Genomic DNA, 227,263 nt, shown 5'->3' with positions numbered 1-227,263 from the left:
AGTAAAATATTGTGGAACTTGCAAATCTGAAATATAGTCAAAAAGTACTGAACATATTTAGCAGGTCATGGAATTAATGGAGGGAGAACTCTCATTTCAGGTCGATGACCATTTATTAAGGGTAAATAAGTTTTATGGGAGGTAAGTGATGGGTTTAGAGACATAGCATGCAAACAGGACATTCAGCTTACCATCCGTGCTGACCAGCGATCCCTGTAAACCAGTTACAACCCACAGACAAGGGCTAATTTACAGAAGCCAACTTATCTACAAACCAGAATGTTTTTCGGAATGTAGGAGGGATCCGGAGCACCCAGAGAAAACTTGTGCGGTCACAGGGAAAACATACAAATTGTACAGCCCAGCACCCATAGGTGGCGCAGTTCTCCCAGGGTGGTGCATTGACGCAGCAGTAGAGTTGCTGCCTTAGAGCACCAAAAATCCAGGTTTGATCCTGACTATGGTATCTGTGAGCTCGGACTGAATGCCTGTTCCAGTTAAGGCTATGATATCCCAGTTCTCCAAGTGCTCTCTCGCCAACCAGCCCCTCTCTGTGGAGATTGGTGAGTGAGTTTGTGGGTTGGATTAGACCTGGATAGGTGTGAATCTGCTTCAAACGTCTCTGAAGTATCTTCTTCAGACTCGTGAAGAAGGGTCCCGACCTGAAGCCCACCCATGTTCTCCAGGGATGCTGCCTGACCCGCATGGTTGCTCCAGCACTGTCTCTGTTTTTATCCTAAAAAAACGTAACTTTGCCAATTTGTTGTGCAATCTATTTGGTGATTAAATTTGCTCTTTCTTTTAGACTGTGGTTTCTTGATTTGGGCTCTGTCCCACAGTTTACCTCTATTACCGGGGTCCCACAGACCAAGACCAGCACGTATTTGTCACAAGAAATAGCACCTTTTTGTGGCTTAAACGTAAACTCTTTTCTCTGGAGCATCAAAGATTGAGGGGAGGAGATGTAATAGAAGTATGAGATTATGAGACGCAGTCAGAACCTTTTTCAGGGGCAAAATATACACTCAGAAGGTAGTCTGTAACTGGAAAGGACAGTCAGGAAGCTACAGAAACACATACAATTATATCTCTTGGACAGATACATGGATAGGAAGGGCTGATGGGACTCGCTTAGAATGCTCTCTTGGTCAGCATGGACAAGTTGGGCCGAAGGGCCTGTTTCTGTGCGTTCTAGCTCCATAAGACTTAGTTTCATGGATTTGGTTATTCCACTTGGACAACCCATGATTCCTAGCTCCCTAGGTACACAAAATTGCTGGGGAAACTCAGCGGGTGCAGCAGCATCTATGGAGCGAAGGAAATAGGCGACGTTTCGGGCCGAAACCCTTCTTCAGACTTCTTCAGACTCCTAGCACCCTGTTTTGAGGAGCTGCCTGTTCATCGACTCGTTGCCATGATCGACGAAGGCCAATGTGCCAAATGCTTTCTTCATCACCGTCTCCAACCGTGTCGCCACTTGCAGGAAAGTACATACATTGTATCCCTAGGTCTCTATTCTACAACACTCCAGGACCCTATGCAAGTCCTGCCATGGTTTAACTTATCCACCATGGAAAGTTACAGCACAAAAATAGGCCCTTCGTCCCACAATGTTTGTAGCGAACATGATGGCACTGACATCCTGAGCCGAGTTCTGGCAAGTTCGTGTTGGACCTGGAATATCTGACTGAAGCACCATCCCTGCCACCTGCCGAGAGAATTAATGTCAGCTATCCTGACAGCAGTTTACATTCACCCCCCATGTGGACATTAACCCTGCTCTGAATGAACTGTACTACACTATCAACAGCTTCAAAACAAAACACACTAAACACTGGTCGTTGTAGCCACAACTTCAATCAAGCCAACCTCGGGAGCGTGCTACCAGCATGTCTCTTGTCCCGCCAGGGGCCAGAACTCCTCCGTTCTGAGGTACCTGCCTGCTTCAAGAAGACCACCATCATCCCGGTGCTAAGGAAAAACAAAATCTTGTGCCTTAAGGACTACCGTCCAGTGGCCTTGACATCCACCATTATGAAATGCTTTGAGAAGCTAGTTATGGAACACATTATGGAACTCCTGCTTGTCTCTGCCATGGGCACTCCTTACTTCAATGTCCATGCTGGATACAATTAAAGTATCATTTAACTGCACAGGCCATTTGGCTCTGAGAATTGTCAGTCCAGTCCATGTTGTTAGTTTTATTGCCTCTACGACAGTGGCTGGAAGACAATGTACTAGATAACACAGTACTGGGGTGAATTCTGACTGTCTCGATACCTATCATCCCCCGACTGACTGATGTATATCTCTAAAAATCTCTCCAAAAAATCTTCTGCCCCCTCTCCTTTCCTGGGTTTAGTATCCATAATTTTGGAGATATCAATAGATTTTTGCATAGTGGTGGTAAGGGCGGTAAGGATTGTGTCCTCCCGGGATGGATTCTGGGCATGTTGATCATGGGTTGTGGATCCCAAGTTAGCTAGTAATCTTGCGTCTTCTACTGGGGTTAGAACTTGTTGCACCAGGGCCCACAATTCTCTGGAATCAGCATTATAAACACGTATAGTGGTTCTGAGGAAGTTTACAAATGAGGCGGGTGATTCATTTTAATTTGGCAGCTGGTTCAGTAAGATTATCATTTTGTTCGGCTTCCAAGGGAGGTAAATGTCCATATTGACACCAGCTGGAACTGCTGGGTCAAAAACGACCGAGGAAGTGGTCTCAGGTCATACTGTAAGATCAACTACTGTAGGGTTGGGGGTGTTGGAATGGTGACGGTTGCCAGAGCATGTGAGCAATAGTACAGATTCCACTCTCCCACTCATCTAAATCAATCCTCGTAGTCTCTCTTTATCAAACCAAAGCCAACCATTAGATCATGCAAGCTGCTGCTCAAGTCCTCTCTAAGACTAAGAAAGTGGATCACATAATTCCAGTTTTGAGGTCTTTACTCTGGCTTTCAGTCTGTCGAATAATTGATTTCAAAATAGTAGTTGGTTTATAAAGCACTGTATGGTCAAGGGCCAAAATACATTTGTGATCTTCTGTTACATTATGAACCATCCAGACCTCTGAGGTAGTCTGGGACAGGTGCTTCCTGTCACCAGTCAGAACTAAACATGGAAAAATAGCATTTATTTTCCACCATATATATATATATGAAACAAACTTCCATAAAAATGCAGGTCCACTCAAATTAACAACGCAGAATACCAATGGCATTAAGTAATGTCCCAAGAATCCAGAGCCCTTCCATTACTGAAGGTCCTGACCTGGTCTAAACTCCATTAACCATTCCTCAGCCCACCTGACGAAGATCCTGCTGCAATTTTTGATAACTATCTTCGCTATCTACGATGGCACCCACTTTTGTGTTATCTCCAAAATAACTAATCATCCAAATCTTTCATATAACCCACAAATGGCAATGGGCCCAACACCGATCCGCAGAGGATCCACTTGTCACAGGCTGGTAGTCTGAAAAACAACCTTCCACCAATACCCTCTGCTTTCATGAAGCCAATTCTCTATCCAGCCAGCTAGCTCTCCCTTTATGCAGCCATTAATGCTATGCATTGTGCAAAGCAAATCTTAATCAGAGAATGTGTTCAGCATAGTTAGACAATGTTGAAATTTGTTATCTGATAGTGGTATTGCATCTTCTTTGGTATAGTTAATTTGTATCTTTGTTGAATTAAAAAGAAAAATCATTTTCTTATTCTAGATTTAAGATGAGAGGAGCATTTTTTTCACTCAGAAGGTGGTGGGTATATGGAACAAGGTACTGTACTAGTATATGTAAGGTACTACAACAGCATTTAAAAAACACTCAGAGGTACATGGATAGGAAAGGTTTAAAGGAATATGGGCCAAAAAAACCCTGCGTAGGTAGATATACTATCTTGGTTGGCATGGACAAGTTGAGTCAAAGGGCATGTTTCCACATGGTATGACTCTATGATCCTTGGTTGCACTGTCTCCAATGCAAGAATGCCATTCCTTAAAAATAGCTATAAATCTGTACATGCATTTCTGAATTCAGCTTCTCGTGATCATTCCACAACTGCGATATTCAGTTTGGTATTGCCAATCTATTGAAAGCATAAAGTATTCAAATAAGGATGAGCACGAGGGCAGCACGGCTGTAGAGTTGCTGTCTTACAGCGCCAGAGACCAGTGTTCAATCCTGACTACGGGTGCTGTCTGCACGGAGTTTGTATGTTCTCAAGGTGGCCGCACGGGTTTCCCCCCACACTCCAAAGACGTGAAAGTTTGTAGGTCAATTGGCTTCTGTAAATTGTTCCTAGTGGGTAGGATAGAACTAGTGTATGTGCAATCGTTCGCCGGCACAGACTCGGTGGGCCAAAGGGCCACTTGTTTCCAGCCTGTATCTCTAAACTAAAAAGAGTCAACAAGTGCTTAACAACATTAGCATTACTAAAAGTAATTAGGGGATTGCAATATTTAGATTCTGCAACTAGGCAGATCTCTGATGCTCTATATTTATAGCTACCAGTAAACAAGTTTGAAGACCTTTAAGTAATGGGGAGATTCTCAAAGAACAAATGAGCAAATCTCGTAATCAGGGATAACAACAATTAGTCTCACTATAAACTTAATGTTTTTGAATCAATTATCTTTCATCAGAATTAGACCAACCAAAAATGTTAACTCTGCTTTATCCCCAGGGGCTACCTGACCTCGCATTCCAGGTGTATGATTTATTCAGGATTTAAATTGTTCAATTAATTTGTGTATTTCTAGCATTCACGATATTTAACTGTTAAATGTGAGGTGTTGCAATACAATTCAATGTTAAAAATTTGCAATATTTAACTTGTGGAACACATACCAAACAGGACCGAAGCTTATTAGTCTGACTGTACAATCTCATCAGCACCAAAGACATTTATTATTCAAATTCAAAACCTCTTCCATTAATTATGGAAGAAAAAAACTCTACAACCTCAAAGGCTAATGAGGAATAACAAATACAATCTCTTTAACACCAACAGATCTCAGGAGTCAAGACCTAGGTATTTTAATAATTGGTGAAATAAAATTGAATATTCAATTTAAAATTTGATGCTGACTGACTTGAGCATTTTTGGATAAATTATCAGTAAGGTCAAAATTATTCTTCTGATTCAGGATCAGATATGTAAATGTATGTAGTGGTATACAGCTTATCTTGGCAATTGCTACTAATTTTGATTGTTTTGGATTACAAACCTATTTTTAATTGGATTTGGGGAAGATGCAACCTAGTCATTTTACTGTGCTTCATTAGTAACAGTCTCACAGTCCAGGTTGGGTTTGAAATAAGTGAAATGGCCCGTTCCCAAACCCACAGCATAATTTAGGTTCCCTAGCATATATTTTTGGAAAATAAAATGGCTGCGTGAAATGACATATATACTGCTGTTATTATTTCAAAACCTGTCACCAGCTCAATGCTATTCAGTCAATCTACCACCCAAACACCTCAAGTTATTGTGTGTTAATTTCCTCATTTTCTACTATAAACACTTTACAGAGGCTTTTTCATCAGCAAGACCTACAAGACAAAATGACTTCATTATTACACAGAAACGAGACACTGTGACAACTTTTAATTAAAAATCCCGGGATCAACATAAGGATATGCAAGAAATTCTCCCAATTTATTCCCATCAGCATCATAGTGAAGCATCCTGAAACAAATATCGCAGAAGCAGCATGGGTCCTCGGGAGCTAAACTATCATTGTTGGTCACCCACCTGCAACAAAAGGCAAAACAATTTTTTGCAATTATGCTCAACAAAAACCATTTTAGTGTTCCCACAACTGAAATCTCTTATTCGAATTTTGATTTTTATATACTTTCACAACCATTTTCTCTCTTGCGGATACAAGTGGATCAAGTTTTAGACAATAGGTGCAGGAGTAGGCCATTCGGCCCTTCGAGATTCAATGTGATCATGGCTGATCATCCACAATCAGTACCCCGTTCCTGCCTTCTCCCCATATCCCCTGACTCTGCTATTTTTAAGAGACCTATCTAGTTCTCTCTTGAAAGCATCCAGAGAACCTGCCTCCACCACCGTCTGAGGCAGAGAATTCCACAGACTCACAACTCTCAGAGTTTTGTGTTAGGCTCTGCCATAGTGGGTAATTTAATTACTTGCACTTCAATATTAGTGCAGCAAGTTCCCTTTCGCAAAAATAAGTGTAATAAAAGGTTCCCCATGTGTGGAAGATTCAAATGTTTAACAGATGCACAGGAATAACTTGGATGTATGGATTCAATCTTTTAAAATGGGAGCTTAAATTAAAAGTGCATGTCTAATGATACTGCATTGGACTATACTGTTATTCCAATCAGAAATATGCTGATCTAATAAACCCAGAAGAAAATCAACGTTTCAATGTGGATACAATTAGGATTATTTAACATCAGATACTTTAATAAACTGACGTGTAACTCACAGGCTTGATAATTACCACACAGGAAAGAGGTTGTCATATTCTGAGAATGCCTGACATAGATCCCCGATATGGAACTGGAAGTTATGGGAAAAGGTCTATGGGAAAAGGACTAAGTGGAATTCAAAGCATCATAGATGGAGTTGCAATTACAACACAAGTGAATAGCGATCAAACACCAGTTATGTGCTTCAGTGACAGGAGAGAGGTCATGAATAATGCTGCAATATCAGCTACATTATTAATTGAATTTCAAATAATCTGGAGATATAGTTATGTTCTTGCTTGTATTGTCCCGAGTGTGGTGTGAAAAGGATCTGAGATTGAATCCAACCGTAATAATTATTTTAGCAACAGTAATGCATGAACAATTTCAGTGGAATCTTTTGAGTAACGCTGATTTATTACTTGGGAACTAAAGGTATATTAGAACAAAGCCTGGATTCAATAATTTGGCATAAACAGGTCTTTGTTATGCCAGAAACCCCTTTGTTGTTTGATCAGAAGGCCAAGGACTGAAAGGTTGGTATGGGAAGGGAATTTATAATGGTTTAGCAACCAGGAGATCCAGCAGCCTGAGTGCACGTGTTCTGCGAAAGGGTCGCTTAGCCTATGCTTGGTCTTGCCATTGTAGAGGAGGCCATGTCAGGGGCACTGAATGTAGTAGAGGTTAGACAAGGTGCTTGTGAACCTCTGTCTTAGCTGAAAGGATCCATGGATGGAGGCAAGAGGCAAGGTTTAGTTTAGCTTAGAGATAGTGTTGAAACAGGCCCTTCGGCCCTCCAAGTCCATGCCGACCAGCAATCACCCATACACTTGTTCTATCCTACACACTACAATTTATAGAAGCCAATTAACCTATGAACCTGCACGTCATTGCAATGTGGGAGGAAACAGAGGCACCCAGAGAAAACCCATGTGGTCACAGGGAGAACGTACAAACTCCATACAGCCAGTATTAATTCTGGCCAAATTGGAGATGCCAGGACACTAACATAGAGTAAAGGCTTCTGGGCTGCTAGGCCATTTGGTCATTTTAAATGTGCCTTCTGCAGAAATGCGACAAGCTGCAGAATGGTGCTAGCTTGTCTAGAGCCCAGATAAGAGTTGCAGGGAAAGAATGGGACAGCTGCAGATTCTTACAGTTAGGTATAAATTGCATGAAACGGATTGGGTGAATGCAAACCAGACATACACATTGTAAATATTGTTGCAAAGCTTTACTTTGCTAGATGTTGATTGGGTTAAGTGTTGAGCCTTGTCTGGGTTTCTTGAATATCTGAGCAAATGTTGCTATGTTCGCCTCCTTCCAGAAGCTCCGTTTGAATACAATGTATTGGTTACCGTATTATTGTATTGGGGAAATGTCTATCATGTACTGTGTTGGTCGATATCTGTAATTGGACTGTAAAGAGACCCCATATGGTTCGGCCCCTCAAGGTTCGGGGACCTATAAAAGGTAACTCCTATGAGGTCTTGTGTCAATCGTCTGGGAGAACGCTTGGGACTGCGTGATCTTTTGGAGTGTCTCTGCTTGCACGAGGCTAGGAGGGCTTGGACAAGCAGATACAAGGATCGAACCCGCGGTGGTTAGGTATAGTAGTGGGAACTGTTATTGTGTTTTTCCAAAATAAAGTTTAGATGCGCAAGTGCTTGATTCAGTATTTTATTGACTGAAACTAGAATGGGAGGAAGCTTAGAACGAGCTATTTACACCAGCACCTGTAGTAAGGATCGAACCCGGATCTCTGGCGCTGTAAGGCAGTAACTCTACCAATAAGCCAACTCAGAGGTGTAGGGAAAATGTAGCATCTCCTATACAGTGGCTTGCAAAGGTTTTCATACCCATTGAACTTTTCCACATTTTGTCACGTTACAACCACAAACGTAAATGTATTTTATTGGGATTTTATGTGATAGACCAACACAAAGTGGTGCATAATTGTGAAGTGGAAGGAAAATGATACATGGTTTTCAAATTTTTTTACAAATAAAAAACTGAAAAGTGTGGCGTGCAAAAGTATTCAGCAAAGTCAATACTTTGTAGAACCACCTTTCGCTGCAATTACAGCTGCAAGTCTTTTGGGGTATGTCTCTACCAGCTTTGCACATCTAGAGACTGACATTTTTGCCCATTCTTCTTTGCAAAATAGCTCAAGCTCAGTCAGATTGGATGGAGAGCGTCTGTGAACAGCAATTTTCAAGTCTTGCCAGAGATTCTCAATTGGATTTAGGTCTGGACTTTGACTGGGCCATTCTAACACATGAATATGCTTTGATCTAAACCATTCCATTGTAGCTCTGGCTGTATGTTTAGGGTCGTTGTACTGCTGGAAGGTGAACCTCCGCCCCAGTCTCAAGTCTTTTGCAGACTCTAACAGGTTTTCTTCCAAGATTGCCCTGTATCTGGCTCCATCCATCTTCCCATCAACTCTGACCAGCTTCCCTGTCCCTGCTGAAGAAAAGCATCCCCACAGCATGATGCTGCCACCACCATGTTTCACAGTGGGGATGGTATGTTCAGGGTGATGTGCAGTTAGTTTTCCGCCACACATAGCGTTTTGCATTTAGGCCAAAAACTTCAATTTTGGTCTTATCTGACCAGAGCACTTTCCTCCACATGTTTGCTGTGTCCCCCACATGGCTTGTGGCAAACTGCAAACAGGACTTCTTATGGGTTTTTTTTCCAACAATGGCTTTCTTCTTGCCACTCTTCCATAAAGGCCCGATTTGTGGAGTGCACGACTAATAGTTGTCCTGTGGACAGATTCTCCCACCTGAGCTGTGGATCTCTGCAGCTCCTCCAGAGTTACCATGGGCCTCTTGGCTGCTTCTCTGATCAATGCTCTCCTTGCCCAGCCTGTCAGTTTAGGTGGATGGCCATGTCTTGGTAGGTTTGCAGTTGTGCCATACTCTTTCCATTTTCGGATGATGGATTGAACAGTGCTCCGTGAGATGTTCAAAGCTTGGGATATTTTTTTATAACCTAACCCTGCTTTAAACTTCTCCACAACTTTATCCCTGACCCGTCTGGTGTGTTCCTTGGGCTTCATGATGCTGTTTGTTCACTAATGTTCTCTAACAAACCTCTGAGGCCTTCACAGAACAGCTGTATTTATACTGAGATTAGATTCTATTTAATAGTGGACTCTATTTACTAATTAGGTGACTTTTGAAGGCAATTGGTTGCACTGGATTTTATTTAGGGGTATCAGGGTAAAGGGGGCTGAATACTTTTGCACGCCACACTTATCAATTTTTTATTTGTAAACATTTTTGAAAACCATGTATCATGTTCCTTCCACTTCACAATTATGCGCCACTTTGTGTTGGTCTATCACATAAAATCCCAATAAAATACATTTACGTTTGTGGTTGTAACGTGACAAAATGTGGAAAAGTTCAAGGGGTATGAAAACTTTTGCAAGCCACTGTAGATGTAGGTGAAAGTATCTAAGGAGGTAGCAGGTAGAGTGGGAAGGGAGGAGTGAACAAAGGATCTGCAGATGAAATGAATACTGTCTTACCAAAAAGCTTCAGATGACTATGCAAACCAGGGCTTCATTAAGGAGGATAGATTGAGCAGTGTTAATAAGATGCATGATCTTAACTAGTGTAAACTATGTAACCCAATATGTAAGCATATTGACTTCAAGTAATGGTTGCTATCTGTCCATCAGCGAGAGATGATTGAGCGGCCTTGACGTTGTCCTGCTTGGAGAGGGAAATGTTTTATCTGTGGTTGAATTTCCTACTGTGGCTGACTAGGCCTATCCTTGACACCGTGATGGCTGAGGCAGTTTGGCCATGATTTTCTGTTTGCACCAACACAAGCGTTGAACTCACCAATAAGGGATATTTTCTCTCCATTTGGGGTGCATGTCAGGGCATCTTGAATGGGTTTTTGTCTCTGGACCTTGTATTGGAAAACAAGCCTGGCCTGGTGACTGGTGTTGCGGTGGAAGAATTGAGATAGTGATCATAACTCCATCGGCTTCAAGGTTTTTTTTAAAATAGGGACAGGTCTGGATGTTGGTGGAATTGGGGTAAAACTGATTACAATGTAATTAGGCAGGACCAAAGGAGGGTAGATTGGGAGCAGTTGTTATTGGGCAAGTCCACAGATGACATGTGGGAGAGTACGAGGGCAGAGCCACAAAATAAAAGGATTTACCTTTAGAAAAGGAGATGAGGAGGTATTTCTTTAATCAGAGGGTGGTGAATCTGTAGAATTCCTTGCCACTGACGGCTGTGGAGGCCAAGTCATTGGGTATTTTTAAGGCAGAGATTGGCAGATTCTTGATTAGAAAGGGTGTCTAAGGTTAGGGGGAGAATGGGGTTAAGAGGAAAAGATAGATCGGCTACGATTGAATGGTGGAGTAGGCTTGATGGACCGAATGTCATAATTCTGCTCCTGTGACTTATGAACATGTGGGAGTCATTTAAAGGCCAGCTGATCAAAGTGCAGGATCAGCATGTTCCAGTTAGGAGGAGTGATAAGGACAACAAGGTAAGGGAACCGTGGATGATCAAGGAGGTTGTAATCTTGATCCGAAAGAAAAAGGTGTAAGTTACGTTTAAAAAGGTCGCATCAGAAAGTGGCATGAGGAATATAAAGCAAGCAGGAAAGAACTCAAGTGGGCAAAGGGGCCATTAAATGTTATTGGCGAGATGGATTAAGAGAAATCCCATGGGTTTTTATACACTTGTTAAAAATAAGAGTGTGACTAGGATAGAGATAAGAACGCTCAAAGGTAAAGGTACTAAACGAGTACTTTACATATATATTCAACAAAGAGAAGGACTTGGGAGGACAGCGAGATCGGAGTGGAGAATACAAATACATTAGGGCACTTTGAGATCAAGAAGGTGGTGCCAAGCCTCTTGAAGAACATTAAGATGGATATATCCCCAGAGCCTATTCTATATTAATAGAGCATGTCTTCAAGGGGACAGTTGGTGTTTTGCACTGTGATCAAACATTTTATTGAAATGGACTCTCTCCATGATTCAGTTTGAAAATTCTGAATGCAAAGGAGCACCTGAATTTGTCAGACACATATTCAACTTGGCAAAATAAAGAATAAATTGATTAATAAATAAAAAGGGTTATTTTTCCATTTACCAAATGCACTTCCCTGGAAAATAAACTATGGATTGTTTTTAACAACTCACCTGACAATAAATAACTTGCAAACAGAACACTTCCGAGTCCACAACCAGGGTTTTTTGATCACACATGGATATAATGTCTTGTCTAGGCAATCATCACGATGGACAATTCTGTGACAGGAAATAGATGTTAAAATGATTAAATTAGTTCTCCAGTCCTGTAGCTCTCTGATGCCCAGTTACATTCTTTACATTGTTATAAATCATTCAATGCACAAAGTGCATTAGAACACTCACAAATTTCTACTACTATACTAATCCAATTTACCAACATATGGTAGGCAGGAACTGCAGATGCTGGTTTAAACCAAAGATAGACACAAAATGCTGGAGTAACTCAGCGGGACAGGCAGCATCACTGGAGAGAAGGAATGGGTGACGTTTTGGGTCGAGACCCTTCTTCAGACTGGAGAAACGTCACCCATTCCTTCTCACCAGAAATGCTGCCTGTCCCGCTGAGTTACTCCAGCATTATGTTTCTACCAATATTTGGTCAGCAGTCTACTGGCGATTCAAGTGATTCGAGTCACACAGCACAGAAACAAGCCATTTAGCCCAATTCAAAGGCTCACCAAAATTCCCCATCCAAGCAAGTGTCAATTGCCCACGTTTGGCCCATCTCCCTTAATATCTTCCCATGTAACTGTCCAACTGTATTTAATTTTATTCGACCTGCCTCAACTACTTTCTCCATATGCTTGTTCCATATATCCATCACCTTCTGAATGAAAAGATTGCCTCTCTGGTTCCTATTAAATCTTACCCTCTCACCTTAAACCTCTCTTAATAGACATTTGGTTCTTGATTCCCCTACCCAGGGAAAAATACTGTGCATTCACCCTATCTATTCCCCTCATGATTCTATAATCATTCAGCCTCCTGTGCTCAAAAGGTCATAGAATGGCCCATCAATGATAAAGTGATGTGATAACCATTCAATCATGACTGATCTATTTCTCCCTCCTAACCCCATTCTCCTGCCTTCTCCCTATAACTCTTGACACCTGCACTAATCAAGAATCCATCTATCTCTGCCTTAAAAATATCCATTGACTTGGTCTCCACAGCCTCTGTGGCAAAGAATGCCACGGATTCAACACCCTCTGACTAAAGAAATTCCTCATCTCCTTCCTAAAGGAACGTCTTTTAATTCTGAGGCTATGACCCCTCATCCTGGACTCTCCCACTAGTGGAAACATCCTCTCCACATCCACTCTATCCAAGCCTTTTACTATTCGATAAGTTTCAATGAGGTGTCCCCTCATCCTTCTAAACTCCAGCGTGTACAGGCCCACAACTCATATGTTAACTCACTCAATCCTGGGATCATTCTTGCAAACCTCCTCTGGACCCTCTCCAGAGTCAGCACATCCTTCCTCAGATATAGTGCCCAAAATTCAAATTTCAATGTACCATAATTGGTACTTGTGACAATAAACTGACCTTGACCTTGAAAATTGCTCACAATACTCCTAATGCGGCTTGACAGCACCTAATCGAGCCTCAGCATTACACTCAGCCTATTTTTGTATTCTAGCCCTCTTGAAATGAATGCTAGCATTGCGTTTGCCTTCCTTGCTACTAATTCGATTTGCAAATTAACTTTTTGGGAATCTTGTGGCAGCACTCCCAAGTCCCTTTGCATCTCTGATTTCTGGATTCTCTCCCCATTTGGAAAATAGTCTATGCCTTTATTCCTACTATCACACTTTCCTACACTATATTCCATCTGCCACTTCTCAGCCCACTCTCCCAACCTGTCCAAATCCTTCTGCAGAATCTCTGCTTTCTCTACACTACTTGTCCATCCACCCATTTTTATAATCATCTGGCCACAAAGTCTTCAATCCCCTGGTCCAAATCATTAATATACAACGTGAAGGGTAGCGGCCCCAGCACTGACCCCTGCAGAACTCCGCTAGTCACTGGCACAGGCAGCTAGCTCCAAGGAGTAAAGCCCGAGCCTGACCAAACTCTCCCTATAGCTCAGGCTCTCGAGTCCGAGCAACATCCTTGCAAATCATCTCTGCACCCTTTGCAGATTGGAGGTGTATTTCCAAAAGTAGGGTGACTAAAACTGAACACAATACACCAAGTATCTTGATCACCAATATCTTGTCCAACAGTAACATAATGTTCCAACTTCTATTCTCAATTTCCTGACTTACAACCAATGTACCAAGAGCCTTATTCACCATCCTCTCCACATGATGTCACTTTCAGGGAACTAGGGTTTTACCGTTAACTGTGAAGGTCATGCCCTGGTTCGACTACCCAAAATGCAACCTCACACTTATCCGAATTAAATTACATTATCTATTCCTCAGTCCACTTGACTGATCAAAATCTAGCTGTAATTTTTGATTACTATCATCACTGTCTATGATATCACCCATCTTACAATCAACTGCAAACTTACTAATCGCGGTGGAGGCAGGTTCTCTGGATGCTTTCAAGAGAGAGGGCTCTTAAAGATAGCAGAGTCAGGGGATATGAAGAAAAGGCAGGAACGGGGTACTGATTGGGGATGATCAGCCATGATCACATTGAATGGCCTACTCCGGCACCTATTATCTATAATCAGGCATTGCATTCTCAAACAAATTGTGATGTAGATGGCAAACATCAATGCGCAGTTACAATCTTTGAGGCATAGCACTAGGTAAAAGCCTCCAGTCCAAAATATAACCTTCCACCACCAACCTTCATTTCTTAACATGAAGCCTTAACATTTCATAACATCAATCTATATCCAGTTAACTAGCTCGCCCTGATCCCATATGATCATACCTTCCAGAGCAGTTGACTATACAGAACCTTAAAGGCCTTGCTGAAATCCTTACAGACTACTTCTGCAGCCCTGCCCTCATAAACCTCCTTGGTTGCTTTTTCAAATAATTTAAATCAATTTTGTGAGACATGATCTTCTCTATATAAAACCATGCTCAAAATGCATGGATTGGTAATCCCTGAGATTTCAGCCCAGCAACTTTCCTTCCACAGATGTTATGCTTACTGGTCTATAGTTCCTAGGATTTTCTCTACAGCCCTTCTTAAATGAGGCACGACATTAGACCCTCCAGTCTATTGGCACTTTCCCACGTCTAATGACGATTCATATATCAAAGCCAGGACTCCTACAAATTTCTCTCTAGCTTCCCAGTGTCCTCGGATATATCCGTTCAAACCCTGGAGATTTATCTATCTTCATTTGACTTAGGGTGTCCAGCACCACCTCAACTGTAATACAGACTGTCATGAAAACTGTTACTGTCCCAGGTTTCTGAATCTTCATGTCCTTCTCCGCGATAAAAACACAGGAGAGGAAGTGAGGAAACAAGGAACTACAAATGCTGGTCTACAAAAAAGGCAATTCTGGAGTAACTCAGCAAGTCAGGTAACATCTCTGGAGAACATGGATTAGTGACATTTCAGATCGGGACTTTTCTTCAGACTGATTGTGGTCAGGGGAAAGGGGTTAAAAAGTTGGAAGAGAGGACAAAAGCAGAACAAAACCTGGCAAGTAGCAGGTGGATACAGGTGAGGAGGGTTTTAGATAGGCAGATGGTTGAATAGAGGCCAGAGACGAAAAGACAGAAGATGTGAGACAAAATGATTGAAGCGAAGCAATTTGTGAAGCAGCCCCTCTCCTCTTCCCCTCCTGCACCTGCAATATGACAGTGAAGGTCAAGCACAGCTAGTATAAAGAGGAATGGCAGACAATGCAGGGGTCGGTAGGCATTACGTGGACCGAGGAGAGGCAAGGGTGGAGTTAGGAGAAGAAAAGTGGGTGATAAGTTAAAGCATGGAAACAAAAAGACAGATGGAACCAGGAGGGGAAGGAAGCTAGAATGACCCTTCTAGAGACATAAGCTGAAGGGTCATGATGTAGGAAATGCTGAAAATTATGAGGAAAAGGTTGTAACTTTGTAATATGTATAACCCAAAAGCATATAATTAGGAAGCATAATGAGAGGAGAGGCCAACATAGAGACAATAACTTAGAGGCCATGTTAGGTGAGGCAAACAAATGGATTTAGGTGGTGCTTAGACTAAAAGGCATTGCTAGTTGGAGCAAAGATAAACATATAATGTTGTGAACCAGGCTTCGCACAATAAAAATAATGAGATGAAGGGTTCTTTATTAAACCCATTTGTCAGACAAATAGGATGATGCTTTTTTAATTAATTAAGAGAAAACAGAAAGCTGAAGGTTACCCCAAGAGAAAACAAGGATGAAAGATTACAAAGAAACGTTGATAACTGATGAATTATTTCAAAAATGTAAAATCTACACGTAAGGATTGAAACACAGAATATAAGAGGTTGGGCGTGCTATGAATTTTGAAACACTTTGGATTCTCTCTAGTTTTCTCAGTGCATAATATTGAAGCCTTGAATAAACCGACAGGTTTAAGAAACTCACCACTGCTCTACAAGATGCTCTTTGCGCCTGCCCGATCTGAGCAGTAATTGTGAGGACAACTGCACCTCATGTGAACCCAGATTCAGGATACAGGTTAAACACAATTCCCTCCAACAGCGATAAACAGAGATGCAAAGGCTACAAGTATTGGAATATGAAAAGTAAGGAAGATGCTTAAGGGAGAGATGAAGGGCAAATGGAGAAGGGGATCCATAGAACAGTACAACGGGCCCGTCGGTCCATTATGTTGGCACCGAACATGATGCCAGGTTAAACTGATCGAATCTAACAGGACATGATCCATATCACTCTACTCTTTGCACATCTACTTGCCATTCTAAAAACCTCTTAAACGCCACTATTGTTTCTGCCACACCTGGTAATGCGTTTCAGGCAAAAAATACCTACCCCGTATATATCTCCATTAAATTTCCCCCCTCCCACCTTATAGCAATACCCTCCAGTGTTGGACATTTCCACCCTGGGAAAAAGGTTCTATTTGTCTTCCCTATCTACGCCTCTCATAATTTTATATACTTCTATCGTCTCCCCTCAACCTTTCAAAGAAACCAATCCTAGTTTATTCAATTTATCTTCTTTGTAGTCAAAACCTTCTAATCCATACAGCATTCTGGTAAACCTCTGCTCCCTTTCCAAGGCCTCTACATCCTTCCTGCAATGGGGCAATGAGAAATGCACGCAATACTCAAAATGCCCATTACTGCAGCTAATTTAAATCACAATGTATCTTCTGACAGCCTTCCTCACTGTCTACAAATCCTCCAATTTTAGGGCTAGATCTTTTCAGGCACTGGGGGACTTATCCACCTTGATGCTCTTCAAGAATCTCAGCACCACCTCCTTCTCAATCTCAAACTACCCCAAGCATATTTGTATTCTCCACACTGATCTTGCTGTCCTCCAAGTCCTTCTCCTTGTGGATTCAGATGCAAAGTACTCATTTAGCACCTCAGCTATATCCTCCAACTCCAAGCACAGATACCCTCCTTTATCCTTGACTACATTTATTCTACATTATCTCTCGTCACCCTCGTTTTTAACATATGTTTAAAAAGCCTTGGAATTTTCCTTAATCCAACGCCAATGATATTTCATGGCCACTATTGGCCCTTCTAATAGCCAGTTTATCTATAACTCCATCTTATCCCACCTTCGTAAACCTGACAAACACTTCCTTCTTCCTGACCAAGCGTACAACCTCCTTGGTCATCCATGGTTCTCTTACCTTGCCATGCTATAGCTCGTCCTTACAGGAACATACTGATCCTGCACTTTGATCATCTGGTCTTTAATTTACTCTCATAGATCAGCGGTGGATTTATCCAAAAAAAAAAAAAAATACTCCCAATCTACCCTCCCTAGCTCCTGCCTAATGACATTGTAATCTGCTTTGGCCCAATTATGTACCTTCCCCCAACATCCAGTTCTATCCCAATTCAAAATAATCTTTAAACTTTTGGAGAAACAAAGAACCGCGGATGCTGGTTTATAAAAAAGATAGACACAAAGTGATGGAGTAACTCAACGGGTCAGGCAGCATCTCTCAAGAAAAAATGGGTGATGTTGCAGGTCAGGACCCTTCTTTAGACTGAAAGTAGAAGGTGGGAGATGGAGGGAGGCGAAGACCTGGAATCGAGAAAAGATCAGGACCAATCACAAATGCCCACAGGCCTGGTAGGTTCATTGTGGTTAAGGAAAGTGTAATCAAGAGAAACAACATGAAGAACTGTGGAACTGATAAAACGACTCGGGAGGGGAGAGGCGAGTACGAGATGAAGTTACTTAAAATTAGAGAATTCAATGTTCATACCGCTGGGTTGTAAACGACCCAAGTAAAATATGACACACCACTGGACATACCAAAAATACATTTGGAGTTATGATCACTATCTCCATATGGTCACTATGTCCCTATCTTAGCCAGGTTTCCGCAATGGCTGAAACAGCCCAGTCGTACGTACCTACCCACGCTCTGAGTTCATCCCCCTTATCCATCGGGCACCTTGCATTAAAATAAGTGCAATTAAATTCAACAGTCCCTCTGCGCTCCCTGCCACGCTTCTGCCTATTCTGTTCACTGAACTTTCTTTCATCATCATTCGTACTCCCTCCCTCTTCCTCTCCCTGCAGTACTCCTGCCCATTCTGTCTACTGAACTTGCTTTCAGTCAACTTTCTATAGTGACTTATACCCTCTCACCTGCCTTAGTCCTGCATTGCATCAACCCACCTGCGTAGCACCAGCAAATCTGCCTGCCAGGATATTGGTTCCCCTCCAGTTCAAGTGCATCCCATCCCTCTTGCTCAGTTCACCTCTGCCCCAGAGGTAATCCGAATGGTCCAAAAATTTGAATCCTTGCCCCCTGCACCTACTCCTCAGCCATACATTAATCTATCCTATCTTCCTGTTCCTAACCTCAGTAGCACGAGGAATTGGGAGTAATTTGGAGATCACTACCCTGGAGGTCCTGCTTTTTAGCCTTTTGCCTGACTCCCTATAATAATTCTGCAGGACCTTATCCCTTTTCTTACCCACATCATTTATCCCAACATGCACAATGACATCTGGCTGCTCGCCCCCACCCTTGAAAATGCCGAGGCCACTCAGAGACATTCTGGACCCTGGCACCAGGGTGGTAACACACCATCCTGGAGTCTCAATTTCTGCCACAAAATCTCCTATCTGCCCCCCCTAACTAACCACTGAGGTAACAATGCAGTAAATGTTTAGAATTATTTTTTCTTGTCCACTCGAGGGGAAAAAAAAAAAAGTCTTATTTGTGTATCAAAAGAGAATCATTCACCTTGTTTTATGCAAACATAAATCAACAATGTTCTAATCAAGATAAAACTGATGATCACTATCTTCAGCAGATTCAAGCTGAAAGGATAAAGAGTTATTCTTGTATATTCAACATAATATGATTATTAACGCGATTTCTTCAGTTTAATCCCTCAACATTCTAAAAGTTTGCATGATTAATGATTGCTAATCAGCAAAACACTGTTACATATAGATTATTTGTAAATGTCTTTAGCATCATATTGCAACAACAAATGTCAAATGTCAGAACTGAAATTTATTAAAATACCTGACATCTGTGATGATGACAATATGTTCACAATCTCCTTGGTGACAATACAGGTATGGATAGCCAACTTTAATGCACATATCATTGAAAGTGTAGTTTTCCATTTTAGCCGTATGAAACTTGCCATAACCTCTGTCATGAGACTCTGCCCAGTCAACAATGGTCCTGGAATTAACAATTAAAATCAGTATAATCAAGTTATTGCAATTTTAAATGGGCAAAGTTATTGAGCCAGAGCTATGCAGCATCCAAACATGCTTTTTGGCCCAACTCATCCATACTCACCATTGCCCAAATTATAGTCACAAAATGCTGGAGTAACTTAACTGGTCAGGCAGCATCTCTAGAGAAAAGGAATAAGTAATGTTTCCGGTCAAGACCCTTCATCAGCACTAGTCCCACCTCTCTGCGCTTGACCCATATTGGTGGGCGGCGCGACTCTCGTCAGCAGCGGCCTCTGCAGTCCATCTGCGTTTTTATTATTTTATGTCTATGTTTTTATGTAGTTTTTGTTATTTTTTGTTGGGGTATGTGTGTGGGGGGGTGGGGGTGGTGTGGGGGTAACTTTTAAATCTCTCCCTGCACGGGAGACCCGACCTTTTCTTTGTCGGGTCTCCATTGTCGTTGGGGCTGCAACGAGGAGCGGCCTCCAACAGGAAGACCGGGTGCTGTGGTGCCGACTACTCACCTCACCGTCGCGGAGCTGGCCGAGTCCGGAGCGGGTGGAGCTGTGGTGGACGCTGCTGCGGCCCGACCTCCGGAGGTTCGGAGGCTGCAACTGCGGGTTTGGCGGACGGCGGCACCGGGAGCCCGCGGGTCCCTGGAGGGAGACCGCTTTTCAGGGCTCCCGCAACGGCGACTTCTCCCGCCCGAGTTGCGGGGTTGAAGAGCACCTGGAGCGGGGCCTTACATCATCGCCCCGCGCGGCTTGGAATGGCCGCGGGACTCTGCGAGCGCACGCCGGGGGCTCTAACACCAAGACCCGGTGTGCGACCTTGCATCACCCGGCGTGGCTTTAATGGCCGCGGGACAATCGCCATCGCCCGCCGGGGGCTTTGACTTTGACTCTGACATCGGGGGGGAGAGTGCAGTGGAGAGATAAGTTTTTTTGGCCTTCCATCACAGCAATGTGATGGATGTTTATGTAAATTATGTTGTGTCTTGGGTCTATTTGTTTGTAATGTATGGCTGCAGAAACGACATTTCGTTTGGACCTCAAGGGGTCCAAATGACAATAAATTGAATTGTATTGTATTGTATTGTATTGTATACCTTCAAACTTTTCGTATCCATGTACATGTTTATGAATCATCACTTATCTAAGTGCATGTAACCGATTTCCCTCTATTCACTGTATATCCATCAAAAAGCATTTTAAATGTCACCAACATATTGGCTTCAACCATCACCCTCCAGGCACTCGCCAGCTTCTGTGTAAAAACTTAACTCCACACATCTCCTTTAAACTTTGTTCCTCTCACCTTAAAGCTATGCCCTCTATAATTTTATTGTACCATCTGGGAAAAAGATTCTAACTGTCTACTCTATCTAGGTCTCATAATTTTATACATTTCTATCAGATGTCTCTGCAACCTCCAGCATTCCAGAGAAAATAATCCAAGACTGTCCAACCTCCCTGTAGATAATACCCCAGAATCCAGGGATCATTTTGGTACACCACCTCTGCACCAGCTTTGGTCTCCACATTCTTCCCACAATGGAACGACAAGAACTGCATGCAAAGCCTAACCAAAGTCATATAAAGCTGCATTATGACTTCCTGACTCTTATACGTAATGCCATGACCTATGAAAGCAAGCATACCATATGCCGCCTTTACTATTCTATCTACCCGGGTTGCCATTTTCAAGGCGATATGGAATTGAACCCCAACATGCTGTCACGGGTCATTCCATTAGTTGTATATTTTCCCCTTACATTTGACCTCCCAAAGCGCAACACCTCATACTTGCAACTTCTACCGCCGCGCCCGCAGTAGAAGTTGGCCGCGGGCCGGCAGTCGGAGCTTTTCTCCTCCCGGGTCCCCAATGAGGGATCCCAGGCTGCAGATTTAACAACCTCGTTCCTGCTACATGGCGCCCAGAACTGAACACAATACTCTGAATGTGGCCTCACCAACGTCTTATATAACATGACCTCCCAACTTCTACTCAATGCTCTGACTGATGAAGGCCAATGTGCCAAAAGCATTTTGACCGACCCCATCTACCTGTGGTGCCACTTTCAAATAAATATGCACCTGCACTCTTAGATCCATCTACTGTGTAGGTCCTGCATAGGTCCTTCACTGTGTAGGTCCTGCCAATGTTGCTCTTCCCAAAATTATATTTCTCTGTATTAAATTCCATCAACCATTCTTCAGCCCAAATGCCCAACCGATCACAATTTTTGACAATCATCTTCACTGTCTATAATTCCACCCACTTTAGTGTCATCTGCAAACTTGCTTCTTCTTCTTCGTCTTGCGTATGGCGTGCACAGCCTAAAGTTGTAAGACAACTTGTTCTGTTAGATCTTCTATTTGTGCACGCCTGGTTGATTGCATTTGTTGAAACAGGGTGGACCACGTGAAGGTTGCAATCTCCCACCCCTGCAAACTTGCTAATCATGCTATGTACATTCTCAGTCAATTAATTGATATAGATGACAGACAGCAATGGGCTCAACCCCGAACCATGAGGCACACCACCAGTCACAGGCCTCCAGATTGAAAAGCAACTTTCTACCATCACCCTCTGCTTCATTCCATGAAGCCAATTGACTACCATTCCACGATCTCTCCTTGGATCCAATGCACTCAAAACTGCCATACCCTCTAGTAACTTTCCGACCACAGAGGTTAAGCTCTCTGACCTATAGTTCTCAGCCTTTTCCCTGCTGCTTTTCCTGACATAGGCACAACATTTGCCACCCTCCAGTCTTCCGGCACCACACCTGTACTTAATGATGACTCGTAAATCTCAGCCAGGGGTCCTGCAATTTTGACTAGCTTCCCACAGTGTCCTCGGATATATCCCTCTCATCGATTATCTTTGTCACCTCCCAAAAAAGCTCAATCAAATAAGTAAGAAAAGACCTGCTGAATGCAAAGCCTTACTGAATGTCCCTAATTAACCCATACTATTCCAAATGGGAGTAAAACCCATCCCGAAAAATCCTCTCCAATGGTTTCCCTGCGAGGCTCGATGGCCTACAATTCCCTGGATTCTCCCTGCTTCAGTTCTTAAAAAAGGAACAACATTAGCTACTCTCCAGTCCTCCAGGACCTCACCTGCGACTGGAGAGGATACAAAGATCTTCATCAAGATTCGCGCAATCTACCCTGTTGCCTCTCTCAATAACCTGGGATAAATTCCATCAGGTCTTGGGGATTTATTCACATTAATGCTCTTCAGGAGTCCCCACACCTCCTTCTTCTTAATCCCATACTGCCTGTATAATTTCCACGCTGGTCTCACAAACCTCCATGTCCTCCTCTTTGGCAAAAACAGATGCAAAGTACTCGTTTAGTACCTCGTCTACATCCTCAGACTCCAAGCACAAACTCAGGCCCTGTCAGCTTTCAACCTCTTAAATCTTGCATGCGATTCCCTTTTTTGGACTAAGTTTAACAATGTCTTTGGTCATCCAATGTGTTGCTCAGAAGCTGCTGCAGGGTTCAGGGGTTCATATTTTTAGATCATTAGGATCTCTTCTGGGGCCCCCGAGTCATACAATGCAAAAAGCGTAGTGGAGAAACCAGATAAACAAACACATTTCAGCTGATCTGCATTACCATATTTATTCACCTCTCCCTGCTTGTCCTTCCTTTGAGACCCACTGTTTTTTTCCTCTACCTTCTAATCATTCCTTCCCATTTCTGACCCACTACTCTGATTCCTACTCCCCTACCCCTCTATTTTAAACCCATCTGAGTATCACTAGCAAAATCCCTGCAAGAATACAGGCCCCCCCTCCAACTACTATAATTGATACCTGCAACAAAAATACTGGAAAAACTGTGAATGTTGCATTGCATCTCATCTCTACCTGCTCAGATCTCCGCATTCAGAATATCTCAAGTCATTATAGAAAGTTCCTTCAATGAAGAAAAATGCTGATTTGTACAAGTCCTATTTAAAAGGAAAAACAGCAATTTTGAATCATTATGTTATTATTATATGCAGCCGTTATACTTTAATATTTTTTGTACTATTTTGGTTTGCATTATAATCTTGCACCATTCTGCTGTGATGCACTTGTATTTATTGTTGCAATTAGCATTATTCTGTGTTTACTGCTTACTCCGAGAGCTTCATGAGAACAAGGTATTTCTTTGCAATCTGGTGCACATGGCATTAAACTAATTCAAAACTGAAACGACTGGCATTAATCTCCACGTCAGCAAGGTTCAAGCGGCACAAATTCTTAATATATTTCATGAACATAGAACAGTAAATCAGAAGAATGGGGCCTTCGGCCCACAATGTTTGTGCCGAACATGCATCATCTGCCTGCACATGATCCATATCCCTCTTTTCCCTGCACTTCCATGTGTCTAACTTAAAGCCTCATTAGGCACAAAAGGCTGGAGCAACTCAGCAGGTAGCATCTCTGGAAAAAAGGAATAGGTGACATTTCAGGTCAAGACCATTCTTCAGACTAGCGGAGAGGGGAAACTAGAGGTATGAAAAAGTAAAGAATAATTCAGTCGGCACTGATGATTTAGGCAACGTGGAGCCCACAATGGTCGATTGTTGGCTGATGAAGAGGTGATAATGAGGCGATAGGAACAGTGAAACTAGCAAGATGATTAGGGTGGGGGAGGATGATGAGAGAGGGAATGCAGGGTCACTTGAAATTAGAGAAATCAGGCTGCTGGGTTGTAAATTGCCCAAGCCACTTAATCCCCACTATCACATCTGCCTCCACCACCACCACTGGCACTGTGTTCCAGGCCACCACGTAAAGCTATGCCCTCTAGAGTTTGACATTTCTACTCTGGGGAAAAAGGTCCGACTGTCTACTCTATCAACGTCTCTGAAAATGTTCTATACTTCTATACAATACAATACCATTTATTTGTCATTTGAACCTCACATGAGGTTCAAACGAAATTTGGTTTCTGCAGCCATACAAGAAAAGAACCAAGACACACACCAACACAATTTACACAAACAATTAGGTCACTCCTCAAGCTCAGATACCTTAGAGCTGCATCTTGACTTCCTAAAGGGCCTGTATCAACTTAGCAATTTTTTCAGCGACTGGCGGCATCATATCAATGTCGCCAAAATTTTTGAACATTTCAAAATCCAGCGGCGACAAAAAAAAGTTGCGACATTTGAAAAAACACCGGACGTCAAACGTCATCACGCCGGGTCACTGCCGCAAAATTTTCGGTGACCTGATACGTCAGTCAATGATGCCGGCAGTCGCTGAAAAAAATCACCAGTGGGACAGGCCCTTAACTCTTGCATTCAATGCCCAAGCAATGCAGGCAAGCATAAGGCTTCTTGACCACCCTATCTACTTGTGCTGCTGCCACCTTCAGTGACTGGACTCTCTGCACATTTAAGGATTTTGCCATTAACTGTAAACTTTCCCCTTACATTTAATCCTCCAAAGTGCAACACCTCAAACATGCTCGGGTTAAAATCCAGTTGCCACTTCTCCACCCATTTCTGCAGCTTATCTATTTCCCACTGTATCTTCCTCAGCCTGCAACTCCTCCCATTTTAGTGTATTCAGCAAACTTACTCAGCAACCCATCTACATTTACATAAGGGTCATTTATATATATCACAAACAGCAGCAGTCCTAGCACAGATTAGTGGGGAACTCCATTGGTCACAGACCTCCAGCCAGAATATTTTCCTTCCACCACAACCCTCTGTCTTCCGTGATAAGACAGTTCTGAATTCATACGACCAAGTCATCATGACTCGTATACATCTTAATCATCTGGATCAGCCTGCCATGAGGGACCTTATCAAAAGCCTTACTAAAATCCATTTATACAACATTACTGCCCTACCTTCATCAATCTCCTTTGTCACCTCTTCAAAAAACTCAATCAACTTCTGGCGCATACAAAAACATACTGGCTATCCCTAAATATCCCATTCTCTTCCAAATGGGAGTAAAATCCTATCTCGAAGAATTTTCTCCAATTGTTTCCCTACCACAGACAGGAGGCTCACTGGCCCATAGTTCCCTGGATTCTCTCTACTTTCCTTCTTGTTCTCAAACTGCCCTAGCATATTTGTATTCTCCACTGTCCTCTAATTCTTCCTTCTCGGTGAATACAAAACTTAGAAACCAAAGTGGTCATATCTGTGTGGAGCCAAATGAGATGGGCAAGGTTCTGAATGAGTATTTCTCCTCTGTGGAGAAAAGGTGAAGACTGTGGAACTTTGGACAGTTAAAAGTGCCTTGAGTACAATCAGTATTAAGGTGTAAGAGGTGATAGACATCGGGCTGATTAGGGATAGTCAGCACAGGAAGAGCTAGCTGACTGGATAGAGAATTGGTTTACACACAAAATGCTGGAGTAACTCAGCGGGACAGGCAGCATCGCTGGAGAGAAGGAATGGGTGACGTTCGGGTCGAGACCCTTCTTCAGATAATTGGTTTAATGGAAGGAAGCAGAGGGTAACGATGGAAGGTTGTTTTTTGGACTAGAAGCCTGTGACTAGTGCTGTGTCTCAGGTACACAGTCCTTTGCTATTTGAGATTTATATCAGCAACTTGGATGAGAATGTGAGGTATGATTAGCAAGTTTGCAGATAACACAAAAGAGGGTGGCATCGTAGACAGCAAAGATAATCGTCAAAAATTGCAGAAGGATCGTGATTGGTTGGGTGGGTGAGCTGTGGAATGGTTAACGGAGTTTAATACAGATAAGTGCAAGGTGTTGCACTTTGGGAAGTCAAACCATGGTAGGATCTTCACAGTGAATGGCAGGGGCTCTCAGGATTGTTGCAGCACAGAGGGACCTAGGAATACAGGCATATAGTTCCTTATAAGTAGCACCATAGGTAGATAAGGGGGTCAAGGAGCCTTTCTGCACTTTGGTCTTCACCAGTCAGGTTATTGAGTATAAAAGTTATGTTACAATTGTACAAGACATCAGTGAGGCCACATTTGGAGCTTTGTGTTCAGTTTTGGTCACCCTATTATTGGAAGAATGTTTTTAAGCTAGAAAAGCTCCAGAGAAGATTTACGAGGATGTTGTCGTGACTCGAGGGTCTGAGCAATAATTTGAGGGTGAACAGATGAGGGCGTTATTTCTTGGGGCACAGGAGGATAAAGGGTAATTTTATACAGGTGTTTAAGATTATGGGAGGAATAAATCAGGTAAATGTACCGTCTTTTATAAAGAACATGAATACACAGGTGTAAGGTGAGGGGGAAAGATTTAAATGGAGCCCGAGGGGCAGCTTTAAAAAAAAAAGAAATACAGGGTAGGGAAATGGAAGGAGATACCAGAGGAGGTACCAGAACGAGATACTAGAGCCAGGTACTCTCAGAACATTTCAAAGACATTTGGACAGGTACATGAATAGGATAAATTTAGACGGGTATGGGCCAAACGCAGGCAGGTGGTATAGTTGCAGATGGGGCATGTTGGTTATTATGTGCAAGTCTGTGGGGCATATTTCTACACTGAAACATCACTTTAAAGTTGACTCCTACAAGGAAATGTTTTTGTTGGAATTCTTGAGAAATTATATGCAGGAGGAAAGCTTAACATAAAAAAAACATATTTTCAATACTTCTACATGCCACCAATATCTCATTATATACATTTATCTACAACTCCCCTCTTGATTTTATATTTGGAGTCTAAATTATTAAAGTAATAGATCCACATACCTTGCTAATATGCTCTGGAGCTAGGTCTGGTGTGTTGCTGAACTCCCCACCTATCTGGAGATCACTGACACACGAAATGGCATCCCTTACTTCTGTTAGATTCTGACTACCCAGAACGAGCATAGTATTATAGGGTTTATTTTCTCTGTGCTGTCAAAAAACAAGTTAAACATTTCAGTACAGGTACAAAATGTACAAAAACACACAGGCAGCAATCAATGAAAAATTGCAAAATGATATGTATTTCTTAGGCTCTTTATTTCAATAGTTAAGACATGTTAAAATTGTTTTGGGCTTTAACTTTCTATGTACACGTGTAATCTTCATAGTTTTAAAAGGACACCCTAAGTTGAATTGCACATAAACTTACAAGGATGGGTAGTGAGAAGAGAATATGAGGGAGAGGGAGAGGGAGAGAGAGAGGGAAATCAGATTTATTTTGGAGTTAACAATTCCGGTTGAACTTGATCTATCAATTATAATTTTCCAGCATTTGTTGCTGTTTTTGTTTCAACAACAAAATATGATCAGGTTGCCACACTCCTACTTGTGGGATGATCAATCATAAAAAAAAAGTATAACTACAGGCTAAATTGGACAGTATAATTTGATTGGAAACTAGAGCTGCTTTCAAAATTAGCAAGCAGGAATTAGTTAATATGTCCCGGCGGCAGGGTGAGATGGAAAAACAATCTAGGGTTTCCATGCAAACTACCCACCGTAATCAGATACTATGATCTCTTCAGAACACAGACTGCCGGTTTCACCATGGGTGACCATAGAAATTGACAATTAATCACTTCTATTGACACTTGTGTGATGATATTCCATTAAACAATGTAACATACAGCCTTAGTATTTTTTGATTGAAGTAACAAAGGTAAATTTATATCAGTTAAAAATACCTTTTTTTGCACACATCATGAATGCTTTCAAAAGAAGGCTAGATAATTATATGGTAAAAACTAAAATCTGAAAAAATTACTAGAAGCCCAAGTTTAGATGGATGGAAAAAAGAGAAAACTAATGTATAATGTAGCCACTATTATTAATTAATTAAGATGAATGGCACAGAGTATATATTTTGTTTACTTTAGAACTCCACCAAATTCACAATAATCAAAACATATACTTTTTTAGTCCTGGCATTTTTAACATTTTGTTCAAAAAATTTAAAGTACTTACAGGTACCGAGATTACATGCGCAACAGCTTTGCCCACTATTGATTATTTGCTAATCAAAAGTGCAATCTATCACACCTAGTGTCCCAATATAAATCTGTGGCATGGCCCAATTGATTGGAAATCATTGGCTTATAAGTACAATTTAAGCACACACACGCACCTTGGTAAATATAACAGGGGAGTATATATTAATAGTTAGGATAACCTCTCCAGCTGGAACAAAATTTTCTGAATTACTGGGCTTCCTTCCCACAGTTTGCATTTCCTGAATGACACAAAATAAAGACAAAATCAAGTTTGTTAAGCAAATGGATACATCGAGAGAATAGGTGACCAAGGTAAAAAAAGAGTTTCATTTTAGGTTTGTTTCTGCATGAAATAGAAAGCAATATAAGCTGATAACTGAGGACACTGATCCCCATTTTACTGTCGGGTGTGAATAAATAGCTTTTAATTTTAAATGAAAATACTGTCATCATGCCCATAACCTTTCATTCAAATACTATGTTACCCATTTCCACAAAACAGCTGCCTTTCTAAGTACAGTGCAAAAGTATTCCAACCATTACTCAACACAATTTGATTACTGCTAAAATTAGAAATTTGGTGCACTGCACGTTCAACTTCATGACACAGTATTGCTCCCTAAAATTGAAAAATATAAAGTGAACTTCCCAAGTAAACCCACGTATTATTTCAGACCACCCGCATTCTTTTGATTTTAAATATAATCAATATGCAAAATATTTATTTCATACTCAATTTTTGGTGCTTTACAGTAGGCAGGTATCACATAGCAATAGGCACAAGATACAGCAGATGCTACATTATGTACAAAGAGGAGAGCCGCTGGAGGAACTCAGAAGGCCAGGCAGCACCTGTGGAAGGAATGGACAGTCGACATTTCAGATTGAGACCCTTCCTCTCAACTGAGTAGAAGGGAAGTAGCCAGCATAAAGAAGTGGAAAAGGGATGGGGTGAGAGCTAGCAAGCCATAGAGGTGAGAAGTGAGGCAGAAAAAGAGGGATCACGCAACCATAGTCTGACTTATTGAACTTCACGTGACCTATTAAAAATATGACAAATATTTTTGTCAAATATACTTGCATGTTCTTGTTCAAATACTTGTTGCCGACATGTACGGTCACACATCAACCGCTCTTCTTTCTTTTCAATTACTTTCTTTCGGATTCTGTACAAAGTGAATAAATTCACGGTAAGTTGCAAGCTGCAAGCAAACCACAGGATAACCACCAATTCATGGCATCCAATTCTTTCCACGTTTTCTGTGGAAGTGGATTAAATGTTGATCATTCTTCACAAGGAGTTTGACAACGATCGTTATTTTTATTTGTATAAACCATCGTTAAATAGACCATGGGGGGTGGGGAGGGAGAGAATGGTATCTGATACTGCCGATTGTCTGCTATAACCAAGTAAGGTAAGCTCCTCATTCTTTTGGGAACGGGGGAATTCCCTCTATCATAGATGATGCCCTCACACGTCTCCTCGGTATCCCGCAGCTCCACTCTTGCTACCCTTCCCCCTCAATCGTAACAGGGACAGAGTCCATCTAGTCCTTACCTTTCACTCCATCATCCATTGCATACAGCACATAATCCTCCAAGATTATTACCACATCCAACGGGATCCCAACACTAGTCACATCTTTCCAATTCCACTCCTTTCCGCCATCCAAATCAAGATTTATGTTTGTGTAGTTGTACTCAACTACGCAAACATAATCAAAGACTTTAAGAAATTAAGGAAAAGCCTGATCTAGTCCATGATTTCTGTAGAATTATTATTTCTATAGGAAAAACATTTCTCAGATTTTATAGTATCGATGCAGTGGATCACACAAAATTAAAAAAATAATCTATTAAATTCCCAAAGCAATTCAGATGTCACCAATAGAAACTATAACATAAAAAGGAGCAAGAAAAAAACATCCATCTATCATGTATATATCCAATGTTACAGCTTGGGATTACATTGAATCAAGCAGATGAACCCCTTTGAGCTGTTTCACAAAAGTCTCGATTGTGATAACCTACTACATACATGAACATATTTGCATAATCATTTTTTTCAAAAAGATTATTCACATCACATTTCAAGCATCGCAAACCGAAAAAAATTAGTTGATGTAAACCCCAAAACAAATTGAAATGATATTCACAAAAATAAAAATTGGATTTTGTTAAAATATAAAAAAATGACAACACATCGCCATACCAAACCAAAAGCAAAACAAAACTTCCTGCCCAAATTATACACACATTGATCTCCAACAATTAAAGGAGCAATAATATGACACCTTTAATTTTTTTCCCCTGCAACCTTGGGAGATGCAACACCTGAGCCGACACCTCCTTCCTCATCTTTATCCAGGGAGCCCAGGTGAGACACCGTACTAATCATGAACATGTGTGTCGGTGGAGGACTCTATTTCAGGGTGAGACAAAGGTTCACATGTTCCTTTTCAAATCTAATCTGTTGGATTTGGTGCTCTCCACGTGGCCTCAATTACATCTGCATACGTTTCACCATATCGAGGTTAGGCTAGAAGATTTTTTCCCAAAATAATATCTAAAATTACCAAAATGCCTTTACAGTACTTCAAAAGAAGGAATCTCAAACATACTGTAACGTGACCAGATCTGTATCTTGCGGAATAACATCTGAATTGGTCGTCTCCTTTGAGCAGTCCAATGTATCTACACTGTTCAAAAACAAACAAAATATATCAAAGTCAGTCAGTCATTTGTGAAACAGCAGTTCAATAAAATTACAAATTCAAACTATTAATTATGGCCTCTTGATCTAGTAAGCTGGTATTAATTTTGTCCTGACTGAGGGAACTGGTAGAGGAGATAGGAAGATCCCAAATGTATTGCAACGAGTTAAACAGAATTTTAGACCTCTATGAGCGGCATCAAGTCTTCCAATAAATTTACTGAGAATAGTGAAAGTCTCAAACGTTCGAATTATTACAACACTAATGTATAAATGGCAACATTTCAGAGCACGTTAAATGTGACACAGAAAAACTGATAATCTGCTATGGGGAGTTAAATATTGGGAAGGTAGCACTATTGTCATTTGCCACTCAATTATTATGTTTGTTTATCTCACTGACTATTTCTAACCCCCCCCCACCCCACCCCCACCCCACCCACAGAATACCACAGAAAATATTATGTACTCTCAAGATCACATTTAATAGAATAATATTGCTTAAATATATAGTTATTGGACTTTGCATTTCGGAAAAGTCCCAGCTGAGAGGAAGACAGCAAAATACTGAAAATATTGGGGGTGAAAATTACTTCAGGACAGTTTGTTAGGAAAATGAAAGAAATGGTAACAGAATACTTATACAGATGAGTGAGTATAATTTTATGGATGAGAAATTGTGTTCAACCAATTGATGACTTCTTTGACAAAGTAACTAGCATGTTAGATAACAAGGAAGAAAATGAATGTAGCAAATGTTGTTATCCATAATTTGGTCTGTGAAGTGCCCCATAAAGGATTACTGCATTAGATAAGCACCTCTGGATTTGAACGTAATAGGTTAAGTCCAGGGGGTCAGATATGGGGCTTTATGTGTGGGGCACATATATTGTCAGTGCAAAGGGGCTATGAGCAAGGCCAAGTGTGCATCCAGAGTCAAGGTCTGGAATAGTACTAGGTGTGCAGTCAAAGCTGGGACCAGGGGAGTGTTCAGCACTGGAACCTAAGCAGGTAAGCAGCCATGATCAGGGTAGAATAGGGGGCCAGGTGTAAGGCTGGACTCAGGTACAGGAATAAGAGAAGGTATGCAAATAGCAGGGCCAGGAGTAGTACCTGGTGTGCAGTGAGACCCAGGTTGGTCAACATGGGCCAAGTGTTTGATTATAACCCGATTTCCATACATGAATACACTAAAATAATTCATGTGCTGCACGTGTCGATCAGAGCCTGGGCTCTACTGTGGAATGTAATTAGGAATGTAATTTAGTCTAACGTTATTCATAGCTAATCCAATTTAAAGCATATATATATATATATATATTGAATTCAAGTGTAAGTTAAAAGACTCGCTACAGTATGCACCATATTGCACAATTTCAAACTGAAAAATGCAAAAGTTCCGTACCAATGGGAGGGGGATATCGGAATTGAAAATATTGGGAATTGTCGCATTTGCTCACTGCATTTCATCACCAGCAAGGCATTATTTGTGTTTTTTCTTGATTCCTTTGGTATCTAAAAAGTCTCAGAAGTGATAAATCTGGCTGTAAATTTTTCTTCAGATGCGTTTTCATTTTGTATGTAAAAATCCACTTGAGAACCACGGGCGATTTAAAAAATTTACAGCCAGATTTATAATTTCTGAAACTTTTTAGATGCCAAAGGAATCAAGAAAAAACACAAATAATGCCTTAGTTGATGAAATGCAGTGAGCAAACGGCCAATGTTCGCCAAGCACTCTGGCTGTTGTTGTCCCTTCAGCTCTCACTTCTATCTACGGTCCTTTCTCCTCACTTTTGGAATTCTGAAGTAGGCTAAATGTCTCACACTCTTATCTCGATTTCCATAATTATTTACAGCGCAAAAATTGACAATTTCAGCGGGTTTTAACGGGCCCCGCTACGCTGGAAACAATGGTAAGTGCCTACCTGCAGTTCATCGCGTGTACTCCATTTGGAGTAGCGTAGCAACAGTACGGGTCATGGGTCGTGACCTGACTGCCGTGAAACCTCCCTATAGCATCCATTTAAAAAGTATTGAGACATATAAACGGGCAGGGAGCAGAGTTTGCAGACCATGTGCAGGCAGGTGAAATTCATTAAATGGATTGGAATCATGGTCAGCACATTGTGGTTAAAGGACACTGTATTGAAGGGTTCTGACCCGAAATGTCACCCATCTTTTTTTCTCCAGAGATGCTGCCTGACCAGCTGCGTAATTGCAGCAACTTGAGTCTATCCTTGATTTAAACCAGCATCTGCAGTTCCTTGTTTCTACATCTTGTACTATTTTTTGTTTTGCTCTCTCCTCATTCCCCGAGCTCCACTTAAAAACTGTTATCAATCACCGTCAACTCACCACTCGCCCCTTCTCACCTGGTTTACCGCAGCCACTTGACTAACCCTGGTCGGCGCACTCACCTGCACACCATCTGCAACTCGTCCACCATGTTGGTGGGCAGGCTCCACTGGGCAACCAGCTGCTGCACCACGTCCCCTTCGCGACCCAGCGCCATGTCCGTCTTCTTCAGCTTCTCTCGCCACAGCCCACCGAAGCTGCCGACATTGAAGGCTTTTGTGTTTACATCTATCAGCTCATAATCGGGGACATGGTCGTGGTCGGGTCCGGAGACGGAGACGGCAGCCACGCTCGGCCCCGCCGCCATGTCTGCGCTCGGCATTGTGGGATGGAAGGCACATCTATGATCTTTGCTTCTAGAAACGGTGACGGCGAGAGACGACCTGCTGGAGACGTTTAAAATAACTGGGGAAATACACGAAACGGTAAACTAAACATTCACCAAAGTAAAATAATAAATTAAATTGCTTTAAAAAATATTGGGCTGAGGATTGATGGAAAATGCAGATCAGGTAAGATCTGTGGAAAGAACCGTTCTACATTTCCCTTGAACAACGTCCCCTTTGATGTCTCGTTTTCACACCTTACCCTTCCATATCTCTGTGTCTCCCTCTGCTCTGATGCTCAGTCTGAAGAAGGGTCTCGACCCGAAACGTCGCCCATTCCTTCTCTCCAGAGATGCTGCCTCACCCACTGAGTTACTCCAGCATTTTGTGTCTTCATTCAGAACAGAGTTACTGTCTGCTGTTATCAACTCGTTTCATAACGCGATCATTAAGGTAATAAAACCAAGCCTCTTATTTGGTCGAACTGCATGTCTTCCATGCTATTTACAGGATTCACTGGCGAAAAAAATTGAAACTCCAATTTAGTTTAGTTTAGAGATACATCGTGGAAGTAGGCCGTTCGGCCCACCAACGATCACCCGCACACTAATTGTATCCCACACACTAATTGTATCCCACACACTAGGGGCAATTTTACCAAAGCCTACAAACCTGTACATCTCTGGAATGTGGGATGATGCCGATGCACCAGGATAAACTCCGTCCTGACAGCAAGTTAAACCACTGTACCACTGTGCCGCCCTCAAATTGTGAAATAAAAACTACAAGGGGCTCCATTCCAAGGTAGCTAAGTAAGTAGTGAAGAATGGGTCTACATTAAAACTTGGTATAAACGTGATGTTCACCTGTTAGTGACAATTCACACCCCTCCTGTGTATTTCAGAGAAATTAACCATTGTTCCTAGGTTATTTTTGTCATGTGTACTGAGATACAGTGAAAAGAGTTTTGTTTGCGTGCTATCATGTCACATTAAATCAAATCATATATATAAGTACAATCGAGCTGTACACAAATACAACGGATAGTACAAAGGAAAAAATAAACAGATACAGAACATAGTGTTGCACAATATTGTTAGTTACAGAGAAAAATTCCAAGGACAGCTATGAGGTAGGTTGGAAGATTGCACTATACCCTAATTTATAGGAGGACCCATGAATTCTGCAGAGAAGATTTAAGTGGATGTTGCCAGGGCTTGAGGGCCCGAGCTATACGGAGAGATTTGAAGGCAAGAACTTTATTCCTTGGAGTGCAGGAGGATGAGGAGTGATCTTATAGAGGTGCATAAAACGGGAGCTCCGGTTTCCTCCTACTCTCCAAAGACGTCCCGGTTTGTAAGCAGATTGGCTTGGTAAAATTGTAAATTATATCTGCTCTCACCACCAATGCCTCCAGTATGCACCACTAAGCAGCTAGCTATGTATATATCCACTAAGTAAAAGAAACTACAGACGATTGATTCCACACTCAAGCAAATGCTAAACACCTGCGTCTTGTCTTACACTTAACATAACCTTCCATCAAACAATCAAAGCGCCACTAATATCAACCTCATATACTGTTTAAAACCGAAAGGAATACACTTACCTCGCGTTATACATTTCCTTTCTACCCCCAAATGACACTGTTTCTTCTCCAAATCCATCTACTGCCTTTCTCTGCTGCCTCTGATATCTCCTTTGTGTCCTGACACAAACTGCCATGAATTCATAACTCTCCAGATAGCGACGTGGTTGATCGCGGTATGAAACCTCTACAACCCAAAGTACATTTGCTTTCCATCCTCGGTGCTCAACTTCTGCTGCCAAATCTACATATCTAAACTTTTACCTTTCATAAGCTCATCCATTGAGTTCTCCCAAGTCACCATCAATTGTATAAAATACACAGTCTAACTGACCATAACACTATATCTGGCCTTGAACTAGTACTAGTAGTCGAGAGCATGCTGACCGCTTGCATCGTGGCTTGGTTCGGCAACTTGAGCGCCCTGGAGAGGAAAAGACTACAAAAAGTAGTAAACACTGCCCAGTCCATCATCGGCTCTGACCTTCCTTCCATCGAGGGGATTTATCGCAGTCGCTGCCTCAAAAAGGCTGGCAGTATCATCAAAGACCCACACCATCCTGGCCACACACTCATCTCCCTGCTACCTTCAGGTAGAAGGTACAGGAGCCTGAAGACTGCAACGACCAGGTTCAGGAATAGCTACTTTCTCACAGCCATCAGGCTATTAAACCTGGCTCGGACAAAACTCTGATCATTAATAACCCACTATCTGTTATTTACATTTCATCAGTTTATTTATTCATGTGTGTATATATTTATATAATGGTATATGGACACACTGATCTGTTTTGTAGTAATTGTCTACTATATTCTGTGTGCTGAATCAAAGCAATAATTTCATTGTCCTATCAGGGACACATGACAATAAACTCTCTTGAACTTGAACATTATTTCCTGCGGAACAACAAGCTTTCCTCCCAAGTCTACCTGCATCTCCCAATCATTGGCTCTCCTTAGCTGGCCTAACTCATGCCTGTCTATAAAACTTTCCTCCTCTACCTTTCTCTCCCTCACAGACAAAATAAGTAGCTACACTCACAGTTCTATTTCATACAGAGTTCACCTGAGCTCTCCTCTCAATTGCTGTAGCTATACACTTCAAGACCTGGTTATGCCACCAAGTATATCGACTTTAAGAAAGACTAGTCTTACATCCTGACGAAATATGCCTCAACGTTGTCACCTCCAAACACAGGGAACACACTGGGTTCCCACCTCTCCAGTGTTTGAAGTTCTGCGGTGATGGTAGTACATCATAAATAGCTCCTGTCAGGCAACTTACAAGACCCGTCTCCAAGCACCACAGGTCCTTCCAGCTAAATCTTCTCTTTTCTACACTTTCACAGTTCATCCACTGTCCATGCTTAACCTGAGTCACTGCTTCCTCCTGATGACATACCACCTCCACAATCAATTTTCTCCTCTCTGTTGGACCTGCCTTACTCCACACTAATTTCCCTGTGTTAAGCCCCAGGCTTCCTTTCCCTTGCTGCACCCTACCAACAATGTCTGTAAGCCTCAGCGCTGCCTGTGCTTCCTGCACTGCCTGCCTTGAGTTCCATTTCCCCCTTTTGTTAGGCTAGACAATGGTAAATGGAGAATACCTTTCCCATATAAAGCCACATTACTAAGACACCGAGGAACTCCTTACCAGTTCCTAATACACAGTATGAACTAACCAATCTCTCAACCCTTTCCACCTTAGATTTTGGCACTTCATATACTGTTAACGGCCATATCAACGCAGGGAATAACCCAAACTACAAATACCACAACTTCAATGTGCCTAGAACCCCGGACTTCTCTATCCTTTCTAACCCATCAACAACATATTTTCTAAGTTGCTGAACCTTTTCAGTGTCTCCATCTTCCTGTTATACCACCTACCCAAGTGTTTAACTGGCTTCTCCCTTATAGATGGGATTTCTTCCTCATCTACACAAAACCTTTTCTCAGTGGACAGAAGTACAAAAGCATGAAAGCACCTAGCACCAGATTCAAGGTCAGCTCCCCGCTGTTATCTGACTCTTGATGGACCTCTCAGATGCTAAGGATGTATTCCCTTACTTCCAATCCACTTCTTTGTAACTCTTGCACTTTATAGCTTTAACACTATGTTTCCTTATTCTTTTTTCACTATCTGTTCTACTCGTGTATGGTAGGATTGCACTGATATATGGTACCATTTGCCCAGATAGCACACAAAACATGGATTTTACTTCGGAGTCACGTGAGTGACTACTTGAAGAAGGGCCGTCCGTCTGTATGCGCGTCATTACTTCTGAACGCAACGCGCACGACGGACTGGCAGGCACTGTGTCCTCCCAGCCGTCGGGATGGGCAGGTAAGGAAAGTTGAACTACTTACGTGAAGAAGGGCCGTCCGTCTGCATGCACGTCATTACGTCTGAACGCAACGCGCACGACGGACTGGCAGGCACTGTGTCCTCCCAGCCACCGGGATGGGCAGGTAAGGAAAGTTGAACTACTTACCTGCGTTCTTTCGGGCTTGAAGGTTTTTGTAGTTTCAGAGCCCAGATGTCGAGGAGACGGTCTGCGGGGAAGTCGGCTGCCGAAGACCGCAGCATTCCCAGTAGCGGGCGACGGTCTTGTTCCCGACATTAGCGCCGGCAGCAGAATTGGCAGGAGACTTCGTGCAGGAGGAGGAGCTCCGTGGTGGTCCTGCGGGACGTAATACCACCCGCAACTCTAACAAACCCGTTGACTCAGATGAGTCCGGGGAAGAGGGATACCCTCCCTCAACGGAGAGCGTCTGAGGACGACTCTCCCACATGGAGCAACTTATGGAGAAGTTGCTCCAACAATGATCTGCTCCAAAGGAGGGAGCTGTATCGGCACGGGCCTACAGCAGGCCGCGCCAGCAGCCTCGCACATGGGGCAGCCCAATGTCTTCCCCATTGGAGGGGGAAGTACATATGGAAGAAACCACTCTGAATCAGAGTACAAAAGAACAGGGGGGGAAACCTTCCCAGGGACAAGCAGAAGAAAGGAAATAAGTAAGTAAGTTTTACTTATATAGCACTGTTTAAGTCAACTTGCATTGACACCAAAGTGCTTTACATAAAATGAATAATAAACTTCCATACAAACAAAAGAAAAGAAGTACTTCTGCAATCATCCAGGTTCCACTGGGTGCTTCCCTGGATGGAGATCTAGCTAATTGACAGCCCGGGTATTATGGAGAACCCGCAGGCAGTGGCACCTGTTTCAGGGCTGCACAAATGTCTCCTGCTCTGAGGAGAGGAGCATTCACGGTCAGTTTCAGTCTGACCCAAAGCAAGAACCTCATTTAGGTCCGCTGGAGGGGCCATGTTAGTGCAGGTATCCTCAGGGGCCTGCGGCAGCACCTGTTTTCAGGGCTGCCTACAAATCTCACTCTCAGTGGAGGGGAGTGTGAGTGATCAGTAGGTAACTGATCTCGAATTTAAAGTATGAACATACTGAAGTACATGCATATGGCCTCAAGAGCCAGCAGTTGGAAGAATATCCGCACGCTACAAATGCCGGCAAGGGAACAGCGCTATCAGGGTGACTTTGGAGAAACCAGCCGCCGAATCCTCTCTTCAAGTAAGACCAGAAGAAGGAAGCAAAAGCTGTCGGACCAATCAAGGTACCAACGACAAGCAAAACTTCATCAGTAGGCGACAACACACCCCACACCTCCATAGGGGGTAAGCGGTTCACTGAAGCCGGTGGTAGCTTGAAAGCTGGGCACGGAAATATGATCAGAGTCGTCTTTCAAGGCAGTCTCAGAATTATGGCCAGAATTGTCCTACAAGGCAGGCTCAGTATGATGAGGTTTTCAGACCAAGACCCAAACAGAGGTCAGGAGAAACATGGAATCCACACTCCCTACCAGTCCTACTCCCAATCAAGGAGAGAAAAGGAACCCGCATCAGGGGCCTTTGGGCTTACCACAAGAACACCGGTAGCCATGGAGGTAGGTGGGTCTGGGTTTACTGAAACAAGGGATTGTGGACCAGTTACATGTTGGTAATTTTACTCTTGTGTTTTTGTTCAAAATGACAATAACATGAATTTCAGATCTGGTTTTAAAAAACAGATAATAACATGTGATTATTTTTACTGCACAACATACATAGGTTCCAAGCAGACTTGGAACTCGGACCGGAGTTGTCTTCAAGGCAGGCCCAGTATTATGGGCAGGATTGCCTTTCAGGACAGGTGACAGATGGAGGATGTCACTTCATCCAGGTTTAACTCATATGTGCAGTACAGACTTTCAGAACAACAATTTTTTGTTACAGTCTAACAACTGTTTTATAGGAGCTTCCTAAAAAATGGTCACATGGCATACATCGACCTCAAAGATGCATACTATTCGGTGTCTATTCACTAAGAACAGGAGATATTTGAAGTTTAACTGGATGGCATGGCTCTGCCAAATGGGTTGACATCAGCTCCTAGACTACTGACTAAACTACGGAAACCAATTCTGGGTCTACAAAGGTCTCAGAACCACATAGTAATGGCATATTTGGAGGACATTTTCATTTTGGAGTCACCAAGAATTGGCAGAAGCATCAGTCAAAGCAAACCAAAACCCTGTTTGAAAGACTTGGTTACCTCATCCATCCAGTTAAATCAAAATTGACACCTACAAGGGTAATTGATTACCTAGAATTTACTATCAAAAACAGTAAATATGTTGGTGACTTTGCCTAGGGGCAAACAACAATATTTAATTAAGCCTGCTATGACCTGATAGTCAAATACTAGTCATCTATCAGGCAAACAGCGAGTGTAATTGGCAAATAGTAGCTGCATTTCCAGCAGTACGTCACGGGCCTTTGCATTACCAGAATTTACAGCGAGCGAAGGAACGAACACTCAGATTCCATGTAGGCCAAATTGGCAAAACTATGGATTGCCAGCAGAGGCCATTGTTGAATAACTATGGTGGATAACGAACGTGAGACAGCTCAAGGGAAATTTTGCTCGACAGCCATCGGGGGTTTTTCAGACCTATGCAAGCGGCTAAAGATGGGGAGCCACAAACACAGTCTAGAGCTGTGGGGGCAGATGGAATGAGCAGGAGCCTGTAATTCCCCCAACACATGGAATAAATTACCCAGAATTGTTGGGGGCACAATATGGACTCAAGGTTTTCTGTAGCAATATGCAACCGGTGCTTGTTCAAATTCAGATTGATAACACCACTGCGGTGGCATATATCAATCACAAGGGTGGTGTAAAATCTGTATCTTACGACAGATTGTCGAACCTCATTTGGCACTGGTGTATCGAGAGGAATATTTGGGTAACAGCGGTCTATCTACTAGGTAGATATAACACGGTGACAGATGCTGGATCACGAATGTTTAATAACAACACAGAATGGATGTTGAATCAGGCAGTATTTAACGAAATAACTACACGATTTGGCATACCCGATATTGATCTGTTTGCATCTAGACTAAACCATCAGTTACCCAGATATGTGTCCTGCGAGCTGGATCCAGGAGCAAAGGCAGTGGATGCTTTCTCCCTCAATTGGGGAGGAATGTTTATGTATGCTTTCCGCCAATTTGTCTCACAAACCGATGCTTGACCAAAATCAAGCAAGACTAAGCCACAGGCATATTGGTAGTGCCAGATTGGCCTACTCAAGCCTGGTTCCTAAAAATTTTTGGGAACTATAGTCCAGCCAGTTATGACTGTACCCAAGAGCAGGGACCTCCTAGTGAACCCAGTTACAGGGAGTAATCATCCACTACATGAACGTATTAACTTGTTGGTCTGCAGATTCTGAGGAGGCCATTTCAAGGCATAGGACTGTCCGAACAAATACAACACAGTTCGGATAACGGATGTCTTGGAGTTTCTATCAACTCTGTACTATAACTATAAACAAAGTTATAGTGCAATCTATAGTGCCAGAGGCGCACTCTCCTCCTATCTGATGCTGGAAGCAGGGCACGGGTCGATAGGAACGCACCCCTTTACAACAAAATTCATGAAGGGAATTTACAATTTAATACCTCCAAGGCCAAGGTACACGGACACATGGGATGTGAGCGTGGTACTAACCCTACTTTGACAGTGGGGACCGCCTATAACTAACCCTGAAGGTGGTATGCTGACAAAGAGTCCAGAGACTGCAAAAGCTACGGTTGGACTACATGACCACCAATATGAACAACATAACATTCGTAATCAGGAACCTGATAAAACAGAGCAGGCCAGGAATGCCAGGGATGAAGATCCAGTTCTTGGCATATCCAGAGGACCAACGGTTGTGTATGTGGTAACACACTAACACCACTATCTGAGAGTTACGGAGAACCTCAGAGGCTCAGAACAATCGGTCCTCATCAGCCATAAAAAACCACACTAGAAGGTGTCAACTCAAACCATCTCCAGATGGTCAAAGGAGGTAATGGAAGTAGCAGGAGTGAACATTTATATGGTTAAATCTCACTCCACCAGGGCAGCAAGAGCTATGGACGTGCCCCTTGACGACATCCTAGTGGCTGTAGGATGGACGAATGAAATAATGGTCCACCGGTTTTATAACAAACCCATAACCGGACTGGGGGTGTTTGCACGTACCATTTTAAGTTCTGTCCCTTAGTTTCCCCCCAAGGTTAGGAGGGGTAACTATTTTTTTTAAACTTTCTTTCATTTAAAGCATCAGTGTCTTTACTTAACTACGTAATGTCTGAATGCTTTAATGATTACACGCATCCATGGTCAATCCATTCAGTGTGTGACGCCTGGATTCGTAACCGGCATAAAATCACAGAGCTTTGAAATCTTCACGTAGTCACTCACGTGACTCCGAAGTAAAATAGTAAGATTAAACGAGAACTTACCAGTTTGAAGTTTGATCTTGATTTTATGAGGAGTTACGATGAGCGATTACGTGCCCACCGCTCCCACCCTCATACTATCAAGGTCATATGGAAGTTCTAGTTTCTTCACAATCTTACTATTCTCAGGTCTTCTTTTTATCTGTGATTTAACACCGCTGCTTTGAAGATTAACGCGCACGCAGACGGATGGCCCTTCTTCACGTAATCGCTCATCGTAACTCCTCATAAAATCAAGATCAAACTTCAAACTGGTAAGTTCTCGTTTAATCTTACTATTATCACTGTTAGTCTAAAGTCTGTTTTTGGGGGAAACCTTAACTTTTCTATGTGGGGGAGGGGGGCAGGGTAAGGAGGAAACTGTTTCCCAGTCGCTTCCTGGCGGGGACGCGACTATTCTCCGAGTCGTGTCCTCGCCCCCCATCTCGCGGCCTACCACCTGCATCGGAGCGGCCTTTCTTGCCGGGGATCGAGAACCGGACCGGAGCGACAAGATTAGATTAGATTAGATTAGATTCGTTTATTGTCATTCAGACCTTTCGGTCTGAACGAAATTTTGTTTCCCTGCAGTCATACATATAATTAAAAAATGACAAAAACACACAATGAACACAAATTTAACATCCACCACAGTGAGTTCACCAAACACCTCCTCGCTGTGGTGGAAGGCAAAATCTTAAAGTCTCTGTCTCTTCCCTCTTTGTTCTCCCTCTGCGCTGAGGCGACGGTTCAAACTCCGTGGGTGGTCGCTGCCGCCGCCACAGCTCCGAGGCCGAGTTGGGTCTCCGCTGCCGACGCCACGGTTCCGGGGCCGAGTCGGGTCTCCGTTGCCGCTGCCGCTGCCGCCACCACAGCTCTGAGGCCGAGTCGGGTCTCCGCTGCCGCTGCCTCCGCCACAGCTTCGGGGCCGAGTCGGGTCTCCGCTGCCTCCGCCACAGCTTCGGGGCCGAGTCGGGTCTCCGCTGCCGCTGCCAACAGCGGCGGAACAGCGTTGGATTCACCACGGAGCGGGTGATGCCTACCTGGATCGCCGTTTGGAGCTCCGGAGCGTTGGGCCGTTGCTCCAACATCGTGGAGCTGCGGTTTGGGAGAGCTCCCAACGCTGGCGGCGCTGCCCGTCATCGCGGAGTTCTGAGGCTCCTTGCAGAGGGCCGCCAGCATGAGTCTCCGCCTGGCGCGGCCTGCGGACTTTAGGAGGGGGCCTGCTCTGTTGTCCAGGCCGCTGAGGACGTCCCCCAGCCCCGACGTCGGACTTACATCACCCTGGCGAGCGGGCCTGAATATCGGGCCGCCCATAACGGCAACTGCGGAGGGCTCGGGGAGGCCCCGACCACGGGTGAACATTGGGGAACATTAGAGGAAGAGACTGACTTTGGTGCCTTCCCTCACAGTGGGAAAATTTGATTCTGCTGTGTGGGAATGTTTTTATGTTGAATTGTTACGACTCCCGAATGCAGGTACTTCAGAGCCGCGTAACATAATTCAAAAACCAGGTTCAAGTTCAAAAATAGTTTTAATTATTCAATGGAACACAAAACCCAAACCTGATTCAAACAACCCAGTCAGGGATATGGATGGACTGACAAACAATTTAACAGTGCTCCAGCCAGCCACGTGATGGACCGTCGAACCGGAGACTCTAAAACCTGCCTAAAGAGATATAACCCTGAAACAAAATACACGAAAACACTAAGGTCAGCCCTTATCCGTCCCAATTCAATATTTGTTAACAAGTAATGGTGAAAGTTCTATGCCATGTGGCCAGGCCTTCCGCAGCTCACACCAGCAGTCTGCTCACGTCAGGGTCGACGAAAAAGAGTGAGAATCCTGGGAGACTCTGGTATTTAAGCTTCAGATGAGTCACCCGTCACCTGACGCAGCTTGGCCAATCGGGTACAGGAGCCTTTAACCCCGTGATTCCAGACTCGCAGCCACGAGGCCTGCACTCGGGAGAGAAACAGAGAAAGGTAAGTACATAGCATTCACCAGGGGGGGGGAGCGCCTAACACCCCCACCCAAAGATACTGAATAAGTTTCGGAAGAAGAGAGAAAAAACACCACCAAATCCCAGAAACTATTCAGTAGCTATAACACTACTGGCGCGACAAGGCGTCAGCCAAGACATTATCCTCGCCACGGATATGCCTGACATCCAGGTTGTAGTCTTGCAGCTGCAAACTCCAGCTCATTAACCGCCGGTTCTTATTCTTCATACTCTGCAAAAATACCAAAGGATTATGATCCGTGAGTACGATGACAGGGACATTCGAGGAGCCAACATAAACCTCAAAATGATTCAGAGACATTAAAATAGCAAGGGTTTCTTTCTCAATGGTGGAGTACCACTTCTGATGACGATTAAACTTCTTAGAGAAGTACGAAACTGGATGCTCCACCCCATCTGAATCATCCTGTAGAAGAACTCCACCAACCCCACGATCACTAGCATCCACTGCCAGCTTAAATGGACGCTCAAAATCAGGTGCCGCAAGCACAGGTGCGCGCACCAGAAGACTTTTAGTATGATCAAAGGCTTGTTGACACAAAAACTACCTTCGGACTCAGCAAATCCGTCAAAGGGGCAGCCACCGCAGAGAAGTTTGGACAGAATCCTCTATAGTACCCAACCATAGCCAGATACCTACGGAGTTCAGTCCTAGAGGTTGGAGCAGGAAATGCGACAATATGTCCCACCTTTTCCTTGAGAGTGCGAACCTGACCCCGGCCCACCACCTTATCCAGATACGTTACCGTGGCCTGGCCAAACTCACACTTCCCCAGATTGATCGTTAGATTTGCCTCCGCTAGACGATGAAATACCTCCTTCAGATGACCGATGTGTTCGATCCACGACCTGGAGCACACAACCAAATCATCAAGGTATGCCTCACAGAAGGACAAACCAGACAATACAATGTTCACCAACCGTTGAAAGGTTGCCGGCGCATTGCGCATCCCAAATGCCATTACCGTGTACTGAAGAAAGTCATCAGGCATAAAGAACGCAGAGATCTCCCTCGCCCGCCTAGTCAAAGGAACTTGCCAATACCCTTTTAACAAGTCCAATTTAGACACAAAAGATGCACTTCCCACACGACCTACGCAATCCTCCATCCGTGGGAGAGGATAGTAATCCGGCTTAGTTACACCATTCACTTTCCGAAAGTCCGTGCAAAACCTGTCCTCCCCATTAGCCTTCGTAGCCAGTAGACACGGAGAACTCCACGGACTACAACTAGGTTCAGCAATGCCTTGCCGCAGCATATAGTCAACCCGACTCCTTAGACGATGACGCCTGTCAGGGTTGACCCGCTACGGATGCTGTTTAATTGGCGCAGCACCGGTCACATCAATGTCATGCTGCAGCACAGACGTCTGAGAAGGCACATCTGAGAACAGTGACCCATTTGACTCCACCAAAGCAAGCAGATCACCCCGCTGACCTTCAGTGAAATGAGACAACCGCAAGGGAAGCGACTCCAAAGCCTCAGAGTTACACAGCTTTCCCTGCGTCACTGCCACAGACAACCGTGCCTCACCCACATCACCACCCGTGTCAGGTGGCAGCACCACTGCAGCCAAAACAGGCTTAGATGAAACCGAAGGACACAGCTCCTCCCCATCAACTTCCACAGGCTCCTGCTCATGGTACTGCTTCAGCATGTTGACATGACAGAGCTGAGTCTTACGCCTCCGATCAGGGGTACCAATAACGTAATCCCTCTCACCAACCTTCTTAACCACCTGATAGGAACCGCTATACCGAGCCTGCAGACTGGAACCAGGAATAGGCAACAACACCAGGACCTTGTCACCTGGAGAAAAATTCCTACTATAAGCCTTCCTGTCGAACCAGTCCTTCATCCTAGACTGAGCAGAAGCAAGATTACCCATTGCCAGTTCGCATGCCCTCCTCAGTCTAGACCGAAAAGTACAGATGTGGTCTAAAATACTACGTTTTGTATCCTCCTGCAACCATTTCTCCTTCAGGACCCTCAACGGACCACGTACAGTATGCGCGAACACCAGGTCAGCAGGATTGAACCCTAAAGACTCCTGCACAACCTCACGCACTGCAAACATAACTAGATGAACCCCCTCATCCCAGTCTTTTTCAAACTCCAGGCAGTAAGTCCTTAACATAGATTTCAAAGTCTGGTGAAACCTCTCGAGAGCTCCCTGGCTCTCAGGATGATACGCACTGGAGTAACAATGCTCAATATCTAACAACTTCATTACCTGACCAAAAACCTTCGACATGAAGTTGGAACCTTGGTCACTCTGCACAACCTTGGGCAAACTGAACAACGAAAAAAACTTAGTGAGAGACTTCACAATGGTAGGGGCAGTAATTCTACGCAAAGGGACCACATCCGGAAAGCGGGTAGACGCACACATAATTGTCAATAAAAACTTGTTGCCCACCCTTGTCCGAGGTAGAGGACCCGCACAATCAACTAGAATCCGCACAAACGGCTCACCGACCACAGGGATTGGATATAAAGGTGCAGGAACAATCGATTGGTTCGGCTTTCCTGCCACCTGGCAAATGTGACAACACCTGCACTGCTGTTTCACGTCCTTTTTCAACCCTGGCCAATAAAAATTCCGTAAGATACGGTCATACGTCTTATTGACCCCCAAATGTCCACCCAGAGGACCATCATTAGATTAGATTAGATTAGATAGCCTTTATTGTCATTCAGACCGAAGTCTGAACGAAATTGCAGCAGTCATACATACAATACAATACAATAAAAAAACAACAATAAACACATATTAACATTCACCACAGTGAGTCCACCCAGCATCTCCTCACCGTGATGGAGGCAAAAGTCTTTAGGTCTGCAGTCTCTTCCCTCCTCTTCTCCCTCTGCGCTGAGGCGATCCCCCACCGGGCGATGTTAAAAACTGTCCCGCGGCTCAATCACCGCGCCCCGGGGTGGTCGAAGCTGCCGCCCACCAGTCCTGCTGACACAGCCGCTGGCCCGCGGCCGAACCCCGGACTCAGGCCACCACCGCCAGAACACCGTCCCAGCCACCCTCACGTGAGTATCGTGCCGTCTTCAGCCTCGGGCTGGGCCGCCCCAACATGGGCGCCGTACCTCCCTCGGGCTGGGCCGCCCCGACATGGGCGCCGTACCTCCCTCGGGCTGGGCCTCCCCGACATGGGCGCCGTACCTCCCTCGGGCTGGGCCGCCCCGACATGGGCGCCGTACCTCCCTCGGGCTGGGCCGCCCCGACTTGGGCGTCGCTTCTTCCCCGGGCCGGGCCGCCCCGACATGGGCGCCGCTCCTCCCTCGAGCTGGGCCGTCCCGACATGGGCGCCGCTCCTCCCTCGGGCTGGGCCGCCCCGACATGGGCGCCGCTCCTCCCTCGGGCTGGGAACGCCATACCTCCGCGAGCTCGGCCACTCCGACGGGAGCACCGTTACTTCCTTGGGCCAGGCCGCCCTCCCGGGAGCGTCACAGCCCCTCACGGAAGCACTGTTCCAGCCCCGAGCCGGGCTGCCCTCACGGGAGCGAGCTCAGGGCGAGTCCTGGCGGGCTCTGCCTCCTGAGCCTCGAGGTCGCCAGCTCCGCCATTAGGCCTCAGTGCAGACGGAGGCAGAGAAGGGGAATACGACAAAAAAGTCGCATTCCCCCGCAGGGAGAGACAGCAAGCCCAGTTTCAACCCCCCCCCCCCCAAACACAAACTAAAAACCAAAACTAGACTAACCAAAACGAAATAAACAACACAAAAAACACAAAACAAACAGGACTGCCGGTGAGCCGCTGCAACCAGAGCCGCGCCGCCACATGAGCCAAACAGAGTATCTCGTCCCTATACCGACGAGGTATCACAATCTGACCAACCACGCTCCAATCATCATGCCCAGATATATCCAAGGGAGACCACTTTCGCATCAGTAAGCCCTCCCTTAGAAAATACCCCTTTGCTGTGGAATCCATATCCCCCTCAGGCACCGCCCAGTCGAACAGATCAGATAAACCTGGATCACTCTTTTGCTCCTCAACCAGCCGGTCACGTGACAGCGACACCGGCCCATTTCCAGACACTATCCCATCTTGAGATGTAGAAACACCCTTCACAACACAGGATCCATCATCCTGATCCCCAAAAATGCCCTCACTCAGGTCCACTACATCCCCAAACTTCGCCTGGCTCTTAGCCATAGCCCTCGTGACAGCACAAGCTGCGAAGACCCTCGGATGCTGCATAGCCAATCTATCAGGGCTCTGCACCATCGGAACAGCCGTCACCTCAGGAGTAACTAAAACTCTACCTCCTGCCAAGTCATTCCCCAAAATCACAGAAACTCCCCCAACGGGAAAACACGGCCATAACCCAACAGTTACCCGGCCTGAAACCAAATCGGACTCGAGACTCACGGTATGCAAAGGCACTACCATGCCATCCATCCCGAATCCTACCACAGGGATACTTGACCCAACCGATGATTCCCCAGAAACTGGCAGTACACTATCCAATATAAAGGACTGAGTAGCACCAGTATCACGCAAGATGGATACTGGAACTCTATCACCCCCATCCTCCAGAGAAACAAAACCATTCATGATGAACGCAGAATAATTCCTACACTCATCAGACTCAGGCACCTCAGGTACCACAGGTGCCTTCTGTGTACCCACCAAAGCCACAGGCTTTGCATTTTTCTGCTTCAGAACGGGACACGACTTTAACATGTGCCCTCTCCCTCTACAATAGTAGCACACAGGACCTTCATTAGTCCTCAAATTTCCGTCAACCTTATCAGCTCGGACCTCCCCCTGTATCAACGTGCTGCCACTTGCAGGCACAGAAACACCTTTGACACTGCCACCGGCGACACCACCACTATCAACCGGCCGTGCACCAAAACTATAGGATCGCCCAACAAAATCAGTTTTATGAGTCAATACATACTCATCTGCCAACACCGCGGCCTTAGACACCTCATTCACCTTCTCCTCATTAAGGTAAGTAGTAACCCTCTCAGGGAGACAGTTCTTAAAGTCTTCCATAATCATCAAGGCCCGCAGTTGCCCAATATCCTTCACTCCTTGAGAAGCGCACCACCTGTCAAAAAGTGCCTCCTTCTCCCTAGCAAACTCCACATAAGCCTGACTATCAAACTTCCTAAAGCGCCGGAATTTCTGCCAGTACGCCTCTGGAACTAACTCATAAGCCCTTAATACTGTAGACTTCACACACTCATAGTCCAGACTGCTTTCAACAGACAAAGACGAGTACACCTCCCGTGCTTTACCCACAAGGACACTGCAATAGCAAGGTCCACACGTCCCTAGGCCACTTCAAGGACAAAGCCACCCGTTCAAACACTGTGAAAAACTTGTCCACATCCTTCTCACTAAACGGGGGAACCAGGCGGATGTTCTTGCTCATATCAAACTCCCGTTCCCTAGAAGAAACCCAGGAGGCATCCAATTCCTTCTCCCGCAGCCTAATCTCTGCCCCACGCAGCTGAAACTCTGCTCTTTTGGTCTCCTCCTCTGCTCTTTTGGTCTCCTCCTCTCTCATTGCCAGCTCTAACTCCTTCAACCTAATGACTGCCTCCATGTCCTGACCAGGCTGAACAGAAGGTGGGGGACTGTCTGCACAGCCAGGCAAAACCCCACCCTCCACCAACGCAGCCCACAACACCGATTTAATGGACTGTTTCTTTGAATGCTTGTCAATAGGCACGTCATAGTTCTCTGCCAGCAAAATCAATTGCTCCTTCGTACATCTATCAAACAACTCCCGACTAGGAGCCTCAATAAAGTCCTTCCCTTTAAACTCCATATCAAATGTAGCACCAAACCACCAGCTAAACCCTGGGCACCAATGCTACCACAAACAGGGAAGAAAAAATTCCCTCACACACACAGACTTCCTCAGTCACCAGAAGCCTACCAAAAAACCCCCCCAAAAACGTCTAGGGTCCTCAAAGCTTAGGACGAGCCCCCATTTTGTTACGACTCCCGAATGCAGGTACTTCAGAGCCGCGTAACATAATTCAAAAACCAGGTTCAAGTTCAAAAATAGTTTTAATTATTCAATGGAACACAAAACCCAAACCTGATTCAAACAACCCAGTCAGGGATATGGATGGACTGACAAACAATTTAACAGTGCTCCAGCCAGCCACGTGATGGACCGTCGAACCCCTCATTGCTTATGGTGTTTCTGAATGATAAGTGAGCAACATCTTCAGGTTGAAGACTCCTGAAGTGTTACTGCTGAGTGAGAGTGTTAAAGAAGCTGTGGAAGGTAATTGCGACAACCAACAATGTCTTTGAGATTCTGGGGAAATTCCTTGGTTACCTGCATGTCTGCATTTACATCTTCACCGGAGATACGGATTATGTGCAGGTTATAATATTGTTTAAACCTATCAAACCAACCTCTGCGACCTGTGAATGTTTCTGAGCATGTTTTTGGAAAGCGCTGTAGCGAAGCTAAGCTTTGTGAGATAGTGCTAAATGAGGCGTTACTGTACCTGTCCAAGTGTGTCTTAAATTATGTTATAGTATCTGCCTCAACTACCTCCCTTGGCAGCTCATTTCATTTAATAGCCGGTGTGAAAATGTTGCCCCTCAGGTTTCTATTAAATCATACCCTTCTCATGTTAAACCTATGTCCTCTGGTTCATAACTAATCTACCCTGAGTAAAACACTATGCATTCACCCTATCTATTCCTCCTGTGATTTTATACACCTCTATGACATCACTCAGCCTCCTGCAATCCAAGGAATAAAATCCTAGCCTGCCCAAGCTTTCCTGAAAAAGCTACTTTTCTTAACAACTAAACCAGGTTCGCTTCTTAATAAACAGACACCACACAAACTGTTTGGTAGACCAGTTCAAAACTTTACTTAACATCGGCCGATGGAAGGGAGGGAGAACTCCGGTCAAGTGACCAATACAGACACTTGACTGTCCTCCATCCACCTCCCTGAACAACAGAATTACATTGCCTTAAATAGGGTTTTTTTGTCCCCTTAGCACATTTCACAGACATTAGTCATGGTCAGAGGTACAGGAAAAGGTTTCCACAGAATGCATCACATCAAAGGCCTTTTGTTTACATGTTATGATAACATTGGCCATTTGGTTTACGACATTTTATCTTTCTACTTCCCTGGTTCCTCTCTCGTCCTTCATAAACATTGGCCATTTGGATAATGCCATTTTATCTTCACAGAGATCACCCTAGCTCTTTCGCTGCTTCCTCGCTGTCATTTGGTCCCTCATAAACATAGGCCATTTGGTTTATGGCATCTTACTTCAAAGATGTGACTAGCTGTTTCTTTCTCTGTCACTTCCTCACTTGGGAGACAATGTTATAGGATTTATTATCTCACACATCCGCAACCTGAGGCAAGCCTAATTTGAGACTAAATATAAGCTGTAAGCTAGCCCAGAAGCCAATTTAATATCTTCTTATATTTTTAACTAAAATTCGGCTTCATCATTCCCAGCCACATGATTCCCCTTACTTCTTTGTAAATCTTCACTGCATTCTTTCCAACTTAATTACATCTTTCCTATAACAGGGTGACCAAATCTGAACACAATACCCCAAACGTGGTATCACCAACATCTTGTACAACTGTAATATAATGTCCCAACTTCTATACTCAATACCCTGATGGATGAATGTTAATGTATCAAAAGTCTTCTTGACCACCCTATTTACCTGTGACACCACTTCTGTACTTTGAGGTCCCTCTACTCGAGTTCCCTCTACTCTACAACACTCCCATGGGGGTCAACCATTCATTGAAAAGATCCTGTCCTGTTTTGATTTCCCAAAATGCAACACCTTGCACTGATCTGCATTAAACTTCATGAGCCATTGCTCAGCCCACTTACCTAGCTGAACAAGATCCAGCTGTATTTTTTGATGACCATTTTCACTGTCTACGAAATCACTGACTTTTGTCTTTTGTAAGGACGCTATCCCTTTTTCTCCGTTTCTTTGCCTCCACTCCATCTGTCCTCGGGATGAGGTCTTCCATTCCAAGACCTAGGAGATGTTTTCCTTCGTCAGGAAATGAGGCTTTGCCCAACTGTGATTGATGCCACCCTCACCTCATCCATTTCCCACACATCTGCTCTCCCCCAGGCAAAATAGTGGTAGCGTTGCCTGATCATCTTTCACCTCACCAGCACATTTATCTTCAACATTTCCACCAGCTGCAACACTATTTCACCACCGGCTACATTCTCCCTCTACACCTTTTTCTGTTTTCTGCAGGGACTCCCCAGTTTGCTTATCCCATCCCACCCATCCCTGCCCCTCCCCAGAGACTTTCCCTGCAACCAGAGGAAATGCAACAACGCCTGTCCCTACGTCTGCACCCCCTCCAGCATCCATATAGCCCTTCCAGGTGAGGTTGATATTCGCATGCAACTCCTATAATCTTGTTTATTGCATTCAATGCTCTCGATATGGCCTCCTCAACGTTGATGAGATCAAGCACGGACTAGGCAACCGCTATTGCCCTCTGGAGCTCCCGATTGATAGCCATTTCAGTTCCCCACCCCATTCCCATGCCAACATGTCTATCCTTAGCATCCCCTACTGCCAGAATGAGAACAAAACATTAATTATAGAATAGCACATATTCTGCCTTGGTTGTCTACAACCAACGAATGAACATCAAATTCCCTAATTTCAGGTAACCTGCTACTCCTCAGTCCCTCTTTTCACCCACACACACCCTTCTTTTCCACAACTCCCAACACTCTAATATCCAGCTTCCTCATATCTACGCTATCTGCCAATCAACACAAACCTCTGATCGGTTTCCTTTCCCTCACTATTTCCATCAGCAAAATCCTCCTTCCTTATTTGGTCCTTTACCTCCTTTCCCATCAGATTCCATCCCCTGGTAACCTCCAACTGTCACACGCAGAACTGTTGCCGTCTCCACCCCTTCCCACCTGTAACTGCCTATCGTACAGCTGTTGCTCCATCCCCTGGCTTGAAGGGCTGAATGGCCCACTCCTGCACCAATTTTCTATGTTTCTCAGTTTTGATCATTAAAAATTTGCTTATCCAAAGGGGGGTGAATTTTTGGATTCTTCTCCAACAGAAGACCGTTATTAATCATTTTCAAGAACTGCATAGATACAGGCCTCTCCAGTATGCAACTCAAAATAATATTCCCATGATTTCATTCACCATATTACTACCAATGAGACCGTGTTGGGTTCAAACAATGAGCGCTTCATGGGGGGAAATTGTGGTCACGGGTTATAAAAAATGTGACATAGAATAGCATACAATGTTGATGTTTAAAATATACTGGGGCAGATATATGGATAGGAAGGGTTTAGAGTGCTATGGGTTAAATACAAGCAAATTAAACTCGACGTATGCCAACTTGGTTGGCATGGACATGGTGGGCCGAAGGCCTGTTTCCATGCTGTACAGCTCTGTGACTTTATATATTGACTATCATCCCTCCATTCTCTCAATCCAGAGGAAGGGTCTTGACCCAAAACATCAACTGTCCATTTCCCTTACCGATGCATTCTTCCTCCAGCAGTTTATTTTTTGCTCTACATTGCAGCATCTCCAGTCTCTTATGTCACCGAGGTAAGAATGTAACTGGGAGAGTTCAGCACAACCCAAGTGAATAATGCTAGAGGCTCCAGAGGAAGAAGATGTGGGGTAAACAAAATGTTTTTAAAAAAAATGGCAAAGGATATGATGGAGTAGGTTGCCACAGGAAGGATCTGGAGGCTTTGAAGAGGTTCCAGAAGAGGTTTAACAGAATGGTGCCTGAATTAGAGGGAAAGTAAAGACTGCTAAAACCTGGATTACTTTCTCTGGAGTGACAGAGGTTGAGGGGAGACCTTAAAGAAGTACTGTTTATTAAATTACAAAAGGCAAAGATTGGGTAGAGAGTTAGAACCTTTAACCTAGGATGGAAATGTCAAAGATAGGAGAGTATAGCTATCATGTCAGAGGGGAAAAGTCTAAAAAAGCTGTGCAGGGCAGATGTTTACACAAAAAGTGATGGGTGCCTGGAATGTGCTGTCAGGGATGGCAGTGGCAATTCAGAGGCTTTGAGATAGGGAAACATGGATATATATGGAATGGAGGAATATGGATCACATGCAGGCAGAGGAGATTAAAGGGCCTGTCCCACTTGCATGCAATTGCATGCGTTTGGCGCGACCAAACGGAAGCGGAGTTCATGCGAAGTACGCGCTAAGTACGCGATAAGTTCGCGCGTGACGTCATTTGCGTCATACTTACCAATCAGCTGGGCAGGAGGCAGGCGGTGACGTCATCACACAACGCCACGCCGGGCGGTGACGTCATCACGCAACGCCACGCGCTAGGCGTATGCTGCCAAGACGCTGCTTACGCCGTCAAGACGCTGCATACGACCACAATGCGCCTGCGTGCCGACAGGCTGTTGGCGTGCGAAGATTTCGGACACTGGCAGTTTTTCGGAGCCCCGCGCGATGTCGAGACCAGCCCCGCACTTCTAAGGGGGACCGGCCCCTCGCGGCCATACGGTGCCCATACGCCTCAAGCAACTACGTTTGGTCGCGCCAAACGCATGCAATCGCATGCAAGTGGGACAGGCCCTTAACCTGGCATCATATCCAGCACAGAAATTGTGAGCCGAAGGGCCTGTTCCTGTACAGTACTGTTCTATGCTCTATGGTGGACAGTCCTTTAGGACTGACCTGAGGAAGGAAATCATTTAACACAGAGGTAACACAGAGATCAAGAAGTGAGGGCAGGTGAGCAGTAGATTGGTAGAAAGATGGACCCAGAACATCGTGAACAAAATAAACTTGGAATGAGCATGGGGAAATAGAGAATCTAGAGTTTGGAGAAGGGGAAAGGAAGCCTTTTCAGAAGTTTCGAGAAGCAGAGAGGTCATGACAGAGGCTTCTTTCATATATTATCTAACTCAGTTTTGAAAATAATCCATTAGAAAGGAGGAAACAAGGGCAAATGGTTTAAATATCAATTTATCATGGAGCCTAAAGCATTACATCTTTGCATCCCTGGAAATAATCATCAATTACAATAGAGCTGGCTATAACTTTAATATAGATAAATATACTGCATGCTTCCCTGAAGTATAATCTTGCATAAATTGATAGAGATGAAAAATACATCTTTAGCTTCAATGCAAAAAGTGGTTATTGAAGCAGGAATTAAAGGATTTCAGGAAATAAAGAGGCAGAAGCTTTCTTGCTGAGAATTCTAGCAAAAAGATTTTGGGTGGCTTAAGACATAGCCTCCAATGGTAGAGTATTATTTGGAAAGACATGTCACAATCAGGGTCAATCATCTTGAGTTTATCTAACTATCATGACTGAATTTTTGAACAGGTAGAAAAGAGGCAATTGCATATTCACATGAATTTTAGCAAGGCTTTTGACAAGGCTATATATGGCATACTGCTCAGTAAAAATCCATAAGAGGGAAAGTGTCAAATTGGATGAAACCTGACAGTAGTAAGAAGCAAATAGCTGACAGGCTGTATATGCTGGAATTCCTTAAGGTGTAGTAGGATCAAGGTGTTTGTTTTCCATGGCACTCGTTTAGATAGAAATGAAGGGGAGTGACTAATAAATAAAAGTTGATACAAAATGTGACCATGTGGTTAATAGTAATGAAGAAAATAATAAAACAGATAATTGGACAGATTCTGTAAAGTATGAAGTTATGCATTTTGCAGGCACTTTCTTTCTTGCCCTATCTATAGAATATAAAGCAGGAAGTTGTTGTTTGAACTGCATAAAACTCCTACTAAAAGAAAGTTATATTGATAAGTGCATTGCAGGAAGAATGTGAAAACTTTGGAGAGGCTTGGGGAAGATTTACAAGGGTGTCTCAAGAGAACATCTTTAGCTATGAGAAAAGATGGTGGTGGAGAGAGTCAAAAACTTCAAATTCCTGGGTGTGCATATCATAGAAGATCTGTCGTGGACCCCGCACGTTGATGCATTCATAAAGAAAGTCCATCAATGTCTCCACTTCCTTAGAAATTTGAGGAGATTTGGTTGGTCAACAAATACTCTCTTGAACTTCTACAGGTGTACAGTAGACAGCATATTGACTGGTTGGATCGTGGCCTGGTTCGGCAACTCGAATGTCTATGGACAAAGAAGATTGCAAAAAGTCCATCCTAGTCCATCACGGGTACCTACTGTACGTCCCCACCATCAAAGAGGTCTACAGGAGTTGCGGCCTCAAAAATGCAGCCAGCATCATCAGAGACCCACACCACCTGGCCACACTCATTTCAATCCTGCCATTGGGAAGAAGGTATAGAAACATAGAAAATAGGTGCAGGAGTAGGCCATTCGGCCCTTTGAGCCTGCACCGCCATTCAATATGATCATGGCTGATCATCCAACTCAGTATCCTGTACCTGCCTTCTCTCCAAACCCCCTGATCCCTTTAGCCACAAGGGCCACATCTAACTCCCTCTTAAATATAGCCAATGAACTGGCCTCAACTACCTTCTGTGGCAGAGAATTCCAGAGATTCACCACTCTCTGTGTGAAAAAAGTTTTCCTCATCTCGGTCCTAAAAGATTTCCCCCTTATCCTTAAACTGTGACCCCTTGTTCTGGACTTCCCCAATATCGGGAACAATCTTCCTGCATCTAGCCTGTCCAACCCCTTAAGAATTTTTAAAGTTTCTATAAGATCCCCCCTCAATCTTCTAAATTCTAGCGAGTACAAGCCGAGTCTATCCAGTCTTTCTTCATATGAAAGTACTGACATCCCAGGAATCAGTCTGGTGAACCTTCTATGTACTCCCTCTATGGCAAGAATGTCTTTCCTCAGATTAGGAGACCAAAACTGTACGCAATACTCCAGGTGTGGTCTCACGAAGACCCTGTACAACTGCAGTAGAACCTCCCTGCTCCTATACTCAAATCCTTTTGCTATGAATGCTAACATACCATTCGCTTTCTTCACTGCCTGCTGCACCTGCATGCCTACTTTCAATGACTGATGTACCATGACACCCAGGTCTCGTTGCATCTCCCCTTTTCCTAATCGGCCACCCTTCAGATAATAGTCTACTTTCCTATTTTTGCCATCAAAGTGGATAACCTCACATTTATCCACATTATACTGCATCTGCCATGCATTTGCCCACTCACCCAGCCTATCCAAGTCACCTTGCAGCCTCCTAGCATCCTCCTCACAGCTAACACTGCCCCCCAGCTTCGTGTCATCCGCAAACTTGGAGATGTTGCATTCAATTCCCTAGTCCAAATCATTAATGTATATTGTAAATAGCTGGGGTCCCAGCACTGAGCCTTGCGGTACCCCACTAGTCACTGCCTGCCATTGTGAAAAGGACCCGTTTATTCCTACTCTTTGCTTCCTGTCCGCCAGCCAGTTCTCTATCCACATCAATACTGAACCCCCAATATCATGTGCTTTAAGTTTGTATACTAATCTCTTATGTGGGACCTTGTCGAAAGCCTTCTGAAAGTCCAGATATAACACATCCACTGGTTCTCCCTTATCCACTCTACTAGTTACATCCTCGAAAAATTCTATAAGATTCGTCAGACATGATTTGCCTTTCATAAATCCATGCTGACTTTGTCCAATGATTTCACCACTTTCCAAATGTGCTGCTATCCCATCTTTAATAACTGATTCTAGCAGTTTCCCCACTACCGATGTTAGACTAACTGGTCTGTAATTCCCCGTTTTCTCTCTCCCTCCCTTTTTAAAAAGTGGGGCTACATTAGCTACCCTCCAAACCTCAGGAACTACTCCAGAATCTAAAGAGTTTTGAAAAATTATCACTAATGCATCCACTATTTCTGGGGCTACTTCCTTAAGTACTCTGGGATGCAGCCTATCTGGCCCTGGGGATTTATCGGCCTTTAATCCATTCAATTTATCTAACACCACTTCCCGGCTAACCTGGATTTCACTCAGTTCCTCCATCTCATTTGACCCCCGATCCCCTGCTATTTCCGGCAGATTATTTATGTCTTCCTTAGTGAAGACAGAACCAAAGTAGTTTTTCAATTGGTCTGCCATGTCCTTGTTCCCCATGATCAATTCACCTGTTTCTGACTGCAAGGGACTGTATGGGAGCCTGAAAATTGTAATGTCCAGGTTCAAGAGCAGCTTCTTCTCTGCAACCATCAGGCTATTAAACACTACAACCTCCAATTAAGCTCTGAACTACATAGACTTGGGGGGCTATTTTTTGTCTTTGCACTACTATTATTTTTATTTGTTTTTTCATATATGCGCTGAACTTTCTTTATTTGTTTATTTTGGGGTTTACAGTTGCGTTGCTGCAAGTGAGAATTTCATTGTTCTTTTTCGGGAGATATGACAATAAAACACTCATGATTATTTAGGCTGTGTTTTTATCTTTGGTTCATACATGGTGAGAGGAGAATTAAATGAGATGTACAACATGGGGAGACATGGATTGAGGGGATAGAATGGAAATATTAGGAGATATTGATTTAAAGTAATTGGTTGCAGGATTAGAGAGGAAATTGATCTTTTTTTCAAAGGTTGGTGACAGTCTGCAATTCGCTATCTGATGAAACTGCTTGGATTTAAGATGAAAACAAAGTTTTAGCTACCTGTCAAGGGAAGGAAACTTTTCACTGGTCTTACACAAGCAACTCGAGGGAGCTCTGAACACTGCTGTAGCAGGACAACCTGGGAACTCAAACGCTTTGACATTGACATCATTACATTGAATGAGACAAGTCATTCAGGAAATAGCCAATTTAAAGAATCAAGCAGTGCATATACAGTACGATAAACAAAGAACTGCAGATGCTGGTTATTAAAGCACAAAAGGACTCAAAGTGACCAACTCATTCCTTGGATCATTCTCATAAACCACCCCTGGACCCTTCCAGCGTACCCTTCCTCACATTTGGTGCTCACAATACTCCAAATGGGGGTTGACCAGCGCCGTATAAAGCCTTAGCATCACATCCCTGTTTTTGTATTCTAGTCTTCTTGAAATAAATGCTATCCTTCCTTACTACCGATTCGACATGCAAATTAACCTTTTGAGAATCCTGCACCAACATTCCCAAGTTCCCTTGCACCTCTGTTTTCTGAATTCTCTCCCCATTTAGAAAAAAGGGATTGCTGCTGACTGGTACATTCCAGACTGCAGGAATATGGGCTGAAGGTTTGTGCAGACAATGCAAAGTCTCTGTGGGGAAGGACCACAGTTATGGGTCCTTTCCCTACTGGATATTGGTGCCGAGTCCAATGTGGAAGCCCCTCAAACATAAGATGTTTGGAAGCCACAATTGATTCTATGAACACAATAAAGAGGTGCTAACACTATCATGAATACAGCCAGCAGTGCAGAATGTAAAGATCTGTGTTCTTTTGTATAAATTTTATAATGCAAAAAGTTTATTTCTGAAATAGGTAATAGACCTCAGACCTTTACAAAGTCAGACCTAATGGTTCAGAATGTGTTGAGGATCTAGAACAACTCATGGGCTAGGTCCAAAGGGGACTGAAATCATAAAGGATTGCAAGTTAAGAGAACTAAAAACACATGTGAACGGACCAGTTACATTTTATACAAAAAAATAAATGAACCTATCATGTTATCATGTCGTCGTGTTGCTGCTGATTTTCTTAATGACTGAGTGTATTAAAAATGTGGAATTTGAATTAATTTTAACATTATTTGTTCAGCTTTCTTGGCAACCACGTAACCCCTACAATACCGTTTCCATACGGAAATAGAATTGTGTCTGTTCTATATATGATGCTATATTTAAGGGTATATCGAAGACATGTACGGATTAACATTGTACCTGGGGGTCAGGTGCTGGGATTTAGCCAGCGCTGTTGAAGAAGGGGGAGGAGTCTGACGAGTCGGCGACTAATAACACTGGCTCCCCTTTCCTTTTCTAGCAACACAGCTACCGAAACCATCCAGCGGGAAGAAGGCGTCCCAGGAAAACGCAGGTCTCTGCACTGTGAACCGTCGGAGAGAAAGTTTCCGTAAGCTTGCTGCTGACTGAAGATCATGGCCAACTTCACTGATCCAGGGGCGAATGAGGTATAGACTCCACGCTGCTCTCACAGCTGCGGCGGATATTTGATTATTTATTTTTTTGCACGGGATTCGTTGATATCAATGTGTCACTGCGAGGGGTTAAGCAATATTGGAGAAAGGGATTGTACACATGCTTTTATATATTGGCGGTGCAGTCAATAGGATTCTGGTTGGTGAGGGTCGAATAAGACGTGCGTGTCCTTAATATCCTTTTAACAAACCAAATTATGGTTGGCAGCCAGGGGTTCCTTCCTACCTACTGAAATCCCATTCTGTCAGTTTACCCACTGCCGCCCTCTGCAGTGCCAATAGTGGCAACCTGCACATCCAGGACTTTAAATGTATATATTCTGGGAGGTATCAGACATTTTAGCTACCGATGCCATTTTGTGGTGCTTTTGAGAAGGGGTTAGTGTTCTCTCCTCGGTTGCCATCTGTTTGCTCACTTCCATTTCCTCCCTTTGATGAAGTATGTGTTTCGAAATCCAGGCATGTATTTTATTTTAGACATCCGATCTTGCTTCGCTGAAACCTCGCATGCGCACATGCTCTCACTACCTTCCGTTTGTATAATCATAGAAACATAGAAATTAGGTGCAGGAGTAGGTCATTCGGCCCTTCGAGCCTGCACCGCCATTCAATATGATCATGGCTGATCATCCAACTCAGTATCCCGTACCTGCCTTCTCTCCATACCCTCTGATCCCCTTAGCCACAAGGGCCACATCTAACCCTCTTAAATATAGCCAATGAACTGGCCTCGACTACCCTCTGTGGCAGAGAGTTCCAGAGATTCAGCACTCTCTGTGTGAAAAAAGTTCTTCTCATCTCGGTTTTAAAGGATTTCCCCCTTATCCTTAAGCTGTGACCCCTTGTCCTGGACCTCCCCAACATCGGGAGCAATCTTCCTGCATCTAGCCTGTCCAACCCCTTAAGAATTTTGTAAGTTTCTATAAGATCCCCTCTCAATCTCCTAAATTCTAGAGAGTATAAACCAAGTCTATCCAGTCTTTCTTCATAAGACAGTCCTGACATCCCAGGAATCAGTCTGGTGAACCTTCTCTGCACTCCCTCTATGGCAATAATGTCCTTCCTCAGATTTGGAGACCAAAACTGTACGCAATACTCCAGGTGTGGTCTCACCAAGACCCTGTACAACTGCAGTAGAACCTCCCTGCTCCTATACTCAAATCCTTTTGCTATGAAAGCTAACATACCATTCGCTTTCTTCACTGCCTGCTGTACCTGCATGCCTACTTTCAATGACTGGTGTACCATGACACCCAGGTCTCGCTGCATCTCCCCTTTTCCTAGTCGGCCACCATTTAGATAATAGTCTGCTTTCCTGTTTTTGCCACCAAAATGGATAACCTCACATTTATCCACATTATACTGCATCTGCCAAACATTTGCCCACTCACCCAGCCTATCCACGTCACCTTGCAGTCTCCTAGCATCCTCTTCACAGCTAACACTGCCCCCCAGCTTAGTGTCATCCGCAAACTTGGAGATATTGCCTTCAATTCCCTCATCCAGATCATTAATATATATTGTAAATAGCTGGGGTCCCAGCACTGAGCCTTGCGGTACCCCACTAGTCACTGCCTGCCATTGTGAAAAGGACCCATTTACTCCTATTCTTTGCTTCCTGTTTGCCAACCAGTTCTCTATCCACATCAATACTGAAACCCCAATGCCGTGTGCTTTAAGTTTGTATACTAATCTCTTATGTGGGACCTTGTCGAAAGCCTTCTGGAAGTCCAGATACACCACATCCACTGGTTCTCCCCTATCCACGCTACTAGTTACATCCTCGAAAAATTCTATAAGATTCGTCAGACATGATTTACCTTTTGTAAATCCATGCTGACTTTGTCCAATGATTTCACCACTTTCCAAATGTGCTGCTATCCCATCTTTAATAACTGACTCTAGCAGTTTCCCCACTACCGATGTTAGATTAACTGGTCTGTAATTCCCCGTTTTCTCTCTCCCTCCCTTCTTAAAAAGTGGGGTTACGTTTGCTACCCACCAATCCTCAGGAACTACTCCAGAATCTAAAGAGTTTTGAAAGATTATTACTAATGCATCCACTATTTCTGGAGCTACTTCCTTAAGTACTCTGGGATGCAGCCTATCTGGCCCTGGGGATTTATCGGCCTTTAATCCATTCAATTTACCCAACACCACTTTCTGGCTAACCTGGATTTCACTCAATTCCTGCAACTCCTTTGACCCGCGGTCCCCTGCTATTTCCAGCAGATTATTTATGTCTTCCTTAGTGAAGACGGAACCAAAGTAGTTATTCAATTGGTCCGCCATATCCTTGTTCTTGTTCCCCATGATCAATTCACCCGTTTCTGACTGCAAGGGACCTACATTTGTTTTAACTAATCTCTTTCTTTTCACATATCTATAAAAACCTTTGCAGTCAGTTTTTATGTTCCCTGACAGTTTTCTTTCATAATCTATTTTTCCTTTCCTAATTAAGCCCTTTGTCCTCCTCTGCTTGTCTCTGAATTTCTCCCAGTCCTCCGGTATGCTGCTTTTTCTGGCTAATTTGTACGCATCATCCTTCGCTTTGATACTATCCTTGATTTCCCTTGTTATCCACGGATGCACTACCTTCCCTGATTTATTCTTTTGCCAAACTGGGATGAACAATTTTTGTAGTTCATCCATGCAGTCTTTAAATGTCTTCCATTGCATATCCACCGTCAACCCTTTTAGAATTAATTGCCAGTCAATCTTGGCCAATTCACGTCTCATACCCTCAAAGTTACCTTTCTTTAAGTTCAGAACCATTGTTTCTGAATTAACAATTTCACTCTCCATCCTAATGAAGAACTCAACCATATTATGGTCACTCTGGCAATCAACGTGAAGTGACTCTCAAAATGGTTAGGAAGGAACTGCAGATGCTGGTTTAAACCGAAGTTAGACACAAAATGCTAGAGTAACTCAGCGGGACGGGCAGCATCTCTGGAGAGAAAGAATGGGTGATGTTTTGGGTCGAGACCCTTCTTCAGACAAATGGTTATCGGGCGATAATCACGCTGGATCGTTGTTCCATTCATTGAAGCTCCGGTGCAATCACTGTGTAGCAACCATACGAGCTCTTGGTCCAGTCTTTATTCAGGCCATTATGGAGTTATTGGCTGGCTCTGGTTTTCTACCCCATTAGAAGAATTCATACCCACACAGGGCCGGATTTAGATGAAGAGAGCCCCTAAGCTGTTCCACTTGTGAGGCCCCTCCCAATCCCCCACCCCCACGACTAGAGGAAGATGGTCCACCAGATTGGCACCGTTTTGCAGCCGAGCGTGGCCAATGAGATAAGGGTCTGGAAAGCTGCGCTTTTTATTTATTTATTTATTGCCAGTGCTAGTGTCGAGCTATTGGCTTAAAACACTATTATTCTGAAAGGGAGGGTAAGGAAAATTACTGAAGGGTTGTTTAGAGACCATAGTTGTGACAGCATATGTAAGAAAGGCCTATGACAGTGTCAAAAATATTATACACCTTGCAGGGCTCGCTTAATTTTTTTTCTCTGTTGTCAGCAGAGCAGCTTTTTAAGTTGCCAAATGCCAGTTTAGGTGGTCATTTAAGACGGCTTTCATGACGCGTGCGATAATGTGCTCGGACGAAGTGCATAGTTACCAGTCGGAATTATGCTCAATGAAGCATTCACATATTATTTCTGCTTCAAATAAAGTCACAAACTAAACATATTCACCAATCAAGACATGATATATACCACAATGACATGCAGCAAAATTATAATACATTATCTCAACTCTTTTTACACATTGCAATGAATACAATGTCTATTATTTCCTTCCATTTCCAAACAAAAAATGTGGTTGGATTATTCAGCGTATGATCAACCTCGGTGAGACCAAGTGCAGGCTTGGCGGTCGCTTCGCACAACACCTCCACTCAGTTCGCAACAACCAACCTGATCTCGCAGTGGCTCAACACTTCAACTCCCCTTCCCATTCTGAATCCGACCTTTCTGTCCTGGGCCTCCTCCATGGCCAGAGTGAGGCCCACCGCATATTGGAGGAGCAGCACCTCATATTTCGCTTGGGCAGTTTATACCCCAGCATTATGAACATTGACTTCTTCAATTTCAGGTAATCCCTGCTTTTGCCTCCCCTCCCCAGCTCTCCCTCAGCCCACTGTCTCCGCCTCTTCCTTTCTTCTTCCCATCCCCCCACCCTTCGTCCTTGTTCCAACTGGAGGGAGAAAGAGGACATCAGTTATGTCCTCTTTCTTTAGTAAACATGGTTTCTCTCCTTCTCTCATAGATGGATGGATCTTTTACCCAAAGTAGGGATATCCAAAACCAGAGGACATGGGTTTTAGGTGAAGGGGGGGTGGGGGGGGGGGGATTTACTAATAACCTGAGGGGCACCTTTTTATTACACAAACGGTGGTAGATATATGGAACGGGCTGCTGGAGGTAGTTGAGGCACACCTACACCTACCTTCCTTCCTTTCTTATTTCTGACCCAAAATGTTACGTATCGCCTATCCATGGTCTGTAGGGATTTGTCTGACCCCTGACTTACCTGAGCACTTTGTGTCCTATTCTGCATTAACCAGCATTTGTAGTTCTTTGTTTGTCTGTTTTTATTTTAATTTGCTGGATTCTGGGACTTTCTGTGATAAAGGGATTTTAACATAGAAATACAGAATTTTAAGATTGCAGTTATCTTATGGTGGGTCGAGATAGAGGAGACATGTGAAATTAAGAACTGAATCTTTGTGATCGAGGTGCTGATAACTAATTAATATTGGCAGTCACAGGGTTGTTGTATGAATAGAAGCTAGAGTGACTTGCGGCACAAATGTAAGTATTTTTAATGAGTTAACGATGTTTAGAATAAATGAGGCTGATCAGGAATGAGATGTAACAAAAGAATGGACGAGGGTTTTAAATATTCTGATGAGGATGTGGAGTGGATGCTCGATGGGATTATGGAATTTTTGAGGTTCCAACATGATTCTGTTCGATTTCCTTCAAATCAGTAACTTTGGCTGCAACATTTTGAAAAGGATTAAGGATTTGCTGGAAACATCTTTTGAATTTTAAAGACTGATACATGTTAAAATACAACCTTTGTATTCCAGAGTTACAAAGGTTCTTGTACTGAGTGCTGTATGGAGATAAGCAGGTTTCAGTTTCAGTTTTCAACCTTGTTACCTTATCTGGGAGAGTAACGTGAGGGGCCTGTAATAGAAGTGCTGCTGGGCCCGTGAATCTACCAAAACATTTAGAGATCAATGTGCTGTTTTTTCTTTGCTTATTTCATTTTCTTTGGTCTTCTGTGGGCTAAATATCAGAATATCAGAATTTTTAATAAAGAATTCCAAAACTGTGTGCAGTGATGACAAGTCTGGCATCTACTGTCCATCCACCATGGATCTCGTGGTGGAGAAAATGTGTTTGTGGCACAGTATAGTTGCTGCAATACAGCGCCAGATATCTGGGTTCGATCCTGACTACGGTTGCCGTCTGCACGGAGTTTGTATGTTCCCTCTGTGACCGCGTGGGTTTCCACTGGATGCTCCGGTTTCCTCCCACATTCCAAAGATGTGCAGGTTTGTAGGTTAATTGGCTTCTGGAATTGTCCCTTGTGTGAAGACAGAACTAGTGTATGGGGATCGCTGGTCGTGCAGACTTGGTGGGCCGAAGGGCCTATTTCTACGCTGTATCTCTAAAACTAAAATGCTGAATGAAAATTTAGATACTTGCGTGGGCAATGAAGAATCATCAACACTGAGGAGATGGAGACACGTGTAAACTTGAAACAGTAAAAATGGAAAGTTTTCCTTTCTGAAGGAAAATTTGTGGATTAATGAATTTTGTGAACTTCCTGATCATTTTTAAGTTAACATTCATTTTAATATCCATACATTTAACTTCAATTCATATTCTCAGACTGCTGTGGAGGGAATTTGAACGTTTTCTATGCAATAGGTGAGGTGCTTTGATGTTATGTTACAGTTGTACAAGACATTGGTGAGGCCGCATTTGGATTATTGTGCAGGAAGGAACTGCAGATGCTGGTTTACACCGAAGATAGACACAAAATGCTGGATAAGTCATGGGGTCAGGTAGCATCTCCAGAGAAAAGGAATAGGTGACTACTTTAGATCGAGGCCCTTTGTGATTATTGTGTTCAGTTTTGATCACCCTGCTATGGAAGGATATTGTTAAGCTGGAAAGGGTGCAGAGAAGATTTACGATGATGTTGCCAGGACTTCAGGTCCTGAGCTATAGGAAGAGGTTTGGCAGGCTAGGACTTTATTCCTTGGAGCACAGGAGGCTGAGGGGTGATCTTATCGAGGGTATATAAAATCATGAGGAAAATACATAGGGTGAATAGACAGTCTTTTACCGAGAAGAAGGGAATAATGAACCAGAAGACGTAGGTTTAAGATGTGGGGGGAAGGATTCCATAGGAACTTGAATGGCAACATTTTCACACAGAGGGTGACATGTATATGGAACGAACTGACAGAGGAGGTAGTTTAGGCAGGTACTATAACAACATTTAAAAGACATTTGGACAGGTACATGGATAGAAAAGATTTCGAGGGATATGGGCCAAACGCGGGCTGGTGGACTCGCGCAAATGGACATCTTGATGGGCATGGGCAAGTTGGGCAGAAAGCACTATTTCTATGCTTGGCTTAGTTCAGAGATACAGCACAGAAACTGCGATCCCCACACACTAACACTATTGTACACACACTGGGGACAATTTACAATTTTACGTCTTTGGAGTTTGGGAGGAAACCATACCCCCAAAGAAAACCCACGCAGGGCACGTGGAGAGCGTACAAATTCCGTACAGATAAGCACCTGTGGTCAGGATTGAATACATACAATACAACAATACAATACAATACAATTCAATTTATTGTCATTTGGACCCCTTGAGGTCCAAACGAAATGTCGTTTCTGCAGCCATACATTACAAACAAATAGACCCAAGACACAACATAATTTACATAAACATCCATCACATTGCTGTGATGGAAGGCCAAAAAAACCCGGGTCCCTGGCGCCGTAAGGCAGCAACTCCACCGCTGCCACCCTTGCTATTATGACTCTACTTATCCTGTAATTTTCCTATTTGTCTTATAACATAAAAGGAGGGCATTTGAGACTATGCAGGCTCTCAAAGCATTGGTATTCCCATTAACATGTTCTTTCTACATTCCCATCAGCTCCTCACATCACACTTTTGTGATTCCACCACTCGCCAATACATTAGGGACAACTTACATTGGTCAATTCTATCAAACTGCACATTTTTGGATGCGGGAGGAAACTGGCGAACGCCAAGTAACCCATGCTTGTTTTTCACATGATGGCAAACCTCACACAAACCCCATCAGAAGTGCAGCTTAATCTATATGCTGCGTCACAATGCTGCCTATCATCTTTCTATTATGTAGCACAGTTGTTATTGCCATAACTACCGTAGTTATTACCACAATCACTAAAGATTATCTTTAACAACACGACTTTCTGGGAAAGACTTTGAGACAAGGGAGAAATAAATTATTGACAGATCCAAAGGGAAGCAATTATTATTCATCTTGAGTTGAGGACTTAGACATCTCTGGTCCCATTGTTTCTAATAAGTGTAATTTTGTGTTGATCTTTGATAACTGCTGCATTTCGGACCTCTCACCTTGATGATTACTATTATATTTTAAATGTCATGCACTAAAATTACACACATTAAAATATTTGTTATTGTTGCAAATCCTCAATCAGTTGTTCTTTGCTAAATTACAGCAATTGCCGTTGGAGTCTCATTGTGTATGATTTGACTATATTCACTTGCACTTGAGGTAATCAAAATCTTTCCATGCTGCCTAAATAGAGTTCTTGTTCTGAACCATGAGTTCAGCCATTGTAATTTCAAACAAAGAAGTCCCTAGCTACAATGAATCTAATGTGTCTGGGGAATGTATTAAAACCATGTTTAAAAAAAACCCATCCTATGAATAGTTGTAAGTGTCGGATGCAGTTCCTTGTATTAGAATGAATAAGAGCATGCCTATTGTTCTCCAGATAGAGATGGTTAAAGGGAGACTTAATGTGTTCATAATTATTTAACAGAGCATACACTATAGTATTTAACACTGGAAAGATGGTAATCAGTAATTTAAGACAATTGACAAATAAAATAAGGATAGTTGAGATTTTTAATGCAGCCAGTTTTTACGATTTACAGTACCTTGTTTAAAAGTATGGTGGAAGTAAATTTAAAAGTGTAAATATATATCTGATAAGGAAATTTTGCAGTACCATGGAGAAGGAACAGGGTAGTGAGGCTTAATGTCTGAAGAAGGGTTTCGGCCTGAAACGTCGCCTATTTCCTTCGCTCCATAGATGCTGCTGCACCCGCTGAGTTCCTCCAGCAATTTTGTGTACCTAGGGTAGTGAGGCTAACAGTATAACTTTTCAAAAAAAGCTTGCCTAAGCTTGATGAGCTATGTTCTCCATTCCAAGTGTTTGGACTAGTATGGGCCAGATGAAGAAAATACAAAACTTGTTGTTTGTCATCATTACTCATTGAAATTCATATTCCCTTGGGGATTCCACATAGGCATAGTATGGAAATCTGAAGTTATTGCCACAATCACCAAGACTAAAAATTATCTTTAACAACACGACTTTCTGAGAAAGACTTTAAGACTAGGAAAAAAAAATAACTGAAAGAACTGAAAATGTTGTTCCATGGCAAAACTAAATTGATGAACCGGCAATGAATTTGATTATTTATGAACTTCTCATCACAAAAATATATTTAAAATGTTGCTTCATGTGTTTTCAATAGACTATCCTCGTACACTGTTTTGAGGTAAAAGTTGGCTGAGGCCATATGCTGGTTCCTTTCAAAGTCCTCACCTGAGCAGAGCATGTGCCAATATGCAAATGTATTCGGTATTATGAGGAAGAGTAGATGCCAATGCAGTATGTGGTTGGATTTGAGTAGGAGTGTGGCAGTAGTGACAGTGTTTCCACTTTGAAGGAAATAACCCGAAATTCGGGAAATTCTGGTTGTCTTCAGGTAATTTTAGGGTAATTTAATAATTTCGGGAAATTTCCGCATCCGGCCCGTGAAGGGGTGTAAAGGTAAAACACACAGCACTGCCGGTTTAGCGCTCAAAGGTTTAAACAGAGCGCTATCAATTTAACGCATGGGAATTTAAACAAAAAGCTGTCGGCTGCAGCACTATGGGTTCTAAATATAGCGCTACCGGCTGCAGCGCTATGGGCTTTAAACATAGCGCTATGGCCACAGCGCTTTGGGTCACAAACTGTTCGGGAAAATTCTCGTATAACAGTGAGTCTTTGGAATTCTTTTTCTCAGTGGAAGTTGAGCCGTTGATTATTTTTCAGGCAGTGGTAGAATTCTGAATAAGCCTAGTGGTGAAACGTTACCAGTGGGCGGTGGGATTGCAGTTATATTGGGATTGGCCTTGATCTTACAGAACGGTGGGTGGGCTCGAGGGAGAGGGAGGGAGAGAGGGAGGGCGAGCGAGAGAGGGAGGAAGGGAATAAGAGAGAGAGGGAGAGAAAAAAGGAAGGGGAAGAGAGAGAGATGGTGGGAGGGAAAGGAGGAAGGCAGGAGAGGGAGGGAAGGAGGGAGAGGGGGAGGGAGGGATGAAGAGGGGGAAGGAGGGAGGGAGAGAGAGCTGAGACTGAGACACATGAGAGCAGGTTGACAAAAAGAAAACGAAAGCTGTTGGAGGCAAGGAAAGCTGCCTTGCATTAAACTGTACAAATGAGTAACAGAAGCAGGCAGATACGGTGATCTGTTTTACATAGATCTGTTTTGCTTGTTCTTCTTTGTGTTGTTAACGTGTGCTCGCGGAAAAAAAACCCAACAGCAAATAGCACGCAGGAAGCATTTTTGAAAATTTCAGGAAATACGATCAAATTCCAGGAAATTTGTGATTCTATTTAAGGAAATTTTATTTCGAGGTGTGGAAGTGTAGTGACAAGGTGAGAGACAGGAAATAGACATGGAGATAAAACCAAAATTAGTAACAAAGAATACTAGGAATCTGGCAATTACAGGTGCACAACCTTTTATCCGGAGTTCCGGAAACCGAAAAGCTCCGAAAACCGGACATTTGTTCCAGGATGTCACACCAAAGCTCGCGTTTGGCGCCAAACCTGACACGAAACGACCCACGGTCAACCCAGGTCTGTACTACTGTAGCGGCTGCCTCCTCCCCAGAGACCGGGGAGACACTTAAACATCTGTAAATCATTGCTTAAATGTTAGTCAGTTAGTTTGGAGGGCTTTTATGTGTAGGGGGGGGGGGGGGTGAAGGGGGAAACTTTAATTCTTAGTCCCCTACCTGGTCGGAGAGGCAGGGAGCGAGCAATGCCTTACCGGGTTGCCGTGCAGTATGCTCCGGAGCGCTGTGGCCGCCGACTCCCAACATCGCGGAGCTGGGGCTGCGGGCGTCCGGCCGCGTTGGGCGCCGGTTGGAGCTCCGACCCCGGCAACTCTACCACTGGCTGCGCGGCGCTCCAAATCCAGCGCCGCCCGCGGCCGGACGCCCGCAGCCCCAGCTCCGCGATGTTGTGTGTCGGCGGCCACATCGCTCCGGAGCTTACCGCACGGCGACCCGGTAAGGCATTGCCCGCTCCCCGCCTCTCCGACCAGGTAGGGGACTAAGAATTAAAGTTTCCCCCTTCACCCCCCCCCCCCACATAAAATCCCTCCAAACTAACTGACTAACATTTAAGCAATGATTTACAATGATTCCCCGGTCTCCGGGGAGGAGGCAGCCGCTCCAGACTTTTCAAGCCGCCCGCGCTACCTACCTAATCTACGCTAAAAATCTTCCATTCGGAAATACGAAAAATTCCGAAATCCGAGAAGTGTCTGGTCCCAAGGCTTTCGGATAAAAGGTTGTGCACCTGTATTGTGAAACTCAATCAGATAATGGATAATCTCTACTGTAGACTAAGTTAGCAAGTGTGAATCCCATGTCATCCATGCTTAATAAAAATCTGTTCATTTCGATCCTGGTAAACCTCCTCTGCACTCTCTCCATAGCCTTCACATCTTTCCTGTAATGGGGTGACGCAGTGCTCCAAATGGTGCACACAAACGCGGCCTAACTAATGTCCTATTGAGTTGCCTTGACTTCCTTACTCTTCTTTACAATGCGTCTTGCAATAAAGGCAAGCATACGATACGCCTTCTTGACCATCCTATCTACTTATGCCACCACCTTCAGTGAGCTATGAACTTGGACTCCAAGATCCCTTAGTGCTGCTAAGTTGCTCCTTGTCGGTCCCAGAAGTTGGAGTGTGGAGACTGCTACTCCACGAGGTTAGTTGGTTGGCGGTTCCTTGGAATCAACCATTTTTTGTTCTTTTTTAATAATGGTCTATCAAGATTGGAGTCTTTACTGAAACAAACTGATTTGCTTAGATACATTATAACCTTACAAGGAACTGCAACTTTTAAGAACGTTTCTTGAACAACAGCACGGTGGCGTTGATCTATTGCCTTTTATTATATTAGACAACCTTCTTAACTGCAACAAACCACCAATTTTAATAAATGTATTAACCTTGTCATCAGTAAACATATTAACCATGCTAACTACATTCTCAACCAAATATTTAATATAGATGATGAATAGCAGTGGACTCAACTGCAATCCCTACAGCTCGCCGCAGGTCACAGGCCTGCAATCTGAAAAGCAACCTTCCACTAGCGCCTTCTAACTGTTACTATCAACCCAATTTGTATCCAATTGGTCAGCTCGCCCAGGATTCCACGTGATCTAACATTCCAGACCAACCTATCATGCGGAACCTTGGCAAAGGCTTAGCTAAAGTAAATGCAGACAATGTTTATCATCCTGCTCTTGTCAATCCACTTGGTCACCCAATTGGGAAGGTGTTGTGACTTTCATAGAACATGAAACAGTACAGCACAAGGCAGGTCCTTTGGCCCACATTGGCTGTGCGGAACATGGTGCCGAGACCATCATATATCAACCTGCTCATAACCCATGTCCCTCCATTCCCTGCATAACCATATGCTTATCTGAAAGTCTTGAAAATGACACTAATGGATCTGTCATCACCCCCGTCAGCACGTCCCAGGCACTCACCACCATCTATGTAGAAAAAAAACTTGCCCTGCATTTCTCCTTTAAACTTTGCCCCTCTCACCTTAAAGCTATGTAATTAAAGCTTCATTAGAGAGTTGTCAAATTTTTAATCCTATGGGTTTTTTGTTGCTGTATCTTTGGGTGTATTCAAGACTCATACTGACACATTTTTAGAAACAATGGTATCAGAGAATATGGGGATTGACAGGATAGGGAATTCAAGATAAAATGACAGACACTATCTTATTGGATGGTAGAGCAGCTGAGAAGGGTATGTGACAATATTGTATACAGTGGCTTGCAAAAGTTTTCATACCCCTTGAACTTTTCCACATTTTGTCACGTTACTACCACAAACGTAAATGTATTTTATTGGGATTTTATGTGATAGACCAACACAAAGTGGTGCATAATTGTGAAGTGGAAGGAAAATGATACATGGTTTTCAAATTTTTTTACAAATAAAAAACTGAAAAGTGTGGCGTGCAAAAGTATTCAGTCCCCCTAAGTCAATACTTTGTAGAACCACCTTTTGCTGCAATTACAGCTGCAAGTCTTTTGGGGTATGTCTCTACCAGCTTTGCACATCTAGAGACTGAAATTTTTGCCCATTCTTCTTTGCGAAATAGCTCACGCTCAGTCAGATTGGATGGAGAGCGTCTGTGAACAGCAATTTTCAAGTCTTGCCAGAGATTCTCAATTGGATTTAGGTCTGGACTTTGACTGGGCCATTCTAACACATGAATATGCTTTGATCTAAACCATTCAATTGTAGCTCTGGCTGTATGTTTAGGGTCGTTGTCCTGCTGGAAGGTGAACTTCCGCCCCAGTCTCAAGTCTTTTGCAAGATTGCCCTGTATTTGGCTCCATCCATCTTCCCATCAACTCTGACCAGCTTCCCTGCTGAATAAAAGCATCCCCACAGCATGATGCTGCCACCACCATGTTTCACAGTGGGGATGGTGTGTTCAGGGTGATGTGCAGTGTTAGTTTTCCGCCACACATAGCGTTTTGCATTTAGGCCAAAAACTTCAATTTTGGTCTCATCTGACCAGAGCACCTTCCTCCACATGTTTGCTGTGTCCCCCACATGGCTTGTGGCAAACTGCAAACGGGACTTCTTATGGCTTTTTTCCAACAATGGCTTTCTTCTTGCCACTCTTCCATAAAGGCCCGATTTGCGTAGTGCACGACTAATAGTTGTCCTGTGGACAGATTCTCCCACCTGAACTGTGGATCTCTGCAGCTCCTCCAGAGTTACCATGGGCCTCTTGGCTGCTTCTCTGATCAATGCTCTCCTTGCCCGGCCTGTCAGTTTAGGTGGACGGCCATGTTTTGGTAGGTTTGCAGTTGTGCCATACTCTTTCCATTTTCGGATGATGGATTGAACAGTGCTCTGTGAGATGTTCAAAGCTTGGGATATTTTTTTAATAACCTAACCCTGCTTTAAACTTCTTCACAACTTTATCCCTGACCTGTCTGGTGTGTTCCTTGGGCTTCATGATGCTGTTTGTTCACTAATGTTCTCTAACAAACCTCTGAGGCCTTCACAGAACAGCTGTATTTATACTGAGATTAGATTACACACAAGTGGACTCTTTACTAATTAGGTGACTTCTGAAGGCAATTGGTTGCACTGGATTTTATTTAGGGGTATCGGGGCTGAATACCTTTGCACGCCACACTTTTCAGTTTTTTATTTGTAAAAAAATTTGAAAACCATGTATCATTTTCCTTATGTGCCACTTTGTGCCACTTTGTGTTGGTCTATCACATAAAATACATTTACGTTTGTGGTTGTAACGTGACAAAATGTGGAAAAGTTCAAGGGGTATGAATACTTTTGCAAGCCACTGTATTTTATATTATATTGAACCTTTAGCATATCTAACTTCTTCCCCTCCCCTCCTACCCTTTCTTGGAGCAAGGAATGAAGGAAAAGAAAGAGGAATTCAGGACTTTACATTGAGCTTCTATTTTAGCATTAAGGGCATACATCCTTAAAGTTATTTGGTGACCCTAAGAGCTCATGTCTATCGTGTACTTTCAAGGGTCTTATTCATTAAAGCTTCATATACTTTTATGTTGGGAAGATGCTTTTGCCTGCTCCCCTTCTTTGCACAGTTGTTGAAGGAAAAGCTGTTGGAGGAAAAGGAAGATAGACAAAATAGTCATCTCATGCAAGTAAAAAGCACATTTATGATTTGTAAATCCTTGCTCCTTTTTGGTGCTCCCTTGCTTTTTCCATCTCCTTTTAAATCTCTAATTTTAACATTATGTAAGTTGTTCGTATGTGCAAGTTTGTTCTTTGCAGGTAAATATACTTTCTATTCACCTGAGATAGACCAAAGTGCTTGAGTAACTCAACGGATCAGGCAGCATCTCGGGAGAAAAAGAATGGGTGACTTTTTGGGTTGGGACTTCTTCAGACTGAAAGTACGGGGGCGGGGTGGGGTTTGAAGAACTGGAGGAAAGAAAAGACCAGGACCAACTAAGGCCGGCTACAAATGACTTCAAGCAGTGCGGTGCCTGGTAAGATAATTATTGGCCAGTGAAGGTATGATTTCAAGAGGAAAATAATGTGGAGCTGGAACCAGAGTTGGTAGTCACGAGGTACAAGATGGAGGAGGAGGCAAGTGCCGAGGAAATATGTGGCTGTGGCCGTGAGTCCGGATTAAAACATGGTTGTAGTGCCGGAGAGCAGTAGGAGTCAAGGTTCCTAACCCGAAACGTCAACAGGCCTTTCTCTCTTGCAATGGTTATATCACTGGAATAGTAAATTAGAGATTTAGATTCAAGTGTCACCATGGCAGTTTGGGCATTTGCATTTATTTTTGTAAGAAAAATGGCACTAGGAACTTTGGTACTGGTAAAATCCTTTTGGTTTACTGATATTCTGTAGGGAAGGAAGCCAACATTACTTATCCAGTCTTACCTTTACATTGGTGCAGCCTTATTCTGATGTGATGTCAACTACCCTTCGAAGTGACCTAGTTAGCCACTCATCTGGAAAGCAGGCTGTCATTTGGTTTGGAAAAATGCATTATGCCCAAGTTTCAATCAAACTGGAGATCCAAGGGGTGTGTTTTTAATGGCAAGAGTGGTTCTAGATCAAGCTGCCAGAGGATGTGTATTAAAGGTTTTTGGACAGGATTAAAATAAAAAATAAATGGTCTGCATGGGTGAAGTGGCTGGAATGGCCTGTTTCTATACAATACAATACAATTTATTTGTCATTTGAACCCCATTGAGGTTGAAACGAAATGTTGTTTCTGCAGTCATACACACAAGAAAGAACCAAGACACAACACAATTTACACAAACATCCATCACAGCGCATCTCCTCCTCGCTGTGATGGAAGGCAAAGACTTATCTCTCCCCTGCACTCCCCATTCCCCTCCCGATATCAGAGTCAAAGCCCCCGGCGGGCGATGGTAATTGTCCCGCGGCCATTTACGCCGCGCCGGGTGATGCAAGGCCGCGCTCCGGGTCTTGTTGTTGGAGCTCCCGGCATGCGCTAGCAAAGTCCCACAGCCATTCCAAGCCGCGCCGGGCGATGATGTAAGGCCCCGCTCCAGGTACTCTTCAACCCCGCAACTCGGGCGGGTGAAGTCGCCGTTGCGGAAGCCCCGAAAAGCGGTCTCCCAGCAGGGACCCGCGGGCTCCTGGTGTTACTGTCCACCAGACCTGCGGTAAGTCTCCGAATCTCCGGGGTCAGGTCGCAGCCGAGCGCCACCACAGCTCCACCCGCTCCGAAATCGGCCAGCTCCATGATGGTGAGTAGGTCCGCAGGCTCCGCGACTGGAGCCCCAGGTCGTTCCTGCTGGAGGCCGCTCCACGGTGCTCGGCCCCAACGACAACGGAGACCCGATAGAGAAAAGATCGGGTTCTCCATGCAGGGGATAGATTTTAAAAGTTTCCCCCATCCCCCGCCCCCCACACACATACCCACACACATACACAAAAAAATAAAATAAAAACTACATTCAAACGAGCCAAAAAATAATAAAAAGACGGACGGACGGACTGCAGAGGCCGCTGCGACGCGAGTCGCGCCGCCCACCGGAATTGCAGAAGCCGTGGCAAGATATTCGCATCATCTTTCGCAAAAGGTAAGCATCCGGAAGATGAGTGAGTGGCAGATGTTGTACCATTCTTTAAGTGGGAAAATTGTTGGGGATTCGTACCAACAGGAAATTTTTTGAATTAAAAGATACAGCATGAAAACGGGCCCATCGAGTCCACACCGAACTTCGATCACCCGTTCACACTAGTTTCATATTCTCTGCTAAATGCTTCTATGATTCCAAGACCTTGCTTGAGTAGTGGTGAAAAAGATACCCCTATCAACCTTTTGTACATGGAAGGCTCTAAAGATGCATCACAAGCTCCCTTGTGATGACTGCACTGGAAATAAGATAATTGCTTATTTCATAGTCATACAGCACATAGCCATGCTCTTTGGCCAACTCGTTCATGCCGACCAAGGTGTCTGAGCTAGTCCCATATGCCCACATATGGGCTGTATCCCTCACAGCCTTTCCTGTCCAAGTACCTGTAAGTGTGTTTTTAAATGTTGTACCTACCTCAACTGCTTGCTCTGGCAGCTCGTTCCATGTGAATATGCCCTCTGTGTGAAAAAGTTGCCCAATTAAATCTTTTCCCTCCTCACTTTAAACCTATGACCTCTAGTTCTTGATTTCGGTGCCCTGGGAAAAAGACTTTATACATTACCTTATCTATTCTGCTCACCTCCATAAGATCACCCCTTGGTCTCCTGCGCGAATGCATCTTTGCATTTGGAAGATCTGAGATGAAATACCGTTTGTGGAGGTTCTTTCCCAAACAGCTTTAAAATATTGGTTAGAGCCCATTTGGTGCATTGTGTGCAGTTCTGTTCGCTCGATAATGGGAAGAATGTTGTAGCTTTGGAGAGGGTACAGAAGAAGTTTACCAGAATGCCACCTGGATTAAATGATAATTGCTATAAGGAGAGGTGGGACAAACTTGAATTCTTTTCTCTGGAATGTCTGAGCTCGAGGGAAATCTTGATAGAAGTATACAAAATTATGAGAGGCATAGAAAGGATAGACAGAAACTTTTTTTCCCAGGGTGAAAATGTCAAAAACTAGATGGCATGGTTGTAAGGTCATGGGGAAAGATTAAAGGAGATATGCAGATACTTCTGAATTTATTTTTTGAGAATAATGTATGTTTTGAAATAATAAAAACATTAACATTCATTCTTGGCATGTGCCTAAAGTACTGGGATAAAAACAGTTTTGATGATGCCAGTTGTTTACTGATTACTCGGCCTACCTCTGAGGCTGCTTTGGAGAAATGTGTTGTCTCTTTGGGATTCGTAACTATTATTAGATTCACATTATAGAAAAAAATAATCGGAGTGGTTCTGTAATATTCTAGTTGCATGCACTATTTACATTTGTGGATTACATGTTAGCTGGAGAAACAGAAAACAGCCTTGAGTATCATATAAAAGTCATTTGCCACTTAATTTCTGGTTGAAAGACTTCTATCTTCAAAATTGTGCATTCAGAAGGGAAGTTAATCTACAAGTCATTTTATATAATTTCCAAAAGACCAATGTGGGTGCACCTTCAGTACAAAGACTGCTGCAGTTAAAGACAAATACCACAGCCATCTCTTCATTGTTAGGATGACAATGGTAGGAAAATAAGCACAATATTGTCAGTATCACCAGAAATGTGAGGACAGTTTTTAATGTTCTGTTGAAGCCAAAAACTCACTAGTCAGAAATTGAAGAATTGTGCATATGATTTTTTTTTGTGTTGTGAAAGGGATTTCAACAATAGTTTTAGCCACATTTTAAGTATAACATGCCCAAAGTTCAAATGAAATATTGAAAATTTTCTTTATCCAATATCTTTTTTCAAAATAACATACATGGAAGATGAAAATAATTGCATGCTGTCTTATTGATTGTAAAGTAACCACTTCTCAAACCCTTGCACAACAGTTAATGTTGTGTTCTACAATAGTAAAGAAAGACATTTTTTAATTCACATTTTTGGAATGCTTAATTAGGTGGAAATTATCAGGGCTGGCAATGGAACTTTTTTTCCAGTTTGGTAAACTTGGGGAAGCAGCATAAGAGAGATGCTGAATGAATCTGTTGACAACAAGCATAATATTTTTTGTTTTGCACTGGCAATTAGGACGTGAATGTGCTCTGTGACAAAAATAAATGTAAGGCTTCGAATGGGGAGTAAGGCTGATCATGCGACTTTGTATCCATGTAGTTCAATTGTTGAAAGAGCAATAATGCAATTGCTTCTTTGCTTTGCTAAACACACACCATCCACTAATTATAGGCACTGTGATGTCAGAAGTGTGGAAATCGAGTTGTCCACAGAAGGCCTGACAAGCAGCCCTGAGGCATGTGACTTTTTCCCATCAATTGGAGATGGCAAACATTTTCTTTAAAAGAGAAAAAGTAAAGAGAGGTTGTTTACTGTTCAAAGTACTTTAGATATGGAATTAAATTGAACCAATCAATTGCCTTTTTAAATGACCTATTCCCCTGGGGAAAAAAAACCCTTTATTGACCTGCAAGCAGTTCTTTTCTCAATCCCTCTTTCGCAATAGGTAAGCATCCGGAAGATGAGTGAGTGGCAGATGTTGTACCATTATTTAGGTGGGAAAATTGTTGGGGATTTGTACCAACAGGAATTTTTTTGAATTAAAAGATGCAGCATGAAAACGGGCCCATCGAGTCCACACCGAACTTCGATCACCCGTTCACACTAGTTTCATATTATCCCACTAGTTCTATGTTATCTCACTTTGTTTTTGGATGGGCACAGACTTATTAGGATCTATCAGTTAGGTGAATGATATTTAACTTTGGCAAGTGTAAGGTATTGGACGTTGTTCTGTCAAGCTAGGGCAGGACTGTGTTGGAAAGAACTGCAGGTTAGAATTAGATCCTTTATTTGTCATTCAGACCTTACGGTCTGAACGAAATGTCGTTACCTGCAGCCATACATACACATAAACAACAGAACAGACAGTAAACACAAATTAACATCCACCACAGTGAGTCCACCAAGCACCTCCTCACTGTGATGGAGGCAAAAATCTTAGGGCTGCAGTCTCTTCCCTCCTCTTCTCCCTCTGCGCTGAGGCGATACCCCACCGGGCGATGGTAAGTCAGTCCCGCGGCTCACCGAGCTCCGCGAATAGGCCGGTTCAAACTCCGCGGCCCGGGGGTGGTCGAAGCTGCCGCCGTCCAGCCCAGCGGACGCAGCTGTTGACGATGTCGTCCTCTGGCCCGCGGCCGAACCCCGGACTCAGGCCGCCGCCGCCAGAACGCCGTCTCAGCCACCGGAGCACCGTTCCAGCCTCGAGCCGGGCCGCCTTCACGGGAGTGCCGTTACCCTCGAGCCAGGCCGCCCTCACGGGAGTGCCGTTCCACCCTTGAGCCGGGCCGCCCTCACGGGTGCGCCGTTCCAGCCCCAAGCCGGGCCGCCCTCACGGGAGCGCCGTTCCAGCCCCGAGCCGGGCCGCCCTCACGGGAGCGTCTCAGCCCCTCACGGGAGCGCCGCTACCCTCGAGCCGGGCCGCCCTCACGGGAGCGCCGTACCAGCCCCGAGCCAGGCCGCCCTCACGGGAGCGTCTCAGCCCCTCACGGGAGCGCCGTTACCCTCGAGCCAGGCCGCCCTCACCGGAGCACCGTTCCAGCCTCGAGCCGGGCCGCCCTCACGGGAGCGCCGTTACCCTCGAGCCAGGCCGCCCTCACGGGAGTGCCGTTCCACCCTCGAGCCGGGCCGCTCTCACGGGAGCGCCGTTCCAGCCCCGAGCCGGGCCGCCCTCACGGGAGTGCCGTTCCAGCCCCGAGCCGGGCCGCCCTCACGGGAGCGCCGTTACCCTCGAGCCGGGCCGCCCTCACGGGAGCGCCGTTCCAGCCCCGAGCCGGGCCGCCCTCACGGGAGCGCCGTTCCGCCCTCGAGCCAGGCCTCCCTCACGGGAGCGTCTCAGCCCCTCACGGGACCGCCGTTATCCTCGAGCCAGGCCGCCCTCACGGGAGCGCCTGGCTCGGTTGGCGCCGGTTGGAGCTCTGACCCCGGCAAACTCTACCCCTGGCTGCGAGGCGCTCCAAATCCAGCGCAGCCCGCGGCCGGACCCCGCAGCCCCAGCTTCGCGATGTTGGGAGTCAGCGGCCACAGTGCTGGGATACCAGCGGGGAGCGGGCAATGTCTTACCGGGTCGCCGTGCGGTAAGCTCTGGAGCGCTGTGGCCGCCGACTCCCAACATCGCGGAGCTGCGGGCGTCCAGCCGCGGGCGGCGCTGGATTTGGTGCGTTGCCGTGGTAGAGTTGCCGGGGTCGGAGCTACAACCGGCGCCGCCCGCGGCCGCGGCCGGACGCCTGCAGCTTTTCGGTTTCCGGAACTCCGGATAAAAGGTTGTGCACCTGTACCTGGAGGATGGCACCATCTAGGAGGAGGAGCCATCTTGGGGAACGGCTGCTAACCAGCAGCCGTCCGTTTACTTCGCTTTTTTAAAAGTTTTTAGTAAGTCCTGTTTTTTGTCCGTTGGAGATATGGACTTTTTAATGTGGGGGGGTAGGGGTCAATTTTACTTCTAGGTCCCTACCTGGTCGGCGAGGCAGCTTTTTCACCGGGCTGCCCATCGACCCGTCCTCGTGGCCTACCAGCGGGCTTGGAGCGCCGTTTCCTGGCGGGGACCGCCCAGCACCTCGGCCTCGGTCGCGGCGCAGCGCTGGGGCGCTGTCGCGGAGCGGAGCGGGCGATGCCTTGTCTGGGTCGACGCGCTGGAGCTCCGGTGAGCTGTGACTGCCGAGTTCAACACCTCGGGGCTGCGGGGCTGCGGAGCAGAGCGGGCGGCGCCGATTTCAACATCGTGAGCCTGGGAGCTCCAGGCCGGCGCGGCCTTGTCGGCTTCGGAAGCCGCGGTCTCCAGCTAGGAAGCGGCCGTTCCAGGTGGCCCAGCCGCTGAGAGGACTCTCCGGACGCCGGGGCAAGATCACCCGGTGAAAACGGCCAGGAACATCGGGCCTCCGTAGAGGCAATTGCGGTGGCCTCAATAGGACTGACTTTGGGTGAACTTGGGGTTGGGGACTGGACATTGTGCCTTCCCCCACAGTGGGGGGATTTTTTTTTTTGTTTGTAAGTAATCCTGTTAGTCTGTGTCCAAGATGGCTGTCGGAAGGGAGAGTGGACGCTGGCGCGCTTTAGCTGCCGCTGCTCTCTTTTTCACATTGTGTTTTTGATTTTTTGTTTTTGGACTGAATTCTGTTTTTAATTTGTGTTTCTGTGATGTCTTTATTATTTATTTTATTTTATTCTGATTATATGTTTTTTATTCCTGTTAATCTCTGTAAGGTGTCCTTGAGATTCCTGAAAGGCGCCCAAAAATAAAATGTATTATTATTATTACCTGCCATTAGGCTTCATGTTTTTTTTCTTACCAGAGCCTCAATACCTCTTTGTTAATCAGGAGTACAGGTACATAATTCCCTGAAAGTGATGTCATAGATACAAAGGGTGGTCAAGAGGACCATTGGTACATTAGTCTTTGACAGTCAAGGTATTGAATATATATAGAACATAGGACATTATGTTGCAGTTGTACAGGACGTTGTTGAGGCTACACTTGGAGTAATAGTATTCAGTTTTGGTCACCCTGCTAGAGGGAGGATGTTTTTCAGCTGGAAAGAGTGCAAAGAAGATTTGTGAGGATGTTGGCAGGATTTGAGGGGAGCTATTGGGAGAGGTTGGGCAGGCTAAGACTATTCCTTGGAGAAGAGTTGGCTAAGGAGTGGTCTTATAGAGGTGTATAAAATCATGAGCGAAATAGATAGGGCGAATTTAGACTAGGGGAATCATGATCTAGAGACATGGGTTTAAAGTGAGAGGGACAAGATTTAATATGCTTGCGGGGCTACTTTTCACACACAGGGTGGTGGGTATATGAAACAAACTGCCAGAAGAGGTTGTTGAACAACATTTATAAGAGACTAGGACAGTATGTGGATAAGAAAGGTTTTGAAGGATATGGGCCAAATGCGGGCATATGGGACTAGTGTGGCGCGTCGATAAGCCCGAAATGAAGGCGAGGAGCCGGGTATTTCGGGTGGAAATTTATTAGTTCTCTTGTCCAGTCGGGTCTGCAAGTGAACGACCGCTCCTAAACCCTTGCCCTTTATCCCTGTAGCTAAGGGCCGCCCCGGACTAGTCCGTGGTGTGGTGCAGCCACACACCCAACAGGTGAGCCATGGACGACCACAGCTTAGAGGTGAACTGTGGCCCCCGATCCGAGGAGATGTGCACCGGCACCCCAAAGCGAGCAATCCAGTGTGCGGACAACGCACGAGCGCACGTAGCTGTCGAAGTATCGGCCAGCGGTATGGCCTCCGGCCACCGCGTGAAGCGGTCCACCACCATGAGGAGGTGGGTGATGCCCCAGGACGGCGGGAGAGGCCCCACAATGTCCACGTGGAGGTGGTTGAACCGCCAGCGTGGTAGACCGAACTCCCTGAGGGACGCCCGGATGTGAAGCTGGATTTTTGCCATCTGGCACGGATTGCAAGTGTGGGCTCATTGGCCAACCTGCTGGCGCAGACCGTGCCACATGAACCGAGCAACCACAAGTGCCGTCGTTGACCGGATGGATGGGTGAGCCAGCCCGGGATGACGTCGAAACCCTCCGGCGCCAGGCGGCAGGGACGATGGGGAGCAGCTGACCGGATGACACATCGCAAAGTATTGTTGCTCCTCCAGGACCGAGAGGGACATCCTCCAGGCGAAGGCCAGAGATGGCGGTTCGGTAGGCGGGTATCTCACCGTCCATGAGCTGAGCCTCCGCCAGGGCAAGATAGTCAATGCCGGGCGCCACCTCGAAAACGACGTAGACGGCGTGGCGGGACAACGGGTTGGCCACCCGGTTCTCCTTCTCCTCGTTGTCACTCCCTCCACAGCTCCACCGCCCAACTGGAGGAAGTCGGGTGCTGCCGGAGTGACGGCCAGTGTGCTGATGTCATTCCGGCGCGCCATCCACAGCGCGTCAGCGCGCCTGCCGAGGGCACGGGTGTCGGCGAACAAGGCGTCGGTGAGCTGCAGGTTGATGTCGGCCGGCAGCAGATGCAGGTAGCACGACCATCTTGTTAAGGAGGCTTGATCGCCGCCGGTCGCCTAGGCCCTCCATATGAAGGAGCCTGGCAGCTCGTTCCATCCGGCTGAGCCTATAAACCAGGAGCAGGAGCTCCTTAAGGCCGAGGTATTTCTCGGCGGCCGGGGGGGCTGCGAGGAACTGAGTGACTTCTCCGGCCGTGTCCTGGTCGAGGGCCCCCACCAGGTAGAAGTAGCGGGTATCGTCCGCCGTAATGCCCCGCAGCTGGAATTGGGCATCCGCCTGCTGAAACCAGACTCGAGGCCGGGCGGTCCAGAACGTAGGTAGTTTAACGGAGACCACGTATAGAGACAGGGCCCGGTCGGCCTGTGAGGTGGACGGAAGTACGGTTCTGTCTTTTGACTCCATTATGACACCAATGGAGTGTCGGGGTCACCAATGTGGAGCGGCAATAAGCCCAAAATGAAGGCGGGTATTTCGGGAGGAATTTTATTAGTTGTTGTTCTCTTGTCCAGCCGGGTCTGCAAGAGAGCAATCGCTCCTAAACCCCTGCCTTTTATCCCTATAGCTAAGGGCCGCCCCCGGACTAGTCCATTCCCGTGCCAAGGGTCTATCCCACTCTGGCATCATTTGCGTGTCGTTTACACAACATAATTTACACGTCACGACCAACGACGCGTGCATCATGAAGCGTGCATTACGTACACATGACGTGCATTACGCACGCATGGCGCGTGGTGAGGCGTGGTGGCATAGGCGGTAGCGCACGGCGCCCCATGATTTTGGGATTCTCAAAATCCTCGCGGGCCACCTGCGTGACGCTCAAATAATGCCCAAATGGGATAGGTCTTTAACTCAGTGGGATAGGCAGTATTTCTGGAGAGATGCTCCAGAGCATTTCCCACGTTTTGAGTTGAGAGCCTTCTTCAGAGTAGTCAGGGGAAAGGGAAACGAGAGATATAGACAGTGGTGTTGAGAGATATAGAACAAATGAATGGATGATATGCAAAAAAGTAACAATGATAAAGTAAACAGGCCATTGTTAGCTGTTTGCTGGGTGAGAATGGGAACCTGATGCAATTTAGGTGGGGGGAGAGATGGAGACAGAGGGAGTGCAGAGGTTACTTGAAGTTGGAGAAATCAATAGTCAAACCACTGCCCAAGCTGCCCAAGCGAAATATGAGATGCTGTTCCTCCAATTTGCAAGTAGCCTCGCTCTGACAATGTAGGTAGTCTAGGACAGAAAGGTCAATGTGGGAATGGAAAGGGGAAATAAAGTGTTTGGCAACCAGGAGATTAGGTAGGCCCAAGTGGTCGGAGGGAAAGTGATCTCACTGATGTATAAGAGTCCATACCTTGAGCAACGGATACAGTAGATGAGGTTGGGGGAGGTGGAAGTGAACCTCTGCCTAACCTGAAAGGACTGTCGGGGTCCCTGGACAGAGTTGAGGGAGGAGGTATAGGGACAGGTGTTGCTTCTCCTGCGGTTGCGGGATATCTACCGCTTTGCTTCCTGATGTCCTTTGTCTTGCTGACATTGAGAGAAAGGCTGTTGTCTGGACGCCAGGTCACGAGGTTCTCAATCTCCTTCCTGTACTCTTAGTTGCATGGACGAGTTGAGCTGAAGGACCTGTTTCACGTACTGGATGACTCTATGACTGGAACAAAGATAGTATAAGTGCTTCGTAGACACAAAATGCTGGAGTAACTCAGTGGGACTGAGTTATGTCCAGCTGAGTTATTCCAGCATTTTGTGTCTTCCTTTGATTTAAACCAGCATCTGCAGTTCTTTCCTACTATAAATGCTTGCTTTATTTTCTCACTCTCAGGCCCAGTATACTGACGGCACTAGATCAATTGTACTCAACAACTGTGCCACCATTATCCCCATGATAAAGGACACCTCTTCACCCACAAAGACCAGGATCTCCTTTGCAGCATTCTGCATCATTCAAACCTCTCTTAGCTGTCCCTTTGCTTATAAACAGACTCTCCCAATCAACCTCTGCAAATTTCTGTTCGATGCTATCGAAATTAAACGTACCGACTTGCGCTTTGACTTTATTGAATTGAATTGAATTGAATCCTTTATTTGTCATTCAGACCTTTCGGTCTGAACGAAATGCTGTTGCCTGCAGCCATACATGTAATAATAACAAAACACAATAAACACAAATTAACATCCACCACAGTGAGTTCACCAAACACCTCCTCACTGTGATGGAGGCAAACGTCTTAGAGTTACTGTCTCTTCCCACCTCTTCTCCCTCTGCGCTGAGGCGATACCCCACCGGGCGATGGTAAGTCAGTCCCGCGGTTCAAGCTCCGCGGCCCGGGGGTGGTCGAAGCTGCCGCCCTCCAGTCCAGCGGACGCAGCTGTTGCAACGGGTGCTCCGGAAAACAGGCACCAGCCTGTGACCTGCGAGCTCCCGACATTTTCCTCCACTGGCCCGCGGCCGAGCCCTGGATCCAGGTTGCCGCCGCCAGAACGCCGCCTCAGCCGCCGGAGCACCGTCTCCGCCCCGCACCGGGCCGCCCACACGGCAACGTCTCAGCCCCGCACCGGGCTGCCCCCACGGGAGCACCTTCCAGCCGGGAGCCGGTCCGCCCTCACCGGAGCGCCTTCCAGCCGGTAGCCAGGCCACCCACATGGCAGCGTCTCCGCCCCGCACCGGGCTGCTCACACGGGAGCGCCTTCCAGCCGGTAGCCGTGCCGCCCGCACAGGAGTGTCTCAGCCCCGCGCCGTCCGCCCTCACCGGAGCGCCGAGTCGTGCTGCTACCCGGACGTCGCCACAGCTCGAAGACGGCCAGCCTCGCGTTGGTGAGTCCTGGCTGGCTCTACCTCCGGACCCTCGAGGTCGGTCGCAGGTTGGAGGCCGCCAGCTCCGCCATTAGGCCTCAGCGCAGGCGGGGGAAGAGAAGGGGAATACGACAAAAAAGTCGCATTCCCCCGAAGGGAGAGACAGAAAGCCCTGTTTCACCCTCCCCCCACATACATAACACCACCTAATAACCAAAAAAATTACTAAACTAGACAAAAAAAACAACACAAAAAAGTAAAAACAGACAGACTGCAGGCGAGCCGCAGCCGTATCACAGCGCCGCCACTTCCGGACTTTAACTTGTGAACTGTGTTGATCTTTATCATTAACGATTTTAAAACAAATGGAATTTTAGTCGCTGTTAAAAATATTCCACACTGACACTTCAGTCACCTGCCCTGCCTCATTTCCCAATAGAAAGACCAGTGTTGCCAACTGTCCAGGTAGGCCATCTACGTATTGCTTGAGAAAACTTTCCTGAGCATACTTAATAAAGAAAAGTGTAACCAAGGAGGAGGTAGGACTGCTCAAAGATGAGGGAGGGAATTTGTGCTTGGAGACTGGGGATGTAGGTGAGGTACTAAATGAGTACTTTGCATCTGTTTTCACATGGAGAAGGACAGTGGGATCAGTGTGGACTATACCAATATGCAAGAGTAGTTTGAGACTGACAAGGAGGGGATGATGGGGAGATTGCAGGAGCCTTGACAAGACCTTGGTGTTTTCTCTAGCCAAAAGCGAGGTCCTGAGGACTGGAAATAGGCTAACGTTCTTTTATTTTCAAGGGAAAGGAGAGTGAATGTATTGATTTCTCCAATTTTAGGTAACTAATTCTCATTACATTTTTTTTTTGTCTTCTTCCCCTTTTTGTGTTGCCTTCAATGGCCTTTGTCCAAACCATCTGCTTTTCAAGCTCCACTCTCCTGTACCCAACTATCACTTGCCAGACTTTGTCCTACCTCCACCTCTTTTGCAGCTCTTTCCTGCCCCCTCCCCCCATTACAATCACTGAAGAAGGGTTCAGACCCAAAATATCACATATCCATGTTCTCCAGATATGTTGCCTGACCCACTGAGTTACTCCAGCACTTTGTGTCTTTTTTAAATAAAAACTAGCATCTGCAGTTCCTTGTATTTACATTGTTTTGGTGTATCGGCGTATCAACTGCGTAGGTGGATCTGGACTGACATTCCTGCCAGACTGGTTAAGCTAGCTTGTTTCCTTCTTTGGAGAACATTAGTGATCCAGGTGTAGCTACAGGCCTGATATTCTGCTGCAAATAAGAATCTCGTTGTTCTGTTGTTGGTACACATGACAATTGACTTAACTCATGACTTTAGGTTTGGGTTTATTAATGACACATGTAAAAGTGAAAGTCTTTGTTTTGCATGCTGTCCAATCAAATTGGATAATACCATACATAAAAACATCAAGCCAAACCCAGGTGCAATAGGTAGAGTAAGGGAAGGACATAAAGTGTAGAATATAGTTCTATGCATTATAGCACAATAGTTCCAGAGACAAAGTCCAATGAGGTGGTGAAGAATTGGACTGTATCCTAGCAGTTCATGAGTCTGGTGGTGTGTACTTTCAAACGTCTCTATCTTTTGCCTGATGAAAGAGAGGAGAAGAAGGAATGGCCAGGATAGAAAAGATTTTTGAGTATGTTGGCTGCTTTCCTGAGTGAGCGTGAAGTATAGATGGTGTCAATGGTAGCGAATCTGGTCTATGTGATGGACTTGGGGTACATCCACAACCTGGCAAAATCTTAGTATGCTTTCTAAGGTGCTTCTGCAGAAGTTTGCGTGAATGATTGGAGACAGGCCAAATTACCTCGGTAAGGAAGGATTATCTCGGTAATGAAGGATAATAAGGGTGGTAGGTTGTGTATTGTTGCTACAAGTTTGATTGATAAAGCAGAGATGAACACTGTACACATTGATGTGTCAAACACCTGTAAACAATACAGGAAATCTGAATCTCTCCAAATCAAAGCCTAGAAAGGAGGGAGGAGGGGGGGGGGGGGGGGGGGGGGGGGGGGGGGGGGGTGGTGAGGGTTTGAAACATGAAATAGTTACTGCTTTGTTAGAAGATGCATGCAATTTGTCCAAAATCCAAGGTACAAAAAGGATTAATATTTCTGGAGAAGAACTATTTAACCATTTAATATTTGTTATATAACTTAATCTGTGAAGTACAACAATTTACAGTGATCAGATATTAATCTACCATTAAAATATATTCCTTCCACTGAAAAATAACGTTTATAAATTTGTATAACTTAATCAGCTTCATCAAGTTCATTACTGTACTTTATTTTTACAGGATCAATATGAAGATGCATTTGAAGACATTCCAATGTACGTACATTGCCACTGTATTATGTAGTAATAAATTGGACGACACGAGCAAACATGTTTGTTCAAGTACAACTCAAAGTTGACTTTTGCTCAAGCAAAAGGTTATTTGAAAGTTTGTTCAGCACAACTTTGTTCTTTAGATGGTTGTTATTGTCTACATTTTTTGTTCTACATTGGAAAGAATGGGCCACAAGAAATCATCATGTAAAGCTGTTTCATGCTCGTCGACATGTAGCACAAGTTCTCTGGTAAACCAAATTCACCAAGTATATTGTGCTAATTCAGTATCCTGTCCTGGGACCCAGCCTTGGTACATGTCAGTAGTATTTGACCTCATTGGTACAAGCACCTCCACCGTTTTATTCTGCATTGAGGCTCATGCCTCTGTTTCTGCAGATCTGAGTTAGTGGCTTTGTAGTACTTTAGTTGTCACTGTTGTGTCTCTCGCTACTGTTGTTTGGACTGCTGACTTCTTCCTAAAATGGCAAGTTTCAGTGGAGGAAGAGAGTTAAGAAGTCATGCCGTCGTCTACAGGATGTAAGAGATTGTGGAAGAAAGCAACTTGATCACTGGAAGGGAATTGGATACGAGTCTTTTGGTATTTCAGCAGGCCATAATGATAATGGTGTGTGTGGCTGCCTTTGTGGATGTAAAGTTTTGGTGCTGTACTCATCCCTGCTGTTGATACCTCCGATCGTGTACCACCTTGCCCTGCATGATAGGAGTTAACTGATGAGGCAGATGAGGCAGAGCAGGAACAGGGAGATACGGGACCTGAACGTGTGGCTGAGGAACTGGTGCACGGGGCAGGGATTTAGATTCTTAGATCACTGGGATCTGTTTTGGGGTAAGGGGGAACTGTACAAAAGGGACGGATTGCATCTTAACAGGTGTGGGACCAGCATTCTGGCAGGCAGGTTTGCCACTGCTACACGGGTGGTTTTAAACTGAATAAGGGGGGTGGGGTGTCGAATGGGATAGTGGAGGATGGAGTTAAAGGGAAAGGGTTTCTTAAATGTGTGAGAGTAGAGACAGAGGGGTGTAAAATGAGGGTAGAAGCAATAGGTAGCAAGGTGAAAAGTAAAAGTGGCAGGCAGACAAAACCAGGGCAAAAATCAAAAAGGGCCACTTTTCAACATAATTGTATAAGGGGTAAGAGTGTTGTAAAAACAAGCCTGAAGGCTTTGTGTCTCAATGCAAGGAGCATTCGTAATAAGGTGGATGAGTTGAATGTGCAGATAGCTATTAATGACTATGATATAGTTGGGATCACGGAGACATGGCTCCAGGGTGACCAAGGCTGGGAGCTGAACATCCAGGGATATTCAATATTCAGGAGGGATAGACAGAAAGGGAAAGGAGGTGGGGTAGCGTTGCTGGTTAGAGAGCAGATTAACGCAATAGAAAGGAAGGACATTAGCTTTGAGGATGTGGAATCGATAGGGGTAGAGCTGCGAAACACTAAGGGGCAGAAAACGCTAGTGGGAGTTGTGTACAGGCCACCTAACAGTAGTAGTGGAGTTGGGGATGGCATCAAACAGGAAATTAGAAATGCGCGCAACAAAGGTAAAACAGTTATAATGGGTGACTTCAATCTACATATAGATTGGGTGAATCAACTTGGCAAGGGTGCTGAGGAAGAGGATTTCTTGGAATGTATGCGGGATAGTTTTCTAAACCAACATGTAGAGGAACCAACGAGAGAGCAGGCTATTCTAGACTGGGTATTGAGTAATGAGGAAGGGTTAATTAGCAGTCTTGTTGTGCGTGGCCCCTTGGGCAAGAGTGACCATAATATGGTTGAGTTCTTCATTAGGATGGAGAGTGACATCGTTAATTCAGAAACAAGGGTCTTGAACTTAAAGAAAGGTAACTTTGAGGGTATGAGACGTGAATTGGCCAAGATAGACTGGCGATTGATTCTTAATGGGTTGACGGTGGATATGCAATGGAAGGCATTTAAGGACTGCATGGATGAACTACAACAATTGTTCATCCCAGTTTGGCAAAAAAAAAAATCAGGGAAGGTAGTGCATCCGTGGATAACAAGGGAAATCAGGGATAGTATCAAAACAAAAGATGAAGCGTACAGATTAGCCAGAAAAAGCAGCCTACCAGAGGACTGGGAGAAATTCAGAGACCAGCAGAGGAGGACAAAGGGCTTAATTAGGAAAGGGAAAATAGATTATGAAAGAAAACTGGCAGGGAACATAAAAACTGACTGCAAAAGCTTTTATAGATATGTGAAGAGAAAAAGATTAGTTAAAACAAATGTAGGTCCCTTGCAGTCAGAAACGGGTGAATTGATCATGGGGAACAAGGACATGGCAGACCAATTGAATAACTACTTTGGTTCTGTCTTCACTAAGGAAGACATAAATAATCTGCCGGAAATAGCAGGGGACCGGGGGTCAAATGAGATGGAGGAACTGAGTGAAATCCAGGTTAGCCAGGAAGTGGTGTTAGGTAAATTGAATGGTTTAAAGGCCGATAAATCCCCAGGGCCAGATAGGCTGCATTCCAGAGTACTTAAGGAAGTAGCCCCAGAAATAGTGGATGCATTAGTGATAATATTTCAAAACTCTTTAGATTCGGGAGTAGTTCCTGAGGATTGGAGGGTAGCTAATGTAACACCACTTTTTAAAAAGGGAGGGAGAGAGAAAACGGGGAATTACAGACCAGTTAGTCTAACGTCGGTAGTGGGGAAACTGCTAGAATCAGTTATTAAAGATGGGATAGCAGCACATTTGGAAAGTGGTGAAATCATTGGACAAAGTCAGCATGGATTTATGAAGGGTAAATCATGTCTGATGAATCTTATAGAATTTTTCGAGGATGTAACTAGTAGAGTGGATAAGGGAGAACCAGTGGATGTGTTATATCTGGACTTTCAGAAGGCTTTCGACAAGGTCCCGCATAAGAGATTAGTATACAAACTTAAAGCACACGGTATTGGGGGTTCAGTATTGATGTGGATAGAGAACTGGGTGGCAGACAGGAAGCAAAGAGTAGGAGTAAACTGGTCCTTTTCACAATGGCAGGCAGTGACTAGTGGGGTACCGCAAGGCTCAGTTCTGGGACCCCAGCTATTTATGATATATATTAATGATTTGGGCGAGGGAATTGAATGCAACATCTCCAAGTTTGCGGATGACACGAAGCTGGGGGGCAGTGTTAGCTATGAGGAGGATGCTAGGAGGCTGCAAGGTGACTTGGAAAGGGTGGGTGAGTGGGCAAATGCATGGCAGATGCAGTATAATGTGGATAAATGTGAGGTTATCCACTTTGGTGGCAAAAACAGGAAAGTAGATTATTATCTGAATGGTGGCCGATTAGGAAAGGGGGAGATGCAACGAGACCTGGGTGTCATGGTACACCAGTCATTAAAAGTAGGCATGCAGGTGCAACAGGCAGTGAAGAAGGCGAATGGTATGTTAGCATTCATAGCAAAAGGATTTGAGTATAGGAGCAGGGAGGTTCTACTGCAGTTGTACAGGGCCTTGGTGAGACCACACCTGGAGTATTGCGTACAGTTTTGGTCTCCTAATCTGAGGAAAGACATTCTTGCCATAGAGGGAGTACAGAGAAGGTTCACCAGACTGATTCCTGGGATGTCAGGACTTTCATATGAAGAAAGACTGGATAGACTCGGTTTGTACTCGCTAGAATTTAGAAGATTGAGGGGGGATCTTATAGAAACTTAAAAAATTCTTAAGGGGTTGGACAGGCTAGATGCAGGAAGATTGTTCCCGATGTTGGGGAAGTCCAGAACAAGGGGTCACAGTTTAAGGATAAGGGGGAAATCTTTTAGGACCGAGATGAGGAAAACGTTTTTCACACAGAGAGTGGTGAATCTCTGGAATTCTCTCCCGCAGAAGGTAGTTGAGGCCAGTTCATTGGCTATATTTAAGAGGGAGTTAGATGTGGCCCTTGTGGCTAAAGGGATCAGGGGGTATGGAGAGAAGGCAGGTACAGGATACTGAGTTGGATGATCAGCCATGATCATATTGAATGGCGGTGCAGGCTCGAAGGGCCGAATGGCCTATTCCTGTACCTATTTTCTATGTTTCTATGTCTATGACTCGAATGTGTGCAATGTCATGAGAATGTGTTCTTGTTGTCATAGAGAAGTGACAGGGCTGGTGACATCTCAACATTCAAGGGTATAGAATTTTCAGGTGGATTGCAGAGGTGTGGTTGCAAAAAAAGTGGCTATTGATTAAGGAATCCATTGGCACATTAATGATGAAAGCTATTCTTGAAGGCTGTCCAAATGACACTATTCTTAAACCGAAGAATATAAAAGGAGTAACCCATTTTGTTGCGGGTGTACTACAAATCCCCAATTGGTCAATAAGTGAGACTTGATGTAAACAAATATGAGCAAGATGCAAGCAAAAATGAGGCATAAGAATAATAGTTCTTGTAATGGGGGATTTTAACTTTGCAATATTAACTGATATTATTTTGTACAAAGGGTTTGGAGGGTGTGGAATTTGAGTACACCTGGGAGAACTTTTTCTTGCACATGTTTTCAAGAGAGGGTTAGATTTAGTTCGTAGGGCTAAGGGAATCAAGGGATATGGGGAAAAAGCAGGAACGGGGTACTGATTCTGGATGATCAGCCATGATCATATTGTATGGCAGTGTGGACTCAAAGGGCCGAATGGCCTACTCCTGCACCTATTTTCTATATTTCTTTCTCTGTGCATTCTTAGCATCTGTTCTTATTAATTAATTAGTTGAAAAATGTATTGAGGGTGAAAAAATTGTGCTTAGTAAAAACTGGCATTAGATGATAATGTGCTGTTTGTCAGTTACTTTCCGGAAATAAGGGATATACATAGTGAGAAAAGAAGCAGTTTGCTTGGCGAGTCTGTACTTACAATGCCATTTGTTAAATCAATTGTGTTTGTCAAGTTTAATTTGAAAATCTCTGCTAGAATAGTTTAATGTAATTTTTTTATTCACATGGAGTCACGCAGCATGGAAACATAGAAGCATGGAAACATAGAAAATAGGTACAGCAGTAGGCCATTTGGCTCTTCGAGCCAGCACCATTCAATATGATCATAGCTGATCATACAAAATCAGTACCCCGTTCTGGCTTTTCCCCCTTATCCCTTGATTCCCTTAGCCCTAAGAGCTGCTTCTTCTTTCGTGTCCATCATGTTTCAAATGTTGACCTCGCTGTCATCGTCCGTCCTGAAAAGGATGCAAGCCTCCAGTGACTATCAGTGGAAGCCAACACTTGTCGCAACAGATGATGGTGGCAGCAGAATTAGCTCAGATACTTCCAGTTTCCAGTGATGCTTATGCTATGGGGCTGCCCCAAGAGCTAAATCTATCTCTCTTGAAAATATCCAGTGAATTGGACTCCACTGCTTTCTGTGGCAGAGAATTCCACAGATTCATAACTCTCTGGGTAAAAACGTTTTTCCTCATCTCAGTCCTAAATGGCCTACCCCTTATTTATAAACTGTGACCCCTGGTTCTGGACTCCCCCAACATCGGGATTTTTTCCCCCTGCATCTACCCTGTCCAATCCTCTAAGAATTATCTATGTTTCTAGAAGATCCCCTCTCATACTTCTAAATTCCAGAGAATACAAGCCCCATTCTTTCATCATACGTCAGTCCTGCCATACAGGGAATTAACCTGGTGAACCTATGCTGCACTCCCTCAATAGCAATAATGTCCTTCCTCAAATTAGGAGACCAAAATTACACACAATACTCCAGGTGCAGTCTCACCAGAGCCCTGTACAACTGCAGTAGGACCTCCTTGCTCCTCTTGCAATGAAGGCCAACATGCCATTGGCTTTCTTCACTGCCTGCTGTACCTGTATGCTTACTTTCAGTGACTGATATACAAGCACACCCAGGTCTTGTTGCACCTCCCCTTCTCCTAATCTGACACCATTCAGATAATAATCTGCCTTCCTGTTCTTGCCACCAAAGTGGATAACCTCACATTTATCTACATCATACTGCATCTGCCATGTTTCGGCCCACTCACCCAACCAATCCAAGTCACCCTGCAGCCTCATTGCATCCTCCTCGCAGCTCACACTGCCACCTAGCTTTGTGTCATCCGCTAAATTAAGGTTTCAAGGTCAGTTTATTGTCACATGTACCAGTTAAGGTACAGTGAAATTTGAATTATCATACAGCCATACTAAAAAAAAAGCAACTAAAAAGTTAACATAAACATCCACCAGAGCAGATTCCCCACATTCCTCACTGTGATGGAAGGCAATAAAGTCTAATCTCTTCCCTCTTTATTCTCCTGCGGTCAGGGGCTTCGAACCCGTAGCCGGCGATCGAAGCCCCTGCATTGGGGCGATCGAAGCTCTAGCATCGGGGCGATCGAAGCTCCTGCAGCTCAGAGCACCCGAAGTCGGTCTCTAACCAGGGAACACGAGCTCTACGATGTTAAAGTCAGCAGGCTTGTGCGGTTGGAACTCCAAAGTCGATCCCCAACAGGGATCGCAAGCTCCACGATGTTAAGTCCGCAAGCTCCCGCAGTTGGAACTCCAGTTCGGTTTCCAGTAAAGGCCGCCAACTCCTCGATGTTAGGCCGCAGAATGGAATGAGATACGATATGGAAAAAAATTGCATCTCCATCGACGTAAGAGATTTAAAAAAAATTTTGCCCCAACCCACCCCCCACATAAAACAAGCTAAAGAACTCTAAAACATACATTTAACACATACTATCAAACAACAAAGAAGGAAGGGACAGACGGACTGTTGGCGAGGCAGCTATTGCTGGTGCCACCCGGTGAAACTTAGAGATGTTACATTTAATTCCCTCATCTAAGAAACGGGCCCTCCGGCCCAACTTGCCCACACCGATCAACATGTCCCATCTACACTAGTCCCACGTGCCTTTGTTTGGCCCATATCTCTCTAAACCTGTCCAAGACATGTACCAATCTAAATGTTTCTTAAACGTTGAGATAGTATCTGGCTCAACTACCTCAGCCGGCAGCTCGTTCCATACACCCACCATCCTATGTGTGAAAACATTGCCCCTTGGGTCTAGTTTAGTTAAGAGATAAAGCACGGAAACAGGCCCTTCGGCCCACTGAGTCTGTACCGACCAGCAATCCCCGCACATTAACACTATCTACACACACTAAGGACAATTTACATTTATACAAAGCCAATTAACCTACAAACCTGTTCGTCTTTGGAGCGTGGGAGGAAACTGAAGATCTCGGAGAAAACCCACGCGTGTCATGGGGAGAACGTACAAACCCGTAAATTCAAGAGCCTGTAATCATGATCGAACCCGGGGCTCTAGCGCTATAAGGCCGCAACTCTACCGCTCCGCCACTGTGCCGCCCAATTCAATCTTTCCCTCCTCACCTTAAACCTATGTCCTCTGGTTCTCGATTCTCCTACTGAGCAAGAGACTGTGCGTCTAGTTGATCTATTCATCTCATGATTTTGTGCACCTCTATAAGATCACTCTAGCCTGTTCAACCTCTCCCTATAGCTTGGGCCCTCAAGATTTGGCAACGTCCTCGTAAATCCACTCTGCACCATTTCTAGCTTGACAAGATCTTTCCTGTAACATGATGCCAGAGGTGAACACAATATTCGAAATGCGGCCTCACCAACGTGTTATATAACTGCAACATGATCTCCCAATTTCTATACTCAAGTTTACCTTCCTTTTCATGTGTCACTAACCACGGTTGAGGATTTGGATGATAATGTGTTTGGAGCTAAAAGAAGGAAGACTTCACCGTTATTGTACCCGTGGCAAATTCGGGGTATCCCAAAGTGAATTACTAATAATGAAATATTTTGCAAATATACTGTAACTAATATTGTAGGAAATGCAGCAACCAATTTTTGACCAATATTCATCATAAACAATGAAACAATATCCTCAATTATTGATAGCATTGGTTGAAGGGTCAATATTTTCAGACAAAAGCAAGCATACACTCCCCTGCATTTCTTATAATTAGAGCATGAGATCTTTTGTGACCACTTGAGCTTTCACCCATGGGAAAGTACCTCTGATTAATGCAGCACTACCTCCGTACTGCACTGAAGTTTACTTTTACTGGAAAAGGCCCACCAAGACACGAAAAGGCATGAGCAGTTAGTCATCCCACATGACATCCCGCCTATTCAACCACCTGAATTCAACCTGGACACCAGCCCTCCGAGATGGAAAGAGGTAGAGAACACTGTCCGGCGAGCTAGAGCAGCATCAGCTCCGGGGCCAAACGGAGTACCATACAAGCTCTACAAGAACGCACCGGATGTGTTACACTTTCTATGGAAGCTCATGAGGGTGGTGTGGAAGAAGCAAACAATACCTAAGGCGTGGCGAAGGGCCGGCGGCGTGCTAATACCTAAAGAAAAGGATGCGTCAGACATCAACCAATTCCGGCCAATATGTCTCCTCAACGTTGAGGGAAAAATCTTTTTCAGCATTGTATCACAAAGGCTGTCCACCTATCTGGTAACAAACAAGTACATTGATACATCTGTACAGAAAGCAGGAATTCCAGGATTTTGGGGCTGCTTGGAGCATACAAGCATGATCTGGCACCAGATCCAAGCAGCTAAGAAGGAGAAGAGAGACCTACATGTGATCTTCCTCGATCTGGCCAATGCATTTGGTTCAGTACCCCATGAACTCCTTTGGGAATCTTTTGCCTTTTTCCATGTACCAGAGCTCATCACCACACTGGTCAAGAGCTATTTCCAAGACCTGCAGCTGTGCTTCACAACAGCTGACTTCAGTACAACATGGCAGCGCTTGGAAGTAGGCATCATGGCAGGCTGCACAGTCTCACCCTTGGCCTTTACAATGGCCATGGAAGTCATCATCAGGGCCTCAAAATGGGTGGTGGGTGGTGAACGAACCAGGGCTGGGCTCCGTCTGCCACCCATCAGGGCATACATGGACGACATGACAACACTAACCACTACTGCAGCATGCACCAAGCGGCTACTTGGAAAGCTGCAGGAGAACATCAAGTGGGCCCGAATGAAAATCAAACCAAGTAAATCTCGAAGCATCTCCATAGTCAAGGGGGTGCTTAGAGACACAAGGTTCTGCATCGGTGACGACCCAATACCAACAGTGTCTGAGCAGCCAGTTAAAAGCCTGGGCAGATGGTACAACGCAAGTCTTAAGGACAAAGAGCAGATGCAACAACTAAGGCAAGAAATTGTCAACGGCCTGGAGAACATCAATCAGACCCTACTGCCTGGGAAACTGAAGCTCTGGTGCCTACAGTTTGGACTCCTTCCTCGGACAATGTGGCCACTGACTGTTTATGAAGCCCCAATAACAACTGTGGAGAAGATGGAGCGAACCATAACTTCATACGCGAAGAAATGGCTCGGGGTCCCACGATGTCTAACTAACATCGGCCTATATGGCAAAGGGGTCCTGGAACTACCTCTCACTAGTCTAACAGAGGAATACAAGTGTTCTAAAGTAAGACTCCAGATGACACTGAGGGACTCTAGAGACAAGACCATCAGTGTTGTTGCGCCGCCCCTAGTAACTGGCCGGAAGTGGACACCATCTGATGCAGTACAACAAGCTTCATCAGCCCTGAGGCACAAAGACATCGTGGGGCAAGTCCAGCAGGGAAGAGGAGGCTTTGGCCTTACGACAAGTAAACCAACTTGGCGAAAGGCCACAACATCAGAGCGGAGGACATTGGTGGTCGAGGAGGTGCGGCGACAAGAGGAGGCCGCAAGAAGTGCAAAGGCGGTCTCTCTTGCCAAACAGGGGCAATGGATGCAGTGGGAAGGTGCGGAGCGGAGGAAGATCAGCTGGAAAGAACTATGGGAAATGGAAGCAAGCAAGATCAGCTTCATCATCAGAGCGACTTATGACGTGCTTCCATCACCAAAGAACCTCCATCAGTGGTACGGCGAGGATCCAACCTGTGCCCTCTGCCCAACTCCAGCGACCCTCAAACACATCATGGTAGGCTGCAAGACCAGCCTCACGCAAGGGAGATGCACGTGGCGGCATAATCAGGTACTAAAAAGCCTGGCATCAGCCCTTGAGAACAGGCGGTGTGCGACCAACTCCTTGCCTCCGAGAGCAAGCAACCCCCCCCCCCCCCCAAAAGGGCAACAACCTTTGTCCGAGAAGGACAGAAAACATCTAAACATCCTTCCACCAGATCAGAAGAAGGAAACCTATACAGGGCCCGTGACTGGAGGATGCTGGCGGACATCGGCCGACAACTAATTTTTCCACCTGAAATTGCTTCCACCAACCTCAGGCCCGACTTGGTGTTCTGGTCCCCTTCACAGAAGACTGCTTACATCATAGAGCTCACAGTTCCATGGGAGAACTCTGTTGAGGAGGCCTATGAGCGTAAGAAGCTGCGCTACGCAGAGCTTGCAGCAGAGGCAACGCAGCGTGGCTGGAACACCAAAGTCTATCCAGTTGAAGTGGGATGCAGAGGATTTGTTGCGTCATCTACCATCAGACTGCTGAAGGAGCTTGGAATCCACGGTCAGGCTCTGCGGAAGACCATAAGATCACTCTCAGAGGCGGCTGAAAGAAGCAGCCGGTGGATTTGCTCAAGCGGAAAGACCCATGCTGGGCCCCAAGTACGTCAGGGTGAATCTTTGGGACGGTTTGACACGGGACACGCGCTGAGGGCTGATCATCCTGCAGCGGGCCGCCCTTGTGGAGGGTGTATAGTGTTAAAAGGCCGAAACACCCAGTGATACAAGGGTACACTACTGATGATGTGTCCTGTGCCCAACTGTCCTGAAGGTTACCCAGGCCAAGATATAAGTATCCCCCCCCCCCCCCCCCACCGATGTTGAGCGTCTACCACTCTCAACAATCAACGAATGTCGTGAAATGCTCCCCACCTATTGGCACAAGGGACTTCTTAACATTTTGTCCTGTGTATTTGATTCTAGCCTTTGGGTGTTGGGATGAGGAGTCAGATTTTCAAATAAATAAATTCTCAATTTCTGAAACTCTTAGTCACATGGGTTATACCGTATTACAATAGAACAATTCATTCATTCATTCATTCATTCATTCATTCATTCATTCATTCAAGATTAGTTACCCTGACACTCGTGCACTATGGAGGATTCTATCTCTTTTTCCACCCTTTCACCCTCCACGCCCCCCAATTGGCCAGGCATTTGCAGTCAGTGATTATAAAGCTTCAGAAAACAGTTTGTCACAGTGGTGAGATTTTTCAATTTTCTGAACATTTAGTGCTGTCATGTGCAAGTTCAAAGGAACCCATGTTGTAAAGTTGGCTGAGGAACTGGTCACATTCAATAATTCACATGAACCAGATGCAAAATGCACAATTTGTAGTTGATATTTAAAAAAATGATGCAGAGACCAAAATAAGAGATTAGAAATTGCAGAGAGCTGTGGACGTAGCCCAGACCATCATGCAAACCAACCTCCTTCCATGGACTCCATCTATACTTCATGTTGCCTCAGCAAGGCCACCAGCATAAGGAAGGACCAGTCTCACCCCAGTCATTCCCTTTAGACTTTAGAGATACAGTGTGGAAAAGGCCCTACGGCTCACCGACACTATTCTGTACACTAGGAACCTTTTACAATTTTACCAAAACCAACTATAAACCTGTATGTCTGGGTTGTGGGAGGAAAACAAAGCACCTGGGGAAAACCCATGAGGTCACAGGGAGAATGTACTAACTCTGTACAGACACCACCCGTGGTCAGGATTGAACATGAGTCTCTGGCACCATAAGGCAGAAACTATGGCTGTGCCACTGTATCGCCACTTTACTCCCCTCTCCCACAAGGCAAGAGGGACAGAAATTTGAAAACTCAGACCTCCAGATTCAGGCACAGTTTCTTCCCAGCCTTTATCAAGTAACTGAACCATCTCCTCACCAGCTGGAGTGCTGCCCTTACCTCACATCTGCTTCATTGTAGACCTGTGAGCAATCTTTATCTTGCACTAAATGTTGTATCATTTCATCTTGTATCTGTACACAGTGACGGCTTAATTGTAATCATGTATAGGCTTGTCTTTGACTGGATAGCACTCAACAAAAAGCTTTTCACTGTTCCTTAGTACACGTGACAGTAACAAACTTAACTAAACCAAATCTGTGACTGGCTGTTTTTCAGTAGTAGTGCGTGATTGCTGGTTTTCTGGTCAATGTTCTTTGCTATCAGTTACTTTTTAATTATCAATTATTGATAAGAAATAAACCTGTTGCATAAATAATCTATGAGCGTCGATCCCAGGCAAGGAATCACAGGCTCCGATGGTAAGTCTACGGACCCGCGGTGGGGCTCAAAGTCAGTCTCGAGCAAGGCCGCCAACTACATGATGTTAGGCCACAGAGAGACTGGAGATACGATCCGGAAAACAATCGCATCTCCGGCAACGTAAGAGATTGAAATAAAGTTTCCCCCGCCCCCCACACAAAACAGACCAGAGAACATTAACGCATACATTTTAAAGCACACTAAAGGCAACAAAAAAGACAAAAAGACAGACAGACCGTTGGCGAAGCTGCCATTGCTGACGGCGCCACCCGGTGGTATATCAGGTCTACTGTCAGCTTTCAATGTTCCAGAAAAAAAATCCACATTGTCCAATCTCTCCTAATGCCCTCTAATCCAGGCAGTATTCTGGTAATAGACACAAAATGCTGGAGTAACTCAGCAGGACAGGAAGCATCTCTGGAGAGAAGGAATGGGTGATGTTTTGAGTTGAGACCCTTCTTCAGACTGAGAGTCGGGGGAGAGGGAGTCAGAGATATGGAAGGGTAAGGTGTGAAAACGAGAGATCAACAGGGACGATGATCAAGGAAAATGTAGAATGGATCATTATTAGCGGAGGGGAAGGTGACAACGAGGCATGCAATCAGTAAAATTTAATCAGGAGGACAGTAAAAGTAGTCGGAGAACTAGGATGGGGAGGGATGGAGAGAGAGGGAAAGCAAGGGTTACTTGAAGTTAGAGAGGTCAATATTCACACCTCTGGGTTGTAAACCCATCTTAGTTCTCTCTCCATCCCTCCCCATCCAGGGTTGAGCAATGGCAGATAATCCGAGATAGTGTGAAGTGGTGCACTTTGGGAGGTCAAAAGTAAGGGGCAAACATGTAATTAATGGCGTGAACCTTAAGAGCATTAACGCTCAGGGATAGGTTGGTGCCCAATATTGTGTACAAATCCATAGACTCCCACTGCCGTCTTGACAACATCTCCTCGTGCCTTGTTTCCTCAGGTGATTCCATTTTGTTCTCCCAGTTTCCCAATATTTGTTCTTCGAAACCTTCCACATCTGTGAGATCTCTTCCTTTTCCATAATCATGGTTTATCCTCTACTATGGCGAGCAGAACTTTCAATTATGTCTGTTCCCTTTCACATATTTCTGCTTATCTGTTTAAATATTGGGAAGCCCACATAAGACAAAGAAGCAGAAGTATGCTGTATGACCCTTTCTGACTCTAATAATATTATGACATCCTGTGCCTCTTTCTTGGCTCCATATTTCCGATCCTCTTACTGAACAAAAATTGATTGATCTCAGCTTGGCTATCTCCATGGCTGAGCATCCCCGTCCTTCCAAGGTACAGGCAGTGTTTATAGTTGTTTTAGAGATACAGCGTGGAAACAAGCCTTTCGGTCCACCGTGTCCGCACTGACCAGTGATCCCCGCACATTAACACTACCCGACACACTCTAGGGACAATTTACACATACACCAAGCCAATTAACCTACATACCTGTATGTCTTTGGAGTGTGGGAGGAAACCGAAGATCTCGGAGAAACCCCACGCGGTCACGGGGAGAACATACAAACTCTATACAGACAGCACCCCTAGTCAGGATCGAACCCGGGTCTCCGGTGCTGCAAGCCATGGTGCTGCCCTTGTTTTCATTGGTCAATTGTTTCATGCAAAATTAAATGTATTTTCATTTATATTCTTCTTTCCTAAACTCAGTGTTTCACAAAAGCTCTTTAAATCCATCAGAATGCTTTGGAAAAGCAAGCATGTTATAATGTTTGGAATATTAGTAAAATGTCTATGTAAATGGGATCTTTCTTTTCGAGCGGTGGCATGGTGGCACAGCGGTAGAGTTGCTGCCATACAGCATCAGAGACCCAGGTTCAATCCTGACACGGGTGATGTCTGTACAGAGTTTGCACGTTCTCCCCGTGACCTGTGTGGGTTTTCTCCGGGTGTTCCAGTTTCCACCCACTCCAAGATGTACAGGTTTGATGACTAATTGGCTTGGTGTAATTGTAAATTGTCCCTAGTGCCTGTAGAATAGTGTTAATGTACGGAGATTGCTGGACGGCACAGACTCGGTGGGCCAAAAGGGCCTGTTTCCATGCTGTATCTCAAAACTAAACAGTACAACACTGGAATTTTCTTAGGTACACAAAATTGCTGGAGAAACTCAGCGGGTGCAGCAGCATCTATGGAGCGAATTCCTTCGCTCCATAGATGCTGCTGCACCCGCTGAGTTTCTCCAGCAATTTTGTGTACCTTTGATCTTCCAGCATCTGCAGTTCCTTCTTGAACACTGGAATTTTCTTCTTGGCCCACCGTATCTGTGCCGAATATGATAACAAGCTTAACTAATCTTGGCCCACATGTGATCCATTTCTCTTCATTCCTCGCATGTTCAAAAAACCTTTCAAAAAGGCTCCTTTCATATCTGCTTCCACCGCTACATCCATGGGCCATTTAGGGCACTTATCACATTAAAAAAACTTGCGTGTCTCCTTTAAACTCTCCTGCTCTGACTTCAAAGCGATGTCCTTTGGTCTTTAATACTTCCACTCTGAAGTAAAAATATTCTGAATACCCTACCTATGCCTCATAATTTTATATACTTCTCTTGGGTCCCTCTACAACCTCCGATGCTCTGTGGAAAGCAATCCAAGTTTGCCCAACCTCTCTTTGTCGCAGTGTCCTCTAATCCATGCAGCATTCTGGTAAACCTCTTCGCCATCATTTCCAAATCTTCTGTATCCTGTATCCAGAAATCTTCTGTATTCTGTAATGGGGACGAATAGACCTACACAATATTATTTCAAATGCAGCCTAACCAGTTTTAAAAACCTTTCATATGACTTCATAACTCTTATATTTGATGCCACAACTGATGAAGGCAAGCATACCATATGTCTTCCTTACCACACTATCTTATCACTTAAAAGTTGCCACTCTTTTGCCTGAAAGTTAGCAATTCCCATGTTTTAAGCCCCATTTAGTATATTATTTATACCTGGTGTCAATTCCTTTTTAAAGAGGTTATGAATGATAAATAATGGGGTAAAATTATGGAATTATGTAGGTGGACTAGACAGAAGAAAACTAGCAGAATTTCACATCATTGATTATTAAACAGAATTTCCAATACAATGTCTGATGTGGGAGGGTACTTTTAAGAAGGAATGGCATTGAATATGGATATAAGATGATTCTTTGAAATTTTATCAACAATATTCATTTTGAAAGCAGATTAATTATCAGCAAAGTATATGGCGAGTGCCGTAAAAAATTTAAAAATAATCGGAAGTCATTTTGTGTGCAATAATAAATCAACTGCATTGCTTTAGACGTATTTGATAAATATCAGTGCAAAATGCTTCCTTTGGAAAAAAGAATGAAGCTTGAATATATTCCATTCATAGTGTTGCCGCGGTCTGTTGTAGCATCTCTTGTCCACATACTCAGCATTAGGATTCTGCCATTTTCAAGAAGCCTCCAGAGATTTGCTTGCATTTAGTTCTGATGTTTTTCCAATAAACTGCACTGTAGCTGTACACTGAGATAGCACTGGCCAAGCTACAAAGCTGCAGTTCTGGGAAAACCCTGTCTGCTGCTTTATCTGCCAGGACGGCTTGTAAAATACGACAGTTTATTAATCTCGCATGAAGAAAAGATTAACAGATAAATAATGTAGGTAACTGGTATTTTGATCTAATTTCTAAAGAACAGGTTTGTTTGTGATATTTCCAGCATAATCAGCTTTATTTTTCAGTGGGTTAGATTCAGTAATTATCTTGTGATCTCTAGTGTATTATACAATTATACAACCTGTGCTATGTATGATATTTGGCTGGGGGGGGGGGGGGGTATAGAAGAGATGCTGCTGCACTGTTGTTGAGGTCAGAATGAAATAACTTTTGTAACGGTTGATGTCACAGTGAACAAAAGGCAGAAAATGGGTAATTTTTCACCACCAAGAACATATTTTAACAAAACAGTAATACATGATGTGAAGATAGACACAAAAAGCTGGAGTGACTCAGCAAGACAGGAAGCATCTCTGGAGAGAAGGAATGGGTTTAAACCAGCATCTGCAGTTCTTTCTTACACAATACATGATGTGAAATGCTTAATAGTAATTGTGAGTTTGCGTGCACAAGATGATTGTATAAGGGGTTTGGAAAAGGAATATTGCAGCTGATTGTGTGTTTACAATTTTTATTAATTTAATATAATTGCCATGTTTGCATATTTCCTTGGCTTGGAAAGAATTACGCATATTCAAAGGTTCAAATTGATTTGTCACATGCACCATAAGGTGCAGTGAAATGAATTTACCATACAATTAATGTGTTACAATTAATAGACTTAATGGAGAAACATTGCTTTCAGATGTAGTAATCTTTTCAGCATTTTTCTCCTTCTTAATTCTTCAACTAATTGCAGGACAATCTGTGACTATCGGCGTGAGAATATATGCAGGGCTAGAACCAATGTTCAAATTGTGGTTTGCATCCATAGAAATGCTGAATATTTTTAATCTCGTTAAATATGTAGATTTTTTTCTGTAAAAACAGTTGGGCAATTAGATTTACGGAAAAGCAAACCTAGTGGGATAACATATCATGGTTGAGCGGCAGTGCCAGGCAGGGCTGTGGCACCGAGCCTGGCACTGATGCTCAGCAGGGAAAGCCAGAGTGGTAGGTGACTCTTTAGTTATCGGTGCAGGCAGGAGATTCTGTGGTAGCAGTCAAGACTCCAGAATGGTGCGCTGCCACCCTGGTGCCAGGGTGCAGGACGTCTCGATGTGGCTGCATTACATCCTCAATGGAGAGGGTGACCAGCTGGAAGTCGTTGTACATGTTGGCATAAATGACATAGATGGGAAAATGAATGAGGTATTGCAATATGAATATAGGGTGTTGTGTTAAAGGGTAAAAAGCAGGACATCCATGATAGTGAACTTTAGATTGCTTCCAGTGCCATATGCTAGTGAGGGTAGGAACAGGAAGACAGAGGAGATAAATGTATGATTGACGAGTAGGTGCAGGGGGCAGGGATTCAAATTTCCAGACCGGTGGGATCTCTTCGCGGGCAGAGGTGACCTAAACAAGAGGGATGGGTTACATCTTAACTGGAGGGAAGCCAATATCCTGACAGACAAGTTCGCTAGTGCTACATGCGTGGGTTTAAACTAGATTGGCGGGGTAGGTGAGAGGCAGATGAGAGGTTCAAAGTTGTTATGGATGGTGATGAAAGAAAGTTTAGTGGGCAGAATAGGCAGAAGAAAGGCAGGGAGTGAAGAAGGAATGTTGGTTTGAATTGCAGATGTTTCAGGGGAGATAGAGGTGGGGGGGTAAAAGAGGAGGTTATGTTGCTGTATTGATTAAGGAGGATGTCACGGCAGTGGTTGGAGATGACACTACTTATGCTTTGTCCAGTGAGGCTATATGGGTGGAGCTGAGAAATAAGAAAGGGATGATCACCTTGTTGGGAGTGTACAAGCCCCCAAATAGTCAACGGAAATTGGAAGAGCAAATATGCCAGGAGATTGCAGGACAAATAATATAATGGTATATAATTAAACAATAATTATATATAATTATGAGGAGAATAGATAAAGAGAATACAGAAAGTCTTTTTCCCAGGGTAAGGGTATCAAGAACGAACTAGAGGGGATAGATTTAATAGGAACCTAAGGGTAACTATTTCGCTCAGAACATGGTGCATGGAACAAGCTTCCAGATGAAGTAGTTGAGGCAGGTACAATAACACGATTTGGACAAGTACATGGATATGAAAAATTTAGAGGGTTACAGGACTAGCTTGGATGGGGTATCTCGGGCAGTATGGAAGATTTGGGTGAAAAGGCAAGTTTCCAGATTGTATATCTCTTGTAGAAGTTAGACACAATACTGGAGTAACTCAGTGGGTCAGATAGCATCTCTGGAGAAAAGGAATAGGTGATGTTTCGGGTCGAGGCCTTTCTTCAACTTAGAGTCGGGTGAGAGGAAAACTAGAGGTACGAAAACGGCAGAGGAAATCACAGCCGGTGCCGATGATCAAGGAAAGGTGGAGCCCACACTGGTCCATTGTTGGCTGTGGAAGAGCTGATAATGAAGGGATAGATAGATAGATATATATATGCCATTTATTGTCACTATACATATACAATGAGATTAAAAGCATCTCGTACTCAGTGCATACATATAATTTAGTACAAAAAACAAGAAACAGAAAACAAAACAAGGGGGGGGGGGGATAGGTGCACAATTCTGCGGCGCTATATACATATCTATAAAGGCAAAATGGTGAAGGATGAATAGGTAGTATTCTTAGGCAGATTTTTAAAGTTATATTAAAATATTAAAAATTATTTTAAAAATATTAAAAATTACAATTACAATACATATTACAGTTCCAAATTTCAGTACGTGGATGGAGTAGATGGAAGTCCGGGTGTTGGGCCGTGAAGTCAGTGCATGTGTGAGTTAAGAGTAGTTATGACTTTCGGAAAACAACTGTTCCTGAGTCTATTTGTCCTAGTTTTGATGCACCTATAGCGCCTTCCAGAGGGCAGCAGGTCGAAACGCAGGATGGGAGCTGTCCTTGATGATATTCTTTGCCCTGCTAAGGCAACGGGATGTATAAATATCCATCAGGGAGGGGAGAGGGCAACCAATGATCTTCTGTGCTGTCCTAGTTACCCTCTGAAGCCTCTCCCTGTCTGCCATGGTGCAGCTGCCGTACCATGCTGTAATGGGATATATGGATATGAACAGTTAAACTAGCAGGATGACTAGGGAGGGGGAGAGAGAGGGAAAGCAAGGGTTACTTGAAATGAGAGAAATCAATACATACTGCTGGTTTGTAAGCTGCCCAAGCGAAACATGAGGTTCTGTTCCTCCAATTTGCATGTGACCTTACTCTGACAGCGGAGGAGGATGGAGGAGGAGCAAGCTAACCTCAGTCTCACCAGAAAGAACTGGTGAGGTCCGTGGATGGAGTTGAGCGAGGAGATATAAGGACAGGTGTTGTATCTCTTTTGGTTGCAGGGGAAAGTACCTGGGGAGGGAGTGGTTTGTTTAGGAAAGGATGAGTGATCCAGAAACCCTTCTTAGACTGATTTAAATTAGCATCTGCAGTTCCTTCCTACACAAGCTAATAATATAGATGGGTGACTTACAGCACAATTTACATTTGATGGGTCTGATTTGATAGAGGAAATGAGTCACTGAATTTGTAGGTCATTGAATATGATATTGAGTTCAGAAGGCAGCAAAGTATTGAAATGGAAGATGAGATACTGCTTCCGCAGCCTACATTGAGTCTTACTATAACAGTGCAGGAGACCACATATATAGGTTAGAGTGGGAGTTGGATGGAAAATTATTGTTGCAGCCAAGAAGAATTCCAAGGTCACTCCTGCAGATTGAAGGTGCAGGCTCCCAATCTATGTTTGGCTGCTTCATTGTCGAGGAGATCTTTTGTGAGCACCAAATGCATTTGTTCACTTCAGCAGAAACAATTTATGAAATAATCTGCATATCAATGATTTGGTTAGGTACTTTCATATTTCAAAGTAAGGCTCTGAAATGAATCAAGAATAAAGCCTGGAAGTAACAGAAATGTAGATGGGTTCTTTCCCACATTTGTTCTGTGCTTGTGTCTCTCTGTTTAAAATCTAGGTTACCTTTTCTGATGGTGGGTGATGTGACAAAGGATTTGTGTTTTAAATTCTTTTTTTTGCATCTTCCTTCACTGACTCCACAAATAACCCAGCTAATCATATTACTAGTTTTGCATTTGCAGTAATTAATTGTGGGATCATATGACACGTCTCATTTCTTGTTGGATCTTTAAAAATACATGTGTGAAAGTTTAAAAATTCTGGTAATGTTGCTATATGATTGTACATCTAAAAAGTGAATATTTCCAGAGTATTTGTGACATCCGTCGCTGAGAATTTCAGATCATTTGATAGGTTTAGTTATGAACATTGTCTTGTATATGGTAAGAAATGAGAAGGTGGAGATTGAAAGGTCATTTCTTAAAAAATAAAATCCTCAGGAAAGGAAATCTGCCACCCCAACCTAATCAGGCCAACATATGATCCAGATCTATTGGTTTATTAATTAATTGCCTTCTGAAATGGCCTTGCAAACTAACGTGAGAGTGAAGGGGAGGCAGGTGGGAGTAGGGAATCTTGGATGGAGTCATGGAGTGATAGACTCATAGAGCATGGAGAAAGGCCCTCCAACTCCTCTTGCCCATGCCAATCAAGATGTGCCATCTCCACTAGTCCCACCTGTCCGCGATTGACCTATATCCCTCTGAACCTTTCCGACCCATGTACCTGCCCAAATATTGGTCTTTTAAATATTTTTACAGTTTCTGCCTCAACTACCTCCTCTGGCAGCTCATTCAATATACCCACACATTTTCAATATGTGTGAAAATGTTACCCCTCAAATTCCTGTTAAATCTTTCCCATGAGACAAATCTATGTCCTCTGGTTCTTGATTCCCTTACTCTGGGTGAAAAGCTCTGTTCATCTACCCTATCTATTCCCCTCATGATCTTATATGCCTCTATAAGATCCCCTCTCATTCTACTACACTTTAAAGAATACCATGCTAGCCTGCCCAAATTCTCCATATAGCTCAGGCCCTTAGTTGCTGCTACATCCGCTGACTGATTGCATGCACAAAAATCTTTTCATTATACCTCGGGACACGTGACATTAAACTAAACTAAAGTAAACATCCGCTTAAATCTTCTCTGTACCCTTTCCAGCTTAACAACATCTTTCTTCCAGGAGGGTGACCAAAACTGAACATAATACTTCAACTGTGCCTTGTACAGATGTAACATAACATCCCACCTTCTATGCTCAATAGATAGACACAAAATGCTGGAGTATTTCAGCGGTCAGGCAGCATCTATGGAGAAAACGAAAAAAAACATTTTGGGTCATGACTTCAAACTGAAAGTAGAATTGGTGGGTGGGGGAGGGGGTGGGGGGAACTGGAGGGAGCAAAGGCCAGATCAAATCAAGGCCGGCAACAGATGACCTCAGGAAGGGTGGAGCCGATAGTTGGCTTGCGAAGGTGTGATAACAGGAGGGAACAAGGATATGACCAGTGGAACTGGTAGGATGACTGGGGTGGGAGAGAAGGGAAGGAAGAGAATGCAGGAGTCATTCTCAATGTTCATGCTACTAGTTATAAGCTGCCAAAGCGAAATATGAGGTGCTGTTCATCTAATTTGCATGTGGCCTCACTCTGACAGTGGAGGAGGCCTGGGCCAGAAAGCTCAATATGGGAAGGGGAGTTAAAATGTTTGGCAACCAGGAAATCCCGTAGGCCGAGGACAATCGTCAAGTCAATGCTTGGTCTCGCCGATGTTACCTGACGGAAGAAGACCAACATGCCGAAGGTTTTCTTGACCACCTTATCTACCTGTGATGCCACTTTCATGGAACTATGTACCTGCACTCTGACCTTCCGTAATGTAACACTCACCATTGCCCTGCCATTCACTGTGAAGGCCCTGCCCTGGATAGACTTACCAAAATGCTACACCTCATATTTACCTGCATGAAACCCCATTAACCATTCCTCTGCCCACTTGACCAACTGGTCAAAATCCTGCTGTAATCTTTGATAACCATCTTTGCTATCTACAATAGCACCCACTTTAGTGTCAACTGAAAACTTACTAATCCTGCTTTGTACATTCTCATCGATATAAACGACAAACAACAATATGCTCAGCACTGATCCTTGAGGCACACTAGTCACGGGCTTCCAGTTCGAAAATCAACCTTCCACCATCACCTTTTGCTGTTTTCCATGAAGCCAATTTTCTATCCAATTGGCTAGCTCTTTCTGGATCACATGCGATCTAACCTTCCTGAGTAGCCTACCATGCAGAACATTGTCAAATGCCATGCTGCAATCCATATAGACAAAGTCTACTGCTCTGCCCTCATCAACCTTTTTTGGTTACATCTTCAAAAACTCAATTAAATTTGTGAGACACGTTCGATCTCCCACGCGGTAACCCTGCTGACTAATCCTAATCCGTCCCTGTCTTTACAAATGCATATACAGTCTATCGTATCACTCAGAATATTCTCCAGTAACTTGCCTACCACAGACGTTAGGCTCACTGGTCTATTGATCCCAGGCTTTGCTTTGCAACCCATCTCAAATAAAGGCACATCATTTTTGCCATCCTCCAGTCTTCTGGCAACTCACCCATATCTAATGATGATATGTATATTTCAGCCAGGGTGCCTGTAATTTATTCTCTCATTTCCCGCAGCGTCCTTGATTTTTCTGATCATGCCTGGGAGATTTGTCTACTTTCCTTAGAATCCCTTAGGACATTCAGGGGAAGGAGGGTGTCCCTCTCCCATTGGTACGGAACATTTGCATTTTTCAGCTTGAAATTGTGCAATATGGTGCATACTGTAGCGAGTCTTTTAACTTACACTTGAATGCAATATATATGCTTTTAATTGGATTGGAGCGTTTTTGAAAGGGGGGAGGCTGTGTGATCACTGATAACTGGCCTTGCGGGTACCCGGTGAGGGAGTGGAGCAACCGAGTGGGGAGAGGGTGTGGAAGAAGGGTGTGTCCCCCCTCCCAGGGTAAGAACCTTTTGAAATTTGATGTATTAAAATCATGTTTTAGTGCACTGTAGAAGTATGATTTCAATGTTTTTTGTATGAAGTATTTATAAGAGGTAACTTTTTAAGGGGTAACTTTATCCACACAAAGGGTGATGGGTGTATGGAACAAGCTGCCAGAGGAGGTAGTTGAGGCAGGGACCATCCCAACATTTAAGAAAAAGTTAGACTGATACATGGATAGGACAGGTTTGGAGGTATGGACCAAAAGCAGGTGGCGTAGCTGGGACATGTTGGCGGGTGTGGGCAAGTTGCACCGGAGGGCCTGTTTTCACATTGTATCACTCTATGACTACATTATACCTCCACCATGCATGAATGCTTCAAAATCAAGTGATCGAGTTTTATTGCCATATACTCAAGCATAGAAACATAGAAAATAGGTGCAGGAATAGGCCATCGGCCCTTCGAGCCAGCACTGCCATTCAATATGATAATGGCTATTCATCTAAAATCAGTACCTCTTTCCTGTTTTTTCCCCATATCCCTTGATGTCGTTAGCCCCAAGAACTAAATGTAACTCTCTCTTGAAAACATCAAGTGAATTGGCCTGCACTGCCTTCTGTGGCAGAGAATTCCACAGATTCACAACTCTCTGCGTGAAGAAAGTTTGTTCTCATCTCAGTCCTAACTGGCCCCCCCTTTATTCTTAAGCTGTGACCCATGGTTCTGAACGCCCCCAACATCGGGAACATTTTTCCTGCAGTTACAGTAAGTGAAAATCTAGCAGGCAAGCAGGATGCTTTCACCAACCACCCCCATTTGAAGTCCACTATCTTCCACCGTATCTACCCAGTGCTTGGTACTTACTTCCAGCAGCCACTGGTTGTCCTCCAGGATGCACCGAGCCGCAGCCTGATCCATGCCGGTCACCTGGGCGAATTCGGCACAGAGACTCTCACGGCAGCGGCGCAACGCTTCGACGCCTCCGACGGCCCGGGACTCTTGTACTGAGGCTGCTCCATGGCCGGAGCTGCAGTGAGCGACTCGCCAGCCCGGCAAACACTCGCCAGCCCCGCTCCCCGTCCGCATCTGTCCCCGTCGCTGCTTCTGCTTCCAACACCCGCGGCCCATGCAGTTGATATGAGTTTTGAAATTTTCGTTGATCACAGAATTTCTCACAACAGAGCGAGAGAAATTTGTGATCAGCGTGAGAATTTGGTGAAATGCGTGATTCTCACGCTCAATGCATGGGAGTTGGCAGCCCTGCCTCTGAATCCCCCTCACTCAATCCCCCTCACCCTCTCCCCCCTTCTCTCTCTCTCATCTCTCTCTCCACCTCTCTCTCCCCTCTCTCTCTCTCCCCCCTTTTTCTCCCCCCTCCTCTCTCTCCTCTTCCCCTCTTTCTCCCCCCTCTCTCGCTCTCTCTCTTCCCCCTCTCTCCCTCCCACCTCACTCTCCCCCTCTCTCTCGTCCCCTCTCTCCTCTCTCTCCCCTCTCTCCCTTCTATTTCCCCTAACTCTCTCCCCTCATTCCCCTAACTCTCTCTCTCTCTCCCTCTCTCTTCCCCCTCTCCCCCCCCCTCTCTCTCCCCCCCTCTCTCTCTTCCCCCTCTCTCTCTTCTCCATCTCTCCCTCCCCCCTCTCTCCCTCGCCCCACTCTCCCTCCCCCCTCTCTCCCTCCCCCCTCTCTCTCTCCCCCTCTCTCTCGTCCCCTCTCTCCTCTCTCTCCCCTCTCTCTCTGTCTCCTCTTTCTTCTCTCTCTCCCCCTCTTCTCTCTCCCTCTCTCTCTCTTTCTCCCTCCCTCTCTCTCTCTCCCTCTCTATACACACTGCTCGCCCTCGTCGTCTCTGTCTCCCCTCTCACCTCTCTTCTCCTCCCCCCTCTCTCTCATCTCTCTCTTCCCCCATTCTCCCTCCCACCTCACTTCTCCCCCTGGCTCGACTCTCCCCTCTCTCTTTCTCCCTCTCTCCTCTCTCTTTCTCTTTGCCCCCCCCATCTCTCTATCTTTCCCCCTCTCTCTTCCCCGTCTCTCTTCCCCCTCTCTCTCTCCCATTCTCTCCTACCCTCTCTACCCCCTCTCTCTTCCCTCTCTCTTCCCTCTCTCTTCCCTCTCTCTTCCCTCTCTCTTCCCTCTCACCCCTCTCTCTCTTCCCTCTCTCTCTTCCCCCCCCTCTCCCACCTCTCTCTCCCCCCTCTCCCTCTTCTCTCTGTCCATTCATGCCCCCTCTGTCTCTCCCCTCTCTCTCCTCTCACCCCTCTCTCTCTCTCCCCCCACTGTCTCCCTGTCTCCTTCCCCTCTCTCTCTCTCTCTCCACCTCCCTTTGAGAGTCTGTCCCTTCGGCACAGAGACTCTCGCGGCAGCGGAGCTTCCGACGCCTCCGCGGCACGGGACACTCGCACTGCCGGAGTGCTCCATGGCCAGAGCTGCAGCGAGTGACTCGCTAGCCGCGCAAATACTCGACAGCGTCGCAAACTCACCAGTCCCGGCTCCCCGCATCTGTTCCCGCCGATGGTTCTGCTTCCATCCCTCTCGCAGCCCCGGCTCTCCAACACCCGCGGACCATGCAGTTTATCCGAGTTTTGAAATTTTCGTGATCACAAAATTTCTCACCACTGAGCGTGAGAAATGTCTGATGAGCGTGAGGGCGTGAGAGTTTGCTTGAGGGCGTGAATCTCACGCTCAAAGCGTGAGAGTTGGCAGCCCTGTCTTAATTGACTATTAATTAACATCTAGAAAGATGCCACTGTGACTATGCCAGTTGAAATAGAGCTCTCCTGCCTAAACCCACCTTCCACCACATACACTGCAGCTCTAAAGATCAAAGCTCTTTAAATGGACAGGCGCAGCACAGGAGCAAAGCTAGTAGAACCTAATAGCTCCAGTGACCACATTCAATTCTGATTTTTTTTGTGCAGTCTGTGTGGAGTTCCCCTTGTGACTGCATGGAAGGAAGGAAGGGAACATTTTATAAAGCAAATGATGCCCTCAGAAACATATTACCAAGGGAAGTCGAGGTTTCTCATTCATGACATTTTTTCCCTCAAAGTGCATGAAGGCTTCTTCATTTGTGTATGTGTGTTGTGTACATGCGTGTGTGAATTTATGGCACGTGTTTAATTTTGATGAGAACTTGTGGAAGATGGAGATATGTGCTCTTTCTTTTTGATGTCTCCTAATTCTGCCTCAATGTCGCAATGATTTTGATGGAAAATCATAATGTTAAGCAGCCTTCAGATTTTGTTTTCTCCAGTGTTTGTCTAATCTTCAGTCTTTATTGTCATTTGTTCCAACATGCTGCCATTGCTGTTGAACTTATCATTTATCTTTATTTTGTCAGGGCGTCCCAGATGGATTTGAAGAGCGCCCTGGATGATTGCAATGTTGCACTGAGTTTATTTTTAAATAATAAATTTTCTGAAGCCTTGGATTTACTACGTCCTTGGTAAGAAATCAATTTAAATCATTTTATTTTTGATGTCCACAATATTGGTGCACATGTTTTTTACACAAAGGGTGGTAGGTATACGGAACAAACTGTCAGAAGAGGTAGTTGAGGCAGGTACTATCACAACGTTTAAAGAACATTTGGACAGGTACATGGATGATAGATTTACCAAACGCAGGTAGAGGAAACTAATGTAGATGGGGCATGTTGATTGACATGGGCAAGTTGGGCTGTCGTACCTATTTCCACCGTGTATGACGTCATAATTCTATGATGTGAATGACATGCAAAACTGAAGTTGGAACGGAACAGAATCTTGAAGGGAAATTATTTCTCACAAATTTGAATGTTTTGAAAAGGTGACCCAAAGGATTGATGAGAGGGATCCATTGTTTACATGGATCACATGGGTTCCAGGGTGAGCTAGCCAATTGGATACAAAATGGATTTGACGGTAGGAGGTAAAGAGTGCTGGTGGAGCATGTTGTGTTTCAGAGTGGAGGTCTGTAATCAATGTGTGTCTCACAGTGCCCTCCATAATGTTTGGGACAAAGACCCATCATTTATTCATTTGCCTCTGTATTCCACAATTTGAGATTTTTAATAGAAAAATATCACATGTGGTTAAAGTTCACATGTAGAAATTACAGCTGTGTTTATACATAGTCTCCACATTTCAGGGCACCATAATGTCTGGGATACATGGCTTCCCAGGCGTTTGCAATTGTTCAGGTGTGCTCAATTGCCTCTTTAATGCAAGTATAAGAGAGCTCTCAGCACCTAGTCTTTCCTCCAGTCTTTCCATCACCTTTGGAAACTTTTATTGCTGTTTATCATCATGAGGACCAAAGTTGTGCCAATGAAAGTCAAAGAAGCCATTATGAGACTGAGAAAGAAGAATAAAACTGTTAGAGACATCAACCAAATCTTATGGGGCTGTCCCACTCAGTGATTTTTTAGGCAACTGCCGGCGACTGTCATAGTCATAACAGGTGGATGAAAAACCGGCGACAACCTACGTCATCTTGTCGACAACCTACGGCAGCAACTACATCAGGAGAAGTCAAGCTACGCTCTTTGGCATCAAACCCACTGTGGCAGAAAAATGTTCAACATGTAGTGGGGGTGTTATGGTCTAGGCATGTATGGCTGCTGAAGATACTGGCTCACTTCATTGATGATACAACTGCTGATGGCAGTAGCATAATAAATTCAGAAGTGTATAGACACATCCTATCTGCTCAAGTTCAAACAAATGCCTCAAAACTCATTGGCCGGCGGTTCATTCTACAGCAAGACAATGATCCCAAACATACTGCTAAAGCACCAAAGGAGTTTTTCAAAGCTAAAAAATGGTAAATTCTTGAGTGGCCAAGTCAATCACCCGATCTGAACCCAATTGAGCATGTCTTTTTTATGCTGAAGAGAAAACTGAAGGGGACTAGCCCCCAAAACAAGCATAAGCTAAAGATGGCTGCAATACAGGCCTGGCAGAGCACCACCAGAGAAGACACCCAGCAACTGGTGATGTCCATGAATCACAGACTTCAAGCAGTCATTGCGTGCAAAGGATATGCAACAAAATACTAAACATGACTAGTCTCATTTACATGACACTGATGTGTCCCAAACATTATGGTGCCCTGAAATGGGGGGACTATGTATAAACACTGCTGTAATTTCTACATGGTGAAACCAAAATGTATAAAAATGGCCTTTATTAAAATCTGACAATGTGCATTTTAATCACATGTGTTTTTTTCTATTACAAATCTCAAATTGTGGCATACAGAGGCAAATAAATAAATGATGGGTCTTTGTCCCAAACATTATGGAGGGCACTGTAGGTATCAATTGTTGATCCCCTGTTGTTTGTCATATACAATACCGATTCTGATGAAAATTTAATTGGCATGGTTAGTAAGTTGGCAGATCATATATAAAATCAATGGAAAAGTGGAAAGTGAACAAAGTTATTTTGGATTACAACAAGATTTAGTTCAATTGGGAAAGTGGGCCAAGGATTGACAAATGAAATTTAACTTGGTCAAGCATAAAGTGTTCCATTTTGATAAGTTAAACCAAGGTAGGACTTGTAAAATAGCTGGCAGAGTCATGGAGAGTCGATAGAACAGAGAGACCTAGGGGGTCAAGTACATTGTTACCTGAAAGAGGTAGACAGGATGGCGAAGTAGATGTTTAACATGCTTGCTCAATTTGTCAAGGCATTGAACTGGGATGTCATGTGGCAACAGCACAAAATGTAATGTGACCACCACTTGGAGTATTGTGCATGGTTCTCGTGGCAAGATATAGGTAGGATATCATTGAATTGGAAAGGATGCAACTTAATGATCTCCCAGCAACAGGGGAATCCAAAACTAGAGGGTGTAGAATTAAGGTGAAGGGGGAATTATTTCAGGTGGGCCAAAGGGGAAATTATTCACACAGTGCGTGGTGAGAAAGTGGAATGAACTGGAAATGGAAGTGAAAGGCCTGGTTCTATGCCTTATGTGTCTGTATCGTTGAAGAGAGAAATTGGCCATATATAAGAATTTTTAAGATGAATTGGTAGTTTATAGTTGACACAAAAAAGGTCCTTTGGCAGTTCCTGATATTTATACGTTACATACATTTTAGAGTTTGATTTTGTACTATTGAAATAATTGATTCATTTTGCTGCATTGCCACCTTCTCTATGATCCATGTTTGAATTTGGTATGTGAAAAACATTTCCTTGAAGGCTTCTGCCATAATCATGTCTTTTAGTCCCAGATCAAAGAGTTATACCACATCAGAAATCTTCTCTGGCTCTCCTGTTTTTCCTTATAATTAAAATTTTACAGTAAAATCACATTTGACGTAGATAGTTTCCATAACTGTTTGCAGTGCTTAAGCTGATTTAACTTGTTTTGTCTGATTTTAGTTTAACTTTCCTACTCTTATTTCCGAGTCAGCAAATAAAATAAAATATCTCTTTTTTCCCCACCTTTTCCGCTCTGATATCTTTAAGGATTTATGGACATGGATTCAATCCTTATGTTCCTCCACGCAATATCTTCCCATTATTATGTATTCTCTTACCTTTGTTGTTTCTCAAAATGTATTGTTATAGATTCATAGTGATACAATGTGGAAACAGGCCCCTTGACCCAACTTGCCCACATCGGCCAACATGTCCCAGCTACACCAGCCCCACCTGCCTGCGTTTTCTCCATAACCCTCCAAATCTGTCCTATTTGACTGTCTGAACCCCTCTGTCAGTGGATCAGACAGAAAGCAGCATGTGAGGCCGGGAAAGCACATCTCGGACCCGCTGACCCTCAGCATAGGAGCACCGCAAGGCTGCATACTCTCGCCTCCTTTACCCTCTCAGCACCAATTAACGCACTTCTACAGACTCCTCTGTCAAGCTTCTCAAGTATGCGGATTACACAGCACTGATTGGACTGATCTAGTTTTATGCTGCCCTCATAGAGTCTGTCCTCATCTTTTCCATCATAGCCTGGTTTGGCACAGCCACCAAGCATGACATCCGGAGGCTGTAGCGCATCGTTCGATCAGCCAAGAAAGTTGTTGGCTGCAACCTTCCCTCCATTGACAAACTGTACACGGCAAGGGCCAGGAAGTGAGCGGGTAAGATCATCTCTGACCTCTCTCACCCTGGCCACAAACTCTTTGAAGCACTTCCCTATGCAAGGTGACTCCGGAATGTCAAAGCCACCACAGCCAGACATAGCTCTACTCAACAACCAAATGTCTGTAGCCTCCTTTTGCTCTGGTATTTTATTTACTTCTTCACATGTTTAAATTATAATATTTTATTCTTAGTTGTCTACTGTATATTATGTTGTTACTTGTAAGCAAAGCACCAAGGCAAATTCCTTGTATGTATATATACTTGGCCAATAAATATTATTATTCAATTAAATTCGATTCAATTCAATTCATGTCCCTGTCTAACTGTTTCTTAAATGTTCGGATAGTCCCAGCCTCAACTACCTCCTCTGGCATCTTGTTCTGTACATCCACCACCCTTTGTGTGAAAAAGTTACCCCTCAGATTCCTATCAAATTTTTTCCCTTTCACCTTAAACCTATGTCCTCTGGTCCTCGATTCACCTGCTCTGGGCAAGAGACTCTGTGCATCTACCCGATCTATTCCTCTCATGATTTTATACACCTCAATAAGATCACCTCTCATCCTCCTGCGCTCCAAGGAATAGACACCTACTCAACCTCTCCCTAAAGCTCAGACCATCTAGCCCTGGCAACATCCTTGTAATTCTTCTCTACCCTTTCCAGCTTGACAACATCTTTTCTATAACACAGTGCCCAGAACTGAACACAGTACTCTAAATGCGGCCTCGCAAACATCTTATACCACTGCAACATGACCTCCCAACTTCTATACTCGATACTCTGACTGATGAAGGCCAATGTGCCAAACGCCTTATTGACCACCCTATCAACCTGCAACTCCACCTTCAATGAACCAGGCACCTGCACTCTGAGATCCCTCTGCTCTACCACACTCCCCAGAGCCCTACCATTCACTATGTAGGTTCAGCCCATATTAGACGTCCCAAAATATAACACCTCACATTTCTCCGTATTAAATTCCATCAACCATTCCTCAGCCCACCTGGCCAATCGATCAAGATCCTGTTTCACACGCTTTGATCTGGATTAAATCTCTTTCTATAGTTGTGACACAGAACCAATTAATCTCCCTGGTGCAACTTAAATCTAAGAAATGAGTGAAAACCAGAAAGGAGGTTTTTCAAAAATGTATTATAGTGCCTGTATTCAGTTGCCATTGAATGTTATGTACTTTCCACTCCTCATTGTTATTCCACTGGTTCTTTTCAATGCAGGTCCAAAGACAGCATGTACCATGCCCTAGGTTACAGCACCATGCATGCAATGCAGGCAGCCATGACATTCGAGCAACATGATATTCTTGCAGCCATTGCAACATTGAAAGAAGCTTTGCAGACCTGTCAAAAGTAAGTTTTGTGCTGTTTTGCACAGGATGACATGCTTTGTGATTTGATTCAGCATGCAGTCTTTATGACCACATTAGTCATCCTCAGTTTGGGTACCATCGTTGTTCAATGCAATAGTTAATGTACCACCTTTTTTATAGGCTCCCAATTGTACTAATCCCATCTACCTGTACTTGGCCCATACAGTTCTCTGCTTGCATGGTTCAAATGCTCATCAGGAGACTTTTAGATGCTATCAGTGATAATGCTTCAATCACTTTCTTGTGCATTGCATTCCAGACACAATGTTCTTGGTGTAATGGCAGATAATTATATCATTCAAGGAATCTTCCCATTAGCCACTATGATTGAAGACAGGGGTAAGGAGATAGTTTTGTTACGAATGTGAGCTATATTTAAGAGGGAGTTAGATGCGGCCCTTGTGGCTAAAGGGATCAGGGGGTATGGAGAGAAGGCAGGGATGGGATACCGAGTTGGATGATCAGCCATAATCATATCGAATGGCGGTGCAGGCTCGAAGGGCCGAATGGCCTACTCCTGCACCTATTTTCTATGTTTCTATGTTTCTCCACGAGACATTCAAAGAAGTCCAAATATAAATCTTCAAAACACGGTCTCTTGAATAATAGTTTCTTTATTGTCGCAGTAAAAACAGTAAGATATTCGTCCAAACTTCTTGTTTAAGTACATTTTGATCTTACTCGTAGTCAAACTTGTGCATGGTCGAAAGCTGTGCCATCCCCATGCTTCCTCCAACTAAACTAAAAACTACTAGCATCTGCGCAAGAATCCCAGCCGCAAACACGCCTCTGACTACGTAATAAATCCCACCCACATAATTACAGGCAGATAAAATTTAAAGGTAACTGGTTATAGTTATAACATACTGAGTTAAGCTAAATGGCTACTACACTCGGGTTGAAAAAGGTTCTTGCTTAGATACCCTCTGAATTTTTCCACTGAATTCTAAAACTATTTACCTCTGATTTGGGGGGAAAATAAATAAAATTATGAGTACCGCTGCTGTACCCTATCTATATTCCTCATAATTTGATATATCTCAGTTATGTCTCATCTGAACTGCCTTTGCTTCAGGGAGAAAATCTCCAGTTTCTCCTCATAACTGAAACGTCCATCCCAGGCAACAGGTCCCTCTGTTCATCAATGCTCTAAGATCCAACCATTCATGGTGCATATCTGACCTTCCTTAGTGATCCTAAAATGTATCGCCTCATATATATCTGGATTGTACTCCAGGTGCTATGTCTTAGACCATTTCACTAACACATCAATACCACTCTGTAACCTAAGACCATCCTCCACACTATCAACAACACAACCTTCATGTCATCTAGAAAATGATAATTCCTGCAACATTTACATCCAAATCTTCCACTTATGTTACAGACAGCAAAGGTGTTGAACATGAACATAAATATGCCTGAACATACCAGATATTCTCTTAGAATTCTTTGAGGAAGTAAAGGAGGGGCAAGTGTGAAAAGAATGAAACAGGGAGGGGCAGATATCACTGCAGAAGCAGGGAGTCTGCAGACGGACTTGGACAGGTTGGGAAAGTGGGCGAGGAAGTGGCAAATTAAATACAGTGCAGCAAAATGTATTGTCATGCATTTTGGTAGAAGGAGTAAATGGGTAGACTATTTTCTAAATGGGGAGAGGATTTATGAAATTGGTGGTGCAAAGGGACTTGGGACTACTGGTGCAGGATTCCTGATGTTATCCTTTCTTTCCCTAAAACTAGAATGAAATAGCTATTTTTTTTTACTTGTGTTTCCAACTCGGCAAAGTTCATCATCCAGAACTGAGAAAAAACAGCCAATGCTACGTCATGCTAATTTCGTACTTAAGAAGTATTGCACATATATTGCATATGTAGAAGATGGACACAAAATGCTGGAGTCTCAGTGGGACAGGCAGCATCATTGGAGAGAAGGAACGGGTGATGTTTTGGGTCAAGACCCTTCTTCAGACTGAGAGTCAAGGGAGAGGGAGTCTAGAGATATAGATAGTAAAGGTGTGAAAACAACAGTCAAAGAGGATGTTGATAAAGACATGTAGAATGGTTCATTGTTAGCTAAGTGTAAGGTAACAATATTTAATTAGGAAGACAGTTGGACGAAACTAGGATGGGGAAGGGACGGAGAGAGGGAAAGCAAGGGTTACTTGAAGTTAGAGAAATCAATTTTCATACCACTGGGTTGTAAGCTGTCCAAGAAAAATGTGAGTTGCTTTTCCTCCAATTTGCGTTGGGCCTCACTCTGACTCTTGGAGCAACAGCACCTTATATTTTTCTTTGGCAGCTTACACCCAGTGGTATGAATATTGATTTGATATTATACTGAAGTTATATAATACTGATATTATAGTGCTTAATGAAGTCACTCATTGCAGAACTCGTAGACTTCATTAACTTGACAACTAATTTCCATCCTGCACTTAAATTCACTTAAATTCACTTCACTCCAACATCTCCCTTCCGTTTTTTGACCTCACTGTCTCCATCACAGGAGATAGACTATCAACTGACAACCGTTATAAACTTACTGACTCCCACAGCTAACTACACTCCTTCCCACCCTGCCTCTTGTAAAGACAATCCCCTACTCCAAATTCCTTCATCTATGCCGCATCTGCGCCCAAGATAAGGTGTTCCAAACCAGGACATCTAAGATGTCCTCATTCTTTTGGGAACGAGGATTCCTCACTTCCATCATAGACGAGGCCTTCACACGGGGTCCGCTTGGTATCCCACAGCTCTGCTCTTGTTCCCCTTCCCCCCCCCAATCTCAACAGGGGCAGACTGTCACTAGTCACCACCATTTACCCTCATCAGCCGTCGCTTACAGCACATAATCCTCCGACATATTCGGCACCTCCAACAGGATCCAACCACTGGCCACATCCTCCCATCTCCACCCCTTTCCGCAGAGACCATTCCCTCTGCAACTTCCTGGTAACTCCCTCCAACATTTTCGCCACCTCCATTGGGACTGCTCCACCTCCTCTGCAACTCATCACTTCTCACATTAACCACCCCCTCCCCAGGTACTTTCCCCTGCAACCGCAGAAGATGCAACACTCCTCCCTCAACTCCGTCCAAGAACATCGACGGTCCTTTAAGGTGAGGCAGGTTCACTTGCACCTCCTCCAAACTCATCTACTGTACCCATTGTTCCAGGTGTGGGCTCCTATATAACAATAGGCAATAGGTGCAGGAGTAGGCCATTCAGCCCTTCGAGCCAGCTCCTCCATTCAATGTGATCATGGCTGATCATCCCCAATCAGTACCCCGTTCCTGCCTGCTCCCCATATCCCCTGACTCTGCTATCTTTAAGAACCCTATCTAGCTCTCTCTTGAAAGTGTCCAGAGAACCGGCCTCCACCGCGCTCTGAGGCAGAGAATTCCACGGACTCACAACTCTCTGTGAGAAAAAGTGTTTCCTCATCTCCGTTCTAAATGGCTTACCCCTTGTACTTAAACTGTGGCCCCTGGTTCTGGACTCCCCAACATTGGGAACATGTTTCCTGCCTCTAGCGTGTCCAAACCTTTAATAATCTTCTATGTTTCAATAAGATCACCTCTCATTCTTCTAAACTCCAGAATATACAAGCCCAGCTGCTCCATTCTCTCAGCATATGACAGTCCCGCCATCCCGGGAATTAACCTTGTAAACCTACGCTGCATTCCCTATCGGCGAAACCAAGCGCAGGCTCGGTGATCGTTTCGTTGAACACCTCTGCTCAGTCCGCCTAGGCCTACATGATCTCCCGGTTGCTAAACACTTTGCCCCTCCCATTCCCATACTGATTTTTCTGTCCTGGACCCCGTCCACTATCAGAGTGAGGCCCAACGCAATTTGGACGAACAGCACCTCATATTTCTCTTGGGCAGCTTACACCCAGCGGTATGAATATTGATTTCTCTAACTGCAAGTAAACCTTGCATCCCTTCTCTCTCTCCATCCTAGTTTTCCGACTAGTTCTATTATCCTCTTGATTAAATATTACCGATTGTGCAAGAAGGGACAGAGCCGGCTGTACATTTTGAGAAGGCTCTGCTCCTTCAACGTCTGCAGTAAGATGCTGCAGATGTTCTACCAAACGGTCGTAGCCAATACCATCTTCTTCGCTGTCGTGTGCTGGGGCAGGAGGGTGAATGCTGCGGACGCCAAAAGGATTAACAAACTCATCAAGAAGGCTGGCTCCATCCTGGGGGCCGAGTTGGATTCATGGGAGGTGGTCTTGGATGGGAGGGGGCTCACCCCCTCCATGACACACTGATCAACCTGGGGAGCACCTTCAGCAACAGACTGGTTCCAGCAAGATGCAGTGCAGAACGCCACAGGAGATCCTTCTTCTCTGTGGCTATCAAACTGTTCAACTCCACCCCCTTCTGCTGTGGGGTAGATTGACTCCCCTTACCCTCCCCTTCTCCGCAATCTTTGCACATCACTAATCCTTTCCACTCGTCACTTTAATTTCATGTTTCATGTATTCTGTGTTTTCTGACTGATGGCAGATCAGTTTCCCTCCTGGGATAAATAAAACTCCATTGCAATGTATGCCACATTGTCACCCTCCCCTCAGCTAACATTCTACAGTTCCTTATCATCATCCGCTTTGATCTGCTTGGTGTATGTGTAAATTGCCTCTAGTGTGTGTAGGATAGTGTTAATGTGCAGTGATCGCTGATCGACGTGGACTCTGTGGGCTGAAGTGACTGCATCCGCGCTGTATCTCTAATCTAAACTAAATTTGTTTATAATTTCACTATTGTAAGAAAAAATGACAAATTAAGTAATTCTAGATTTCCAATTCTTAAGTTTCATAGCTAAGTTCTTATTGCTTCAAATATATTAGGTTTGGTCAAGACATGGTTTGTATAAAATAACAAACGAGGAGAAGAGTTTGTAGATTTAAAAAAAAGAGATTTAGTTATAATGGATTAAGAATGAATGAATTTATTAGGATCTCCATCTCCTGTCCACTTTAAAGTAGCTTGGCAAAATAATGAATACTGTATCTTTTTTCTAATGCTTCACTAATCCACAAGATCAAGGTAAGAAAATGTTGAAATATATACTTTTGACTCACTGCAGACTGTTCAGCATTCCAGTTTGAGTCCAATCTATAATACTAAAACTCTTCGTCTTGTTTGTCACTGTGTGTGTGTCAATCTGGTTAATTGCTAATTTCTTTCAAACGCTACACCACAGCCTTCCCATTTTCACACATCCTACTCACATTTTCCCCGTTGAGGCGATAAAAATCTTCCTGTTGCATTCCCAACTATATTTCAGAAGCTTTTAATCGTATAAAGTTTTAAAAACAGCCCGAAAACTTGCCCATTGCGGAAAAAAAACCCGAGTGACGTCACAATGCAGGACGGGACACTCCAAGAGGGAGGGGCACTCCAGCGCCCGCGGCGAACGAGGAGTGGCGCCCGATGCCCGGTGGGGAGGGTGGTGCTAGAGCTGGAGTGAGGGCCGAGCCGGGGGCTTGCGATGGGGCCGTGACCGGGGTCGAGGACGAGCCTGGGTCCAGGGTCATGGATGAGCCTGGAGATGAAGTCGGGGCCTGCAATGGAGCCCAGGCGGCGGCCGAGCTGACGGCTGCAGTCTACAGCCAGGGCCGGGCCAAGTACAAGAACCAGGACGAGTTCCAGTCCCTGGCGCTGCTCTATGACCTGGGTGGGTGCTGGGGCAAGGAATGGGAGTGAGGGGAGGAGGATGAGGGGAATGAGGGGGAGGGAGATGGGGTGGGCAGTGGGGTGGTAGAGGGAGATGTGGGGGGGGGGGGGTGTGGAGGAGGGAGATGCTCCCTCCCTATCTACCCTCACTCCCTCCCTCTCTACCCCTCTCCCTCTCTACCCCTCTCCCTCTCTACCCCTCTCCCTCTCTACCCCTCTCCCTCTCTACCCCTCTCCCTCTCTACCCCCTCCCTCTCTACCCACCTCCCTCTCTACCCACCTCCCTCGCCCGCTCCCTCTCTGTCCTCCCTCCCCCTCCCACTCTACACCCCTCCCTCTCCCTCTACCCTCCTCCCTCTCTCTCTCTACCCCCTCCCTCTCTGCCCCTCTCCCTCTCTACCCCCCTCCCTCTACCCTCTCTCTACTCCCCCCTCCCTCTCTACCCCTCCCTCTCCCTCTCTACCCCCTTCCCTTCCCTCCCTACCCCCTCCCCCATCTCTACCCCTCCCTCTCTACCCCCCTTCCCTCTCTAGAGATTGAAGAGGGAGGGTTCTTGTTCTTGGTTCTTGGGTCCTCCAAAATATTCCAACTGGAATTTAAACTGGAGGTGGTGAAGGGAGGGATTAAGCCAGAAAGGGTATAACGAACACGCTTAATAGAATTTAACATAATACATCCCCACACAGCAGAATCAAAGTTTCCCACTGTGTGGGAAGGCACCAAAGTCAGTCTCTTCCTCCACTGTTCCTCATGGTCAGGGCCTCCCCAAGCCCTCCGCAGTTGCAGCTACGGGCGGCCCGATGTCCAGGACCGCTCGCCGGGGTGATACAAGTCCGACGTCGGGGCTGCGGGACGTCCTCAGCGGCGTGGACACCAGAGCCGGCCCCCTCCTACCGGAGTCGGCGGTTTCCAAAGTCCGTAGGCCGCGCCGGGTGGAGACTGCTGCTGTAGACCCTCCGCAAGGCGCCCCAGGACTCCACGATGTTGTTCAGCGCCGCCCGCGTTGGAAGCTCTCCGCACCAGAGCTCCACGATGTTGGAGCAGCGGCCCAACGCTCCGGAGCTCCAAACGGCGACCCAGGTAGGCATCGCCCGCTCCACGGTGACTCCAGCGCTGCGCCGCCGCTGTAGCAGCCCTGATCCGGTTCCCGGTCCCTGGCAGGAAAGGCCGCTCCGATCCAGCTGGTAGGCCGCAAGGTGGGGGGCGAGGACGCGACTCGGAGAAATAGTCGCGTCCCCGCCAGGAAGAGACTGGGAAACGGTTTCCCCCTTACCCTGCCCCCCTCCCCCACATAGAAAAGTTAAAGTTTCCCCCAACACAAAACTTTAGACTAACTAAAAATAAAAAAAAGATTGAAATAACAGACAGGCTGTAGGTAGAGGCTGCTGCAGTGCAGCACCCTCTCCGGTCCAGCTCCAGAGGGTGAAGAGGAAGAGGAGGGAGTGCTGGGGGATGAGGTGAAATGAGCCGTGCCTGTGCAGTTGGGGGCTATGCGTGAGTGGTGCAATATTGTGTTGGGGGAACGGCTTGTGTCGGGGGAACGGGTGAGTGGTGGAATCTTGCGTTGAGGGAGCAGACCCAACGGATCTACACTTGGTCTAGTTGGTTTTAAAAATCCTCAAGGCAAGTTGTTGTGTCTCCCCATTCTCCACCTTTCTCTTCTATGTAGCTTTTCAAAACAATGTTTATAAAAAATGCATGCCTCCTTTCAAACATTTCCCATATACTTAGACCCCTTTTTCTGCTTTATTTTTTACGAATAATGTTTTATTATTAATGTTTTATGTGTCATTCCTAACTGTCACTGTATGTCATGCGGGCGGAGCACCAAGGCAAATTCCTTGTATGTGAATACTTGGCCAATAAACTTATTTATTCATTCATTGCTTGGCAGAGGTACAGTATGTACAAAGGGGAATAAGCAAGAGTATGTCCCTTCCCACCTAGTAATCACTTAACAAACACAATTAATGTGAAGGTGGTGTCATGCTAATATATGTCCACCTCCTAACATTTTAAATATGTGCACATATCCCACCAGAGGCAACAACCTTCACAAAACTCCTAAAATAAAGTGCTAGTGAAGTAATGGTTGATTTAACCCAGGATACTCTAATTAATAGAGCAAATTTATGGAACTTGACTCCTGAGTTTTCTGCGGGATTGTCGTTTTCCTTTCTTTTCAGCATATATTGCACAATGCGTAATATATAAAATTAATCGGGTAAAATGTTTTAAAGCAAATTCGAGGCTAAAAGCTTTAAATTCCTTTACATTCCCCTGTTGTCAGAGTCCATTAATATCTGGATATAAAATAATAAGCGATTTTTATTGGAATCGCTTCATCTTTAGTTTAACTAAAATACACAAACTTTGCCGAGGTGAGGAAGGAAAGAAAGGCATCTATTGATCAGAATTTTATAACAATGAGAGAAAAATGTAAAGTGGCATGTTTGATTTTTGCATTCTTTATTTTTATTCTCTCAGATGCAAATTATTTCCTTACTGTATGACTGGCTTAGAAATTGTTCTTATTCAAAATGTGCCATTTTTGTTGAGAATTTGTGATTATTTTGATAAAAGTAGTCTGTATGCAGCAGAATTAATATTTCAGACCAAATTTGTCTCCTTTTCTTGCTATTGAAATAACTTAGTATTGTTCAACATTAACCAGCTCAACATGTGATTTGAGCAAAGATCTTGGAATTATGAAATTAAATGAAAACATTATGATAAAGTTGGCTTTTCTTCAAAATTGTCCTACATTTGTGGTCTATAGCAATTTTAATGTTACGATGATACATTTTTTTGGATTATCCTGGAGAAAATTTGGATTTCCACTGAGACTCTGAAAGAAGGTAAGAAGTTTTGGGGAGGTTCTAGGGACCATCCAAATTATTTGCAATCCCTGTTGTGTACCTGAATTGTTTAAGTGATAGGACACCATGCAGAGTCAAAGAGTCATAAAGCACGGAAACTGGCCTTTTGGCCCAACTTGCCCAAACTGACCAAGATGATCCAAGTCCCAGTTGCCTGTGTTTGTCCCCTATCCATGTACCTGTCCAAATATCCTTTTGTATTGATGTTGGTATGAATATTGATTTCCTAGCATTCCCTCTCTATCCCTCACCAGCTTCTTGTTTTCACCCAACAAACAGCTATCAATCACCTGTTTCATTTGGGGTCAAGGAAAGAGCGTTCATGTCGCGGCCGTTTTCACCAATCTTTCCACCAACATGCACAAGAAGCGCAAGACAAACACCATTGTATGCAGATGCCGAGAAGTGTGTTCAGCTCTGGCTGAACAACTTCTAATCTTGTGTGTGGACTCAATAAGAAGAAGAAGAAGACCTATTTCCTTTATCATCGTTATTTTTTTGCATATCTTTCATTCATTGTTCTTTATCTCTCTACATCATTGTCTATATCTCTCGTTTTCCTTTTCCCTGACTCGTCTGAAGAAGGGCCTTGACCCAAAAAGTCATCAATTTCCTCTCTCCAGAGATGTTGCCTGTACTGCTGAGTTAGTCTAGCTTTTTGTGTCTATCTTCGGTTTAAACCAGCATCTGTAGTTCCTTCCTACTCAAATGTTCTTTAAATGTTGTTATAGTACCTGCCTCAACTTCTTGCAGTTTGTTTCATATACCCGCCACCCTCTGTGTGAAAAAGTTGTCCCTCGGGCACCTTTTAATTTTTTCCCTTCTCACCTTAATCTGATGTTCCCTGATTCTTGATTCCATTACTCTGGGTAAAAGACTGTATGGAACAAAGTGTAAGAGGAGGTAGTTGAGATATAACAACATTTAAAAAACATTTGGACAGGTACATGGCTCGGAAAGGTTTAGAGTTTCTTCCCAGCTGCTATCGGGCAACTGAACTGAACCAGCGGTGATGGCTCTGACTTGTTCTGTACTATTTCATACCTCTAGTTTCCCTCTCCCCTGACTCTCAATCTCCCCTGACTCGTTTGAAGAAGAGTCTTGACCCGAAACATAGATGCTGCCTGACTCGCTGAGTTACTCTAGCATCTGTGTCTGTACTCTGTGGACGTTTAGAATGTACTCATGTATCGTCTTTTTACTGACTGGATAGCATGCAACAAATACACCTTTCACTGTACGTGAAAATAATAAACGAAACTGGAGGGATATGGACCAAATGCGGGCAGGTGGGACTGGTGTACGTGGAGCATCTTGGTCAACATGGGTATGTTGGGCCAAAGGGTCAGTTTCCTTGCAATATGGGACTGAATGATGGCTGATAAAAAACCCAGGGCCTGATGCTCTGCATCCCAGGGTACTTAAAGAGGTGGCTCTAGAAATTGTGGAGGCATTGGTGATCATTTTGCAATGCTCTATAGATTTAGGATCAGTTCCTGTGGATTGGAGGGTAGCTAATGTTATCCCATTTTTTTAAGAAAGGAGAGGGAGAGAGAGAGAGAGAAAACATTGAATTATGGACCAGTTAGCCTGACATTGGTGGTGGAGAAGATGCTGACGTCAATTATAAGAGATTAAATAGTGTCACATTTGGATAGCAGTAACAGAATCGGTCCGAGTCAGCATGGATTTATGAAGGGGAAATCATGCTTGACTAATTTTCTGGAATTTTTTGTGGATGCAACTAGGAAAATGGACAAGGGAGAGCCAGTGGATGTAGTGTACCTGGACTTTCAGAAAGCCTTTGATAGTCCCACATAGGAGATTAGAGGGCACAATTAGAGCATGTTGTATTGGGGGTAGGGTACTGACACGGATAGAAAATTGGTTGGCAGACAGGAAACAAAGAGTAGGGATTAACGGGTCCCTTTCAGAATGGCAGACAGTGCCTAGTGGGGTACCGCAAGGCTCGGTGCTGGGACCGCAGCTTTTTATAATATACATTAATGATTTAGATGAAGGGATTAAAAGTAACATTAGCAAATTTGCAGATGACACAAAGCTGGGTGGCAGTGTGAACTGTGAGGAGGATGCTATGCGGATGCAGGGTGACTTGGACAGGTTGGGTGAGTGGGCAGATGCATGACAGATGCAATTTAATGTGGATAATCCACTTTGGTGGCAAGAACAGGAAGGCAGATTATTATCTGTCAAGGTAGGAAAAGCGGATGTACAACAATATCTGGGTGTCCTTGTCCATCAGTCACTGAAAGTAAGCATGCAGGAACAGCAGGCAGTGAAGAAAGCTAATGGCATGTTGGCCTTCAAAACAAGACGAGTTAAGTATAGGAGCAAAGAGGTCCTTTTGCAGTTGTATAGGGCCTTGGTGAGACCAAACCTGAAGTATTATGTGCAGTTTTGGTCTCCAAATTTGAGGAAGGACATTTGTGCTATTGAGGAAATGCAGCACAGGTTCACGAGGCTAATTCCCGGGATGGCGGGACTGTCATATGTTGAAAGAATGGAGCGACTGGGCTTGTATACACTAGAATTTCGAAGGATGAGAGTGGATCTTATTGAAACATATAAAATTATTAAGGGATTGGACACACTCGAGGCAGGAAACATGTTCCCAATGTTGGGGGGAGTCCAGAACCAGGGGCCACAGTTTAAGAATAAGGGGTAGGCCATTTAGAACGGAGATGAGGACAAACTTTTTCTCCCAGAGAGTCTTGAATCTGTGGAATTCTCTGCCTCAGAAGGCAGTGGAGGCTGATTTTCTGGATGCTTTCAAGAGAGAGTTAGATAGAGCTCTTAAAGATAGCAGAGTCAAGGGATATGGGGAGAAGGCAGGAACGGGTTACTGTGTGGATGATCAGCCATGATCACTGTGAATGGCTGTGCTGGCTCGAAGGGCCGAATGGCCTACTCCTGCACCTATTGTCTATTGACTATTGTCATATGATTCAGGGACTCAAGGATTATATGGAAAGCGAGCAAAGCTGCAAAGTGAGGTCAAAAACAAAACACTATTAACTTGGGCAGTATGCAGGTCTGTACTTTGTTAAAGATAGACACAAAAAGCTGGAGTTACTCTGCGGGTCAGGCAGCATCTCTGGAGAAAAGGAATAGGTGACGTTACGGGACAAGACGCTTCTTCAGACTGAGAGTCTGAGGAAAGGGAAACAAGAGACAGCACTTAGATCAAATGAATGAAAGATATGAAAAAAACAACGATGGAGGTGGAGCCAACAATGGTCCATTGTTGGCTTGGGGTAGGTAATAACGAGTTATACAGACTGAAACTAGTGTGACGACTAGGGTGGAGGGAGGGATGGAGAGAGCGGGGATGCAAGGGTTATTTGAAGTTTGAGAAATCAATATTCATACCACTTGGTTGTAAAATGTAGCAAAATATGAGGAGCTGTTTCTCCAATTTGCATTTGGCCTCACTGACAATGGAGGAGGCCCAGGACAGAAAGGTCAGTATGGGAATGGGAAGGGGAACTAAAGTGTTTGGTAACCTGGAGATCACATGGGCCACCTCCTGTGCTTTGTTAATCCTGTCATAATTTTCTCAAGTTTTAGTAGTATTGGTCTGTATCAAAGTACTGAATCATATTGTCTGAATAATCCAAAGATTGGGAATTATACTAACAACATGGAAAATTGTGGGAATTACCACTCTGAGTTGCTCTGAACAGATGTTTTTCACATTCTCCTGCTGCCCAGGTGAGGGTCAGTGGTATGAGATGCACTGTCTAAGAGCCTTGATGAGTTACTGCAGTGCCTCAAGTAGATGATACAGACCCCTGCTATACTATGGCAGTTTTGGAATAGTTGGTGCTCTAGCTATGACAGTTCCCTTAGTGTCCTGCACTTGGAAGTAGAAGAGTTCCTAAACAGGTCTGCTATTAGATTCCATTGAAAATGGCTAGCTGAGCTCGGCTTCACACTAAGACAGAATTACTCTTATATTCTCCTGTGTTCATGTAAGCTTATTGATGATAAAAAGTCACTTTGGTTGTATTACAATGCTGGTTTTACAAGGAACCAAGGAGCTTTTATTAGCGACCCAGTACTTTATCCATGTCCATCTTGCTAAATTGGTTAGTTTAGTTTAATTTATAGAGATATAGCATGGAACCAGGTCCTCTGGTCCAAGAATCAAAGCTGAGCCTGGATCACCAAATCACATGCATACACTCCCTATACACAGATTGCCACAGATTTTACTGATTGATTTTACAATTTTACAGGTTAGTTGCCTGCAATTAACCTGCAAATCTGCACAGCTTTGTGATGTAGGAAGATAAAACAGAGCACCCGGAGGAAATACACGCGACCACAGGGTGTATGTGCAAACTCCACACCGACAGCACCCAAGGTCAGGATCAACCCATGTCTGCCAGCTGCACCACTGTAGTCCCCCATTGATAATTCAATGTTTTCAAAGCTACTGTATTCATTGATTCAAGTTTCTGAACATGTATGGCAACTGGGGGTTGATAAGTGTATTTTTTTCCTCGTGATGTTGTTTCCTGGGAATAAATAATAATAATTTGATTTGGAAAAGAGAACTGTTTGCAACTTGACGATACAAAATTATATTTTATTCATGCAAAGTACCCTCTTTGGAAGGGATCAAAACCAATGTTTTTACATCGACCCCTTTTTGCAAATTAATAGTGAAGCAATTCAGGGAGACAGAGCTATCAGTCAAGATGCAATGTAGTGGTTGGAATGGCATCCTTGCTTACTTTATAAATGCTGAGGGTCCCTTATAATATGTGAGGATTGTGGATTGTGCATCCAAACCACTTAAAAGGAGAGGGATAGCCAGGGAAGGTTACCTCCTCTGTTTCTCGCTGAGGCATACACTGTCCTGACTTGAACATTTTTCAACTACATTACTAATTCAAAATTCTGGAATACTCTAAATAGATAGCATTGACCTTCTTCTTGAGGAACAACTCGAGAAAGATGCCCATAACCAACACGTGGATGGCAACTGGGAGTTGATAACTGTATTTTTTCCTCGTGATGTTGTGTCCTGGGAATAAATAATAATAGTTTGATTTGGAAAAGAGAACTGTTTGCAACTGTGAGGAATAAATGTGTGAAACGCAGATCTTGAATTGTGTAAAACCAATTACTCTTTTTAAAAATGATCCAAAGTCCTTCTTTTATAAAATTAAATCTAGTTAAAACTATAGCTGACTGCTGCATCAAAAGTGTAACAAGCATTTTTTTAATTGTTTTGTCCAGATTTCGGAAAAGAAATTCTGTGATGGAGTCATTATCACTTTTAATTTTGAAACGAGGAGCAGACCAACTGACAGAAGGTACTGTAAATGTTTGGTTGAATATGTGTTAAAGACTATTGAGTGTGTAGTTTGAGTGTAGTTTGATAATATGATAATAATGGACTTTGAATGTGTAGTATATAGAAGATTAGTGAGTAATTTGTGAATAGCAATAAGTTTGGATCTATGAGGGTATTAAAAATTGAAGAGTGCAGAAAAAATAAGCAGAAAATACATCAATGCTGTTTGGGCAATATATAATTTGAGAAAGAAATTGAATTATTATTTATTATTATATTGTAATGTGTTATTATAATTGAATTGTTATTAAATATTCATTGGAAATAGCAATTGGAATTAAATACATCATATGAATGTAAAAGTTTAATAAATAGTGCAAAGGAAATACTATATATGTAGGTATTTACAGTAATAGGCGTTTAAATGGAAGTAAATTGAATTCGATAAATAAATGGAAGAAGGAGTAATTGAAGTTGGAGAGGTTTGGAGAAACATTAAGAAATCAGGAAAAATAAATTGATGGGATAAGGGAAGAGAATAAAAGGAATAGGTGATGTTTTGGGTCGAGACCCTTCTTTAGACTGAGAGGAGAGAGGGAAATTAGAGATATGAAAAGTTGCAAAGAACAAATGATACGTTTCATACCTTTTTTAGGGCATTGTTGTAGAGCAGAGGGAACTAGGATTGAATGTACATAGATCCTTGAAATTAGTATCGCAGGTGGATAAGGTGGTCAGGAAGGAATTTGGCACATTGGCCTTCATCAATCAGAGTATTAAATATAGAAGTTGGGAGGACATGTTACAGTTGTATAAGATATTGGTGAGGCCACATTTAGAGTATTGTGTTCAGTTTTTTTCACCATATTATAGGAAAGATGTCAAGCTTGAAATGGTGCAAGGATACTTCCTGGGTTAGGGTTAGGGAGCTATAGGGAAAAGTTGAGCAAGCTCGGACTTTATTGCTTGGTGTGCAGGAGGATGAGGGTGATCTTATAGAAGTGTACAAGATCATGAGAGGAATAGATTGGGCAAATGCACAGAGTTGGTGAATCGAGAGCCAGAGGACATTGGTTTAAGGTGAGGGGGGAAAGATTTAATAGGAACTCGAGGGGTCATTTTTTTTACATGAAGAGTGGCGGGTATATGGAACGAGCTGCCGGAGGAGGTAGTTGAGGCAGGTACTATTGCAACATTCAAGAGACATTTGGACAGGTACAAGGATAGGATTGGTATAGAGGATTATGGGCCAACCATGGGTAGGTGGGACTAGTGTGGATGGGGCATGTTGAGTCAGCGTGGTTAAGTTAGGTTGAAGGGCCTGTTTCCACGCTGTATGATTTGATGACTCTATGACTATTACCCCGTGTTCTACATATCTGATCCTTTATCACCCGCTTGGAGGTTTATAATATACTTACATTAGAGTAATTGGTCCTTTCTTATTTTTTCGCTCAACCCATAATGCCACAGTAGACGCACCATCTGGTATATTCTCTCTGAGTGCCTTTGTTGTTTGTGGTATACATAGATGACTTGAGGAAAATGTAGGTTGGCTGATTAAAAAGTCAATAGATGGTTGGATAGTGAGGAAGATTGTCAAAGGTTACAACAGAATGTCGATCGATTGGAAATATAGGTAGAGAAATTATAGATGGAGTTTAATTTGGACAAGTGTGAGGTGTTGCTCTTTGGAATGTCAAATATAAATGTAGCAGACCTCACCTAGACCGTGCACAAGAGTCACCATTCTTCTGGCGCCGACAAATTTACAGAAATTCGCTGAACAGTCCCATCTTCTGCCTGCTGCCGCAGGTGGCAGACGGTGGCTCCCCGCCGGGTCCCCCTTTATTCTAGGCAGCTCCCCCCCCCCCCAGGTCCCCACTTTGTTCTCGGCAGCCCCCGCGGGGTCTCCCCTTCGTACTTGTCGGCACCATGCCAGGACCCTGTTTGTTTTCGACAGCCCCCTGCCGGGTAACTCTCGGTGGCCCTCCTTGCTCTCGACAGGCTACCTCGGTCTCAGTGGTCACCCTACACTCGTGGCGGTCTCCTTCGCTCTCGGTGGTTGCTCTTGGGTCCCGCCGGCGCTGGTGGCTCGAGACAGAGTGTGGAGTCCGCGGTGGGCGAGCTGGGTCAACCTCCGTCCTCCGCGAACAAGTCCACGGCAGTCGAGTCGGGCCTGCTGGTAGGCTTGGTCATAAGACAGGGCATAGTATATAACAGTTGGAGCAACTTCACAAAACACTGGAATGTTATGTGCAGTTTTGATCATCGCACTTTATAGAGGATGTGAGTAAGCAAAAACATAGAACAGGATGTCACAGCAACATGCCTTTTAACCCACAATATCTGTGCAAAACTTGATAACAAGTGAAACTAATTTACTCTGTCTGCATGTGATTCATATCTCTCCATTGCCTGCCTATCTGAAAGCCTAATCACTACTATCATATCATTCCACCACCACCCAGGCACCCACCGCAGGCCTTGTAAAAACAAACACTTGCCCCGCACATTCTCCTTATTATAGAGGGAATTCTGTCATCAGCTGTGGAGATCTTCCTTGGCCTGGCAATCCCTTTGCGATTAGTAAGCTCACCAGTGCTCTCTTTCTTCTTAATGGTGTTCCAAACAGTTAATTTTGGTATGCTTAAGCATTGGCTGATGTCTCTGACAGTGTTATTCTCAAGAACGGTAGATAAAGCAAAAGGGAAGAAACAGTGCAAATATAGTTCTCATCATTGTAGCACGTCAGTTCTTTAGACCAAGTCCAACGTCCTCAATGGGGTAGTGGTGCACAGTAGTTTATGGAAGGACCGTTCAAAAGCCTAACAAATGAGGGGAAGAACATAGAAACATAGAAAATAGGTGCAGGAGTAGGCCATTCGGCCCTTCGAGCCTGCACCGCCATTCGATATGATCATGGCTGATCATCCAACTCAGTATCCCATCCCTGCCTTCTCTCCATACCCCCTGATCCCTTTAGCCACAAGAGCCACATCTAACTCCCTCTTAAATATTGTTGTTCTTGAGTCTGGTGTTGTGTACTTTCATGCTTCTGTACCTTATGCCAGATGGGAGCAGGGAGAAGAAGGAATGACTGGGATAGGACAAGTATTTGATCATGATGGCTGCTTTCCAAGGCAGAGTGAAGTGTAGATGGCGTCAATGGGATGGAGTCTGGTCTGTGTGATGGACTGGGCTCCCTCTACATCCCTCTGCAATATATTGCGGTCTTGGGCAGGGATGTTCCCAAACCAACCTGTGATGCAACACAACAGTACGCTTCCTAAAGTGCATCTGTAGAAGAAACACGACTTAGGATAGTTAATAAAATTAACAAATATACAGCATAAGCAGGGCAGTATGTGTACTGCGTTTAGTATCAAAACCATCTTATGTTACAGATTGATGTAAAAATGCCCCCTAATGTTTTTAGACATTAGAATGTGAGCATTAGGGCAAACTTTCCCTTTGTCCAATCCCTTTCATCTTGTTTTCGCATGTTCTTAAACATATCTTAAACTGCTACCTTAATTGCTAACATTTATAATTATATTGGTGTCCATCAGAGGAGATGCATGCAGAGATGTGCTACGCTGAATGTCTACTTCAGAAGGCAGCTCTGACATTGGTGCAGGTAAGAGACCTGTGCTCAAACTTGACTGTCTTTACAAAAGCAAGCAGTTAACACTGTCCTACATAACAATGTATCTCTACATGATATATTTCATTATAACCAACCTATGATTGACTGAGAAAATAATGAATTGTTTGCAGCCTTATGTACAATTATTCCACCTTCTTAAAACAATGAAGTAATGTTCCACAGACATTCAAGACTGATCAGTTATTCATGCAGAAGATAGACACAAAACGCAGGGGTAACTTAGCAGGACAAGCAGCATTTCTGGAGAGAAGGAATGGATGATGTTTCGGGTCGAGACCCTTAATGCAAATGGCCAATCATGAGCATCAATTATATGTACAATCAGTCCATTCAGTTACAACAGACCCCAATGTCTAAATGTGTGTTCCTATTTCATTGAGCCAAATCACCTATTAACTAGATGATTTATTTGGTGCGGATCAGAAGAAAAGCCCCATTTTTATATTTATGGCAAATGTGATCTAGTTATGATTAACTTGACAATATAACCATCAAAATCATTTTAAACCTATAAACTATTCAAGTGCATTTTATGGCGAATGTTAAATCTTCCTGCTTTTATTAGTGAAATTGTAAATCTTCCTGTTTTTATTACAGGGTCCAGAGACTAGTTGACAAAACCTGTGGCACCATTTTTCATATTTCAGCAGAGCCTTATCAGTTGCCACAAATGCCTGACAAAAATTGGTGAACTTGGGGCAGAGAGGGATTAAAAATAAATTATTCTTGGGATGTAACCAATGCTGGCAGTTAGAGGCCACTCCTGATATCCCTGTTGCATTACCATCTACCTGTACGTGGGGCTGCATTCATATGTAGCCCAGTGAGAACAGGGGTAAAGATTCCCTGAATGACATTACAAACAAGCCAATAACTCAATTTTAGGCCCATGGGACATTAAAGCATAGTGAAACATTTGTACATTTTTTAGCTTGTATGAGTATGTTTTAATTTCTGATAAATATTTTTAAGTTTTACCATTATGCCTTTGGGGTGGGCACCTGGGCAGAACTTAGTGGAAGAGCTGCAATGTTCTTCACTATGTTAGTGCTTCTTCCCATAGGATGTCGAGGCTAAAGCTAGGCTGAGCAAGTTTTACAAAAAATAATTTCTTCATTCAGTAACCTTACACATTTTTTTTCATATTTCAGCAGAGCCTTATCAGTTTCAACAATATTGCAAAATATTGTAACTTCTACTGTACTCTTTCATAGAGTCAAACGGCTTGGAAACAGGGCCTTCGGCATATCTTGCCCACAGCGACCAACATGTTCCATCTACACTAGTCCCACTTGTCAGCGTTTGGCCCTCTAAACCTGTCCTATCCATGTACCTGTCCAATTGCTTCTTAAATGTTGCAATAGTCCCTGCTTCAACTACCTCCTCCGGCATCTCAATCCATACACCCACCACCCTTTGTGTGTAAAAGTTACCCCTCAGATTAAATCTTTTCCCCTTCACCTTACACCCATGTCCTCTGGTTCTCAATTCACCTACCCCATCCATTCTCCTGATTTCATACACCTCTATAGGATCACCCCTCATCCTCCTGCGCTCCAAGGAGTAGAGTTCCAGCCTGCTTAACCTTTCCTTCCATCACAACTCCTGACAGCGTATTCTGGGTCCCCATCCCTGTCTATGCAATAAACACTTGCCCCTTCATTAAATTTTCCTCCTCTCACTTTGTAGCTATGCCCTCCAGTATTGGACATTTCTACCCTGGGGGAAAAAGGTTCTGACTGTCTACCAAATTTATGCCTCTCATTATTTTATGTACTCCTATCAAGTCGCTACTCAACCTTAGATATTCTAGAGAAATGTCTACCTGTAAGTGGCACACGGTGGCACAGTGGTAGAGTTGCTGCCTTGCAGCGAATGCAGCGCCAGAGACCCGGGTTCAATCCCGACTACGGGTGCTGTCTGTACGGAGTTTGTACGTTCTCCCCGTGACCTGCGTGGGTTTTCTCTAAGACCTTTGGTTTCATCCCACACTCCAAAGACGTACAGGTTTGTAGGTTAATTGGCTTGGTAAATGTAAAAATTGTCCATAGTGGGTGTAGGATCGTGTTAATGTGCGGGGATCGCTGGTCAGAACGGACCCAGTGGGTCGAAGGGCCTGTTTCCACGCTGTATCTCTAAACTAAAACAATCCAAGTCTATCCAACCTCTCCCTGTAGCTGAAACTCTAATTCAGGCAGCATTCTGGTAAACCTCCTCTGCAATTTCTCCAAAACCTCCACGTTTTTCCTGTAATGGGGTGACCAGAACTGCATGCAATACTCCAAATGTGGCCAAACAAAAGTCCTGTAGACTCTTCTATTCAGTGCCCCAACCTTCTTTACCATCCTATCTACTCGCTTCATATTTCTTATAAGCCCCGTCAAATGCCACTTTCTTGAACCTGACGCATACTTTTTTTTTCTTCCTGACCAAATTTACAACTTCCTTGGTCATCCACAATTCCCTTATCTTTCCTCCCTTCTGGAACATACTGATTCTGCACTTTGCTCAGTTGGCCTTTAAGCAACTCCCACATGTTATATGTGGACACGCCCAATATCAAGTGCTCCCAATCAACCCTCTTTAGCACCTGCCTAAAAGCATGGTGCACAGACACCACCACCATCATCGAGAGTCACTGCTCAGCTAACCTTGAGTTCCTTTTGGTTAGATGCAGACCGTTCTATCTGCCCAGAGAGTTTACCTCCACTGTTGTGACTGCAGCCTATATTCCTCCTGATGCTAATGCTAAGCTTGCAATGAATGAACTGCATACTGCCATTAGCAAACAACAGACTCACAACCCCGAGGCAGCCTTCATTGTTGCGGGTGACTTCAATCACTCCAACCTGAAGACTGTACTCCCCAAATTCCACCAACATGTCTCCTTCGCCACTAGAGAAGACAAGACACTGGACAAAGTCTACACTAACATGGCTGAAGCTTACAAAGCCGTCCCCCTCCCCCACCTTGGACAGTCTGATCACCTCTTATTGTTCCTGCTCCCAAAGGACTCCCCACTCATCAGACGTGTTAAACCCACAGTGAGGACAGTTAAAGTCTGGTCAGAGGAGGCGGACTCCACACTTCAGCAGTGTTTTGGAAACACTGACTGGAAGGCGTTTGCAGCCCAGGCCACCCTTGACTCCCACACGGACACTGACTCTTATACATCCTCTGTTTTGGACTTTATCAACTCCACCATCAACAGTGTCACCTCCCTCAAATGGATTACCATATTCCCGAATCAGATGCCATGGATGAACAGCGAGGTCAGACTACTGCTGAAAGCAAGGGACACCGCTTTCAGGTCAGGCGATGCTCGAGCCTACAGTTCATCCAGGGCTAACCTGAAGAGGGGCATCAAGAAGGCCAAGCACTGCTACAAGCTAAGGATTGAGGAGCACTTCAATAACAACTCTGATCCCCGACGCATGTGGCAAGGCATCCAGGCTATCACGGTCTATAGACCCACCAACACCACCCCCACATCCAGCGACGCCTCCTTCCTTTAGGAGCTTAACCACTTTTATGGCCGCTTTGACAGGGACAATCTAGAGATGGCCATCAAGGCTGTGCTCCCTGCTGATCACCAGCCCCTCACACTCACCCCCTACGACGTGTACGTGGCACTGAGCAGGATTAATGCACGTAAGGCTGCTGGCCCTGACCGCATCCCTGGGCACGTCCTCAGGGCCTGTGCTGCGCAGCTGACAGACGTCTGGACTGACATCTTCAACCTGTCACTTGCCCAAGCAGCTGTCTCCACGTGCCTTAAAACCACCTCCATCGTGCCGGTGCCAAAACACTCCACTGCGGCAAGCCTCAACGACTTCCGCCCAGTTGCACTTACTCCCATCATCACCAAGTGCTTCGAGAGGCTGGCCCTGGCACACCTCAAAGGCTGCCTACCTCCCACACTGGACCCCTATCAGTTCGCCTACCGCAAGAACAGGAGTACGGAGGATGCCATCTCAACGGCACTTCACTCCGCCCTCTCCCACCTCGACAACAGAGACACCTACGTAAGAATGCTGTTCATCAATTATAGCTCAGCATTCAACACCATTATACCCTCAAAACTGATCACCAAACTCAGCATCCTGGGCATCGACCCCTCCCTCTGCAACTGGATACTGGACTTTCTAACCAACAGACCCCAGTCTGTTAGGTTAGACAAACACACCTCTTCAACCCTCACCCTGAACACCGGCGTTCTACAGGGCTGTGTGCTGAGCCCCCTCCTCTACTCCCTCTTCACCTACGACTGCACACCTGTACATGGTACTGACACCATCATCAAATATGCAGATGATACAACGGTGATTGGCCTCATCAGCAACACCGAAGAGTCGGCCTATAAGGAGGAGGTCCAGCTCCTAGCAGCATGGTGCGCTGACAACAACCTGGCCCTTAACTCCAAGGAGACCAAGGAGCTCATTGTAGACTTCAGGAAGTCCAGGGGCGGCACGCACACCCCCATCCATATTAACGGGACGGAGGTGGAACGTGTCTCCAGCTTCAGGTTTCTGGGGGTCAACATCTCCGATGACCTCTCTTGGACCCACAATACCTCAACACTGGTCAAGAAGGCTCACCAGCGTCTCTTCTTCCTGAGGAGACTAAAGAAGGTCCATCTGTCTCCTCAGATTCTGGTGAACTTCTACCGCTGCACCATCGAGAGCATCCTAACCAACTGTATCACAGTATGGTATGGCAAGTGCTCTGTCTCCGACCGGAAAGCACTGCAGAGGGTGGTGAAAATTGCCCAACGCATCACCGGTTCCTCACTCCCCTCCATTGAGTCTGTCCAAAGCAAGCGATGTCTGCGAAGGGCGCGCAGCAACGTCAAGGACTGCTCTCACCCCAGCCACAGTCTTTTTACCCTCCTCCGGTCTCTCCGTTGCCGGACCAGCAAATCCAGGAACAGCTTCTTCCCTGCGGCTGTTACACTACTTAACTCTGCACCTCGGTAATTGCCAGTCCCCCAGAAAAATTGCACTACTACGACTGTATGTACATATATATATTTATTGCTCATTATTCTATGTTCACCCTTCTAACTGCATTTCGTTGTCTCTGTACTGTACACTGCACAATGACAATAAAGATTGAATCTGAATCTGAATCTGACATTGTAATCTGTCTTGCCCCAATTAAGTACCTTCCCCTAACAACCAGACCTATCCCTATTCAAAATAACCATAAAACGTATCTCAAAATTGTTCTTCCACTGCAACACGAGTCTTTTGGCAAGGCTCGTTTCCTAATACAAGGTCCATTATGGTCCCTCCTCCAATCTGACTACCCACATACTGTTTTAGCAAACCTTCTTGGATACACCTAATAAAATTCTGTCCTGTCTAATCCTCTTGCCCTACTTAAGTCCCAGTCAACATTGGGGAAGTTAAAGTCACTCACAACAACAACCCTGTGGTTCATCCTTCCATAATATGTCTACATATCTGACACTCTATCTCCCACTGGCTATTGAGTGGCCTATTAAATAATCCCATTGGAGTAATTGCTGATCTCTTATTTTTGAACTCAATCCATAATACTCAGTAGACATATCCTCCAGTATGTCCTCTCTGAGTACTGCCATTACATTCTCCCTGATTGGTAAAGTAATTCCTCCGATTTTATACCCCTTCTCTATATCAAGGATCAGACAGTCTCTCTCTAATCCAGTGATTCCTTCTAGGATGAAAATATGATTAACTTTATTAAAGGAGGTATCAAAATCCGAACAAGTTACAACATTTACAGGTAAAGGACGTCTGTGTTCTCTAACTCTTAATTAGAAGTCATGTGTTTATTCCTGATGGCGTTCACCTCTGTGCAAAGCAAAACCAAACCTTCTGGAGGTTACCCAGTACTGCAGATTCCCAGTGATCTTGCATTGGGAAACTCTCCTTACAGGATGTTCACAGCACATATTGGTGTTTTAATTGCATATCGTCTGAAGCACTAGATGTTTAGTTGTACATTCCTGGTTTCAGAAGGCAATATCAGGAAGTTACCTGTCTGAAGGTGACTGGCAGGCCATACCTGGAGGGAACCTGATGGAAGCATTGGCATCACTGGTGTCATGACACAGGAAGGGCTCTCTAACTCTTCCCTCTCCAGCTGCTGACTGCTCTCCCTACTGCACTCGCTCACTTACCAGCTCATTATATGTGGACTATGTCCTTGCACCTGGAGTGAACCCAAATCCTGGCAACTCTCCCCACTTCATCTCTGGTCCCAACAGCCATAACACATAAGGCCTGCAACATTCCTGCAGAGAAACCTTGCAGGAGCTGTAGCTGCTTACCTATTGATGCCTGGTATCAGCATGCCGTAACTGATGAGAGGACAGCATGTACGAAGCCTTCTGAGGAAGTAGTGGCATTGGTGTGCTTTCTTGGCCATAGCTTCAATGTGGCTAGTCCTGGGGGAGCGAGAAGAGACCCGCAAGTAACCACCGACAGAGGTGCACCGATGAGGGAGAGGTGGACCGATGAAAGTGTAGGGGGGCCCAGAATGAGGAGAATTGTGTTCAGTTCTGGGCACTATATTATAGGAAAGGATGTTGCCAGGGCTAGAGGGTCTGAGCTATAGGAAGAGGTTGAGTAGGCTGGGACTCTGTTCATTGGAGCGCAGGAGGATGAGGGGTAATCTTATAGAGGTGTATAAAATCATGAGAGGAATAGATTGGGTAGATGCACAGTGTCTCTTGCCCAGAGTAGGTGAATCGAGGACCAGAGGACATAGTTTTAAGGTGAAGGGGAAAAGATTTAATAGGAATCTGATGGGTATATTTTTCACACAAAGTGTGGTGGGTGTATGGAATAAGATGCCAGATGAGGTAGTTGAGGCAGGGACTATCCCAACATTTAAGAAACAGTTAGACAGTACATGGATAGGACAGGTTTGGAGGGATATGGACCAAACGCAGGCAGGTGGGACTCGTGTAGCTGGGACATGTAGGCCGGAGTGGGCAGGTTGAGCTGAAGGGCCTGTTTCCACTCTATATCACTATGATTCTATGCCCGCTGAGAGTTCCCCAGCGGGGTGCACGGCCGAGAACGATGGAGCACCTGGCAAGGGGCCGCTGAGAACGATGGAGGGACCCGACGGGCGCTATCGAGACCAAAGGGGGACCCGCCAAGGGGCTTTCGAGCATGAAGGGAGCCCTGACGAGGGCCGCCAGCTGCCTTATGCGGTGGCAGGCAGTAGATAGGACTGTTCAGTTATATGCGAAACAAAGCATTTCTCGTTACCTAGGTACATGTGACAATAAAGTATCATTGAACCATTGCCTAATGACATTGTGATCTGCCTTTCCCCAATTAACTACCATCCCCCAACAACAATTAGATGTGTCCCTATTCAAAACAATCTTAAAATTTATGGAGTTGAATCATTAAAAAAGGTCTTCACAAAGTAAGTATTTCTTTGATGGTTTCAATTTTTAATGACAGTTAAAATTGAGCTGGGATGTATCTAACCAGTCAGGGATATTGACTGCATGTAGTTTGAGATGTTTAATTTATGAGGAGGGATATTGGAATTGCTGGTTTGGATTCAGGGTCATGGTTAAAGATTATTTATTTTTGGTTTAACTTGTTTACCATTTAATTTGATTGTTAAGGGAATGCCAACAGATTGTACAGATGACACAGGATCGAGTTAAAACTGATGTCTACTGCCAGTTTGAAGGTGGTGTCAAGTTAGGGATTGGAGCGTTTAACCTGGTATGCTACACTCCTTACAGTGGAGTTGCCACTTTATATTGCAGAAAAACTTTTGCTGCATAAATTTATCACTTGACTATGATGGTGAAGGAAAATATTTTCTCCCCCCAACCAGATGCTATCTTTGCTACCTTTGAGAATTCTTCGACTACTTGAATTTATTGGATTTTCAGGTAATCGGGTAGGTGTGAATAAATGTACTTGTTACGAATGTAAATATTTGTATTCTGATTAGTCTTAAGATTCACCATTAACCTCGTCATTGTAACAGTCATAGAGAGATACAGCGGAGAAACAGACCCTGTGATCCGCTATGTTCTTGCTGACCGTCAAACAAACATACCGTCAAACACAAATCCAATTTTAATTCCATTTTGTTTTTCTACATATTCTCATAAACTCCCTTCGCATTCTACCATGCACAAAAATATAGAAAAACTATGAATTTATCACTTGACCTTTAACATCAGTCCGCATGTCTTTCAGATGTGGGAAGAAACGTGGGTCCCCAGAATAAACAATGCAGTGTCACAGAGAAATGTGTAACATCCGCACACACAGCGCCCTTGGGCAGGATTGAACCTGGGTCTCTGGCGCTATGAGGCTGTGACTCTCCTAACTGTACCATAGAGCCCGTGGTTTGAGTCGTCAGCTTTTCAGTAGTATTTGGACATCCACATCCACTGACAAATTGCAGTAATGCTAGAATTTCGAGTTATGGAGTCACACAGCACGGTAATAGGAAATTCAGGCAACTCGTCCATTCTCACTTAATCTATTCCCATTTGCCTACATTTGGCCTATATTTCACTGAACTTTTCCTATCCATGTTCCTGACCAAACGTATTTTAAATTTTGTTGTTGTACCTGCCTCAACTACTTCCTCTAACAGCTTGTTCCATGTACCCACCACACTCTGTATGGAAAATGTTGCGCCTCAGGTTCCTATTAAATCTTTCCCCTATCACTTTAACCCGATGCCATCCTGTTGATTCCCATTTTCTGGGAAAAACACATTGTGCATTCAACCTATCCAATTATCCCAGTAATTTTACAACCTCTATAAGATCACCCATTAGTCTCCTGTGCTCTAAGAACTAAAGTCCCAACCTACCCAAACTCCCTGTATAATTCAGCAATTGTGTTTTCCTTACCCTTGCCTGCCTTGCCCTTCAATCTGTGTATGAAGAAACTGCAGATGCCGGTTTAAACCAAAGATAGGCACAAAATGCTGGAGTAACTCAGCAGAACAGGCAGCATCTCTGGAGAGAAGGAATGGGGGACGTTGCCCTTCACTCTAACAGGAACATGCATACCTTGAAATCTCAATGTTGCACTTTTAAAAGCATCCCGAATTCTGGATGTCACTCTGCCCGTAAGCAACTTACTGCAATCAACTTTTGTAATGTCCTGTCTAATACCATTAAAGTTGACCTTGCCTCATTTTAGAACTAAAAGACCAGCCTTGTCTTTATCAATAGATATTTTACAGCTAACACAACTGTGGTCGCTGGTCCCAAAAGCTCGTCCACTGACACTTCAGTCACTTGCCCTACCCCGTTCTCAAAGAGTAGGTCAAGCTTTGTTCTCTTCCTTAAAGATCCCTTTACATAATGCCTGTGGAGACTTTTCCAAACACGCTTGACAAATTCCACCCCATCTAAGTCCGTGGCATCATGCAGTTCCAGTTTATATTTGGAAGTTAAGATCCTCTCCAATGACAACCTTATTAATCTTGCAGCTGTCTGTAATCTTCCGGCATATTTTTGCTCTAATTCTCATGGACTATTTGAGGGCCTGTAGTACAATACCGACAAGATCATCATCCCCTTACTATTTCTCAGCTCCACCCATAGAGCCTCACGGGGCAATCCTTGCTACGATTTTCTCCTGAAGCAATAAAGCAATTTTTCTGATTTTGCCCCCAGTTATATCTAGCCAGTAGCACCTGTATCCTGGAACATTAAGCTGCCAGTCCTATCCCTCCCTTAGCTAGGTGTCCATAATGGCTCTAACATCCCAGTCACACATACATATCCATGCCTTGAGTTCATCCACCTTACTGGTCTAGCCAATTGCAGTGATATAAACTTAATTTAATGCAGTTTAAGTTCAATTTAATCCTATGCCTTTTCTTGCTCCCTGTCGTGCCCCTGCCTACGCTGTCTACTGAACTTGCTGTTGGTGACTTCAAATACTGACTTTCAGCCTGCCAGCTGCCTCACTACTGCATTAGATCACACACCCCCAGCCAATTTATTTTAAACCTTCTCGTGTAGCACGAGCAAGCCTGCCCTCCATTCTAGTTCAAGTGCACCCATCTCTCTATTATAAATAATCTCTGCCCCAGAAGAGATTTCAATGGTCTACATATCTGAATCCGTGCCCATCAATTCTTCAGCCATGTACTCAACTTTCCTATCTTCTCATTACTACTCACACCAGCACGTTGCACTGGGAGTAATTTGGAGATCACTTCCCTTGAGATCCTGCTTTTAACCTTTTTAATAAAATGTAAAACAGTACAGCACAGGGCCAGGTCCTTCTACCAACAATGTCTGTGCCGAACATTATGCCAGCATTATCTAATGTTGGCATCATATGTGCTCGTGCTCCATATCTCTCCATTCCCTGCATATCCATGTTCCTTTTTAAAAGCCTCTTAACTGTCACCATCATATCTGCCTCCACCAACACATTTCGCAGTGCGCTCCAGGCACCCACCACGAAAATACTTTGTCTCTCTTACCTTAAAACCTTTAGTTTTTGACATTTCCACCCTGGGAAAAAGGTTTTGACTGTTTACCCTGCCTATGGCTCTCATCATCCTCTATGCATCTATCTGGTCTCACCTCATTTTCTGACGCTCCTGAGTAAAGAATCCAAGTTTGACTAACTCCCTGTATCAACTCTGTGCGATCTTCATTTTTCACAAGTCATAGGACTAGAATTAGGTAGTTCAGCCCATCGAGTCTACTCCACCATTCAATCATTGCTGATCAATCTTTCCCTATCAACCCAATTCCCCTGCCTTCTCCCCATAACCTTGTGACACCCTTACTAATCAAGAACCTGTCAATCGCTGCTTTAAAAATACCCAAAGACTTGGCCTCCGCAGCCGAATGTGGCAATGAATTCGAGAGATTCAACACCTTCTGACTAAAGAAGTTCCTCCTCTCCTTTCTGCAGGTACGTCCTTTTATTCTGAGGCTATGCCCTCTGCTCCTAAACAGCCTTTCCACGTCCGCTTTATCCAGGCCTTTCATTATTTAGTAAATTTCAATGACGTACCCCGTCATCCTTCTAAGATCCGTATCATCTGCAAACTTGGCCACAAAGCCTTCAATTCACTCAACAAAAAGATTGATATACAACGTGAACAGTAGCAGCTCCAACAACGACAGCCTTTCAACGTTCTCTTTATCCAGGCCTTTCATTATTCAGTAAGTTTCAATGACGTGCCCCGTCATCCTTCTAAGATCCGTAGAGTGCGGGTAGAGTGCTGACATGGATAGAAAATTGGTTGGCAACAAAGAGTAGGAATTAACGGGTACCTTTCAGAATGGCAGGCAGTGATTAGTGGGGTACTGCAAGGCTCGGTGCTAGGACCGCAGCTATTTACAATATACATCAATGATTTAGATGAAGGGATTCAAAGTAACATTAACAAATTTGCAGATGGCATAAAAGCCCTGTCCCACGGTACGAGTTCATTCCAAGAGCTCTCCCGAGTTGTCAAAGCACGGAGAATGAACGTAGCGGGTACGTCGGAGCTCGGGGACGTCTCTTAGCGCTAACGGCAAGTACTCGGGAAGACTCGCTAACGGCAGGTAAGCACGGGAAGATTTGTGAAGATTTTTCAACATGATGAAAAATGTCCACAGGAGCCCCGAGTACCGACGAGTGGCCATTACCGTAAATCTCCGAATTCGAATCAGGGCAAACTCGGGAGAACTCTTGGAATGAACTCGTACTGGTTTAAAGCTGGTTGGCAGTGTGAACTGTGAGGAGGATGCTATGAGAATGCAGGGTGATTTGGACAGGTTGGGTGAGTGGGCAGATGTATGGCAGATCCAGTTTAATGTGGATAAATGTGAGGTTATCCACTTTGATAGCAAAAGAAGGAAGGCAGATTATTATCTAAATGGTGTCAAGTTGGGAATAGGGGAAGTGCAATGGGATCTGAGGGACCTTGTCCATCAGTCAATGAAAGTAAGCATGCAGGTACAGCAGGCCGTGAAGAAAGCGAATGGCATGTTGGCCTTCTTAACAATAGGAGTTGAGTATAGGAGCAAAGAGGTCCTTCTGCAGTTGTACAGGGCCCTAGTGAGACCACACCTGGAGTATTGTTTGCAATTTTGGTCCCCTATTTTGAGGAAGGACATTCTTGCTATTGAGGGAGTGCAGCGTAGGTTTACAAGGTTAATTCCCGTGATGGCGGGAGTATGCTGAGAGTATGGAGTGGCTGGGCTTGTATACTGTGGAGTTTAGAAGGATGAGAGGGAATCTTATTGAAACATATACGATTATTAAGGGTTTCGACACGCGAGAGGCAGGAAACATGTTCCCCCGATGTTGGGGGAGACCAGAACCAGGGGCCACTGTTTAAGAATAATGGGTAAGCTATTTAGAACGGAGATGAGGAAACACTTTTTCCCATAGAGAATTGTGAGTGTGGAATTCTCTGCCTCAGAGGGCGGTGGAGGCCGGTTCTCTGGATACTTTCAAGAGAGGGCTAGATAGGGCTCTTAAAGAATCAGGGGATATGGGGAGAAGGCAGTAACGGGGTACTGAGTGGGAATGACCAGCCATGATCACATTGAATGGCTGTGCTGGCTCGAAGGGCCAAATGCCCTACTCCTGCACCTATTGTCTATTGACCCCTGCAGATCACCACTAGTCACTGGTAGCCAACCAGAAAAAGCCCCCTTTATTTCCACTCTTTGCCTTCTGGCATTCAGCCAACCGTTTACCATGCTAGTATCTTCAATCTAGCACTGTGGGTTCTCATCTTCTTCAGCAGTCTCGCGTGCGGCACCTTATGAAAGGCCTTCTGAAAATCCAGATATCTCATACCTTTTCTTTGTTATTTGTGCCAATGCACACAACAACCTCCCCCTTGAGACTGTTCTGCAGCTGCTCTGAGGCATCCTGCACCAGGGAGGCCACACTACAATCCTTGAGTCTCTTTTTATCCTCCTAACCAATGAGTCTTCTATCCCACTCAAACCCTGCCTGTATTTGCCCTGCTCCACTGTGCCTCGGAGCCAGAGCTGGTGCCACAGATCTAATTGCTGCTCTCTGAACAATCGTCCACCCCCTCCACCCCCAATCTGTATCCAGCACGGTATTTGTGTTTTGGCGGGGAATGGAATGGCCACAGGGTTTCTTGAACTCTCTGCCTATTCCTTTTGCTGTTGGTCATGCATCTACTTTCTGCCAGTGCCTTAGGTGTGACCACCTCACTGTAATTCCTTTTTATGATGCACTCATTCTCCCGAACAATCCTGAGGATGTCCAGCTGCAGCGCCGTTAACTCACTCCCTCACGCACCTCCCACAGGTGTTGTTCTCGGGGATACTGGAAGTTTCCCTTAACTCCCACATCCTCAGGAGGAGCAAACCAGTAACCTAACTGCACTAAGACCAAGGAAGAGTCACAGAAAGGGAAACATTACCTTACTCTGTCACCACCCTTACCAAAGCCTTTACACACCCTCAACACACTGTGCCTGTGCCATGCCATACCAGACTTTCCCCTGGCATCCCTTGATCTTTTACTTAACAACCTTGTCTTCACCTGACTCAGTCTTTAAGGCTCACTTGGACCTGTCCACTGAATCTCTTTCCCCCCCCACTAATGACAATAATCTCTTCATCCCACCCACTCTCCATTCCTCTCCCTCCATCAATGACCTCTCACTTCTCATCAATGATCTTTCCCCCCTCATCATTCCTCACTCATGCTTTCTGTCTCCCAACACGCTCCCCTTGATCACATCCCTGCATATTTATGGGAAATCCTTCAATAAAACACTATGCATTAAAGACCTTTACTTACCACACGCAACACCATGCACAAAAGATAATGGATCCGAGGGGCTTGTGTAAGGCTCCTGTCTGTGCTTGATAAATCTGTGAATACTTTAAAAAGACATCAGAAAGTGTAAAATTGAAAAGTATTTTCTTAAACCTTTTAAATAAATAGAAATGTGTTTCTTAAATAAATTTCCAAACATAGCAAAATGAAGTAAGTCATAAAGAAGGAAGATGGCACATGCTCTGCCTGTTCCTTTATGCATGTAAAGCATAAATTAGGATGTTTTTATCATTCAGGAATGTGAAAGTGATAATAATGGGAGGATTTTGCAAATATGTTGGATGATAGGTTGATTTGGGGACATTTCGGACTCTTTTAATTGGAGATCAGCAGATGTTTGAAACTATTTGTAGTGAAATTTTACAATCAAATCAAATCAAATTTATTTATAAAGCACATTTAAAAACAACCCACGTTGACCAAAGTGCTGTACAGACCAGAGCAGGTAGCTAAAATCACAAAAAGAAACAGACATACCCAGGAATGCTCACAGCACACAGGTACAAATAATCAGTTCAAAGACACTAAACAAAGATCAGCCACATCAGGGGGATTCAAACGCTTGTGAATAAAAATAAGTTTTGAGCCTGGACTTAAAAGAGTCGATGGAGGGGGCAGATCTGATAGGGAGGAGGATGCTGTTCTACAGACTAGGGGCCACAACAGCAAAGGCACGGTCACCCCTGAGCTTAAGTTTAGATCGCGGGACAGCCAGGAGCCGCAAATCAGCCGACCTGAGGGACCTGGAGGTAGAGTAAGGGGTAAGGAGGTCTGTGATGTAGGGGGGAGCAAGCCTGTTTAGGGCTTTATAGACAAACAGGAGAATCTTAAAATCAACTCTGAACCGTACTGGCAGTCAGTGAGAGAGGTCAGAATGGGGGTAATATGGTCCCTCTTCCGGGTACCTGTCAGGAGCCTGGCTGCGGCGTTCTGGACCAGTTGCAGGCGGGACAGGGACGACTGACTGATCCCAGTATACAGGGAGTTGCAGTAGTCCAGGCGAGAGGATATAAAAGCGTGGATGACTTTCTCCACATCTTTGAATGAGAGGAACGGTTTCATTTTGGAAATGGTATGAAGCTGGAATTAACTGGCTTTTACCACTGAATTGATTTGCTTGTCAAAAGTAAAGGCAGAATCAAATATCACACCAAGGTTTTTGACATGGGGTTTGACAAGGGTGGATAAGTTACCAAGACTGCTGGTAATCACTTTGATGGAGTCAGGGGGACCAAATAGGATGACTTCTGAATTATTCTCATTCAGCTGTAGGAAATTCTGTGCCATCCAACATTTTATGTCCTCAAGGCAGTTCATGAGATTGATTAAATTTGACTGGTTGTTTGGTTTCAGGAGGAGATAAAGCTGTGTGTCATCAGCATTACAGTGGAATGAGATGTCGTGTTTTTGAATGATTTGACCGAGGGGAAGCATGTACATAGAGAAAAGGATGGGGCCTAGGATGGAACCTTGTGGGACCCTGCAGGAAAGGCACGCTGAGGAAGAGGAAAAGTTGCCTATGTTGACGGAGAAGCTTCTATTTTTGGGGTAGAATATGAACCAGTTGTTCACATCCTATATGCATCAAATAAAACAGCACTATGATCCGACAGACAAGCATCAACTACTTCCATATTTGAGATCGGAAAACCAGAAGATAAGACTAGGTCGAGTGTATGGCCTAGCTTGTGAGTAGGTCCCGTGGTAAGCAGAGTCGGATTGAAAGTCTCAACCAGATGCATAAATTCACTTACGAGAGGCTTAGCGGGACAGCAAACATGAATGTTAAAATCACCAAGAATCAGGACACGATCAAAGTTGGGCATTGTGTTAGAGAGGAAATCCGCAAATTGAGTGATAAAGTCTTTGTGTATTTTTGGTGGACGATACATAAGAGCAATTAACGGCATTGACAAGGCCTACTTTAATTAATTGCACCTCGAAGCTGGAGAAATGATCCGAGTTCAGTAGGCGGCAGCTAAAATATACTGATTGTACAATAATCTACGATGTACTGATGTTTTTTTTTAAGTATTCAAAAGAGATAGATATGGAGAACTCCTTTTCGAAAAGGGTATCTGATGTAAATCAGACACAATATTTTCTCACAGATTGCAGAAGAATTCTGTATCGTCCTGGCCTCAGCCCTCACTCCTCCCACCCCTTAGAGTAGGCCGTGGTTGCTGATTTAATTAGGGTTTTTCTTGGGTAAATAAATGAAGGCACACTGACAAAAGGTCTACTTGTTGAGTACAGCAAGCTTGAAGAGTTGAAAAACACACCACATTTTACGTCTTTGAGCAAATCCCCTACCCCGAATTTGAAATATAAGCAAAATGATGTATGAATGTGATGCTAAATAATTACCCATATGCCCTTTCTTGCTGTATGATTATCCATTGTGAGTTGGGATTAGGTTGTGTTCTTCGAAACTTTTGATGTGTCACTGTTTGCTGCAGGATCTGGGATTAACTTTGCTGCGAGAAGGTGCTACTACTCATAGCTTGAGAGCAATATTGAGTGTCTTGACTCTCTTGATGTATCAAACTTACATCACCGTAGTCCTTGGTAAGATGGGTCATTTTATCATTCCTAACCTTTGGCTTGGGAATAGAATTAGAATTACACGTTGGGAGACCCTGCGGTGTTTAAATCAGTGCAGGTTTTGTTTTTTATAAATGTCTTGGAGAAGATTGATTGTTTGAAGATGCTGCTCAGAGACATTGAAAGGACCAATTTTCTTTCAGTACGTTTATTCAGAATTATATTTACATGTCTAAGAGAGGATTTATATTGGTTATATAAAGTCACAGAGCATGGAAGCAGGACTTTAGGCCCACTATTGCATGCTGATCAGGTTTGTAACTGAGCTAGTCCCATTTGCCTATGTTTAGCCCCGATTCTAAAACTTTTCTATCCATGTACCTGCCCATATGGCCTTTGAATGTTGCTTTTGTACCCACATCTACAGCTGCCTTTGGTAACTCATCCCATAAACACACCATCCCCTGCATAAGGAAATTGCCCCTCGGGTCTCCTAACAATTCACACAATCCTCACACCTTATAATTGAACAATACATAGTTTTATAAGAGGGTAACATTATTTGCTCAGTATTGCGATACTGTTTATAGCATCTTGTTTTATGTAACTGGCTGCTGCATTCCCTACATTTGACAAGATCCCACATAGTAGGCTGAACAATAAAGTTAAGGCACTAGGGATGCAAGACATGTTGGTGAACTAAATGCAACATTTTATTGGTGATAGGGGGTAGAGGCTGGTGGTGGATAGGTGTTCTTCTGACTGTAAATCTGTAAAATGTGGTATATCGCAGGGATCAGTGCTGGAATCTTTATTGAGTCATTCAACATGGAAAGATGCCCTTCAGCCCAACTTATCCATGCCAACCAGAATGCTCCATCTAAGCTAGTCCCATTTGCCTGCATCTGGCCTCTATCTCTCTAAACCTTTCCTATTTGGGTATCTGTCCAAATGTATTTTAAATGCTGTTATGGTGCCTGCCTCAGCTACTTTGTCTGGCAGCTTGTTGCATGTGCATTAAGAATAAGGAGTAAGCCATTTAGAACGGAGACGAGGAAACAGTTTTTCTCACAGAGAGTGGTGAGTCTGTGGAATTCTCTGCCTCAGAGGGCGGTGGAGGCAGGTTCTCCGGATGGTTTCAAGAGAGAGCTAGGTAGTGCTCTTAAAAATAGCGGAGTCAGGGGATATTGGGAGAAGGCAGGAACGGGGTACTGATTGTGGATGATCAGCCATGATCATATTGAATGGCAGTGCTGGCTCGAAGAGCCAAATGGCCTACTCCTGCACCTATTGTCTATTGTCTATATACCCACCACACTCTGAGTGAAATAATTGCCCCTCAGCTTCCTATTAAATTTTGGCCCTCTCACAATTGATTGCATCATATGACTTGGATAGGAATGTGTGCGACATGATTTAGCAAGTTCGCAGATGAAACAAAAATAGATGGAGCCACAGATAGTGAAGAAGGTTGTTTAGAGATATAGCAATATCGTAGGTCAGCTGGAAAGTGGGATGGAGTGGTGGCAGATGGAAAGTAATCCTGAATGTATGAGCTAATGTGCTTAGTTGTGAGTTGTGTTAGGAAATATGGAGTAAATGGTAAATGGCAAGGAACTGTAGATGCTGGAATGTTGAGTAAAACACAAAGTGCTGTAGTACCTCAGCGGGGCAGTCAGCAAGGGTCCCAACTCGATACGCCGCCTATCCATGTTGAGTCTGAAGAAGGATCCTGAGCTGAAACGTCATCTATGCATGTCCTCCAGAGATGCTGCCTGACCCACAGATTACTCCAGCACTGTTTTACTAAAGGATAGGGACCTTAGCGACACGTTGCACAGGAAGTGGAGTCACAGATCAATAAAGCAATGAAAAACACATTTGGTATGCTTGCCTTCATAGTTCAAGGCATTGTGTATAAGAGTTGGGACATAATGCTGCAGCTGTACAAACACTACTCTTGGAGTATGATGTGTAGTTCTGATCACTGCACTACAAGAAGAATGTGGTGACAATGGAGAGAGTACAGATGTGTTTATTCTCACTGGAATGTTGGATGCTGTGGTGACTTTATAGAGGTGAACATACTTATGAGGGGCATAGATAAGACGACTGGTCACAGTCTTTTCCTAGGCTAGGACATGTTAGAACTAGAGAGCAAAGTCTTATCAAAGTCAGTCAAATTCATTCATCACATGCACCAACTAAGGTACAGTGAAATGAATTTGCCAGCAGCGATACAGTTGAAAAAAGAACACACAATACACAACAGAATTTAACACAAACATCCACAACAGCATTCTTCACTGTGGTAGAAGGCAACAAAGTTCAGTCAGTCCTCCTCCTTTGTACTGAGAGGGCAGACATTTAAAGCAGATCTGAGGGGTAAATCTTTCACACAGAGGTGGTGAATAACTGGAACAAGCTGTCAGAGGAGATAGTGGAGGCAGATATTATCTCAATGTTTATAAGGCATTTGGACAGGTAATTGGATAGGAAAGTAGTGGGATATGACCTAATTCAGGCAAATGGGATTACCATGGGAAATCATCTTAGTTGGCATGGATGAGGTGGCCTGTTTCTATGTTGAACATATCTGACTTTACAACAGTGACTGTACATAGTTTTAATTGCTCATCTAGATGTCGTGAAAGATATTTTATGTAGGAATATTTTTGTTCCTTTTGAGTGAGCATTTTAGTGGAAGTAATATATTAATTTGATGTCTTGTCTATTCAGTTGTATCTTTTTATGAAGCAAAATAACTTCCCTGAACTATGAAACTTCTTAACAGGTGGAGGTGAAGGCAACCTCCAAGAAGCCGAATCACTACTTGAACCCTACCTCAAGAAGTATCCCAATGTAAGTAAACATCAATGTTTACAAATTATAATTTGCTGATTTGAATTAGGTCTTTTGGTGCAAAGACCCAGATCCCACTGTTGACTAGTGGGATCAAGATGTGTCCACTACCATCTAAGTAAGACTTCACAAAAATATTTTTAAAATATCATTATTCGTGCACCACATTTTTAAATTATCTTTTAAAAATCATCAAAATATTTTTCATTCTTGCGATACAAGTTTCTTTGGTAATTATTATCCAGTCATAGTTGCACTCTAAGGGTGGTGCAGACCATCTACTGAAGGCATTGTCGATAATCTTTGTCTATATACTTTTTAAACTGTGTGTGTGCGTGTCATTTTGCCTTTGAAACGTATCTCCTCGAAAACCAGACGCAAAACGCGGAGATTTTTACATATTTCGGTAGGGATTTAACTTATGATTTCAGAAATCCACTCCTCCCTAAATTTGGTCAATTATTTCCCCAGATTTTGAATTAAATTCTTCACATAACTCACTTTAAAAAACATAATCGCTGCTTGCCAGCTGCTGACATCAAAATGCCCACATGCCCACTAATCGAGGCCCATCTGCCTCCTGGCCCCGTCCCCCCCGGCCGCTCTGGATTAATGCAGCATGCTATAGCAAGTAAATTGTTTGCAAAGCAATGTATTTCTAAAACAAATGTTGTTGCATGAAGCTGAGTACTGTTGTTGATAGTGTGGAGAGTAGTCTTGGGCTGCAGGAAGATATTGATGTGTTGATGTAATGGGCTGAGAAATGACAGATGGAATTTAACATTAATAAAGGTGAGGAAATGCAATTTCAGAGTACTAATGAGGCTAGGACATACACCATGAATGATGGGGGTCATAAAAGTATTGAGGAACAGAAGGTGTTCAAGTGCAAACATCCTTGAAGGTGGCAGTGTAGGCAATAATGTGGTTAGGAAGGCAGCAACTAACCCTCATTAGTTGGGCATTATCTTATTGGCTCACACAAGAGCAGGGAGGTTATGCTGCAACTTAATAAAACGTTGCTCATGCTGGAGTACAGTGTGTAGTTCTGGTTAATGCACCATAGGAAAGACTTGATTGTACTAGAGTGATGTGGTCCTGCAATACTCTGATGGAGAGAGTGGTGGGACCAGTGTCGCTGACAGCATTTACAAAATGTCCAGGTGCGCATTCAAATTACCAGGCCATAGAAATCTGTTGGCAAAGTGCTGGAAGATGTGATTAAAATGATGGGTGCCCACTGGTTGGAGTCGAAATGGTGGGCCGAACACCACCTTCTTTCTCCCATCTTCAAGCCAATTTTGCATCCAATTTGTATCCTATGTGATATAACCTTCCAGACAAGCATACAATGCGCTACTTTTTTAAAGGCCTTGCTAAAGCAGACAGTGTGTAGACAATGTCTGACACAGTACCCTCATCAATCTTCTTGGTCATCTCTTCAAAAACACAATCAAATTTGTGAGACATCATTTGTCATGCACAAAGATGTGCTGACTATCCCTAACTAGCCCTTGCCTTTTCAAATGCATATGATCCTGCCTTTCAGAATCCCCTTCAATAATTTACCCACCACTGATGTTAGGCTCTGTAGTTCCAGGCTTTTCCTTCCAGACTTGCTTGAATAGAGGCACAATTATAGTCATCTTCCAACCTTGCACCACCTTCTCTGATACAAATATCTCTAAAGGGCCCGGCGATTTTCCCCCAGCTTCCCTTTAAGGGGTTCCGTTCTCTCCCTAGTTATTCGTTTGCCTTGGTGGACTGGCAGCTCTAGTTAAGACCAGAACAGGCGAGAGTAAGATGCCAGTAATTACTTCAGCAATGATAAGAAGGATACTATAGATTCATGATATAGGACTGGAGGCGGGCAACTCATTCTTTCCACTATCTCCTTCATCATCTAAACAAATTAGGTCTTGGATTGTATCATGCCTTTCTCAAAGACATCTTCAGAGTGCTTCAGCTCCCTCCCTGATGTCTATCTTTTCTTGTTTGTTAGAAATAATTGTCAACAATTGAGTTTAATATAGATAAGTGCGAGATGTTGTATTTGGGAAGTTTAACCAGGGCAGAACCAACACAGTGAATGGAAGGGCTCTGGGGAGTGTTGCAGAACAGAGGGATCTAGCTGTGCAGGTACATAGTTCCTTGAAAGTGGTGTCGCAGGTAGATAGGGTGGTCAAGAAGGCTTTCAACACATTAGCTAGAGTATAGTATATAGAAGTTGAGAGGTTATGTTGCAGTTGTACAAGACATTGGTGAGGCCACATTTGGAGTATTGTGTTCAGTTTTGGTCACCCTGTTATAGGAAAGATGTTAAGCTTCAAAGAGTGCAGAGAGGATTTACGATAATGTTTTTAGGACTTGAGGGCCTGAGCTATAAGGAGAGGTTGAGCGGGCTAGGAGTTTTTTCCTTGGAGTGCAGGAGGATGAGTGGTGATCTTAAAGATTTGTATAAGATCATGAGAGGAATAGACTGGGTAATGCACAAAGCCTTTTACCCAGAGTAGGGGAATCAAGACACAGGGTTAAGGTGAAGGGGAAAGATTTAATAGGAACCTGAGGGACACTTATTTCACACAAAGGCTGGTAGGTTTATGGAAGGGGCTGCCAGAGGAGGTGGTTGAGGTAGGTACTATCACAATGTTTAAACAATATGTGGACATGTACATAAGATAGGTTTAGAGGGATATGGGTCAAATACAGGCAGGTGGGATTAGTGTAGAGTAAGTGGTCGGTAAGGGCAAGTTAGGCCAAAAGGCCTGTTTCCCCCATTCCTTCTATCCAGAGATGCATCCTGTCCTGCTGAGTTACTTCAGCATTTAGTGTCTATTTTCGATTTTAAACCAGCATCTGCAGTACCCTCCTACACATGACTCTGTGTGTCGTTTATGTGGTAGTGATTCCACTGGAAACCCGGCTAAATCTTTGGTAAAGCTTCAATAAGGAAAGTGCATCAAATCACATCAGATAGTTATAATATACTTCCAGAAGCAAGCCGAGACAGAAGGAATGGCTTGCTGAGAATCTCAAAGGAAAATTAGACATAATAATAGAGAACAACATCCAATGCATGAAAGGTAAAGTTTTGAAATTATCCCACACCATTTTGATCTATAATAGTGGGCTCCCTTCATATTGCAAGAGAGGCAGTACTCCATTGAAGGTAATTCATTGTGTTACTCTTAGCTCAATAGCACTCCTTTGTGTCAGAAGGTTATGAGCTGATTTCCATTCAAGAGACTTGAAGAGCATGTAATTGACCCTTACACTCAATCAACTACTGCAGAAAACATCCACAGGAGAGCTGCACGGAGATATCGAACTGATCGTCTCTGCCATGTGTTATTTGAAGGATAAATATTGTTCTGTACTCCAGTGCTTCTCTGCAAAGTAGTCAATTTGGACTTTTAGATCTGCAGCACTTGCAGTCTTGTGTCTCCAAATATCACAGAATACTGCTTTTCAGATCTACACTTTTTTGGATGTTAAAGCAAGCTCTATCTGTGCTAGTAAGTGGATGTAAACATCGCAGCAGTATCTGCAGAAATGAAATAATTTTCCTTTTTAAATTGTGTTGATCATGCAATGTAGCATCTGGCTTACTTTGATAGAACAGAGAATTCGGCACAGTGATCTGCGTGCTCAGCCCCCTGCTGTACTCACTCTATACTCATGACTGCGTAGCCAGTCACAGTGCGAACTCCATCATCAAGTTCGCTGACGACACCACTGTTGTGGGGCGTATCACTGATGGGGATGAGTCAGAGTATAGAAGAGAGATCGAGCAACTGTCCATATGGTGCCAGCGCAATAATCTGGCCCTCAACACCAGCAAAACCAAGGAACTGATTGTGGACTTTGGAAGGAGTAGGAGGAGGACCCACAGCCTCATTTATATCAACGGGTCGATGGTTGAAAGGGTCAAGAGCTTCAAATTCCTGGGCGTGCACATCTCTGAAGATCTTTCCTGGTCCGAGAACACTAATGCAATTATCAAGAAAGCTCATCAGCGCCTCTACTTCCTGAGAAGATTACGGAGAGTCGGTTTGTCAAGAAGACTCTCTCTAACTTCTACAGGTGCACAGTAGAGAGCATGCTGACCGGTTGCATCGTGGCTTGGTTCGGCAATTTGAGCGCCCTGGAGAGGAAAAGACTACAAAAAGTAATAAACACTGCCCAGTCCATCATCGGCTCTGACCTTCCTTCCATCGAGGGGATTTATCACAGTCGCTGCCTCGAAAAGGCTGGCAGTATCATCAAAGACCCACACCATCCTGGCCACACACTCGTCTCCCTGCTACCTTGAGGTAGAAGGTACAGGAGCCTGAAGACTGCAACAACCAGGTTCAGGAATAGCTACTTCCCCACAGCCATCAGGCTATTAAACCTGGCTCAGACAAAACTCTGATTATTAATAACCCATTTTCTGTTATTTGCACTTTATCAGTTTATTTATTCATGTGTGTATATATTTATATCATGGTATATGGACACACTTATCTGTTTTGTAGTAAATACCTACTATGTTCTGTGTGCTGAAGCAAAGCAAGAATTTCATTGTCCTATACAGGGACACATGACAATAAACTCACTTGAACTTGGTGGGGGGGGGGGGGAAACGGGGGAAAAAACTTGAACTTGAGTGCAGCTGGCAGAGCTGCTGCCTCACAGCATCTGAGACCCGGGATAAATCCTGACCTTGGATGTTATCTGTGCAGAGTTTGCATGTTTTCCCTGTGACCGCATGGGTTTCCTCTGAGTGGTCCAGTTTTCTCCCACATCCCAAAGACCTACAGATTTGTAGGCTAATTGGCTTCTGTAAAATTGCCCTGGGTGTATAGGAGATGGATGAGAAAGTGGGATAATATAGAACTAATGTGAATGGGTGAACAGTAGTTGGCAAGAAATCAGTGGGTTGAAGGCCCTGTTCCCATTCTGTATCTCTAATATCAAACTCCTTGCTCTTTCTCTAGGGTTCCATTATAATGTTTTATGGCGCCAGAATAAGCATACTCAAGGGTAACTTTGAAATGGTGAGTTACTTTAAATTGCATGCTCCATTAAACCTTTGTTAGTTTGTAATAGACAGTATACTCAGACTGCTGACTGTTTTAGATGAGATATAGGTTTCATTCATTTTGAAACTTGAATTCTAAACAAGGAGTACATGTTTCTTCACTATAAATTCATCTTAAAATAAATTTAATTTGTGAAGTAAATTGACAATGTTGGATTCTGAGGTGATAATGCTATTGAATGCCAAAAAGATGAGATTTTTGTTTTTTGCTCATTAACCAGCATTTATGTAGGTAAAATGTTCCTTTCTATTTATCAGCTCAAGGTTGAATGTTGTTTAGGTCTTGTGCATGCAGGCAGAAACTACTAAGTTGCCTCAGAGGTGCAAATGAACTAAAAACCTTCTTTCTGACATTGTGCTGGAGGCATAGTAATTAATAAATCACTTTAAAGATGCACAGATAATTGATCTAAAGAACCTGCAGGTTAGGAAACTAACAACGAAAGTCTATTTTCCTTTCCATTAGGTTGATTCCAACCAGTTAGAAATCTACCTCCTGAGTTTGGTGTTTTTAATTTTGTCAAGGCTCTTGAATATCGCCAAATGTTGCCTTGACTAATAATAATAATAATTTGTTTATAGGGACAGTGCATATTAATGAACATTTGCATGTAAATATGCGAGATTGTAGCCAATCAGTAGCTAATTTCCGTCTCTAGTCTAAGAACATTTTATTTGGAATTGAGCCCATTTGTCCCTGTTTGAATCAATGCTGTTGGATACAATTGCTTGATTTTAATTTGTACTGTTTGTCATTGGAAATGCAGGCTCAGGTGAAGTTTGAGGAATGTATAGCAGCTCAGGCAGAGTGGAGGCAGATTCACCACCTGTGTTACTGGGAGCTGATGTGGAGTAACTCATTTCAGCAGCAATGGCTGGAGGCATATCGGTATGCAGACCTTCTGTGCAAAGAAAGCCGATGGTCACAAGTAGGTAAAACTATGCACAATTGAACAAAAGATTTACACATTATACTTGCCTAGCTGAACCTGTTTCATTTAGCTGTTTAACATTTGCAAATAATTCTTATCTTCTCACCTCATCTGTCATTGCTGTTAAGCAGTGTACTAAAATAATGAAATACTGTGTTACAATGGAATTATTGAAGCAAGGTTCATTTTGAAATCCAAAATTCAGGCTGGAGGGTAGCATGATAGTCGAGGCCTGAAGTATGAAATCTTTGCAAAAAAGTTATTGCACCTTTGCAAAAGTTGACAAATAACATATTTATCAAATTGGTTGTGAATGAAGGATTGACTTGAAGCCTGGATAAATGCAGACACATTAATGCAAATTTGAAATGCATGGAATTTAGGGTAGTTTAGGTGAAGCCTGTTTGCTAGTAGTTTGTAGTTGCCATAATTACTCTAAATGCAAAGCTCTTTCTGGATGTGAATTTCAACCATTTGGTTTCGAAGTTTCCAAAGTGGTCATTTTGATGTTTAGAGTTTGTTTTAACATCGGGCATAAAACAGTACAACACAAAAACAAGCACTTAGAATCATAGAGCATGGAAACAAACCCTTCGGCCTAACTTGCCCATGCCGATCAAGATGCCCCATCCCACCTTCCCATGGTTGGCTCGTATCCTTCTAAACCTTTCCTATCCTAACCTCATATCCTATCTAAACCTTGTATCTGCTCCATTCTGCTCCATTCTGTGTTAGTAACGGAGTGCGGCAAGGAGGAATTTTGTCTCCTATTTTATTTAATGTTTATATGGATGAATTGTCAAATCAGTTAAATAGGTTAAAAACTGGCTGTCTTGTGGGCAACACTATTGTTAATCATCTTATGTATGCAGACGACCTGGTCCTGCTCTGTCCATAGAGTGCTGGGCTGCAGCAGATGCTGAAGGTGTGCTCTCAATATGGCCTTGATTATGACATAAAGTATAACGCTAAGAAAAGCCGCACAATGATAGTTAGAAGCGCTGAGGACAGGAAATCAACTTTTCCGACCTTTTATTTGTCAGACAATCCTCTTGCTGTGTGTGAGGAAATGAAATACCTAGGTCATGTCATATCCGATGACTGGACGGATGACAAAGACCTCTACCGACAGCGCTGTAAAATTTATCTTCAAGCTAACATGCTTATAAGGAAGTTTTCTATGTGCTCTGACTCTGTGAAGTGTTCCCTGTTCAGAACCTACATCACACCGTTATATACTGCTCAATTGTGGTCTAATTATAAGAAAAAGAGTATGCCAAAGCTCAAGGTAGCATACAATGATGCAATGAGGTTGCTACTTCGTGTCCCTAGGTGGCATAGTGCCAGTCAATTGTTTGTGTCCACTAGAGTGCCAACCTGTGAGGCACTCTTAAGACAGCTGATGTTTAGTTTTATGTGTCGCCTGGACAAGTCAGAGAACCACATAATTGAAGCCCTAGTCAGCCCTCTGAAAAGCTGCTATAGATTCACTTCTAGGCTAAGACGGCATTGGTGCAATAGCTTGTATATCTTATAGGCTAATATGCAATTTTTAATGTATTTTTGTATCTCCTTATACTGTTTGATGTGTTATATGGACCTGTGTCTGAAATAAAGCTTTAATAATAATGATATCCATGTACCTTGAGAAAAACAATTATCAGAAAAATACAAAAACAAAGTCCACACTTGCAATTGGGCTGAAAGAGACACCGGGACTGACCATGGTAAATGGCATCAGTAAGTGAAATGCCAAAAGAGCAGCTTAGTATTCGGAGAGAACTGGTGTGTGTGTATGTACAACAAAGGCAGGGTACAGATGTGAAAGGAAATATCTAGAATGTACTTCACTAAATGAGGTAGCTGATGGGTAAAATCTGGAAAGATTTTTTTCTCTGCTCAAGCTTCCAACTGACTTGTATGTAATATATTCATTTCTCCTTTATATCTTTCCAGCTATATATACATGGGAGAGGGCAACGGTTGATCTACTCTTTGGAAATTGGGAAGGGCAGGCGATAGGAGTGTTGGTGGTGAATCTTTTGGGACTAGTGATCACTGTTGTATTAGCTTTAAGATACAGTAGTTAGGGATAATGGCAGTGCCATTATCTGAATTGGAGGACTGACCAACTAAAATTCTGAATTGGGGACGTGACCAACTCAGATGGTATTACACAGGAACCTGCTCAAATTGATAGGAATAAGTTGTTTGCAGGCAAAGGAATGTTCGGAAAGTGGGATGCTTTTAAAAGTGTGATGACAAGAGTTCAGGGCATGTATGCATGCATAGAGTGAAGGGCAAAAGCACGTTGGAGTAAGGAGGCGGTGCGACCGACGTTGCAGCGGCCTCTGCAGTCCGTCTGTCTTTTTTTAATTTTGTCCCGTTGAATGTATACTTTGTTGTGGTTTTTATATTTTTAGCTGTGTATATGTGCGGGGGAGGGGATGGGGATCTTTTACTCTATTCCCTGTACGGGTGACCCGACCTTTTCCCTGTGGGGTCTCGTTGTCTTTGGGGCCTAGCACCGTGTAGCACCTGAGCAACAGGGCAATCATTGTGAAACTCAAGAGCTACTTTGCAAGATACGGAATTCCCAGCACTGTGGTAAGCGACAACGGGCCACAGTTCTTATCAGAGGAGTTCGCCAAATTTGCCAGGAATTGGGAATTTGACCACTACACAATTTCTCCAAGACATAGCCAAGCTAACGGTAAGGTGGAATCAGTAGTCAAGGCAGCTAAGCGAGTGCTGAAGAAAACTAACCACTCCAAGACAGATGTTTACTTGACTATAATGGAATTACGCAACACCCCTGCGCAAGGAGTGAACAGTAGTCCTGCACAAAGACTACATGGAAGGAGGACAAGGATGACACTTCCAACGACATCTAATCTCCTTAGACCACGTGGTGCTGAGATACTCACAGAAGAGAGGAAAAAGATGAAGGATTTGCAAGGAAAACAGTCAAAAATCTACAACCGACATACCAAGGATCTGCCAATCCTGGAAGAAGGTGATGTCGTAAGACTCAAACCCTATAAATTAGGAGATACCAGATGGCAGAGAACAACAGTTCAGAGATGACTGGATGAGAGATCATACGGTCGAGACAGAGTCAGGGCTTCTAATCCGATGTAATCGAGTGGATCGGAGAACTACCCCCACACATAACTCCAGAGAAACCACCAGACGTGGAAAAGACTGGGACACCTTTGCAACCTCTGAGGACACAGAAAAAAACAACACAACAGGCATCACCAGAAAAAGATGCAACTCGTGAAACTCATAACACAGAGAAATCTAAACAACAACAAAGTGACACGAGAAGAAACTAGAAGTGATGCACAGAAGGTACATACTGAAAAGAAAGACACTTCTGAAAGAAACACTATCACAAAGACTAGGGCAGGAAGAGCTGTCAGACCGCCGGAAAGGTGCAGCGATTATGTCACAAAGTAATGTGTTTTGCTGTGATGTACCTACATGCGTATGAGAAGAAAGCATGTGAGCATTAGTTTATGTTATTGAAATGTCACAAGTGTGACTATGATTGAAATTGTGAAATAAGACAGAACAGTTGTTTTATTCTGTTAAATTAATCCATATTACTACAGTGTAATATTATGAAAAGTGTTTAAGTTTATTTTATTTTGGGATTGTTGGAAATGTAATCCCAAAATGTCAAAAAGTAAAGGATGTGACAATATCCATGTCATTTATGCATATGAGCTGTGCTCATTCTCGCACATGCTCAGTAAATCAGTCAGTTACCTTTGACTTGGAAATAAATCATTCCTATTTTTTATTCCAACACGCATGTGTGTGCAGCCATCGTTCTCTGTATATTATGTGCTAGTTTATTTTACAAGTAGACATATCAAAACATATGTCCTCTGTTTTTTGATTTCCCTTTTCTAAGTAAAGACCATGCGCATTTACCCTATTTATTCCCATTATGATCTTATACACCTCTATAAGATCACCCCTCATCTTCCTGCACTCCAAGGAATAAAGTTCCAACCTGTTTAACCTCTCCCTAAAGCTTAGGCCATTGAGTCCTGGCAACATCATCGTAAATATTATCTGCACCTTTTCCAGCCTCAGTGTATTTCTCCCAGAGTAGAGGATTCTAAAACTAGAGGGAAAAGGCCCAAGGTGAGAGGGGAGTAATTTAAGAGAGACCTCCGGATAGCCTTTTCATTCAGAGGGTACTTGTATCTGGAATGAGCTGTCAGCGGAAGGTATAGGAAAGAATTTCATTGTGACTTGTCACATGTGACAAGTAATCAATTCAATTAAATTCAATAGACCCGAGTGACTCATGTAGTATGAAATGAGCTGTCAGAGAAAGATATAGAAAGTTATAGAAGCAGATACAATTCCGACTTTCAAAAAACATTTGCACAGATATATGAATAGGAAGGGTTTAAGAGGGCTATCAGTCAAACGCCAACTTACTCAGCATGGACAAGGTAGGCTAAAGGGCCTGTTTTCGTGCTATACAGCATTGACTCTCTGCTCTATGTTGCTGCAGGCAATCTACACATTTCAGAAGGCTGCAATTCTCAGCATGCTGCCTGAGAAAGAAGTTAAGCAGACCAGCGAGAATGTGGAAGAACTATTCAGGTCAGTAACGGTTCATTCTGAAATAAAATAAATTGGGTTAGATGACTTTCCATGCTGTTAGACGTATGTTAAATAAATGTTTGATGAAAATACAAGAACTGCAGATGCTGGAGATCTGAAATAAAAACAGAACATCAGAATCTCTCACCAGGTCAGACATGGAAAGAGTAATTATAGTAAAGTTTTAGGTTGAAGATCCATTGTCAGATATCATAGAGGTCATGGTGTGACAAAGGATCAACAACTCCCTTTCTTAACTCCCTTTATCTTTCCACAGATGCTGCCTGACCTGTTGATTGTTTTCAGCATTTTCTGTTATTATTGAACAGTGGTTCATCAGGTCAGGCGCATGCTTTTGTGTGGGAGATATCTTGCCCAGCACCAAACAAAGCCAAGGAAGAACAGCAAGGAAAACTCACATCAAAGACAATAGATGACAGAGACTCCAGCAGATTCAGCATGGCTGGTGTTCTTTAACTCTGAACCAAGCATCAACTTTCCAATTAGGATATACAACTGTGTGATTGGCTGGGGCTGATGGGAGGCTTGAGTGTGTAAATGACATAAGCATAAATGCCCAATAAACTTCATGTATTCACAAAATGCTGGAGTAACTCAGTGAGACAGGCAGCATCCCCGGAGAGAAGGAATGGGTGATGTTTCGGGTCAAGACCATTGTTCAGACTGATGTCAGGGGAGTGGGCGGTACAGAGATAAAATGGAGTCGGAGATAGTAAGACTGGTGGGTGAACTGGGAAGGGGGAGAGAGGGGGAAAGCAAGGGCTACTTGATGTTAGATCTTCATGTATTGCTCTTGTGAGGGAACAAAGGAAAACCCGGCATGGGGAGACCGCCGTGAGAGGACGGGGGGAGAACAAAGGAGGCCCCGGCATGGGGAGGGGAGAACAAAGATGGACCTGGCGTGGATACTTTGTAACTTTGTCAGCACCCTTTATGTGGCGACTATTGCGTACCATGGGTATGCAAGCAAAGAATTTCATTGTGACTTGTCACATGTGACAAGTAATCAATTCAATTAAATTCAATAGACCCGAGTGACTCATGTAGTATGAAATGAGCTGTCAGAGAAAGATATAGAAAGTTATAGAAGCAGATACAATTACAACTTTCAAAAGATATTTATACAGATATATGGATAAGCAGGGTTTAAGAGGGCTGTATACATGAAATGTTTTTATTATGATATGTGCTTGCTTCTAATAATAATATATATTTTAAAAAATTAAAATAAGAGGGCTGTTGGCCAAATGCCAACTTGCTCGGCATGGACTTTATGCAGTAATTCATACTAATTAATAATAATAATAATAAATTTTATTTACGGGCGCCTTTCAAGAGTCTCAAGGACACCGTACAAAAATTTAGCAAGTAGAGGAAAAACATGTAAGGGAATGAAATAAATAGTAGAGACATGACTAGTACACAAATTAAAGACAGAATTCAATTCAAAACACAATATGAGGCAATTCAAGCACAGATGAAAAGGGAGGGGAACGTGGGGCTAAGGATAGGCAGAGGTGAAGAGATGGGTCTTGAGGCGGGACTGGAAGATGGTGAGGGACACGGAATTGCGGATCAGTTGGGGGAGGGAGTTCCAGAGCCTGGGAGCTGCCCTGGAGAAGGCTCTGTCCCCAAAACTGCGGAGGTTGGACTTGTGGATGGAGAGGAGACCGGCTGATGTGGATCTGAGGGACCGTGAGGGTTGGTAGGGGGAGAGGAGGTCAGTGAGATATGGGGGGGCCAGATGGTGGAGGGCTTTGTAGGTGAGGACCAGGATTTTGTAGGTGATCCGGTGGGAGATGGGAAGCCAGTGAAGTTGTTTGAGGACTGGAGTGATGTGATGCCAGGATTTGGTGTGGGTGATGAGTCGGGCGGCTGCGTTCTGGACCAGTTGGAGTCAGTTGATGTAGGTGGAGCTGATGCCAAGGAGAAGTAAGTTGCAGTAGTCCAGTCGGGAGGAGATGAAGGCATGGATGAGTCTTTCAGCAGCGGGAGGTGTGAGAGAGGGTCTGAGTTTGGCGATGTTGCGGAGGTGAAAGAAGGAGGTTTTAATGACATGGCGGATGTGAGGCTCAAGGGAGAGGGTGGAATCAAAGATCACGCCAAGGTTGCGGGCCTGGGGACATGGGGAGACAGTGGTGCCGTCGATGGTGAGAGTGGGGTTATTGATTTTGCTGAGTGTGGATTTGGAGCCTATGAGGAGGAATTCTGTCTTATCGCTGTTGAGTTTGAGGAAGTTATGTTGCATCCAGGTTTTTATAGCTGACAAACAGGAGTTGATATGGGAGAGGGGGGGGGTTGTGGGGGGATTTGGTGCCTAGGTAGATCTGGGTGTCATCGGCGTAACAATGGAAGTCCAGGTTGAAGTGGCGGAGTATCTGACCAAGGGGGAGGATGTAGATGATGAAGAGGAGGGGGCCGAGTACGGAGCCTTGGGGAACGCCTTGAGTGACTGTGGCTGTAGCAGAGGTGTGGTTATGGAGAGAGATGAAGTGGGATCTGTTGGAAAGGTAGGAACGGAGCCAGCTGAGTGCAGAACCTTCAATGCCAAGGTCTTTGAGTCTGGTGAGCAGGATGTTATGGTTCACTGTATCGAAGGCTGCGCTCAGGTCGAGGAGGATGAGGATGTTGAGGGAACCAGTGTCAGCAGAGGTGAGGAGGTCGTTGAGGACTTTGAGGAGAGCAGTTTCTGTGCTATGGAGAGGGCGAAAGCCAGATTGGAGGGGTTCAAGTAGGTTATACGCAAAATAATTAAAAGAAACTAATGTGTCAGAGAATTGCTGGAGCATGTGAGCAACCCATTAAAACCCTGATGGCTGATGGCATTGAAGCTGGGCGCTATTCCTATGCAGCTTTACCAATTTCTTGCAGATACTGCAGACCTAAAGCTAAACTTTAATTATATACCATATTGCTTAATCTGAATATTATTCCTTACAGTAACACCAGATTGCTCAGAACCTAAAGTAATGGACATAGGGAGACCATTGAGCTCATGATGTATCAATTGGCTCTCAAATGTTTTCCAAATAGTCTCACTCTCCTGATATTGTCACAGATTCCTGCATACATTCTCCTTCTCTTTGGTATCCTTTAATGTCCTGCAGATCCTGTTGGAAGCACTGTGAAGTATTTTGTGAGGCATTAAAGTTCTTACATAAATGTTGTTCTGTTGTTTCTTGTTTTTGTTCTCATTTCATGTTAAAATAAAATCCCATGGTGTCATTCTGATTCATTTACAGACTAGTTGAAAGCCTGAAACAACGATTTGCTGGGAAATCTATCCCCACAGAGAAGTTTGCAATAAGAAAAGCTAGACGATACATGTCTCCAACACCTGTCAAGCTGGTCCTTCCTCCTCTGGTGAGGATTCTAATACTCTAATAACATTTAAATATGTCAGCTAAGAGAGGTAGTACCTCAAGCGCCATGGGTCAATAACTGAGGAGTTAAGGTTACTATTGTGATGCAATTGTAAACTTCATTAGAAGATAGACACAAAATGCTGGAGTAACTCAGAGGGACAGGCAATATCTCTGGAGAGAAGGAATGGGTGACGTTTTGGGTCGAGACCCTTCTTCAAACTGATGTCGGGAGAGGGAGGTACGTACAGTGCCATCCATAATATTTGGGACAAAGACTCATCATTTATTTATTTGCCTCTATACACAATTTGAGATTTCTAATAGAAAAAAAATCACCTGTGGTTAAAGTGCACATTGTCAGATTTTAATAAAGGCCATTCTTATACATTTTGGTTTCACCATGGAGAAATGACAGCAGTGTTTATACATAGTCCCCCCATTTCAGGGCACCATAGTATTTGGGAAACAGCAATGTCATGTAAATGAAGGTAGTCATGTTTAATATTTTGTTGCATATCCTTTGCATGCAATGACTGCTTGAAGTCTGCAATTCATGGACATGACCAATTGCTGGGTGTCTTCTCTGGTGATGCTCTGCCAGGCCTGTATTGCAGCCATCTCTAGCTTATGCTTGTTTTGGGGGCTAGTCCCCTTGATTTTTCTCTTCAGCATATAAAAGGCATGGTAAAGTGGGGTCAGATCGGGTGAGTGAGTTGGCGACTCAAGAATGGACCTTTGTCATTTTTTGCTTTGAAAAACTCCTTTGTTGCTTAAAGGGCCTGGTGCGCTTACGCGGCTGTTGAGCAAACTGACCTTCAAGCTCGGGGGCTGTCGCCTGAAAAGAAAAAGACACACACACACACACACACACACACACACACACACACACACACACACACACACATACATACACATACATACACATACAGACACAGACACAGACACAGACACAGACACAGACACAGACACACACACAGAACAAAACGAAGGTCATACCCATGATGAACAGGAAGGCTAAAGACGACTGCCACAGTGTACGGCAAGTCTTTTAAAAGAGCAGGGAAGGGGGGAGAATCAGGGGGAGAAGGAGTGCAGACACTTTTAAGAAGCCAGACAACTTTTAATCAGCCAGAGATACACAGCAGTGAAGTTTCGCGGGCATTTAACATTACCGGTCGGTTTTCCTTGGTTCTGAAAACTCGTGCTTACGTTTTTTTTCCCCAATGAGCCAATTAAAATGCCCGGTCAGCAAAGGAGATTACCTATGGCTACAACGGCATGGGGACCCCACTACCACTGCACTACGAGTTGATTTTCTCCATGCCGACCAATTTTTACTTGCAGAAAATTTTTCAGATTTTTCGAGCAAACTGAGGCTGCGAGTAGTAACCACTATGTGGGAACTCCTCTCGACCATGAAGGAGACTTACCAGTGACCACTTACGACCACGTGTCAACCAAGTTGCGAGCTTGTGGCAAGCACAAACTCTCCTAAATAAAGTTGCCATAGTGGGACAGGCCCTTAAGCAGCATGTTTAGGATCATTGTCTTGTAGAATGAACCGCCGGCCAGGCATTTGTTTGAACTTGAGCATGGGATGTGTCTATACACTTCAGAATTCATTATGCTACTACCATCAGCAGTTGTATCATCAATGAAGTTAAGTGAGTCGGTACCTTCAGCAGCCAAACATGCCCACGCCATAACACCCCCCACCATGGTGTTTCACAGATGAGGTGGTATGCTTTGGATCTTGGGCTGTTCCTTCTCTGCTCCATACTTTGCTCTTGCCATCACTCTGATATAAGTTAATCTTCGTCATCTGTCCACAAGACCTTTTTCCAGTACTGTGGTTGCTCTTTTAAGTACTTCTTGGCAAACTGTATCCCGGCCATTATATTTTTGTAGCTAACCAGTAGTTTGTATCTTGCAGTGTAACCTCTATATTTCTGTTTATGAAGTCTTCTGCGGACAGTGGTCATTGACAAATCCACACCTGACTCCTGAAGAGTGTTTCTGATTTGTCGGACAGGTGTTTTGGGTATTTTCTTCATTATAGAGAGAATTCTTCTGTCATCAGCTGTGGTCTTCCTTGACCTGCCAATCTCTTTGCGATTAGTAAGCTCACCAGTCCTGTCTTTCTTCTTAATGATGTTCCAAACAGTTGATGTCTCTAACAGTTTTATTCCTGTTTGTCAGTCTCATAATGGCTTCTTTGACTTTCATTGGCACAACTTTGGTTTTCATGCTGATAAACAGCAATAAAAGTTTCCAAAGGTGATGGAAAGACTGGAGGAAAGACTAGATGCAAAGAGCTCTCTAAAGGGCCTGTCCCACGAGCATGCGACTCCATGCAGCAAGCGCGACCTAACGTGGTCGCTTGAGCCGTATGGCCTCGCGGGGTCGGTCCCACTTCGATCGCCGGAGCTGTATGGAGTTGTGCGGAGCTGGTCCCGACATCGCACGGGGCTCCGAAAAACTGACAGTGTTCAAAAATTCCACGCGGCAACAGCCTGCCGGCCCGCAGCCGCCTCGACGCCGTACGCACCGCCTCGACGGGCTTGCGCAGTGTCTTGACGCCGTACGTCACCCGCGAACTTCCCGCGGACTTCGCTCGAACTTCACATCACTCACTCGACCTCCGCGCGGCCCCCGCTTCAGGTTTGGTCGCGCTCGCCGCATGCAGGCGCATGCTGGTGGGACCGGCCCTGTACGGGGATCACTCAACCTCCGCGCGGCCCCCGCTTCCGGTTTGGTCGCGCTTGCCGCATGCAGGTCGCATGCTCGTGGGACAGGCCCTTTATTGAATTGAATTTAATTTAATTTTTTATTTTTGTCATTCAGACCTTTTGGTCTGAACGAAATTTCGTTTCCCTGCAGTCATACATATAATAAAAATGACAAAAACACACAATCAACACAAATTTAACATCCACCACAGTGAGTTCACCAAACACCTCCTCACTGTGATGGAAGGCAAAATCTTAAAGTCTCTGTCTCTTCCCTCTTTGTTCTCCCTCTGCGCCGAGGCGATCCTGCATTACGGAGGCAATTAAACACACCTGAGCAATTACAAATCCCTGTGACGCCATGTGTCCCAAACATTATGGTGCCCTGAAATGAGGGAACTATGTATAAACACAGCTGTAATTTCTACATGGTGAAACCAAAATGTATAAAAAAAAAACCTTAATAAAATCTGACAATGTGCACTTTAACCACATGTGATTTTATTTAATTACAAATCTCAAATTGTGGAGTACAGAGGCAAATAAATAAATGATGGGTCTTTGTCCCAAACATTATGGAGGGCTCTGTAGATAAGGAAGTGTACAGATAAGGAAGTGAAAGGTGTGAAAACAGGACAAAGGGAATGGAGATCAAGGACAATGTAGAATAGATCATTGTCGGGAGAAGGTAACAACAAAGCAAACAAAGATAAAATTTAGTCACAGACAGCATGACTGCTCGGAGTATGGGGAAGGAGTGGAGAGGGAGGGAAAGCAAAGGTTACTTGAAGTTAGAGAAGTCAATGTTTATACCGCAGGGGTGTAAGCTGCCCAAGCGAAATATGAGGTGCTCTTTCGGCGATCATTTCGCTGGACACTTGCCCAGTCCGCCTAAACCTACCTGATCTCTTGGTTGCTAAACACTTTACATTCCCATTCCCACATGACATTTCTGTCCTGGGCCGCCATTGTCAGAGTGAGGAACAGCACCTTATATATGGGATCACGGTTCTAATGATTAATTGGAAAAGGAAAATTAGCCACTTAAAGTTAAAATATCCATTTCCCCCTGTCCCTCCCATTTATCACCTGGTACTGAATGCTTATTGGGCTAAGTGCTGCCAAATGCAACTGCAAATAGTGGGAAATAATTGTTTTAATGTATATTCATTGTCATCATACATTTGTCCAAATGTATGCATACCATGCAATTACTGGGACTCTGAAAACTAGCAAAAGGACTGGGACCAAAGGTCATACTAACTTTGACCCAAGGTGCCAATTTTAACTCTGACGTACTGTAATTATGAGCTATTCAATGCTGGCATATAGGTAAGTTTGAAAGAAGAGGGAATTTGCTAAACTAACCACACAAATTATTTCAGTTACTTTTTATACGCTTTGACATTATTCTGTTTTAAATTCCATGTCCACAAAACAACACAAAAATCAAAAGTTGCCTGGGAGAGTGGAAAATATTTGGAGAAAGAATCTATTTTTTGTCGCCGCTTATTCAATGAGATGTAATGAACCAATGGCATACCAAATGCGAGACATCAAGTTTGAATCATCATTAATTTGAGTCAAATATTGTTTGTAAAGCAATGCAACTGTCAGGAATCCTGATCGTCTTTTTCTTTCTTGCAGGTTATGCCCACATCTAGTTTTTTCTTGTGTAATACACTTCTTTATTCAGTATTGCTTCAAATATTTAAGGCCCTCTCACAGTGATGTTAAGTGGCGATGTTTATGATTTTGACCCAGCTACAGTAAATATATGCCAGGCACATGGTGGTATTCCCATACTGACAATCCTGGAGGTTTTCAGTGTGGAAGACATTATGGAAGAAGCTTAGCAAGTTGTTGAGTTAATTCCAATTTGTTTAGTTAGGATGGTTTACTATTAATTAGATAAGTTTATTGCATTCTTCTTGGCAGGAAATGATGTATATTTGGAATGGATTTGCAATACTGGGAAAACGAGCAGACCTGACAGAGAACATGCTGGTTACAATAGAAAAGGCAGAAACAGAATTACAAAAGAACCCAAGTGAGTATAATTTAATTCACACTAAAAGCATGCATCCAGGATTCCAAACCACCAGGATAGCAGATGTTCCTCAAAACTCGTGTGTAGAAAATTAAAGCAAGGTTATGGGAAGTGAAGTAACTAATAGCAAGTAAAAGACAACAAGAGGATGGATTTTAAAGAGAACTTCTGAATGGTTTTGCTTTAGTTCCTTTGTTGTGTGAGATATTATCGAGTAGGACAGTTGTACATTTGGATTAAGCCTGAAGAAGCGTCCCAACCCGAAACGCCACCTATCCATGTTCTCTGGAGATGCTGCCTGACACGCTGAGTTGTTTCAGCAGTGTTGTTTTTTATAAACCAACATCTGCAGTTCCTTGCTTCTAAATACTAGAGGGCATTCCTTTAAGGTGAGAAGGACAAAGTTTAAAGATGTGTGGGGCATGTTTTTGTACACCAGATGGTGAGTGGCCGGAATGAACTGGTGGGGGTGGTGGTTGAAGCAGATATATTAGTCGCATTTAAATGATTTTTGGATAGGCATACGGATATGATAGAATGGTGGGACATGGATTATATGTAGGCAGATGTTAACATTATGTACAGTGCAGACATTATGGGCCTATTGGGCCACATTCTTGTGCTGTACCTTTCTATGTTCTAAGTTTGGTTCATTTTGACAGCATCAGGTAAATGGAAAACACTTAGAATATCTGTTCCTTATTTCTGCCCAGTAATGTAATGATGAAGCATGGATACATTAAGATTGATTGGTGATATTAATAAGCTAATCAGTAGTTTCTTGAATTGAAGAATGAATAGCTGAATCATGAACTGTCATGTTGGAATCTTTCCTCACTCAGTGAAGCAGTTAAAGTTTAATTTAAAGAAGTGGAATTAAAGTTAAGAACAAAAGTATAATGGATGAACTAGAATAAAGAATAATATAACAAAGTACAAACATTACAGTTGATACATTTCACTAAAAATTAACAAAATTATGAGACTTTATGACTTTAGTCCTCTGTTGTTTTTTGCTTCTGAAGAGCCTGCCGAATACCAAGTGGATGATGAGAGTCTTGTACAACTTCTAAAAGGGCTATGCCTGAAACACTTAGGCCGTTATTTACAAGCAGAACTTTGCCTCAATCAAGTGATACAGAAGTAAGCTGACATACTAACATACCTTCTGTTGATTTGTTAATTAATAGACTGAGCATTCTGTCATGTAAGTGGAAAAACATCAATGGATTTAGTTGATTTAATAAGTAGTCAGAAAATACAGTTGTAGCGAACAGACATAATTAAATGGGGAGTATGAGTTTAGTGTCCAAAATTGTAGTTCAAAAAACTCTTAGAATAAAGGGGAGGTCATTTAAGACTGAGGTGAGAAAAAAACTTTTTCACCCAGAGAGTTGTGAATTTATGGAATTCCCTGCCACAGAGGGCAAGTCACAGTATGGATTTAAGAGAGAGTTAGATAGACCTCCAGGGGCTAGTGGAGTCAAGGGATATGGCGCTGGTGCCAGCTGCCTCCACCTACACCACCTACATCTTTTTGTTTTTTTGTTTATTTAGTTATGTAAAAGTGTGTTTTTTTGTGTTTTTTTTTTTGTGTTTTGATGTGGGGGAAGAGGGTACGGTGCGGGGGATACCGTCCTTCAGCCGCTTCCTGGTGAAGACGCAACTTTTATTCGAGTCGCGTCCTCGCCCCCCCCCCCCCCCACCACCAGCGGCCTACCTACTGGATTGGCGTGGACTTTCCTGCGACCAGAGCTCCAGCAGCGGCGGGACAGCGCTGATACATCGCGGGGCTGGCGATGCCTTACCGGGGGTCGCCGTCTGGAGCCCGGAGTGCTGGACCTGCTGCACCGACATCATGGAGCTGTGGTTTGCGGGGCTCCCAACGCGGGCGGCGCTGATGGACAGCGCGAGGTCTTGCGACTCTGCCCGGCTCGGCCTGCGGACTCGGGAGCTGCGGACTCCGGCTGCGGGAGGCGGCTGATCGGGAGGTCCGGGCCGCTGAGGAGGAGGATGTTCATCGTCGGGGTTCGGCGTCGGCGTTCCACCAGCCCGGCGTGAGGGCCTGAACATCGGGCCACCCGGTGCGGCGACTGCGGGTGCTAGGAAGGCCTCGACCACGAGTGAACATCTGGGAAGAACGGAGGGGAGGCTGGCTGGACTATGGTGCCTTCCTCACCTTGGTGCCACTGTGTTATGTTGTGTCGTGGACTTTCAGTGTTTGTGCTTTTTTTTTAAATTCTATTTTATTTTTAATATGTTTTATTATTTATTATTATTTATTTATTTTTTATTTTTATGATACTGCCTGTAAGGGAAATTCATTTCGTTGTCTCTAACAATAAATTTGAATACAATATGGGGAGAAGGCAGGCACGGGTTATTGATAGGGGACGATCAGCCATGATCACAATGAATGGCGGTGCTGGCTCGAAGGGCCGAATGGCCTCCTCCTGCACCTATTTTCTATGTTTCTAAATTCAGTTACTTTGGACCTTTAAACAAAACCCTGATGTGAAACTACCTTACCCAAAGAATCTCTATAAAGAAAATGGCATTTATTTTGCATTAAAGTAGACAGACTTGCTACAGGCTTGATGACATCTAAGACTGCTACAATTCTTCATACTGAATTATCCGTCCAACATATAGAATCATACAGTGTGGAAATAGGCCTTTTGTCCCGACTAGCCCACACCGACCAACATGACCCATCTACATTAGTCCCACTTGCCTGCGTTTGGCCCATATCACTCCAAACCCATCCCATCCATGTATCTGTCCAAATGTTTTATGAATGTTGTGATAATACCTGCCTCAACCACCTCCTCTGGCAGCTTGTTGCATACACCCACCACCCTTTGTGTAAAAAAAAAGTTGCCTTTAAGTTCCTATTACATCTCACCCCTCCCTCGAGTCCTGGCAACATCCTCATTAATCTTCTCTACACACTTTCTAACTTGGCAATATCTTTCCTATAAGAGTGTGACCAAAACTGAACACAATACTCTAAATATGACAAATAGTAATAGTCCCAGCACCAAACCCTGAGGCACACCACTAGTCACAGGCTTCCAGTCTGAAAAACAACCTTCCAACATCTACCTCAGCTTCCTTCCACGATGGAATATAAATGCTGCCGGTGCCAACGATGCCCATAAAACAAACAAATTGGGGAAAAAGGCCTAGTCAGGAGAATAATCAAATAAAATTATGGCATAGTAACTCAGATTTCACTGTACCTCAGTTGGTTAAGAGACAATAAATGCAAACTCGAACTTGAACTAAAAAAAAATCTAAATTGACCAATGAATCTTTGAACTGGTAGTTCAATTCATGGCTAGACTGTCAACGCCAATTCCAAAGACCTTTAAGATCAGTCTTGCTATGTGTATGTGAATGAAGTAAGAAGACTCCTCTCTTCCCAAATGGAAGCTTTATTAATATTGTCCCTGCATATATATTTAATTCCTGTGACAGTGTCATAGAGTTATACAGCAAAATTGGATATACCACATGCAATATTAACATATATTTCTCCAACTAGCTGAATTTGCTTGGTTATTCTAGGTAATTATTTCTTGTACAATGGTCTGTATGGTTTTTTTTTTTTGCATTGAACAGCATATAGAAAGCTAGGTGTTGGTCAACATTTGAGGTTGTCATGTGTATGGACTGCAATTCTTTGCCGATCATTGAGCTCTCTGCATTTTTTTAATGTATGTATAGTGAGAAGAGGATAAGATATGACCATTACTTGGTACCCTATGCTCATTATGAAATGGGAATGTTACACAAAGGGCAAGGAGAGTGGGAAAAAGCAAAACGAGCCATTGAAACTGCAAAGTAAGTATCACATTAAAATTCCCATTTTTTCGTGTGTTGGAAATTGAACCAGGATTATCATTTCCATTTTGTTTATTTAACCTAGGGATATGTAAAAAAAATTGGATCAAAATTTCCACGCGACATTTGTGCATTGTTGTTTTCTATGTCGCAGGTCAGAATATAATTGTTACCTAGACTCTAGGATAGTGTGTTGCCGCCCTGGTGCCTGGTTCCAGCATGTCTCTGAACGGGTGCAGAACATTCTCAAGCAGCTGGAAGTCATAATGCACGTTGACGCAAATGACATAGGCAGGAAAATCAATGAGATCCTGCAAAGTGAATATGGAGAGTTAGGCAGATCTGGTGCTACATGCAAGTGATCAATGTGGGGCTCAAGAGTTGGGGCGGGGATTCCGATTTTTAAACCATTGGGTATCTCAGCTGGGGCAGAGGTGACCTGTACAAGAGGGACATGTTGCATCTACACTGGAGTGGGATTAGAATCCTTATTGGTTCGCTAATACTAATTAGGAACTTTTATACTGGCGAGGCAGGGAGCTGTGAACCAGAGCAGTAGGTCGGAAAGTGGAAGGAGTGATGGGAAGGTAGAGATTCTGACCAGTCAGTCTCAAAGGAAGGACAGGCAGGGAGAAGTGAAGGAATGCGGTGACGCTGATGAGCTGAAGTATGTTTATTTCAGTGCAAGGTGTGTTGTGGAGAAAGCAGATGAACTTGGTGCCTGGATGGATGCTTGGAGATGACTGGCAGGTTAGCGTTCTGGGTTTTGATGTTTCAGATGCGAGATTCAGAGAGGGAGGCAAAAAAGGTGGAGAAGTTGGATTTGTACACTGAGGCTGTATGGGTGAAGTTTAGAAATAAGAAAGGTGCAAGTACTCTAACGGTATTGTACTATAGATACCCCAATAGCAAGAGGGAGATAGAGGAACAGATAGAGGAACAAAAAGATGCCTAAGAAATAGAATAATCAGTGGGTTATTTTAACTTTCCCAATATTGACTGGGACTTGCTTAATGCCAAAGGTTAAGACGGGGCAGTCTTTGTAAGGCGTATCCAAGAGGGTTTCTTGAAACAGTATGCGGGTAATCCAATCTGAGAAGGGAATATAGACACAAAATGCTGGAGTAACTCAGCGGGATAGGCAGCATCTCTGGAGAGATGGAATGGGTGACGTTTTGGCTCGAGACCCTTCACCTTGTGTCGGGAAATGAGCCTGGCCAAGTGACCAGTGGTTCAGTGGAAGAGCATTTTGGGGACAGTGATCAAACTCAAAAAATCCAAAAAAAGCTTTAAGATTGATTTGAATAGGGAGAAAGCTGGAACCTGCGGGAAGGTGCTGTGACAGAGCCCCCTTCCTCGGATGCCTCTCTGAACCTGATCAATGGCTGACAGGCCAGGAGAGGCCAATCCCCAGCATCAATAGTAACAGCTGATATTGGATCGCCCTCCTGAACCTCGTCAGCCTACTCCTTATAAAACCCAGGCATTCCAGCCAGATGGGAAAAGGGGGAGATGAAGAAGAGGGTGAGAGATGAAGGAGCAGGATGAGGAGTAGGAGTAGGAGGTGGAAAAGAGAGAGAGAGAGAGCGAGAAAGGGAGGGAAAATGGGGAGCCTCCCTGCTAGCTGTGTTCCCCTGTCGCAGGTTCAAGGTAGACTGGGCAACTGGGACAAACTCAAGACCACCAGTGCCAGTGTCAAGACACAGCTGGATGGAAGAAGCCCTAGACAGCCAGTGCTTCTACCGAGGCTGAGACTGAGTGACATGGGCAAACCTGAGACACAGTACCTTTTCCTGCCCACAAACAACGATGGACTGTGCTCACCATGATAAGCCCGAAACTGCCTGCAATCTCAAAGTTGAGCTGCCAGAATAAGGCTGCGATTGCCAGCGTCTCCCCTCAAGGCAAGGGTGAAGTGCAGGGAGAAGCCTGAGATTGACACGCCTCCTCCTTCGAGACCAGGACTGAGCTGCTGGGCAACCCAGAGATCGCCAGCACCACCTTACATAAGCCCTGACAATGAAGGACAGCACCCCCGTGTAAATAAAACATATCGCGCAAGTTCACCCTAGCAGTGCAGTACTTAGCTGAATATAGCATCAAAGTGTCCTGGTAAAGTTAAAACACGTGAAATCATTCAGTGATTGTAAACCTACTCGACCCATAAAATAGAAGTGGTTGTCAAATGCCAATTAGCAGAGACCAGGCAAGAAGATCAGAAGTGGATGTTTTGTTGGTGGTTCCAGAATGTTCACTGCTATCTATATCTCCTTTATGGTGCAGTTAATGTCAGACATAACTGCATTTGCACAAAGCCCAGGCTTGAATGTGGAATGGCATCGCAAACAAGAAAAACTCCAAATATCCTTCTAATTGCATAATGTCAGTGATTTTCATGCCGTCAATTCTTAAAGGCACCATTGGTTCCACATTTAACTGGATCAAGTTGTAGCACACTGCAATTTTAATGCCTTTTATTGAACATAATTTTACTTTATCTGAATTATCATGTATGAACACTGATTACACAAAGGTGGAGTTAGATTCTCCATTGTTCAGATAGGAGTTGTTTGTATTGATTGTGTGTTTTTACACTACAGGAATAACTACAAGGACTATTCAATGGAATCTAGGTTACATTTTAGGATCCATGCTGCATTGAATAGCTTAAATACCTCAAACCAAGATCATCCCTGAAGTATGTTGGAATAAACAAGTGCTCCGTGTGGGTTGGAGTGACAATGCAAATCACAGAATGGAGCAAAATAATGATGACACTATATAATGCACTGAAATTATTGTGAATTCAATAATATGTTCCCTTAATTCTTATGTTACAATTTATCCAGGCAATTTTCTACAACTATAAAATATGTTAATAACTATTAAATATGTTAAATATTAATCTTATTGCTTAGAAATAAAAGATGACGATTTGCTCTTTTTCAAAAAATATATAAGATTTCTTTTTACTTGAATACAGCCAAGACAATTGCTGGTGCAATAAATGTATTTAGTAATTTAGGCAGATTATTTTTATTTTTAAGTTCTTCTAATGGAAGGAAAGCTTGCAACCAGAATGCATGAATATATAGCCTTACAAATGTTTGACATCCAAATAAAAGCAGGCCATTTTGAAATGCACAACTGAAAAAAGAAATACAGTTTGGATCATGGGTTTATTAGTTACTGAAAGAGTTCATGCTATTTTGGGTGTTTGGGTCCATGAACTTGTCGTTGTAGATTTGCTTGTTCAGTGCTTGCCACTTAATAGGGAATCATCTATTCATGTCAATTCCAACTAGAAATAGATCATCATTACCCGAAACACAATTAAAAAACCTCATGTAACCAAAAATGGGATTGTTGTCAGCACGTCTGTCAAACTTTCTTGCAAAGCTCAACTACACCACACTTATTTGTTGGGCAGGTTGCATAGATATTGGGCAGAGTATTGGGCTCTGGAGCTAAGATCTTTAAGATTTTTGTACTGTGCCGTTTAAGCAGCATACACATTAATGGGCACTTGAGGCATTGAGGCACATCCTTATACCCAAAGAAAATAAAGTTTTGAATCATTCTCCAGTGAACAGCATTAAAACATTGAAAACTTAATTACAGACTGATGCAATGAATCCAATAGCTGATTAACATAATTGCCACATCAATGATTTCTATAATAGAATAACCCTCAAAACATTTAGTGCATTTGGTTCTGATTTTTATTAAAATTTCTTGCCTTTACAAATTGTATCCTAAATATGTTTTCATATACACTGTTTTCCAGTGTATGTATATTCCAGTATATGTACCAGTGTACTTTATTGTACATCTTTGCATATTTCCAAATAATTATGTGCATGTACAGACAATGATCCTGCAAGAACTTTGTTTGTTGGAGTTCTTTTATCATACAAAAATTAGCGAGATTCTTTTTGTTGTATTCCTATTGATACCACTGCATTCAGGTTCAAATGTTTCACTACAAGTTTTGTTTTCTCGGTGAGCCTTATAATTTTAAACAATAGTAACATTTTAGGTTTTCATTCTCATGATTTTAAAATATTCTGCATCTGATTTAAAAAAAATATTAAAATTCTGTTTGGGTTTTCTATAAATTCAATAAATCAAAATTTATAGAAATGCAATGAAATGAGCAGTTACATATTGTCATGATACATGTGGCATTGAAAGGTAACGTAGAGTGATTCTGGCCATTTATATAACATTGTGTAGACAATAGGCAATAGACAATAGGTGCAGGAGTAGGCCATTCAGCCCTTCGAGCCAGCACCGTCATTCAATGTGATCATGGCTGATCATCCCCAATCAGTACCCCGTTCCTGCCTTCTCCCCATATTCCCTGACTCCGCTATTTTTAAGAGCCCTATCTAGCTCTCTCTTGAAAGCATCCAGAGAACCCGCCTCCACCGCCCTCTGAGGCAGAGAATTCCACAGACTCACCACTCTCTGTGAGAAAAAGTGTTTCCTCATCTCCGTTCTAAATGGCTTACTCCTTATTCTTAAACTGTGGCCCCTGGTTCTGGACTCCCCCAACATCGGGAACATGTTTCCTGCCTCTAGCGTGTCCAAACCCTTACCAATTTATATGTCGCAATGAGATACCCTCTCATCCTTCTAAACTCCAGAGTGTACAAGCCCATTCTCTCAGCATATGACAGTCCCGCCATCCCGGGAATTAACCTTGTAAACCTACGCTGCACTCCCTCAATAGCAAGAATGTCCTTCCTCAAATTAGGGGACCAAAACTGTACACAACTATAGTTGCTTGCATTTTGTTTATGCATCATATATCTATAATAACATACACAAGGCAACAAATGGCACCATATTCTAGTTGAGTCACATTTAAATACAATTAAAATAGTTCACACCTGATAGCTGACACAATCTCGTCCCACTTGTATGCTCTTAGTAAATTGTTATGTGTTTCAGTCGAGAACCCTCCTGTGGACTTTTTGCTTTATCTTATTTTTATGAACTTATCATTTATTAAGATTTTCTCTGAAACTAATGACAAATCATCTCAACTAATTTGGACTCAATTTAGTGGTGCATTGTTTGAGGACAGCACACATGATATTATAACAGCCATACTGTTTTCAGTAGGGCCAATTGTACAAACAGAATTCTAATCATTTTATAAAAGAACTTGGATGCAGAATTGTTGTAATTCATGAATACAGAAACCTAAAAGCCAAAGACGAGAGAAAATACAGATAATAGATGAAAATGGCACAGACAAACAAAATTAAACAGATGTTCTTGCAGGTTTTTAAATGCATTGATGGAGTCAAGACAATATATCTAGAAGGTTCTAATAGGAAACATTATAATCAAATGGCACTGCTTCACGGACAGTAATGGGGAAAGAATGCTCATAACAAAATTTGGCAAAGCAGGGAATTGCTGAACAGCTTTTCCAGTGTACAGTTTTCTCTCTGTGATATCTTATTAAGTCAATATTGAAATCAAATATAGCAGGAACATGTTGGCATGATCACTGGCAAATTAGCACAAGACTTTTGTGCATTTGTTGTAGCTCAGGCAGTGCTTTATTATCACAAAAATCTGTGCATAATTTATTATCGCTATCTAATGTACTATGTGTTGGTCTCGAACTTGTAACTCAAACAATTTGTCTATTCGCCTCTTGTAGTTTGGGGTTTGTTAAAATGTAGTTCTCTGGGGAATATTCTGATCAAAGCCAATGATCTCTCCCTATAATTAATTGTGTGTGTTGTTACACCCTGTGTTAGAAGGACTGTTATATTCTATATAAATAATTAACGTCACAAATCAGATGTTACAGTTTATCGAATTTCTCTTGTTTGATAGTTGGTTATATGGATCTTATATTTCAGAAATTTGGACACAAGAATGAATTTATTTTGGATTATTTAAAAAAAAATCTAAGATTTAGAGGACAGAATAGTTTCAGTGAATTATTTCCAAGTTCTAATATTTGAATGTTATGTTTCACGTTGACTCTTGCTATCGCAGGCTGGGAAAATGGGGCTGGTATCAGCTGCAGTAAACACCCAGAGCATACATCCGTATAGTACAGGTGCAAGTCCTTCGGCTCAACGTGTCTGTGTGGAACACAATGCTAATCTAAACTAATCCTAGATTCCTGCACAGTTGTAACTCTCTAATCCATAACTGTTCCTGTATCTGTCTAAATAGCTTTTAAACCAATTTCTAATATTTTACATTTTTACCCTGGGAAACGTTCTGACTATCTACCCTGTCACCATATGATCTATCACCATAGACCACAGAACAGTGGAGTACAGGAACAGGCCCTTGAGCCCACAATGCCCGTGCCAAACATAATTTTAAATGATTCTATCAGGTCGCCCCTCAGCCTCTGACATTCCAGGGAAAATAAGTTTGTCCAGCCTCACTTTATAGCCAATCCAGTTGCAACACCATTTTGCTGAATCTCTCCTACACCTCGTTCAAAGTCTCCACATACTTGCTGGAACTGCGCACAATAGTCCAAATGTGGCCTGATTAACATTTGACACAGTTACAACATGACTTGTCAACGTTTATATTCAGGGGCGGACCGATAAAGACAAATATTCCTTGTTAACCACACTATATATGTTGTGAATTTCAGAAAGCTATGAACTTGCAATTTTATGACACTCTTCCCATCTCTCCTATATTTTGTATACATCTTTGGTCAATGTTTTTGCATCTATCTCCAATGTGGCTTGTTGTATGTGCAGAGGTGTTTTGCTAAGCAGCAGAATAGGCCTTAATGTTGGGCTGAAGTGATTGGATTCCTCTCCTAACAGTCTGATGCCTGCTCAGGTTACTATAACTAGAATGTGTGCTTGGATTAAAAAATAGAAATAGAAAATCTAAAATGATTTTAGTTTAATTAAATACCAAACCAATGCAGCATTTTTTAGATGTCCTTATATTTTGAATAATCTTCTAATTCAATATTTTATTAATACCTATAATCTCCAATCGTAATCATTCCAGGAATATATTTTCCATTTGATTTTTCGACACCCAAAGTCTCTGACGAGGATTGAAATACATTTTCATGTCTTAAGAATTATGACTCGATGCTTTTACCCAGAGTAGGTGAATCAAGAGCCAGAAGACATATTTTTAAGGTGAAAGGGACAAGATTTACTAGGAACCCGAGGAGTAACATTTTCACACAGTAGAAGGTTAGTATATAGAACAAGTTGCTAGAGCAATAGTTGAGGCAGGTACTATAACAACATTTTAAAGGCATTTGGATTGGTACATGGATCGAAAAGGTTAGAGGGATATGGGACTAACACAGGCAGGTGGGAGAAGTGTAGATGGAGCATCTTGGTCGGCATGGGCAAGATGGGTCGAAGGGCCTGTGTGACTCCTATATATCAACTCCCTATAATTAACACAATTTGATTATTTTTAAAAATCCTTAATTTGCCCAAGCAGACATTTTACTGTTGGCATTACAGTTCTACATGAATTCAAAGCTTGACTAAACATTTGTATACTATTTGAAGAATACACATACAATCCAGCAGTGATTGAAAATTATATTATTGAGCTAAAAGTGCAACTCAACTCAAATATTGTACCACTTTGGCCACATACTTCAAGATTTCACAGTTAAAATAATGGCAAATCTATCAGCATTTACCATTATAACATTGTGAAACAGACAGCATTTTCTTGACTGCAGGCTTGGGTTGTTCATCACAGCAATCTGGAAATTCAGTGATTGCATTCTCTTCTCATGTAGTCTGCAGCCATTGGTGATCCAGTGAAAACTTCAATTATTTATAATTGTTTAAAACACTGAGAATATTATGCTTGCATAATGTTTCAAATATGTCATTAGGGGCATTCTTAATCCTAATTATACTTTGAAATATTTATCCAATTAATTCAATGCATAAGATTTGATTGTTGAGGTTAGAAAGGTTACCAAGTGTAACTACACTTGATAAAGGTTTCAAAATACATTGGATTTGGATTGGATTTTAAAATATTTAAGGGTAATGGCTATCCTTTAAATCCAATCCTAGTTTTAACTTTGGAAATACTCTCTGAGGAATACTGAGGAATTTTTACAGCCTCCAATTCTCTCTGGCAAAATGTTTTTCTATTTAATTGATAATCTTCACAATAGCATTCAACGGCTTTGTTGAAACTATATAATGGATTTGGATGAGGTGCATTTGCGAGGTGGGTTGATCAGTTTGCTAGGCTTGTGAACAATGTTCAGCAGATCTTTCACTTTAAGAGGTTTCCATTGTGATGAACAAGACTAAACTTGTCTGGCAGCCTGCACTGATATGCTGTTACGAACAAAGCATTATTCCATAATTATACTTGATTATTAAAAGAAGATTTATTTGAATTAAATAATAATCATGGTAATTACAGGTGGTTTTAATTGTTCCATTCCAAAATGGTGTAAAGTGTTAGAAACTTTACACTTGATGGGTAGAAAGGAAATCTCCTTTCTAACCATCAATAAAACTGCATATCTGTAGCACTTCGAACAAATTGGCAAAATAAAATATGCCAGAGACACTTTTTGGAACTGCAAATGTTTATTATTTATTTTGTCCAAATTTTATTATAGCTCTAAAATAGAAAAACATTGGACATGATTGCACTGTAATTATATTTTGGGAGAAGCAAACAGAGTGAATGAGAATACTAAGTATTTTTCTTGTTGTTCATGTTGTGCATTTTTAGCTTATTCTGTGATGCGTTACTTCCCATAATGAAATGGTAATTATAATTATAGGCAATATTGCCATTAGATCACTCGGTTTAGATATCGTGTAAATGTATTTTTTTTTAACCAAAAGTTGAAATATTGCCAGTTGATTCTAAAAGTGTACTTCCAGATGCATTAGGTAATGATGGTGTTAATTTTGCTACTGAGTCACATCATGCAATGTTGTATTGTAATTTATCCTCTGAAGAACACCGAATTAATCCAAAACAAAGGAAAAATGTTTATCCCAATATTAGATTGTATCTCTTGTTTACAATAAAATAAGATTGTGTGGGTGATAATAAAAATATATTTGTGTTTACTTCAAAAGTCGTCAATATATTTCATAGTTAAATTGCAAATGTATTTATTATCAGTAGTACATTCTAATCAAACCAATTGAATTGGTGTAAAGTTCATTGTTTCATAGTTCATTTATTCTGGTATTGTCACTAGTACAGAGATAATTTGTGGCTCCATGTAATGTCTTGCTGCTGTGTGACCAACCCACCTCTGTCCAACTCTCCTAACAATTTATTTAGTCATGGAGTCATACAGCATGGAAGCAGGCCCTTCGACCCAACTTGCCCATGTGGACCAACATGCCCCATCTACACTAGTCCCACCTGCTGGCTTTTGGCCACATATCCTTCTAAACCTATTCTATCCATGTACCTGTCCAAATGTATTTTAAACGTTGCCATAGTACTTGCCGTAACTACCTCTTCTGGAGCTCGTTCCATGCACCCACCACCCTTTGTGTAAAAATAAAGTTGCCCCTCAAGTTCCTATTAAATCTTTCCCCACTTACCTTAAACTTTTTTCCTCTGGTTGTTGATTCCCCTACTCTGGGTAAAAGACTCTGTGCATTTAACTTATCTAATCACCTCATGATTTTATACACCTCTATAAGATCGCCCCTCATCCTCCTGCATGCCAAGGAATAAAGTCTTAGCCTGCACAACCTCTCCCTATAGTTCAGGCACTCAAGTCCTGGCCACATCTTCATAACTATTTTCTGTACCCTTTCCAGCTTAACAACATCTTTCCTATTCAGAGTGACAAAAACTGAACACAATACTCCAAATGTGGCCTCACCAATGTCTTGTATAATTGTAACATAACCTCACAACTTCAATACTCTGACAAATGAAGGCTAATGTACCGAAAGCCGTCTTCACCACCCTATCTACCTGTGATGCCACTTTCAAGAAATGTCACTTTTGAATTCCCAGCTTGACTTCCCAGAATGCCCGTAATGAACAATAAGGAAACACTAAAGTGAAATAAATATCAAACATGGCAATCAGTACCGGAGGTATAAGGCACTGCATTACGGTTTTGGGTGGAATCACTGCTCCCATTTAGCAATTTTATTTCCACTTGAGGAAAGAGTATTGGAAATGGCATTACATGGGGAAGAAATTTGAAGTGTGGGGTCAATAAAATGAAGAGACACATTGAAAATTTTTAAATGCATTGAACGTCAAAGTTGGAGTGCTGTGGGTTGAGCAAAAACTGGGAGAAATCAGAGGGAGGAAATAATTAAATATCTTAGTTTGGGACGAAAAAATGATCATGAAACATATACTGTACAATCTCAGTGTTTAACATGTTACTGTTCTGTCTATCTGAATACACTTTTAAGAGGGTGCCATTTTTATACTCTGGGCTTTAATTCAGAAAACTTGAACACTCCATTCATGTTGAAGCACCTGTGAAGTTCACCACAGTCGTCTTTCATGTTTATAAATTAACATGAATTATTGAACATGTTTTCTGTTTGGACATGACATTCTGCTGAAAACTGCATGTTGCTCTTACAACCCATTTTATATCAAATATTAATTTCCTAAAGGTTTTTTTCTACCCCAAGCCAGAACAAATATCTGTCTTAACTGAACTATAGAAATATATTGTCAGGGAGATGGGAAACAAGCTTTGCCCTTGCAATCGACAATCTGGGCTTTAATTCAACCCAAACTGACATGAGATCTGGATGTCCATCCTGAAATACATTAGTAACAACTGTGTAATAGAAAATGCAACAGCAAAGGTACAGGTAATTGAGAATGGTTTTCAGGTACATGATGATGACAGAAACTCACTATGTACAATATACCCCAACAAACATTTACAGATGCACTGTAGCAGTCTTTTTCCTTTACTATTTGCAGACTTTTTTGCGTGATTTCTGTATAATTTACTTATATTTGCTTGTTCGAGTCTATGTGCCCATGATGCTGCTGCAAGCAAGATTTTCTTTGTACCTGCACCCCATTGCACTTGTGCATATAACAATAAATTAACTTCTTAACTTCCTAGCTTTCTCCCTAAAATCCTATACAAGTACACTTCCAAATTGATAACACCCTAAGATCTTTCCCAGTACTCAAGGTGTTGATTCTACTAAGAGTTAAAACATCAAATGCAATCTGAAACCCTGACCGATTCCATCCTAGCTCTAGATCCCAACCGGAAGAAATGCATCTCTTTTTTGTACAACTTGTTAGGGTCGGTTATATTGAAACCTTATACCTCATTAAAAGCTGCGTGGGAGGGCGAGCTGAATACGAAACTAACAGACCAGCAATGGGACTCTGCCTTGGATTTGATCCATTCTTCCTCCATATGTGCCCTTCATGGCCTAATCCAATGCAAAGTCCTTCACAAAGTCCACTACACAAACGCAAGATTATCTAGAATATACCCCGCTGTTAAAGACACCTGCAACAGATGCAATCAATCCCCTGCCAACCATAGTTATATGTTTTGGTCTTGCCCTAAGCTAGCAACCTTTTGGAGGAGTGCTTTCGACATGCTAAGCAGAGCCTATGGCCAGACTATTCCTCCAAACCCACTGTCAGCTATTTTTGGTATTCCCCCCAACACCAACCTCTCTGTTGCGTTGAAGCGGGTCCTGGCTTTTACAACCCTGTTAGCCCGGAGACTGATTTTGCTTAACTGGAGACTTACCTGTCCCCCGACACACGCCTGCTGGATCAAGGAGGTGTTCTACAACTTAAAGCTTGAAAAACTTAGGTTCTCTCTCAAAGGCTTTACCAAGACATTCCTAGATACATGGAACCCTTTCCTGGAACTTGTTAACTCTCTTAACTTGTTTCCGGACTCGGAAGAGGACTGAGTGCCCTCTATCACAGCTCTGTCTTATTGCAGCTGCTATCCCCTCAACCCCTCCCCCTCCCTCCCCACAATTTAAAAAAAAAAAATTTAATTTTTATTTTAATTTTATTTTTTATCGTATTTGTGTGGATGTGTACGTATGTGAGTGTTGTTTGTCCCTGGGTGGCGAGGGTGGGTAAGGGTAAGGGTAAGGGTTTTGAGGGTCGTTTACATACTGTTGTACAATTATGTCCTGATTATCACTGTCTGTTATCATTGTATGTATGCAAATTGCTGTTAAATTCAAAATTCAAATAAAAAGATTTAAACTAAAACATCAAATGCAACTACAGAACAGCAGGAATCTCCTATTTGCTGTCCTTCACCCTATAAATCTTAATAAGACCATCCCAACTGTGGTAGCCTTGCTGAACACATTTTGTTAGTGTGGTTGCTTGTTTGATTAAGTTTCAAAATATGTCACCATTTCATCTGGATATGGAATACAATTTCAAGGGAGGTGTGTGTGTAAAAGGCACCATTTCGATACCTCCTCGGCCAATCTTATCGATGAAAACCCCAACTACCATCTACTGTATATCTAAGATAGACACAATATGCTGGAATAACAGTGGGACAGGCAGCATCTCTGGAGAGAAGGAATGGGTGATGATTCGGGTCGAGATCCGATAGACAATAGGTGCAGGAGTAGGCCATTCGGCGCTTTTAACCAGCACCGCTATTCAATGTGATCATGGCTGATCATCTCCAATCAGTACCCCGTTCCTGTCTTCTCCCCATATCCCCTGAATCCGCTATCATCCTTCTTCAGAATGAGAGTCGGGGGAAAAGGAAATGAGAGATACCAGGAAGCTCTGACAGTCTAAAGAGGAAGCCTACACGAGCGGGGATGCAGACCTCTACAGGCAGGCAAAGTACAAGCTGAGAAGAGGAATCAGAGCTGCCAAGGAAAGGTACTCTGAGAAGTTGAGGAGCAAGTTCTCAGCTAGTGACTCTTCTTCAGTTTGGAAGAGCTTGCAAGAAATCACCAGCTACGAGGAAAGCCCCCCGCTCTTTGGACAATAGTCAGCTGACCAATGATCTGAACGAGTTCTACAGCAGGTTTGACAAGCAGAAACGTAAACCCTGGTACCCCCTCCCCCCCCAGCACAGCCAGACCCCAGTCTGCAAAGACTGGACCGTTCTACATCCACTCCTCCCCAATCACCACTTCACACCTACATAAAGCAAGACTCCAGTCTGAAAAGACTGGACCCTTTCCCACCCACCCCTCTACAATCACCACTTAACACTCAATTACAGCCTGACTGCAAAAGCACCCCCTCTGTGCTGAACAACATCACTTCTCCATCATCAACAATGAAAATAGAGGAAGTGGAGAGGCTGTTCAGAAGTCAGAGAAGCCGGAAATCTCCAGGACCCAACACTGTTTCCCCCTCTACTCTCAAGCTCTGTGCCGAACAACTGGCACTGGTCTACACAGACATTTTCAACCAGTCCCTGCAAACCTGTACTGTCCATGCCTGCTTCGAAGTCTCCACTATTGTCAAAAGGCAAGGATTACTGATCTTAATGACTGCAGGCCTGTCGCACTGACCTCTGTAGTCATGAAGACCCTTGAAAGGCTTGTGCTAGCCAAGCTGAAAAATATCACAAACCCTCTGCAGTTTGCATATCGGGCCAATAGATCTGTGGATGACGCAGTCAAACTGGGCCTGCACTTCATCCTACAGCACGTAGATCGCCAGGGGGCTTATGCGAGGATTTTGTTGATTTTATCTCTGCGTTCAACACCATTGTGCCAGAGCTACTACACTCCAAACTTACCAAGTTTACTGTGCCTGAACCCCTCTGTCAGTAGATCACCAGCTTTCTGACAGACAGGAAGCAGCATGTGAGGCTGGGAAAGCACATCTCGGGCCCACAAACCCTCGGCATAGGAGCACCACAAGGCTACGTACTCTCCCCTCTCCTCTACCCTCTCTACACCAACGACTGCACAGACTCCTCTGTCAAGCTTTTCAAGTTTTCGGATGACACAACCCTGATTGGACTGATCCAGGATGGGGAGGAATCTGCCTACAGACAGGAAGTGACACAGCTGGCGTCCTGGTGCCATTGCAACAACCTGGAGCTCAATGCTCTTAAGACAGTGGAATTGATTGTAGACTTTAGGAGAGCTCCCCCTCCCCTCACCCCACTCACCATCAACAACACCACAGTCACATCTGTGGAGTTTTAAATTTTCTGGGAACCATCATCTCCAAGGACCTTAAATGGGGGGCTACCATCGACTCCACAGTCAAAAAGGCACAACAGAGGATGTACTTCCTGCGGCAGCTGAGGAAGCACAATCTGCCACAGGCAATGATGGTCCAATTCTATACGGCCATCGTAGAGTTTGTCCTCACCTTCTCCATCATGTTCTGGTTTGGCTTAGCCACCAAGCACGACATCCGGAGGCTGCAGCGAATCGTCCGATCAGCTGAGAAGATTATTGGCTGCAACTTTCCCTCCATTGACGAACTGTACACTGCAAGGGTCAGGAAGCGAGCGGATAAGATCATCTCTGACCCCTCTCACCCTGGCCACAAACTCTTTGAATCACTTCCCTCTGGAAGGCGACTTGGGACTCGCCACAGTCAGACATAAAAACAGCTTTTTTTCCACGAGTAGTAGCTCTACGCAATAACCAAAAATCTGTAGCCTCCTTTTGGTTTTGCTCTGGTATTTTATTTAATTTACATGTTTAATCAATAATGTTTTATTATTAATGTTTAATGTTTTATGTGGCATTCTTAACTGTCACCGTATGTCATTTTGTCCCTTGCGGGCGGAGCACCAAGGCAAATTTCTTGTATGTGAATACTTAGCCAATAAACTTATTCATTCATGTTTAACTGTTTATAAAATAAGATATTATTTTTATTGAATCATATGCATTACTTTGCCTTATTGCATATTACAGATAACATTTGTATTGTTTGTAATTAGCACAAGGGGAAGTCTTAATGAGTTCAATAAATTTTACTTTAAATCATGATTGTTCTGTTACTAAGATTGAGCATGGCCTTAAAAAGAACTTGGATTATAAAGCTCACCAAAGTTTTAACGTATGCACAACCTTAAAATTAGATTGTTGATTCAATACACATGCACACAAAATATGTAAGACATCTTTGTTTTGAAAGTCTAGATTGTAGGGAGGGAGAACTGTTAAGTTAATGAGAAAGGACAAATCAAACACAATTAAAAATACAATAAAAACTTGATACATTCATAACATTTATGAAATATTGCAACAAAGACGTCTTCAGCTCCTGTTTGATGACAGTTTAATTTGTCCTCCTTTTGTCAATTACTCTACAAATGTGAATTGCAAATAGTAAATAACACCCGGCCCTTTCTAACATATTATTCCAATGTTCTTATTGTATTCTAATTGTCTTCTCGAAAGTGAATACATTGAGTTTAGATGACATAGGGAAAAAAATTATATACCACACACACATGCAGCATAAAGAAGTCTACATGCATGCACAACTTTCAATACTCATCTTCAAATTCTCAATTAAAATATTCCCATTCGCTGTTAAATACATAATTTTGATTGAGGAATATCTCTGGGGATTGCAGTACGATCTAAGGGAAAAGGAATAGAGGAAATTAATAATATTAAAAACAGTAAATGCTGAAAACACTCAGCAGGTCAGGCAGCATCTGTGGAGTGAAAAGCAGTTAATGTTTTTCTCTGTTAATGTTTTTAAAAGAAGTCGAGATTTCTTAAATCTTCTCTACACTCTATCCAGCTTAACAACATCTTTCCTATAGCAGGATGAACACAATGCTCCAAAGGTAGCCGTCAAAGAGGGTGGCAGTGGTCAAGCTGCTGCCTCACAGTGCCGGAGACCTGGGTTCAATCTTGACTATGGGTGCTGTCTGTGCAGATTTTGCATATTCTACCTGTGACTGTGGATTTTCCCCGAGTGCTCCGGTTTCCTCCCACATTCCAAAGACATGCAAGTTTGTTTGTTAATTGCCCTTAGTGTATAGGACATAGGACGTACAACTCACGTACGATTCAGTGGTCGATGGTCAGCATGCACTCCGTGGGCATTTCTCTATTTAACTCCATTTTTCTCTTTTCTCCAGTTCTGGTGAAGGGTTCTTGACCTGAAATGATCACTCTGTTTCACTTTCCGCAGATGCTTTCTAAACTGCTCAGTGCTCCAAATTTTCTTCCTTTTTCAGGTTTCTAGCTTTTTGCAGGTTGCTGTTTTTTGAACAGATTAACGGTAACCAATTAGTAACAGAGCAAAAACAAAAGCCATTTGATCTGTGCTTTACCTTTGTGATTTGTTTGTGTTTTCAGCTGCTCTGTCCCATGCAGAGATGGTTGGTACTGTTTTCTCCTGGTCAGAGAGAGCACTGAAGCAACGACCTCTGCGAAATAACAATATAAATTAAGTTATGAAGTCCATCTTTCTGTTAATTTAAATGATTGAAGATTTTCTTACATAATGTGCTGATTTCCATACTTCAGGTTACATCAAAAGATGAATCTCGATGTACGATTGCGGTGACTAACCTGAGTAGATGAAAAGGTGGCAGCTGTGTACACTTTTTGTCCTGGATGGTACTGTAGTTCTTAAATTTTGTTCAAGCTGCAATCACCTAAACATGCAATCAATCACAATTGACTTGAATCTTGAAGCGGTGACCCCAGGATATTAATAGTGGAGGACTCATCAAAGATAATGCTGTTTAATATTAAAGGAAGGTGCTCATATTCTCTATTACTGGAGATGGCTATTTTCCTGGATAGTTGGATTGCTTTCAATGGACCTGACAAAAGCGGAAATGTCAATTATGGCCTTCAGGTGAAAGGGGCAAAGTTTAAAGGAGATGTGTGGGGCTAATTTTTATACAGAGAGTGGTGGGTGCCTGGAATGTGGTGTTCAAGAGAGGGTTAGTTATAGCTCTTTGGGCTAATGGAATCAAGAGATATGGGGAGAAAGCAGGAACGGGGTACTGATTTTAGATGATCAGCTCGAAGGGCCGAATGGCCTACTCCTGCACCTAGTTTCTATGTTTCTACAGTGCATTCAGAAAGTATTCAGACCCCTTCACTTTTAGCACATTTTGTTACGTTACAGCCTTATTTTAAAATAGATTAAATTATTTTTTCTTAATCATCAATCTACACACAATATCCCAGAATGAAGAAGCGAAATCAGGAGTTTAGAAATGTTTGCAGAGTAATGAAAAAGAAATGACACTCAAAATTGAGATTAGGTTCATCCTGTTTCCATTGATGATCCTTGAGATGTTTCTACAACTTGATTGGAGTCCACCAATGGTAAATTAAATTGATTGGACATGATTTGGAAAGGCACACACCTGTCTATATAAAGTCCCACAGTGACAGTGCATGTCAGAGCAAAAACCAAGCCAGGAAGACGAAGGAATTGTCCGTAGATCTCCGAGACAGGATTGTGTCGAGACACCGATCTGGGGAAGGGTATAAAACAATTTCTGCAGCATTGCAGGTCCTGAAGAGCACAGTGGCCTCCATGATTCTTAAATGGAAGAACTTTGCAACCCCCAGGACTCCTCATAGAGCTGGCTACCCAGGCCAAACTGAGCAATCGGCGAGAAGGGCGGTGACCAAGAATCCAATGGTCACTCTGACAGAGCTCCAGAGTTCATCTGTGGAGATGGGAGAAACAAACGTAACAAAATGTGGAAAAAGTGAAGGGGTCTGAATACTTTCTGAATGCACTGTATGTCCATGTGCAGCCAGTGGTGGTGAGGCAGATGAAATAGTGGTATTCAATAGGCTTTTGGATAGGCACATGGATCTGCAAGGAATGGAAAGATATGGATCATGTGTAGACAGAGGTGATTAGTTTAACTTGGGCGTCATGTTCGGCAGTGACATGTGGGCTGAAGGACCTGTTCCTGTGCTGTGCTGTATTCTTCTATGTATATAGTATTACCATGAGCTACTTTTGTGCCTCAAGTGTTTCTTGCCATTGATCAACCATTGACTGAATGTTGGCCAAATCCTGGTGCACGTAGCCTTAAATTGCTTCACATTTTGAGGAGGTAAAAATGGAATTGAATCATACGCACTGTAAACTGACACTGTACTTTATAATGATGACCATCATTGGTGAAGTGGATGAAAACTGCTGGCACCTGTAGGTTGCCTATAATATCAGTTCTGCTGGAAGTGGACTCGGGGAAGAATAGTTGTACCAGGAAAAAGAGATGGTGAAGGAGGATGGTCAATTTGATGGTGCCCAAAACTATAGTAAATTAATGGGATTGCACTATATTTATAGAATATGGTGAGAATGCTATTGAGTAGAATAGAATGCTGCAGAACATATCAATAACATCAAACAGAATAGTCAATCGGTGCATTTTAATATATTTAAGTAGAACTTGTTATTATAAATTAAAAAATTAAAATAGAACTACAACATTATAGAACACAGTACAGGAATGGGCACTATGGCCAAAATGTTTGTGTTGAACATGATTGTTGTCATACATTTTTGAAAATGATACGGAAGATCAGTAGTTTGTAATATGTTTAACCCTAGAGCTTACACATTGGGGAAGCATAATGGAAAAGATAGTCAACATAGGGAACCTAAAGATGTTAGTGAGGCAATAAACAGATTTATCATGGTGTTTAGGCTCCACCACATAGCTAGTTTAGTTAAAATAAGCATTGGTAGTTGTTAGCAGCTGAGGGTTATAAAACTAATCAGGTGGGGAACTAACATTTATGGACCTATTTGTTATACTAATGGGAAGAGTGGTATACTAAGTAACAGGAAGCATAAGGTTAAAGACAACTGGAGAAAGACAAAGATGACAGGATACAAGACACTGATCAATGATGACATTTTAAAAATGTAGGATCCACATAACCATTGTGTTGTGAGAATATAAAAATGCTGTAGCTACTGTAAATCTCTGAAACGCTTTCGGTTCTCTCAGAGTGTTTCCCAGTTCACACTGTTAAGGCCTTCAATAACCCGACTTGTTTAAAAGATTCACCACTGATCTCTGAGATGTTTTATTTTGTGTCTCTGCCTATCTGAGCTGGGCCCCAAGTAAAGCAAGATTCAAATTACCGGTATAACACAAAATTCCCTCCTACAATGATGCCTAGTTAACCCGATCTCATCTGCCTGTACATGATCCATATCACTCTATTCTCCGCACTTCCATGTGCCTATCAAAAAACCTCTTAAACTGCACTATCCTATCTCCCTCCACCACCACCCCTGGCAATGCATTTCAGGCTGTATATTTTTTTTAAACTTGCCCATTAAACTTTCTCCTGGCACCTTGTATGCCCTCCAGTGTTGGATATTTCTACACTGGGAAAATGTTTCTGACTGTCCAATCTCCTCTGCACCTTCTCCATACCCTCCATATCTTTCCAGTAATGGCACAACCGAAACTGCAAACAATAGTCCAAATGCGGCCTAACCAAATGCATCATGACTTCCTGACTCATATTCCATGCTCCAAGCAATGAAGGCAAGCATGCCATATGCCTTCTTTACCACCCTATCAACTTGTGCTGCCACCTTCAGTATGCTATGATCTTGACTCCAAGATCCCTCTGCACATCAATGTTGTTAAGGGTCTATCTACCTTCCACCACAACATTTTTGTCTTCTATGAATATGCCAGTTCTCATTCGATACAACTAAGTCATCATGAATCCTGTACATCTTAATCTTTTGGATCAGTCTACCATGAGGTGCTTTTGAAAAAACTTGTTTACATGTTGTGTCCATATGTACAACATCCATGTTCCTTTGCCCACAAACAACTCTAATCAACTTGAGCAAGTTCTGATCTAATACCATCAATGTGGACCTTGCCCCAATTCAGAATTCTAACGTGTCCCCTTTTTATTTCTCAGTTACACCCACAAAGCTTCACTGGATGAACAATCTGTAATGTCTTCTCAGACTACTGCTGTGACATTATCCATTATCAAAAAAGCAACAACCTCCCTCTTTCACCCCCACCTCTGTCTCTCCTGTAGCACCTGCACCCTGGAACATTAAGCTGCCAGTCCTGTACCTCCGAGCCAGGTTTCCGTAATGGCAGCAATGTCCCAGTCGCACATACCTATCCACACCCTGAGATTGGAAAGTAGTAAGAGTAAAATTGGAAAGGAACTGACTAACCTTTAATTCAATTTGGTTAACATTAAGTATACACCTCAATATTGCTCACCTACAGAAGTTAGCGTAGTAACCCTGCGGTTCCAGGATCCAGTGATTTAACTCTGAAGACCGTAAGCTCACGAACCACCGGTGCAGGCTGCATTCTTCGGGGATATCTCTGTGAGGAAGATGCCTCACTCTCAATCCACCAGCGAATCGCTGACTATTCCTACTGCTACGTAATCTGGCTGTCTTGCTCTTCTCTGATAGCACAAACCGATAGGTGATGAGAAGCGGTTCATCTTGAGAACTGGTGTTGAGACAGTAGAGACTCTGAGTGAGGGCATCATGCAGGACCAGACTGCCGCTGTCATCGGTGAACTGGAACTGGAATCCTATCACGTTCACCCTCCACAGTCTCAGGATGATGGAAACGTTGAAGGTATCATAGCCAGAAGATGGCAGCTTGCTCAGATTCAATATCTTTCTGTCTAGTGGATCACTGATAGACAGGTTGTTCCCTTCCAAGCTAATTGTGTGTATTGTTACATTGATTGTCAGTGCCTTGGGGTGCAGGGTTCTCCGCAGTAACACCAGCTCTGCTGCCAACATGGAGGGCTTGAGGCTGGAAATGTTAAACCATAACCATCCAGGGTTGTCATATTCAGGAACTGAAGTAAAGACAGGTAAAAAAACATTACAAACACACTGGCATGAGATATTTCTGATTCCTTCACAAGTATTTTCTTTTGTTCCATTTTTTGTCATGCTTTACCACATTGCAGGTGCTTTGTACATCCAGTCAGTTGTTATTGTTGACAGAATTTTTGCAGTTGCATTGATTTTCTCTACGCTTCTCCCAAGAACATCTAACAGATAAATCAATTGATTATTTAAAATAAATTTGAGGATGCAACTAAATATGCAGGAATTAATTGTCTATCCACCGTTTTGCCTGTGAATTGCTTTTTAATCAATCATTTTGCAGTATATTTAATTTATCAGAATTTCTGTTTTGATTCCTTCAGCTATTTCCCAATGATCATCATCCAATAATTAGGTCCAAAATCCCTGAAGGTTGAAGTGTTGATTAATAAAGTGACAGGGAAGATATACAAAATTGTTGCCTTTATTAACTCAAAGGTTCTTTATTAGTCACATACAACAAGTGAAATGTGTATTGCCAAAGCAGCACATAAAAAAGAAAACAACATAACAATAATAAAGAAATTTAACATAAACATCCCCCCCACAATGGTTCCCATTATGAGGGAAGACACAAAGTCCAGTCCCCATCCCCATGTCCACCCATAGTCGGACCTATTAAGGCCTCCGCAGTCGGCGCTACGGGTCCCGATGTTACAGGCCCTTCTCGCCGGATGATGGTGCTCCAGCGTCAGGAGAATCCTCACAGCGGCTTGGGTAATCCGGAACGGCCGCTTCCTTACCGGAGACCGCGGCTTCCGAAGCCAACTGGCCGCACTGGTTGGAGCTCCACCACTGGCGATCTCGGCGAGAGATCCCATGCACCCGATGTAAAGTTCAGCGCCGCCACCCGCGGCTGGCCGCTCCACAGTCCCCCAGCTCCGCGGTTCATCGGCGGTCTTCAGCTCACCGGAGTTCCAGTGCGGCGACCCGGGCAAGGCATCGCCCGCTCCGCTCCGCGATAGCGCTCCAGCGCTGTGCTGCTGCCGAAGCCGAGGTTCTGGGCGGTCCCCTCAGGAAACGCCGCTCCAGGCCCGCTGGTAGGCCACGAGGATGGGTCGAAGGTGCAGCCCGGAGAAAAGCCGTCTCTCCGACCAGGTAGGGACCCTGAAAAGCAGTTTCCCCCTCCCCCCCCCCACCCCCACCCCCACATAAAAAAGACTAGAACTCCGAAAAACAAAAACTCAACTAACTAAAAATTTAAAAATAGAGATGAAAAAACGGACAGCTGCAGGCTGGGCAGCCATAACTGTACAGGACGGCGCCCCCTTGTTGGACGATGCCCCCTTGTTAATGGGGCATATAGCAGGGATGGTGTTGGTACAACTTTACAAAACCTTGTTTAGATCACACCGAGACACTGTGGGTCTATTTGCCGCCTATAGGAGGGATTGGATTGTGCTGGATAGGGTGCAGAGGAGATTCATCAGGATGTTGCCTGCCATGTGTCATTTCAGTTCGGAGGAGAGATTGGATAGACTGAAGTTTATTTTCCTTTGAGCAGCGGAGGCCAAGAGGGGAGCTGACAAAGCTATACAAAATTATGAGAGATAGGGTGGATACCAAGAAACTCTTCCCATGGCAAAATTCTCCAAGGTTAGAGGGCCTTGGTTTAAAGTGAGAATTAAGTGTGAATCTGAGGAAGATCTTTCATTCGGAGGGATTTGAAATCTGGAAAATGCTGTTTGAGAAGGTGGTGGAGACCAATATTCTCACAACATGTAAGATGCATCCCAATGAACACTTGAATCACCAAGGCAAAGAAGGCTGCAAAACAAGTGTGAATAAATGGATGAGTATCAATGGGTACTAGATGGTCGGCATTGACACGATGGTGCAAAGGACCTTGTGTTGGGGGTATATATATATATATATATAGAAATAAAGTTTGCATTCAACTTACTAGAGAATTCAGACTTGTTTGAAATAGAAATAAAGTTTGCTATATATATATATATATGTCAAACTTTATTTCTATTTCAAACAAATCTGAATTCTCTAGTAAGTTGAATGAAACATTTTTTTACCTTTTCCTTCTCTTAGTTTTTAATTGGATGCAACTGCAATCACCCATACACTGGTTCTACCCTGCACACTAGGGACAATTTACAGAAATTGGAGGAAACCCATGCGGTCACAGGGAGAATGTACAATCTCCACACAGACAGCACCCATAATCATGATCAAACCCAGATCTCTGGTGCTATAAGGTAGCAACTCTACCACTGTGTTACGAGCAACAAGGCGAAGTGAGAACTTAGTGCTAACAAAGTTTAATTGAAATAACATTGAACCGTGCCATAAAGATCTTATACAAAATAAACTTTTAACTGGGTCTTACCTCGGATACTCCTGAAACTTTGAACTAGAATTCCCTCAGTTTCAGTGGAATCTTTAGCGTCCGATGAACTGAGTCGCTGATAGATTTTTCTCAAGTAGGGGTGAAGCTTGGTACGTTGCGGCAGTGTAAGTGTATTTATATGTAACATCTCCAGAATGGCCTTACTGAATGGCTGCTGTATTCCCTGACTGTCTGCAAAGTAACATGTTGTGTCTAATGCCAAAAAGCCGATGAGCAGCAAAGATGGGAAAAGAAATCCGAGCTTTCCCATTGGAACTTTTGTTTCCTAAGCTAATTTTTTCTTTGCAGCACAGCCTTAGCTGCCTTGTGTGTGTCTGAGCTGTGAAGCAGAAGCAGGGAGCAATAACAAACTCCAGCCAGGAAACTGATGTTAATTAATTGCAAATTCTTGAAGAACTTGGCAGCTTTTAAAACTCATTAGTAGCACTAAGAAACAGCAGGAAATCAGCATTTAACCCTCCGGCAACCCCAAGATGGTTTGGACTGCAATAAAACATAGCAGTAAAGAGGGGCAGACAAAAAGCTTCACTTCCAAATGTTTGGTTACAATTGCAAACACTTTGCAATTCAGCTCTTCAACTTCTTGAACTATTTTCTTCACATTTTTGGGGGTTTCCTGTGTAATGTACTATTCTAGCTGAAAGCAGGCAAGTAACATTCACCATCCTAGCTAAAAGATAACTTGTTTTTAAATGTTTCCTAAAGGCCTTTCCTGGAGAGTTATGGGGAAAGAGCTCGGTGGGTTTAACAGAAAACAAAATCAAAATGTTAGGCATAGGCAGGATGGGTTAGATTGGCTCCAGTGCTGGCAGAGTCTGTGATCAGTTCCCGATTTTACCTCCATCTCATTTTACCTGGAGGTTGCAGGGTTCCATTGACACGGCATCTGACAGCAGGAGCCTGCCGAACTAAGAATGGCATTTACTTTGTCCTGATGCACGGTCACGACCTAAACGTCAACTATCCCTTTGCCTCCACAGATATTACGTAAACACTGAGCTCCCCAGCAGTTTGTGTTTTGCTCCAGTTTCCAGCAATTTCAGTCCCTTGTGTTTCCACTTCATATTTCTATGTGCTGTAGCTCTAATGTATTGTACCATCACAGTCCTTATTTGTCAATCTTGTACATACTGTATTTCATTGATTTAAAATGTTATCATGCCTCTGCAGCTGAGGTTCAATAGCCTTAACATTTTCAAGTGTAGTTTAAGGTGGAGGTAATTTGAACTTTTACCTTCAATAATAACCAGTTAAGAAAATGCAGCTTGGCAGTTGTACTCCTCCTTTAATGTTCAAAATTAATTTATTTTGATATTCAAAATCTCAAATCCAAACTATTGTTGAAAATGCGAAACATGTTTAATAAGTGTATGATCTATTGCTTTGATATTTTTTATTTTATACGATGAGACAGAATCTAAAGAAGAAAGGCTTTGCACTATACGGGAAACTATAGGTGCAGGAGTAGGCCATTCCGCCCTTCGAGCCAGCACCGCCATTCAATATGATCATGGCTGATCATCCCCAATCAGTACCCTGTTCCTGCCTTCTCCCCATATCCCCTGACTCCGCTATCTTTAAGAGCCCAATCTAGCTCTCTCTTGAAAGTATCCAGAGAACTGGCCTCCACTGTCCTCTGAGGCAGAGAATTCCACAGACTCCACAGAGGCAGAGAATTCCACAGACTCACAACTCCCTGTGGATTTGAGCAAACAATTTGCTCAAATCAAGGTGCAATATGGTACCTATCTTACCAGATACTGTACTGTCCGAGGGATTAATATTGAATATAACACCAGGGAAAACACAGTATGTCTTTACTGAATAGTTCCATGGTATTTTAATTTCTTCTTCACAAATTAAATGGATCATTGACTTATTGGACTCAATTGCACGAATGGCTAGCAGACACAGTGGGACTGCTGGGTGCAGCACAGTGGCGCAGCGGTAGAGTTACTGCCTTAGAGCCGGGTTTGATCCTGACAATGGGTACTGTCTGTACGGAGTTTGTACATACTCTCTACGACCACGTGGATTTTATCTGGGTGCTCTGCTTTCCTCCTACAATCCAAAGATGTGCAGTTCACTTGGCTTCTGTAAATTGCCCCCAGTGTGTAGGATGAGAAACTGGCATAACATAGAACTAGTGTACGGGTGATCATTAGTGGGTGTGGATGTGGTGGGCCGAAGGCTGTATCTCTAAACAAAACAAAGGGATTGGACATGCTAGATGCAGGGAAAAATGTTCCCGATGTTGGGGGAGCCCAAAATCAGAGGTCACAGTTTAAGAATAAGGGGTAGGCCATTTAGGACTGAGATGAGGAAAAACTTTTTCCCCCAGAGAGTTGTGAATCTGTGGAATTCTCTGCCACAGAAGACAGTGGAGGCCAATTCACTGGATGTATTCAAGAGAGAGTTGGAATATAACTCTTAGGGCTAACGGAATCAAGGGATATGGGGAGAAAGCGGGAACGGGGTACTGACTCTGGATGATCAGCCATGATCCTATTGAATGGCAGTGCTGACTCGAAGGGCCGAATGGCCTACTTCTGAACCTATTTTCTATGTTTCTAAAACGAAACAGGTTAGTAGGTTAGCATCAGAACGTTGGCTAATATTGTTTGAGCTCAAGTAATATTATTACTTGAGCTCAAACATGCCATGAAAACGTTCACCAGCTAACCAGGCCAGTGCCTCTATGGTCAATATTTAAAATATTCTGATTTGTGTAACTGCCTTTACCTATAAGAACTCTGGTTGTAAATTTCAAGTGCCAGATCGACAGTTGATTTTAAAACTTCTGATTGTTTTGTATTGGTATTGATCCTTTATTTGTCATTCAGACCTTTCGGTCTGAACGAAATGCTGTTGCGATTTTCCGTGTGTAATACCTGGAATGTAGCTTTCATAGTTTGGATGTGAGGACAACTATTTACAGAAGCTTTTTACAACAATTGAAAGAACTCTGCTCCCTAGATCCAATGGAATTTTATTTACACAACGTGTGTATGCTTTAAAAAAAAAGAACTCACCTTCCACACTTCAGAAGAACTATCTGTTTCCTGGAACAAAATACAGAAAGCTGGAACTCCAGCTCAAGCAGCATCTGTGAAGCCACAAGGTTTAAGTCAATATTTTTCATGCATCAGCAAAGTGAGGGTAAAGGACAGATTGTCATTTTTGTAGCAGTACTAAGGATCGGGATAAACATAGATAGTTGGGGCGGCATGGTGGTAGAGTTGTTGCCTTACAGCGCGAGAGCTCCGGGTTCGATCCTGACTATGGGTGCTGTCTGTATGGAGTTTCTACGTTCTCCCTGTGACCTGCGTGGGTTTCATCCGGGTGCTCCAGTCTCCTCCCACACCCCAAAGACGTACAGGTTTGTAGGTTAATTGGCTTGAAACAATTGTAAATTGTCCCCTAGTGTGTGCAAGATAGTGTTAGTGTGCGGGGATCGCTGGTCGGAGTGGACTTGCAGGACCGAAGGGCTTGAAAATGGTGAACAAAGGGTGAAGAAAACTAGATGGACAAGGAGCGCGTATGGGAGAACAGCAGGGGAATGGGTTATCTGAATTTGGAAAATTCAATGTTCGTTCCATTGATGTACAGGTTACTTATCGAAATATGAATATTGATCTTCCAATTGGTATTTGGCCTCTTTATTGACGAGGAAGGCCATGGACAAACAGATCAATGTGCGGAGGTGAAGAAGACTCAAAATGACGCGTATCTGGAAGCGTGAGATGGCTGTTGTGTGCCCAGTCCAGGTGCTTTGCAAAATGGTTGCTTTATCTACACCTGATCCAACGGGATCCAACCACCATTTACATCTACCCATATTCCCCACTGCTTTCATTCAGAGAGGTCGCTCTCCTTCTGACTCCCTGGACTACATCCTTGCCAACCAACCCTTCCCAGTCCCCTGCTACTTTCCCCTGCAACCGTAGGAGATGCAACACTTGTCCCTTTACTTTCACCATTACCACCATCTAGGGCCATCCAGGTGAGGCAGAGGTTCACCAGCATCTCTTCCAAACTGATCTCCTGCATTCAATGTTCATGATGTGGCCTCTTCTCCATTTGTGAAACAAAGTGTAAACCAAGCAACCGTTTTGTGGAGCTGTGAGTTCTGTCAACTGCCACCATCCCAAAGTTTGTAGATCTGTGGGGTGAAAATCAGTGGTAGGTAAGATACCGGACAGAATTCCAAGGGAGAGGGTTAATGGTAAATTGGAACGTCTGGGACTAATTAGAGGATAAATCCTGTCTGATAAATTATATTCAATATTTTGAAGAGGCAGCAAAGTGTATCAGTGAGCGCAGGGCAGCAGAAGTGAATTACATGTAAGGCCTTTGACAAGGACATGTTGGCTGAACACAGAATTGGCTTCAAAGCAGAAGGTGGTGGCGAAAGGTTGTTTTTCAGGCTGGAGGCCTGCGATTGGAGGTGTGCCCCAGGGATTGCTGCTGGCCGGGCCCATCGCTGGATTTCAAATTACACTGAGAAAAGGGGGTAAAGTAAACAGCGAAGATGGTTAGCAAAAATACAGTGACGTCTTGATCAGCTGGGCAAGTGGGCCAAGGAATGGCTAATGGAGTTTAATTCAGTTAAGTGTGAGGTGTTGCACTTTCGGAAGTCAAACGAGGGCAGGACCTTCACAATGAACAGTAGGGTCCCTTGGAGTGTAGTAGAGCAGAGGGATCTAGGAGTACAAGTACAAAATGGTGCAGAGAAGATTTACAATGATCAAGTTCCTGCTGTACCCTTTGATAATCATTTTCACTATACCACCCAATTTAGTGTTATCTGCAAACTTACTAATCCTGCCTTGCACGTTTTTATTCAAATCATTGATATAGATGACAAACAGCAATGGACCCAGTGCTGAACCCTCAGGCATACCTCTAGTCACTGGCTTCCAGTCGTAAAAATAACCTTCTACCATCACCTTCTTGCTTCCTTCCATGAAGCCAATGTTCTAACCAGTTGGCTAGCTCCTTGGATTCTATGCATTCTAAACTTCCAGATCAGCTTACATTGTGTAACCTTGTCGGATGCCTTGCTGAAATCCATATTAGTTTTAGATTTACTGTAACAGCATGGAAACAAGCCCTTCAGCCCACCTAGTCCTGCCGACCAGCAATCACCCCGTACACGAACACTATCCTACACACCAGGGACAGTTTTATTTACAATTTTTACCTAATCCAATTCACCTACAGATCTGTACATCTTTGAAGTGGGGGAGGAAAGCAGAGCACCCAGAGAAAGCCCACGTGGTCACAGGGAGAATGTACAAACTCCATACAGACAGCACCTGTATTCAGGATCGAACCGGGGTCTCTAGTGCTGTATGGCAGCAACTCTACCGCTGCGCTGCAATGCCAATAGACAATGCCGCCCAAATATATACAACATCTACAGCTCTGTCTCATCAATCTTTTTGTCACATCTTCAATCAGATCTGCATCTTTAAACTCAATCAGATGCATGAAACCCGATCTTATAATTTTCAGATTAAAATTACTGACCCATAAAATGAGCTGCAGTCGGGACTCAACGGCTCCTCTGGAGGGTAAGAGATATTCTGGGTGTTGATATTTCAGATTGAGATCCTGCATCAGCACTTGAGAGTGCATAGGGCAGATTGCCAGTACAAAGAGGCCAGGGGTAGGTGAGATAGGGGCGGACAAGCAAGAAATAGAGTCATCGAGTCATAAAGTGATACGGTGTGGAAACAGGCCCTTCGGCCCAACTTGCCCACACCAGCCAACATGTCGCAACTACACTAGTCCCACCTGCCTGCGCTTCGTTCATATCCCTCCAAACCTGTCCTATCCATGTACCTACCTGTCTAACTGTTTCTCAAACAATGGGATAGTTGCAGCATCAACTACCTCCTCTGGCAGCTTGTTCCATACACCCACCACCCTTTGTGCGAAAAGATTACCCCTCGGATTCCTATTAAATATTTTCCCCTTCACCTTGAACCTATGTCCTCTGGTCCTATATTCCCATACTCTGTGCATCTACCCAATCTATTCCTCTCATGATTTTGTGCACCTCTATAAGATCACCCCTCATCCTCCTGCACTCCAATGAATAGACCCAGCCTACTCAACCTCTCCCTATAGCCCACACCCTCTAGTTCCGGCAACATTCTGGTAAATCATTTCTGAACCCTTTCAAGCTTGACAATATCTTTCCTATAACATGGTGCCGAAAACTGAACACAATATACTAAATGTGGTTTTACCAACGTCTTATAGAACTGCAATATAATCTCCCAACTTCTATACTCAATACTCTGATTGATGAAGGCCAATGTACCAAAAGCCTTTTTGACCACCTTATCTACCTGCGACTCGACTTTCAAGGAACCATGTACCTGTACTACTAGATCCCTCTGCTCGACGACACTCCCCAGAGGCCTACCATTTACTGTGTAGGTCCTGCCCTTGTTAGACGTTCCAAAATGCGAAAAACTTCACACTTATCTGTATTGAATTCCATCAACCATTCCTCAGCCCACCTGGCCAATCGATCCAGATCCTACTGCAATCGTTCACAACCATCTTCACTATCTGTTGGATCCAGATGAGGATGGATTAAAGGCAGATGATCAGATGGGGAATGGAATGGTGGAAATGGTGACAGAGGCTGGAAGGTGATAAGTGGAGACAATAAAATTAATTTGATAAGTAAGGAAGTTGATGAGTGGAACAAGATAAGGGAGGGATGGTAAGCAGAGGGGAACACTAGGGATAGGGGATCTATGGGTTGTGTGTGGGTGATAGCAAATAGATGGGTGACGTTTTGTGTTTGAACCCTTCTTCAGACTCAAGCAAAGATCTGAAGAAAGGTCCTGACCCCAAAATTGCCTATCGATGTTCTCCAGAGATACTAACTGTCCTGCAGAGTTACTCCAGCACATTATGTTCAGAACAGAGGTGCAGTTCCCTTTGTCCTCACCTCTCACGTTGCCAGCCTCCACATCCAGCACATCATTCTCTGTCATTTCTTCCGGCTGCAGAAGGAGCCCTCCACCAATGACACTTTTCCTTCCCCTCACCTTTGTTACAGGTTTATTATTGTCATGTGTACGAATACACAGGGAAAAATATTAGTTTGTGTGCTACCCAGGCAAACCATTCTATATTTGACCCTCTCTGGCAAATGGGATTAGTGTTTATGGGCAAGGAGGGTGGCATACATACATATGAAGGACCTACACTTTTGTGCTCTTCCATCAATGGTGCTTCAGTCTTCCAGCTTCCTTAAAGGTTCTAATTTCTCCAATGTCTTGGTTCCCAGTCACATACTACCTTAAGCTGGCTGCACTGATATCATGGTGCAGTGCAGCTGATGTGAAACATAGCCAGATTCAGGTGGAAGGAAGATAGAAGAAGCATGCGACAGGTAGATAATTAATTTTAATTTCTGCTCGGCATGTTTGGCATACATATCAGCATCAGTACATACAGCAGTGGACAGATGGCACAAGTAGACTTACAAAGTAGCAACACACAGGTAAAGCTCCGCAGTTCCACAGCTACCAAAATATATGCAATTACCAGCTGGGTTTGTAGCCACGCCACAGGTCTATAGAAAAATCTCAGAAGCCTTGATCTCACAATAAGAGAATCCACATGTCGGTGAATATGATAGTCTGCTTGAATTGCCAGAGCCCACAGGATGAATCCAAAGATCTGTCCTGGATGCAGACCATGCCACCATGCTGAAAATGCAAAGGTTGCCAGCAGAGGCTGAACTTTGCATTGTTGAAACACAATCCTCCTCAGCCAGTCAGCTGTTGTTTTATTCCACGTTCGAGCAAACACGGATATCTGAGTGGTTGTTTCAAGTGTCCAGATATCAGTATCGGAGAGTGTCGTTTTTTCAGACTTTGTGTTTTCCAAACCCAAACCAATTAAATGGTTAAGAGATTCATTGAGAAGCCATTGTGAGTAATATGCTAATCTGAACATTAAAGCTGTAATCCAAATCAGTAAAATGTCTATAGGAGCATTCCATTGAAGGGGCCCTTGGTCACGAATAGAATTTCTTACAAATATCCTCAACTTCGACAAGAGAAGAAATAAAATGCACTTTTTTACAAAAGGCCACAAGGGGCTGGTTATGCATTTACGATCAGCTCTTTTAAGATTTTCCATGTGAGTTTTGAACATTTTAAAAGTGAACAAAGGCCCACCAAATAGTGCAGGAAAATTCAGCATATAGCTAAGATATGACAGAAAACTATGAAGCAATTCATATTCCAGGTGGTTCTGTTGCATAATTCTTATTGGAGTTGTGATTTTACCTTCATGAATATCTAATGACGTTGATGTTATTCTTTGTGTTAACAGCATCAGACTTGACAGTGCTATTGAGTATCTGAAAGTGAAACCAAGCAGAGATCTCTTAAAAGTGGAGTATTCAATTAAATTTGTACACAGTAAATACAACTGTTGATGAATATTTCTTGACAAAAATACAAAGTGCTGGAGGAATTCAACGGAAGGAACTGCCGGTATTTCTATCGGGGGAGGGATGGGGTTGATAGGCAAATGGTTGGACAAAGGCCACAAAAAGCAAATGGCCTGAATGGAGACCCTGGCCGCGTCCGAAGGAACTGCGTGGACCAACTAGCGGGAGTGTTCATCAAAATCTTTAATCTCTCTTTACTCCATTGTGAGGTCCTCACCTGCTTCAAGAAGACTACTATCATCCCGGTGCCAAAGAAAAGCAAGATCTCATGTCTCAATGACTACCGTCCAATGGCCCAAGTGCTTGAGAGGCTGGTTAGGACACACATTAACTCCAGCCTACCAAACAGACTTGATCCACTGCAGTTTGCCAACAGCCATAACAGATTCACGCCTGATGCCATTTCCCTAGCCCTACACTCACCTCATTAAGAAGGACACCTATGACAAACTCCTATTCATGAACTATAGCCCTGCTTTCAAGACCATTATATCAACCAAGCTCATCCCCAAACTCATGCAACATGGAGTCAGTACTACTCGCTGCAACTGGATCCTCGACCTCCTGACCCACAGACCACAATCAGTGAGGAGGAAAGGTGACAAATCATCCTTCACGCTAATTCTTAACACTGTTGCCCCACAAGGATGCGTTCTCAGCCCCCTACTATACTCTTTATACACTAACAAACATGTAGTCAATCCAACTCCATCTATCAATTTGCAGGGGATACCACCATAGTGGGCTGGATATCGAATACTGATGAGACAGAATTCAGAAAGGGGATTGAGTACCTTGTAACATGGTGCCAAGACAACACCTTCGCCCTCAGTGTCAGCTAGTCAAAGGAGATAGTCAATGACTTCAGGAAGCAAAGCGGTACACACACCCCAGACTACATTGCTGGCACCGAAGTAGAGATGATCAAAAGCTTTAAGTTGCTCCGAATAAATATCGTCCGCAATTTGTCCTGGACCGGCCGCATCAAAGCTATGGCCAAGAAAACACACTTCCTCTACTTCCTTACAAGGCATCAGAAGTTCGGCATTTTGCCAGAAACCTTCACCAACTTCTATAGATGCACCATAGAACTAATCTTATCTGGCATCCAACATCATCATCTGGCATCACAGCCTGGTTTGAAAACAGCCCCATCCAAGACCGCGAGAAATTGCTGAGAGTTTGCGGACGCAGTCCAGACCATCACACAAACCAGCCTCCGTTCCATTGACTCCATCTACAATTCACACTGCCTCAGTAAGGCCGCCAGCATAATCAAGGACCAGTCTCACTTCCTTATCTCCCCTCAGGCACCAGGTATAGAAGTTTGAAAATACATGTCTCCGGATTTAGGAACAGGTTCTTCCCTGCTGTTATCAGGCACCTGAACGGTTCTCTCACCAGCTAGAGTGCGGTCCTGACCTCCCACCTACCTCAAAGAGACCTTTGAAGTATCTTTAATCAGATTTTATTACAGCAGCTGGAGTTTAATCCAACCAAGTGCAAGGTTGAATATAATAGAAAAATATACAATTAATGGCATGACCCTTAACCGCATTGATGTACAGAGGGATCTTGTGCCATGAAAGTGGCAACACAAGTAGATAGATTGGTAAAGAAGGCAAATGGTATGCTTGCTTTCATTGGTTTAGGTTTATTATTGCCTCCTATACTGAGGTTAAGTGAAAAGTTTTATTTTGCATGCTATCCAATGTTGGGACATTGAGTATGTCAGGAAGTCATGAGGCAGAGTTATCAGACTTTGGCTCGGCCATATTTGGAATATTGTGCCCAGCTCTGGTCGCTTCTTTACAGGAATGATTTGAAGATTTGGAAAAGATGCAGAGGAGTTTACCAGAAAGATGCCTGGATTAGGGGATATTAGCTACATGGAGAGGAGGGACAGACATCTTGGTAATTATGAGAGGTATAGATAGGATAGACAGTCAGAAAAAAAATCCAAGGATGGATAAAACAAATACTAGAGGATATAGCTTTAAGTTAAGAGGGCAAAGTGCGGTGAGTGCCAGAATGTGCTGCCTAGTGTAGTGGTTGAGGCAGATACAATGGCATTGACAGTGGTTGTGGCATTTAAGAGACTTTGGGGTTGACATATAGATATGCAGGGAATGGAGAAAAATAGATTATGTGTAGGAAGATAGGAATTTGTCTTGGCTTCATGTTCACACAGACTTTGTTGGCCGAAGGGCCTGTTCTTGTGCTGTACCGTTCTATGTTCTATTCCGTCCCATTCATGGCCTCAGCACTGTGACAGTCATAGTCATCACATGCCGAATGTTCTACAAGTAATTCTGAAAATATATTTTATTTCACTTCTTATGATAGAATGTCAGCCAAACACCTATGCTTTTTTCACTACGCCTTTTTCTAATGAATGATTCCTTTACGGTCAATTCCTGATGGCTTATTTCAAAATGAATGGGTTTTTTTAAATTCAGTGTTACATCCTTCTTGAGTTTGACTAATTTATTTAGTACCTATCCATTTTATTTAACTTTATTGTAATTTAATTTTGTCTGGTCTATTATTGGCTACCGGGGAATTGGGCAATTCAGAGCTAGTGAAGGTCTTGAGAGGCGGGTAGGTAATTATATATTAATTACCTAAATTGGAGAATTTAGATTAGTTACCTAACATTGGACCTTTCTGTCCTGACATCCATCCAGGGACCCCAGCATGTCCTTCCAGGTGAGTCAGAGGTTCACGTGCATCTCCTCTAACTTCAGTACTACATTTGATACTCCCAATGTGTCCTCCTTTACATCAGCGAGATCAAGCCTAGACCAGGCGACCATTTTTCGCCAAAAACCACTGGATCTCTCAGTTACTCTCCATTTTAATTCCCCTTCCAATTCTCATTCTCATTCCCATGATGATCTTTCATTCCTAGGTCTCCTCCTTTGCCCGAGTGAGGCCCCACCAAACTGGAGGAACAAGACCTCACTTTCTGCTTGGGTAGCAAACAACCCAACGGTATGAACAATGAATTCTCCAATTTTAGGCAACTAACTTACAAACTCAGGTAATCAGTGTCTAAGATTAATCTGTGGACATATTGAGTTGGAAGTAAATATAAAAGTAGTGAATATATAATGAAGACACCAAAGAGGTATTAGATAGCAGGGCAGTTGCAGGAGGAGAACATGGAACCAGGTGAGAACAACACTACAATAATTACCACTAAAATAATTACCTAGAGATGTTTGTACGTTTAAAAATTACACTTACTTAATGTCCGCTGCTTCTTGCAGATAATATTCTTTATAGTGCAGCCAAAGATGGCAGAGGGTCAGCCATGTCATCTGAGTGAGGAAGGTCCATCTGTGGACACTCCTGGGCTCCAGAGAGTGTATGAGTATCATTGAGAGAACAGCAGGTAGGAGTACCAGCATGGCATAGGGCCCCATAGAAACAACTGCCATAAGAGACCCTCCAAACAGAAGGAAAATGTATCTGAAGAGAAATGAAAAATTTCCTTTAAATTGAGTCCATATAAATTCCTATTTCATGCAAAATCGCAATTAGGCACCAATGGGTCTTTTCAAAACAAACATAAGTGCAAGTCCGTAGCTCAACGTGATCATGGTGACCCAGGTGGAAAGAGTAGTGTAAAAGCCTTTTAGCAAGTAGACTAAATGTATTCTTCGGCATTGAGCATAAAAGTTGGGACTCATGTGCAGTTGGACAAAACATTAGTTAGAGGACATTTAAAGTAATATGTACAGATCTGGTTGGCACACACCAGGACTAATGTGGTAGCAATAGAGAGAGAGTGCAGAAGAGATTCACCAGGATACAGTGTCTGAAGAAGGGTCTCAACCCGAAACATCACCCATTCCTTCTCTCCAGAGATGCTGCCTGTCCCGCTGAGTTACTCCAGCTTTTTGTGTCAATCTTCACCAGGATACAGACTGACTTCATCCACTTCACCACAAACTTCCATCCGGCACTCCAATACACCTGGACCATTTCCGACACTTCCCTACCATTCCTTGACCTCACCATCTCCATCGCATAGGACAGACTTCTGACCGACATACACTACAAACCAACTGACTCACATGGCTATCTGGACTACACGTCTTCCCACCCTGCTCCCTGTAAAGACTCCATCCCCTACTCCCAATTCCTCCGCCTACGCCACATCTGTTCCCAGGATGAGACGTTCCACACCAGGGCATCGGAAATGTCCTCGTTCTTCAGGGAACGGGGATTCCCCTCCACCACCATAGATGAGGCTCGCACCAGGGTCTCATCCATACCCCGCAACACTGCTCTCTCTCCCCATCCCCGCACTCGCAACAAGGGCAGAGTCCCCCTAGTCCTCACCTTTCACCCCACCAGCCGGCAAATACAACAAATAATCCTCCGCCATTTCCGCCACCTCCAACGTGACCCCACCACTCACCACATCTTCCCATCTCCCCCTATGTCTGCCTTCCACAAAGACCGCTCCCTCCGCAACTCCCTTGTCAATTCTTCCCTTCCCTCCCGTACCACCCACTCCCCGGGCACTTTCCGTTGCAACCGCAAGAAATGCAACACCTGTCCCTTCACCTCCCCCCCTCGACTCCATTCAAGGACCCAAGCAGTCGTTCCAGGTGCGACAAAGGTTCACCTGTATCTCCTCCAACCTCATCTACTGCATCCGCTGCTCTAGATGTCAGCTGATTTACATTGGGGAGACTAAGCGTAGGTTGGGTGATCGTTTCGCCGAACACCTCCGCTCAGTCCGCAATAACCTACCTGAACTCCCGGTGGCTCAGCACTTCAACTCCCCCTCCCATTCCCAATCCGACCTCTCTGTCCTGGGTCTCCTCCATTGCCAGAGTGAGCAACACCGGAAATTGGAGGAACAGCACCTCATATTCCGTCTGGGGACCTTGCGTCCTTATGGCATTAACATAGAATTCTCCCAATTTGGCTAGCCCTTGCTGTCTCCTCCCCTTCCTTAACCCTCGAGCTGTCTCCTCCCATCCCCCCACCCTCGGGCTCCTCCTCCTCCCTTTTTCCTTCCTTCTCCCCCCCACCCCCCATCAGTCTGAAGAAGGGTTTCGGCCCGAAACGTCGCTTATTTCCTTCACTCCATAGATGCTGCTGCACCCGCTGAGTTTCTCCAGCATTTTTGTGTACCTTCACCAGGATACTGCCTGGACTAGATGACGAAGTACAAGGAGAGATTTGACTAGGCTGGGTTTATTCTCACTTGACCATAGGTGGCTGACAGGTCATCTTAAAAAGGTTTATATAATAAAGAGGGCATAGATGAGGTAGTTTCCCAGAGCTGGGGAGTCTAGAACTAGAGGGAACATATGCACAGAAAGCTGGAGTATTGGACTGTGGCAATTGTAGCCATACGCTGTCCCCGTTCATCACCTTCGAGCTTCTGTCTGCACCTTCCTGCTCCCTTCCTGCCACTTCTCTCTATCCACAACCCTCTTTTCCTTTTTTTCATTTGTCTGCTTCCATCTATTAATCGCATAGCCCCACCCCTTTACAGCAAGGAAACAGGCCCATCGGCTTACCGATTCCACTCTAACCAACGATCCATGTACACTAGCACTATCCTAGACACAAGGGACAATTTTAGAATTTTACCAAAGTCAATTAACCGATAAACCTGTGCGTCTTTGGAGAATGGGGGGAAACCGGAGATCCCGGAGAAGACCCACGCAGGTCACGGGGAGAACGTACAAACTCCGTTATCACAGCACCTGTATCCAGGATCGAACCCGGGTCTCTGTCGCTGTAAGGCAGTAACTCTACCACTGCACTACCATGCTGTCTAGTTTTGAATTAATTAATCGACCAGACCACAGATTATGATCGATAATAGCCTTCAGCTACATTATTCTTTTGCCCCTTCATTCATGTTTTACTTGTCTTGCAACTAATTAGTTCTCCAAAACATATCTGTGTACACAAACATCCACATTTCAGAGCATAGGTAAGAGAATTACATATTCAAATGATAGAAATTGTTATTACCCATCACTGACTAACTTCTCCCTGCTTACCTTGCAGTTAAAGACAGGTGCCCTGTGATGGAGAGGTGGTAGAATATTAAAGCAAGTGGAACACACATAAACTGGTAGATGGAGACTGGGTAATAGTCTAACTCATATTGTAGAAACTCTGAATCCATCCTCGGAGAGTTATCACGCACAACCTGTGCAACCAGTTAAGGCATCTTATTTTTAATACTGATGCTTAGCTCAAGTATAACTCTCAATATCCAGAAGGGTTGACAATTTGTACCATGCAATGACATCAAACTATCATGTCACTAGCTTGTCTATATTTAAACAGTATGCTTGGGTAAATATATAGAACGGTAAATGCATGTCTTTTGATAAATGAAGGGAAATAACGGCTTATTATTGTTTCCCAGAAACTGAGCAACTCCAGCAAGTAATTCAATCAACATGCGAGATAACAGCCTGAACCATTTGATACATAATATTCCTACTACGGACAACACATATTTTTGACAAACTAATTGCCTTCCAGCATTCATTGTGTTTAGCTAAGAATCACATCAACAGTAAAATATGTTAGTCTTCCTGTTATGTTTGGACCAAGATTGTGTTTCCAGTGATCATGGGTTCATGAGTCAATGATTTCACTTCGAATTACATTGCCTCTCAGAGTCACCATAGAGAAAGGATAAATAGAATTGCAAATGAGATGATGAGATGTGCTCTGTTCCTAGATCATGATGTTTCCCTACATAAATTATGGAATGGAAACTTCTCTAAAAGACGACAGTTTATTCGGCAGCCCATCTGTTTAAAGGATGGGATGTCCAGTCCACCAGTAGACTGCAGGATTGGACAATGAAACTATTGATTTTAAACAAGAGAATGGGACAATATCAGTTAGGCCAGTGAAGGACTAGAAGGAATACCTAGAAATGATCAAAGTTTAAAGAAAACAGTCCTGCTGACAGATATATTTTCTAAGCATTGCTGGTAGAAAATGTCTTTACAGCCTCTTCTCATGGGGGCCACATTTAATTCTCTGCTTGAACCATCATGAGTCCAGAACTGTGAGTCTACGCTGTGAGTGAACTGAACTGTGAGTCTGCATTGTGCTGCTTGAACTGAATTGAAGGGTCGGTCTGCAAACTGTGCTGCTGGAACTGAATTGAAGGGTCGGATTGCAAACTGTGCTGCTTGAACTGAATTGAAGGGTCGGTCTGCAAACTGTGCTGCTTGAACTGAATTGAAGGGTCGGTCTGCAAACTGTGCTGCTTGAACTGAATTGAAGGGTCGGATTGCAAACTGTGCTGCTTGAACTGAATTGAACGGTCGGTCTGCAAACTGTGCTGCTTGAACTGAATTGAAGGAATGGTCTGCAAGCTGTGCTGCTTGAACTGAGTGTCGCACTCATTCCGGAAGTTCCGCTCACTGCGGAAGTCCCACTCGGGGGAGAGGACGCGCTCAACCGCGTGAGTAGATTCAAGAGAGTTTTACTGTCATATATATGTTGTGTGTGAGAGTGTGGGATGGATGGTGTTAGTGTGTGTATGTGAGAGATGGTGTGTGTGTGTGAGCCCACCAACCGTGAGTGAGTCAACTGCCAGCCCACCAGCCGTGGGTGAATCAACTGCCAGCTCACCAACCGTGAGTGAGTCGGCTGCCAGCCCACCAGCCGTGAGTCGGTTGCCAGCCCACCAGCCATAAGTGAGTCAGCTGCCAGCCCACCAGCCACGAGTCAGCCACCAGCCCACCAGCCGTGAGTGAGTCGGCTGCCAGCCCACCAGCTGTGAGAGAGTCGGCAGCCAGCCCACCAGCTGTGAGAGAGTCGGCAGCCAGCCCACCAGCCGTGAGTGAGTCGGCTGCCAGCCCACCAGCCGTGAGTGAGTTGGCTGCCAGCCCACCAGCCGTGAGTCGGCTGCCAGCCCACCAGCCCACCAGCCGTGAGTCGGCTGCCAGCCCACCAGGCGTGAGTGAGTCGGCTGCCAGCCCACCAGGCGTGAGTGAGTCGGCTGCCAGCCCACCAGCCGTGAGTGAGTCGGCTGCCAGCCCACCAGCTGTGAGTGAGTCGGCTGCCAGCCCACCAGCCGTGAGTCGGCTGCCAGCCCACCAGGCGTGAGTGAGTCGGCTGCCAGCCCACCAGCCGTGAGTGAGTCGGCTGCCAGCCCACCAGCTGTGAGTGAGTCGGCTGCCAGCCCACCAGCCGTGAGTGAGTCGGCTGCCAGCCGTGAGTGAGTCGGCTGCCAGCCCATCAGCCGTGAGTGAGTCGGCTGCCAGCACACCAGCCGTGAGTCAGCAGCACAGTTCAAGCAGCAAAGTTTGCAAACTGACCCTTCAATTCAGTTCAAGCCAGCCCACCAGCCATGAGTGACTGAGCTGCCAGCCCACCAGCTGTGAGTGACTGAGCTGCCAGCCCACCAGGCCCGAGTGACTGAGCTGCCAGCCCACCAGGCCCGAGTGACTGAGCTGCCAGCCCAAGAATCCATTAGGCTCACAATGTCCATACTAGCCCTCTGGAAACCAGTCCCTTCGGCCCACAACACCCATACTAACGCTCCAGAAAGCCCCCACCTCCCCCGCCCCTCCCCCCCACTGGCCACCAATATTGGAATTGGTGGAGAGGTGGAATATTGCATTGGGGGACCAGCCCTCCTGTGCGAACATGGGACCTAACCGGTCCCACTTAGTCTAGTTATCCATTTAATTTCCTCTTGCATGCTACAAATCTAATTGAGTTTTTTAAAGATGTAACCATCAAGGATAATGAGGGCAGAGATGTTGTCTGTATAGATTTCAGCCAGGCATTTGACATAGTTCTGCATGCTAGGCTGCTCTAGAAGGTTAGATCACATGGGATCCAAGGACAGCTAGCCGACTGGATAGAAAATCCGCTTCATGGAAGGAAGCAGAGGATGATGGTCGAAGGTTGTTTTTCAGACTGGATGCCTGACTAGTGGTGTGCCTCAAGGATTGATGCTGGGCCCATTGAGGTTTGTGGTTTATATCAATAATTTGGATGAGAATGGATAAATCAGGATTTGCAGATGACACTAAAGTGGGTGGTAGTGAAGATGGTTATCAATGGTTCCAGTAGACTGTACCTTTACCTCGTCCCCCTCGCTCGGGCTCCGCGCCGAAGACTCTCACACTTACCCTAAACACAGCCTCTCTCCGAACACAGCTGCTTCCAATAGGTCGCTCTGCTGTACCTTGCCTTCTTTATTGGCTGCACAATTAGCCAATTTCGATCACTCATGCAATCCACTGCTGCCTTTTGAAATCACCCGCTGCTGCTCTGACATTGAAATATCCCAGATCATTATTTTTTTCTATGTACGTAACTGATATGGCATAGTGTTTTCTAAAATACTTGGCACTTTACATGCAGACGGTAACTCACTCTAACACTGGGTAGCACAATGGTGCAGCATAAGAGTAGCTGCCTGACAGGGCCCAAGACCCGGATTTGGTCCTGACAATGGGTGGTGTCATAAGGTCATAAGGGATAAGAGTAGAATTAGGCCATTCGGCCCATCTAGTCTTCTCCACCATTCAATCATGGCTGATCTATCTCTCCCTCCTAACCCCATTCTCCTGCCTTCTCCCCATAACCTCTGACACCTGTACTAATCAACAATCTATCTATCTCTGCCTTAAAAATATCTACTGACTTGGACTCCACAGCATTCTGTGGCAAAGAATTCCACAGATTCACCACCCTCTGACGAAAGAAATTCCTCCTCATCTAAAAGAACATCCTTTAATTCTGAGGCTATGACCTCTGGACCTAGACTAGTGGAAACGTCCTCTCCACATCCACTCTTTCCAAGCCTTTCACTATTCTGTACATTTCAATGAGGTCCCACCTCATTCTTCTAAACTCCAGCGAGTGAAGGCCCAGTGCTGACAAATGCTCATCATAGGTTACCCTACTCATTCCTGGGATTATTCTTGTAAACCTCCTCTGGACCCTCTCCAGAGCTAACACATCCTCCCTCAGATATGGTGCTCAAAATGACAATATTCGAAATGCAGCCTTGCCAGCACCTTATAGAGCCTCAACATTACATCCCTGTTTTTGTATACAAGCCCTCTTGAAATAAATGCTAGCATTGTGTTTGCTTTCTTTACTACCTGTAATGGAAAATTTCCAACTTTTCCAGTACCTCTTTTCCAGTTGCCATTACTACACAGGTAAGTAGGAGTGATCTTACGCAGACCTAATAGAACAGATCTTCCTGTCATTATTTCCAGTTTAATTGGTTGTTTGTTGAAGTAGTTGTACAAACAAAGAGATGAACGTACCAGGTTTTCCTTATTCTGCATGCAAGTTGTGGCTGGCTGTTCTGTCCCAGGTCTGGTGAGAACTGTATGCTCTCCCTCCCTGTGCCTGTTACTTCTTGTCCCCCATGCCCTTATATATTCACCACCATGTGCATCTAATGACCGCCCCCAAGTGTCCAAAATAATACTGCAAGATATATCTAGACAAAATAATATAATATGCCAACAGTAACAAGCCTAAACATAAATGGCACCTACACTACCAATTCGACTTGCAGATTAAGGTTTTGGGAATCCTGCACCGGCACTCCCAAGTCCCTTTGCTCCTCCGATTTCTGGATTCTCACCCCATTTAGTAAACAGTCTACACCTTTATTCCTAATACCAAAGTGCATGACTCCACATTTCTCTGCCCACTCTCCCAACCTATCCAAGTCCTTCTGCAGAGTCCCTGCTTTCTCTACACTACCTGCCCCTCCACCTATTTTCATATCATCCACAAACTTTGCCACAAAGCCTTCAAACCTGCTTCCAAATCATTAATATACAATGTGAAGAGTAGTGGCCCCAGCACCCACCCTTGCAGAACTCCACTAGTCACTGGCAGCCAACCTGAAAAAAAAACCTTTATTGCCACTCTTTTGTCTTCTGCCATCCAGCCAACCTGCTATCTGCCCTTTGATACTGTCTGTATGGAGTTTGTACATCCTCCCCGTGACCTGCTTGGGATTTCTCCGGGAGCTATGGTTTCCTCCAACACTCCAAAGACATACAGGTTTGTAGGCTATTTGGCTTGGTAAAATTGTAAATTGTTCCTAGCATGTGTAGGATAGTGTTAGTACAGGGATCGCTGGTCGGCGCAGATTCAGTTGGCTGAAGAGCCTGTTTCCCCACTGTATCTCTAAAGTAAATTAAACTATATCCAAAATGTGTAGGGAGGAACTGCAGATGCTGGTTTAAACTGAAGACAAACATAAAAAGCTGGAGTAACTCAGTGGGTCACGCAGCATCGCCAAAGAAAAGGAATAGGTGACATTTCAGGTTGAGACACTTCTTCTGACTCATTCACCAATTCATGCTAGAAGTTTTTGGATTGGCACATGGAGGTGTATGGATAGAGAGATATGGATCATGTGCAGGCAGATGAGATCATCTTCGCAACAGATATTGTGGGCCAATGCTCCCTTTCCTTTGCTGCATTGTTAATATGTTCTATGCTCCATGTAGACATTGGTTTTTAACGAGAACTGTGACATTCTGATGAGTTGCAGGATGTTAAAAAATGAGTTGCTATCTCCGCCCCTTTAAATAAATGCTTGTCTGCAGATGGGTAAAGTTATTATTATTATTATTGAATCATGTGAATGAACTATTTTGTGATTGATCTGAAAAAAACATTTGTAAACCACTGCAATAAAGGAAAACAAACACTACGTGGTTTTTATTTATTGGGAACCCTTTGTTGGCTGAGATTTATTCAATTAGAAGAAAATTAACTGCTGATAAGGCAATATCTGTTCGGGAAAGCGATTGCCAATCCTCCAGGTTTATTGAAACAAAAATTCTTGGAATGTAGGTATGGTCAGCATTTAGTACCCATCCCTTGTTGCCTAATAATCTGGGAAGACCAGTTTGGCCACTCCAGAGCTCAGTTAAATGTCATCCACATTAAAGTGAAACGAAGAAAATAAAACATAGAACAGCACGGCACAGGAACAGACCCTTCAGCCCACATTGACCGTGCTGAACATGATGCCAAGTAAAACTAATATACTCTGCCTGCATGTGATCCATATCCCACCATACCCTGCATATATCCATGTGCCTTTCTAAAAGCCTCTTAAATTACACCTTTGTATCTGTTTCCACTGCCAAAGGTAGGACACTCCAGGCACTGGCCATCCTCTTTCTGTGTAAAATTATTACCTCACACATCTCATTTAAACTTTGCTCCTTCGCCTTAAAGCTATGCCCTCTAGTCTTTGATATTTCTACCCTAGGAAAAAGGTTAGGTTAAAAACTGTCTATGCTATCGATGCTTCACATAATTTTATATACTTCCCTTCGTCTGCCCTCAACCTCTCCAAAGCAGCCTTTCCAAACCATCCACATGCTTCCTTATAAGACCGTGAGGCTTAGGAGGAGAATTATACCCATTGTGTTTGCCCTGCCATTCAATCATGGCTGATCTTTAATGTAACAAACTGTTCCAAGTGCCTTTAAAGTAGAACTTTAAAACAAAATTTAACACCAAGCCTAGGACTGATTATCAAAAGTGAGGTAGCTTTTCAGAAATATCTAAACACTGAAACAAATGCAAAGAGGTCTATGGAATCCTCTTCATCTTGCTGCCACTGTTAAGTGGAGGTTACAGGAGCCTGAAAACCATGAGTTTAGATTTAGGTTTATTATTGTCACATGTACAGAGGAACAATGAGATGTTTTGTTATGAATGTTATCCAAACAAATCAGATAATGCTATATATAATTGTCAAAGTCAACTACAATGGGTAGAGCAAAGGGGAAGATACAGAGTGCAGAATATAGTTCTCAGTACTGCAGCGTGTCAGTTCCAGAGACAAAGTCCAATGTCCACAATGAAGTGAACTGGACATAACTCTAGTTTATGGAAGGACTGTTCTGAAGCCTGATAACAGAGGGGAAGTAGCCATTTTCTAAATCTGGTGGTGCTCGCTTTAACTTTCTTTCTTAGTTTCTTAACTTGTTTAGTTGTTTCTACTGGATGGGAGCAGGGAGAAAAATTAATGACTAGGGTGGGACGTCTTTGATTATGTTGGCTGCTTTTCCGATGCAGCAAGAGATGTAAATAGAGTCAATGGCGAGGAGTCTAGTCTGTGAGATGGACTGATCTGCACTTACATCTCTCTGCAATTTTTTGCATTCTTGGGCATGGCTGTTCCGAAACCAAGCTGTGATGCAACCCGACAGTGCGCTTACAATGGTGCATCTGTAGAAGTTTGTAAGAGTCATTGGAGTCATGTCGAATTTCCTCATTGTCCAAAGGAAGTAGAGGTGTTTGTGTGTTTTTTTGGCTGTCTCATCAATGTAGTTGATCCTGACAGAACGTTGGTAATATTATCACCAAGGAGCTTAAAGCTCTCAACCATTTGCACTCCTGCACCATTGATGCAGATGGGGCATGGACTCCACCACGCTTCCTGAAGTTGATAACAAGTTATTTCATGTTGCTGACATTGAGGGAGAGGTTATTGTCCTGAGACCATGTTACTGTTCTCGATCTGCTTCTTGTACTCTGTCTCATCAAGGTTTGTGAGTCGGCCCACCACAGTGGTGTCATTTGCAAAAGGAGTTAGAGTCGAATTTGCAGCGCAGTCATGACTATACAGGCAGTATAGTAGAGGACCAAGAATGCATCCTTGTGGGGCAACGGTGTTGAGAATTATTGTGGAGGAGCTGTTGTCATCTCTCCTCATTGATTCCTTGGTCCAGGAGTTTGGAAATGTGTTTGGATGGGATTATGGTGTTGAAGGTGGAACAATAGTTAAAAAATAGAAGCCTATCATAGGAGTCCTTTGTTGTCTAGGTGTTCCAGGGTTGAGTTTATGGCCAGGGAGATGGTTTCTGCTGTGGCCTGTTGCGACAGTAAGCAAACTATTGTGGATCATGGCTGGCTGAGGGGTTGTCACCAGTCTCTCAAGCATTTGGTGATGGTGGATGTCAGAGCCATTGGACTTTAGTCATTAACGTATGCAACCTTACTTTTCTTTGGCATCCGAAGGATAGTGCCTTCTTGAAGTAGGCAGGGACCTCAGAATGGAGTAATGAGAGGGTAAAGGTGTCTATGAATACCTCTGCCAGCTGATCCGCACAGGTGCTGAGGACACACCAGGGTCTCCATCTCGGCCAGTTGCTTTCTGCGAATTCACACTCAGGAAGACCAACCTTATGTCTGCCACAGAAACTGTTGGTGCAAGAAAACCCGAGACTAGCATGGGTGAAATGTTCCTTCACCGATCTTCTGTTCAAAGCCGACTTTGAATGTATTGAGCTCACTAGGGATGGACCCATTGTTGCCAACAATATTCACTTTGTAGCCCATTATAATGTGTAAGCCTTATCTTGGCATCCTTAATGAGTCTGTAAAGGTTATAGATAGATTTATTGTATTCTTGAGATTGTTTGACTTGAATGCTACATACTTGGACTTCATCTGTGAGTGGACCTCACAGATCATTTCTAATTTCCAGTTGGGGAACACACATATTGTTTTGTTTAGTACACTGTCCTCTATGCACTTGCTTATGAACTCTTTGACAGTAGTGGCATATTCATCTTGGTTAGCTGCAGAGTCCTTGAATATGGACTCGAACCACCGCTGCATCACGTCCTGTACTGGATCCTCCCTCTTCACTTTCTGCTCGTAAGATAGGAGTTGGGGTGGAAGATTGCAACCTTCACGGGGTCCACCCTGTTTCGACCAATGCAATCAACCCAGCGTGCACAATCAAATAAGATAGGAGTTGAAGCACAGCCAGGTGATCAGATTTAGTAAAGTAATCTCCAGTTCATGAACAGTTTATTCCCATCAACCATAACCACAACCCTAACCACTACCTCAACAACGATCTATTATGGGTAAGACACCATGCTGGAGCAACTCATTGGGTCAGGCAGCATCTTTGCAGAACATGGACAGGTGATGCATCAGGTTGGGACCCTTCTTCAGACCGATTGAAGGGGGTGGGTGCGGGGGGGAGGGGGGGGTGAGGGGAAGAAAGAAAGCTGGAAGAGAGGAGGGCAGGATAAAGCATGGTAATAGGTTGATGCAGGTGAGGACGGTATTTTAATAGGCAGATGGTTGGATAAAGGCCAGAGATGAAAAGACAGAAGGTGTGAAACAAAAGTATTGAAGAGTTGCAAATTGTGAAGCAAGAGGAAAGAATGTAGTTGGGAGGGGAGGGGAGAAATATGTGCGGATCAAGGTGGGGATCTGGGGAGGGAGGGTGGGGTGGGGGTGGGGGAGGGGGGGGGGGAGAAGTAGGGTGTTATATGTGGAAAGAAGGGAGGGGGAGCGTTATACAGTTACCTAAAAGTGGCGAATTCAATGTTCATACCGCGGGTTGTACTCAAGTGAAATATGAGGTTTTGTTTCTCCCAGGTTGTGTGTGGCCCCAATCTGGCAATGTAGGAGGCCCAGGACAGAAAGGTCAGTGTGGGATTGGGAAGAGGAGTTAAATGCTTAACAACTGGGAGGTCTAGCAGGCCTTGGTGGACTAAGCATAATTGTTTGGTGAAATTGTCACCAAGTATATGCTTTGACTTGTCGATGTACAGGAGTCCAGATTGGGAACACCGGATGTGTGTCTCACCTGGAAGGATTGCTGGGGTCCCTGGATGGAGGTGAGCAAAGAGGTACAGGGACAGGTGTTACATGTCCTGTGGTTGCAGGAGCAAGTACCTGGGGAGGGGGTGGTTTGGGTGGGGATGAGTGAACCAAAGAGCTGCAGAGAGAGCAGCTCTCTGTGGAAGGTGGATAGGAGTGGGGGTGGGATCACTTTGGAGGTGACGGAAATGTGGGAGAATGATGTGTTGGATGCGGAGACTAGTGGAGTGAAAGGTGAGGACCAGTGTAACTCTATCCTTGATCTGTCTGTGGCGGGGGCGGGGGGGGGGGGGGGGGGGTGAAAGCAGGGCTGCAGGTCTGAGGAAACACTGGTGAGGGATCTATCTGTGACAACAGGGGGGAATATCTATTCTGGAGTTTGTATTTGTATAGGTTGCACAATTCCGCTTGCAT

The 227,263-nt window shown here is 43.8% G+C and overlaps 4 protein-coding genes and 1 long non-coding RNA gene across 12 annotated transcripts; 1 reads left to right on the top strand and 4 right to left on the bottom strand.

Annotated features, from left to right (window-relative positions):
* Nucleotides 1-4,871: 4,871 nt before the first annotated feature.
* snapc3 (small nuclear RNA activating complex polypeptide 3) lies at nt 4,872-33,667 on the bottom strand. 2 transcript variants are annotated; one of them, XM_033017950.1, is made up of 9 exons: nt 33,401-33,667; nt 30,889-30,966; nt 29,349-29,433; nt 28,402-28,506; nt 27,057-27,206; nt 23,229-23,311; nt 19,179-19,343; nt 11,644-11,751; nt 4,872-5,762 (listed from the first exon to the last, which is right to left on the bottom strand). In XM_033017950.1, exons 1-9 carry the CDS (start codon nt 33,658-33,660, stop codon nt 5,615-5,617), a joined length of 1,182 nt encoding a protein of 393 aa, XP_032873841.1. In that variant the 5' UTR covers nt 33,661-33,667; the 3' UTR covers nt 4,872-5,614. The 2 variants fall into 2 exon arrangements, with proteins under 2 accessions (XP_032873841.1, XP_032873842.1); XM_033017951.1 differs by lacking the exon at nt 19,179-19,343.
* On the top strand, nt 33,657-183,844 carry ttc39b (tetratricopeptide repeat domain 39B). 7 transcript variants are annotated; one of them, XM_033017944.1, is made up of 21 exons: nt 33,657-33,763; nt 60,059-60,198; nt 88,656-88,690; nt 114,923-115,027; nt 119,907-120,038; nt 125,113-125,118; nt 133,896-133,972; nt 137,526-137,593; nt 143,328-143,392; nt 145,260-145,362; nt 145,478-145,543; nt 153,921-154,029; nt 156,800-156,867; nt 161,847-161,906; nt 162,718-162,879; nt 167,420-167,511; nt 170,775-170,895; nt 175,565-175,676; nt 176,699-176,819; nt 179,406-179,522; nt 182,123-183,844. In XM_033017944.1, exons 2-21 carry the CDS (start codon nt 60,166-60,168, stop codon nt 182,217-182,219), a joined length of 1,749 nt encoding a protein of 582 aa, XP_032873835.1. In that variant the 5' UTR covers nt 33,657-33,763; nt 60,059-60,165; the 3' UTR covers nt 182,220-183,844. The 7 variants fall into 7 exon arrangements, with proteins under 7 accessions (XP_032873835.1, XP_032873834.1, XP_032873840.1 ...); XM_033017943.1 differs by having other exon boundaries at nt 33,738-33,850; XM_033017949.1 differs by lacking the exons at nt 33,657-33,763; nt 60,059-60,198 and adding an exon at nt 33,794-33,850.
* LOC116971108 lies at nt 125,142-130,351 on the bottom strand. Its single transcript, XR_004411404.1, has 3 exons — nt 130,210-130,351; nt 127,888-127,891; nt 125,142-125,152 (listed from the first exon to the last, which is right to left on the bottom strand). It is a non-coding gene; the product is annotated as an uncharacterized LOC116971108 (long non-coding RNA).
* A 10,498-nt stretch (nt 183,845-194,342) lies between the features above and the next one.
* On the bottom strand, nt 194,343-203,055 carry LOC116971105 (bone morphogenetic protein 2-like). The gene is made up of 4 exons (XM_033017941.1): nt 202,690-203,055; nt 199,714-200,314; nt 195,787-195,882; nt 194,343-195,081 (listed from the first exon to the last, which is right to left on the bottom strand). Exons 1-4 carry the CDS (start codon nt 202,958-202,960, stop codon nt 194,967-194,969), a joined length of 1,083 nt encoding a protein of 360 aa, XP_032873832.1. The 5' UTR covers nt 202,961-203,055; the 3' UTR covers nt 194,343-194,966.
* Nucleotides 203,056-207,020: 3,965 nt separating this feature from the next.
* Nucleotides 207,021-217,367, bottom strand: mboat4 (membrane bound O-acyltransferase domain containing 4). The gene is made up of 4 exons (XM_033018796.1): nt 217,240-217,367; nt 214,451-214,675; nt 210,225-211,108; nt 207,021-207,193 (listed from the first exon to the last, which is right to left on the bottom strand). The coding sequence occupies exons 1-4, from the start codon at nt 217,365-217,367 to the stop codon at nt 207,021-207,023; spliced, it is 1,410 nt and encodes a 469-aa protein (XP_032874687.1).
* Nucleotides 217,368-227,263: the final 9,896 nt, after the last annotated feature.

This window comes from Amblyraja radiata, chromosome 3, assembly GCF_010909765.2.
Source record: "Amblyraja radiata isolate CabotCenter1 chromosome 3, sAmbRad1.1.pri, whole genome shotgun sequence".
Lineage (NCBI taxonomy): Eukaryota > Metazoa > Chordata > Chondrichthyes > Rajiformes > Rajidae > Amblyraja > Amblyraja radiata.
Note: the sequence above shows the minus strand (reverse complement) of the source record. Positions and strands in the feature narration are given on the sequence as shown.

Bases quoted from the DNA above. Each gene is read 5' to 3' on its own strand.
- LOC116971105 (XM_033017941.1), bottom strand. From the start codon at position 202,960: ATGGGAAAGCTCGGATTTCTTTTCCCATCTTTGCTGCTCATCGGCTTT. The intron at 200,315-202,689 runs GTAAGACCCAGT...TCTTTACTTCAG, and splicing joins AAGTTTCAGGAGTATCCGAG to TTCCTGAATATGACAACCCT. The intron at 195,883-199,713 runs GTGAGCAATATT...GTTATTTCGCAG, and splicing joins TACTACGCTAACTTCTGTAG to AGGTCGTTGCTTCAGTGCTC.
- mboat4 (XM_033018796.1), bottom strand. From the start codon at position 217,367: ATGGATTCAGAGTTTCTACAATATGAGTTAGACTATTACCCAGTCTCC. The intron at 211,109-214,450 runs GTAAGTGTAATT...TTTCACTTTCAG, and splicing joins CAAGAAGCAGCGGACATTAA to ATACTCAATAGCACTGTCAA. The intron at 207,194-210,224 runs GTAAGTCTACTT...TTTGAAATCCAG, and splicing joins TACCTGTGTGTTGCTACTTT to CGATGGGCCCGGCCAGCAGC.
- ttc39b (XM_033017944.1), top strand. From the start codon at position 60,166: ATGGCCAACTTCACTGATCCAGGGGCGAATGAG. The intron at 176,820-179,405 runs GTAAGCTGACAT...ATGTATGTATAG, and splicing joins CTCAATCAAGTGATACAGAA to TGAGAAGAGGATAAGATATG. The intron at 179,523-182,122 runs GTAAGTATCACA...TTTACACTACAG, and splicing joins CGAGCCATTGAAACTGCAAA to GAATAACTACAAGGACTATT.
- snapc3 (XM_033017950.1), bottom strand. From the start codon at position 33,660: ATGCCGAGCGCAGACATGGCGGCGGGGCCGAGCGTGGCTGCCGTCTCC. The intron at 30,967-33,400 runs GTGAGTGCGCCG...GTTTTTGAACAG, and splicing joins GAGTTGCAGATGGTGTGCAG to TGTAGATACATTGGACTGCT. The intron at 19,344-23,228 runs GTAGAGATGAGA...TGTTAATTCCAG, and splicing joins GAATGCGGAGATCTGAGCAG to GACCATTGTTGACTGGGCAG.